This window comes from Manis pentadactyla, chromosome Y (genome assembly GCF_030020395.1).
Source record: "Manis pentadactyla isolate mManPen7 chromosome Y, mManPen7.hap1, whole genome shotgun sequence".
Lineage (NCBI taxonomy): Eukaryota > Metazoa > Chordata > Mammalia > Pholidota > Manidae > Manis > Manis pentadactyla.
In genome coordinates this window covers 25,254,598-25,542,955 of record NC_080039.1, presented here as the reverse complement: position 1 = coordinate 25,542,955, position 288,358 = coordinate 25,254,598, and the positions used below count along the sequence as shown (strand labels likewise).

The following is a 288,358-nucleotide window of genomic DNA, read 5'->3' as shown; positions in this document are numbered from 1 at the left end:
AAAAAAGATTTTTTAGTATAGAGGAGAGGTAAACTGGAGCATTGTCAGTCAGCTTAAGAGAAAATGCTTAAAACATTTTGTCAGCAATACTTGAAAAGAAAAGGACAAAATGGTCTTCCTTTTTTATATATCAATTATATTACATATTACAATTGTAATTGTATATTACATTGTAAATTGTATGTTGTAATTGTATATTACAATCGCAATCACATATATTATATATGTATAAATGTCCTTGCCTGCCGTTTATGCATGGGTACTGTGGCCAACTTGGCCTCCTGGTTCCTTCTTCTACATTGTGAGGACTATTTTATTTTTATTTTATTATTTTTAGTTTGGTACCTGTAATCTATGATTACATGAAGAACATTGTTTACTAGGCTCCCACCTTCACCAAGTTCCCCCCACATACCCCTTCACAGTCACTGTCCATCTGCATAGTAAGATGCTGTAAAATCACTATTTGTCTTCTCTGTGTTGCAAAGCCCTCCCCATTCCCCCCACACACGATACATGCTAATCGTAGTGCACTGTTTCTTTTTCCCCATGCTTATCCCTCCCTTCCCACCCATCCTCCCCAGCCCCTTTCCCTTTGGTAACTTTAGGTCCATTCTTCGGTTCTGTGATTCTGCTGCTGTTTTGTTCCTCCACTTTTCCTTTGTTCTTATACTCCACATATGAGTGAAATCATTTGGTACTTCTCTTTCTCCACCTGGCTTATTTCACTGAGAATAATACCCTCTAGCTCCACCCATGTTGTTTCGAATGGTTGGATCTTTTTTTTTATGGCTGAGTAATAATCCATTGTGTATATGTACCACATCTTCTTTATCCTTTCATCTACTGATTGACTTTTAGATTGCTTCCATACCTTGGCTATTGTAAATAGTGTTGTGATAAACATAGGGGTGTATCTGTCTGTCTCAAACTGGACTGCTGCACTCTTAGGGTAAATTCCTAGAACTGGAATTCCTGGGTCAAATGGTATTTCTATTTTGAGCATTATGAGGAAGCTCCACACAGCTTTCCACAATGATTGAACAAATTTACATTCCCACCAGCACTGTAGGAGGGCTCGCCTTTCTCCACAACCTCGCCAACATTTGTTTACTTTGTCTTCTCGATGATGGCGATACTTACTAGTGTGAGGTGATATCTCATTGTGTTTTTTATTTGCATTTCTCTGATGATTACCGATGTGGAACATCTTTTCATGTGCCTGTTGGCCATCTGCATTTATTCTTTTTTTTTTGTAGATAATTATTTTTTATTGAAGGGTAGTTGACACACAGTATTACATTACATTAGTTTCAGCTGTACAACACAGTGATTCCACATTTATATACATGATAATTCTAGGTACCGGCTATCACCATACCAAGCTGTTACCATATTTTGACTATAGTCCTTATGCTATACATTACATCCCGGTTACTTATTTATTTTACAATGGAAGCATGTACTTCTTTTTTTGTGTGTGAGAGAATCTCATATTTATTGATCAAATGGTAGTTAACAACAAAAAAATTCTGTATAGGGGAGTCAATGCTCAATGCACAATCATTAATACACCCCAAGCCTAATTTACATCGGTCTCCAATCTTCTGAAGCATAACGAACAGGTTCTTACATGGAGAACAAATTCTTACATAATGAATAAGTTACATGGTGAGCAGTAAAAGGGCAGTCATCACAGAAACTTTTGGTTTTGCTTATGCATTATGAACTATAAACAGTTCAAATATGAATACTCATTTGATTTTTATACTTGATTTATATGTGGATACCACATTTATCTCTTTATTATTATTATTTTTATAAAATACTGAAGTGGTAGGAAGATACAAGATAAAGGTAGAAAACATAGTTTAGTGTTGTAAGAGAGCACATGTAGATGATCAGGTGTGTGCCTGTAGACTATGTGTTAATCCAAGCTAGACCAGGGCAATAAAACATCCACGTATGCAGAAGATTTCTCTCAGAACGGGGGGGTGAGGTTCTAAGCCTCACCTCTGTTGATCCCCAATTTCTCACCTGATGGCCCCCCTGCGACTGTGCCTGTCTTAGGTTGTTCCTCCCTTGAGGAATCTTACCCGTCTCTGGCTAACCAGTCATCTTCCGGGGCCATATAGGGAAATGTAAAGTTGGTAAGTGAGAGAGAAGCCTTATTGTTTGAAAAGGTTAGCTTTTTACTTCTTTGCATATTTATGCCCTGTGGCTTCTATGCCCAGCATTTGTCTTGAGGTATCTTTACCACTTGGAAGAATTATGATACTCGGTAAATTTGATATGAGGCACGAATTCTATTTAAGGGCTGTAATTAGGAAGGAAGAAGAAAAGCTATAGAAGTAGCAGGCGGAAGAAAACATGGGAAGATTGATTATTTCGTTGACATATCTTCCTGTAGAGTAACTTCAGCATGTATAGGTTTTAAGCTACTACTTAAAGTGTGCACACACATTAACATAATAGGAGTATAGTTACATAACCAAAGCATACCTGTAGTTACCAGCCATTTCCAGTGAAACCAAGAAAACCATTTGGGCACTTTAGGCATTTGTGAAAACTTATCTATGATATGGTGGACATTGTCCAAATGAACTTGAGAAATCTGAGAGAAATCAGACAAATTAAAACAACCCATTCCTGGGGACTGTTCACATGCCATATGTTCTTTTAACAGTAAATAGTCTGTAGTTGTAACATTTTGGAGCACTACAATTTGCACTTCTCAGAATTCTTAGTTGAGTTCCAGCAGTATAGAGCCAGTCAAATTTGCTGTTTTACTGTATGCAGAGGCCAGCTTAGATATCTCCTTCTTCATTTCCAAGGCAAGTCCAAGATCCAGTAGGATGAGTGCATCTACAGCTGTAGCAGTGCGTGGTTCTTTGTTGGGGTTGTTTGATGATCATCTTCTGGCATGAGTATTCCAGAGGGTGCTGATGTTGGAAGTTCTCTTTCATATAGTATCTTAGTTCATTTTCAGGGTAGCCCAATTAGGCTTTCATCCTCTGTATAAACACAAACGGACCCTTTGCCTACACTTTTATATGACCTTTATACCCTTGTGTAGAACTAATTGGACATCTCCACACAGGAACTGACTTTTTTTTTTTGGTATGATTAATCTACACTTACATGATGAATATTATGTTTACTAGGCTCTCCCCTATACCAGGACCCTATGAACCCCTTTACAGCCACAGTCCATCAGCATAGCAAATGTTGTAGAATCACTACTTGCCTTCTCTGTGTTGTACAACCTTCCCCTTTCTCCCCCCCATGCATGCTAATCTTAATACACCCCTTCTTCTCCCCACCCTTATCCCTCCCTACCCACCAATCCTCCCCAGTCCCTTTCCCTTTGGTTCCTGTTAGTCCATTCTTGAGTTCTGTGATTCTGCTGCTGTTTTGTTCCTTCTGTTTTTCCTTTGTTCTTATATTCCAAAGATGAGTGAAATCATTTGGTATTTCTCTTTCTCTGCTTGGCTTGTTTCACTGAGCATAATACCCTCCAGCTCCATCCATGTTGCTGCAAATGGTAGGATTTTCCCTTTTCTTGTGGCTGAGTAGTATTCCTTTGTGTATATGTACCACTCTTCTTTATCCATTCATCTATCGATGGACATTTAGGTTGCTTCCAATTCTTGGCTATTGTAAATAGTGCTGCAATATACATAAGGGTGCATTGGCCTTACTCAAACTTGATTGCTGCATTCTTAGGGTAAATTCCTAGGAGTGCAATACCTGTGTGAAATGTTAAGTCTGTTTTGAGCTTTTTGAGGAACCTCCACACTGCTTTCCACAATGGTTGAACTAATTTACATTCCCACCAGCAGTGTAGGAGGGTTCACCTTTCTCCACGGCCTCGTCAACATTTGTTGTTGTTTGTCTTTTGGATGGAAGCCATCCTTACTGGTGTTAGGTGATACCTCATTGTAGTTTTAATTTGCATTTCTCTGATAATTAGCGTCGTGGAGCATCTTTTCATGTGTCTGTTGGCCATCTGTACTTCTGTTTTGGAGAACTGTCTGTTCAGTTCCTCTGCCCATTTTTTAATTGGGTTATTTGTTTTTTGTTTTTTGATGTGTGTGAACTCTTTATATATTCTGGACGTCAAGCCTTTATCGGATCTGTCATTTTCAAATATATTCTCCCATACTGTAGGGTTCCTTTTTGTTCTATTGATGGTGTCTTTTTCTATACAGAAGATTTTCAGCTTAATATAGTCCCACTTGTTCATTTTTGCTGTTGTTTTCCTTGCCCGGGGAGATATGTTCAAGAAGAGGTCACTCGTGTTTATGTCTAAGAGGTTTTTGCCTATGTTTTCTTCCAAGAATTTAATGCTTTCATGACTTACATTCAGGTCTTTGATCCATTTTGAGTTTACTTTTGTATATGGGGTTAGACAATGGTCCAGTTTCATTCTCCTACATGTAGCTGTCCAGTTTTGCCAGCACCATCTGTTGCAGAGACTGTCATTTCGCCATTGTATGTCCATGGCTGCTTTACTAAATATTAGTTGACCATATATGTCTGGGTTAATGTCTGGATTCTCTCATCTGTTCCTTTGGTCTGTGGCTCTCTTCTTGTTTCAGTACCAAATTTTCTTGATTACTATGGCTTTATAGTAGAGCTTGAAGTTGGGGAGTGAGATCCCCCCTACTTTATTCTTCTTTCTCAGGATTGCTTTGGCTATTCGGGGTTTTTTGTGTTTCCATATGAATTTTTGAAATATTTGTTCTAGTTCATTGAAGAATGTTGCTGGTAGTTTCATAGGGATTGCATCAAATGTATATATTGCTTTGGGCAGGATGGCCATTTTGATGATATTAATTCTTCCTAGCCACGAGCATGGGATGAGTTTCCATCTGTTAGTGTCCCCTTTAATTTCTCTTAAGAGTGACTTGTAGTTTTCAGAGTATAAGTCTTTCACTTCTTTGGTTAGGTTTATTCTTAGATATTTTATTTTATTTTTTGATGCAATTTTGAATGGAGTTGTTTTCCTGATTTCTCTTTCTGTTGGTTCATTGCTAGTGTATAAGAAAGCCACAGATTTCTGTGTGTTGATTTTGTATCCTGCAACTTTGCTGTATTCCGATATCAGTTCTAGTAGTTTTGGTGTGTAGTCTTTAGGGTTTTTTATGTACAGTATCATGTCATCTGCAAATAGTGACAGTTTAACTTCTTTACCAATCTGGATTCCTTGTATTTGTTTGTTTTGTCTGAATTCCGTCGCCAGGACTTCCAGTAATATGTTAAATAACAGTGGTGAGAGTGGGCATCCCTGTTTAGTTCCCGATCTCACAGGAAATGCTTTCTGCTTCTCGCTGTTCAATATAACGTTGGCTGTGTGTTTATCATAGATGGCGTTTATTATGTTGAGATACTTGCCCTCTATTCCCATTTTGCTGAGAGTTTTTATCATGAATGGATGTTGAACTTTGTCAAATGCTTTTTCAGCACGTATGGAGATGATCATGTGGTTTTTGTCTTTCTTTTTGTTGATGTGGTGGATGATGTTGATGGACTTTTGAATGTTGTACCATCCTTACATCCCTCTGATGAATACCACTTGGTCATGGTGTATGATCTTTTCTGTTGTATTTTCGAATTCGGTTTGCTAATATTTTGTTTTGTATTTTTGCATCTATGTTCATCAGGGATATTAGTCTGTAGTTTTCTTTTTTGGTGGGGTTCTTGCCTGATTTTGGTATTAGGGTGATGTTAGCTTCATAGATTGAGTTTGTGAATATCCCCTCCTCCTCTGTTTTTTGGAAAACTCTAAAGAGAATGGGTATTATGTCTTCCCTGTATGTCTGATAAAATTGCGAAGTAAATCCATCTGGCCCGGGGGTTTTGTTCTTTGGTAGTTTTTGATTACCGCTTCAATTTCATTGCTGGTAATTGGTCTGTTTAGATTTTCTGTAGCTTTCTGCATCAGTCTTGGAAGGTTGTATTTTTCTAGGAAGTTGTCCATTTCTCCTAGATTTCCCAGCTTATTAGCATATAGGTTTTCATAGTATTCTCTAATAATTCTTTGTATTTCTGTGGGATATGTCGTGATTTTTCCTTTCTCATTTATGATACAGTTGATTTGTGTTGACTCTCTTTTCCTCTTAATAAGTCTGGCTAGAGGCTTATCTATTTTGTTTATTTTCTCGAAGAACCAGCTCTTGGTTTCATTGATTTTTGCTATTGTTTTATTCTTCCCAATTTTATTTATCTATTCTCTGATGTTTGTTATGTTCCCCGTTCTGCTGCCCTTAGGCCTCATTTGATCTTTTTCCAATTTCGATAAGTGTGACATTAGAACATTCATTTGGGATTGTTCTTCCTTTTTAAAATATGCTTGGTTTGCTATATACTTTCCTCTTAAGACTGCTTTTGCTGTGTCCCACAAAAGTTGGGACTAAGTGTTGTTGTCATTTGTTTCCATATATTGCTGTATCTCCATGTTGATTTGGTCATTGATCCATTGATTATTTAGGAGCGTGTTGTTAAGCCTCCATGTGTTTGTGAGCCTTTTTGCTTTCTTTGTACAGTTTATTTCTAGTTTTATGCCTTTGTGGTCTGAAAAGTTGGTTGGTATTATTTCAATCTTTTGGAATTTACTGAGGATCTTTTTGTGGCCTAGTATGTGGTCTATTCTGGAAACTGTTTCATGTGCACTTGAGAAGAATGTATATTCTGTTGCTTTTGGATGTAGAGTTCTATAGATATCTATTAGGTCCATCTGCTCTTCTGTGTTGTTCAGTGCTTCCGTGTCCTAACTTATTTGCTGCCCAGTAGATCTATCCTTTGGGGACAGGGGTGTGTTGAAGTCTCCTAGAATGAATGCATTGCAGTCTAATTCCCTCTTTGGTTCTGTTAGCATTTGTTTCACATATGCTGGTGCTCCTGTGTTGGGTGCATACGTATTTAGAATGGTTATATCCTCTTGTTGGACTGAGCCCTTTATCATTATGTAGTGTCCATCTTTATCTCCTGTTACTTTATTTGTTTTGAAGTTTATTTTGTCTCATATTAGTAGTGCAACCCTTGGTTTCTTCTCGCGGTTGTTTGCCTGAAATATGTTTTTCCATCCCTTGACTTTTAGTCTATACATGTCTTTGGGTTTGAGTTTCTTGTAAGCAGCACATAGATGGGACTTGCTTTTTTATCCATTCTATAACTCTGTGTCTTTTGATTGGTGCATACAGTCCATTAACACTTAGGGTGACTATTGAAAGATATGTACTTATTGCCATTGTAGGCTTTAAGTTGGTGGTTACCAAAGGTTCAAGGTTAGCCTCTTTAGTATCTTACTGCCTAACTTAGCTCGCTTATTGAGCTGTACGTACACTGTCTGGAGATTCTTTTCTTCTCTCCCTTCTTATTCCTCCTACTCCATTCTTCATATGTTGGGTGTTTTATTCTGTGCTCTTTCTAGGAGTGCTCCCATCTAGAGCAGTCCCTGTAAGATGTCCTGTAGAGGTGGTTTGTGGGAAGCAAATTCCCTCAGCTTTTGTTTTTCTGGGAATTGTTTAATACCACCATCATATTTAAATGTTAGTCGTGCTGGATACAGTATCCTTGGTTCAAGGCCCTTCTGTTTCATTGCATTTAATATATCATGCCATTCTCTTCTGGCCTGTAGGGTTTCTGTTGAGAAATCTGATGTTAGACTGATGGGTTTTCCTTTATAGGTGACCTATTTCTCTCTAGCTGCCTTTAAAACTCTTTCCTTATCCTTGATCTTTGCCATTTTAATTATTATGTGTCTTGGTGTTGTCCTCCTTGGATCCTTTCTGTTGGGGGTTCTGTGTATTTCCGTGGTCTGTTCGATTATTTCCTGCCCCTGATTGGGGAAGTTTTCAGCATCTATTTCTTCCAAGATACTTTCCATCTCTTTTCCTCTCTCTTCTTCTTCTGGTACCCCTGTAATATGGATATTGTTTTTTTTGATTGGTCATATAGTTCTCTTAACATTGTTTCATTCCTGTAGATCCTTTTATCTCTCTCTATGTCAGCTTCTATGCGTTTCTGTTTTCTGGTTTCAATTCCATCAATGCCCTCTTGCATCCTATCCATTCTGCTTATAAACCCTTCCAGAGTTTGTTTCATTTCTGTAATCTCCTTTCTGGCATCTGTGATCTCCCTCCGGACTTCATCCCGTATCTCTTGCGTATTTCTCTGCATCTCTATCAGCATGTTTATGATTCTTATTTTGAATTCTTTTTCAGGAAGACTGGTTAGGTCTGTCCCCTTCTCTGTTGTTGTCTCTGTGATCTTTGCCTGTAGTTTTGCCTTTTTCATGGTGATAGGAAAAGTTTGCAGAGCTGGGACGAGTGTTGGCTTTAAGAACTTCCCTTCTTGTTGGTTTGTGGCCCTCCTCTCCAGGGAAAACAGCAACCTATAGTGACTTGTGCTGTGCAGCTGTGCACAGACAGGGTTTCTGCTTCCTGCCTGGCTGCTATGGAGTTTATCTCCGCTGTTGCTGTGGGCGTGGCCTGCCTCGGGCAGCTACTCCAAAATGGTGGAGTCCGGTTTCTGGGGGAGCGGCCAGGAGGCCTTCTATCTCCGTAAGGGGCCTCTGATCTAACTGCAGCCCAGGGGATTAGGGTGCCCAGAGATCTCAGGATTCTCTACCTCCTAATTAAGTGTCACACCCTGCCCCTTTAAGACTTCCAAAAAGAACCCACCAAAGCAAAACTACAAAAAAAAAAAAATTTGTAAAATTAAAAAATAAAATATAAAATGGCCGCTCGTTTTTCTTTATTCTCTGGCGCCAGCCTCAGGCCTCTGCTCACCGGTCTTTCTGCCCTGTTTCCCTAGTATTGGGGTCCCTATCCCTTTAAGACTTCCAAAACGCGCTCGCCAAAACAAAACAGCAAAAAATAAAATAAAATGGCCGCTCGCTTTTCTTATGTCCTCAGGCACCAGGCCTCCGGTACCCGCTCACTGTTCTTGCTGCCCTGCTTCCCTAGTATCCAGGGCTCCCCGCGCATGCACTCTGTCTGCGCACTGGCCCGGATGGCTGGGTCTGGGTGTTCAGCAATCCTGGGCTCCGTCTCCCTCCCGCTCTGCCTACTCTTCTCCCACTGGGACCTGGGGGGAGGGGCGCTCAGGTCCCACGGGTCCGGGGATTTTATCTTACCCCCTTTAAGAGGCACTGGGTGCTCGCAATTGTGGATGTGGTCTTGATGTTGTCCTGTGTCTTCTGGTCTTTATTCTAGGGAGAGTTGTCTTCATTATATTTTCACAGATATATGTGGTTTTGGGAGGAGATTTCCGCTGCTCTACTCATGCCGTCATCTATCTGCCTTTATTCTTTAGAGAACTGTCTATTCAGCTCCTTTCCCCATTTTTTAATAGGATTATTTGCTTTTTGTTTGTTGAGGTCTGTGAGCTCTTTATAGGTTTTGGATGTCAATCCTTTATCGGATCTGTCATTTATGAATATATTCTCCCATACTGTAGGATTCCTTTTTGTTCTATTGATGGTGTCCCTTGCTGTACAGAAGCTTTTCATCTGGATATCATCCCACTTGATCATTTTTGCCTGTGTTTCCCTTGCCTGGGGACATATGTTCATGAAGAAGTCACTAATATTTATGTCCATGAGATTTTTGCCTATGTTTTTTTCTAAGAGTTTCATGGTTTCATGACTTACATTCAAGTCTTTGATCCACTTTGAATTTACTTTTGTGTATGGAGTTAGACAGTGATCCAGTTTCATTCTCTAACATGTAACTGTCCAGTTTTGCCAGTATCACATGTTGAAGAGACTGTCATTTCCCCATTGTATGTCCATGGCTCCTTTATCATATATTAATCGGCCATATACGTTTGGGTTAATGTCTGGAGTCTCTATACTCTTCCACTGGTCTGTGGCTCTGTTCTTGTGCCAGTACCAAATTGTGTTGATTACTGTGGCTTTGTAGTAGAGCTTGAAGTTGGGGTGTGAGATCCACCCCACTTAATTCTTCCTTCTCAGGATTGCTTTGGCTATTCGGGGTCTTTTGTGATTCCATATGAATTTTTGAACTATTTGTTCCAGTTCATTGAAGAATGCTGTTGGTAATTTGATAGGGATTGCATCGAATCTGTATATTGCTTTGGGGAGGATGGCAATTTTGACTATATTAATTCTTCCTAGCCGGAGAGTGGCATGAGTTTCCATTTGTTAGTGACCTCTTTAGATTCTCATGAGTGTCTTGTTGTTTTCAGGGTATAGGTCTTTCACCTCCTTGGTTAGGTTTATTTCTAGGTATTTTATTCTTTTTGATGCTATTGTGAATGGAATTGCTTTCCTGATTTCTCTTTCTATTAGTTCATTGTTGGTGTATAGGAAAGCTACAGATTTCTTTGTGTTAATTTTGTATCCTGCAACTTTGCTGAATTCCGCTATTGGTCCTAGTAGTTTTGCAGTGGAGTAATTAGGGTTTTTTGAACAATATCATGTCATCTGGAAATAGTGACAGTTTGACTTCTTCTTTGCCAATCTGGATTCCTTATATTTCTTTGTTTTGTCTGAATGCTATGGCTAGGACCTCCAGTACTATGTTGAATAACAGTGGGGAGAGTGGGCATCCCTGTCTTGCTCCAGATCTCGGAGGAAAAGTTTTCAGCCTCTCGCTTTTAAGAAAGATGTTAGCTGTGGGTTTATCATATATGTGGGTTTATCATATATGGCCTTTATTATGTTGAGGTACTTGCCCTCTATGCCCATTTTGGTGAGAATTTTTATCATGAGTGGATGTTGAACTTTGTCGAATGCTTTTTCAGCATCTATGGAGATGATCATGTGCTTTTCATCCTTCTTTTTGTTGATGTGGTGGATGATGTTGATGGATTTTCGAATGTTGCACCATCCTTGCATCCCTGGAACGAATCCCACTTGGTCATGCTGTATGATCCTCTTGATGTAGTTTTGAATTCGGTTTGCTAATATTTTGTTGAGTATTTTTGCATCTACGTTCATCAGGGATATTAGTCTGTAGTTTTCTTCTTTGGTGGGGTCTTTGCCTCATTTTGGTGTTAGGGTGATGTTGGCTTCATAGAATGAGTTTGGGAGTATTCCCTTCTCTTCTATTTTTTTTGACCACCTTAAGGAGAATCGATATTATGTCTTCTCTATATGTCTGATAAAATTCCGAGGTAAATCCATCTGCCCTGAGTGTTTTTTTCTTGGGTCGTATTTTGATTACTGATTCAATTTCATTGCTTGTAATTCATCTGTTTAGATTTTCTGTTTCTTTTTGGGTCAGTCTTTGTAGGTTCTATTTTTCTAGGAAGTTGCCTATTTCTCCTAGGTTTTCCAGCTTGTCATCATATAGGTTTTCATAGTTTTCTCTAATAATTCTTTGTATTTGTATGGGGTCTGTCGTGATTTTTCCTTCTCGTTTCTGATTCTGTTGATGTGTGTTGACTCTCTTTTTCTCTTAATAAGTCTGGCTACGGGCTTATCTATTTTGTTTATTTTCTCAAAGAACCAGCTCCTGTTTTCATTTATGTTTTCTATTGTTTTATTCTTCTCAATTTTACTTATATCTTCTGTGATCTTTATTATATCCCTGCTTCTGTTGACCTTAGGCCTTATTTGTCCTTCTTTTTCTATTTTTATAATTGTGACATTAGAGTGTTAATTTTTTATTGTTCTCCCTTCTCTAAATATACCTGCATTACTATATACTTCCTCTTAAGCCTGCTTTTGCTGAGTCCCACAGAAGGTGGGGCTTTGTGTTGTTGTCATTTGTTTCCATATACTGCTGGATCTCCATTTTAATTTGTTCGTTAATCCATTGATTATTTCGGAGCATGTTGTTAAGTCTCCACGTGTTTGTGAGACTTTTAGCTTTCTTATTACAATTTATTTTTAGTTTTATATTTTTGTGGTCTGAGAAGTTGGTTGGTAGGATTTCAATCTTTTGGTATTTATTGAGCCACTTTTTGCACCCTATTATGTGGTCTATTCTGGAGAGTGTTCCATGTGCACTTGAGAAGAATGTGTATTGTGTTGCTTTGGATGTAGAGTTCTGTAGATGTCTGTTAGGTCCATCTGTTCTAGTGTATTGTTCAGTTCCCCTGTATCCTTACTTATTTTCTGTCTGATGGATCTTTTCTTTGGAGTATGTGGTATGTTAAAGTCTCCCAAAATGAATTCATTGCATTCTATTTCCTCCTTTAATTATGTTAGTATTTGTTTCACATATATTGTTGCTCCTGTATTTTGTGCATATATGTTTGTGATGGTTATGTCCTCTTGTTGGACCGAGCCCTTTATCATTATGTAATGTCCTTTATCTCTTGTTACTTTCTTTACTTTGAAGTCTATTTTGTCTGATACTACTATTGCAACACCTGCTTTTTTCTCTCTGTTGTTTCAATGAAATATCTTTCTCCATCCCTTGACTTTTAATCTGTGCATGTCTGGGTTTGAGGTGTGTCTCTTGTCAGCAGCATATGAATGGGTCTTGCTTTTTTATCCATTCTACTACTCTGCGTCTTTTGATTGGTGCATCCACTCCATTTACATTTAGTGTGATTATTGAAAGATATGTACTTATTGCCATTGCAGGCTTTAGATTCGTGGTTAACAAAGATACAAGGTTAGCTTGTTTACTCCCTTACCGTCTCACTTAACTTGCTTATTGAGGTATTATAAACACAGTCTGTTGATTATTTCTCTCTTTTCTTATTCCTCCTCCTCCTTTCTTCATATATTGGGTGTTTTTTTCTTTGCTCTTTTTAGGAGTGGTCACATCTAGAGCAGTCCTCTAAGATACCCTGTAGAGGAGGTTTGTGGGAGTTAAATTCCCTCAGCTTTTGCTTTTTGGGGAATTGTTTAATTCCTCTTTTATATTTAAATGATAATCATGCTATATACAGTAACCTTGGTTCAAGGCCCTTCTGTTTCATTGATTAAATATATCATGCCATTCTCTTCTGGCCTGTACAGTTGATGTTGAGAAGTCTAATGATAGCCTGATGGGTTTTCCTTTTCACGTGACCTTTTTTCTCTCTCTCTCTGGATGTCTTTAGTACTCTGTCCTTGTCCTTGATCTTTGGCATTTAATTATTATGTGTCTTGGTGTTGTCCTCTTCGGTTCCTGTCTCTCGGGAGTTCTGTGTGCTTCTGCAGTCTGAGCAACTATTTCCTCCCCCTGTTTGGGGAAGTTCTCAGCAATTATTTCTACAAAGACACTTTCTATCCCTTTTCTCTCCCTTCTTCTTCTGGTACCCGCTGTAATGCCGATATTGTTCCTTTATGATTGGTCACACAGTTCTCTTAATCTTGTTTCCTTTCTGGAGATCCTTTTATCTCTCTCTGTGTCAGTTTCTATGCATTCCTGATCTCTGGTTTCTATTCCATCAATGGCCTTTTGCATCTTATCCATTCTGCTTATAAATCCTTCCAGAGTTTGTTTCACTTCTGTAATCTACCTCTGGTCATCTGTAATCTCCCACCAGACTTCATCCCTTAGCTCTTGCATACTTCTGTGCAGCTCTGCCAGCATGTTTATGATATTTATTTTGAATTCTTTTTCAGGAAGGCTGGCTAGGTCTGTCTCTGCAGATCCTCTCTCAGGTATTGTCTGAACTATCTTGGACTGGACTAAATTGTTTTGACTTTTCATGGTGATAGCAGTGGCTACAGGCAGGTTGTGGGTGTGCAGCTGGGAGAAGAAAGTCCTGATTGCTGGATGCCTTGCCCTGATCCGCTGCCTGTGTTGGTTACCTGCACTCCTGGAGCAGCCAAAAGGTTAATCCCCTAAGCTGCTGTCGGTGGAGTCTCTGTCAGAGCAGCACAGAGCCCTGCAGGGAGTAGCAGGCATGCCAGGTGCGCTCCTCCATGATAGGAGCACACCTGCTCAGTAGCTGTGTGCGGGCAGCAGCCTTTGTGTCTGGCCCAGGTAGCTGTGCATTGGGCTGCAATTCCGGTCAGCTGCTGGTAGCATGCCTGCTCCCTCTGGCTCTTCTGCAGGGGTGCAGAAGGCTCTCCTACACAGACTTCTCCTGTACTCCTCTGGCTCCATGGCCACCAGTGTGCGTGAGCAGCACCAGGGCTGTTCGGTCACCACAAATGTGGGCTCACACAAGCCTCTCCTGGTCTACTCTGCTGCCACTGGCACATGCAATCCGCTCCCTGTCCCTTCCAGTACCGCCATTCCTGGCATGCGCTGCCCCTCTCCCACTACTCGGCCAGTGTGTCGGGCTCCATGCCAGTTGGAGGAACACCTGACAGGCTCCTTATTGTCGTGAGGGGCTTCAGAGCTGTGCTGCCTCCCGGGGTTTAGGGTGCCTAAGGTTCTCCAGGGTTCCCAGCTGCTGGCTAAGTGTGCCGGAATGACTTCAAATAGCTATGGGGTCCCTGTCTCTCTAAGACTTGAAGAAAGCACTCGCTTTTCTTTTGTCTCAGGGGCGCCGATTGCGGGGACCTGCCCACAGGTTTTACTTTTCCGTTTCTCTAATATCCAGCACCCCATGCACCTTGTGTCTGCGCTCTGGGTGCTGATTTCTAGACCTGGTTGTTTAGCAGTCCTGGGCTTTCACTCCCTCCCCGTTCTGAGTCCTTTCTTACCGCTGGGTTCTGGGGTTGGGGAGTGTTTGGGTCCTGCTTGGCCACAGCTTGTATCTTACCACCTTCATGTGATGTTGATTTCTCACAGATGTAGATGTATCCTGGCTGTTGTACTGCATCCACTTGTGTCTTTTAGGAATAGTTGTATGTATTGTATTTTCATAAATATGTATGTTCTGGGGAGGAGATATTCTCTGAACTACTCACACCGCCATCTTCCCATGGTCTCCCATCTTCCTTAGTTTACTTAATCCTGCTTAACCAATACCTGTTCTGCTGAAATCTAGTTCTTTACTAGTTTAGGAGTAATTAAACAGTAACTTTAAATTACAAAAAACTTACAAATGACAATGGTTAAAGACTTTTTGAGAGGTTACATAGGACAGTTGATATAAGAAAATGTGTATATTTCTGTAACAAAGCATTCAGTAACAAAGTTTAGCATCATTCCTTTTGACAGTGCTTTCTAGGTAAATATGTATCAGATAAATAAGCCAAATTAGCCAAATTTTTTTCCCGATGAGGAGGAAAATTTCTTCTGACATGTTCCAGGGGCCCTCTGGAAAATATCAGTTAACTACAGGTAAAAGCACCTTTTTGAATTTGATTTTGGAAAGTTGCCAAAAGAAAGTTTCTTTGGCATTTACTTAAATAAGATTATAGGTTGCAATGGAGAAATACTTATCTATTTAACTAGAATGACAACAAAATACTTCAAAGGCACATACAGTAGTTTACACAGTTTTTAGCAAAGTTTAACTTTTAGTCCTTTAATATTAAGATCCCATTTTCTTAAATACTCAGACAGTTCATTGAGACTTTAAGCACGAGCAACTGTTTTGATTAAAGAATTAGAAAACTTTTTGCGATCTTTCAACATTAAGAACAGACCAACAGTTAAGAAAACTTTGTCTTATTAACTGAAAACAAAACTCTAATTTTGCTGTGTACTTTGTATCAAGACTCACTTGCTATAATTTTACATAGCATGACTATATCAGTTTTTTCACAAGCTTTCTACAACTTTCTTTCTACATTCAGTGTTCTCACTCTTCAAGTAAATAGCTGTACTTTAGAACAATTACTTTCTTTTACCCTCAACAAAACCAATTCCAATTCTTTATACTTTCTCTTATTAAAACACACATCTTTAGCATACAGCAATATTTTCCTTATTATAATAAGTAGTCTTCATTAGAATTTAAAAGTATTTGACACTTTAACTTTCAGTGAACACTGAAAAATAGGCCACTGTAAACTGTTACACTAGCATTCTTCAGATTGATACATCTATGATTGTATATTATCATTTTTGGAACTGTGCTTTACAGCACAATTTCTTATTAGGCACAAAATATATCTATATAACTTAGCAGACTTTAAGAATTTTGGTCACTACGAAAATTCTCAGGCTGTTTGCATATATATACACTGTTATACATTAATACAGTAATACAGTATTATTATGAAGATGTTTATTTCCTACACTTGTTTACTTGTTTTTAGCAACCATGCTAGACTACTTGCAAAACTTTTACCAAACATTACACAAAATCAAGCTTTACTTTAAGCATCTTCTTGAAATGTTTAACAGGTAACATCAACTTAAATGACTTTAAGTAAACTTTGGCAGGTGATAACTATAAGGACATGTCCATTTCAGTTAAACTTCAAAGAACATTAATGCTTAATATTTTTTATTAGAATTTCTGCAAGTTTTAGAATGCCCAATTTTCACAAGCACTTGTTTTTCAATAAATTTTTATTAATATGATCCGGAGGTAGAAAATATTTTTCATTTACACACTTAAACACACAAACATACAGATTGAGACATAATGACTACAGTTAGCAACATTTTCGTGTAAAAACATGTACACAGACAAACTGATATAAAGATTTGAGTTACTAATATTTAATTGCCTTCTTTCCATTTAGCTTACTTGATTAAAAGTACTTCAGTTTTCAAGAATACACTCTAAGGGCAAGCAGTTTACATGGATGGGTTAAGGTTTAGATGGCTGCGACTAACAAGGCCGATGAAGGCTCTGAACTAATAGGGACTGCGTGTGTCCAGGGAGCTGGAAATGAAATGCAAGTACAATTCTAGCTCCAGTCATTTAAATCCAGGCTGTATGGCAGAAGATAAATTTCTTTTATCTCAGAGAGTCTAGTTTAAGACTTCTCAATTTTCAAAGATAATGATGAACCCAATAAGGAAAATAGATTTTCACTAAAAAACTTTAGAAAACTAGCTCCATATTGCAGTAGTTCATGGAACTTTTGACTATTTTCTTCCCTTATGGCAAAATACATTTAGCTGCATAACTTTATATTGCATATTTGTTTCAGGGGCCAAGCATCTCTAATCAGAGAGTTTGTACTGGGGCCAGGTTTGTGTGCAGAAGGTAAGATACTTCTTTTTTTAGAGTTTAGGGATTGAATTGCTCCCAGTTAGTTTTCCTAGTTTTATCTTCCCTGAGCTTTAATCATTCCTCGAGAGGCCCCTGCCTGTCTCATAAGTGCAGGGACTGTGTGGCTTTTCGCTAGTAGAGCCTTGATCTGAGTCACAAGCTTGTTTTGCTTCTCTGGGGCTGTGGACAAGGAAATGCTTAGCTCCAGGATGACTGCCTCTAAGGAAAGCAGTTAATAGAATGGAGCTATTTACATGTTGATCTGAGGGTTCAGCTTGATTACTTTACAGGCTGTATTTACATTACACAGGAGAAAGTAACGCAGGCCTAAGAGGACTGCTTTGAATGGGGAGTGAGGTAATAAAGCAATCTTGAAGGTCAATGATAGCCATATTCCAGTCTTTTGGTATCATAGCCAGAAAAGGGAGGCCTTGTTGTAATGGTCTCACAGGTTTAAGAACCATATTAATTTGCCTTAAGTCATGTAAGAGTCTCTAATTATCTGACTTATGTTTTATAACAAATAACAGTGGAATTCCACAGGCTGTTGGAAAATTCTAATCTATCTACCTGAAGCTTCCCTTTAACTTGTGTAAGGATGTCACTCTTTCCTTATTAAGGGGCTACTGATCCACCCAAACAGGCACAGGGATAATGTTTCCCTGTCTGTGAGCCTCTTTGAAATCTCTTAATGCATTACTCTCATCAGTTTGTTTGAGGGTTCCCTGTGGAAACAACTGATAACAATACTTTTTAATATATTGATGAGGTTGAGCAAAGTTCTTTTTAGACGTATTCACTCCTGGTTTCAGGAGAGCATGGAGTAATTTTAAGTAATCCTCCATTTTATCTGCTTTAGTTTCATGTTGGCCCATTATAGTGTCCCTGACGTCGCTATCCTGTTGCCTATGTACGCTTTACCAGGAATCTTACCATATCAATGATCTTCAGAGATTTCTCCCATCCTTGAATTGCAAGTGCTGTCAAGTGAAGGTTCTCTGCCCTGAGTTTAGACCGTCTTTCAGGTCCCTGTTCACGTGCCACTTGTCAGCCTCCTCCCCATCACTGATTTGCAGATAAAGGAGGTAATGGAAAGAGATATCAAAGACCTGAGTAGGCCAGTCAGGGGACTCAAGGCATACCAGCTCAAGTGTGGTGTTGGAAAGGCATCTCTCATATTTATTGATCAGCCATCACATTCTTGAGGGCATTAACAAGTTTCTAGACACAATGATTAACATGCTTTACCACAGGATTGGAATTGCCTCCAGGTCGCTGGGGAAAGATGCCCATGGCGCCAAGCAATGAGGGGGTAAAGATAACAAGGAACAGATCTCGGTTTAGATTTAGTGAGTTGTGGCATGCACCAAAGTTAACAAGGAAGGCAAACAATCCCATAGAAACAGAATGATCTATGGGTGGCAACCCACACATTACCCCTCCCACATGGCCCCAACACAGCAGGGGAGCAGCCTGAGAGTGGCTGTACAAACAGAAGCCACCCAGAGCCTCCTCTGCAGCTGCCCAGGCCAGATTCAGAGGCCCTGTAGCACATGGCAGCACAGCACAGGCAGAGGAATCAGGGACAGGGCATGAAGGATCACCGTTCTTGCAGAAGTGCACACCTGGCAGGCCTGCCTCTCCCTGCAGGTCTCTGGGATCCATTATGGCTGCCCTGAACACAGTGGATCAGGAAATAAAACCAGAACGTGCTACCCATGTGTGGGTAACTGGCACTGGCATCAGAGAAGGGACAGGTACAGGAAGGGATGTTGTTGTCCAAGATGACCCACCTTCCAACTGCCTGTGACTACCTACACTGCCATGAAAAGGCAGAAGAATTTTATCCAGTCCAGAATTACCCAGAGAACACTGGAGAGGGGGCATGGGGAGATATATTTAACCAGTATTTGAGAAAAAGTGTTCAAAATAGAGGTCATAACTGTGCTGATGGACCTGCAGGGAAATATGCAAGACCTAAACGAACAAATTAGGAGGGAGAATACAGAAATAAACCAATCTCTGGAAGGACTTAAGAGCAGACTGGATGAGTTGAAAGAAGGCCATTGATGGAATGGAAATCACAGAGCAGGAACACAGAGAAGCTGAGAAAGAGACAGATAGAAGGATCTCCAGGAATGAAAGAATATTAAGAAAACTGTGTGAGTAAGCCAAATGGAACAATATTCACATTATATGGGTAGCAGAAGAAGAAGAGAGAGAAAATGGGATAGAAAGTGTCTCTGAAGAAATAATTGCTGAGATCCTCCCCAATCTTTGGAAGGAAAAGTCTCAGAACATGGAAGCCCACAGATCTCCAAACACAAGGGAATCTAGGCGGACAACACCAAGACACATAATAATTAAAATGGCAAAGATCAAGCACAAGCACAGAGTACTAAAGGCAGCCAAAGAGAAAAAAGGTCACCTACAAAGAAAAACCCATCAGACTATCATCAGACTTCTAAACAGAAATCTTACAGGCTAGAATAGAATGCCATGATCCATTTAATGCAATGGAACAGAAGGGCCTTGAACTAAGAGTACTCTGTCCAGCATGATTGTTGTTTAATATGAAGGAGGGATTAAACAATTCCCAGACAAGCAAAAGGTAAGGGAACTTGCTCCCACAAGCCAACTCTACAGGATATTTTAAAGGGACTACTTTAGATGGAAGACTCCGAAGGCTAAATAGATGTTAAAAGAGAAAATAGAATCACACCAAAGAAAGCAGACCAGCAAAATCCTTATTAAAGGCAAAAAATAAAATAAAATACTCAGAGGAAACACAAAAGAATACAGAATAAAATGACTAACATAAAAAACGGGGTAGGAATAAGAAAGGAGAGAAATAAAGAATAATCTGACTGTGTTCATAATAGCTTAATAATCGAGTTAAGTTAGACAGTTATATAAAGAGGCTATCATTAAACCTTTGGTAACCACGAATCTAAAGCCTGCAATGGCAATAAGTACATATCTTTCAATAATCAGGCTAAATGTAAGTGGCCTAAATGCACCAATCAAAATACAAAGAGAAATAGAATAGATTAAAAAGCAAGACCCATCTATATGCTGCTTACAAGAGACCCACCGCAAACCCAAAGATATAGACAGACTAAAAGTCAAGGGATGGAAAATGACAATTAATACAAACAATAGGGACAAAAAAGCAGGTGTTGCATTAGTAGTATCAGTCAAAATAGACTTCAAAACAAAGAAAGTAACAAGAGATAAAGAAGGACATTACATAATGATAAAGGGGTCAGCCCAACAACAGGATATAACCATTATGACATACATGCACCCAATACAGGAGTACCAATATATGTGAAACAAATATTAACAGAATTAACATAGGAAATAGAATACAATGCATTCATTCTAGGAGACGTCAACACATCAATCACTCCAAAGAACAGATCTACCAGACAGAAAATAAGTGAAGACACAGAGACACTGAATAACACACTACAACAGACAGAGCTAATAGACATCTACAGAACTCTACACCCAAAAGCAAAAGGATACACATTATTCTCAAGGGCACATGGAACATTTTCAATAATAGACTACATAGTAGTCCACAAAAAGAGCCTCAGTACATTCAAAAAGATTGAAATTTTACAAAACAACTTCTCAGACAACAAAGGTATAAAACTAGAAATAGACTGTACAAAGAAAATGAGAGGACCACAAACACATGGAGGCATAACAACATGCTCCTAAATAATCAATGGATCAATGACTAAAATATAATACAGGTCAAGCAATCTATGGAGGCAAATGACAACTGCAGAATACAGCCCCAACTTATGTGGGACTTAGCGAAAGCAGTTCTAAGAGGACAGTATATAGCAATCCAGACCCATTTAGAGAAGGAAGATAAATCCAAAATGAATATCTAAAGTGACAATTATTGAAATTGGAAAAAGAATAACAAATCAGGTTTAAAGTCAGCAGAAGGAAGGCCATAATAACAATCAGAGAAGAAATAAATAAAATAGAGGAGAATAAAACAATACAAAAAAATCAATGAAACCAAGAGCTGTTTCCATGAGAAAATAAACAAAATAGGTAGCCCCTGGCCATAATCTTTAGGTGAAAAAGAGTATCTACATACATCAGCAGATTCAGAAAGAAAAAGGAAAAACCATGACAGACCCAACAGAAATAAAATGAATTGCTAGAGAAGACTATGAGAATCTATATGCTAATAAGCTGGAAAAACTACAAGAAATGGAAAACTTCCTGGAAAAATACAACCTTCCAAGACTGACCAAGGAAGAAACAGTAAATCTAAACAGACAAAATACCAGCGATGAAATTGACTTGGTAAACAAAATCAACCCAACAACAAAACCCATGGACCAGAAGGATTTACCACTGAACTTTATCAGACATACAGAGAAGACCTAACACCCATTCTCCATAAAGTTTTCCAAAAAACAGAAGAGGAGGGAATACTTCCATACTCATACTAGATAGCCAGCATCACTCTAATACCAAAACCTGGCAAACAGAACACCAAAAAAGAAAACTACAGACCACTATCTGTGATGACCATACATGCAAAAATACTCCACAAAACATTAGCAAACCAAAATAAAAAATAAATAGGGAGGACCATACACCATGATCAAGTGGGGTTCATCTCAGGGATGCAGGAACGGTACAACATTCGAAAATCCATCAACAACATCCACCACGTCAACAAAAAAAGTGCAAAAACCACATGATCATCTCCACAGATGCTGAGAAAGCATTTGACCATGCTCAACACCATTCATGATATAAAACACTCAACAAAATGAGTATACAGGGCAAGTAGCTCAGCATAATACAGTCCACATATGATAAACTGACAGCCAACATCATACTTAACTGCAAGAAGCTCAAAGCGTTTCACCTAAGATTGGAGAGAAGACAGGGCTACACACTCTCCCCACTGCTAATCAGTACAGTTGTGGAGGTCCTAGCCACGGCAATCAGACCAAACAAAGAAATAAAGGGCATACAGATTGGTAAAGACGAAATCAAACTGTCACTGTTTGCAGATGACATATTGCACATAAAAATCATAAAGTCACCTTTCCAAAACTACCAGAACTATTATATGAATTCAGCAAAATTGCAGGTCACAAAATTAACCCAGAAATATCTGTTGCTTTCCTATACACTAATGATGAACTAGAAGAAATAAAAATCAGGAAGACAATTCCAGTCAAAATTGCATCAAAAAGAATAAAATACCTAGGAATAAACATAACCAACAAGTGAAAGACCTATACACTGAAAAGTACAAGACACTTTGTGGAGAAAGTGAACCCTTCTACACTGCTGGTGGGGATGCAAATTAGTTCAACCATTGTGGAAAGCAGTGTGGAAGCTCCTCAAGAAGTTCAGAATAGAAATACCATTTGACCCAGGAATTCCATTCTAGGAATTTATCATAAGAATGCAGCAGTCCAGTTTGAAAAAGAGAGATACACCGCTATGTTTATCATAGCACTATTTACAATAGCCAAGAAATGGAAGCAACCTAAGTGTCCATCAATACATGAATGTATACAGAAGATGTAGTACATATACACAATGGAATATTATACAGCCATAAAAAAACAAGTCCTACCATCTGCAACAACATGGATGGAGCAGAGGGTATTATGCTCAGTGAAATAAGCCAGGCAGAGCAAGACAAGTACCAAATGATTACACTCACATATGGAGTATAAGGAAAAAAACAGCAGCGGAATCACAGAACCCAAGAATGGACGAACGGTTACCAAAGGGAAAGGGACTGGGAAGGAGAAATAGGAAGGGAGGAGGGATACGGGCAGTAAAAAAGAAAGGAGGTCTAAGGATTAGCATGTATAATGTCGGGGTCATATGGAGGTTTGTGCAACACAGAGAAGACAAGTAGAGATTCTACAGCATCTTAATACACTGATGGACAGAAACTGTAAAGGGGTATGTGGTGGGGGACTTGGTGAAGGTAGGAGTCTAGTAACCATAATGTTCTTTATGTAATTGCAAATAATAAAATGAATTTTTTAAAAAGTATGAGACACTCTTTAGAGAAATTAAATGGGGCAATAATAAATAGAAACCCATCCCATGCTCTTGGCAAGGAAGAATTAATATTGTCAAAATGGACATATTGACTAAAGCAATCTACAGATTCAAAGCAATCCCTATCAAAACACCAACAGTCTTCTTCAACAAACTGGAACAAATAGTTCTAAAATTCATATGCAAGTTCTAAAAGTCATATGCCACCAAAGACCCCGAAAAGGCAAGGCAATCCTGAGAAGGAAGAGTAAAGTGGGAGTGATCTCGTTTCCCAACTTCAAGCTCTACTACAAAGCCACAGTAATCAAGACAGTTTGGTACTGGCACAAGAACAGACCCACAGAGCAGTGGGGCACGATACAGAGTACAGGTGTTAACCCAAACATATATGGTCAACTAATGTCCAATGAAGGAGCCATGGACATTCAATGGGAAAAGGACAGCTTCTTCAATAGCTGGTGTCGGCAAAACTGGACAGCTACATGTAAGAGAACGAAAATGTATCGTTGTCTAACCCCATAAACAAAAGTAAATTTGAAATGGATCAAAGACCTGAATGTAAGTCATTAAACCCTAAAACTCTTAGAAAAAATATAGCCATAAACATGAGCGATCTCTTCATGAACATATCTCCAAAGGCAAGGGAAACCAAAGCAAAAATGGCCAAAATAAAGAAATGGGAGTATATCAAGATGAGCAGCTTCTGTACCACAAAGAACACCACCAATAAAACAAAAAGTTATCCTACAATATAGGAGAACATATTGATAAATGACAGATCCAATAAAGGGTTGACATCTAAAATATATAAATAAGGATCTCACATGCCTCAACACCCTAAAAGCAAATAATCCAATTAGAAAATGGGCACAGGAACTGAACAGACACTTCTCCAAAGAAGAAATTCAGGTGGCCAACAGGCACATGAAAAGATGCGTCACATTGCTAGTCATCAGAGAAATGCAAACTAAAGCTACAGTGAGATATCACCTCACAGCAGTAAGGATCACCACCATCCAAGGGGAAAACATCAACAAATGTTGGTGAGGATGTGGAGAAAGGGGAACCCACCTACACTGCTGGTGGGAATGAAAACTAATTCAACCATTGTGAAAAGCAGTATTGACGTTCCTCCAAAAACTCAAAATAGAAATGCCATTTGACTGAGGAATTCCACTTCTAGGAATTTAACCTGAGAATACAACAGCCCAGTTCAGAAAAGAGAGATTCTCCCCTTTGTTCATCACAGCACTATTTACAATAGCCAAGAAATGGAAGCAACCTAAGTGTCCATCATTAGATGACTGGATAAACAGGAGGTCGTACATATACACAATGGAATATTATTCAGCCATACGAAGAAAACAAATCCTACCATTTGCAACAACGTGGATGCAGCTAGAGTGTATGCTGCTCAGGGAAATAAGCCAGGTGGAGAAAGACAAGTACCAAATGATTTCACTCATATGTGGAGTATAGGAACAAAGAAAAAAACTGAAGAAGCAAAACAGCAACAAACTCATAGAACCCAAGAATGGAATAACAGTTACCAGAGGTAAATGTACTGAGGAGGATTGCTGTGAAAGGATGGATAAGGGTGGGGAGGAAAGTGGGCCTTATGATTAACATTTAAAATGTGGGGGCGCATGGCGAGGGCTGTGCAACACAGAGAAGACAAGTAGTGATACTACAGCATCTTACTGCACTCATGGACAGTGACTGTAATGCTGTTTTCAGGTAGGACTTGGTGATGGGGGGTCTAGTAAACATTGTGTTCCTCATGTAATTTTAGATTAATGACACCAAAAAGAAAAAAAAGACACATATAAGGTGTCACATATAAAATGAGATTTTGCCTATAGTCAATTTTTATTTTGGGTGAGGACACATTGAAAATAACTGTGGAAATTAAAGGAAATGGAACAGCAACAAGTTAGATATGAACCTGTAATTTTCAAACTTTAAAATAAATTAACTGGCTGCTACAATTTTAAATAGTATGATATGATGGACTAGAACATCATGCATTTTAATAATAAAATAGGAGTGGCCCTCCAAGCAAGACAAAAAGGCAGAGAATATGGATTGAAGTTTGATGTTTCATTACAGAAATATAAGTAGAAGAGAAACATGCACAAATACTGATCACTCTGTGTGTGTATGCATGTGTGTATGGTTAAACTGCAGAATAGGAGCTATTGTGTAGCAAACTGGAAGGGATGCCTGTTTCTGAGATCCCTGTGAGTGAGAGACAAGCTACAGGTAGGACCCCAGCTGCAGCTGGCCTGAAACCTGGGCTGCAGACCAGGTCACCACTGAGGATAGGGAGGCAGCAACATGGAGGCATGTCCAACAGCTGCTGGGCCTCAGGGGAGCAGATCCAGACCCTGGGAGAGGAACCAGTGAAGCTGGCAAACATCCAGTTGCATGGGAGCCATGCCTGGTCACCTAAGCCTGCATCTGTGTATCATTCCTGTGGCAGCAGAGGTATGTGAAAATTAAAATAAGTATATAAAACTACATATAAAAGTGAGCTGATTAGTAAATGTCATTTTACAAGTGCAGGTCTATAAATTAAGAGTGTTTATTTTTATTTATTTATTTGTTTATTATAGAAATATTCATTTATTTTTATTTGATTTTAGTATACATGAGCCACATGATGGTTACAAGATTCCCCCTATTACCATGTACCCTCCGCAAACCCCGTTACACTCACTGTCCATCAGCATAGAAGATGGTAGAGAACCGCTACTCTTCTTCTCTGTGTTATAGTGCCTTCCCCGTGTCCCCCCTACATTTTGTGTGATCATCATGCCCTTTTTTCACCCTTCCCACCCACCCTCCACAGGCCTTTCCCTTAGGTAACTGTTAGTCCATTCTTGGGCTCTGTGATATGTTGCAGTTTTGTTCCTTCAGTTTTTTTCTTTGTTCTTATACTCCACAGATGAGTGAAATCATTTGATAATGGTCTTTTCTCCACCTGGCTTATTTACTGAGCACAATACCCTCTAGCTCCATCCATGCTGTTGTAAGTGGTAGGATTTGATTTGTTCTCATGGCTGAGTAATATTGCATTGTGTATATGTACATATACCACCTCTTGTTTATCCATTCATCTGCCGATGGACACTTAGGTTGCTTCCTTTCCTTGGCTACATAGTGGTGCCATAAACATAGGGATGCTTATGTCTTTTTCAAACTGGGCCTGCATTCCTAGGGTAAATTCTTAGGAGTGGAATTCAAGGATCAAATGGTATTTCTAACTTGATTTTCTAAGGGGACATCCATACTGCTTTCTACAATGGTTGAACTAGTTTACATTCCCACCTGCAGAGTAGAAGGGCTCCCATTTCTCCACATCCTTTCCAACATTTCTTGTTCGTCTTTTGGATGTTGGCCATCATAACTGGTGTGAGGTGATACTTATTGTTGTTGTAATTTACATTTCTTTGATGACTTGCGATGTGGAGCACCTTATCATGTGAGTGAGAGTGTTTATTAAGTCTGATAATGGTCAAAGAAATGAAAATAACAGAATCTCATAATTTTTTTCCATCTCTGAAACAAAACAGCACCAGGTCTCCGTTAAAGCAGGGAGAAAGCTACAGGTTTGGTGGTAGATGAGAATCTCTTTGCAGATGGAAGGGGGCATCAGGCTGGAATCTATCAATATTACTGCTTCAAGCCTACATAAGTACTTAATGACTTCATTAAAATTTATGTGAAATACAAAAATGTGTAGAACATATTTTACCTTATCAATCTACTTTTCCTGGATTTTCTTATTCCTGAAAAGTAATTCTGCATTTATATGTTCAGTTTCTTTGCTCCTGGCCAACCTTGAGCTGGCAGCACACGCAGGCGGCCATCATCGCTTGCTGCCTCATGTACACCCTGGCGCCTGCTCCCTGTCTCTCATCTGTTGCCCCGCAGCCTGACAAGCCGAAAACTCTAGAGACCCAGGCATCTCTGAAATAAAAGAGCTTATTGAGCCTTTGCACATGCAGCCAGATAAGGACAGTCCGGGCTGAAAACCCCGCCTCCCCAACAGCGAGGCCCGGAGCAGAGCCGCTCAGACTGCACTGGGAGCTGCTCCGTTTCCCCAGTGAGTGAGGAGGCCACACTGGGAGGAACACGGTCTGCTCACTATTAGAGGAGGGAATGAGGCAGATCTGACTGTTCTCATAAAAATTACTCAACATCGTGAGTGTTCTTTCAATCAAGCTAAATTTATTTCCTATGAATCCATATGATAAAGAAAATTCTCAGATGTAAAGACAGAGGGAAAATTCCAGGGCAAAATACCATTGAAACTTGATTCAGTCAAAGGGAGAAATGAAGTGGGAGGTACTCTTATTTCTTACAAGCAGTTCGTTTCTGCTCCCACGTGCCTCTCATGATAGAGCTGCCGAAGAAGAGGCGCCCACCCAACCTCTTCAGCCAGATAAGCCCTCTCTTCCCTTGCAATGACCTATTCATATGGAGATGGACTACATCTCTCCACCCCTTGGAAACACCTATTGTATGGAGGTGCACTAAAGCCAGGCAAGAGATTCTGGAAACATTGCAATTTTATCCTCAGCCCACCCCTCCATAAATCTCACCTTACAATCTACTCATTACCCACCTTCTGCAATTGCTCCTGGGTGAGAAAACTATACCCACTGTAGCCAGACTAATAACATGCAACAGCAAACGGCAATAAAACCATGATAGTTCTCAAGCCAGAGGATTCATCTAAGTTCAAAGTCTTAAGGCCATAGCTCAGCTCACCCATTCCACAGACAGTCAGCCACTGAACAGCTAGGGAGTTCAGAGCAAAGCCCATGTGGCAGCTGCAGTCAAGGGGTGCATCTGGGACTCATAGACTGTAGAAGAAAATAACTCTAAGGGCAATAGTATACCTGTTTTAATGACACCAGCATAGGCAAATCTTGTCCATCACATAGGATGCATGCAAGAAAGTGGTCCTGTGATTGGACAGTGTCAGGAATGGATCTCATCCTGGTCTGGTATACTAGACCTTCACTCCCCTTCCTGTGGGAGTTACTGATGGCTCAATATATAAGTTTGCAGGAGGTACATGCACCAACCATAAAGAGAAAATAAAACTTCTCTGTAAGATGCTCTTAACCCCTGACATTTTGGTTAGACTAGTGTGATCTTTGAGGGCCATTCTATTGTCATTCTAGGAATACACATGGGGCTTGCTTCCAGGCCTTTTCCCCAAGGTGCCAGAAGGGCCATCCACTGCTGATCCATGTGGCAAACTGTCCATGGACACTTCAACGTAACAGTGTCTCCAGGGCTTAATGCAGTTGGGGATGGCAACAGGATGTTGCTCTGCTGGCCATACCCTGGCTTCAATAACTCCTCTTTAGTTTGCACATACAGCTGTACAGGAGAGGCAGCAATGTGTGCTAATATATCCACAGGGCCCAAGGCTCCTTTTTGGGGCTTCTCATTTAAATGCCATAGCACAGCCCATAAATGATCAGCCCCGAAGAACTCTAGTGTCTGACTTCAGGCCAGATTTCAACAAACCATTGTATCCCTTTTTCATGCCTGCGCTTGTGTGGTTATATGGCACATGAAACTTCAATTTTATTCCTAATTGCTGCACCTATGTATGTATGTATTTATTTATTTATTTATTTATTTATTTATTTATTTATTTATTAATTTATTAAGATATCATTGTTATTCACTATTATGAAAGTTTCACAAGAAAAACAATGTGGTTATTACATTCACCCTTGTTATTGAGTCTCCCCATGCCCCATTGCAGTCATTATCCATCAGTGTAGTAACATGCCACAGAGTCCCTATTTGTCTTCTCTGATCTACACTGTTTCCCCATGGCAACATTGCTGCACCCATTTATGTAATGCATGTCTAGTAAAGTGGGTGCCTTGATTGCTCTCAATAACCTGCATCCAGCCATAGGCTGCAAAGAGATGTTCTTGGCCCCTTTTAGTGGTTTCTCATCTTCGTGACATGCAGGAAAAGCATCCAACAGGACAGTAACTCTGTCCACATAAATCATGGCATCCCGATATCCTTCTGATATGGACAAGAGTGCAATATAGTCTATCTGCTTCCTCACAAAGGGTATTATCTCCATTACTATTGTCCCATGTTGCTGTGGGACTTGGTGTAAGTCCATATTAGAGCACACAAGGTACTCCTAGGCTTGGCTGACTTCTTCAAAGGTCATGGCAAGACCCACCACTGGGCTACAGCTCACATTATCTTTTGTGCTGCATGCAACAAATGGTGATGTAACTATTGGATCACATCAGAGGCAGGCTTTCCTTCTAGCCAGTGCACCTGGCCCAATGTGTTTGCTTCATCATTCTCTGGGGAAGCCAAGGGAAAATGGACAGTTACCCGTTATATGGTAACCATCTTAATCTGACCAGTGTCCCATAGGCCTTGCCAAAACTCTTGGCCCCAAAGGGGCTGAGGAAGAACCATCCAGTTGGCATGGGACCATGAGAGTAGCCAAGGGTCAAGCCCCAAGAGATTGCCCTGCTGTCAGTGCAGACAACTAGAGGTGAGGGTTCCTAGGTGACCACTAGCCATACTTCCCCATATATCAACCCACTGGGTGCTCTTCCCCTCTCCATTCTCCATCCAGGGTTTCAGTCACAGGATGGAAAGCCACAGCCTTCCACTTCAGCAGCTGCCCACACCTGGAGCTGTCTGTATACCAAGTACATTCTGGTATAGGGGTTTCCCTCCTGATAAGAACTTTGGCTACCAATGAGTCAAAACTGAATTCTTCCCAAAATGAGTATAGAGGGCAAGTACCTCAAAACAATAAAGGCCATATATGACAAACCCACAGCCAACATCATACTTAACAGTGAGAATCTGAAAGCCTTTCCTCTATAATAGGGGAGAAGACAGGGATTCCCAGTCTCCCCACTGATATTTAACAAAGTACTGGAGGACCTAGGCATGGCAATCAGACCAAAAAAGAAATACAAGGCATCCAGTTTGGTAAAGTCAAACTGTCACTATTTGCAGATGACATGATATTGTACATAAAAAACCCTCAAGACTCCATTCCAAAACTTCTACAACTAACATCTGAATTCAGCAAAGTTACAGGATACAAAATTATTACACAGAAATCTGTTGCGCTCCTATACACTAACGATCAACTAGCAGAAAGAGAAATCAGGAAAGCAATTCTATTCACAATTGCATCTAAAAGAATAAAATACCTAGGAATAAATCTAACCAAACAAGTGAAAGACCTATACCCTAAAAAGTACAAGACACTCTTAGGAGAATTAAAGAGGACACTAACAAATGCAAACTCATCCCATGCTCTGGGCTAGGAAGAATTAATGTTATCAAAATGAACACCCTGCCTAAAGCAATACACAGATGAAATCCCTATCAAAATACCAACAGCCTTCTTCAACGAACTGGAACAAATAGTTCTAAAATTCCTGTGGAACCAACAAAGACCCTGAGTTGCCAAAGCAATCCTGAGGAGGAAGAATAAAGTGGGGGGGGGCGGGGGCGAATCTAGCTTTCCAACTTCAAGCTCTACTAGCATGCCACAGTAATCAAGACAATTTGTTACTGGGACCAAACAGACCCAGAGGCCTTTGAAACAGGATACAGAGTCCAGATGTTAACCCACATATATACGGTCAATTAATATGTAATAAAGGAGCCACAGACATACAGTGGGAAATGACAGCCTCTTCAACAGCTGGTGTTGGCAAAACTGGACAGCTACATGTGAGAGAATGAAACTGGATCATTGTCTATCCCCATACAAAAAAGTAAAGTTGAAATGGATCAAAGACATGAGTGTAAGTCACTAAATCATAAACTCTTAGAAAAATACCTTGGCAAAAATCTATTGGACATAAACTTGACTGACCTCTTCTTGAACATATCTCCCTGTGCAAGGGAAACAAAAGCAAAAATAAACAGGTTGTACTATTTCAAGCTGAAAAGCTACTATACACCGAGGACATGACCAATAGAACAAAAAGGCATCCTACAATATGGAAAATATATTCATAACTGAAAGATCAAATTAAACATTACATCCAAAATATATAAAGGGCTCACACACCTCAACAAGCAAAAATCAAAAAATCCAAATAAAAAATGGGCAAATTAGCTGAACAGTACTTCTCCAAAGAAGAATTTCAGATGGCCAACAGGCACATGAAAAGTTGCACCATATCTCTAGTCATCAGAGAAATGCAAATTAAAACCATGGGATATCACCTCACACCAGTAAGGATCACCACCATCCAAAAGACAAACAAGAAATGTTGGTGAGGTTGCAGAGAAAGGGCTCACCTCCTACACTGCTGGTGGGCTTGTAACGTAGTCCAACCATTGTGGAAAACAGTATGGACATTCCTCAAAAACTCAAAATTGTAATTCCATTTGACCGAGGAACTCCACTCCTGGGAATTTATGCTAAGGATGCAGGAGCCCAGTTTGAAAAAGACATAATCACCCCTATGTTTTTTTGCAGCACTGTTTACAATAGCCAAGAAATAGAAGCAACCTAAGTGTCTATCGGTAAATGGATGAATAAAGAAGATGTGGTACACATACACAATGAAATATTGTTCAGCAATAAGAAGAAAACAAATCCTGCCATTTGCAACAACATGGATGGAGCTAGAGGCTATTATGCTCAGTGAAATAGACCAGATGGAAAAAGACAAGTCTCAACTGATTTCACTCACCTGTGGAGTACAAGAACAAAGAAAAAAATGGAAGGAAGAAAACAGCAGTAGACTCACAGAACCCATGAACAGTTAACGAAGGGAAAGGGACTGGTGAGGATGGGTAGGAAGGGAGTGATAAGGGGAAAATGGGGCATTACTATTATCAGTCATAATGTCGGGGGGCATGGGGAGGCCTGTACAACACAGAGAAGACAAGTAGTGATTCTACAGCATCTTACTACACTGATGGACAGTGACTGTAATGGGGTATGCGTGGGGGACTTGGTGATGTGGGGAGTCTAGTAAATAGAATGTTCCTCATGTAATTGTAGATTAATGAAACAAAAACGTGAATTCTTCCTATTTTCCAGTACGGTACATCATTGGCCCCAATAAACATTGGAGTTCTCCACTTAAGGAGCCAGTGGAGAGTGTGCTACACTGCTGAATACATGAACCCCATTTGTCCATTGTAGGCATCTGTACCACACCACTCCATGGCCTTCGGGTCTAGCCTCACACCCACCCCATGAGGGGATAGGAGGTTATTACCTTGGTTGGAGCTGTTCCAGTGGTTAGCTCCACAGCCAGCAGTGTGTGGTTCAGAGCATCCAGTTGCTTCTCAATCAAGGTATATCAGACCCCTGCTCCTTTTCATGATTGTGACCAGAATCCAAAAGTTTGGCATGTCCATTCAAGCTGCTGCCAGAAGCCCCATTCATAACCATCTTCCATTATGTGAACATCTAGTTCACAGGGCCTTAATGAGTCCTTTACACTGAAGGTCTGCAGAGTCTTGGCTGCCCACTTAGGGAGCAGTAAAAGCAGCTGCACATGTTTCATCGCAGTCCTACCTGATGCTTTTTCATGCCAATCGGTATGAGGGCTTCAGAATTTGTGTCAGTGTAGGATAAACACTCTCCAGGAGCCCAAAAGAAACTCTTCTAATACAGCCACATGGGTAGGGCTGGGAAAGGCCTGGACCTTGTCTATGACTGCTTTACTTCTACCTGACCAGACAATTCCCAGTTACTTCACAGACAAACCAGGTCTCTCTACCTTGGTGCTATTCACAGCTCTTCCTTTCTCCTATAGATGTTGCAGCAGTCTAGGAATTTTCACTTCTAAATCTGTAGGAGAATCATATGTGAGCATAATATAATTACTGTAGTGACACAGCTTGTCCATTTGCCATTTCTTCCATGTGGCCAAGGCCTGGGTTACAAGTCCGTGACAGATGGTGGGACTGCAGAGATATCCCTGTGGAAGTGCATGTCCACTGCCAGCCTTCCCATGTTAAGGCAAACTCTTCCTGACTTTCCTGTGCTATGTTAATAGAGATGAAATCACTAGTAAAGTCTACTGCATAACATGTTCCCAGCTCATGCCTGAGGGTGTCCAGAATGTCTGCTATAGAGGGGACAGAAGCATGCAAAGGGGACGTGACATTATTCGGTTCCCTGTAGTCCATGGTCATATGCCAGGAGCTGTCTGGCTTTTTCACTGGCCACACTGCAGAATTACAAAGAATACGATGCCCACCTTCTCCAACTACTGTAGAGTTTCTCCAATTTCATTGTGCCCCCAAGCAACTTATAACATTTAGTATTTGTCATCTGCCCAGGTACAGGCAGAGCTGCATTTTGGTGGTTAGCATGTCCCCTCAGAACTGCCTTTACCACATGTACCCTCAGTCTGAACTCAACTGCAATGGTCGGTAACCACAGGCCCTGCAGGATGTCTGACCTCAAAATATATTCAGGGGGATGGCAGAAATGTAGATAGTATACTCCTCTGGGGGTTAATGCCCTATCCCCAATGGGATTTTGGCTTTCTTCACTCTAACTGCCTTACCCCTATAGCCATCTAATCACAGCAGTGGTCCTGGGAAAATGCTCAGGGTTGCCATAAATCAGAAAACATTCAGCTCCTGTATCCATCAGCATGAGGACATGTTGTACATTCACAGGGGACCAATGAACTGCTAATTCTGTATGTGCTCCCCACCGCATCCCCCAAGGTGAGGAATTGACTCCCCCTCAGTCAAACCATGAGGGCAAATCATCATCCAGTAGGGGTGAGGGCCCAGGCAGAGCCTGAGTACTGTACCCCCAGGAACTCTGGCAGGGACACAGCCCAGACATGGACTTTGCCTCTGGCTTCTGTGTCCTGGACCTCAGCAGTTCGATTGCTGCCCTGGCTCTAATTGGTGCCACAGTTCTAACATGGTCCTATTGGGCTGCCCGTTTTCAGCACCTCTCCTTTCAGTTGCAGCCCACGCTTCCTTCCATGTTATTGTTTCAACCTCCCCCAGATCGTCTAAGGTACAAGTAGCCTTATTTATGGGTTACCCCATGTGGGGGGAAATAATAGTGAGTAGGGACCCAAAGGAAGATGAGGAAGCTGTTTGCAGCAGATTTCTCATTCCTTCCATGAACAGCTCCTCCGTGGGGTCTTGGGGGGTCCATATTATAAGATTATATATTTCATGCCCGATTCTCTTAATACCAGCTGTAGCTCTGCATACATTTCCCAGCTAGTGGGTAAGCATGGTAGGCAAAGTCACCCTGATTAGGCCACACTGCCCCCTGATGGCTGCTGTCTGCCAGTCCAGAAGTGCCTGATTCCCTGAGGCATCATGGGTGCTTTGCACCACTGCTTGAGGGAAGGGACATTCATCAGGGAAGCGAGTCTAATAATTTCAGAATGTGACATAACAATGTTTTCCACTCCCATATCCCAGAGATGCGAAAGCCATGTAGGCAGAGGTTCCAGTGGCTTCTCTGTCTATACCAGATGCTCATAGCCCCCAGCTCATCCTGGGTTGGGAGCTGAGCATGAAGGGCTCCAGAACCTGGGAGGGAGAGAATACCCCTCCTGAGTAACCCTTGTATTCTTCATTTTTATTTTCTTAATTACAAGTGGGTGGGCCCTTAATAAAGGAAAGGCTGGTGCCTTGGGCGGTGGCCTTGACAGCAGAGTAGCCCTCAGTCCCACCCCCTCATCCTCTCGCAGCATCTCCTCTACCATCTCAGGATCTCAGGTGCTGAAAACACTGCTCTTTCCTCCTCTTCCCCAAGGACCTCGTGTAGCATTGCTTCTCCTGCGGCTTTCTCCCTCACTTCTGCTAATGCTTCTTCCAGGAGCATGACTCATATTCTCAATAACTGTTTTTCTTCCTAAAGATCATCCCACAGGTCACTGTCAAGCTCTTCCAAGCAATGCTGAAGTGTGTCTGTCTCCTACTGAAGTTTCTCTCCTCCTAGATAAAACCCTCTCTCTCTCCTGGATAACCCTTTTCACTGTCTTGAGGAAAAGAGATCCCACAATCCCAGCTGCTACACAGCGACCCAGGGCCTCTAATGAGTCTTCTATCTCTTATAGGTTTAATTCCACGGCTTATAGTATTTCCACACTTCCCCAGTTCTGGGGGAAGCCTCACCCCTCTGGGAGGTGCTTTACCCTAGACCAGTTCCCCACTAGGGCCTCCCCAGTTGGAAGTCCCACAGTTAGGGGGCTTCAGGTGAAGGTGCATTCTCCACCACTGCAGCCACTGGAGCCTCCCTGCCATCCACAGGGGGTTTCTGGGCATCTCTAGAGGCAGCCTGCCGAAGGGTCACACCCATGAAGACAGATTTTGGGTTCAGAAGTCCTGCTGACTACTTCCAGATGTAACTCCAGAAGGAAGATCTGAGGCAAAATACCTTTGAAACTGAAATCAGTCAAAGGGGGAAATAAAGTAGGAAAAACTCATTTACTTGTTACAAGCAGTCCATTTCTGCTCCCTGTGTCTCTCACGACTCAGCTGTGGAGGACCTCACCAAACCTCTCTGGTTCAGATAAGCACTGATTGCCCTTGTAATTGTCTATTGACATGGAGTTGGTCTCCACCCCATCCCTTGGAAACACCTACGGTACAGAGCTGCAGCAAAGCCAGGGAAGAAATTCTGAAAATATTGCAATTTTACCCACTCCAGCCATTGACCAGGAATGCAAGAAGGGGCAAAGCCATCACTACCAAGTAGCTTTGAGTGTTAGTTGACCAGCAGAGTGCCTGAATCAGTGGGTTCTGGTCCACTGAGGGCTCACATGTGCTCCTCCTCTGCTCACTAGTGTCTTAGTCAGAGACAAGGCCTGAGCCTCATTTAAACAGGACCCTGCCAGGACTTGGCTATAACTTAGAGCCAAGGCCCACCAGGAAGAAAAGGCACTCCTGTCTCAGGTTCTGATGGCTCTGGGAGGGCTTTGCCACAGTTCCTCCAGAATATTTTTGTGCAGTGTGAGGACAGAAACTTTCCTTTTCTAGAATGTTTCAAAGTGCTTCATTTTGTATTTTCACATATGATATTTTATGAAGCATTAATTTGTGAAGTTACTAATTCACTGAGAGGTTTTAAGGGTTGAATTCACATCATCCTGTATCATATATTTTGCAATTATTTTAGGGAAAAATTCCTAATTCAGTTTCAGATAGAGGGACACATTTATACAGCCATGAAATTAATATAAAAACATTGAGGCCATCTGGTGTTCCCTAGAGGCTGAGCCCTAGGAAAACAGGGTGCATCCCAGCATATTCTTTCACTCTTTTAATTTGTTTGCTACAATAAAGTAAAAAAAAATACTAAAATGTAATTAAAGGTGTTAAAATTCTGGTAATTTTCAGTTCTAATAGTCTATGGATGTCAAAACCTGCATTTGCTAACTTTAATGTTATTCAGAATAATAGATATGAGTGGGGTGGAGAGAGAATAAGGCCAATAAAGCCCACTGAAAGATACTAAAGGGGTTAACCACATAAAACTAGAGAGCCAGAAGGAACTCAGAGTTAATGAGTATCAGTTGAACCTCCAAAGGCCAGGAGTGACTTGGAATGTTCAAATATTCCCGAAAGAAAAGTATCTGAGCACAGCCCGTGTCTTCATTGTGTCAGTTAGATCATGCCATTGTGAGATTTACTTTAGTCAGCTAAAAGGCCGAGCTTATTGTTTAATTTAACCTATATGCTGTTATTTCCCCCTCCAGCCCCCAATCAGATACTTTGATACCAAGGCAGGAGACAAGCATCATTGTTAATTTCCAAACAAGCCTGCACATGAGCAGAATATTCAGAAGAGGAAATATTCCATCTTAAATGTGAAATTGCATTTTAGAAGCCAAGAATTTAGGAGTAGAGAATCCTGATATATCTTGTACTATTTATTTATTTATTATTTATCTTGGAATCATTAATCTACATGAGGAACATGTTTACTAGATTCTCCCCATCAACAAGGTCCCCCCACATACCCCATTGCAGTCACTGTCCATCAGCATAGTAAGATGCTGTAGAATCACTGTCTTCTCTGTGTTGTACAGCCCTCCCTGTGCCCGTCCACATTATGTGTATGCTAAACATAATATCCCCTTTATTTCTCCCCCCACCCGCTTATCTCTCCCTTCCCACCCATCCTCCCTGGTCTCTTTCCCTTTGGTAACTGTTAGTCCATTCTTGGGTTCTGTGAGTCTGCTGCTGTTTTGTTCCTTCAGTTTTTGCTTTGTTCTTATACTACACAGATGAGTGAAATCATTTGGTACTTGTTTTACTCTGCCTGGCTTATTTCACCGAGCAGCATACCCTCTAGCTCCGTCCATGTTGTTGCAAATGGTAGGGTTTTTATTCTTCTCATGGCTGAATAATATTGCATTGTGTATATGTAACACCTCTTGTTTATCCATTCATCTCCTGATGGACACTTAGGTTGTTCCCATTTCTTGGCTATTGTAAATTGTGCTGCATTAAACACAGGGGTGCATATGTATTTTTCAAACTGAACTAATGCATTCTTTGGGTAAATTCCTAGAAGTGGAATTCCTGAGTCAAATGTTATTTCTATTTGGAATTTTTATGAGGAATCTCCATACTGCTTTCCAGAATGGTTGAAGTAATTTACACTCCCACCATCAGTGTAGGAGGGTTCCCCTTTCTCCACATCCTCACCAACATTTGTTGTTGTTGGTCTTTTGAATGGTGGTGATCCTTACCGGTGTGATGTGATATCGCATTGAGGTTTTAATTTGCATTTCTCTGATGACGAGTTATGTGGAGTATCTTTTCAGGTGTCTGTTGTCCATCTGAATTTCTTTCTTGGAAAACTGTTCAGTTGCACTGACCGTTTTTTATTCGATTATTTGCTTTTTGTTTGTTGAGGTACATGAGCTCCTTATAAGTTTTGCATGCCAACACATTATTTGATCTGTCATTTATGAATATAGTCTCCCATACTGTAGGCTGACTGTTCACTTTATTGTTGGTGTCCTTTGCTGTATGGAAGATTTTCACTTGGATGTAGTCCTAATATATTCGTTGGCAAACAGACAATAACTCGGCTCACCTTGGGGACCGGGTAGGCGGTCTTGACTGATATGTTTCCAGAGGGAAGCCACTATCCTAGGGAGGAACTAGATCAGTAAATTTCTTGTGTTAATTTTGAAGAATTACCTGGAGGACTGAGCATAGAACAGAAGAAACTTAATGTCTCTCATCAAAGAAAAACATCTTGAGACCACTTAACAAGTCTACAAGCCCTTCCCTTTGAAAAATCAATAAAAAGTGCCCCCTAAACTATCAGGGCTCCTCCTCTCTGAGGGTACCCACACCTTCTCTCTTTAAGTGTGTAACTTTGAGACAGAGAAGTGATAGGGGGCAGCCCCTATCCAGTTCGAGTAGGTTATAGGCCCATAGAAAAAGACAAAACCTTGTTGAGGCTTCAGGAATTTAAAAGAACACAGGATGCTTGCAGTTGAAACAATGTATAGATAAATTCCACCCAAAACCCAGTATATTGGAAGAGTTTGTTGACCATAGTCACATAGACATGTGAGTTTAAAATACAAGTGACCTTTAATGTGATTCGTGAAAACAGAGCCAGCAATCTGGAGTAAACCTAGAGACAAATAACTTATCTCCCTCATCACAGCAACAGGCATAAAGCCCCTCAACCTGAGCCCCTAAGCAGCATCCTTGCCTCTCCTGGGGTGCACAGGGAGTTCAGTACTTTTCTTTCTCTGAATTAAAATATTTTCTCCCGTTTGCATACCTTGAGCATTTGTGAGGTTCAGTTTTGACTCTGTGAACAAAACACCAATATCAACTTAAAACTAAAGTTTCCTCTCCTTCAGTACTGTGTCTCTGCCCTTAAGTTATTTGTTGTGGCAGGACAAGAATGGAGGAAAAGAAACTCTACTGCAACCTAACAGTCACATGCCTGGATTTTAGGAAACTAACTTACTAATATTTTAATGTCTCCTGCAGCTCACCTCATTTTCAGATGGCATTATCACTATTTTTACCTTTTTTCATGAGCTACTGATGAACACAATTTTTAATTGCTTTTTATTTTACTAACATGTTCTTTGCTGGACTTCAGTGTGAATCAGTTTTCTTTGTTAATGAATCAAGGAACAGCCTCTTTTTGAGACAGGGATGGTGGGTTTAGACACAGTAGGGTGAGGGCCTCCAGAAAAGGCAAGGCATGATAATTACAGTCAGAGCAGTGTAACAACATTCAAGGAAAACCCCTCCCAAAACTCCAGGTTAAACATTAAGCTCTAGAGTCATTCTTCAGTGAGATCAGTTAATATTCCTCAGATAAAGGAAAGTAGACCATGTTTTTTGTTAACCTAATCATTTGTAATTTTGCATAAGGTTCACTTTAGCATGCTAAAAGGCCCAGGCCTATGTGCTGTTTTTCCTCCTTCAGACCTGATCAGGAGATTTGCAACTTGGGAAATTAATAATGGCAAGCAAGCTCAGCCATAAACAGCATAGTAAAAGCAAGAGATTCCATCTTAGATTGTCTTTTTAACTCTTTAGCACACAGACCAACTTGAGGACAGGACAGGCAGTCTTGATTGATGATTGATATGCTCCCAGACCAAAATGTTTTTTTATTCTGGGAAAGAAATGGGCAGTAAATTTCTTATGTTAATTTTGCAGAATTATCTGGAAAACTGATAGAAAAAGAGACTTAATGTCTCCTCAAGTATGAACATTCTAGGACCCTTAGCCCCTTATCGTGTTATAAAATCCTTAGACACTACACAGCCACAGACACTCTTGCCAGGAGCTCTGTTCTCTCACTTTATCTCTAAATAAAAGCCTGTCCCTTACCCTCCCACTTTCAGTGTTTCCAAAGTTTTTTCAACTCTGTGAACAAGAACACCAGCATCGATTTGTCATATGATTAAACTATGCAAAATTCATGAATCAGGTTTCAAAAATCAAAAACATGATGCTGACATTTTTACCTCTATTGCAAACTATTGCTGCTTACAACCATCTAAGATGAAATACCTGTAAGGTATTATGTGTTAGGTCCATATGTTCTAGTGTGTGGTTCAGTGCCTCTGTGTCCTTACTTATTTTCACGCTGGTGCATGTGTCCTTCGGAATGAGTGGTGTGTTGAAGTCTCCTAGAATGAATGCATTGTGCTTGGTTTCCTCATTTAATTCTGTCTGTATTTGTTTCACATGTCAGTGCTCCTGTGTTGGGTGCATGCATGTTTACAAAGGCTACATCCTCTTGTTGGGCTGCCCTGTTTGCCATTATGTAATATCCTTGTCTCTTGTTACTTTCTTTAAGGTCCCTTTTGTCTGATACAAGTACCGCAGCACCTGCTTTTTCCTCCCTATTGTTTGCATGAAACATCTGATTTCATCCCTTCACTTTCAGTCTGTACATCTTTTGGTTTGAGGTGAGTCTCTTGTAAGCAGCATGTAGATGGGTCCTGCATTTCTTATCCATTCTTTTACTGTGTCTTCTGATTGGTGCATTCAGTCCATTTATATTATGTTCCCTGTCAAAAGATAGGCACTTACTGCCATTGCAGGCTCTGGATTCATGGTTAGCAAAGGGTCAAGGGTAGCTTCTTTACTATCTGTCTAACTTTACTCTCTTATTAAGCTATTATTTCCACCACCCTACTCACACCGCCATCTTGAGCCTCTCTCTCCCAACATGATGGTTTGATTTACATACATGGTGGAAATGATTACCACTTTACGTGTAGTTAATACCAATCATCTCATAGAGAAACGGTGAAAAGAAAAACGTCTTTCTCCATAAGATATTCTCCATAAGGACATACTATTAACAACTTGTGTCTCGTTCAGTGGTGTTATTAACTATAGTCATCGTGCTGTACATTTCATCCCTGGTACTGATTTAACATAACTGGAAGTGTGTATCTTTTGACCACCTGCCTCCCGTTTCTCCTTCCCTCAGCCCTCACCCTGCCCCTGCCCTCTGGTAACCACGATTCCGATCTCTTCGTCCGTGAGATCTGCTCTCTTGATTACTTTCCACTCTATTGGGTGTGAAGTGATATCTCATTTTACTTTTGATTTGCATTCCTCTGAAGGATAATTATGTTGAGCATTTCTCTATGTGCTTAATGGCTATTTGTACATATTATTTGAAAAATGTCTATTCAGAATCTTTGCCATTGTTTAATTGGGCTGTTTGTCCTTGTATTATTGAGTTGTAGGTGTTCCTTTTGTACTCTGGGTCTCAGCCGTATAAAAATCGGTGATTTCTAAATATTTTCTCCCATTCTATGGTCTGTCTTTTCTATTTCCTCATGGTGTCCTCTGAAGCACTGACATTTTTCATTTTAATTATCTGCAATTTTAATTTTTCTTTTTTTTTTTACAGTTTTGGTGCATTAGATAAGAAACCATTGCCTGGTCCAAAGTCCCAAGATTTTTACCTATGTGTACTCCTAAGATTTTTACAGTTTGGGCCCTTACATGTATGTAACCTTTGGTCCACTTTGAGTTAATTTCCTTTTAACTGTATCAATATGTTATTATGTGCCCAAGGCAAGGGTCCAGATTCTTCAGTTTGCATGTGGACATCCAGTTATCCCTGCATCATTTGTTGGAAAGACTATCTTCTGCCCCCTAAATGGTCCTGACACTCTTGTCAAAAAACAATGGACCACAAATGTGTGGGTTTATTTCAAGGCTGTCAGTTCTATTCCATTGACCTGTAAGTCCATCCTTATGCCAGTATCACACTGCCTTAACTACCATAGATTTGGAATAAGTTTTGAAATCAGCATGTGTGAGACTTCAACTTTGGTTTTTTTAATTTCATCATTGTTTTAGCTGCTCTGGGTTTCCTGGTCTTGGTGTAAATTTTGGATATGCCAGCAATTTCTGCAAAGAAGCCATCTATATCTGGAAGTTTGGTAGAGATTATATTGAACTTGTAGATAAATTTGGGAAATATTGCCATCTTAGCAATGCTAAATAGCACTTAACATCAAAATGAACATGGAACACATATTACTTTAAAAATTTTGTTTATTTTTCTTAAAGCACATTATTGAATGTCAGTGACTTTGCCCAAGGCATCAGCCTGTCCAGGACTTTGCCAGGTGAATGGACCTGGAGCTACTAGGCCCAGACATAGGGACCCAAGTCATATTGAGCAAACTACTCCCTGGTCGGGGCCACGTGTGAGAAGCCAGTCTGAAAAGGATGCTGAGCAGTGGGTTGCTGTGGAGCACCGTTTCCACGACCGGGGGTGTGATGCGCTTACTGTCTGGGAATTTCCTGCAGCTCCTAGATGACTGCACCTAGGAAGACTGGTGTGGAAGGTCTCACGCACTGGCCATAGTGGCCATCCCGCAGGATGCGTTCCACATGGCTCACGGAGAACTCTGCTTGGTCAGTGCGAGAGCGTGTCATCCTATGGCCACGAGACGCTCAAGGTCTCTTGCGGGGCGGCATGTTGGATATTGTGTGCAATTTTTCTGACCACCCTAGCACTGCATTGCAGAGGAGTGTGGCCTGACGAGGTGCGGTCTGGTGTGGTGGGATGCATTGCAACGAGATGTGGTGCAATGCTGTACAGTACTCCAGTTGGCCCCAAACTCTCAAGACAGTAGGTACTCAGCTCAGGACCAGACTCCATATCCTAGTGACCATGGACCGGCCCCTCATTCCCCCACTGATCAAGGAGCACGCTTTGTGATGTACATCCGGGAGGTCATTGCTCTCGCATTGGCACCGGGGGGTCCTAGGCCTGCAAGGCTAAGGTGCAGGTGCGAGACTGTCACCCTGCTCCCTGACACCTCCCTCGGAGGGCAACACCACGTCCTTGCCTATACTAGTGTCTTCTTTGATTCCCAGTTTTACTGAGAAATCCCTGACGTATGTCACTGTATAAGTTTACAATATACAACGCTGTTTTTTTTTATATTTAAGGGACGAATTTGTTAGCAAGCAAGCGCAAAATCATTCATATAAAGTTTTTGTAAGACTGGTAGTTTTACCACTCTGTCCCCCTGGCTGTCACAATATCATCCTCATAAAAGGTTCACCTATAATGGATGCATGAAGCGACTCAGTTCCAGTTGACAGAGGCCTATTAAGTTACTTTTTTCTTTTTATTATATTTTGGTATCATTAATCTACAATTACATGAGGAACATTATGTTTACTAGACTCCCCCCATCAGCCAGTCCCCTGCTCCCCCAGGCTCGCCCCCCACATACACCATCACAGTCACTGTCCATCAGTGTACTAAGATGCTATAGAATCACTACTTCTCTTCTCTATGTAGCATAGTCCGACCCATGCCACATCCTTATGTTTTGTCTGCTAATAGTAATGGCCCTTTTTTTGCCATTATACCTCCCTACTCACCCATCCTCTACGGTTCCTTTCCCTAGGGTAACTGTTAATCTTTTCTTGGTTTCTGTGACTATGCTGCTGCTTCGTTCCTTCAGTTTTCTTTGTTCTAATACCCCACAGATGAGTGAAATCATTTGGTACTTGTCTTCCTCCACCTGGCTTATTTTAGTGAGAATACTCTCCAGCTCCATTCACACTGTTGCAAATGGTAAGATTTGTTTTCTTCTTATGTCTGAATAATATCCCATTGTATATATGCACCACATCTTCTTTATCCAGTCATCTGCTGATGGACACTATGGTTACTTCCATTTCATGGCTTTTGTAAAGTGCTGCAATAAACATAGGGGTGTGTATGTCTTTTTAAAACTAGGCTCCTGCATTCTTAGGGTAAATTCCTAGGAGTGGAATTCCTGGGTCAAGTGATATTTCTACTTTCAGTTTTTTGAGGAACCTCCATACTGCTTTCCACAGCAGTTGTACTAATTTACACTCCCACCAGAAGAGTAGGAGCATTCCTTTCTCCGCATCCTTGCCAGACTTTGTTGTTGTTTGCCTTTTGTATGGTGGCCATTCTTACTGGTGTGAGGTGATATCTCACTGTGGCTTTACTATGAATTTGTCTGATTATTAGCGACGTGGAGCATCTTTTCATGTGCCTGTTGGCCATTTGAATCTCTACTTTGGAGAAGGGTCTTTTCAGATCCTCTGCCCATTTTTTAAATTGGATTATTTGCTTTTTGGGTGTTGAGGCACGTGAGCTCTTTATATATTTTGGATGTCAGTCCTTTATTGGATCTGTCATTTATGAATATATTCTCCCATACTGTAGGTTACCTTTTTGTTCTATTGATGGTGCCCTTTGCTGTACAGAAGGCTTTTGGCTTGATATACTCCCACTTGTTCAAGTTTGATTTTGTTTCCCTTGCCCGGTGACACATGTCCATGAAAAATTCACTCATGTCCATGTCCAAGAGATTTTTGTCTGATTTTTTTCCCATAAATTTTATGTTTTCATGACTTACATTCAGGTCTTTGATCCATTTCAGCTTTAGTATTGTGTATGGGGTTAGACAATGATCCAGTTTCATTCTCTTGCATGTAGCTGTGCAGTTTTGCCAACACCAGCTGTTGTAGAGGCTGTCATTTTCGCATCGTATGCCCATGACTCCTTTATTGTATATTAATTGACCTTGTATGTTTGGGTTAATATCTGGACTCTCTAGTCTGTTCCACTGGTCTGTGACTGTGTTCTCTGGCCAGTACTAAATTGTCTTGATCACTGTGACTTTGTAGTCGAGCTTGAAGTTGGGAAGCAAGATCCCCTCCCATTTTATTCTTTCTTCTCAGGTTTGCTTCGCCTCTTTGTGGTCTTTTGTGATTCAATATGAATTTTAAAAATATTTGTTCCACTTGGTTGAAGAATGTTGGACAATTACTCTTAAACAATTATTAGGTCCCTATGTGTGTCTGTCTCATCCATGTTTTCAGGAAAATTTGGTTGGTGGAGAAATCATAGACGAGAAACAGTACATTTTTTATCAAGATAAGCAAACAAATACTTCAGCTTCCACAGGGCAAAACCCTTGCTAACACTTCACCAGTGCAATATATTAAGCAGTTGCATTAACGTATTCTACAAAGCAGAATACTTATAATATTGCCATTTAGAATTCTGAAATACTTTTTAACTGAGTCTTCTGATGTCTCAATAAACCCTTAAAGTACCATATACATTGCTTAAGAAATCAGTTGATGGAGAAACAGTATTTATATGATGTGTAGTCCTGAAATCACAATGTGTGTGCCATGCTATATAAAAAGGTTTCAAATTCCCTATCCTGCTTCTAGAATAAACATACCTCCTAAGTATTCAATTTCTACATTAATGAGTATCTAATAGTTACATTCACAAAGGGTTCTGCATACCATACAAGTTTTTCACTTGAATTTTTCACTGAGATCACAGTCCTCAAACTGAGGGAAGAAGTTAATCTTCACATGGGCATAATAAGGAGGCTCATTATTTCAAAGAACCCAGCTGAATCCTTTCTGTAAGAAAACTGGCAAGTCTTTAAAAGCTAACAATGCCACTAAACTTTTCATTAAGCACAACAAATATGAAAATCACACCCCTATGGTTGTGTTTAAACTATATAGCTCATTCTTCTGGAATACTGTAAGTAAGTGCCAATTTGAATCTCCTACAATACAGAACATTTTCTCAGCTTTATCAATGTAAACGTAATGAAGTTAAAAAACAGAGTCTCAGTGTCTAGTAGTGGCTGAATGGATAAAGAAGATGTGGTACACATACACAATGGAACACTACTCAGCTAAGAGAAAATAAATCATCCTCTCAATAGATTCTGAAAAAGCATTTGATGAAATTTAATATCCACTCATGATAAAAACTCCCATCAAAATGCATATAGAGGGCACGAACCTTAACTTAATAAAATGACATATATGACAAGCCCACAGACAGCACAACGAGCTGAAAGCTTTTCCTTTAAGAAGAGGAACAAGACAAAGATGCCCACTCCCCCCACTTCTATTCAACGTAATACTGGAGGTCCTAGCCACTGCAGTCAGACAACAAAAAGGGAGAAAAGGCATCCAGATTGGCAAGGAAGAAGTGCAATGGTCCCTTATCAGATGACATGATATTGCTCATAAAAATACTCTAAATACCTATACTCTGAAAACTACAAGACACTCTTAACAGAAGTTAAAAGAGGACACCAACAAATGGAAACATCCCATGCTCTTGTCTAGGAAGAACTAATATCGTCAAAACGGCCATCCTGCCTAAAGCAATCTACAGATTCAATGCAATGCCTATTAAAATAGCAACAGCATTCTTCAATGAACTGGAACAAATAGTTTTAAAATTTATATGAAACCACAATACATCACAAATAGACAAAGCAATCCTGAGAGGGAAGAATAAAAGCAGGAGGCATCTCACTTCCCAACTTCAAGCTCTACTTCAAAGCCACAGTAATCAAGATAATTTGGCACTGGCACAAGAACAGAACCACAGACCAGTGGAACAGATTGGAGAGTCCAGATATTAACCCAAACATATACAGTCAATTAATATATGATAAAGGAGCCATGGCCATACAAAGCAGAAATGACAGCAATTTTAACCACTGGTGTTGGCAAAACTGGACAACTACATGTAAGACAATGAAACTGGATCACTGTCTAACCCCATACACAAAAGTAAATTCGAAATGGATCCAAGACCTGAATTTAAGTCATGAAACCGTAAAACTCTTAGAAAAGAACATAGTCGAAAGACTCTTGGACATAAACACGAGCAACCTCTTCATGAACCTATCTCCCCGGGGAAGGGAAACAAAAGCAAACATGAACAAGTGGGACTATATCAAGCTGAAATGCTTCTGTACAGCAAAGTGCACCATCAATACAACAAACACTCATCCTACAGTATGGGAGAATATATTCATAACTGACAGATCCAATAAAGGATTGACATCCAAAATATAAAAAGCTCACATGCCTCAACAATCAAAGTGCAATCCAATCAAAAAATGGGCAGAGCAGCTGAACAGACAGTTCTCCAAAGAAGAAATTTAGATGGACATGAAAAGATGCTCCACATCACTAGTCATCAGAGAAATACAAATTCAAACCACAATGATATCACCTCACACTAGCAAGGATCACCACCACCCAAAAGACAAACAACAACAAATGTTGGCGAGGTTGTGGAGAAAGGGGAACCCTCCTACACTGCTGGTGGGAATGTAAACTTATTCAACCATTGTGGAATGAAGTGTGTACCTCCAAAAGCTCAAAACAGAAATATCATTAGATCCAGGAATTCCACTCGTAAAAATTTACCCTAAGAATGCAGCAGCCCAGTTTGAGAAAGACATATGCACCCCTATGTTTATTGCAGCACTATTTACAACAGCGAAGAGATGGAAGAAACCTAAGTGTCCCATCAGTAGATGAATGGATAAAGATGTTCTACACATACACAACGGAATATTATTCAGCCATAAGAAGAAAACAAATCCTACCATTTGCAACATGGATGGAGGTAGAGGGTATTATGCTCAGTGAAATAAGCCAGGCAGAGAAAGTCAAGTACCAAATGAATTTCACTCATATGTGGAGCATAAGAACAAAGCAAAATCTGAAGGAACATAACAGCAGCAGGATCACAGAACCCAAGAATGGTCTAACAGTTACCAAAGGGAGAGGGACTGGGGAGGACGGGTGGGAAGGGAGGGATAAGGGGGAGTGGAGGTGGGGGAAGAAAAGGGGCATTACGACTGGCATGTATAATGTGTGGAGTGGGGCACGGGGAGGGCTGTTGCAATACAGAGAAGACAAGCAGATTCTACAGCATCTTGCTACACTGGACACTGACTGCAATGGGGTTTGTGGGGGGACTTGGTGATGGGGAGCCTAGTGAACATGTTTGTTCCTCACGTAACTATAGATTAATACCAAAAATAAAAAAAAAACTGTGGTAGGATACTAGGGGCGGTGATGGATATAATCTATGTCCTTGATGGTGATGTTTTCACAGGTGTATACTTAATCCAAAAGTCACTGACTTGAACAGTTAAGTAAATACAGCTTTTGACATATTATATCCCAATAAAATACATTTTTAATCACATGCATTAAATAAAAGTACATTTCTGTAGTAAAAAAAGAAACCCTAAATAAGAGATTGGTTATGTAGAGTAGTGATTATATACAGTGGAAAGAATACCTTCCATTTACATTTGTATTTCTACTTTTCAGTTCACATGCTGTTTGTCAAAAAAACCCCAGACTTTCTTGTCCGTTAAAATAACATCAAATTCACACAAATACAGTCAACATTTGTAGATTCTGTATTTACTAATATGTCTGGTTAGTAAAATTCACTTGTAATCTCACAATCGATACTGTGTGGCCATTCACTGATGTGCACATAACAGCAAAAATTTTTACTTGCCTGGTATGAATGTTCTCAGAGAAAGCTAAGCAAGGTGAAAATGACCTACAAATATACGTATTTTTCCTAGTGAGTGCCACTTCTACTCCTTTTTTTCCTACTTCTTGTTGCATCTTTGCTATTAATGGCCCCCAAGCAAAATACTAAGTGCTGTCTAGTATTCTGAAGCATAGGAAGTCTCTGACATGCCTAATGGAGAAATTACATTTTAGATAAGCATTGACTAAGGATGAGTCAAAAGGCTGGTAGCCTTGAGTTCAATGTGGATTAATAATGGATATGAAGTAAGGTGTCTTTATACAGATACGGATATAAGACCAGTTAGTATAATAATAGGTTGATGAAAATATGATCAGAGGTTTATAGGCCCTAACCCTGCATTTCCCCTAGGAGCACTGGTTCAATTATTTGCTAACTCAGTGTGCACAATGACTTTATAGAATATAACTAATGTAAATAACAAGAACTGCCTAAAAGAATGTGCCAAAAGTATGCGTCTGTTTAATGTGGGAAATTTTTGAAGGGTCAATGCTTAGTTTTCTTTCCTCTAAATCCTTATACACATGGGAAAGGGTGAATCAGTTCTTAGTACAACAGCACAATGTATTTGAAATAATGAACTCATCATTATGCCATGGCATATTTTCAAAATAATTAATTTTAACGTGTAGTCCTTAAGAACAAAAGAATAACCAGAACCAAAAACACACCACAGGACAAAACCATTCTTAAACCAAATTCTAGTTGTGAATTAAGCAAAACAATTTCTATAAAACAAAACAGCAAAATATTAAATAGTATAGAACAGGATCTGTATTTTTCGCAGGGATCTTTTTTGCAGGGACATTTGTGTTATAAACTGGTTCCAAAATATTACACACATTCACAAGTTATCAATTCTTTTTAAATATAGTATTAACTCAAGTTTCTTGGATTTCCGAAGCAAATGTTTATTCTAAAACAGCACTTCAGAATTACACTTATGAGAAGTTTATGTTTTAAACTTCACAACAATTGAGTTTTGGAATGGAAAAGGATCTGGGACAATTCTTGCCCTCAAGCAAATTGTGACTGACTAGAAAATCAGCCAGACATCTTGGTGCAATGTTACTTCCAAACACTGGAATTCTGATGACATCCCCTTCACTGGTCTCCTGTAGAGACAAAATTTTAGAACCTTCACCTAATAAACTCTATCAGAAAGAAAACACATCAAATGTAGTCTCTTATTAAGTTCCATACATTCTGGCATAGCAAAGTTTTGCATAGTTATTTTAATATCTTAAAATTTCTATTTTTAAAACTTTCACATTTTCAAATACCATAAAAAGAATGAACTGACAAACATTGAAAATAAAGAATATCTGTAACTAAAAACTGCTTGTTTGTTACATATCTCCCCTGATTATATTTTTTTCTTCTGTAAGACATAAAAACGCTTGGCAAACAGCTCTTTTGGGGGTTAACTGCTGTCATTCAGGTAATTTTGTCCTCAGTGGCTACACAAACTTACAGCGCGACATGCTAATGTTGCCATTAGCATAACTACACATTTTAGAATGACTGAAGTAGTGACAGAATAATAGGGCAATGAAAAATACCCAGGAACAATGTTATATACCCGTTTTTCCAGCATTATCCATATTAATTCAAAGGCTACTTATTAGCCTTAACAAAGCTGCTATAACTAAAAATCAACAAGATACTACTGGTATGATTGATAATGGATGGGCTCTTTTGATCCAATTGCTATGAAGATATACTGCTTGCAGAATGCAGCAGACCTAAGAAAAATTCTTGTTTGTAGCTGACTCCTAATCCAAAATTTTTTCTTGCTTAAGAGTTCACACACATTAATATACTATATACCCTTTACCATTTACATATTAGTACCAGCCATTTATTACAAAAGACTGCACACTTTTCCTACAGGTGGCTTATATATTGACAGCAAATTTCTGAAAATAAAACAGTGAATATACTTTCTATGGTAAATGATTTTTCTAGTTTTAAATACAAGCCAGACACAGAAAAAGTCTGGACTGTAAGGCCTGAGTGTGTGGTTAAAGGAACCAGTTAAATACGGGTGTTTCACTGATCCTTTATTTGAGACAGGGATACTTCTTCATTGCCTCCTTCATAATTTTCTTGTGCTTGTTGACCAGTTTGCTGGTAGCTGTTCAAGGGATGTGCTGCAGGCCCTGTATATGGCTGACCATGCACATGATTACTCTGAGGGTGAAAGAGACCTGTAGGTTAAACTTTTCACATATCACAATCAAATAAAAAGACGTGAGCTGAAATTTGTATAAAAGCAGATATGTCTATTTCTAGGAATTTATCTTTAAAAAATACTGCTCATGCAGTAGTTAAGTAACTTAGAAGTCTATTCCTGAATTGCTACAAGTACCACTATGACAAACAATGTTTTGAGAAAAAGCTACACATGAATCTGTGAGGTTATGACAGAATATTATTTTTCCTCTCACCAAGAAAGTGTTTTGACACTGTTTTTTCACCAATGCCTCTGATAACAGAATTGGTTCCTCTAAGTGTGGTCCTTGATTAGCCCTACCAAAATCAGTGGGAAACTTGTTAGAAATGAAAAGTGTTGCACCACACTCACGCCAACTGAATAAAAAATTCTGAAGGTGGGACATAGCAACGTCTATTTCTAACAAAGCCTTTAGGTGATTCTCAGGAATACCTACTGTCTTAAAAGATCTGAATTGGTCATGTTTGTGGTTTAAACTCAGGACCATCCTCCTAAAACTTATCCCCAAAATTTTATTTGGGAATGAACATTTGATCATCTGTGTTTCTCAGCGAACCATCTATTAAAAAATCAAAAACTTAATAAAAAATACATTCTTAGTGAAAATCAGTCCTGCAGCAAAACCAATCAAGACTTCCTTAACATTTCTTTGATAGTTATGAATTTTATGTTAATGTAAAACATCACCCATTTTTATTAATTAAGGCCTGTGTAGTTGGCAGAGGAAATACCACATGGGCAGACAGAAACATGCTCTTTCAACCCAGTAACTCCTCATCATCTTGGCAAGCTATTCTAGATAACTTGTTACTACATAACATTACAACTAGTAAGTTACAAAACATTTAAGACAAATAAATGCTTTTAAGTAAAGCACAAAGAATTGGTTTAGGGGATAAAAATTAAAAACAAAAATACTCCGATTCCTATTTACCTGCTGATAGTGAGATCCAGATGAATTAGTATATAATGGGGCATCTTCTGCTGCAGAGGACTGATGCTCATCTGGGGTATCTTGGTCTTCTGGATGCTAGTTTTAAATATTTAAAAGAGATTACAAGTTTGATTATAAAAGCAACTTAAATTTATTTTTATTCTACCAGTGAGACAGTTAAAAAAAATCTAAAAAGCTGCCATGTTTAATGTTTTTTCATTTACTGTGATAAAATAACTTGCAGTTAGAGAAAAACATTTAGATTATCCTAAATATGTTCTTAGACAGTTTCACAGCAATTTCTCCAAAATATAGAGAACAGAGGAGGTTAAGCTCTGTTGATGACTTAAAAAAAATCAATCACCACTAAACACTAAAACAAACAAACTGCAACACATATTCTTTACACAGTAACATGGCCTATAAAAAATTACTTTTCTTTCTTCCATTTCTATTTGCTGTCCATTGATGGCTTTTATTTATTTTTTACCTCCTCTGGACAGAATTCACAAGCTTTTTCGAGTGTCATCCTAGCACTATGTGACCTCCGTAATAAATAAGAACGTGATGATGTTTTACTGCTTTGCACTGGAGAAGACCAATTGTTATCACTGCATTGAGGGTTGCCAGTGTACGGTATTTTTTCAAGTTCACATGCAAGCCATTCCACTGCACAGATCCACTTTCTTATAAGATCTCCATTACCCTTCAAAAGAAAATAAAACTATTCAAGCAAAAGAATTTGGAATAATTTCTGTGTTAATTTAAAATGCAAATTCCAAATTTCCATGATTCCAGTTACTACAAAACTTAAGAAAAGACTCTCACCTTTAATATTTGGTAAGCAACAGGACAACTGCTAAACAGAGCTACAACACATTTTATACACTGATACGCTCTTTTTTGATAGTGATTTTTAGAGCAATGGATTATTATAAACAATCCATCTCGATCATCTGGGATTCCTTTAAGAGCATTACAAATTCTAAAAAAGAAGAAAGAAGATATAAAAATTTGTGACAGGTAGTAAACATTTGAAGCCTACTGTGCACCGTTCAGCACACGTTTTTTTTTTGAAGTGTCGATCTAATCTAGTTAACTCTCTTAAGCTTCGGTAAACTCATTTACTTCTTGAGAAAACAAGTACAGAAATAAAAAAGCAGCCACATATCCCAGACTTATACTCAAGTTGGGAAGTTGGCTACCAGTCCGACCTGAGAATTTGAAGTCTTAACAAACTGTCATCAATCCAAAATGCTTTTGCTATAAGAATACCAATGCTGCATTGTTTTTATTGCAGTTATCTACAAGTATGTCTTATCTTCATGACTAGAGAATTGTTTTGCTTTGAATCAGATCATTTTTAAAAATTGTATCTTGGAGTGCAAAGTGAGGTTCTAGCGACTACAAAGTGATATCACTTGACAATACAAAATTAACTAGAATTCTCTTCCTTAGAATACACATATGGTGGGTAAAGCAATTTTCACTGGCAAGAGTAAAATCTGATTCATTTGCTATTGACAAATGATTGAACCTTAGTTCCAGCCACATCTCAACATAACATTTACCTTGGCAATTTAAAAATCAGTTATGGGAAAAACACAACTTTTCGCTTTGCAACAGTACCTGGAGAAAGTTATCTAAAAAAAAAAAAATCCTTTAATTTTACTGAATAGAGTATAATTGTATTCCCAATCAAAACCAAACATGTGTGTATATGCATGTGTAGGCTTGTTTGCCACAAACATGTTTATAATGTCAGTGGTTTTTCAACCTAATCATTTCAGACAAAAAAATGTAACATGTATAGGCACTGTTTATTTTGAAACACGTGTAGTATATAGATTTTTCATTCATGTTTTAAATGATAATGAAGTTGACAACTCACTATTTCTGACATAGTATCATCAGTGCAACTGCTTTCATATACCTTGTAATCAAATACTGCCTTTCCCTTCTTGTTCTGTTGCCTGTAACAGTGTCTGGCACATAGTAGATACTTTGTAAATATCTCTTAAATAATGTCTACTGAATAAAATACATGTTCATCATACAAAACATTTATTTCAAGCTTGTGCTCATAATTCCCTGTCAATTTGTACCCAAAAGCCCACCATTTCCCACATTAACCCAGTATTTATACTTTTACGATCACTTCCTTGGTAGAAAAAAGAAAACCAGGTGTGACTGATGAGTTTTAAGACATACATAAATTACACAGTAAACAACGTAAGTTTAGAAGCTCTTTAAAAAAAATAAAAGAGCTCATTAAAATATATCCCTTAAGACTTATCAAACTGTCTCATAACACTGAAATAGGTACTGAGTAATATATAGTGGTAGCTTAGAAATTTTAAATTTTAGTTTCATGGCAACTAGTTTTGGTTAATGCTATTTTGACAAAACTGATTTGTTTGAAATCTATGATGGTGAATTAGGTGACAATTTGAAAACTAATTAATTCAAGAATCTTGTATTTTCAGTCCCCCTGAAATTTAGTGATCTATCTTTTAAGCACTGTGTTCTTATACAAACTTTAGTTTTTCCTAATAACTAATGTGACAGTATGTATACATATTTGTTTCCTATATGAAACTATTTACTTCCTATATTAAACTAGTTTCATCAGTGAAACTTGCAGGCTGAATTTTAGCACAATGAACACACATAGGAGGAATTCTGGAAGGAAGTCTGAGGCCTTTTAGGAAGCTAACAGTTCTAAAAACTCATATTAACTCCCCATATACTAATAAGAGAACTAATATGCTGGGGATTATTTTTAGAAAACAGTATTACCTAGTATAACCAATTAAGAAAATGAGTGCAATGTAATCCTACAATATTAATAGAACTTAAATACTTACAAAAAAAACCAATTCATTTTCTTTAAATAAATTAAAGAAAAAAACTAGTATTAAGTATGAAACGACTAAGAGAAAAGAATAAAAAATGGACCTATATTGAGATGGGTGCAACTGCTCCTTCATTTTTATGACATCATCGTATGTTTTTAAAGGTAAAACATTTAATAGAGCTTCAAGGAGTAAGAATGTATTTTTCTACTGGCAATTCCATTCATTTCTAGAATCATAAAAAATGTACTTATTCTGGAAGCAGACAGAGTATGTACCTGAGAGTCTGCCAGGAATCCTCAATCAGTAAAATCTGCAAAAGCATATCCAAATATGGCTGAAGTTCATAGGTGTCTGAGGAGGCAACCTAAACATAGGTAAAGTATAGTTGAATTACTTATTTAAAGGAATAGTGAATCAAATTGTAGACATCTGAATGTTTATTTTCCTTTAACCTGCCAGAGAAGTTCACAGAGGACAGTAGATGAGAACTGAGGATTCTCCCAGCAGCAAAAATGAAGCAAGCTGATGGTTTCCTCTGAGTCACTACAATCTTCAATAATTTTCTTCACGTAACTTGTTCTCACAAATAAAATGTCCGCCACATTCTGCTGAATTGGCATTATAGGCTGTGATAAATTAGGGTCACCAAAAGGATTTGGAAGAGGAGGATTACCTAGAACAGATTTGTCATCAATGAAAAGCCAACTGACTTCTTTGCAAACTTACAATACTGAATTTTATTTCTAAACTGGCAAGTTAAATTAAATTTCTAAGCACAATAAAATGATCAGACAGAGTTAAGATGATAAAGACGCATAACTAAATGCTGACATTGAAGGAAAAAAACCTAGTTACGATTCTTAATGCAACCATTTCACAAATAAGGAATTTTTATCGTAGTAAATTATAAAAGGTTCTCTTTTAAACATGTGAGAAAATTAATGGTTAAGATATAATATACCCAAAGCATGGATCTTCACTGTTTTTTGTTTTTATAAATGTTCAGAATTTTAACTAAGTGCTATATAGGAAAGTAGCATTATTTTTGAACTACTGAAGAATGGATGGAACATTCCACTTTACCATTGATTGAAGACTGCATCCTTGATGAGACATTGCAACAGCGGATCAGCTGAGCTACTACTGAGTATAACTCGCCTAATTCAGCATATTGATACTTGATTGGAGGACCTGGCCCTTCATCTAAAGACACAAGCATAAAGGTAGCAGGTACATCCAATTTCAAGAGCTGTGTCTTTTCTGTCATACCTATAAAAAAAAAGGAGAAAAGTAATGTGTAGGAAAAACAGAGAAACCAAAACAATTAAAACGACAAGTGCTGCATTATTGAAAAAGTAATTAATATAGCCACATACTATTTTTATGATTAAAGCTCATCCCATTTATTTAGACTGCAGAAATACAGATGGAATGCAGAAAAAACAGAAAATACATTGACTTAGTCTAACTATGGAGTAGTGATCATGACTCTGGCATTCCAATTACAGAGCCCTAAGGGAAAAGTAGCTTTTTTAGGACTGAGAGTAGGGGGCTAAGATAGCAAATCTCAACAAAGAAAGGTAAGATGATAAAAATAAACTAAATAAAATGAGAAAAATATTTTGTAAACCTGCCTCCTCCCCCACCTTCCTTCATATCAAAAAAACTTCTTGAGGAAAAAAAGCATCTAGATTGGCTGTTCCTACTTTCCTTATTTTCCCCTTCCTCATGCCCATTTAATTTGTCCCAAACTTGTTGGTTTGAAATGCAGGAACAGCTCTCACACTTAACTACCTTACTCTTCTTGAAACGCTTTAGCTTTGTATTCCCTTGCCCTCATTTTATTTCTACCTCTCTTTTGAAAACTTCTTACTTCCAATCTACAGTAATGCGTATCTTTATGCGGGTTTCAAATTTTGGATATCACACTGTTTTGTGGTCTTCTTAGATGTCCAACACTGTCAAAATTTAACCTGCTAATCTTCAAGTCACATCTTGGACTTGATAAACCTCATTAGTACAGTAGCCCTTTCATCCTTGGTGGTTACATTGTAAGACACTCAGTGGGTGCTTGAAACTGTGGATATACTGAAGAAAAAACCAAAGTGTGGCATCTGTGTGTGTGTGTGTGCGCGCGCGTATGTGTCTGTGCACACGCGCGCGCCTGTGTATAAAGTATACAGGCATATCTATGAGGAAGTTTAATTTGTAAATTAGACATAGTAAAATAACAGTAATAGGACATAACAATCGTACTGTAATAAAAGCTGTATAATATGGTCTCTCAAAGTATTTTACTGTACTCTTCATTCTCCTTTTGATATGAGATAATGAAATGCGTGTGTGATATGAAATGAAGGTGAATGATGTAGGCCCATGACATAGTGTTATGCTTCCCATTGACCTTCTGATGCTACGTCAGGAGGAGGATCAAATCACATGCTTCCCTGGCTGAGGTTGGCTTCTGGTAACTGAAATTGCAGAAAGTTTTCAAAACCACAGATAATGGGCAACCAGTGTATGCTATAGTGGTTCTCGATGCCCTCATGGTAAAGCACAGACTGTCTAACAAGACTTGCCGAGAGAGCATGATTATAGCATTTTGCGAGTCCCTTCTGCTATTTTAAGTCACAAAGTGGCCTTCAATATCCAATGACCCAGGTCTTTCCATCTACCATTTACTCTGTTTACCAACCAATTCCTATACCACCTTCTCTAACAAGCCTTTTCTTACTCTCTAAGCATAGTTCAGATATTCCTGGCTTGTATTTCACAGCACTTTGCATTTTCTGTTGCATCATGTAATACTTGTAATCCATTAATATTCTTCATACATTGCTGTATTCCCAGGACCACAAAAAGAGTTCACAAATTCTTATTTGACACTCAAAAAGTTCTATGAAGTTTTTTGTAAGGTTGGTGTTATGGCATTTCTGGCAAAAACCTACCTTGATTAGACATGTGTTATCTTTTCCTTTATCCATTACCCACTGATTGCCCAGGAATTAAAATTCATTATATATCACAGAAATATTTATATGATTGACTGTAGGGTGCTGACACATACTTCCTTGGGGGATGTCACAAGTATGGCAAATGCACTGTTTCACCTTTTTTAAAATCTAAAAAATTCTGAAACCTCAGAGAGAACCAAGATGGCGGCGTGAGTAGAGCAGCAGCAATCTCCTCCCAAAACCATATATATTTTTGAAAATACAACAAATACAACTAATCCTAAAAGAGAGACCAGAAGACACAGGACAACGGCCAGACTACATCCACACCTGCGAGAACCCAGCGCCTCGTGAAGGGGGCAAGATACAAGTTGTGGCCCGGCGGGACCCGAGCATCCCACACCTCAGCTCCCGGCGGGAGGGGGAGAGTCGGAGCGGGGAGCGAGAGGGAGCCCAGGACTGCTAAACACCCAGCCCTAGCCATCCGCACTGGAGCGCAGACACACAGTGCATGCTTCGGGTGCTGGAAACTAGGGAAACAGGACAGTTAAGGCCTGTGAGCGGGTCCCCACAGGCGGCGCACCCGGGACAAAGAAAAGCGAGTGCTTTTTGAAAGTCTTATAGGGACAGGGACCCCACAGCTGGACGGAAGCGCCCTGGGACAGCTAGTCAAGCAGCTGCGAATCCCAGGGAACTTTGGGCACCTGACCCCCTGCAGCGCAGCTCGGAGGCCCCTCACCGTGGTAAACAGCCTCCCGCCTGTTCCACCTCTGACGCGGCTCCTCCTCATTGGAGCAGCAGCCCGAGGCAGGCCATGCCCACAGCAACTGCAGGGCTAAATAAACTCCATAGATGCTGGGCTAGATCAGAAGCCCCGTCTGCACACAGCTGCCCAGCACAAGCCGCTAGAGGCCACTGTTCTCCCAGGAGAGGAAGGCCTTAAACTGGCAAGAAGGGACTTTCTCTTACCCAACACACACGCCAGCTCCCCACAAATACATCTATCACCATGAAAAGGCAGAAGAAATTGATACAGACCAAGATCACAGAGGCAAACCCTGAGAAGGAGATAGACCTAACCAGTCTTCCTGAAAAAGAATTAAAAATAAAGCTCATAACCATGCTGATGGAGCTGCAGAGAAGTATGCAAGAGGTAAGGGATGAAGTCCGGAGGGAGATTACAGAAATGAAACAATCTCTGGAAGGATTTATAAGCAGAATGGAAAAGATGCAAGAGGCCATTGATGGAATAGAAACCAGAGAACAGGAATGCATAGAAGCTGACGCAGAGAGAGATAAAAGGATCTCCAGGAATGAAACAATATTAAGAGAACTGGGTGACCGATCCAAAAGGAACAATATCCGCATTATAGGGGTACCAGAAGAAGAAGAGAGAGAAAGAGATAGAAAGACTATTTGAAGAAATAATTGCTGAAAACTTCCCCAAACTGGGGAGGAAATAATCCACAAGACCATGGAAGTGTACAGAACTCCCAACAGAAAGGACCCAAGGAGGACACAACACCAAGACACATAATAATTAAAATGGCAAAGATCAAAGACAAGGACAGAGTTTTAAAGGCAGTGAGAGAGAGGGAAAAGGTCACCTACAAAGGGAAACCCATCAGGCTATCATCAGACTTCTCAACAGAAACCTTACAGGCCAGAAGAGAATGGCATCATATATTTAATGCAATGAAAGAGAAGGGCCTTGAATCCAGCATGACTATCATTTAAATATGAAGGAGGGATTAAACAATTTCTGGACAAGCAAAAGTTGAGGGAATTTGCCTCCCACAAACCACCTCTACAGGGTATTTTAGAGGGACTGCTCTAGATGGGGGCACTTCAAAGACTAAACAGATGCCACCAGAGAAAATAAAATAACAGCAAAGAAAGCAGACCAACCAAATACTAACTAAAGGCAAAAAATAAAATCAACTACCCACAAAAGCAGTTAAAGGAAGCACAAAAGAGCACAGAATTAAATAACCAACATATAAAGAACGGAGAAGGAGGAATAAGAAGGGAGGAAAAACAAAGAATGACCAGACAGTGTTTAAAATACCTCAATAAGTGAGTTAAATTAGACAGTAAGATATTAAAGAAGCAAACCTTGAACCTTTGGCAGCCACGAATCTAAAGCCTATAATGGCAATAAGTACGTATCTTTCAATAATCAATTTAAATGTAAATGGTCTGAATGCACCAATCAAAAGACACAGAATAATAGAATGGATAAAAAAGCAAGACCCATCTCTATGCTGCTTACAAGAGACTCACCTCAAACCCAAAGACTATAGGAACAAAGAACGACTGAAGGAACCAAACAGCAGCAGAATCATAGAACCTAAGAATGGACTAACAGCTACCAAAGGGAAAGGGACTGGGGAGAAAGGGCAGGAAGGGAGGGATGAGGGTGGGGAAAAAGAAAGGGGACATGACGATTAGCATATATAATGTGGGGGGGCACGAGGAGGGCTGTGCAACGCAGAGAAGATAAGTAGTCATTTTACAACATCTTACTGCGCTGATGGACGGTACTGTGGTGGGGTTTGTGAGGGGGATTTGGTGGTGGGGGGGGACCCTGGTAAGCATAGTGCTCTTCATGTAATTGTAGATTAATGACAACAAAATTAATTAATTAAAAAAAAATTCTGAAACCTAAACCCGTATCTAGCCATAAGAATTTAAGATTAAGATGGACAATCTACACTCATTTATGGCAGTGAAAATTGGCATTAGATTATACCATGGGTCAGCTGTGAGCAGCTTAGGAAGCAGTATCTAAAATGGAAACGGAGTAAAATAGGATTTCTGTAGTCCTTAAATTTGTAGTTTTGCATAAAAAAGGATTAAAACAAGGATGTTATTTATATTTGGTTTGTGTTTCAATTATATGCTAATTCTTCGAAATTTCAAACAATACGCTAATTATTTGAATCAATTTCTCATAAAAACCTAAAAATATGTATTGCAAAACTCATATCTAGACTACACCAGAAAAATTAGGAACTCTGAATTGCTGGTACACCAACACCTAAATCACTGACATTTAAATTTATAACTCAACTATAACAAATTCATTCTTTCCCTTCTTAATAAATTAAGAATAACTTAAAACAACACTGAAAATACTACAGAATTTCTTATGTACACTTGTGGCTATCCATCCATTCATTCAACTGTGACTGAGTACCACTATGCCGACTCCTGAACACAGAAATTTGCAGTCTAGTTGGAGAGGAAGACAGTAATACCTAAAACTACCAAAATACAATGGTACACAGCATAACACAGTAACACAGTGTAACTTTTTAGGTAAGCATGTGAAACCATAGAGAAGAAATGCACCGATGCTGTGAGAAAAAGCAGGATCCTGTAATATGCTATTTTTGAAAATTAAAATTATTAACTGATAGTGTTCCCAACAGGAGAATTGAAGTGAATAATGTGTGTAATATTATCCATGATTTTATCTTAATTTTAGCAAAACACATGTACAGGCCAACTTCTTAAATGACAAGTACCAACAAGTAGGATCCTTTAATATCCTCAGATGGAGCCGAGATGGCATGAAACTCACACCATGCTCCTGGCTAGGGAGAATTAATATTGTCAAAATGGCCATCCTGCCCAAAGCAATATACAGATTCGATGCAATCCCTATCAAATTTCCAAGAGCATTCTTCAATGAACTGGAACAAATAGTTCTAAAATTCATATGGAACAACCAAAGACCCAGAAGACCCAAAGCGATCCTGAGAAGGAAGAGTAAAGGGGGGGGGATCTCGCTGCCCAACCTCAAGCCCTACTACAAGAGCACAGTAATCAAGACCATTTGGTACGGGCACAAGAACAGAGCCACAGACCAGTGGAACAGAATAGAGACTCCAAACATTAACCTAAACATATATGGTCAATTAATATTTGATAAAGGAGGCATGAACATACAATGGGGAAATGACACTCTCTTCAACAGATGGTGCTGGCAAAACTGGACAGCAATGTGTAAGAGAATGAAACTGGATCACTGTCTAACCCCATACACAAAAGTAAATTTGAAATGGACCAAAGCCTGAATGTAAGTCACGAAACCTTAAAACTCTTAGAAGAAAAGATAGGCAAAAATCTCTCAGACATAAACATGAGTGACTTCTTCATGAACGTATCTCCCCAGGCAAGGGAAACAAAAGTAAAAATGAACAAGTGGGAGCATAAGAAGCTGAAAAGCTTCTGTACAGCAAAGGACACCATCAATAGAACAAAAAGGTATCCTACAGTATGGGAGAATATATTCATAAATGACAGATCCAATAAAGGGCTGACATCCGAAATATACAAAGAGCTCACACACCTCAACAAACAAAAAGCAAATAATCCAATTAAAAAATGGGCACAGGATCTGAACAGACAGTTCTCCAAAGCAGAAGTTCAGATGGCCAACAGACACGTGAAAAGATTCTCCACATCGCTAATCATCAGAGAAATGCAAATTAAAACTGCAATGGGATATCACCTCACACAAGAAAGGATCACCACCATCCAAAAGACAAAGAACAACAAATGTTGGCAAGGTTGTGGAAATCGGGGAACCCTCCTACACTGCGGGTGGGAATGTAAATGTGTTCAACCATTGCAGAAAGCAGTATGGAGATTCCTCAAAATGCTCAAAATAGAAATACCATTTGAGCCAGGAATTCCACTTCCAGGAATTTACCCTAAGAATGCAGTACCCGATTTGAAAAAAACAGATGCACCCCTATGTTTATTGCAGCACTATTTACAATAGCCAAGTAATGGAAGCAACCTAAGTGTTCATCAGTAGGTGAATGGATGAAGAAGATGTGGTACATATATACACAATGGAACATTATTCAGCCATAAGAAAAGAAATCCTATCATTTGCAACAACATGGATGGAGCTAAAGGGTATTATGCTCGGTGAAATAAGCCCGGTGGAGAGACACTAGTACCAAACCATTTCACCCATGTGTAGAGTGTAAGAACAACAAAGAAAAACTGAAGGAACAAAACAGCAGCAGAATCACAGAACCCAAGAATGGACTAACAGTCACCAAAGGGAAAGGGACTGAGGAGGATGGGTGGGAAGGGAGGGATAAGGGTGCGGAAAAAGAAAGCGGGCACTACGATTAGCATGTTTAACTTGTGGGGGACACGGGGAGGCCTGTACAACACAGAGAAGACGAGTAGGGCTTCTGCAGCATCTTACTGTGCTGATGACAGTGACTATAATGGGCTTTGTGGCGGGGACTTGGTGAAGGGGGAAGCCTAGTAAACATAATGTTCTTCATGTAGTTGTGGATTACTGATACCAAAATAAAAATAAAAATAGCAGAATAAAAAATACACATATCTTTCCCGAGCCCTAGGAATTTTGATTCATAGGTGTGGGATGTGGCCTGGGAATCAGTAGTTTTTAAAACAGCATTAAGAGATAAAAATATGAGTAAGACAGTTTCTGAACTAAGGTTAGATCAATTATCAACAGAACAAGTACACAAAAATACTTTACTGTACAAGATGAGAAGTGCCATTAAAGAGTTATACAGAAAGTCTGAAGTGGGTTTTAAAATTTTAAGTACGGAATACTACTTCTGTCTAGAAGATATTAGATCTCATTACTTCAATTAAAATGCTTTCATCAAATATGAAATAATACAGCAAACAGAATTATGAGAAGTGCTTACCTAAACTGGCATACATTACAAACAGACTGAAATACTGCTGTAAATGATGGCCATGCTCTGAAACTTCCCTTCTCAGGAGATTTAAGACTGCCCTTAGTAAGTGGTCACTCAAGCTTAAGTTTTCACAGGCCTGTAAAAGACAAAATATTTTATTGGCAACAAGCTCATATATGTAAAGCTGCATCACTTAGACATGTCAAGAGAAAAATTATTAAATATAGTTGTCTCAGAGAGGGAATGAAGAACTGAGGATTTCACTATAGAAGCTGAATGATGTTGTTACTGCAAAAAAAAAAACCCATGTAGATAAAAAGGTAACTTGAAGATTTAAAATTAGCCATCGTAAAAATAAACCTTAACTGAACATACAATCGGAAGCCTACTATATAACTGCAAGTAACTGAATAAACAGAAGAAAGTTTCCTTATGTTTTAAGTTGCCCAATAATCATTATTCATTAATATGAAATACTTTCAATCAACTCAGTAATGCAGGCATGTATTAATTATGTTACACAAATGAATATGTTTACTTCTTTGATCTTGATAAAAAGAAACTTTATTCTTTTTGCATTATTAGTGAAAAGCTTTCAATTACCTGACTGGAAGGCCCCAGAGATGTAAAAGATGAAGGGCAAGGCCCATCTTGCAATGAAAAATGTGCAATAAATACTATAAGTTTTGCAAACGCATCCCTCACTTCGGTACTAGGGCACTCCAGAAGATATTCAGAGAAGCGATTTGGAACATTAAAAAGAACATTTTGAGCAAACCAAAAACGTACATTCTTGCAGTGATGGAGTAGAATGCACAGTGCATCATACCTAAGAGAAAAATATACGAGTATCAATTTTATTGACGTGCTTCTATTTCGATGGCTCCAGTGAACCAACAGGTTTCTATGAACCAAAAAAGATGTTCTTTACAATTAATTAGGCCTGAGACTTGGTCTAGTTCCTCAATTACAAAAATGAATAAATGAGAACTTGTGTAGGTAGATGCAAATCTATAATCAGACTCTTCCTGATTCAGTGATATTTCCTTAACAAGTATTCTGAATGACGCTGAAAATAGTTGTGAAATCAAGGTATTCTAATGTCCCCATCATTTTTACAATCAGAACCTTAACCTGAATAGTGTAACTATTTTTTTTAAATCTCTATTAAATACGGAATTCCATCTACAAAGATTAAAGCATAATGCTTTCATGATAAAATACACAAAAAATGAAATGGAAACAGGAGTCAATTTCTGAATATTAAAAGCACATCAAGCAATTGTATTTTGATTTTTCTCTCAACATTCCTACTAAGATTTTTATTCTATATTGGAAATTTGAAAAAGGATTCCAACAATAGGGAAAAGTAAAGCACCACAGTAATGAACCACACCAACTCTTAAGTTTAATATGAATAAAATGAATAGCTATATACCAATCACTGGCAGGGCCACGGACTATTTTCTTTGTGTGAAATCCAGTGGTGAAGAGGAATTTAGCTGCAAGTTGAATACTAGTCATACTTATTTCTTCTGCTTCAGGCAACAAGTGATCTTGTCCTTAAACACAGCACACATATACAAACAAATTTTTGTTTAAAAATGCTCCATGTTTAAAACAACTTAGCTAAAATTTTGTACTTATCTTAGCACTTCACCAGATCATATTTCAAAGCAATGCTTCTGTAACAAAAATAACTATTACAAATAAAAGCTCTTTTACATTTGTAGATACTGACAGACACAATTCAAAGGTATGGCAGCTTAAATATTTGACTCTGAAGTAATGAACTGAACATGCTCACATATTCAAGATGAAAATGAGACTAATGATTTTATGGGAAAAAAGGTACAAGGAAAGAGAAAAATATTAAACACATATTGAAACCCGGCAAGAAATCCTAAAAGTGAAATAAAAAGTATCCTTTACTAGTAAGAAGCTAAATGCCAGACTTACCTGGAGCAGGGCTTAAGTAAATACCATTACATGTAAGTAGTTTTTTCATAAACTGAAAATACTCTACAGTGTACTGCATTTGGTTATGCATGAATTGCACATTTTCTTTCCATACACTTCTCCCAATGGCTGGTGACATAATCTGATGGGATCTTGTGAGCTCTGATATATATCTTATCATTTCATCATCTTGGTCTATTGTGTCCATTCGTTCATAAAAAAGTATATAAGCATTCCACCACCTTTGCTGCTGCAGGTATGACACGCACTTCGTCATACGATCAAATACTTGTCTCACATATTCTCCACCAAAGCACTCATTTTTCATTTCTTCATCATCATCCATTTTACACTCTGTTACATCTCCATCATCAAATTTATACCAGCGATTTCTCTCATCTTTATCATTCCTTTGAATGATGTAAGAATAATAATGTCCAACACTTGCTTGACCACTGTGCACAAGCACACCCACTAGTCTGTATTTTGCGCTTACTGCTGTCTCACTTTCAGACTGCACGTCCTGTTTTATCAATTGACTGTCTGGGTTTACATTATCTCTTTCCAGCTTTGCAACACCTGGTACTGTGTAAGGTTCCATATCCAGTTCTCGTGGAAATTCAAAATAATCATTGAATTTAACTGGACAGTCTCTTTCCCAGTCATAGCCAAATCGTTTCAATTGGATAGCAAGAACAGGAGGTAATTTTTTAATTAGCAAGCGCTTTACTGTATCAACCTACAAAGAAACAAGGAATATACATGCATGTTTTCATAATTCAAATAATAACTAAACAACAGAATTTAAAACTTCACCATCTATCTACATTTACAAATAGATGACTAAATGATGATGAACACAAAGCCACCTGTCACAGTGACTTATTCAAAACATTTATACTAAAACTAAAAATACCTAGTCTCTCATTTGCTGAGAACTACAAAAATTATGTGACACAGAAACCAATTAGCACCTGGTTCCTTAATGTTACTATCTGTCCGATGCATACTGCTGTTGGATCATGTTACATTTTTGATGTTTTACCTTTACGACAATGAATAGGATCTGCTATGAGCAACTGAAGAAATACCGGGAAAGACATTTATTATTTATCATACCTGTATATTCAAAGACATGTTATGGACTGATCCTACAAACTGGTTAAGTTGCTCTATAAAATTAGTTGGCTGGGTCTAAAAATCAGACCTGGGTTTAAAGCTTAAGTGGGTGTGAAAATGTTATGTAACCAAATAAAATCATGTCAGTTCTTTTAAAGTTCAAGAGTAACCTGAAGAACGAAAGGGGAAACTACTAATACCAACTCTTCAGGTTTGAGTTCACTGGTAATTTTGACTTCTAAAATTAATCGTTCAATTGAAATGGTTTTTCTTGACAACTGGCAGCATTTATAGTATTGTTTCTCTGATAAATCTTTAAATCATTTATCGCTTTGAGTACCTCCCTGCTACCACCATTAACAAAGCATAGATAGAGCAGAAGTAAAATTTGAGGTTAATACAACTTGACATTTTTTAGTTCTTTCAAATACAATCATATTTATTTAAAAAAACTATACAATACCCACTTTTTTATCACATTTTTCACATCGATATGCATTTGCACCTTCTAATAAATCTCCTTTGATATACTGTTCCAAAGAATCAAGCAGGTTTTGGTGATTTCTAATGTCTACATTCAGAGTTGTAAAAGATTCTTCACATTCATATCTAAAGATACGTAAAACAATCAAATGGATTTATTCCTTAAGTTTCTAAACATTATCTTTAGTTGCAAACATTGCTAAAAATGTTTGCAGTATTTACTACGTCTCAAATTGGATATTTACTATGTCGTAAGTTTACAGTTATCTTTTACTGAACACTTTGTTCTGGACAATGTATTCGATTCTTTGCACACACTATCGTTCAGTCATCTTCATTAAAACCTGTTAAGAGATACATATCTATCCCTATCAAAAAGACAGGCAAACTGGGCGGGAGTGGGAAGAAGGTGCCAAAGACTAATTTAGTATAGTTTACAAGGCAGAGTAGTGATTTGAAGACAGCCTTGTCTGGTCTCATTATGTAAGTTCTTTATATTCTCTCATACTGTTATCTGTGTGGGTAGTAATTTGTGACAAAGTTAAGGATTTATCAAATTTAAAAAAGAAGAGACTATTCATGAAGTGAGTTTTTAATTGTTCCTGCATTTCTCTAATAGATAATGCAATAGCAGCTAGTATTCATGGCATTTATATGCCAGATTCTAACCTACTGTACACATTCAAAAATCCGACCAACATTTGCTTCTAGTGTTGTGTTCTGGAGTCACAACCATTGGAAGAGAAAAGTAATGTGAAATAGACAGTCAACATCCCATATTGAGGTGATTTTTTATAATGGGGATTTTGAAAAACTTCTGATGGCACATGCTAATAAACTCAGAAAATGGGAGGTAGAGAATACAATACAGTCTCACTCATTAAATTCATGTATCAAAAAAATATACCAAGTGCCTACTGTGTATAAAACGTAAGGGATATTACATGTTTGACATAGCACTTCCCATTTATAAAGATTTATAGTATGTAACCTAGATTACAAACATTGTAATTCAGAAAGAGAAAAAGAAAAAAGTATACTAATAGAACTATTTTTGAATGGCATATTATACATACTGTTACTATGACAGAAACCAGCCCAGAGGAGGAAAAGGAAGTCTTAAAAGATAAATGGGATTGACGGTTTCTTCTATAAAACTTAAAGGGTGCTCTAGAAAAACACATCAATGCTCTGTTACATTAAAAAACATGGGAATCTTGTATAATCCTAAAGTAAGAAAAGTTTAGCTGGAAGTGTATGTAATTTATAGTTTGAGTATTTTCACTTAGCAGAGTAAAGCAATAAAATTTAGAAGTAATTTGACAATTGAATAAAAAACTGACTACTAATAGGATAAGGGGACAAAGAGTTGGATAGTTTTTATTGTCCACCTAATGCAAAATATCTTTCGTAAGGACCAAAAGTTGGTCAAATTAGGTGAGTGAGTCTCCCATCTTCCAAATGAATGCTAACTAACATGATAAAGAATTTTCATTTATGTAGTATTATTTTTCCCAAAATCATTTCTACATCTTCAAAAGAACTCGCTCTTCCACTCACACCCAACTAATGTCTATAAAGTAAAAAGGATGACTCAACATTACTTCTACTGGGTTGTAGAAGACACCATACTTTTGTGGTTATTTTCATGAGAAGGATTTCAAAACATTGTATGAACATAACAAGTGCCAAAGTAAAACTTCTACACAATACAAGTGTCTGTCCACCAATGAACTCTGTGAACGGGACTCTTATAACTGAGTTACATGTATTTATTTATTTATTTTTATTTTTATTTATTTTATTTATTTATTTATTTTCATTAGGAATGATTAGTGAACCGATTTCTCTATTACTTTGTTTAACAATAAAACTTCTACACAATAAAAGTGTCTGTCCACCAATGAACTCTGTGAAAGGGACTCTTATTACTGAGTTACATTTATTTATTTATTTAATTAATTTATTTTTTATTAGCAATGATTAGTGAACCGAATTCTCTATTTACTCCAAAACACAGAATGTCTTCTCAACTCTTGCTAAATTTTTTGATGCAAACATATCCAACCATCTCAAGAATGACAAGAATACATAGAAATTTTTTGTAATTTAAAAAGTTGACTTTTAAATTGCTACCAGAAATTATGCTCCAGACATGCCAGTTATTTTCTACACATACTGTATTTAAGATATTTCAATTATAGTTTTAATATAACACAACAGGGAAATATAGTTATAAGTAATAACTGCAGATTTATGGAAAATGCTATGTTATACACTAGGATATGACAAGGCAAAGAAGAACATATGATAAAGTAGTTAAAAAGTCAATAAACCTCCTTAGAAAACAGAAGCAAATGTTACTGAAAAGGAAGAAACAAAGAACAGAGTGCTAAAAATTAAAACACAGAGATGTAATTCATTCACAGTCCTAGGCAGTTAGTGATAATTGCCACAGCCTGCTTTCATACAGTTAAGAACTAGTAAAAATTTTATTAAAGACTACACTAAAAAGCACATACTAAAAATGTTAATTAGCACTTACCTATGTGGACAGCCTTGGCAAATCTTCTGATCAGCAAAGGAACCTCCTAGGACTTGACTTAACATAGCTGGATGTCCTAAAGCTTTTAAAGCTTCATCTAAACTATCCACCAAACAATGAAGAAACTCTACGGCATCATATTGTTCACGTAGATTAATAAGTTTACCCCAAAGCCTAAGAAGAAGACGGAATAAAACAGCATTTTACATCCCCAGAATATTCACATTTTACTTTTCATTAACAATGAAAATGACAATGATATAAACAGAGTGATTTTTTTCAAATTGAGAGAGACAGGTACATCTGATTCTAGAGTGAGTGGATTTGAAACTTAGGCCAACCAATACTGAAAAACAATACCACGTGTGTGTACACAAAATGAAAATGAGTGCTGCTAAAAAAAACCCGGTCATACTGGATGGTATTAGTAACATTTTATATTTTATGTTCATGTTTAATATTTACAGAATACAAGAATAGAACTAGAACTATATTTTTAGCAAAAGACATAGCAAAATGTTGAGTTTACTAAGGTTTATTGACTGTGTGTGCATAATGTGCCTTCATAATCCTAAAACCTGCTTATTAAAAAAATTAACTTACAATTTACATACAGTAACATTCAATCTTTTTGGAGCACAGTATGTGATCTAGTATGTCACTTTCACCAAATGAAGACAGTTGTATAATGGTCACTACAAGGAAGACGCCAAACCATATATCTCAGTTCATCCTGCCAAATTTACTATACCATGTCAGTAGTCAGAGCATTCCGTATTCTTTAATTTCTTAAAACCAACTGTTTTTTAAACCTTTACAGTAGCCAGTCAAAATAGTGCTTTCAAAGATATTTAACTTAGTTCTTCCAGTTTTTCTTGTACGAGTGATTGCATCTCTTTTCCCACCACACTTATCTGAAAATTAACTTTACTTAGAGAGAGCTATAGTACCACATAATAACTAAATTTTCTTCCAGGTTTGGAGGATTTGAAATATTTGTAGTAAGGAAATCGCTCTCCTTTTGAAGCCTGCGTAAACTTCTTGGGGGTGCTAGTCATAAACGTGAAGATGATGAGAGCTACTGGATCCGAAGGCTAACGTGAAAAGTAGCAACCTGATTTCCCCCATCCCTACCCCAGCAGAACTAGCCCTTCATGGTCTAAGTCATCGATGACTCCTGAAAACAACAGTGGCTTCTTGTTTAAAATGGAACTGTACCTGCTAGAATAATGTGGCAAGAAAAAATTGCTTTGTTTTTCTTATTAGCCATCCACACTGTAGTAATGGGGCTTCCTGAAGTGATTACTGGAAGACTTTTTCTTAGGAGACCGAATTCTCACTTTAACAAAAGGCTCAGAAGGCTGGAGTGACGGTTATCTTCCTTCTTTTGTACTTCAAGTGCTCATTTTATGCGGTTTTTAACAGGTTTGTTTCCACTGCAATCCCTTAGTGCCTTTCTAGCAACTGTACTTGTTTCTGCTTCCTATCTGTGAATGACCAAGGGCTTAATTGCGGTTCCACCATTTCAAACAGTTCTCAGAAGATTCTTCACTTGCAAGAGTTGGGATGAGGCCAGATGAAAAATTATTTGCCAAATATTCCATCACTGCTAAATCACTCTGTTCTTTCAATTTACCAGTCTAATTATGATGTCTGTTTCCAGTTTTTCTATTGCCATTTGATGCCTGTCTGCTGATAAAGCTGGAACACTTTCAAAAGGAATGACTTTGGTAGAATAAGGTGCTTTGTTGTGATTAGAATGTGTCGTAAGTGATTCAGTCAAGGTTGTCTCCATGAGCTCAGGAAGTAACTACAGCCAAATACCCTAGTGACTGAAAATATGAATAGCTGATAACAGCTGTTACCTATATCAAGGTGTAGCCAGATACTACGGGCAAACAAAGTTGCAGGCCTCCAAAAGCACAAATCCCAGAGCAGCCAATTCTAGCAATAAGGACTTAACAAGGACATGGGATCAAGTAAAAAAAAAAAGTTTTCTCTTCTGTAAAATGGAAGGAGATATCAACACTATGATTTTATGTTACTTTGGAAATGAAAAGTGACATGAAAAACACAGCCTGATTAAGAGAAAGGATGCAGAGCTTAGGTCTGCATTCAAAAAGTTGTGAAATCTTGGGAAAGTCACCTCAGCTCTCTGAGCCCCAAATTCCAAATCAATGAGCTGACACTGTGGCTCAGCTTTATAAATTCCTTTTCAGCTCAGAAAGCCTAGGATATCCAGTCTAGGGAAAGAACCAGGCTTGTCAAGGTATTAAAATAGGCAAAACAGTACAGCATAGCAGATGGAATTAAGGGAGTTCTCCTGTTTATCTGAAACTTTGCTCCATTTGACATTTCTCAACCTCTTAATTGAGAATGTACTTAAGTTCTCAGTACCTAACCTACAGAATGGACATATTAATTTCCTAACCTACAGAATGGACATATTAACAACATCTACTTCACTGCGCTGTAACAATTTAGTGAATTAATACACAGAAGTGTTTGGAGCAAAGTTTGGCATATAGTTAAGTATTCCATAAATGTTATCAATCGGTAGTACTTGTTGCAAAATAGCTGTTTGAATCACCTGATTATATATCGATGTTTTTTGAAAAATAAGCTCAGTGAGCAGATTTTTTTGTCCTTTCCAGCCGCTTATGAATAGGTGGCTAGAACATCTACAGTGCTGCCTGTAGTAACACTGTGGGCCAATACCTGCTGGCACAGAGAAGACAAAAATATAACCAGTGAAGAGGAAGAAATCTTATTAAGACTGACAAGAGATGGGATATTAAAAACTGAAAGTTTATGTTTCAAGCACTCCAAACCCTCTTTCTCATACTAAATATTTTGACCCATCACACATACGACAAGATGACAAGAGATCCCCATGCTGCAAAAAGGGCCTACAGAACTTCTGCCCATATTTGTCATTTGCTTTTTGTATTTTTTTTTGAAGTTCAGTTGGCACAAATCTTATATTGGTTTTAAGTATACAACACAGTGGCTGAAGAGTTACCCATATTATTAATTTGCACCCTGACTAGTGCAGTTACTATGTCTTGCAGTTGATTTGTTTAAATTTGTTCACTGAACCATGATTACTCTGAAGTATGCTGTTTAGCCCCCATGTGTTTGTGGGCTTGTCTTTGTTGTGTAATTTATTTCTAGTTTCATACCATTGTGGGCTATGAAGCTGCTTGATAAAATTTAAAACTTTCTGAATGTATAAAGGTTCTTTTTGTGGCCTACTATGTGGTATTTTCTCAAGAGCATTCCTTGTACACTTGACAAAAATGTGTATCTTGCTCCTTTGGGTGGAATATTATGTAAGTATCTGCTAAGTCCATCTGATCAAGTGTGTTGTTCAGTGCCTCTATGTCCTTATTCATTCTGTTTAGTTTATCTATTGATGTGAGTGATATGTTAAAGTCTCCTAAGATGAAGTGTTATGATCTATATCCCCCTTATATCTGTTAGTATTTTAAAAAATATTTAGGCGCTCCTGTATTTGGTGCATATTTATTATTTACTTATTTAAATTTTTTATTAAGGTTTTATTGATATACTCTCTTACAAAGGTTTCACATGAAAAACAATGTGGTTACTACATTTACCCTTATTAGCAAGTCCCCCCTTACCCCAATGCAGTCACTGTCCATGAGTGTAGTAAGATACCACAGAATCACTATTTGCCTGCTCTGTGCTACGCTGTTTTCCCCGTGATCCCCCACACCACGTGTACTAAACATAATACCCCTGAATCTCCTTCTCCCTCCCTCCCCACCAGCCCTCCCACACCCCTCCCCCCTTTGGTAACCTATTTTTTGTTCCTTCAGTTTTGCTTCGTTGCTATACTCCGTAAATGAGGAAAATCATCTGGCACTTCTTTTCCCACCTGGCTTATTTCACTGAGCATAATGTCCTCCAGCTCCATCCATGTTGTTGCAAACGGCAGGATTTCTTTCTTTCTTATGGCTGAATAGTGCATACATATTTATAATGGTTATATGCTGTTGGACTGAGCCCTTTATCATTATGCAATGTTCTTCTTTGTCTGCTACTTTTTTGGTCTTGAAATCTACTTAGTCTGATACAAGTACTGCCACTCCTGCTTTTTTCTCTGTGATGTATCTTTTTCCATCCCTTCACTTTCAGTCTGCCTTTGGGTCTGAGATGGGTCTCCGGTAGGCAGCATATAAACAGCTCTTGTTTCTTTCTCTCTTACGCACTCTTTGAATTTTTACTGCCATTTTAGTAACTGTTCTCTAGTTGTTTTCATACCTCCTCTCTGTTCCTTTTTTCTCTCTTATACTGTTCTCTTGTTATTTGATGGTTTTCCTTGGTGTGGTGACTGTATTTCTCTTTTGTAATCTTTTCTGTATCTATTATAGGCTTTAGGTTTGTGATTACCAGAGGTTCAAGGGTAGCTTCCTAACTGTGTAATGGTCTACATTAAGTTCATGAGTGCTCTGTATGAAACATATTCTAAAAGTACTTTTTTCTTCCTCCTCCCTTTACATTTTATATATTAGATGTTGTCATCTGCATTTTTTGTGTATCCCTTGACTGATATTACATATTCTAGATTTTACTACTTTTGGGTTTTCCTTTTTTCTTTTTCATTTCAGACTTGCTTGGATAGTAATGGGTCTACTACCTTTATTACGAGTTTAGATAAAAATACTTAGCCTTCAGAACACTTGTATCTATAAAAAGTCCCTTTGACATACTCTGTTAAGGCCAGTTTAGTGGTGATGAATTCTTTCAACTTCATTTATCTAGGAAATATTTAATCCGTGCTTTAATTCTGAACGATAGCATTGCAGGAGAGAGGACTCTTGGTTGAAGGTTCTCTGTTTTAATAACTGGATGTTTCATGCTACTGCCTTCTGGCCTGTAAAATTTCTGCTGAGCCATCTGGTAGCTTCTGTATAGCAAATGACTCCAACAGCAGAACAAAAAAGGCAGCTTACAATATGGGGGAGCAGATTCAGAAACAATCCAAACAATAAGGGGTTAACATCCAAAATATATAAAGAACTCATAAGGTTCAACACCAAAAAAATCAAATAGAGAGGAGGAGCCAAGATGGCGGTGTGAGTATGACAGTGGGAATCTCCTCCCAAAAACATATATATTTTTGAAAATACAACAAATACAACTATCCCTAAAAGAGAGACCAGAAGACACAGGACAACAGCCAGACTACAACCACACCTGCGAGAACCCAGCGCCTGGGGAAAGGGGTAAGATACAAGACGCAGCCCGGCGGGACCTCAGGCCCCTCACCCCAGCTCCCGGCGGGAGGAGAGGAGTTGGAGCGGGGAGCGAGAGGGAGTCCAGGACTGCTACGCACCCAGCCCCAGCCATCCGCACCAGAGTGCAGACATACAGTGCATGCGTGGGGTGCTGTAAACTAGGGAAGCAGGACAGTAAGACCTGTGAGCGGGTCCTGCAGCCGGCACCCCTGGGACAAAGAAAAGCGAAGGAACTCCGGGCGCACTAAGCCCCTGGGCAACAGCTCTGAGACCCTTCACGAAGGTAAACAGCCAAACAGCCCCCCGTCCACTACCCCTCCGAGGCCCCGCCATAGCAGAGCAGCGGCCTGAGGCTGGCCACGCCCACAGCAAGGGAGCTTTCTCCATACGGGCCGGGCAAGATACAGAGACCCAGTCTACACGCAATTGCCCAACACAAGCCACTAGGGGTCGCAGTTGTCCCAGTAAAGAAAGGCCAGGAGCGAGTGGAAAGATTCTTGGCTCTCCCAGCTGACAGTCGAGTCAATAGCATAACCACTGTGCCTATCAACATGAAAAGGCAAAAAAACTCGATCCAGACAAGACTAACCCAGACATCTTAGACTTCTTCCCCTGAGAGGGAACCTGGGGAGATAGATTTAACCTATCTAACTGAAAAAGAATTCAAAACAAAAGTCATAACCATGCTGATGGACTTGCAGAGAAATATGCAAGAACTACGGAGGGAGAATACAGAAATAAAACAGTCTCTGGAAGGACTTCAAAGCAGAATGGACGAGATGCAAGAGACCATCAATGAACTAGAAAACAGAGAACAGGAACACAGAGAAGCTGATGCAGAGAGAGATAAAAGGATCTCCAGGAATGAAAGAATACTAAGAGAACTGTGTGACCAATTGAAACAGAACAATACCTGCATTATAGGGGTACCAGAAGAAGACAAAAAATCAAATAACCCAATAAAAAAAATGCAGACACGAATAGACATTTCCCCAACAAAAAATAAAGATGGCTAACAGGTATATGAAAAGATGCTCTATATTTTTAGTTAATCATCTGTGAAATGCGCTCAAAACCACAATGAGAACTACGTCACACCACTCAGAATGGCCACTAACCAAAAGACAAGAAATGACAAGTGTTGGTGAGATGCAGAGAAAAGGGAATTCTTCTATACTGTTGGTGAAATGTCAGTTAGTGCTGGAAAGCAGTGTGGAGTTTCCTGAGAAAACTAAAACAGAAATACCATTTAACCCAGGAATTCCAAATATAGGAATTTACCCAAGGAAAACAAAAACCCTGATTTGGAAAGACATACGAGCCCCTATGTTTACTGCCACATTACTTACAACAGCCAAGATGTGTATGTAAGCTACCAAAGTGTCCATGAACACATTCAGCCATTCAAAAAGAAAGAAATCCTGCAATAATTTGGGTCATTTGCGAGAATATGGCTGGACCTAGAGGATGTTATGCTCAGTGAAATAAGCTAGGCAAAGTAAGATAACTATCATATGATTTCACTTACTTGCTCAATCTAAAACCAAAACAAAATTACGAGAACAGCAGTAGACTCACAGTAAGAAGTGACTGGTGTTTACCATGGGGGAGGGGTTGGGGTAGGTGAGTGAGGAAGGTGAAGGAGATAAAGGGACACAACAATTCTCAATCATAACACAAGCTGGTCACAGGGATGGTAGAAGAGCATGGTGAATACAGCTAATGATTCTGCGACGTCTTTCTAGGTAGACAGATAGTAGCCACACTGGTGGGGTAAACAATTTAATCATGTGGGTAACTGGTGAACCACTGTGTCGTATACTTGAATCTAATACAAGATTGTATACCCACTAGACGTCAGTAAAAAAAAAAAAAAAGGACTATTACAGAGTATATGACTTTTGTAGTTAGTTCTTTTTACTCAGCATAAGCATATTGCTGAAATCCACTGAACCTTTTCAATGTAACACCATTACACCAGTTTGACTAACCTGAGTTGTAGAAGAACATAATTGTTTCCAGCCTGTTCATCTATTCAGAACTGTATGAACATTCATGTAGAAATTTTGGCGTGAGCCTAAGTATTGTTTTCTCTGGCATAAATCTTAATAACTGCAATTGCTGTATTGTATACTTAGTGAATATTCAATTTTGTAAAAAACTGCTTTCCAGAGTGGCTATGGTATTTTCTACTCACACCCACAACAGGTGTCCGAGATTTTCTACATCCTACCCAACATTTGGTATTGTCATTTTTTAAATATTATCAATCTGATGTGTGTGTTGTGATATGCATTGTGTGCTTTAATCCCTTTAACGTTTAATCTATAGCATTCTATTTAAACGGGGTCTCATGGAGAGAGCACAGAAATTATTTTTAATCTAATCTGGACAATCGATGTCTTTCAACTGGACTAATTTACATTTTACATAGTACTGATTTAACTGAATTTAAGCACATGTCATTCTTTTGCTGTTTGTAGATGAGGAATTTTTCTTTCTGCCCTTTTATGTATTAATTATATTTTAACATTCAGTTTCAATGCATCTGTTGGCTTTTTGCCTATGTATCTTTCTGTTTGATTTTTAAATATGGCAGCCTTAAGAATTATTTTTAGAACATATACAGACGGTATCTTTTTTTTATGGCTAAAATGCTAAATTTTATGTTGTGTATTTTATAATACAATAAAAGCTGCTTTAAAAACCTACAAAAGCCAAATAAGTAAATCACAAGAAGTACATATTATATGATCCTTTCTATGAAATTCTAAAACATGTAGAATGAACCTATGGTGATAGAGCTCAGAATAATCAGAATACTGATCAACCTGGCTGAGGGATTTTGTTTTTTGTTACTATTGCTATCACTAACCTACAATTACATGAGGAACATTATGTTTACTGGGCTCCCCCTTCACCAAGTACCCCACCACCTACCCCATTACAGTGACTGTCCATTAGCGTAGTAAGATGCTGGAGAATCACTACTTGTCTTCTGTGTTGTACAGCCCTCCCCATTCACCCTCACATTATGCATGCTAATCATAGTGCCCCCTTCTGTTCTTTTTCCCCCCGTATACCTCTCTTCCCAACCATCCTCCCCAGTCCCTTTCCCTTTGGTAACTGTTAGTACACTTTTGGGTTCTGTGAGTCTGCTGCTGTTTTGCTCTCCAGTTGTTTTTCTTTGTTCTTATACTCCACAGATGAGTGAAATCATTTGGTACCTGTCTTTCTCCGCCTGGCTTATTGCAGTGAGCACAATACCCTCTAGCTCCATCCACGTTTTTGCAAATGGTAGGATTTGTTTTCTTCTTACAGCTGAATGATATTCCATTGTGTGTATGTACCCCATTTCTTTATCCATTCATCTCCTGATGGGACACTTAGGTTGCTTCCATTTCTTGGCTATTGTAAATAGTGCTGCAATAAACATAGGGGTGCATCTGTCTTTTTCAAACTGGGTTGCAGCATTCCTATTAGTGGGATTCCTGGGTCAAATGGTATTTCTATTTTGAGCTTTTCGAGTCATCTCCATACTGCTTTCCACATGGTTGAACTAACTTACATTCCCATCAGCAGTGTAGGAGGGTTCCCCTTTCTTCATAACCTCACCAACATTTGATGTTCTTTGTCTTTTGGATGATGGTGACCCTTACTAGTGTGAGGTGATATCGCATCGTGGTTTTAATTTGCATTTCTCTGATGACTAGCGATGTGGAGCATCTTTTCATGTGTCAGTTGGCCATCTGAATTTCTGCTTTGGAGAACTGTCTGCTTAGATCCTGTGCCCATTTCTTAATTGGATTGTTTGCTTTTTGTTGAAGCGCGTGAGCTCTCTATATATTTTGGATGTCAACCCTTTATCAGATCTGTCATTCATGAATATGTTTTCCCATTCTGTAGGATACCTTTTTGTTCTACTGGTGGTGTCCTTTGCTGTTCAGAAGCTTTTCAGCTTGATATAGTCCCACTTGTTCATTTTTGCTTGTTTCCCTTGCCTGGGGAGATATGTACATGAAGAAGTTGCTCCTGTTTTTGTCCAAGAGATTTTTGCTTTTGTTTTTTTCTGTTTCATGACTTACATTCAAGTCTTTAAACCATTTCGAATTTGCTTTTGTGTATGCGCTTCGACAGTGATCCAGTTTCATTCTCTTACATGTAGCTGTCCAGTTTTGCCAACACCAGCTATTGAAGAGGCTGTCATTTCCCCCATTGTATGTCCATGGCTCCTTTATCATACACTAGTTGACCACATGCGTTTGGGTTAACGTCTGGACTCTGTATCCTGTTCCACTGGTCTGTGGGTCTGTTCTTGTGCCAGTGCCAAATTGTCTTGATTACTGTGGCTTTGTAGTAGAGCTTGAAGTTGGGAAGTGAGATCCCTCTCACTTCACTCTTCCTTCTACGGATTGCCTCAGCTATTCGGGGTCTTTGGTGGCTGCCTATGAATTTTAACACTACTGCTTCCAGTTTGTTGAAGGAGGCTGGCTATTGGTATTTGGATAGGGATTGCACTGAATCTGTATATTGCTTTGGGCAGGATGTCCATTTTGACAATATTAATTCTTCCTAGCCAAGAGCATCTTGCAGTTTTCAGGATATAAGTCTTTCACTTCCTTGGTTAGGTTTATTCCTAGGCATTTTCTTCTTTTTCATTCAATTGTGAATGGAATTGTTTTCCTGATTTTCTGCTCGCTCATCATTACTGTCTAGGAAAGCAATAGATTTCTGTGTGTTAATTTTGTATTCTGCAACTTTGCTGAATTCAGATATTTGTTCTAGTAGTTTTGGAGTGTAGTCGTTATGGCTTTTTTATATACAATATCATGTCATCTGCAAAGAGTGACAGTTTGACTTCTTCTTTACCTATTTGGATGCATTAAATTTCTTTGCTTTGTCTGATTGCCATGGCTAGGACCTACAGTACTATGTTGAATAACAGTGGGAGAGTGGGCATCCCTGTCTTGTTCCTCATCTTAGAGGAAACACTTTCAGCTTCTCGCTGTTAACTATGATAGTGGCTGTGGGCTTGTCCTATATGGCCTTTATTATGTTGAGGTACTTGCCCTCTATACCCATTTTGTGGAGAGTTTTTATCATGAATAGATGTGAAATGCTTTTTCGGCATCTATGGAGATGATTATGTGGTTTTTGTCCTTCTTTTTATCATGTGGTGGAGAACGTTCGTGGATTTCTGAATGTTGTACCATCCTTGCATCCCTGCAATGAATCCCTCTTGATCATGGTGTATGACCATCTTGATGTATTTTTGAATTTGGTTTGCTCTTATTTTCTTGAGTATTTTTGCATCTATGTTCATTAAGGATATTGGTCTGTAATTTTCTGTTTTGGTGGTGTCTTTGCCTGGTTTTGGTACTAGAGTGATGCTGGATTCAAAGAATGAGTTTGGAAGTAGTCCCTCCTTTTGTTTTTTGGAAAACCTTAATTTGAATGGGTATCATGTCTTCTCTATATGCATATGTCTGATAAAATCCCGCAGTGAATCTATCTGGCCCAGGTGTTTTGTTCTTGTGTATTTTTTTGATTACCGATTCAATTTCTTTGCTGTTAATTGGTCTGTTTAGATTTTCTGTTTCTTCCTTGGTCAGCGTTGGAAGGCTTTAGTTTTCTAGGAAGTTGTCCATTTCTTCTAGGTTTTCCACAGAGGTTATCTTCTGATATTCAAGTAACACACAGAGCCTCAAAGCCATAAAACTGCCTTAATTTTTCCTTTATATTACAAATGTCTAAGGTTTTTCAATATATACTCAGTGATTTCTTTACCTGGTGTTATTTTTGGTTGCAATATTTATACAACTTAAATCTGAGAACAAAGTAGACTTCTATAAAAACCCAGTAATTGACCTATCTGTGGCTCTTCCTATATTCTTGAAATTCCAAGTTTCTCTTGGCAATATTTTCCCTGTCACCAGACCTTTGAGAATTCTAGAGCAGGAGTTGTGGAGAAATTCCACACAAATTCCTATTTACTTTAGAATGTACTTATTTCCCTTTCACTGTCGAAGAACATTTTCAGGGGATATGTATGTTTGATTCTTCAACTATTTCTTTCTGTCGTTTCCTGTGCCTTTAGTGTCATACCAAGAAATCAGTCAAATTCAGGTTCTCTTCTAAAAGTTTTATAATTTTGTCTCTCATGTTTAGGTATTTAATCCAGTTTGAGTCAGTGTTAATAGACATGTTGTGAGGTAAAGATCTAATGGTAAAACACTGAAAGATTTTCTCTAAGAGCAGGAATAAGGCAAGGATGACCTGCTTTCTTTCTTCCCTTGTATCTGCACAGCACTGGACTTTTACCTAGACTATTTTGTCAAGAGAAGAATAAAGGCATTCAAACTGGAAATCCTGAAGATCGAAAAAACCTGTTCATTCAGCAACAAATTCAGCTAAGTTTTAGGAAACAAAAATCAACACATAAAAGTCACAGTGAAGGGAGCGACTATTATTAATGCACACTGAGTTTCAATTTTGGATGATAATAAATGTTGTGAAGGAAGATGGGTGATGGAGAACAAAATGTGAATGTGCTTAATGTCACTGAACGGTACACCTAAAAACACTTTCTGAAAACAGCAAGGTTTATGTTACATACAGTTGATTATCAAAAATATTACTGAGTTAGATTATAAAACCAAGAGAAAAACTGATAAGAAAGACTTCATCAATATTTAAAATCTTTGTGCATTAAAGTACATTAAGACAGTGAAAAGACCATCTACAGAATGTGAGAAAGTATTTGTAAATCACTTATCTATTAGGGCCTATTATGATAAGTGCCCCAAAATCTCTCACAATGTAACAAAAAGACGATGGGAAAGTATGTGAATAGGTATTTCCCTTAAAAACAACAACAAAACTAAGTAGCCAATAAACACAAGATGTTCAACTATGTTAATCATTAGGAAACTGTAAACCAAAACCACAGTGAGACCTCTTCACATCTATAAAGAAGGATAATATGAAAGGCAAGAGCAGGGAATGAAAAAAGGGAAAAAATATGAATAGTATTAATATTGGCTGAAAAAAATGCAACCCTCATACTTTGATGGTGGGAAAGTAAAATGATACAGAGGACATGGAAGAGTTTGGTGGTTCCTCAAAAAGTTAAGAATTACTATATGGCCCTGCAACTTGACTCCTGAGACAAATGTAAACTTAAGTCCACACAAAAACCTACACATCCTGAATGCTGACATATGTACTATTCACAATCACTAAAAACCATCCAAGTGTCCATCAACTGATGAAGGAATCACCAAAATGTGAGGTACCCATACAATGGCCATGAAATGATGGTCTGATATATGTCAGAAAGTTGAGGCACCCTATAAACATGCTTAGTCAAAGAGGTCAGGCCCCAAAATGCCCACATATTATGTGGCTCTATATGAAATATTCAGATAGACACTTTGTTTCTCTCAACATGATGCCTCAGTCTCCAGGGCCTTTCAATATTCTCTCTTTCACTCATATATAGAGAAAACTAAGCTTTCTTTTATCAAAGTTGGAAAAAGGGGAGAATTGGAGAGTAACTTTTTAACAGGCTTGTGGGACTTCTCTTGGGTGATGAAAGTACTCTAAAACTGGACAGTAATGATGACACAAACATTTTGAATGTAGCCTGCACCACTATTGTATACTTTTAAAGAGTTACAAGAAAAAAACCCTGAAGAGGCTATTATGTGAGTGGATTGCAGGTAATATAAAAGTGCTAGACAAATTGTGAGTGCCATCATTTATATGGAGAGAATATCTGTGAGACAAAAAAACTACATATATTTAAGTACAAACATGAAGATTCGGCAGGAGCATAATTATACTTATCTATATATCCAGTTATAAGTAGACATATGAAGATACAAATACAAACATGCATTTATGGTTCTACTATCTAATTACTATCTAATTACTATCTAAATACATGCACATAATCGAGTGAAAGAGTTTAAGATAAAATCTCATAGTATACCAATTTGGAAGAACAACAACAGAAATGTTGACTGGAATATGCTGAAGAAAGTCCTGAGTCAGAGACAAGACAAACAGGATAAAGACAGAAAGGTCTATACCAGGTGACAGAACTGGAAGCAGAAAGGCCTGTATCTGGAAGGAAGCATTGTATATATGTAAATTATCCTTAAAATGTACACTGATAGTTCATCTTGTGGAATATAGAAACGAATGATGAGAATAGGGGTCATTGTACTTCTAAATCTGTGATGTTCAAAAGAACTTTAAGTGACAATGCTCACATCTATGTATATATATTAGGGGTATTGCTCTGAATCCAACAGAAAGCGTGACCCCAGATGTCAGCTGATCCCTTCGTTTATCCACTTGCAATCGTAATTCTGCAGAAAGCATTCTGAATTCCTGTGAATGACTGTAGCCCTTTTTTATATAGTAAGAAGAGATAGCTCTCCTAGTTACAGTAACGCTCTTAGTCTTAGGTAGTTGGTAGTTACAGTTGGACATGACACATGATAGGAGTTGACAAAATTTGCAAGAGAAAGGAAACCAGGTCAAGATTTTTAGGCTTAAAAACCTAAAAACAGAGCAAATTTTATTGGTCATTTTAGGAGGATGCTAGGACAGTGTTTGATTACTTAACAAACTTACAAAATAAGATTTAAAAAGTATCCTGGTTCTTATACATTTACATAGTAAGGGTAAATGATGACAGCAAGCTTCTCTTATAGATTCAATCTAATACACGGATGATAATCAATGTCAATTTCTGACCATAATGAAAAAAATAATGGGGACCTAACTGTAACTAAATGACTCAAAACCACAAAAAGACATTTTGTATCTCTCCAAGAGAGTAAAATCACCACCTATTAAGTACTCTTGCCCATTCCAAATGGGAAATAAAATGATACTTTAAGTGGTCAAGCATCTTGATATTGGCTGGCTATGAAAACTACAGCTTTTGAACCAAATAAAGCCCACAATCACCCAAGACCTAAGAATAGTATTATATATAGGTTCAAATGGTTGAAAATAAGCCAAACTGGTACTATTTCATGACAAATGAAAATCGTATGAATTCAAATTCCAAAGTCCATGAACAAAGTTTTATTGAAACACAGCCATACCTCACTTACTTACATATTATCTATAGCTGCTTTCTTGTTACTGCGGCAGAGTTAAATTTGTGACAGAATGTTTTATCTGCAAAGCTAATAAATACAGGAACAGAGCAAAGAGAAAATAATACAGAACACCAGAGCACTACAATTAGGAAAATCCAGACTGTGAGAAAGTTTCCAGGGCAAACTACCTGATTTCCTTATTGATAATTGCAAAACAGCTCGAAAGCAACAGAATGAACCAAAAACAAACAAACAAACAAACAAAAGTCCACACTCAAATCCCAACTAACCAAGCTGCAGCACCAACACAAGAAAGGAGAAAGAAATCTGTATATTAAAAAAAAAACTTCTGGATTCGAGAGGAAGATGACAGCGTGAGTAGGGCAGCAGAACTCTTCCCAAAACCATATATATATTTGAAAATACAACAGGGGGAGAGATACAAGCCGTGGCCGGATGGAACCCAAGCACTCCCCCGACCCCAGCCCACCAGCGGGAGGAAAGGGGTCAGAGTTTGGACGGAGTGGAAGCACAGGATTGCTAAATAACCAGCCTTGGTAATCCACACCACGAGCACAGACACACATTGCATGCTGTGCCAGATATTAGGAGAACAGAAAAGTAAAATCTGCGAGTGGTTCCCCGCAGCCAGAACTCCTGGGACAAAAGAAAAGAGTGCTTTTTGAAAGGGACAGGAGCTTCACAGCTGGATGGAATCGTCTCCGCACACTCAGCCCAGCATCTGGGAACCCCAGGGAACTTCAGGTACCCTCACCCCTGGGTGGCAATGCAGCTCCAAAGTCCCTCATGGCGATAAGCAGCCTGCCATGCACTCCCCCTCATGTGAGGGCCTGGCAGAGCAGGCTGGGAGGTGACCACGCCTACAGCAGCCACCCAGAACATCCTCCCAGCACACAGCCATGCAGGCCAGACCAGGGTCCGCAGCTGGCGAGCAGATGCCCGGTGCAAGCAGAGGCGCAAAGGGGCGCCGTACTCGCATGAGAGCACACCCAGCTCGCCTGCCTCTCCCCAACAGGGCTCTGGGATGCCCTGCCCGCCGCGGCTCAGGGGAGTAACCTGTAGCCTGTTCCCAGTGTGTGGATAACTGTCACAGGCAGCAGAGGAGGGAAGGGCAACCAGCAAGCAGTAAGGGACCTGGTTTTCTCCCAGCTGACACATGTGTCACCTGCCTGTGACCACTTTTATCACCATGAAAAGGCAGAAGAACCTTGTCCAGTCAAAAGTCAGTCAGACAACCTGAGAGGGCCTGCTGAGATAGATATAACAAATCATCCTGAAAAAGAATTCAAAATAAAAGCCATAACCATGCTGATGGACCTGCAGAGAAACATGCAAGAGCTAAGGGATGAAGTCCGGAGGGAGATAACAGAAATGAAACAATCGATAGAGGCCTTAAGAGGAGACTAGGTGAGGTGCAAGAGGCCATTAATGGAACAGAAAGCAGAGAACATGAATACAGAGTAGCAGAGACAGAGAGAGATAAAAGGATCTCCAGGAATGAAAGAATATTAAGAGAACTGTGTGACCAATCCAAGCGGAAAAATACTCGCATTACAAGGGGGGTACCAGAAGAGGAAGAAGAGAGAAAAAGGGAAAGAAAGTGTCTTTGAAGAAGTAATTGCTGAAAACTTCCCCAAACTGGGGGACGAAATAGGCTCTCCAACCCTGGAAGCCCACAGAACTCCAAAAGCAAGTGACCCAACGGAGACAACACCAAGACACATAATAATTAAAATGGCAAAGATCATGGACAAGGACAGAGTATTAAAGGCAGCCAGAGAGACAGAAAAGGTCACCTACAAAGGAAAGCCATCAGGCTATCATCAGACATCTCAACAGAAACCTTACAGGCCAGGAGAGAATGGCATGATATATTTAATGCAGTGAAACAGAAGGTCCTTGAACGAAGAATACTGCATCCAGCTCGATTATCATTTAAATATGAAGGAGGGATTAAACAATTGCCAGTCAAGCAAAAGCTGAGAGAATTTGCCTCCCACAAACCACATCTGCAGGGTATTTTAAAGGGACGGCTCTAGATGGAAGCACTCCTAAGGCTAAACAGATGTCACCAGAGAAAATAAAATCACACCAAGGAAAGCAGACCAACCAAATACTAACTAAAGGCAAAAAATAAAATCAACTATGCACAAATGCAGTCAAAGGAAACATAAAACAGTACACATCAAAACACCTAACATGTAAAGAATGGAGAAGTAGGAATGAGAAGGGAGAGAAATAAAGAATTATCAGACTGTGTTTATAAGAGCTTAATAAGTGAGTTAAGTTAGACGATAAGATAGTGAAGAAGCTACCCCTGAACTTTGGTAACCACGAATCTAATGCCAGCAATGGCAGTAAGTACATACCTTTTGACAAGCACCAAAATATAAACAGACTGAATGCACCAGTCAAGACACAGAGTAATAGAATGGATAAAAATACATGACCCATCTATATGCTGCTTACAAGAGACTCACCTCAAACCGAAAGACATACTCAGACTAAAAGTCAAGGGATGGAAAAAGATATTTCATGCAAACAACAGGGAGAAAAAAGCAGGTGTTGCAGTACTTGTATCAGACAAAATAGACATCAAAACAAAGAAAGTACCAAGAGATAAAGAAGGACATTACGTAACGGTAAACGGGTCAGTCCAACAAGAGGATATATATCCATTATAAATATATATGCACTCAATACAGGAGCACCAACATGTGTGAAAGAAATACTAACAGAGTTAATGGAGGAAATAGAATGCAATGCGTTCTTTCTAGGAGACGTCAACACACCACTCCCTTCAAAGGACAGTTCCACCACACAAAAATTAAGTAAGGACATAGTGGCACTGAACAACACACTAGAACAGACGGACCTAATAGACATTACAGAACTCTACACCCAAAAGCAGCAGGATACATGTTTTTCTCAAGTGCACATGGAACATTTTACAGAACAGACCACATACTAGGCCACAAAAAGAGCCTCAGTAAACTCAAAAAGACTGAAATTCTACCAAACAACTTCATAAGACCACAAAGGTATAAAACTAGACATAAATTGAACAAAGAAAACAAAAAGGCCACCAACACATGGAGGCCAAACAACATGCTCCTAAATAATCAATGGATCAATGACCAAACTAAAATAGAGATCAAGCAATATATGGAGACAAATGACAACAACACAAGGACCCAAATTCTGTGAGATGCAGCGACGGCAGTTCTAAGAGGAAAGTACGTAACAATCCAGGCCTGTTTAAAGAAGGAAGAACAATCCAAAGTGAATAGTCTAAAGTCACTATTATTGAAATTGGAAAAAGAACAAATGAGGCCCAAAATCAGCAGGAGGGACATAATAAAGTACAGAGAGGAAATAAAACTGAGAAGAATAAAAGGATAGAAAAATCAATGAAAACAAGAGCTGGTTCTTAGAGAAAATAAACAAAATATCAACTGCTAACCTGACTTTTTAAGAGAAAAAGAGAATCTCCACATATAAACAGAATCAGAAATGAGGAAGGAAATATAACAATGGACCCCAACCCCACAGAAATACAAAGAATTATTAAAGAATACTATGAAGATCTATACAATAACAAGGTAGAAAACCTCGAAGAAATGGACAACTTCCTAGAAAAATACAACCTTCCAAGACTGACCACGGAAGAAATGGAAAATCTAAACAAACTAATCACCAGCAATGAAATTTAATCAGTAATCAAAATTACCCAAGAGCAAAACCCCCGGGGCAGATGGATGCACCGCAGAATTTTATCAGACATACAGGGAAGGCATAATACCCATTCTCCTTAAAGTTTTCCAAAAAAGACAAGAGGACGGAATACTTCCAAACTCTTTCTATGAAGCCAGGATCACTCTCATACCAAAACCAAGCAAAGACCCCACTAAAACAGAAAATTACAGACCAATATCCCTGATGAACATAGATGCAAAAATACTCAACAAAATATTAGCAAACCGAATTCAAAAATACACCAAGCTGATCATACACCATGACCAAGTGGGATTCATCACAGCAATGCAAGGATGGTACAACATTTGAAAATCCATCAACATCATGCACCACATCAACAAACAGGACAAAAACCACATAATCATCTCCATACATGCTGAGAAAGCATATGACGAAGTTCAACATCCATTCACGATAAAACTCTCAATAAAATGGGTAGAGAGGGCAAGTAGATCAACATAATACAGTCCACATATGACAAACCCACAGCCAACATCATACGTAACAGTGAGAAGCTGAAAGGCTTCCCTTGGAGATCGGGAACAGGACAGGGATGCCCACTCTACCCCGCTATTCAACATAGTTCCGGACGTCCTCGCTGAGGGCAATCAGACAAAACAAAAAAAATACATGGTGTTTAGAATGGTAAAGAGGTCAAAACTGTGACTCTTTGCAGATGACATGATATTGTACGTGAAAAACCCTGAAGACTCCACTCCAAAACTATTAGAACTAATATATGAATTCAGCAAGGCTCCGGGATACAAAATTACTACACACAAATCTGTTGCTTTCCTATACACCAATGACAAACTAGCAGAAAGAGAAATCAGGAAAACAATTCCATTCACAATTGCATCAAAAAGAACAAAATACCCACGAATAAACCTATCCAAGGACGTGAAAGACCTATACCCTGAAAACTACAAGACACTCCTAAGAGAAATTAAAGAGGACACTAACAAATGGAAACTCATCCCATGCTCTTGGCTAGGAAGAATATGGTCAAAATAGACATTCTGCCTAAAGCAATCTACAGATTCAATGCAATGCCTATCAAAATACCAAAAGAATTCTAAAACGAACTGGAAGAAATAGTTCTAAAACTCATATGGAACCACAAAAGTCCCTGAATAGCCAAAGCAATCCTGAGAAGGAAGAATAAAGGAGGGGGGATCTCGCTCCCCAACTGCAAGCTCTACTACGAAGCCACAGTAATCAAGACAATTTGGCACTGGCACAGGAACAGACCTACAGACCAGTGGAACAGAACAGAGGGTCCAGATAATAACCCAAAAGGATATGTGGTCAATTAATATACGATAAAGGAGCCATGGACATACAATGGGGAGATGACAGCCTCTTCAACAGCTGGTGTTGGCAAAACTGGACAGCTACATGTGAGAGAATGAAACTGGATTCTTGTCTAACCCCATACACAAAAGTAAACTGGAAATGGATTAAAGACCTGAATGTAAGTCATAAAACCATAAAACTCTTAGGAAAAAAACATAGGCAAAAATCTCGTCGACATAAACATGAACAACTTCTTCATGAACACATCTCCTCGGGCTAGGTTAACAAAAGCAAAAATGAACAAGCGGGACTGTATCAAGCTGTAAAGCTTCTGTACAGCAAAGGACACCACCAATAGAACAAAAAGGCATCCTACAGTATGGGAGAATAACATCATAAATGACAGATCCGATAAAGGGTTGACATCCAAAACATACACAGAGCTCACACACGTCAACAAACAAAAAGCAAATAATCCAATCAAAAAACAATCTCAGAGGAGCCAAACAGACAGTTCTCCAAAGAAGAAATTCAGATGGCCAACAGACATGAAAAGATGCTCCACATCACTAGTCATAGGAAAAAAGCAAATTAAAACCACAATGAGGTATCACCTCACACCAGTAAGGATCACCACCATCCAAAAGACAAACAACAACAAATGTGGATGACTTTGTGGAGTAAAGGGAACCCTCCTACACAGCTGGTGGGAATATAAATTAGTTCAACAATTGTGGAGAGCAGTGTTGAGTTTCCTCACAAAACTCAACATAGAAATACCATTTGAGCTAGGAATTCCACTCCTTGGAATTTACCCGAAGAATGCAGCATCCCAGTTTGAAAAAGACATATGCATCCCTATGTTTATTGCAGCACTATTTACAGTAGCTAAGAAACGGAAGCAACCTAAGTGTCCATCACTAGGGAATGGATAAAGAAGACGTGGTACATATATACACAATGGAATATTATTCAGCCATAAGAAGAAAACAAATCCTGCCATTTGCAACAACATGGATGGAGCTAGAGGGTATTATGCTCTGTGAAATAAGCCAGGCGGAGAATGACAAGTATCAAATGACTTCACTCATCTGTGGAGTATAAGAACAAAGAAAAACCTGAAGGAACAAAATACAGAAACAGACTCACAGAACCCAGAAACGGCCTAACAGTTACCAAAGGGAAAGGGACTGGGGAGGATGGGTGGGAAGGGAGGGATAAGGGGGGATTATGATTAGCATTTATAATATGTGAGGTGGGGCATGGGGAGGGCTGTACAACACAGAGAAGAAAAGTAGTGACTCTATAGCATGTCAGTACGCTGATGGACAGAGAGTTTAATGGGGTGTGGGGGGGGACGTGGTGAAGGGGGCTGTGTAGTAAACAGAATGTTCCTCACGTAATTGTAGATTAAAGATACCAAAAGAAAAAACAAAAATACTTTGGCCAACTGCCTGCCATAAATGGACCGTGGGCCTGCTTGTAAATACAGTGTTAAGAAAAAAAAAATTAAACAATCCTGTAAATTTATTTCAGTGACGTGGGTGCAGTGATATTAAGGAATTTTTATTGAGGTGTGATAACAATATTATGGTATGCTTATTAAAAAAACCTTATACTCAGAACAAAGTAAAAACTGAAGGAACAGAGCAGCAACACTCACCTAACCCAAGAATGGACTAACAGTTATCAAACGGAAAGGGACTGGGATGGATGGGTGGGATGGGAGGGATAAGGTGGAAAAAGGGTCACTAAGATTAGCATGTGTAACGTAGTGGGGGGGGACACAGGGAAGGCAGTATAACACAGGGAAGACAAGTAGTGATTCTATAGCATCTTACTATGCTGATGGACGGTGACTGTAAAGGGTTATTTGGTGAGCAGTTGATAATAGGGGAAGTCTAGTAAACTACAATGTTGTTCAGGAAAATGTACATTAATGATACCAAAAAAAAAAGAAAAAAAAAAGCACCTTACACTCATCAATGAAGAATAAAAAACAATGTCTAACATCTGCTTTAGAACTGTTGAATCCAGATGACTATATTCTAGTATTTTGTTTTTGTGCAATGCACAGGTTTTCCATATTAAAAAGTTAAGTATATCTTAAAGTAAAGAACACTGCTTCTCTTTACTGTGAAAATTTTCTCCTCCTCCTTTTGGAGTAATTGTATAGAAAAAACTCCAAATATACATCCAAATATTTTTTTCTATGCTGTAGGAAAGAGGACAGTCTAAGAGGGTTTGAACATGTATTTTAAAGTTAGTATATTCAAACAAAAAAGAGAGTTTAAAATACTGAGATTTTGAGAAACTACAATTAACATCTATCCATTAATTACCTGAACTCTTTCCAAAATCCTCTGGGCACAAAGTATGGTAAACGAGAAGCAGCTAAATGACCAAAGATGACCTGAAGGTATCTTAAGACACCAATATTGTACTCTTTCTGATCTTCTGTCTTACTTAATGCTGGTTTGTCTTCATATTGTTGAGGACATCTAAAAACATCATCTCGCGGATCAACATTACTCTACAAACCAAAGAACATAATTTGATTAGCTAACCTCAATTTACAAGTAGAGCGAAGCTGAGACAGATACAAACAGTGGAAGATCTGCATTATTTTGTACTCATATATCTAAACCACAGAACTTTCAACTTACTAATATTGGTGCTTATCCTGGCAATTTCACAGATGAGTTATTAAAAAATAGAGTTATTAAAATATACTAGTATAATGTAACAATCAAAGATTTAGTTGACCAGAATGGACTGGAGACAAATGAATGCTTTCTCATCAGACAAAAGAGACAAAAATAGAACTTTCGGTAACAAAAATATTTAACCTTCCCATAGTTTTTCTCCAACATTTCTCATGTAGAGACAATGCATTCTTCATAGATTATATGAGTTAAATTATGTGACATGATTAGAATTGTTAACACTGGATAAGTACAGCCATTCAGAGTACTGCTGGTATAAACAGCATAAATCGAAGCTCTAAAGCTCTTAAGCCCTCTCTATAAAGCAGAATTTGACTACTTTACAGAGCGCTGAACATCTCTGCTCTGCTATGAGGCCTTCTTTACAGAAGTAAATCTCACATTTGCCTTTGAGAAGCTCACAGTTCATAAAAAAGAGTAAATAGGCAGACAACTAGAAGAATCAAAAAGCACAGGGTGTCGAGTAGCAAAGGTGGAATATCTAGTTTCGAATTTCATCTTTTGTCTGAATTAGTCTCCTTTTGCCAAGAGGATGAGCGATCTCTATTTATCCTTAACCTTGTACCGTCGCACTAAACTGGGCTACTGAAATAGGATCTAAATTCAAATCTTTTTGTCAAATAGTGGTCCTCAACCAGGTACTGGTATAGTCACCATATATGGAGATTCTTAAAAAGGTAAACCCAATGACTGGATAGTGTTATTTATAAAATCTGAAAAGAGTGAAAGTAGATGTGTGTTTCAGAATCTAAGTGATGAGCTATATAATTTGAGAAACAAACTAGTTTTGGCTACAGAAATGTAATAACAACAGAAGAACCACTTACTACAATTAAAGTAGAGAAACACAGGAATAAGGGAAGAACCATTTCTACAATTAGAATATTCTCTACACCTTTATGAATTCTGAAAAACTTGTATAAAGGAAATAAAAGATAAAAATAGTTTCAACATAAATACAACTGAAACTTCAGAAGTTTTCCATTTGTAAGAGACACATGAGTTATATGTACTCTGATCTTCTAAAAACTGAAAATCTAACTTTTGTGTTTCTTTTTTCTACTCTGGAATATGCTTGGTAGGTAGTCTGATTATTATTATTATCTAATACTGTTAACAGACTGTGTAGCATTATATAAAGTAACGAATGCATTTGCTTCCTTATGAGAAAATTGTAATCTGAAAAAAACATTAAGAATATCCTAAGAATAAGCACAGACTATGGAACTGATAATACACAAGGTTAATAAATTAAATGGAATAATGTACCTTAAAAAGTTGAATGAAAATAAACTTCAATTATTTGTAAGTGATTGTTTTTCATTTTACAAATACCAAATATACCTACCAGATTGCAGACATGATTACATTGAAATGCTGCTGCTTTAAAAAAGAAACAGAAGTTGTGATAAAGATTATCAACTGCATTTTATAAGATGGTAAGTATAGTAAATCAGAGATAGTAGCTAAGAGTACTGTCCTAATATCAAATGTAATTCAAAAAACTCTATAAGAAACACAATACTCTGAGAAAAACTGTATCTGGTATCAAGGTCTTGAAATATAGGGAAAGAAAAAAGAATTCATAATTAAAATTACCTCGTTGTCCTGCTTCTCTTCACTGAACATGTCATCATCTATATCACTACCAGTGCCTTCAACTGCAAGAATACTGTTCCTGATAGGAGGAATCATGTATAACTGCTGGATCACAGAATTCATGTAACAAGTGGTACCAGCATTTTTGAGGCCCACAAATCCTTCTGGAGGGCGAGGTCTAACAGGTGGTAGGTACTCCCACTTAGTAAGTGCTTCACAAGCTTAACGAAGAAGGAGAAAAGGATTCTCATGAAAGCAGTAATTTAGTCCACTTGCAGCTATGCTATGATGATGATGATATTAGGATATTCAATCATTACCTCAGCCACTTTGAGACAGTACTCTAAATTTTTATTTCAACACTTAACCATTACATAGGTACGTCCTTACCAGAGCCTATGGTTTTACTGTTATTAATTCTGTGACACTCTTCTCAGAAAGTCATTTAAGATGGTATAGTAGTAAATTTGTGTTTTCTTTTTCATTTAAGTACCTTTAATTCGTTGGGATCAGAACTTTAAAATAAATCAAAATGGCATATAGCTTTCTAAGTCTTAGTTATGATTCCAAATCACAGTGTCAAAACCTCCAAGTGAATCTGTTTGCCGGCTGATAAAACAGTAAAAGAAAAATTGCTTTGCTTATACCCACTGTCTTATTCTCAGGATGTAACTGTATAGTGCATTGGAAAGGTTTTGTGAAAACTGTAGATCATTTCATATCCCTTTCTGCCTACCATAAAACCAAAACAACCATCAATCACTATCTTGAAGATGGATTGCATGATTTACAGCACAGTGAGCTGCAAATTATGTAGCCAATAAACAGATCTATTACTAATACATCTAATGCGCTGATAGATATATTACTAAGTGCAAAACTAGTGAAGAACACTCTATACAGTGCATTACTGTTCCTGTGTTAAAAAGACAAACACTGAACAAAGAGACATACATATGTACAATTTGCACTGAGACAACTCTGAACCAGGAATGTTGAATGTGTTGGAAGTTGATAGATTTTAATAATCTAACCACAAAATTCATTAAGCTGAATAATTTTTTTAAATTAAGGTTATCGTTAATACATAATCTTCTAAAGGTTTCCCATGAGCAATATTATGATTTCAACATTCACTCATATTATCAAGTACCTACCACACCCCATTGCAATCACTGTCCATTAGAGTAGTAAGATGCCACAGAGTCATTACTTGCATTCTACATGCTATACTGCCTTGCCCATGACCCACCTATACTGCGAGTGCTAATTACAATGCACCTTAATGCCCTTCTCCCTCTCTCCCCACCCTTTTTTCCCAAACCCCTCCCTTTGGTAATTGCTCGTCCCTTTTTGGGAGTCTGTGAGTCTGCTGCTGTTTTGTTCCTTCAGTTTTGCATAAACTGAATTAAACTAAAAAAAAATTTTCTTTTGAAGATTTACTCTCTCTATATAGATTCCACAGCATAGTAAGTTTAGCTAGAAACTCTAAAGTGTGACTAAAGCGCTCAAGACAAAAAAGATAATTTGAGATGTTCTTAAAGGTTACTATTAATACTGTTACTCTTTTTTCATTAAGCTACTATTGATATACACCCTTATGAATGTTCCACATGAAAAACAATGTGGTGACTACATTCACCCATACTATCAACTACCCACCCATACCCCATTGCAGTCACTGTTCATCAGTGTAGTAAGATGCCAGAGAGTCACTACTTGCCTTCGCTGAGCCACACTGCCTTCTCTGTGACCGCGCACACACCATGTGTGCCCATCATGATACCACACAATCCCCTTCTCCAACCCTCCCTGCCCGCACTTCCCTCACCCCTGCCCTTCGGTAACTACTAGTCTCTTCTTGGAGTCTGTGAGTCCACTGCTGTTCTGTTCCTTCAGTTTTGCTTCGTTGTTACACTCCACAAATGCGCACTGCAAGTACTCTTAAAGATTTATACTAAATACTACTGTGTATTACATTCTCAAGCCTTGGTTTTTCTCTTAAAATTAAACAGACTTTAGGTTCTTACTTTCTGTTTTTTTAATGTACTCCCTCCCTTTTGAGTTTCAGTTCTCTTAAAATCTAACATGGACATTAACCGAGAACGTAATGAAAGCACTTAAATATTATCTTTGGCACACTGATATTCAGAAATTTAACTTTCTCAGGATGCAGATTAAAGTAACATTAAGCAATCTGTAAATGAAGGCTTCATAATCTTTTCAATGCAGACATTTTTAAGTTTTAAGTATTAAATTCTACACCATAAAATGTGGCTTATTATTCTGGAGACTGGATTTTACTTCATCTGAGATGAAATAAAACATTTTACCTAGTTACCTGAACTATCTACAGTAAGGCATTTAAATATACATGTGAAAATTTTCTGTATGAAGTTTCTCTACATATAATGGTCTTAATTATGTATCTGATTACTAGAATTACTGAACTAATTACTTGTTGGTAAAAACAAATGAACAAACAAACATACAGACCTAAGTTAGACACTTCTTTGTTGGTGGTGGTGGTGGTGGTACAAGAAAAACAATTTTAGTCAGAAAGCCAACCAGCTGAGAAGACGGTGAATTAATGTCCTAAAGCACCATCTTACTAAGTTAAAACACTTTCTAAAAGATAAAAACCCAGACTTTTAAACATGGAAATATTACCTACCAGGAAAAACAGCTTTACAGGTTACAATACTTACTAGTTATTGCTGTGCCTATGTAATACATTTCAGTCAAACAGTCTCCTATCTGTTTGAGATTTCTTACACAGCCAACAGCTAATGCTACGAGTAGTTCAAAACCAGCACTGATGGTAGCCGGTGAACTACATACTGGGAGAGCCTGTTTAGCTGGAAGTTCCCCATTTCTCATACATTGCAGGTAAACTTTGGAGGCAGTAAAGATGAAATCATCAATTAATTCCTGAAGAGTTTGAAAAAAACAGACACATACAGTTAGTAATAATAGATTTTTTAAAGATAAAACATTCCTTGGGAAGAACTATTTCTACAATCATCTGACAGAATTACATATCTCGTTACAGAGCAAAAATGATTCATATTTTCAAATAATAAAATTCTACTTCAAAATACTATTTGCCCTAAATAGTAAACATACTTTTCCAGATACTTGGAGGTATTTTAAAAGAGCTGATTGTAACTTAATATATATTCTAAAGAAATGTACTCCTTAAGTCAAATATGAAATACTTATTTTGAATAAAAATAAAACTCATTTTTATTTTATTACGAGGCATACCTAAAAAAGATCTATCTCATCAAGGAAATATGTAAAAAATGAAACATCTTGAATTTTAAAACCTGCTTAACTAAAAAGCCTAGACTTTAACTAAATAGTAAAATCAAATGCTGCTTAGTAACTTTCTAAAGACTGTATCTGAATTTTGATTAGTTTAAAAATCTCTTGAAGAAAGGGAGGCATACATTTTTTAATTACTATAACTTTTATAGAGATGAAGATTTTTGTAAGGTATAAAGAAAGGGTCAAGACGATGTCTCAAAGACAAAGTAATTCTAAGCTCAATGAGGCAGGTTTGCTAACAAACATTTAAAAGGTCATAACAACAAGTTCTGCACCAGAATGTGGAACTTACTTTAATGAGATTAGCACCTCCTTTTTCACAACCAATACGATACTTCTTCTCAGTTGTTTGAAAGGCCAGTAACTCTTTTGTTACCCCAAGATGGCCTTCCAAGATCGGCTCTTCAACACCAGTTTCATCTGTATTTTTAACATTATCCTGCAAAGGGAAAAACAGTATAGGCCAAACCAGAAAAGAAAGAACAAAAGAGCTAAAGGGCAGTGACTTCTCAGAAGTAATTTGCCCAAACCACTCCACTCAGGTAGTTTATTTCTTCTGCAGAAATGTCTCAAACCGAGAACGTAATGAAAGCACTTAAATGTTATCTTTGGCACATTCTACCGCACATAAAATCAGCAATTCTACCGCAAGAGGACCCTGGCAATGTCTTGAGATGCTTTTGATTCACTAAGGAACCACCTACTGCTTGATGAGGCAAAGTTGCTCTTCAGTATCTTATTATGAATAGCATAATTCTGCAAAGCAAGGAATAACCTGGGCTAAAATGTCAATGACATGAAGGTTGACAAGTACTATTCTAGAGGTTTATAAATCAGTAGAAGTATGCTAATCTGAGAGCCAAGAAGCTACACATTTCAAAACCATATGCAGAAATATATTCTGTATAAATAAAAAGTATAATGTGGTTAAATGCTAATGCAAATTCTACTCTATCAGACTCTTCAAACTTAAATAAGAAACTTACATATATCCTAGATGGAGGTTCAAACAATGGCAAGGTACTTGTATAAAACTAGTGGTACTTTTTAAATTCATTAGTGGAAAGCATGGATTTTGTTCAGTTTTAATAAAACACACATTATCATTATACATATTAACATATGTACAAAAACACAGATTTAAAAAATACACTTCATTATAACACGCTTTTAGTAAGGCAGTTGATTTAACAGTGACATAATAATAAACTGAGTATTATACAACTTACCCTAATTCTTTTGAGCCAATCAATTTCATCGTTGAGAAGAACATCAGCATTGGGTACATTAATATTGCTGTTATAAGCATAATTAAGAAGGTGTTGTAGAAGAGTGAAATAGTCATCTGAGTGTCTACCCGCCTCTCCTGCTGTGCTCTGAAAGGCAATAAATTGAAACAATATGAACTCGTAAGAACTCATAAGACTAAGTTCAGAATTCACATCGACTTTTTTAAAAATATGTATGTATGTATGTATCATTTTATTTTGGTATCTATGTATGTATGTATCTATTTATTTATGTATTATTTTATTTTGGGATCATTAATCTACAATTACATAAGGAACATTATGTTTACTAGAACCCCGCCACCACCAAGTCTCCCCGACATGCCCTCACATTGACTTTTTAAACTCAGAGATTTGGTAAATTAAGTGGCAATACTTCACATCAGTAATATAAAATAACATTTCTTAATTTATATTTTCCCCAAGTCATTTTTATCCTTAAGTATTTATAAAAAGCAGGAAAAGATGACATTATTTATTAAGCACAGCTGACTTACTTTTAATAAAAATGAAAACTGTAATTTCCTGAGTGTTTCTCATTTTAAGAATGAATTATATTCGTGAATCCATTAAAAAATGTCTCACCTCCAGAACGGTAAAGAGCAGAGTAATGAAGAAAAGCAGAGGCCTGTGTCCAATGCAACATCTGGTGCACATTAAAAAAAAATGTTCCTGTGCCAACTGACGAACAGTTCTGAAATAAAAACATTTTCTGTTTAATGTATTACTTTCATACAGAAAAACAACAATAAATCATTCCAACAGTGGGGGATAATTTAACAATAAAATATAAATTAACTCCTCCTTAGAGCTTAACATCTCTATTGCACAGTAAACCTTAACTATTTTTCACGGTATGAAACCTCAAATGGTAACCAAGTTAGGTAACAAATCACTAGGTTCGGGTCGCTTAATATTTAACCTCTCAGACTCTTTAATATGTACTGTGAATCAGGTGGGGCTGTGAGAAGGACAAGCAAACATGAATGAAACGTGGTCTTTATTTGCAAGATATCTTTGAAAACACCTCGTGGAACAATCTGGAAATACACGTAGGGATACATAAAAGGTGACGTTTATAGTAAGCACTCTATATCTCGTTTTTTGGCCTCCCACATAACTCTTTTTAATGAACTGTGCTGTGAAGCAAACGACTTGTAGAAATTCCATATAGGTAAAGCTAGTCCTGATATTCTACACATTCTATACTCAATTCAGAAACTCACAGGGAGAGACCCAGTTGTCTACATTTTATATTAAGCAATCCCAATGACTCTGATGTACAGCAAAGTTTGAGGATCATCTGAATATTTTATTGTAGAACATCACCTCTTTGGAAAGGTTTGGGAAAATCTGTTTTATTCTTAGTATCAGGAACTTCAACTAATTTGTATTTATCTGTATGTTTTTAAAAGACTGTATAACATATTATCTCTCTGTAATATCATATTGAGTTTACCCCCATGGTACCAGAACCTACAGATATGAGGTTGACAAAGTTACCAAAGTGGTAAACATTACCTGTTTCCAGGCTAGAGGTCTGTGTCTCCCATTAGAAAATGATAAATTAAAACTTCTGAAAATTTAGGAACATACTGAGTCCTCTCATCATGATAAAAACAAAGGCAACACTATCAGTTTCAAATCTATTTAATGGGTAAAGGACAAGTGGAAAAGCATTTGCAAACAATACATATAGTGATAACCCTTTCTTTCAATAGGCAGCTACTTGGAAAACACTGAGTACACCTGGTCCAGCAACAGCCAGTCTCACTTGCCTCTCCTTAAAATGTCAGCCCACTGACAACTGTGCAAATCTGCCATGCCCCATCTCCGCAAACTACCTGCTTTGCTCAGAGACTGTGCCTAAGTGGCAAAGCTCTCCCTTACTATTTGAAGTGACAAATTCATTTTGTCTTTTTATATCAGTTATTAAGTAGTAATCTCACTAATCTTTCAAAAGCAAGCTATTCCAGACTTAATGTTGAGTCTGCAGCACCAAGAACAGAGTCCAAGACTGAGTGAGCGTCACAAATATGTTTCTGTCTTCTTGCTAGCTGCTGAAATTCTGAACAAATGCGTGGTCCAAAAGAAAGGATTTTAAATTCTATGTATTAAACTCCCTGTTGGTTTCACCTAATTAGTGAAGTATTTCCTGAGTGTCCTCATAAACCCAAACTGTAGACAATTACAAGGAATTGACAACATCCTTAAAAACAAAACTAAAAACCCCAGAATAATACCACCCACCACCAACAAAACCCCTAACACCTAGGAAGCCAACTTAGAAGGCTAATGTTCTAGAAGTATTTTAATCAGAAATTTTTTTCCCAATGGGCTAAAACATCATCTTCTTAAATGAAAAATTCTGAAAAACACTAATCAGTGCTCAAAAAATGAGAGAAGCCAAACGGCAGAGCAGAAGGCTCCAAGCTCCTTCCCTCCACAGAAACATAAAGCACTAAAAATTGTTAGCATTCTGGAAAACAAGCCTGAGACGTTCAGTTTATACCTCAAGTCGATTCCCAAAAACATACACAACATACAATAACGTAACAAGAAAAACAACAAAACCACAGCTAAAACAGATACTCTATGAAGTATCTGGAATCAAAATGTCATACATTTCAGATGTCTAGTTTTCTACAAAGAGCCAGGAAACTATGGTCCCATTCAATGGATAAAAAACAAGTCAACATATGTCTATAAGAACAACCAGATGGCAGACTTTTAGACAGAGCAATTAAATGGCTGTCTGAAGGATGCTCAAAGAATTTGAGAACAAGAAAAGAGAGATGAACAAAATAAAAGTATCAGTAAAGTGACAGAGAACAAAAAGAAGCCAAGGGGAAAACTTTGTGCCACAGAAATTTTTTAATGTAATCTGACCACGACCTTAAATGAGAAATACACTGCAGGGACTGAAAAACAGGCTTGAGCACTTGATACTTAAAAAAAAAGTTGGGAACATGAAAACACAACAGTTGTAACGATGTCAGGAGCAGGAGAAAAAAATTAATGAGTAAAAAGTGAACAGACCCTAAAGGCCACTGTGGGACACCACCAAGTGAAACAACATATGCACTGGTGGGATTCAAGCACAGAGGAAAGAGGAAAGCAGGAAGGAGGTTATTAGAGGAAATTGGGGCTGAAAATTCCCCAAATTTAAATAATAAAATGGACACACATTTGAAGACCTTAGTGAACTCAAAAACACTTATATGAAGCACACTACATTCAAACAATCAAAAGCCAAACAAAAAGAGAATCTTGAAAAGAGGAAGAGAAGGATCTAGTTAGGTACATGGCATTCTCAGTAAGTTTTCAGTGGATTTTCAGAAGGCTGTTGACAAATGAAAAGTGCTGAAAATTCTACACCTGACAAAACTGTATTTCATATGTGAAGGAAGAAGGTGAGACATTCCAGACAAATAAAAGCTGAGAGTTTACAACTGAATCCGGAGCTAAGAACATTTCTGTACCTGACACCAACAGGATTCCTATGTAATAACGGAAATCACTTTAAAGAACTAAACTTCCCAAACCTTAAAGAGCTCTGCAGAGAAATCTAAGACAACTATGAGACAAACACACCAAGAGGAATCTCAGCCTCTGATACCAACATCTCCAGGAGACAATAAACACAGCCAAACTCAACACATAAATGTAAAATATTACATTAAAGGGTCCATTTACCCCAAATGATGTATGTCCAGCTTAAAAAGAAAAGACACTGAAAGAAAAAAAAAATGGACAAAACAGGTGGAAGGAAAACAGCAAACATAAAACAATACAGGCACAGCAGAAATGTTAAAATTACCACAACAGCAATTTAAAGCACATAGAGTAATACTAAGGACGCAAATGAATAAAACAGACCTGTGAAAACACAGCAGTGTAAACAGAGCAATGGAAAGTATAGAACATAACCAAGCAAATGTTAGAGATCAAAACCAGTGTAACAGAAGAATGGCTGTATTGGGCTGATCGAAAGATTGAATAACTGAAAAAACTATCAGTGAAACTGATGAAATGTCAGCAGAAGCTCTGAAAACTGAAATGCAAAGATAAAACAAACATGAAACAGTTAATGTGAGACGAGTACAAAATAAGAAATACATATCTCATGGAGGTAAAGAAACAAAAAAGTCAAACAGTAACAGTGGAAAGGTGTCCAAAATTAAAAACAGAACAAAAAAACTGACAGAAACCAAGAACGGTAATATGAAAATATCTACATGTAGCTACTTCACATTAAGTATAGAAAATCAAAGGAAAAAGAAAATCTTGAAAGCGTTAAGAGTAAAAAAACCTTACCTATAGAGGAGCAATAAGAGTTACTTACCTTGGGCATCCCTTCTGCAGCCATAAAAACAAGAAGAGAATAGAGCAAAATATTTAAAGTTTGGAAAGAAGAAGCCCCACCAACATAAATTCTTTATGTAGCAAAAATTTTCCTTAAATGTGAGAACGAAAAAAGGTTTTCAAACAAAAACTGATGGTATTAGTTGTGGATAGACTTGTCTTGCAGAGAATGTTGAGAAACACTTTAAAGGAAGGAAAACGATGTAGCTCAGGAACTTGGATCTACATAAAGGAAGAGCATTATAGACAATTAAAACATTAAGAAAAAAATAGTTCTTATTCATACATAACAGGTAATACTGTCAAAATATTAATGGAACAGTGAATTGGACTTCCGGCTCAAGATGGCAGCATGAGTAGGACAGCAGAAATCTCCTCCCAAAACCATATATATTTTTGAAAATACAACAAAAACAATTATTTCAAAAAGATAGACCACAGAATACAGTACAACAGCCAGGCTACATCTACATCTCCGAAAACTAAGCATCTCACAAAGGCAATAAGATACAAAGCCGTGACCCGGCAGGACCCAAGCACTCCACCCACTCCAGCTTGCCTGCGGGAGGGAAAGAAGTTAGAGTTGGGAGGGAGTGGAAGCACAATTCTATTAAATAACCAGCGCTAGTATTCTGCACCGGGAGCACAGACACACATTGCATGGTGTGCTGGACATTAGAGAAATGGAAGGGTAAGGTCTGAGACGGAGACTGTGAGCCGGTCCCCACAGCCAGCTGCTCTGGAACGAGAGAGAAGTGGGTGCTTTTAAAACTCTTAAAGGCACAAGGGCTCAACAGCAGAAAAAACTCGTCCAAGCATCCTCAGCCTAGCAGCCTGGGAATCTTGAGGAACTTCGGGCCCCCTAAACCCCTGGGCGTGAAGCAGCCCTGAAGACCCTCACAGTGGTAAGCAGCCTGGCATTCGTTCCTCCCAGCCGGCACAACAAACAAACCGGCTGACCCGTCACAGCTGAGGAGCAGCCGGAGAGCGGCCCTGCTCACAGCAAGCACAAAGTCTCCTCCCAACGCCCAGATAACTGGGACAGGCAGAAGCCGGAGCAAGGTCCGGATGGCGCAAAGGGGCACTGTTCTCACAGAAGACACCCGGCGCAGCTGAACTCCCTGCAGTGCTCTAGGCTAGCCCAAGGGCTGGCTCAGCCCACGGCAGCTCAGGAGATTGTCCCAGAGTCTGGTGCTGGTGCGCAGGAAACCAGCACAGGCAGCGGAAGCCAGAGCAAGGTCTGGAAGGCACGAAGGGGAGCCGTTCTCGCAGGAGAACACACCCGCCGTGGCTGCGACCCCCTGCAGTGGCTCTAGGCTAGCCTGAGGGCGGCACTGCCCACGGCAGCTCAGGAGATTGTCCCAGAGTCTGGTCCTGGGGTGCGAGGAACTGGCACAGGCAGCGGAGGAAGGCAAGGTGACCAAAAAGTAGGAAGGGACTTGGTTCTCCCAGCTGACAGATGTGCCACCTGCCTGCGACCACTTCTATCACCATGAAAAGGCAGAAGAACCTTGTCCAGTCAAACATCAGTCAGACATCCTGAGAGAGAGGGCCTGCTGAGATAGATATAACCAATCTTCCTGAAAAAAGAATTCAAAATAAAAGTCATAACCATGCTGATGGAACTGCAGAGAAACATGCAAGAGCTAAGGGATGAAGTCAGGAGGGAGGTAACACAAATGAAACAATCCACAGAAGGCCTTAAGAGGAGACTGGAAGAGGTGCAAGAGGCCGTTAATGGAACAGAAATTAGAGAACACAAATAGAGAGAAGCAGAGGCAGAGAGAGAGATAAAAGGATCTTCAAGAATGAAAAAATATTAAGAGAACTGTGTGACCAATCCAAGCAGAACAATATTTGCATTATAACGGGTACCAGAAGAAGAGAGAAAAAAGGACAGAAAGTGTCTTTGAAGACATAATTGCTGAAAACTTCCCCAAGCTAGGGAAGGAGAGTCTCTCAACCATGGAAGCCCACAGATCTCCCAACATAGGGACTCAAGGAGGACAACACCAAGACATAGAATTAAAATGGCAAAAATCAAAGACAAGGACAGAGTATTAAAGGCAGCCAGAGAGAGAAAAAAGGTCACCTAACAAAAGGAAAACCCATCAGGCTATCATCAGACTTCTCAACAGAAACATTACAGGCCAGAAGAGAACAGCATGATATATTTAATGCAATGAAACAGAAGGGCCTTGAACCAAGGATACTGCATCCAGCACGATTATCATTTAAATATGAAGGACGGATTAAGCAATTCCCAAACAAGCAAAAGCTAAGGGAACTTGCCGCCCACAAAGCACCTCTACAGGGTATTTTTAAGGGAATGCTCTAGATGGAAGCACCCCTAAGGATAAATAGATGTCACCAGAGAAAATAAAATCACAGTAAAGAAAGCAGACCAACGAAATGCTAACTAAAGGCAAAAAATAAAAACAACTATCCACAAAAACAGTAAAAGGAAACACAAAAGAGTACTGAATAAACACCTAACATATCAAGAATGGAGGAGGAAGAATAAGAACAGAGACAAATAAAGAATCATCAGAGTGGGTTTACAACAGCTTAAGAAAGGAGTTAACTTACATGGTTAGACAGTAAAGAAGCTACCCTTGATCCTCTGGTGACCATAAATCCAAAGCCTGCAATGGCAACAAGTACATATTTATCGATAATCACCCTAAATATAAATGGACTAAATGAACCAATCAAAAGACACAGAGTAATAGAATGGATAAAAAAGCAAGAACCATCTATATGCTGCTTACAAGAGACTCACCTCAAACCCCAAGATATACACAGACTAAAAGTGAAAGGATGGTAGAACATATTTCATGCAAACAATGGGGAGGAAAAAGTAGGTGTTGCAGTACTTAGACAAAATAGACATGAAAGCAAAGAACGTAATAAGAGATAAAGGACGACATTACATGATAAGGGGGGGCAGGCCAACAAGACAATATAACCATTCTAAATATATACACACCCAATACAGGAGCACCGAAATGTGAGAAACAAATACTAACAGAATTAAAGGAGGATACAGAATACAATGCATTCATTTGAGGAGACTTCAACACACCACTCACTCAAAAGGACAGATCCACCAGACAGACAGTAAGTAAGGACACAGTGGCACTGAACAACACACTAGAACAGAAGAACCTAACAGACATCTACAGAACTCTACACGCAAAAGCGGCAGGATACACATTCTTCTCGAGTGCACATAGAACATTCTCCAGAATACACCACATATTAGGCCACGAAAAGAACCTCAGTAAATTAAAAAAGACTGAAATTCTACCAACCAACTTCTCAGATAATAAAGGTATAAAACTAGAAATGAATTGTACAAAGAAAACAAAAAGGCTCACAAACACATGGAGGCTCAACAACATGCTCCTAAATAATCAATGGATCAATAACCAAATTAAAACAGAGATCAAGTAATAGATAGAGACAAATGACAACAAACAGCACAGAGCCCCAACTTTTGTGGGATGCAGCGAAGGCAGTTCTAAGAGGAAAGTACATAGCAATCCAGGCCTATTTAAACAAGTAAGAACAATCCAAAATGAATAGTGTAAAGTCACAATGATTGAAACTAGAAATAGAAGAGCAAATGAGGCCCAGAGTCAGCAAGAGGGACATAATAAAGATTAGAGAATAAAAAAACAAAATTGAGAAGAATAAAAGAATAGAAAAAAAAATCAATGAAACCAAGAGCTGGTGCTTTGAGAAAATAAACAAAATAGATCAACTGCTAACCTGACTTATTAAGAGAAAAAGAATCTCCACACATACATGGAATCAGAAGTGAGGAAGGAAATATTACAATGGACCCCATACAAATACAAGGAATTATTACAGAATACTATGAAATTCTGTACGCTAACAAGCTAGAAAACCCAGAAGAAATGGCTAACTTCTTAGAAAAATAAAACCTTCCAAGAGTGACTAAACAAGAAATAGAAAATCTAAAGAGACCAATTACCAGCAACGAAATTGAACTATTAATCAGAAAACAACCCAAGAACAAAACTGCCGGTCCAAATGGATTCACCGATGAATTTTACCAGACATATAGAGAAGACATAATTCCCATTCTCATTGAAGTTTTCCAAAAAATTGAATACGAGGGAATACTCCCAAACACTTTCTATGAAGCCACCATCACTCAAATACCAAAACCAGGCGCACACCCCAACACAAATGAAAATTACAGACCAATATCCCTGATGAACATAGATGCAAACATACTCAACAAAATATTAGCAAACAGAATTCAAAAATACATCAAGAGGATAGTACACCATGATCAAGGGGGATTCATCCCAGGGATGCAAGGATGGTACACCATTAGAAAAATCCATCCACATCATCCACCACATCAACAAAAAGAAGGACAAAAACCACATGATCGTCTCCATAGCTGCTGAAAAGGCATTTGACAAAATTCAACGACCATTCATGTTAAAAACTCTGAACAAAATGGGTATAGAGGGCAAGTAGCTCAACGTTATAAAAGTCATATATGACAAACCCGCAGCAAACATCATACTTAACAGTGAGAAGCTGAAAGCTTTTCACCTAAGAACGGGAACAAGTCATGGACGCACACTCTCGCCACACTGCTTTTCAACATAGTACTGGAGGTCCTAGCCTCGGAAATCAGACAACACAAAGAAATAAAAGGCATCCAGATTGATAAGAAGAGCTCAAAAGGTCACTATTTACAGATGACATGATACTGTACATAAACAAACCCTAAAAGACTCCACTCCAAATCTACTACAATACCTGAATTCAGCAAAGTGGCAGGATACAAAATTAACACACAGAAATCTGTTGCATTCCCATACACTAACGATGAGCAAGCAGGAAGTAAAATCAGAAAAACAACTCCATTCACAATTGCTTCAAAAAGAATAAAGTACCTAGGAATAAACCTATCCAAGCAAGTGAAAGACCTATACCCTGAAAAGTACAAGACACTCTTAAGAGAAATTAAAGAGGACACAGAGAAATGGAAATTCACCCCATGCTCTTCGCATGGAGGAATTAATACTGTCAAAATGGCTATCCTGACTAAAGCAATCTACAGATTCAAAGCAATCCCCATCAAAATACCAAGAGCATAGTTCAACAACTGGAACAAATAGTGCTAAAATTGATATGGAACCACAAAAGACCCCAAATAGCCAAAGCAATCCTGACAAGGAAGAATAAAGCGGGAGGGATCTCTCTTCTGAAGTTCAAGCTCTACTACAAAGCCACAGTTATCAAGACAATTTGGTACTCGTACAACAACAGACCCACAGACCAGTGGAACAGGATAGAGTGTCCAGATATTAACCCAAACATATATGGCCATTTAATATACGATAAAGGAGCCATGGACGTACAATGGGGAAATGACAGCCTCTTCAACAGCCGGTTCTGGCAAAACAGGAGAGCTCCATGCAAGGGAATGAAACTGAATTACTGTCTAACCCCATACACAAAAGTAAATTCGAAGTGGGTCAACGACCTGAATGTAAGCCATGAAACCATAAAAGTCTTATAAAAAATCATAGGCAAAATCTCTTGGACATAAACATAGGCAACTTCTTCATGAACATATCTCCCCGGGCAAGCGAAACAAAAGCAAAGATGAACAAGTGGGACTATATCAAGCTCAAAGGCTTCTGTACAGCAAAGGTCATCATCAATAGAACAAAAAGGTATCCTACAGTATGGGAGAGCATATTTTATAAATGACGTCTATGACAAAGGATTGACACCCAAAATATATAAAGAGCTCACACACCTCAACAAACCAAAAGTAAATAATCATGTTAAAAAATGGGCAGAGGATTTGAACAGACACTTCTCCACAGAAGAACTTCAGATGGCCAACAGACACATGAAAAGATGACCTACATCGCTAATCATCAGAGAAATGCAAATTAAAACCACAATGAGATATCACCTCACACCAATAAGGATCGCCTACACGCAAAAGACAAACAATAACAACTGTTGGCGAGGATGTGGAGAAAGGGGAACCCTCGTACACTGCTGGTGGGAATGTAAACTAGTTCTACCATTGTGGAAAGCTGTATGGAGGTTCCTCCAAAAGCTCAAAATAGAAAAACCATTGGACTAATGAATTTCACTCTTAGGAATTTACCCTAAGGAGCCCAGTTTGGAAAAGACATATGCACCCGTACGCTTATCACAGCACTATATACAATGCCAAGAAACGGAAGCAACCTAAGTGTGCAGCAGAAGATGAATGGATAAAGAAGATGTGGTACATATACACAATGGAATATTATTCAGCCATAAGAAGAAAACAAATCCTACCATTTGCAACAATATGGATGGAGCTAGAGGGTATTATGCTTAGTGAAAAAAGCCAGGTGGAGAAATATAAGCATCAGATGATTTCACTCATCTGTGGAGTATAAGAACAAAGAAAAAAAACTGAAGGAGCAAAATAGCAGCAGACTCACAGAACCCAAGAATGGACTAACAGTTACCAAAGGAAAGGGCCTGGGGAAGATGGGTAGGAAGGGAAGGACAAGGGATGAAAAGGGGCATTACAATTAGCAGACAAAATGTAAGGTTGGGGGGGGCACAGGGAAGGCTGTGGAAGACCGAGAAGACAAGTATTGATTCTACAACATCTTACTATGCTGACAGACAGTGACTGAAATAGGGCATATGGTGGGAACCTGATGATGGGGGGAGTCTAGTAACCATAAAGTTGCTCATGTAATTGCAGATGAATGTTACAAAAAAAATAGAACAGTAAAATGGATAGCACGAGTTATGTGTAAATTGCAACAATGTTACAAAGACAAGGAGGAATTGGGAGCAGTATGTTACAAGAAATCTGCAGTACTTCTGGAAGAGGACTAGTAATAGCTTCAAATACATATTGCAAAACAAGGTAAACACACTGTAAAAGTAACTAGAGTAGTGTTGACTGATATATTAAGGGGAGAGAAAAAAATGAAAGGAGATAAATGCTCAACTAACCCCCAGAGCAGTGGAGCCATGTCTACCTGATTTTGGCTAAGAAGTCTCCATGCTTATTCTTCCAATGAAAACAAGTGAGCAGACAACTACCTATCAATGAAAATAGCTCTGAGAGTGTGCTGGAGTGAAATGAGGTTGTGCCGTAATAAGAATGGCTACACAGAATATCATAGAAGCCAATTTCTAACATTTTCCTGTCCACAAATGAAACACAGCTCAACATCAGGAGACCACTCAGTTACATTTCCCCTCACTTAGGGACAAAGAAAACAGGAGGAAGTCAGCAGTCCCTGTCACTGCTTTGTACAACTGAAACTTGAAACTTCTGGCACTAATGACTAATGAAGTCATCACCAATGCTAAGCCACCTGAAGATGTTGCCTGGACCCACAGTACACTTGCCCGGAGAGGGAAGTCACAGCAGCTGTGGAAACCAGAGAGGGAACCCACTATAGCTCCACTGGTAAAGAAGATGCTGTCACCTGCTGATCCCACCCAACATTTACAGCTTTGGCTTTAAGAAACTGTCTTTCCCAATGCTGACTTTAACCCACTAGAGTTCACAGTGCTCACACTCTTGGAGAGGGGAGCTACCACACCCCATCACCCCAGCACTCTTGTACCCATTCGATGTGTAGGTGAAAGTCTTTCCACTCCGTAGAGTCTGGAAGAAGTGACTGCTCCTTCAGATGCAGACACATCAACACACAGAGCTACTAGAGACATGAAAAATCAAGAAAGTATGACACCATCACTTAACAAAATAATATTTCAATTAGCTAACCCCACAGAAATGGAGAGCCGTAAGTTGTATGGCAGAGAATGCAAAATAATTACTTTCGTAAGACAGCTGCAAAAGTATATAAGCAACACAATGAATTAAAAAACAAGAACAAAACGAGTAAATCACAATAAAATTATTAAAAAGAACCAGATTCTATAGCTGAAGAACACAACAGATTCAATGAACAATGCACTAGAGAGCTTCAAAAGCAGGCTATCCCACATGGAACAATGTGTGAACTTGAAGAGAGGTCATCTATGAGACACTATAACAAGAACAAAAAATCCCAACAACACACACATGTTGGGAGTCTCAGCGGCTTATCTGAAGAATTATTGGAGAAAAAAAAAACTACTGGAGAAAAAGATGGTGAAGCAAGAAGGAGAAGGCAGAGACGTCCTCACCAAATCACACAGAACACCAAAATAGAGCAAATAAAACTAAACGTGAAAACGACTTAGAGATTGCACAACTGACTACACCTGGGGAAGAAGAGGAAAAAAACCTCACAGAAAAGGGTAAAATTGGCAAAGCCAAGAGCTGGCAGGACCCAAGCATGCCCTCCACCCCAACCTACAGGTGGAAGAGGAATAGAGCGGGGAGGAAGTAGGAGCCCAGGACTGCTTAAGAGCTGGCCCTGCAGATCTGCTCTGGGAACACAAACCCACATTACATAGTGCTGTGGTGATTACTAAGGCTGGACAAAAACGATAGGTGGAACACTCCAGGGGGCTGAAGATTACAGCTGCTTTGGAGAACAGGCATTCTATACCGGCCCCCCAAGACAACAGCAAAGTAGGAGCTTGAAAGACTTCCCAGCAGTGGGAGGACCGCCAGAGGGGCAAGATTTACATAGAACTCTCTGTTAAGAAAAGGCAGGTCAACAGGTTTGGAATTCGGGAGGCCACAGGCGCTCCAACCCCCTCGCTGCCCTCAGCTCAACAGGTTAGGAATTCTGGGAAGCCACAGGCGCTCCAACCCCCTCGCTGACAAGGCATTCTTGAGGCTCCTTGGAGGCGAGTGGCCTGTGGCCAGCCAGCAGTATGGTCAGACATGCTCCCATATAGGCAGAGGGAGACCCTCCTTACTTTGTCAGCCCTGTTTCAGGCCAGCTGGGAAACTATGTGCAGGAGCCAGCCCCTGGAGTTCTTTCCTCCCAGGAGGATCTGTTCCCTCCAGCTTGTGCCCCACCATTTTTGCAGGGCAGGTGGAGGGCAGCTCTGGCCTTGACTGCTCCAGCACTGAAGCATCGAGGCTCCACCCTGCACATGCCACCTGCAGTAGGCCTACTTTTCCTAGCAACGGAGACAGATGTTGCAGTAAGAAACACAGAGGGACACCTGCCAAGATTTTGAAGCCTTTTATTGGTTCAGCTGGGGAAATACTGCGGGAGTCAGCCCAGGGAGCTCCTTCCTCCTGGCCGGACCTGCAGCCCCCCACCATTGCTGTACGCCAGGTGAAAGGAAGCTCCGCTCACGGCAACTCCAGCAGTGCAGACGCATTTTCTTTTTGCACCTGCGAACAGCCGATGCCCACACAAGCTCAGCTGGTATCCGTGTACCACAAGACAGGCAGAAAGTCACCCCACACATTGCCCAACAACAGCTAGAACTCCTGCACAGTAAGGTGAAGTGTATTGAGTTTCTGGGCACAAGAAGGTGTTTCTCCATGAATCTATGACTCCATTGATAACACTAAAAAAATGAATCAGCAGAAAAATTTTGCCCAAACAAAACTGCAGGTCAAAATGCAAAAGGGTTGAGAGAACCTGAAACAGTCTTCTTGATAAGTATTTCGAAATACAAGTCATAAACATGCTCATGGAGCTACAGAGAAATACTCAAGATGTCGGGAAGGACTTCAAGAAAGAGAAAGACACTGTGAAAGATACAGTATCTGAAATGAAACATACAATGGAGAGATTTCAAAGTGGATGACATGAAGTAGAGGAGATCGTAAATGAAATAGAAATCAGAAAACAGGAAAACAATGAAGCCAGAAAACAGGAAAAAGTGACCTCTAGGAATGAAAGCATAAGAGACCTGTGCAAACAATCCAAATGAAACAATAATCTCAATGTAGGGGTACCACAAGAACAATAGAGAGACAAAGGGATAGGAAGACTCTTTGGGGAAATAACTGCTGAAAATTCTCCCAATTGGGGGAAGAGAATAGTCTCTCAGGTCATGGAAATACAAAGATCCCCCAACACAAGGAACCCTAGGATGACACCACCAAGACATATAATAATTAATATGGCAAAGATCAGGGAGAGAATACTGAAAGCGGCCATAGAGGGGAAAAAAGACACCCTGATGTTGTCAGCAGATTTCTCAGTAGAAACCTTACAGGCAGGAATCGAGTGGCATGGCATGATATACTTAGTACAATGAAGCAGAAGGGCCTTAAACCAGGAACACTCTACTTGGCAAGATTACAATTTGCATTTGAAGCGGAGATTCAACGATTTCAATAAAAGCGAAAGTTTAGGGATTCATCACTCACAAACCGTCTTTACAGTGAATTTTCAAGAGACTGCTCCAGATGGAATACTCCTATGGCTAAACAGCCATCACAAGAGAAAATAATAAAACCACAGTAAAGGATGTAGACCAATTAATTACTAACCAATGCAAAATTAACTGGACTGCCCACCAAGTCAGTCAAGGACTACACACAAGACGAAGTCAGTCAAGGACTACACACAAGAGTACAGAATATGACACCTTAATATATGTAAGAGTGGAGGAGGGAAGGAAAAGGAGGAAGAAAAAAAAAAACCTTTAGATTGTGTTTAAAATAGTATAAGTGAGGTAAGACAGACTTTTAGAGAGTAAGGAAAGCTGCCTTTGAAAGTTTGGTAACTACAAGTTTAAAGCCCACAACAGCAGTAAATACATATCTATCAGTAATTACCCCAATTGTAAATGGACTGAACACACCAATGAAAAGACAAAGAGTCGCAGAGTGGACAAAAAATGTAGACCCATGTACAAGCTGCCTAGAAGAGACTCACTTCAAACCCAAACACATATACAGACTTAAAGTAAAGGGGTGGAAAAAGATACTCATGCAAACAATAGGGGGAAAAAAAGCAGAAGCTGCAGTCATTACATCATAAAAATACATTTCAAAATTAAGTAACAAGACACAAAGAAGGACATTTCATGATGATAAAGTGGTCAGGAGTCCAACAAGAGTATATAACCATTATAAATATCTATGTACCCAACATAGGAGCACCCAAATATGTGAAACAAATATTAACATAATAAAAGAAACAGAATGCAATGCAGTTATCTCAGGAGACTTCAACACACCTCACACTCCAGATCAACCCGACAGAGGCACTGAACAATGCATTAGGAACAGCTGAACCCAGCAGACATCTACAGAACAGTCCACCAAAGGCAGAAGGGATAACACATTCTTCTCAAGTGCACATGGAACATTTTCCAGAATAGGCCACAAAAAGAGATCAGTAAGTAAATTTTAAAAACCCACAAACACATGGAGGCTTAACAACATCGATCAGTGACCAAATTAAAATAGACAGCAAACAGTATATGGAGACAAATGACAACAACTCAACATCCCAAAACTTGTGGGACACAGCAAACGCAGTTTGAAGGGGATAGCACACAGCTATACAGGTTTACGCCAATGAACAAGAACAATCCCTAATGAACAGTCTAAACTCTCAAGTAATGAAACTACAAAAAGAAGAACAAATGAGGCCCAAAGTCACTAGCAGGAGAGACTTGATAAAGATCAGAGAATAAAAAAGTAAAGCTGAGAAGAATAAAACAATAGAATCAATGAAATGAGCTTGTTCTTCAAGAAAATAAAACAGATAAACCCCTAGACAGACTCATCAAGAAAAAAATAAACTATACACATGTAAATGCCATCAGAAATGAAAAAGGAAAAATCACGACAGGCACCTTGGAAATACAAAAATTGTAAGAGAATATATGAAAAATTATACACCAACAAACTGGATAACCTAAGAAATGGACGACTTTCTCAAAAAATACAACTTTTAAGACCAGCCCAGGAAAAACCAGAAAATCTGAACAGACCAAATACTAGCAATGAAATTGAATTGGTAATCAAAATATTACCTAAGAATAAAACCCCTGGACCAGATGGTCTCATACTGAATTTTTTTTATAAAGGTATCACTAAAATACAATCTTGTGAAGGTTTCACATGAGGAACATTGTGGTTACTACATTCCTCCCTATTATCAAGTTCCCTTCACGTAACCCACTACAGTCACTGTCCATGAGCACAGTAAGATGCAGGAGTTAGCAGTTGTCTTCTCTGTGCTATATTGCCTTCCCTGTGACCATCCATATTGTGCTTCACAGCTGAATTTTTAGCAAACACTTACAAAAGACCCAATATCCATCCTTCTTAAAGTCTTCTAAAAAGTACAAAAGGAGAGAATACTTCCAAACTCATTCTATGAGGCCAGCATTACAGTGCAAAAAAGGAAAATTACAGACCAATATCCCTGATGAATGTAATCAAAAAACCCTCAACAAAATATTAGCAAACAGGATTAAAAACTACATCAAAAAGGTCATGCATCATCACCGTATGGGATTTATTCCAGGGATTCAAGGATAGTACAATATCTGAAAATCAACCAACATCACACACATTGACAAAGAGGACAAAAATCAACACGATCATCTCAATTGATGCTGAAAAAGCATTCAACAATACTCAACACTCATCCATGACAGAAATTCTCAATTAAAAGTGCATAGAGGATATGCAACTCAGCATAGCAAAGGCAATGCATGAAAAACCCACGCCCTACACTCCCCACTCTGCCGAGCACTCCCCAGGTTCACTCCCCCGTGCCTGCTGACTTGCTGTGCAGGTAGGAATGTTCACTCAAAAGCTGAAATATATTTCACTAAGATCAGAAACAAAACAAGAATGCTCAATCTCCCCACTTTTATTCAACAAAGTACTGGAGGTCCTAGTCACGGCAATCAGACAACAAACACAAAGATATAAAAGGCTTCCTAAGTGTTAAGGAAGAAGTTAAACTTGTCAGGGTTTTCAGATGATATGCTATTATACATAGAAAACCTAAAGACTCCACCAAAAAACTGAATGCAGCAAAGGTCCAGGATACAAAATTAACACAGAATCTGCTGCTTTCCTATATTGTAAGCATAAACTAGCAGACAGAAAATCAGAAAAACAACTCCATTAACAATTGCAGCAAAAATACCTAACCAAGCAGCTGAAAGACCTAAACACTGAAAATTACAAAACACTCATAGAGCAATTAAATAACAATAAATGGAAACCTATCCTCTGTTCATGGATAGGAAGAATAAATGTTGTCAAAATGACCATCATGCCTAACACAATCTACAGTTTCCATGCAATCCCTATCAAATACCAACGGCATTCTTCAACAAACTAGAACAAACAGTTCTAAAATTCATGTGGAACCACAGAAGACCCTGAAGAGCCAAAGCAATCCAGAGAAGGAAGAACAAAGCTGGGGGATTATGCTCCCTACAGAAACCAAGACAGTATGGTACAGGCACAAGAACAGACCCATAGATCATTAGAACAGAATAGAGCCCTGATGTAAACCCACACATATATGGCCAATTCATATATGATAAAGGAGCCATTGGTATAAAATGGGGAAAAGACAGCCTCTTCGACAATTCATACTGGCAAAAATGGACAGCTTACATGTAAGAGAATGAAACTGGATTACTGCCTAACTCCATTTAGAAAACTAAACTCAAAATGGATCAAAGACCTTTGTAAGTCACAAAAAGTAAAACTCTTTGAAGAAAACATAGGCAAAAATCTCTTGAATATAAATGTGAGCAACCTTTTACTGAACACATGTCCTTGGGCAAGGGAAACAAAAGCAAAAATGAACAAATGGGACTACATCAAACTAAAAAGCTTCTGTTCAGCAAAGGACACCATCAGCAGATCAAAAAGGCATCCTACAAATGTATTCCTTAATGACTTATCCCATAAGGGGTTAATTTAACACCCAAAATATGTACAGAAGTCAACAGGGAAAAACTTACAAAGACAGCAATCTAGTCCAGGTGGCTCCCTTCTGTTGCTCTTCTTAGCAAAGACAACAGAAACTCCCTTAATTTCCCGCTCCCCTACACGCCCCACTCTGCCGAGCACTCCCTAGGTTCATTCCCCAAACTCTTCACTCCTCGATTGCTCGCTTGCTGTGCATGTAGGAATGTTACAGATACAGAAGCAGAAAGATATATATTGCTCCCTTTGCCCCTGTTCAGGGCTCAGACTTTTGGGAGATTACTTCCCTCTGAGCCCGCCGGTGTGAAGTAAAGCCTCAACACTCCAAGACGACCGAGTGCCGCCTGGTTCTTCCGTCAATGATAGGAGTATGGTACGGGTTTTTTCATTATTTTCCGTAACAAAGTCAAACAACTCAATACCCAAAACCAAGCAACCAGATGAAGAAATGGGCAGAGGATGTGAATAAGAGTCTTTTCCAAAGAAGAAATTCGGACAACTGACAGGAAGGTGAAAAGATGCTCCACATCGCTAATCATATGAGGGTGAAAGTAGTAACCACACTGTTTTTCTTGTGAAACCTTCGTAAGAGTTCACTTCATATCAATAAAAAATGCCGTAAGATATCACTTCAATCAGTTAAGATGGAGAGGGAACAACTGTTCTCTCCTCTCCGCAGTTCCTGATGCATAACTGGTTGGGTATTTTGGGGTGACTGCCAGTTACCACAGAGGCTAGCCCACAGACGTGCTCCTGGTGCAAGGGGCGGGGAAGGGAGAACAGTCAAGAGCAGAGAAGGGAAGCTTGGAGAGCCAGTAGGGAACAAAGTCTGTCAGAGGGAAGCGATGGAGCCCTGGCGCTAGGAGAGTATTAAGCCCATGCTGGGAAGCAGGGGGAAGCAGCGCCAGAGCCAGGAGAGACTGAGACCTACTGCCTTGAGAGTACAAACTCGTTTTTAAGCCCTACAACTTGCTCTTCTCTTTACTCGGTCTCAGCAGAGCAGGAATGCGTGCGCACGTGTGCGTGCACGCGTGTGTGTCTAAAACATTACCTTGTGTACCTTATGTACATATACCTTTTAGTTTATCAAGGACACTTCAGTAAGGCAGAGGAAACCAAACAAAAATTCCTGTATCTGCTTTCTCAAAATTTTGTAATAAAAATAGAACGTATCAAAGAAGCTTATTACTCTGTAGTGGTAACTTTAGCACTTGTAACCATTTTGCCAAATTTGGAAAAAATTCCAAGTATAGTTAAACCTCTGTTAAAGAAACCTAATAATAACGTGATTGCACTTAAAGGAAAAGGAAAAAGAAGCAGAGAAAGCAAAAAAAGTTACAGGGAAGAATCTATATGGAGAATTAAAAAAAAAAAAGCAACGAATACAGTTGGTATTTATTCAAAATTAATCACTTTTAAATTCCAAGGTCAAAATACAACCAAATAAAAGATACGACAGTCATAGGGCATAAATACCCAACTAAACACTGGCATTTATTAAATGCCTTAAGAAATGAATTTTAAAGATGCAGTGAAAATTAAACTGCTTGAGAAGAAAGTTGGAGTGGCTATAATTCAGAGCAAAATAGAGAGCAAGGAAAATTATCAGGGAAAAAAAAGGGTCATTGTGGAGTAAGTGGTAGTTTCCAGAATTTACCGCCTGGCATATGAATGGATGTTTACTGCTGCAGCCTCAGGTGGTTCTGGGCAAGTAGTGGAGATAAAATGGCCATTCCCTCCTCCCCTCAGTTCCTGGAACCTAACTGGTCTGCTGCCTGCCATCACCAAGGAGCGGCTCATAGAGTTCTTCCAAGAAGGGGAGGGTGGGAAACCAGAGTGTGCTGTGGCTGCACGAAAACGGCGCACAGAAAAGCACTTTGCTAGCATGGAGTGCGGAGAAAGTGTTAGGCAGGAAAATAGATCTGGGCAGGGTGGAAAGAGAAAAAAAGGCCAGGGAAGTCCATTAAAAAGACCCAGAGTTAATGAATTAAAGCTTGAAAAGCCAAGAGCTACTTGGCCTGGAATGTTTGAATATTGCCCAGATAAAGGAAGGTACTTCGGCATAGCCCATCTTTATTATGTTAATCATCTGGGCCCAGTTTATTTTTTACCTTTACCTACATGCTGTTTTTCTCTCCTTTCACCACTGATCAAGTAGTTTGTTTCCTAGGCAATTCATTTACTATGCTGGTCCTGCCATAAACAACATAGTAAAAAGCAAGAAGGATTCTATCTTAAAGACTGTATTTTAATACCCAAGAAGTTAAGTAAGATTCTTAACTAACTCTTTAGCAAACAGACAATAACTCATCCCACCTTGGGGCACAGGGCAGGCAGTCTTAATTGATATGCTCCCAAACCAGTAAGCTGCTATCCTGGGAGGGGGCCAGAGCAGTAAACTTCTTATGTCAATTTTGAGAATTACCCAGAGGACTGGTAAGAGACTCTGTGTCTCAAAAAGATAAACATCTTGAGGAGAAGACCACTTAAGTTCACCCTTCTAGCTCTCTGTCACATTCCTGAAAAATCCTTAAAAGGAGGAATCCCCAGCCTTTCAGGGTGCCTCCCCTCCCTGAGGTTGCCTGTATTTTTTCTCTCTGTAAGTAACTTTAAAACTTTCACTGTTTCACTACTGTGTCTCTGCCCTTCAATTCTTTGTTCCAGGAGGGACAAGAACCAAGGAAAATACACAATGCCCCCCTAACAAAGGTAGTGCGGGAAAGCACTGGTGTTGAGATAGGTAGACAAATTTGTGTTGCGTTGGTGTAGACTTTCCGTTCTGCATGACAAGAAAAAGTACTAGAGCTCTTCTACTTACAGGGCACAACCATGTAAATATATCTAACACTATTTACCTGAGACTTAAAATGGCAAATCAAATTATTTTATACTTTTTAGCATAGTAAGAAAGGAAGGATTCCATCCTAAAGCTAAGATTCCATTTTTAAAAGCCAGGAAGTTAGGAAGTAAGAATCTCCACATATTTCAGCAAACAGACAAGAACTCAGTCCACCTTGGTGGCAGGGCAGGCAGCCCAGACTAAGGTTCCCAGAGGGGAGCTGTTCCCCTTGTGAGGAACTTATACTCGTGTTAAGTTAATTTTGCAGAATTACCTAGAGGACTGATAACAGAAGTGACTTAGTGTATCACACTAGAGATAAGCATTTTTGAGACCACTTTACAAGTTCATACCCACTGGCCCTTTGAAAAATCCTTAAAAGAAGGAACCCCTAGGGGATTCAAGATGGCGGCACGAGAGGTGAGACAGTCCAAAAACCACAGATAGTATGAAGATATAGCGAACACAACTAACTCTAGAACAGCAACAGGAAAGAAGGCTGCACCCGACTGCATAGAGACCCTCAAGGAAGAGGGTAACGTACCAAAGCCTTGATCCAGCAGGACCTAAGCCCTTCCACCACCCTAGTTCACCAGCAGGAGGAAGAGAAATGGAGCAGGGAGGGGGTGGAAGCCCAGAACTGCTGAACACCCATCCCCGGAGGCCTACTTTGGAAAACAAATCTACATTGTATGGTGCCCTGGAGGTTGGTGGGGTTGGGGAGCAGGGACAGGTGGAGTGCTTGAGAGACTGAGATTCCGGCCCTTTGTGCAGGGTAAGAATCCCCACCTGGCCGCTCTGGGACAAAGGAAAGGCGTGTGGTCTAAGAGGCTTCCTTGCAGCAAGATGGCTGCTGAAGGTGCAGGGTTTGCACGGAGCTTGCTGCGCGGGAGAAGGGAGAGGCAGACAAGATTGTCCGCGGGCGCTCTGCCCAGCAGATTGGGAACTTTGAGGAGCTTCGGGAGGTCCAATCCCCCTAGCTGGCTACTCAGCTTGGAGGCCCCCCACACTGACACTCAGACTGCTGCACCTTCTCCTGGCCTGCCGGCACCTGCTCACAGACCAGCAGTCACTGCTGGCATCAGGCCAGCCGGAGGGAGGCCCCTAGAGACGCCAAGCACGGAGGGTTACAACTGTGTGCTTGGCCCACTGGCTCTGACACTGGAGACGCACTGCAGCCCGAAAGCAGTGTCAATTTAGCTCTTTCCTCCTCCCAGGCTCCAGCACCACTCCCCTATGACCCCCATCCTCACGTAGTGGCTGAGCAGCTCCAGAGACTAGAGCTTCTGGACACTAGAGGGCACCACACAAAACTGGCCAAATGAAACTGAACTCACCAGTATTCCTGAAAGAGAGTTCGAAGTAAGAACTATAAACATGCTTACGGAGGGGCAGAAAAATATTCAAGAACTCAGGGATGAATTTAAGATGGAGATTCAATCATCAAGACACTCCGTACCTGAAATGAAACATGTGAGGGATTTAAAAGAAGATTGGATGTAGTAGAAGAGACGGTAAATGGAATAGTAATTAGAGAAGAGGAATACAAAGAAGATGAGGCACAGAGAGAAAAAATAATCTCTAAGAATGAAAGATCATTGAGACGACCGTGTGACAGTTCCAAACGGAACATTACTCTCCTAATAGGGGCACCAGAAGAAGAAGTGAAAGAAAAAGGGACAGAAAGTGTCACTGAGGAGGCAATTGCTGAACACTTCCCCAATCTGAGAAAGAAGACAGTCTCTCAAGCCATCGAAGTGTTAGGCAGACCTCCCAACACAAGGGATCCAAGGAAGACAACACCAAGACATAAAAAATAAAGTGGCAAAGATCAAGGATAAGGACAGACTTTTAAAAGCAGCTAGAGAGAGAGAAAAGATCACATACAAAGGAAAACCCATCAGGCTATCATCAGAATTCTCAACAAAAACCTTACAGGCCAGAAGGGAGTGGCATGATGTATTTAATGCAGTGATGCAGGAGGTCCTAGGACCAAGAATACTCTACCTGCCAAGGTGATCATTTAAATTTGAAGGAGAGATTAAACAATGTTCCGATAAGCAAAAGCTGAGAGGATTTACCTCCTACAAACCACCTCGACAGTGCATTTTGGAGGAACTACTACACATGGAAGTATTCCTAAGGCTAAATACATTTCACCAGGCAAAATAAAACCACAGCAAAGTAGAACAATTAATTACTGAACAGATGCAAAATCAAATCAACTACCCCCAAAGTCAATCAAGGGATAGACAAAGAGCTCAGAATATCACACCCAACATATAAAGAAAGGGAGGGGGAAGAAAAAGGAGAAAAAAACAAAAAACAACTTTTAGGTTCTGTTTTTATTAGCACAGAAAGTGAGTTAAATTAGACTGTCAGATAGTAAGGGAATTACCCTTGAACCTTTCATAACCACAAATCTAAAGTCTGCAATGGCAGTAAGTACATACCTATCAATAATCACCCTAAATGTAAAGGCTCTGAAGGCACCAATCAAAACACAGAGTCACCGAATGAATTAAAAAACCAGACCATCTGTATGCTACCTGCAAAAGACTCACTTCAAACCCAAAGACATACACAGACTGAAAGTAAAGTTATTGAAAATGGTATTTCATGCAACTAATAAGGAGAAAAAAGCAGGAGTTGCAGTACTTGTATCAGACAAAATAGACTTCAAAACAAAGAAACTCACCAGAGACAAAGGAGGACATTACATAATGATAAAGGGGGCAGTCCAACAAGAGGAGAGAACTATTATAAATATCGACGCACCCGAAATGGGATCATCTACATACGTGAAACAAATACTAACAGAACTAAAGAGGGAAATGGAATGCAATGCACTCATTCTAGGAGACTTCAACACACCACTCACTCCAAAGGATAGATCAACCAGACAGAAAATGAGTAAAGAGACGGAGGCACTGAACAACATATTACAACAGACGGACCTAACAGACATACACAGAACAGTACATCCAAACGCAACAGAATGCACATTCTTCTCAAGTGCACATGGAATGTTTCCCAGAATAGACCATACACGAGGCCACAGAAAAAAACCTCAGCAAATTCAAAAAGACTGAAATTGAACAAACCAGCTACTCAGATCCCAAAGGTATAAAATTAGAAATAAATTAACACAAAGAAAATGAAAAAGCACACAAACACATGGAGGCTTAATAACATGCTTCTAAATAATCAATGGATAGATTATCAAATAAGAAGAGATCAAGCAATATACGGAGACAACTGAAAAAAACAACTCAATACCACAAAAATCTGTGGGACAAAGTGAAGGCCGTGTGAGCTGCAAATATTACAATACAGGCTGACAACAGGAAAAAAGAACAGCCAGAAATGAACAGTCTAAACTCACTAGACCGTTTTTGAAACTAGAAAAAGAAGAACAAAGTGAGGCACAAAGTCAGTAGAAGGAAGGACATAATAAAGATTGAAGCAGAAACAAATCAAATAGAGGAGAATAAAACAACAGAATCAGTGAAACCAGGAGCTGATCCATCAAGAATATAAACAAAATAGATAAACCCATAGGCAGATTTACCAAGAAAAAATGAGAGTCTACACACATAAACAGAATCAGAAATGAGAAAGGAAAAATAACTATGGGGACCACAGAAATACAAAGAATTATGAGAAAATATCATGAAAAATTACATAGTAACAAACCAGATAACGTAATAGAAATGGAACCAGGAAGAAACGAAAATCTTAACAGACCAATTGGCAGCAATGTAATGGAACTGGTTATCAAAAATACCTAACAACTAAAGCCCTGAACCAGATGACTTCCCCCCTCTGAATTTTATCAAACATTCAGTGAAGACCTAAAACCAATCCTCTTTAAAGTTCTCCAAAAAGGAGAAGAGGAGGGAATACTTCCATACTCATTCTGTGAGGCCAACATCACTATAATACCAAAAACAGGCAAAGACCCCACCAAAAAAGAAAACTACAGACCAATATCGCTGATGAACACAGATGCAGAAATACTCAATAAAATATTAGCAAACCGAATTCAAAAATACACTGAAAGGATCATCTACCATGACCAAGTGGGATTCATCCCAAGGATGCAAGGATGGTACAACATTCGAAAATCCTTTAACATCACCCACCACGTCAATACAAAGAAGCACAAAAACCACATGATCATCTCCATAGAGGCTGAAAAAGCATTATACAAAATTCAATGTCCATTCGTGATAAAAACTCTTAACAAAATGGGTAGAGAGGGCATATACCTCAAAATAATAAAGTCCGTATATGACAAACCCACAGGCAACATTATACTTAATGGCGAGAAGCTGGAAGATTTTCACCGAAGGTCGTGAACAAGACAGGGATGCCCACTGTCCCAACTTTTATTCAACATAGTACTGGAGGTCCTAGCAATGGCAAACAGACAACACAAAGAAATCAAAGGCATCCAGGCTGGTAAGGAACAAGTCAAACTGCCCATTTGCAGATGACATGACATTGCACAGAAAATAACCCTAAAGAAAACACTCCAAAACTACTACAACTAATGTCTGAACTCAGCAACGTTGTAGGTTACAAAATTAATACACAGAAATCTGTTGCATTCCTATACACTAATGATGAGCGAGCAGAAAGAGAAATCAGGAAAACAATGCTTTTCACAATTGCATCAAAAAGAATAAAACACCTCGGAATAAACCTAACCAAGGAAGTGAAAGACCTATACCCTGAAACTACAAGACTCTCCTAAGAGAAATTAAAGAGGACACGAACCAATGGAAAATCACCCCATGCTCTTCACTAGGAAGAATTAATATCGTCAAAATGGCCACCCTGCCTAATGCAATCTACAGGTTCAAAGCAACCGCTAACTAAATACGAACAGCAGTCTTCAACGAACTGGAACAAATGGTTCTAAAATTCATATGGAAACACCAAAAAACCCCGATTAGCCAAAGCAGTCCTGGGAAGGAAGAAGAAATCAGAGGGATCTCTCTTCTGAAATTGAAGCTCTAACACAGAGCCACAGTAATCAAGACAATCTGGTACTGGCACAAGAACAGACCCATAGTCCAATGCAACAGACCAGAGGGCCAAGATATAAACCAAACATATATGGTCAGTAAATATACGATAAAGGAGCCATGGATATACAATGGGGAAATTACAGCCTCTTCAACAGCTGGTGATGGCAAAACTGGACAGCTACATGTAAGACAAGGAAACAGGATTATTGTCTAACCTACACAGAAAAGTAAACTCAACATGGATCAAAGACCTGAATGATGAGTCATGAAACCATAAAACTCTTAGAAAAAAACTACAGACAAAAATCTCTTGGACATAAACACGAGCAACTTCTTCATGAACGTATCTCCCCAAGCAAGGGAAACAAAAGCAAAAATGAACAAGTGGGACTATATCAAACTAAAAAGCTTCTGTACAGCAAAGGACACCATCAGTAGAACAAAAAGACATCCTACAGTATGGGAGAATGTATTCATAAATGACATATCCGATAAGTGGTTGTCATCCAAATTATATAAAGAGCTCACACACCTCAACAATCAAAAAGCACATAATCCAATTAAAAAATGGGCAGAGGAGCTGAACAGACACTTCTCTAAAGAAGAAATTCAGATGGCAAACAGACAAATGAAAAGACACTCCACATCGCTTGTCATCAGAGAAATGCAAATTAAAACCACAATGAGTTATCACCTCACATCAACTAGGGTGGCCAGCATCTGAAAGACAAACAACAGATGTTGGCGAGGATGTGGAGAAAGGGGAACCCTCGTACACTGCTGGTTGGAAAGAAAACTAATTCTACCATTGTGGAAAGCTGTATGGAGGTTCCTCAAAAAGCTCAAAATAGAAATACCACTTGACCCAGGAATTCCACTCCTAGGAATTTACCCTAAGAATGCAGCAGTCCCATTTGAGAAAGACATATGCACCCGTATGCTTATCACAGAACTATATACAATGAAAAGAACACAGAAGCAACCTAAGTGTGCAACAGTACATGAATGCACAAAGATGTGGTACACATTCAGCCATAAGAGGAAAAGAAATCCTACCATTTGCAACAACATGGATGGAGCTAGAGGGTATTGTGCCCAGTGAAAATAGCCATGCAGAGAAAGACAAGTATCAGATTATTTCACTCATCTGTGGACCATAAGAACAAAGACAAAAAAACTGCAGGAACAAAACAGCTGCAGACTCACAGAACCCAAGAATGAACTAACAGGTACCAAAGGGAAAGGGGCTGGGGAGATGGGTGGGGAGGGAGGGACAAGGTGGGTAAACGGGCATTATGATTAGCACACATAATGTAGCGGATGGGGGGACACGGGAAAAGCACTATATACAGAGAAGACAAGTAATGATTCTATAGCATCTTACTATGCTGACGGACAGTGAATGTAATGGGGTATGTGGGGGACTTGATAATAGGGGAGTGCAGTTACCATAATGTTGTTCAAGTAACTGTACACTAATGGTATCAAAAAAAAGAAAGAATCCTTAAATAACTGAATTCAGCAAAGCTGTTAAAGTACAAAATGAATAAAAATCATAAAAAGTGAATCCCGCCTACATGAGGAGCAAAAAGGATAAAATACTCAGGAAAAGATAAACCTAATTAGTAAGATACACAGCAGTGTTTGAAGCAAATAAGTCCTAAATAAACAAGACAATGTATACTCATGTACTGAAAGATTTAGTATTATTTAGATGTCAATACTACCCCTCTACCCAAACAGTCTACATATGTAATGTTATCCCTTCCAAAATTACAATGGTATTGACTGCCAAAATGTAAAAACCCATCCTAAAGTTCATATAAATAACAGAATTTAAAAATGAATAGAATTTTCTCTGCAGACGCACAAGAAGCACAAGAAAGGATTCTTGGAATCACTCATCACTAGGGAAGTGAAAATCAAAACTGCCATGAGATACCACATCACTGGGATGGCTTTTACATTTTAAAAAAGAGAGAAGAAGAAGTAGGGGAGAGAAAGTAGAGCTTTGGTACTTGACTGGTTTGAGTATACCATGGTGAAACTAATGTATAAATTGGCAGGTCCTTAAAAAGTTAAGCATAGATTTACCATGTAATCTAGCATATTCAATCCAAGTATATACTCAAAGGAACTGAAAATGCATTCAAACAGTTATTTGTGTTCATAGCAATGCTCAAAGCAGTGTTTTTCATAATAGCCAGAAACAGAAACAATCTAAGGATCCACCAACAAATGAATGCATTAACGAAAACGTGATATAGTTGTACATCTGAATATATTCAGCCTTAAAAAGGAAGAGAATTCTGAAACATGCGGCAACATGTATAAACCTTGAGTACATTATGTCACGTGAAACAATCCAAACACAAAAAGACTAATATTGTGATTCCATTTATATGCGGGATTGACTGTAGACAAATTCATCTAGATAGAATGTGGATTAGAGCTAACTAGGGCTGGAAGGTTTTGTGAAACGGCTTTTTCAAACCAAGAAAAGCTTATTTTCCTAAAGAAAAACAAATTAATTCTTTAGAAAAATTTGGGGTGACAAAAAGTTTAAGAAATAGTGATGATGATAAAAACTCTCAGCAAAGTGAGTGTAAAGGGTAGATACCTCAACATAATAAAGGCCTTATAAGATAAACCCACAGATTACATAGCAATGGTGAAAAACCTGCCAACTTATACAATTTTCCTCACTGATTAGGATGAAGACAAGGATCCTGACTCTTAGCACTTTTATTCAACAGAGTATTGGAGGTTCTAGCCACAGCAATCAGACGAGATGAAGAAATAAAAAGGCATTCATATGGCTAGGGAAGAAGTAAAACTGTCACTATTTCCAGATGATATATTATATAGAGAAGACCCTAAAGAGTCCACCAATACCTATTAGGAAAATAAGTGAATTCACTATAGTTTCAGGATACAAAATTAAGCAGAGAAATCTGTTGCACTTGTATACACTAACAGTGAACTATCAGAAGAATAAAATAAGGAAAAAGAAATAGTGATGATGACTGTACAACACTGAAAATGTTCTTAAGGCCACTGAATTGCCCCCTTAGAAGTTGTTAAAATGTCCAAATATCTTGTTATGATTATATATGCCACAACAATAAAAGCCCGGTAAAAGGAAAAAAATATCAGCACTGCCGTTTAGATAAGAAGAAAGTAGCACAGATTAAGTGAGACATGTTGAAGGTTTCATAAACACCAATGTGCCATGTAGACGAGAATAAGTCTCATTTGACTTCAAAGATGTTTTTATCAAAATTAATCTGTTTTTGCTCAAAATAATGAGGCGTGCCTTCCTTCCTAAAACACAAAACAAAACAAAACCCTAAAGAAAAAAATAATCACTTACTTGCTGGGACAGTGCAATAGTAAGTCAATGATAAATGTTTGCCAGGCTCTTTCTTTACTAAGTGCATCCAAAGCTGTTGGAAGTAGAGCAAAACATAACGTCATCACTTCGAATCCCTCACAGCAAACCTGTTCATCTTCTGTATCTGGCTCATTACTTGCATTGGTGATCTGTAAAATTACAATCAGGAGTCAAATTACCCAGTGATACATTTTTTATTTTCATTTTTTTTACTAAGGTATCATCCATATATTCTTCTGAAGGTTTCACATTAAAAATAACGTGGTTACTACTTTCACCCACATTATCGAGTTCCCCCCATACCCCATTGCATTCACCGTCCATCAGTGTAGTAAGATGCCACAGATTCTCTACTTGTCTTCTCTGTGCTACACTGTCTCTCCCATGATCCTCCCCACACCAGGTGTGCCGATCGTAACACCCCCTAATCCCCTTCTCCCTCCCTTCCCACCTCTCCCCTTTGTTAGCAGCTAGTCCCTTCTTAGAGTCTGTGAGTCTGCTGCTTTACTCCTTCAGTTTTGCTTCATTGTTACCCAGTGATGCAGGTTCAGGAAAAAATTCTTAACCTGTATCTAACCTGTATTTAAATGTAGCTAACATTTAAAACTTACCTAATCTCTAAAGTGGCCTGTCTTCAGTCCCTTCATCTGCACTTCTGAGACCCTCAGAAAAATACCCCCAAAGGGGATTAAAGGTGTCTGATCACAAACACTAAGTGTCACTTGGGTGAGTGGTAAAGTTCTGCATCAGTCAGTATTCCTTCCTAAACAATCCCTCTGGCCCTGCAGTTTGTATTTTTGATTAGTGTGTAGTTTTTATCACACAGCTTACTAAGATGCAATCTTATTTAAAAAATTACTTAGCCCTATACCAATGTTCAAGAAGGCATTTCCAAACAAAAATATAATCAAGTAGGCAGCTAATCATTTGTAATCTGCCTTTACTCATCGAAAAATAGGTACAGTTTATGTCTGGCAAACAACATTTAAATATTCCAAAAAGGGAAGCTGTACAAGGCTATTACCTACCCACTTTGCTCTCTTAAATATTACAGAAGTGACTATCCAAGACAAGTAAATATGACTGGGGATTCAAAGAGCTAAACAAAATCTCATTTCTGCAAGTAACTGCTTAATTCAACAAAGCTTAGGGATAATACCAAAATGGTACACTTTTCCTGCTTTTGAGTGCTCTAAATGAGCCAAGAAAATACTTGTTAAATGTCAATTCCACAGCAGACAGTTACCAAAATTCATTCAGGACAAAAAAACTGAGAAAGAATTAAAGGGAACTAGGAAAAGAAAATCCATTATATTTTCAACCCAAGAAGTTAAAAAAAAAAGTTTCAGAAAAAAGCTGCATTATAGAGAAACGCTGAAGTCTTTTATTTTCAAAAATAACTCATATATATTCTCATCTGAACTGCATCTAGAAGTTCATTTTAAACTACTAGATACGAATGACTTTTTCCTTAAAAGACAGCAGACACGAAACTTTGGTCATATGTACAACTAACAAACAAGGAATATATTTTTGTACTAATTCTTACCGTCATCTCGTACATTTTAGTAATTTCTTCATTTGGGCTAAAGACTAGCTCTAATGCCCCACATCCTGATGCCCAGACGATTTTTTGTATAGCTCTAATTACACAAGTATCAGGCATATATCTTGAAGCCTGAAAAAAAAACCAGTAATTAAAAGTGCTGATAGAATATCAAAGTGAAATAATCAGAAAACAAAACTTTCTCCTTGTTAAAGAGGTAGTATAAGTGGTTGTAAATTAAGTGAATGCTTCACATTACCCTTAAGGTCCAAAGTAGTAATGGGTGCATTTTTAAATACCTTTACATCAAGTCATAAAATATAGTAGATGAAGAACAAACATTATTGTCAGCTACAGTCACAAAGTATGCTTTAGGCTAAGATCTAATCTGGGCTCTATAATACTTTTCATAAGAATTTTTAGAACATGGGAAAATCCAGCCTTTCATTCCTATGTATGTCTTCACCCAGAAAGAAGATGCACCCACAGAAGCCCTTATTTAATGAATTTTCAAAGTAGTTCTATTCCCAAAAGTCAGAAACTAGTATAATTCAAATGTCTACTAATGCAACAGGAGGAAAGCCCATAAAAAGTAGTATTACTCAAAATGGAATAAAGGACAGATGCAAAATATAACACTGATAATTTCAAAATTATGCTGATGGAAATAATGCAGACACAAAAGAGCATACAATATGATTCCAGTGATGTAAATTTAACGAAACTTAAGAAATTTACATGTAACAAAAAGCAGAATGGTGGTTGCGTGGAGCCAGGAGGAGAAAACTATTGGGGCTGATGGAAATTCACCTTGAGTGTGTCATTAAACATCTGTCAAAACTCACCAGATGGTTTATTTTGATCTAGTTTATGCAACAGAAAGTATAACTCAAAAAAATCTGTTTAAAAACTTTTAAAAAGCACTTTCTTAATACTAGTATTTAGATAATATTAACATGAAACTTCATCTGAAATAATAAGATTCACACTAGAGTGACACAGTCTCAATAACATCAAGTTCAGCATCTTTATATATTTGAACAAAAAGAGACCGTCAACAGTAATACAAAATAAAACCACCCAAAATGCCAGAGTCTTCAAATTTTGATACTAACCTCACCAGATATTTGCTGAGCAAGACGTACAGAAACATTTCTAAGCATGTATTCAGATGACGGATTAGGCATGCTCTGAAGGACATTTTGTAGTATCACCATGTGATCGTGAGTAACTTGGTTCATCTGAAAAAACACAACTTTTTACTTGGAATAAACTTGCACAAAACTAAATTTCAAAAATCTGCAGTAACCAACCCAACAATATGCTACTTAATCACTGCCTCTGTCTCAGGATGTCATCTTTCTCCGTCTACATCAGTGTTCCTTATTTACAATAGAATTAATGGTGATCTGCATAAAAAGTATCCCAGATGCCCAACACTATAGACACCCTCTCTCACTTGCCTGTTAAAATATAATATTGCTCTGTAAACTCCAATTTCAGACTAATTCAATACTCTTCCTACAACAGGGTTCACTCTCACTTGAAGCAGGTGACAGCCCTCTGAACACATCTTTTACACGTCTCTGGGCAAAGCCTTTTCCTCTTTCCCAAAAGATTACTATGCTTGCTGTGAAATGACTGAGCAAAATGAGGGTACCAGATAAACAGACTTTCAATTTCTCATCCTCTCATCTTTAATTTATACCTCTCACTTTCTGTCACTCCAGTCTTTAAGCTGTTCCTTACTTTAGTTCAAAGGTTCTTTTGCTACCTGTGTTCTAATGTTTATCCCTCAAACTTGCTAAAAAGTCTGCACAGATTCACCACCCACCCTCTCTACCTTTCTTTCACAATCAAGTTTTGTTAAAGAAGTTCTTAAAAATACATGTTTTAAGGAATTTAAGACTTTGGGATGGTGGTTCCTGCTGTCACTAGTTTGGCAAATCATGTAGAAGTCTGATTTGGTGTAATGCTTCCTTCCAGTTACTCTCTTTAATGTCAATTAAGGGAAGCTGAAATTTTCATTTAATTTACTGTTCTACACATGTGATTTTCATCTTTCACAGTCAATACTTGAGGGTCTACTGGCCAGCTACTACTAAGTAAGATTTCAAATTAAAAAGATAGTATAGAGGACTCTGGGAAAAAAGATGGTGGAGTAGTAAGATTAAGGCAGAAACCTCCTGCAAAAAACACAGAGAACATGAAATTATAGCAAATATAACCAACCCTGAAAATAACATGAAGACTGCAGAACTACATACGCACATCAGGGAGGAAGGGAAGAAGAGGGGAAAGTGGCAAAGCTGATTATATGGTGGGACCTAAGCCCTCCTCCACAGGCAGGAGGAAGAGGAACAGAGCCGGGCGTGTGTAGGAACCCATGATTGCTGAACACCTGGCCCTAGAGATCTGGGAGCAGAAACCCACACTACATGGTGCTCTAGTAATTAGAGGGCCTGGACAAAACAGACAGGCTGAATGAACACTTGGAAGGCAGTGATTCCAGCTGTTTGTGGAGGATAGGCATGTTCTACTGGTCTCCCTGAGACAAAAGCAAAGAGGGAGTTGGAAAGGCTTCCTAGCAATGAGAGGAGCGCTAGATGGGTAAGGGTTACACAGAGCTCTCTGCTGAGGTTGGAAAAGGCAGGTGGAAAATACCTCCCCAGCCCACCCTCAGCCTAACAGCTTCGGAACTCTTGGGAGACAGGGAGGCTTTGTTCCCCTCCCCCGTAACTCAGCCCTGAGGCTCCTCCTTGCAGCACGTGGCCTGTGGATGGCCCACTTGGCTTGGAGGTGGTGTCATACTTTGCTGCCAGATAGGCAGGGGGAGACCCTCCCAGGTTTCATGGTCCTATACTGGGCCAACTGAGGATCTGCCCACAGAAGCCATACCCTGGAGGCTACTTCCTCCCGGCAAGCACTGGTTCCACCTGCCTGTGACCTGTGCTTTTGCTGCAGGCCAGGTGGAGAGCAGCTCTACTCACAGCAGCTCTATTGGTGCAGTCCTGAGGCTCTTCCCTCCACATGTGGTCTGTGAACAGCCCATTTACCCTGACACTGGTGTCACACCTCACTGCTGGGGAGTCACAGGGAGATGCTCTCAGCTTTCTCAGTCCTGTTTTGGCCAGCCAGCCCCAGGGGCTCCTTCCTCCCAGGAGGCGCCTGCCCTACTTGCCGGCAGATCATGCTATTGCTGCAGGTTGGGGAAAGGGTCGCTCCATTCAAAACAACTACAGCAGAGCAGCCCCATGGCTTCTCACTGTGTGTCAATGAGCTGACGGCTCACACAACCCATCTAAAATCAGGTCATTACAAGCTAGACCGAAAGGAACCCAGCCTACTGCACACCAACAGTTGGGGCTCCTGCACCGGAAAGCAAAATTGTTTAGAGATTCTGGGCACTAGAGGCATCCTGCATAAATCTACTACTCCATAAGAAACACTGAAAATATGAGATGACAGAGAAATTTGATCCAAACAAAACTGTAAGACCTAACATCAGGAAGAGGGCTGAGTGGAACTGAAATCACCAATCTTCTGGATAAAGACTTCAAAGTAGAAGTTGTAAACATGCTCATGGCTCTACAGAAAAATATTCAGGAAGTAAGGGAGCACACCTCAACAAAAAGACAACCTGCAAAAAAGTCACTCAGAGGTGAATAAAACAGTATCTGAAAAAAAAATGCAACAAGGGGATTTAATAGCAGGCTTTCACAGGATGAAGAAATGAAAAATAATCAGGAAATTAGGGAGCAAGTAAACAGTGAAGCCAAAAAACAGGAAAAAGGATCACTAGGAAAGAAAGAATAGTTTATTAAGAGAGCTTTGTGACAAAACCAAACGGAACAATATTAGCATAACAGGGGTACCAGAAGGAGAAAAGACAAACGGATAAGAAGTCTTTCTGAAGGGATAAAAACTCTCTTTGAAGAAGTAAGTGTTGGAACCTTCACCAATCTGGGGAAGGAAATTACACTCAGGTCACAGAAGAGAAGAAAAGCCCTAACAAAAGGATCCTTAGGAAGGCAACAACATGACATATAATAATTAAAATGGCAAGGATCAAGGACAGAGCACTGCAAACAGCCAGAGAGAAAAAAGGTAACTTATAAATGAAATCCAGTAAGGCTTTCAGCACACTGCTCAGCAGCAACCTTACAGGCCAGAAGGTAGTGGCATGATATGTTTAATGTAATGAAACTGAAGGACTTCCATCCAAGAACATTCTACCTGGCAAGAAAATCATTTAAATTTGAAGCAGGAAATCAACAATACTCAGATAAACAAAAGTTGGAGGAATACACCACCACTACTCCAGCCCTAGAGGATATGTTCAAGGGACTGTTCTAGATGAAAATGTTCCTAAGTCGAAATAGCTGTCACCAGTGAAAATAAACTCACAGTAAAGGTAGTAGACCAGTTCATTACCAGCAAATATGAAATTAAATCAACTACTCACAAAACCAGTCAAGGAATACACAAAAAGTGAGGAATATGACACCTAGTATGTAAGTGTGAAAGAGGAAGAAGGGAGGAAAAAAAAAGTACCTCTGGACTGTGTCTGAAATAGAGTACTCAGCAATTTAAGGCAGACAGTTAGATAGAAAAGAAGCTGCCCTTGAGCCTTTGGTAACCACAGATTTAAAACCTACAATGATAATGAGTACACATCAATCAATAATCACCTTTAATGTAAATGGACTAAGTGCACCAAGCAAAAGATATAGAGTGGTACAATGGATAAAGAAACCAGAACTGAGAGATGGCTCAGCATGGTGGTGAGAGTAGGGATGCGGAAATCTCCAAAAACCATACATATTTTTGAAACTACGACAGATACAACTATTCCTAAAAGAGAGACCAGAAGATACAGCACAATAGCCAGGCTACACCTACATCTGCGAGAATGCAGCATCTCACGAAAAGGGTAAGATACAAGTCGCGGCCTGGCAGGAAACGAGTGTTCCCCCGACCCCGGCTCACCGGTGGGAGAAAAGAAGTTGGAGTGGGGAGGGAGTGGAAGGGCAGGCCTGCTAAATAACCAGCCCTAGTAATCTGCACAGGGAGCAGAGACACACATTGCATGGTGTGCTGGACATTAGAGAAACAGAGGGTAGCTTCCGAGACAGACACTGCGAGCAGGTCCCCACAGCAAGCTGCCCTGGGAAAAGAGAGAAGCGGGCCCTTTTTAAATCTCTTAAAGGGACAAGGGCTTAACGGCGGAACAAAGTTGTCCCAGTACACTCTGCCCAGCAGGCTGGGAATCTTGAGAAACTTCCGGCCCCCTAACTCCCTGGGGAGTAAAGCAGCCCCGAAGCCCCTCACGGCGGTAAGCACCATGCCATTCATTCCCCCTGGGCAGCACTGCAGGGAGACCGACTGACCCGGCAGAGCTGTGGAGCAGCCGGAGAGTGGCCCCGCCAACGTCAACCACGCAGAGTCTCCTGCAAGCATGCAGCTAACTGGGACAGGCAGCGGAAGCTGGAGCAAGATCTGGAAGGCAGGAAGAGGCGCTGTTCTCAGGAGAACACACCAGCACGGGTGTGAAGCCCTGCCCCTGCAGTCCTCTAGGCTAGCCTGAGGGCGGCCCTGACTACCGCAGCTCAGATCATCCCAGAGACTGCTTCCCGATTATTAAACTCATATGTGGAGTATAAGAAACAAAGAAAAAGACTGAAGGAGCAAAACATCAGCAGACTCACAGAAACCAAGAATGGACTAACAGGAAAGGGACTGGGGAGGATGGCTGGGAAGGGAGAGACAAAGGGGGAAAAGGGGCATTATGATTAGCAGACATAATGTAGGGGGGAGGAATGGGGACAGCTCTACAACACAGAGAAGACAAGTAGAGATTGTATAGCATCTTACTATGCTGATAGACAGTGACTGTAATGGGGTATGGGGTGGGGACTTGAGGACGGGGGGGAGTCTAGTAACCATAGAATCTCAACATAATAAAGGCAATATATGACAAACCCACAGGCAACATTATATTCAACACGGAGAAGCTCAAAGCTTTTCACCCAAGATCAGGAAAAAGACAGGAACGCCCACTCTCTCCACTGTTATTCAACATAGTACTGGAGGTCCTACCCATGGCAATCAGACAAAACAAAGAAATAAAAGGACTCCAGATTGGTAAAGAAGAAGTCAAACTGTCACTATTTGCAGCTGAAATGATACTGTACAGAAAAAACCTAAAAGACTCTATTCCAAAACTACTAGAACTAATATATGAATTCAGCAAGGTTCCAGGATACAAAATTACTACACACAAATCTGTTGATTTCCTATACACCAAGGACGACCTAGCAGAAAAAGAAATCAGGAAAACAATTCCATTCATGATTGCATCAAAAAGAATAAAATACCTAGAAATAAACCTAACCAAGCAAGCAAAAGACCTATACCCTGAGAAGTACAAGACACTCTTAAGAGAAATTAAAGAGGACACTAACGAGTGGTAACTCATCCCATGCTCTTGGCTAGGTGGAATAATTTTGTCAAAACGAACATCCTGCCTAAGGCAATATACAGATTCAATGCAATCCCTATCAAAATACCAACAGCTTCCTTCAACGAACTGGAACAAGTAGTGTTAAAATTCGGGGCCAAAGACCCCGAAGAGCCGAGGCAATCCAGAGAAGGAGGAGTAAAGTTGGCGGACCTCACTTCCCAACTTCAAGCCCTACTAAAGCCACAGTAATCAAGACAATTTGGCACTGGCACAAGAACAGACTCACAGACCAGTGGAACAGGATACAGAGTCCAGACATTAATCCACACGCACGTGGTCAACTAACGTACAATAAAGGAGCCAAGGACATACAATGGGGAAATGACGGCCTCTTCAACAGTTGGTGTTGGCAAAACTGCCCAGCTACATGCAAGAGAATGAAACTGGATTATTGTCTAACCCCATACACAATAGTAAACTCGAAATGGATTAAAGACCTGGACGTAAGTCGTGAGAACTGTCCATAAAACTCTTAGGAAAAGACAGCCAAAAATCTCTTGGACACGGACATGAGTGACCTCTTCATGAACATGTCTCCCCGGGCAACAGAAACTAAAGCAAACATGAACAAGTGGGACTACTTCAAGCCGAAAAGCTTCTGTACAGCAAAGGACACCATTAGTAGAACAAAAAGGTAACCTACAGTATGGGAGAATGACATATCCAATAAAGGGTTGACATCCAAATTATATAAAGAGCTCACACACCTCAACAGGCAAAATGCAGATAAGCCAATCATAAAATGGGCAGAGGAGCTGAGCAGACACTTCTCCAAACAAATTCAGACCTCCACTAGGCACATGAAAAGGTGCTCCAAATCGCTAATCATCAGACAAATGAAAATTAAAACCACAGTACGATTATCAGCTCACACCAGTCAGGACGCCCACCATCCAAAAGAGAAACTATGAAAATGTAGGCGAGAATGTGGAGAAAGGGGAACCCTCCTACACTGCTGGTGGGAATGTAAGTTACTTCAATCACTGTGGAAAGCAGTATGTTTCCCACAGGAAAGGAGGTTACTCAAAGAACTCAAAATAGAAATACCATTAGACCCAGGAATTCCACTCCTAGGAATTTACCTTAAGAATGCAGCAGCCCTGCTTGAAAAAGACATAGGCACCCCTATGCTTACCACAGCGCTACCTACAATGCCTAGAATCAGAAGCAACCTAAGTGTCCAACAGTACATGAATGGATAAAGAGGATGTGGTAAATATACACAATGTAATATTATTCAGCCATAAGAAGAAAAGAAATCCTACCACTTGCAACAGCACGGATGGAGCTAGAGGGTATTTTGCTCAGTGAAAAAAGCCAGGTGGAAAAAGACAACTATCAAATGATTACACTCATGTGTGGTGAATAAAAAGAAAGGAAAAACTGAAGGAACAAAAGAGCAGCAGAATCACAGAACCCAAAACTGGACTAAGTTACCAAAGAGAAAGGGACTGAGGAGGATGGGTGGGAACGGAGGGATAAGGGGATAAAAAGGGCATTATCATTAGCAGATACAATATAGTGGGGGACTCATGGGGAAGACTGTACAACACAGAGAGGACAAGTAGTGATTCTATTGCATCACTACCCTGATGGAGAGTGACTGTAATGGGGTTTGTGGTCGGCACTCGATAATGGGGAGGAGTCTAGTAACCATGTTGCTCAGGTAACTGTACATTAATGATACAAAAATAAAGGAAGAAACAAGAACCATCTATGTGCTATCTACAAGAAACTCATCTCAGATTCAAGGACCTACATGGAATGTAAGTGAAGGAAGGGACAAAGATAGTTCACACGAATTATAGGCAGAAAAAAGCAGGAGTAGCAATACCAGTACGTGACTAAATAGATTTCAAAAGAAAACAAGTAACAAGATACAAAAAGGGCCTTACATAATGAGAAAGGGGTCAGTCCAACAAGAGGATGTAACCATTATAATCAGGCCCTCAAAAGAGGAGCACCTAAATATGTAAAACACAGAACCACAGAATTAAACAGGTGGACAGAATGCAACAAATTTGTATCAGGAGACTTTTAACACAGCACTCACACCAACAGATCAACTAGACAGAAAATAAAGAGACAGAGACTCTGAACACCACATTAGAACAGATAGACCTAACAGACATCTACAGAACAGTCTGCCCAAAAGCAGCCGTACACACATTCAAGTCCACGTGGGATATTTCCCAGCACAGATCACAGAGGCGGCCACAAAAAGACCCTCAATAAATTACAACAGACTGAAATTTTATCAAGCAGCCTCTCAGACCACAATGGTATGAAACTAGACATAAATTACACAGAGAATACAAAATAGTCTACAAACACATGGAGGCTAAGCAACATTCTTATAAATAATCAGTGGATCGATGATAAAATTAAGAGATCAAACAATATATGGAGACAAATGAAAACAAACAGCCCAAAACCTACGGGATGTGGCAAAGGCAGTTCTAAGAGGAAACTACACAGCAATATGTAGGCTCACCTCAAGAAAGAAGAACAATCCCAAATAAGAAGTCTAAACTCACAAAGCAACCAGAAAAGAAGAAGAAGTAAGGCCCAAACTCAGTGAGAGGGACATAATAAAGATCAGAGCACAAATAAAAATCTAGAAGAGCAAACCACAGAGCCTATCTGGAGCTGGTTCTTTGGGGAAATAAAAAAGATAAACCCCTAGCCAGATATACCAAGAAAAAAAGAAAATGTACACACATAAATATAATCAGAAATGAGAAAGGACACCATGGGTACACAAGGAATTATTAGAAAATACTATGAAAAATTCTATGTCAATAAATTGAATGACCTACTAGAAACGGACATTCTAGAAAAATGCAACCTTCCAAGACTGACCTAAGAAGAAACAGAAAATCTGAACAGACCAATACTAAGATTGAAGTTGAATTGGTAATCAAGGAAATACCTAGAACAAAAATTCCCAGCCAGATGGGCTTCATGGCTGAATTTTATCAAACATTTAAAGACCTAATACCCATCCTTCTTAAAGCATTTCAAAAAGTACAAGAGGAAGGAATACTCCCAAACTCATTCTACAAAACGAGCATCACTGCGATACCAAAACCAGACAAGGACACCACAAAAAAAGAAAATTAGAGACAAATATTCATTATGAACAGATGCACAAATCCTCAAGAAATTATTAGCAAACCAAATTCAAACACATATCAAAAAGATCAACCATCATGACCAAGTGAGATTTCTTCCAGGGAGGCAAGGATCATACAATATTTGAAAGTAAATCAGTATCACACATCACATCAACAAGGAGGATGACAAAAATCACACCATCGTCTCAATTGATGCTGTAAAAGCATTTGACACAGCTCAACATCTATTCATGAGAAAAACTCTCAATTAAATGGGCATAGAGGGTACATACCTCAACATAATTAAGGCCATACACAACAAACCCACGGTCAAAATAATCCTTTTAAGAGCAAAACGCTGAAAGGTTTTCCTCTAACATCAGGAACAAGACAAGGATGCCCACTCTGACCACTTGTGTTCAACATAAAAGTGGCTGGAGATCCTAGCCACAGCAAAAAAAATCACCAAGAGACAAAGGCATCAAAATTGATAGGGAAGAAGTTAAACTGTCACTATTTGTAGATGACATGGTGTTATATGTAGAGAACCCTAATGAGTCCACCAAAAATAGTTACAACTAATAACTGAATTCAGCAAAGTTACAGGATATAAAATTAATACACAGAAATATGGTACATTCCTTTATAGTAGCAACATATTAGCAGAAAGAAAAAACAGGAAAACAACCCCATTTACAACTGCATCAAAAAGAATAAAATACCTGGGAATAAACTTAACCAAGGAGGTGAAATACCTTTACTCTGAAAACAAGGTACTCGTGAGAGAAATTAAGACACCAATAAATAGAAATCTATCCTGTGCTCATGGACAGGAAGAATTAATATCGTCAAAATGGCCATCTTGCCCAAAGTAATTTACAGATCCAATGCAATACCTATGAAAATACCAATGGCATTTTTCAAGATCTAGACAGAATAATCATAAAATTAAGTGTGAAACCACAAAAGACCTTGAACAGCCAAAACAATCCTGAGAAGGAAGAACAAAGCTGGGAGGGATTACACTCTCTAATTTCAAGCTCTACTACAAAGCCACAGTAATCAAAACAGTTTGGTAATGGCACAAGAACAGACCCATAGATGAATGGAAAGGAATAGAGAGCTCAGAAGTAAATCCACACACATATGGTCAATTATAAGTTATGTTAAAGGAGCCATGAATATACAATGGGGAAAAGTCAGCCTCTTGTGTTGGCAAAACAGGACAGCCATATGTAAAAGAATGAACTGGATGATTGTCTAACATTATACACAAAAGTAAAACTCAAAATGGATCAAAGACCTGAATGTAAGTCATGATGCTATAAAACTCTCAGAAAGAAACATAGGTGAGAATCTCTTGAACATAAACATGAGCAACCTTTACCTGAACACATCTCCTTGGTGAGGGAACAAAATAAAAAATGAACAACTGGGACTACGACAAACTGAAAAGCTTCTGTACAGCAAACAACACCATCAGCAGAACAATATGGCATCCTGCAGTATGGAAGAATGTATTTCTAAATGATTCATCTGATAAGGAGTTAATATCCAAACTACGTAAAGACTTCACATGCCTTAACACTCCGTAACATACAACCCGATGGAAAAATTGGGTGAAGCATCTGAACAGATACTTCTCCAAAGAAATACAGATGGCCAATAGGCACATGTAAGGATGCTCCACATTGCTAATCATCAGGGAAATGAAAAATAAAACCACAATGAGTTACCACATCACACCACTTAGGAAAGCCACTATCCAACAGACAATGCTATCCAAGAAACAACAAATGCTGGCAAGGACGTGGAGAAAGGGGAGCCTTCTGACACTGTTCATGGGAATGGAAATTGGTTCAACCACTGTGGAAAGTAATATGCAGATTTCTCAAAAAACTAAAACAGAGATACCATTTTACTCAGTAATTCCACTTCTAGGAATTTACCTGAAGTAATCAAGACCACTGATTCAAAAAGACGTATGCACCCCTATGCTTATTGCTGCACTGTATACAATAGCCCATATATGGAAGCAACCTAAGTGTCCTTCAGTACATGAATGGATAAAGAAGATGTGGTACAAATCCACAATGGATTACTATTCAGCCATAAGAAGAAAACAAATCCTACCATTTGCAACAACACGGATGGAGCTAGAGGGTATTATGCTCAGTGAAATAAGCCAGATGGAGAAAGACAAGTACCAAATTATTTCACTCATTTGTGGAGCATAAGCAGGAAGCAAAAGAGAAGGAACAGAACAGCACTAGACCATAGACACCATGAAGGGAGTTGTGGTTACCAAAAGGGAGGGCTGGGATGGGTGCGGGGGGTGAGAGAAGGGGACTAAGGGGCACAATAATGCAATCACGATCCATGTTGGTCATGGGACGGTAGTACTTATGGAGAACACAGGTAATGATGTAATGACTCTGTAATATCTGAGTTCAATGACGAACAGTGACCACACTGGAGGTGGTGAGGACTGATAGTATAGGTGAATGTTGAAGCAATGTATTGTGAATTTGAAACCATCACAAGATTGTGTATCATTGATGCTTTAATTAAAAACAAAAAGATCATATTATGTAGATTTAAGAACAAAAAATATTACAAAAAATAAAAAGGAACACCAAGTTGAAATAATTTGTCACAAAGACATAACAATCATAAATGTAGATGTACCAAACAATACTTGAAAAATACATGAAAGGAAATTTGACAAATCTAAAGAGAAAAATAGACAAACCCACAATTACAGATGGAAAAATTTTTCTAATCTGTTCTTCCATCCTTTAACTATTTATTCATGAATATATGTATGTAAGAAGTACAGATTTATTATGAGTGTTCGTAAACTGAACACACCTATATAACCACCACCCAAATAAAGAAACAGGCTAGTTCTCCAGAAAACTCCCTTATGCCTCCTTTTAATCACCATCTCTGCCCCATTTTTTCCTATCTTACTGCACACTATAGGTCTTTAGCACCATGTGGATGATCTTGTTGGTAACAGATAGGCTAAGCCATTCTAGTCCTCTCACAACTGTTCAGGACTGGTGTTCTTCCATTTTACAGTTGGAAATGTTTAACATGACTCTTAATTATTGCTAGAATAAGTAGACCGAAAAAAAAGTTAGAAGAGCAGAAAGAATAGGTGCAGTCTGTTTACTCACTGAGCTATTCTGAGGTCATTTTTCTTATTTGGACCAAATTATTTTACCTCTTCAGATTTACACTTTTTAAAATTTTTTTAGATTTTAATTTTGACTTACAAAATAGGAAGTCAACAGTAGGCTATTAGTCAAGTTTTTGGTGGATCAAAAGTTACACACAGATTTTTGACTGTGTTGGGCTGGCAGGGGTATCAGTGCTCCTAAACCCCTGTATTCTTCAAAGGTTAACTGTGCGAATAACCATTAAGTACACATTACTTTGTTTCAATAATTATCAGTAAAAGGCCAACTTGTTTCACTGTATCAATACACATTAACTGTGCCTACCTCCCCAGAATTATTTTAGAAAATCCCAGGCAGTTTATTTTATTTGAAATGCCTTAGCATGATTCTTTCTTTGAAACAAAATCTACAACACTATAATCCTACGTAAAATAATGAAAATTCTAAATATCATAGGTGTAGCCATTATTCAAATTTCCCTAAGAATCAAGCTCATTTCTAAAATTATTCACCCCAAACCATTTTACCTTCAGCCGGTAATTTAATAAAACTTTCACTTGTAATGTAAATAAAAGAACTCAAAAGTTAGTGCGAACTGGACGCTACATTCTATCCACGCATTAAATCTCAGCATATCTTAAGAAAATTCAATGACATGCATCAAGGATGATACCTTGATGCATGTCCAAGAGTCTTTGTTAGTTGTGGTGGTTATGTTAGTCACGGCAGAGGAGAGATGGGCAACATGCTGATTAAATATTTCTGTTACCATTACTGTTTTTTAAATATCTTTCAGGTATGAATTAAAATATTCAGCTACAGTTTTTATGAGACAAACAACTGAAGCTCAAAAAGGATGTAAAGGGATGAGGCGTCCTCTGAGATTAATATAATCCTTAAAGAATACCTATACATTTCAGTACAAATACGACAACATATTGACTTAAATTTGCATTCTCTAAAGAGCCACTGAGAAGTTAAATTTTAAAAAATTAAGTATTAAACACAACTCGTTTTAAAGATTTTAAAAATTTACCGTTTTTATGGTATCTGCACCATCTGCAGCTGGCTGACATGCTTCTGCTATAGCTCGAACATGGCCACTGCCAATGGCAGTTAACAACAGTTTAGCTATTTTAAGACTATTGAAGTAAGCACCTCTCCGAGTTTCCGTATCTGTATTTGGCAGGAAGTTATTACTTGTTAGCATACTCAGTACAAGGGATAAGCCACCACTTTTCAAGAAGTGAAACTGAAAGTCAGGGGAATCATCTGCCAAAGATGCACCAGCAGGCATTAACAGGACATAAACTACCTAGAAAGAAAAGGGGGCGTGGGATGAAAACTGCATTAAAGGGTAATAAAAAATGAATCTATAACTTCCATTTCCTTTATTGAAACTAAGAAATTCTTCACTGTTTCACATAATAATTTGAAACAATTAACTAATTCAAATTATTTCAAAATCTTACATATGTTCTTCATATCACTGTATGATGTAGAAATTATAGTTTTGAATAGGAAAAACACCAACCTCTGTTAGGTATAGCACTCTGGAGGCAGAAGGACCACAGAAAAGTGAATCAAGAGACGGTTCAAGGATATTTTCTCCAAGTTTTGCATGGTCCAAACAAACAGTTCTTAATTTTCCTATTGTTATGCTATCTGTCAAAAAAACCAGACACAGCCCAGAGTAAAATACAATATATAATGTTCTTTTAAAAACAATTTAATTAACTCTTCATTAAGGTGTCATTATTATGCACTCTTATGAAGGTTCCACAAGAAAAACAATGTGGTTTTTACATTTACCTTTATTACTGAGTCCCCCGCCATACCCCATTGCAGTCACTGTCCATCAGTGTAGTAAGGCAATACATATGTTCTTAACATCTCACATTTGATACATTCAAGAGTTTATTTTGAATATGGAACATCAATAAATATCATTTCTGAGATCAAATGTTACAAGACAACCAGTACTGGACTCCCGAATGATCAACTAGGGCTCTTTAATCACCAACCAAAATACAAAGGCAACAGTTTCCTATCTAGAGACCTCAAATCAACACGTGCTTCATCTACTGGAAAAAGAAAAAGAAAACAAAAACCCCACACTGAAGAGGAATTCGTTTTTGAAACTCAAATAACACAAGCTCCTCCCACCAAGGTCTCAATGATTTGCCTCTTATTATGCTTGAACTGTTGATCCTTTAATGAAATAAAATTAAATAACTTTCAAGAGAAGATGTAACTTAAAAACAAAACAGCGTAAGAGACTGTTTCCTAAAGTATACCTAGAAGTTAGGAAAAGCTTGTATTTCCTTTCATATTACAGAGACAATTGGGCATAGAAAAACCCACAAACGCATAATCAGAAGACACAATAAAAAGATAATCCCCTCTTGGAAAAACAAATGATTCTGTATTAGAGATTACTGCTTACATACAATGCCCAAAGTGCAAGTAACAAGAGGAAAAATAAGTAAGAGGGACTATGTCAAAACTAAGTCTTTTGTGCATCAGAGGATACTACTTGGAGAGTGAAAACAGAACGCCCAGAATGGGAGGAAGTATTCGTAAATCAAAGAGGACTTGTATCTGAATGTATCAAGAACATTTACAATGGAGTAAGACAGATAATCTAATTAAAAATACAAGCAAAGGCTGTGACTAGATACTGCTCCAAGACACACATATGGCTCATAAGCACATGAAAAAATACTCAGCATCATTAGCCAACAGGGACAGATCAAAGCCATAACGAGAGGCCACTTAAAAACACAACTATGATGAGAAGATGATGATATTAAAAACAGTGACAGGTATTGGTGAAAACTGGTGATACGAATTAGGACCCCTGTATCTTACTTGAGAGAACAGAAAAATGGGGCACCCACTTTTAAGTACAATTTGGCACTTCCCTGATGTCACACACAAGATTACTGTTATTGACCAGCAATTTCTCTCCCAAGTCTACATCCAAGAAAAGTGCAAGTATATGCCCAGACCAAAACTTGTGCAAAATTGTCCATACCAGCATTATTAATAATAGCCTAAACAGGGGAACATTAGGCATATGCTGACAGATGAATTGATCAACAAAAATTTGTTGCTGAGGTAGGGTAGGGACATGGGACAAGCATTATGATTAATTGTTTTTGCCTATACCTAAAAATGTATATATTTTGCAAGTCTTACTACACTGATGGACAGTGACTGCAATGGGGTATGGTGGGGGACTCAATAATAAAGGTAAATACTGATATATAAAAAGTACAGTAAGAACAAGAGAGAGTACATCTGAGGCTGATTCATTCTATTTTAAACACCAGTCAGTAAAAGGGGTTAGATTACTAACATACTTTATGGCAATCAGACAGTAACAGACTATTTTAAGGCAAGGCAAGCACTCCTAAATGACATGTCCCCACTGCTTGAGAATAACCACTATTGTAGAGAAGAACAGGATCAATAAATTCCTTGTGTTTTAAGTTTATCTGACAGAATATCTAGAGGACATTCTACAGACAACATAATGTCTCCCACAATAGACAGACATTCATGAGACCACTTGTCAAGCCTGCACCTCCACCACCCATAGTCTATTGCCCCACTCCTGAAACCCTTAAAAATCCGAATTCTAAGCCTTAAAGTGCATCTCCTCTTTGGGGTTGCCTGCACTCCCCTTTCTTCAAGTGTGTACTTTTGCCTGAAATAAAGACTTCTTACTGCTCAACCTAACTGTGTTTTGTCTCTTCACTTTTCCAGTAGAAGTGTTCTTGCCACTTCGCCATTTCACATCCTATTTTCTGGACTTCAGTACAAGTCTTCATGCTCCTTTTTTTTTACTTCAAACAAGTAGAGAGGGACTACTGAGATCTCTGATTTTGACTTGCAGGTACTTGCCACCTGAGTGACCGGGACAGGGCTGCAGCTGTATGATCATGCTCTTTAGCAGCCTGCCTGAAAATCTCCTGATTGCCTTTTGTAAGTTATCAGAACATAATCTCACTACATCCAGTGCTCTGTGCCTCCCCAAAATCCTGGGGTGGTAGGGACTTAGTTCTCGTGCCATATGGATTCAGGATCACACCAGATACCAGGTGACCCTGGCTTTAGGAGTTAGCAAAAGATTTTCCATGAACGGAAGAGGAGTTCAGTGAACTTCCCTGTCCTCCCTCTGCTCTTCCTTCTCTCTGCTGCCTGTGTGGCTGCTGCTCTCGTTTTAATGAATTCCTTCCTTACCTACACTTGTCTGACCTGCTCAAGAGTTCTTTCCCGTTCAAAGTCAAGAGCCCTCCCCTGAACGGTTTGAAGTTTCCCCTAGTGCACAGGGAGCTAGCCCGAAATTACAAGCCTACAGTGGAATAGACTCAGCCTTAAAAAGAAAGGAAATCAAATCGGCCATACTTTACACATGGATGAATTTTAAGGACATCAGGCGAAATGAACAAGCCACTAGTCACATAAAAAGAGAGACTGTATGAGACCACTTATATAAGGTATGCAGAGAAGTTAAAACCTCATTAATTAAGTGGAATACTGGTTGCTAGGAGCTAGGAGAAGAGGATAAATGGAGAATTTTTGTTTAATGGGTATAGAGTTCCAGTTTTTTAAGCGGGAAAAGTTTTGGAGGTTTCCTGCACAATAGAAATACACTTAATAAAAAATAACACATTAAGACAGTAAAGTTTTTGTTAAAGTGAATTGTACCAAAATATTTTTTAAATGACATGATAACGAGAAAGCATACAAAGCCCAATTCGACAGAATGTACAAAAAACAACTGGTTAGTTTTCAAAAGTATCAAAGATGTTAGACATTCTGATCTACATAAAGTCTTCTATGGATACATAAAAGAATATCCTTGTTCTCTGGAAACACAAAATGAGGTGTATTATGTTATGTAGCTTTAAATTTAGTACAATATAAAAAGTTGGCTTTGTAATAATGAAAAATTATTTCAGTGGAAACAAGTGGCCATGTAGGGAAGAGAACGAAACAGGAAACCTATCAATAATAGCAGAAAACAAGTAATACAGCCTGTCGTACACAAACACACTTCTGAACACTAATTAGGTCATATTCAATTGGCAAACAGGGGAATAATGACAGTATAATACAGAAGTTTAGCTTGTTCAGATAAGAGTTCCCTGAAGAAGGGGAGCCAGAACAGTGACACGTAAGTAACATTCAAATAAGAAGAAAAAAAAGGCATTAGCTTGACAGCTACACTTGTTCAAGCTCTTTCAGCTCTACCATAAGAAAATTATTCCCATCTTTGTATTGCTCTTGACCCACACTTCCTTCTATGTCCCCCTTTTTTCAGATTTCCACTTTCATTCAGTGGCCTTACCTCTATGGTATTTATTCCTCTTTTACCATTTCGAAATGTTTAATACATATCAAAAGAGTACATATACAGTACACTGAGATTACTGAGTGGGCAGTCCAGGTTATCTCTAAAAGACACGAATTATTGTTTTTAGTAGTGCTTTGCTTAAATTTTATGTGGAAGGAATCCAAAAGCAACAGGATACACTTTCTTCTCAAGTGCACATGGAACATTTTCAAGAACAGATCATACACTAGGCCACAAGAAGAACCTCAATAAATTCCAAAACACTGAAATTGTACCAACCAGCTTCTCAGATCACAAAGGTATGAAACTAGAAATAAATTACAGAAAGAAAACGAAAAAGCCCACAAACACATGGAGGCTTAATAACATGCTCCTAATCAATCAATGGATCAGTGACCAAATAAAAACAAGAGATCAAGCAATATACAGAGACAAATGACACCAATAATTCAATAACACAAAATCTGTGGGACGCAGCAAAGGCAACGCTAAGAGGGAAATATATTGCAATACAGGCCAACCTCAGGAAAGAAGGACAATCCCAAATGAACACTCTAAACTAACAATTAATCAAACTAGAAAAGGAAGAACAAATGAGGCCCAAAGTCAGTAGAAGAAGGGACATAATAAAGATTAAAGCAGAAATGAATAAATTTGAGAAGAATAAAACAATTGAAAGAATCAATGAAAGGGGGGGCTGATTCTTCAAGAAAATAAACAAAAAAGATAAACCCTAGCCAGACTTATCAAGAAAAAAAGAGAGTCTCCACACATAAACAGAATCAGAAATAAGAAAGGAAAAATCACTACGGATAACACAGAAATACAAAGAATTATGAGAGAATACTATGAAAAATTATATGGTACAAACTGGATAACATAGAAGAAATGGACAACTTTCTGGAAAAATAAAACCTTCCAAGGCTGACCAAGGAAGAAACAGAAAATCTGAATAGACCAAATACCAACAAAGAAACTGAACTGGTAACCAAAAAACTAGCTAAGAACAAAACTCCTGGACCAGATGACTTCACCACTGAATTTTATCAAACATTTAGTGAAGACCTAACACCCATCCTCCTTAAAGTTCTCCAAAAAGTAGAAGAGGAGGGAATACTCCCAAACTCATTTTAGGAAGCCAACATCACTCCAATACCAAAACCAGACAAAGACCCCACAAAAAAAGAAAATTACAGACCAATATCCCTGATGAACACACATGCAAAAATACTCAACAAAATATTAGCAAACAGAATTCAAAAATACATCAAAAGGATCATCTACCATGATCAAGTGGGATTCATCCCAGGGATGCAAGGATGGTACAGCATCCAAAAATCCATCATCAGCCACTACCATCGACAAAAAGAAGGACAAAAACCACATGAACCACATGATCATCTCCATAGACGCTGGAAAAGCATTCGACAAAATTCAACATTCATTCATGATAAAATCTCTCAACAAAATGGGTACAGAGGGCAAGCGCCTCAACACAATGAAGGCCATATATGACAGACACACAGCTTTTCCTTTAAGATCGGGAACAAGACAAGGACGCCCACTCTCCCCACTTTTATTCAACATAGTTTTGGAGGTCCCAGCCATGGCAATCAGACAATACAAAGAAATACAAGGCATCCAGATTGGAAAGGAAGAAGTTAAACTGTCCCTGTCTGCAGACTACATGATACTGTACATAGGAAACCCTGAAGAATCCACTCCAAAACAACCAGATCTAAAATCTGAATTCAGCAAAGTTGCAGGATACAAAATTAATACACAGAAATCTGTTGCTTTCCTGTACACTAATGATGAAATAGCAGAAAGAGAAATCGGGACAACAATTCCATTCACAATTGCATCAAAAAGAATAAAATACCCAAGAACAAACCTAACCAAGCAAGTGAAAGACCTATACCTGCAAACTACGGGGCACTCTTAAGAAAAATTAAAGAGGACAGTAATAAATGGAAATTCATTCCATGCTCTTGGCTAGGAAGAATTAATATTGTCAAAATGGCCATCCTGCATAAAGCAATAAACAGATTCACTGCAATCCCTATCAAAGTACCTACAGCATTCTTCAATGAACTAGAGCAAATGGTCCTAAAATTCAATTGGAATGACAAAAGACCCTGAATAGCCAAAGCAATCCTGAGACGGAAGAATAAAGCAGGGGGAGTTGCGCTTCCTGACTTCGAGCTCTACTACAAAGCCACTGTAATCAAAACAATTTGGTACTGGCGCAAGAACAGACCCATAGACCAGTGAAACAGGATACAGAGTCCAGATATAAACCCAAGCATATATGGTCAATTAAAATACGATAAAGGAACCATGGGTATACCATGGGGAAAGGACAGCCTCTTCAACAGCTGGTGTTGGCAAAACTGGACAGGTACATTTAAGAGAATGAAACTGGAATACTGTCTAACCCCATACACAAAAGTAAACTCAAAATGCATCAAAGACCTGAATGTAAGTCGTGCAACCAAAAAACTCTAATCTATTAGACATAAACATGAGCAACTGCTTCATGAACATTTCTCCCTGGGCAAGGGAAACAAAAGCAAAAATGAAAAAGTGGGACTATACCAAACTAAAAAGCTTCTGTAGAGCAAAGGACACCATCAGTAGAACACAAAGACATCCTACAGTATGGGAGAATATATTCATAAATGACATATCTGATAAAGGGTTGACATCCAAATTACATAAAGAGCTCACACAGCTCAACAAACAAAAAGCAAACAAACCAATTAAAAAATGGGCAGACGACCTGAACAGACACTTCTCCAAAGAAGAAATTCAGTTGGACAACAGGCACGTGAAAAGATGCTCCACATCGCTAATCATCAGAGAAATGCAAATTAAAACCACAATGAGATATCACCTCACACCAGTTACGATGGCCAACATCCAAAAGTCAAACAACAAATGTTGGCGAGAATGTGGAGAAAGGCGAACCCTCCTACACTGCTGGTGGGAATGTAAACTAGTTCAACCATTGTGGAAAGCAATACAGAGGCTCCTTTAAAAACTCAAAGTAAAAATACCATTTGACCCAGGAATTCCACTCCTAGGAATTTACCCTAGGATTGCAACAGCTCCGCTTGAGAAAGACATATGCACTACTACGTTTATCACAGCACTATTTACAACAGCCAAGAAATGGAAGCAATGTCAGTGTCCATCAGTAGATGAATGGATAAAGAAGATGTGGTACATATACACAATGGAGTACCTCAGCCATGAGAAGAAAACAAAGTGTACCATCTGCAACGACATGGATGGAGTGAGAGGGTATTACACTCAGTGAAATAAGTCAGATGGAGAAAGACAAGTACCAAATGATTTCACTCATCTGTGGAGTATAAGAACAAAGTGAAAACGGAAGGAACAAAACAGCGGCAGACTCACAGAACTCAAGAATGGACTAACAATTATCAAAAGGAAAGGGACTGGGAAGGATGGGAGGGAATTGAGGGATAAGAGGGAAAGAAAACGGGGCATCATGATTAGCACACATAATGTAGCAGGGGGTAGGACACGGGAAATGTAGTATATACAGAGAAAACAAGTAATGATTCTTTAACATCTTAGTACGCTGACGGACTGTGACTGTAATGGGGCATATGGGGGGATATGATAATAGGGGGAGTCTAGTAATCATAATACTGTTCATGTAATTGTACATTAATGATATCAAAATAAATTAAAAACAATTGTTTTATGTGGAAGGACAACCTTAAGAAGTGATGCAGGTCAGGCTCTGTGAGAGAATATGGAGAAGAATGCTAATAGAGAGGTAAGATTAATTACAGGATTAATCAAGTAAGAATACCTATGAAAGGATAAGATGGAATGAGGTTTGTCACTGCCAGAAGTTAAGTTTCAAATATAAAAAGAGAGAAAACAAAAGTAGACTCAAGTATTGGACTGTACTTAGGAGCATTGGTGTGATCGCATCATTTTTGTGTAGACAGATACATAGACTTTCATACAGCAGGGGAGAAAATGAGCATATGTATATATACATATATGTAATTCCTACTTCTGTTTACTGTGAGGAGATGCGAGCAGCAACATATATGTTAACGCAATGAACACTTAGCACCCACGACTTAGCTTCTACAGATCATTTAACACTAGTAGTAACTGGGTTTCAAAAAAATGGCTGATTCCAGAGCTGGAGTAGGGAAATCTGTTCATTTGGTAGATAAAAAATAAAAGCCACTTAACTTTAATAAGGACATTAAGTATGGCCGATTGCAGCAGTTGAAGAAATATGTACACAGAAAATAAACTTCTTTAAAAGTATTAGTCTTTTGGCAAGAAAAAATTACAGAGTTGAGAGCATTGGAGATGTTGTAAGTTAAAAAAAAAAGGCACTAGAAACAGTGGTGATCATAATATAACTGTCGAATATTGTGCATATAATCAATGCTACTCAATTATCCATTCATAAGTAACTGAATGGCAGATTCTGTCATACATATTTTTACCACAGTAAGAAAATAAAAACAAAAATGACTCATTTTTCCTGGTCCATGATGAGCTGATAGATTAATGCTGCTGCTCAGTAGTTGCTTAGGCTGAGTCAACGTCAACTCTTTAGTGACTAAAATACAACCTGCATATAACAACTACGTAAGTAAATATTTTCAAGGAAGTTGAGAAAACACTACTTCAGTACAACATGAGTGGAATCTGCTAAAATGTTAACTTTGCATGGAAACAGTACATGTGAAACAGAAAAAGACTGAGGAAGAAAGATTTACAAAGCTTGTGCAATAAGGTATGTGTATACCATATAGTCATTCACTGACTGTACTATTAATTAGCAAATACTCTGTGGAAAGAATCTGACCCTATCACGTGTATTCAATCAGTAGAGTCCACAGTGAATTTCACTTACTTGTACGGGTGTAACCATCTTTAATTTCATGAATTTTTGTTGGAAATAAAATCTGTCTGAGTCTCTTGACTCGCCTTAATACAGAACAATTCAGTACTTTACAGCAATAAAATTTTACTGGTCTTTGTAACACAGGCTCTGGAGTGCATTTTTTTTTTTAACAATATGAGGTTTAATGGATCACAAATGTCCTATCACAGCAGGAACACTGGAAATGTCCAAAAAAAAAAAAAAAAGTAACGGAACCATATGTGAAGTAACAGGGGAGAAAAACCACAAAAACATTACAACAAATAGGTAAAAAATGTTGTTATATCAACTTAATTTAAAAAAAAAAAAACGTAGAATAGGGAAGGCAAAATTTCATGCAAAATGGACTTAATCCCAATAGCACTTTCTCAAGTATAAAAAATTTCAAAAGCATAAATGAAGCATAAGTACATACGAGCAAAACACCAAAAAAGCAAACATTCACATGTGAAGCAGTTAGTCTTTTGACTGACAATGTTGAGTAGCCTCTCCCAGAAGAGAAAAAACACATACAAAAATCCATCATAAGATTTCAGAATTCAAGCACTTTAAAAAAGACTTCCACACTGATGGACAGTGACTGTAAAGGGGTATATGGGGGGAATGTGGTGATGGGGGGGATCTAGTAAACACAATGTTCCTCTTGTAATTGTAGATGAATGATACCAAAAAAAAAAAAAAAGGCTCCCAAACAGAAAGGAAATTATGGCTTCAGACTTCCCACTTCCCAAGGAACTGTAATGGAACAAATTTTCAATCTTCAACTCTATGCACAACACAAAGAAACCATACTACTACAAGTGAGGGTTTAACTGTATTCAGAAAAACTGTTAAAAAAAATCTGCTTCCCATGTACCCATTTTTTGGAGGGTGTGCCTTCACCAAGATGAGGACTGACTCAAGAAATACCTAAGACAAAAGAGCACCAGAGAATTCACCACAGGGAAGTTACATAAATTAGTCTCAGAGCAGTTAACTGTATCAAAGAGAACAACCAGACAGGAACAACAGGAGGAAATACCATGAAAACATGATATAACACATGCTAGCTATGCTATTTTAAGAAACTATTAGAAGGGATGTGAGAAATTTAGTAAAAAATTCACAGAAAAACAAGCTAATCAAAGTGGAGGGAATTTTAAAATCTAGTATAAATAGGTCTAACATAGGATACTAAAACATACAGTCTTTCTTTTTTCAATGTTGAGAACATACTTTAAGCCCAATATTTTCATACTATTTGCACAATGTTGACAGTGTGAATTAATACATATTTAAGCAAACTTTCTGAGATGACCAGAAGGATGTGAGAGGATGTAACAAATAATCTCCATCTACATTAAACTAAATCAGCATTTAGTAATATCTAAATGGCATAAAAAATAATGGTATGAACAAACACTACTTAGAGAAAATGTGGTATAGGCAGTAAGTAGAGGCTACACGTTGAAAATGGTTCTCTCTTTAAAAAGAAATGGAGGGTGAGGATGGGTGAGGTAGAATATTATTTTCTTCAATTATAGCCTCTGAAGAATCCTAGATTTTTAATACATGCATTAGTTAATTAAAATTCTTTTCTTAAATTACATGCTCCTATGTATTATTTATCTATCTGTGGAAAATTTCGCATTATCAATGTTTATGGCTCACATGGTGATCCTTGTAACAGACTAGTATGAAAAATACCTCATGGGAAGTAATCTATTTTTAATCTACTTCTCAGCATTTAGGGGGTGGGAGTGGGAATCTAGGCAATTTTCTTACCTGGAGGCATAAGTTTCATAAGTACTCTTGCTCCATCTCTAAGAGGTAGCACATTCAGATTGCTACCTAAGTCTGCAACTTGCCAAAGGAAAGAGATATATCTGGGATGCAGTGACATTATCTGGAATATAGAATACAAAAAAATTTACCTATAAACTATGTCATAAAGTTCTTATTCAAAATTAATCTCTTCACTGTCCCTAAATGAATTTCCTATTTCTTCAGCACTTCTTTTGCATTTGCCATTTTTAATTCCTGAAATTATCTGCATTCCCCACCTTTTTACTTTTATAAATCCACTGATCTTTAAGTTGCAAATTTAGCAATTTATTAATCTTTCTAAGCTAATTAGGTTAATTTCTTTGTGACAAGTGTTCTGATTTTGTAAACAAACTATGGACCTTCCAAGCCCTCAGAGGCTATCTATGCAGAAGGCACTTCACCCCTTCAGGGGTAACTACTGCTGACTAGATTGCTAAAACAGTTACTGACAAGACGCAAATCACCCTGACATGAAGTGGCTGGTGTTGCTGTACCTGTAACAATTCATAAGGGAGAAAGGGGAACAGAGTATGAGAAAAGCATAAGTTGTTTTTTAGATTTGAGAAAGACAGCAGATCACCTTTACAAACATTTCCAGAGAAATGACTGATGGTACAGTAGTATTTTCTACATGTGCATGTTTAATAGTACTTTTTGTTCCACTGTAATAAATTATTTCTATGCAAACGGTATAATAACTATAAGGTAATTGCATTTTGAATTTCAAAAATTAACAAATTCATCAAAAGTTAATAGTTAAGAGTAATTTTATTTGATATTTGCCCATCTATAAAGTTACAAAGTCCTCAGAAAAAGTATTCTTTACATATAGTTGTGTTCCCAAAGAAGAGCAATGCCTTATATATATAGCAGCTACTTACTACCCCAGGCAAACAACTTTCCACTTCTGGACTGGGGCCATCACTGTAGTGATTATAATGGTTTCTAGGAGATCCAGTAGAAGAATCAGAAGAACTATCAGGGCTTGAAGGCATGTTGGAACTCACTTGTGTAAGTTTGGCTGTAATTACCTAGAAATTATAGTATAAAATAGTAGCAAAAACAAGAGAAAGTATCTTCAACAAAGTATGGCAATGATACGTAGATTCAAAAAGACTTTAAAAATTCATGCTTTAATTTTAGAAATATATTTTTTAAAAATCCTACCCAAGATAAGCAATGAGAAGTTTATTTTCTATAATACACTACTGTCACAATAACCTACGTTATACAGGATAATAACCCAAACACCTAACAAAGAAGACTGCACACAATAGATGCTGAAGAAACATCCAGTAAATACATGAGAAGTTTCAACTGTTTAACTTTTGGGGAAATATTTGAAAATTATATGTACTTACTGATTTATCTTTTAAGTGTAACTGTCCCATTAGCTTTCTGTCATCTTCAGAATCTATAAGCTCACCACCCACAAAGAGTTCAATATTTGTGTGGGCCACATTTGCTTTAATATGATTGAGAATGCATCGCCGTACTGAACCAACTGTATCGTTTGTATGGGACCGTATGTCCAAGTCATCAACCTGTCCGCCATGGTTTGGAAATTGAACTATAAGAAAAAGGTCTTTACCATGGAATGCTCTGGAAAAAAAATTTAAATAAGGGGACAAAAAACAATCATATTCAGCAGAGTGCCCAGAACATAAAGCTGGGAATTCAGTATTTTCACATTAAGTAAGAGGAAGATAAATACCAAACAAACAATTTTTCTTCTAAGGTACAAAAGTTTAATTCACTAACAACTTTTTAAATGTGGAAAGAGCTTCAGCTTGAGAGTTTGGACAGAACTGTGAAAATGCATGATTTTACTAAATATTTAATGTAAAAAATCTGGTAACAAAATTCATCCTGAAGTATTTTTCTTCTTCTCTCAAAGGTGGAAAATAAAAATCACATTCAAGAAGCAATTTTACATTTATAAATAATCACAATTTTAAAAATGTGATGGTTACCTTTTCTATAAACTTCTCCCAAACTAGAGATGCCATTTAAATTGTTACTACTGAGTTTATTTACTTACGTCTTTGTTATATATGTAATTCAGAATTTGTATATAATTTTAGGGTTATGTATATATGTACGGTTAAAAATACTTGTTTTATCTACAGAATAAGCAGCTTTTAGGAATTAAGTGTTAAAAGTGTAAATGGGTAAGGAACGTTAAAAACACATCAACTACAAAATACCAGCACCGCATGTAATGGTGGTAACAGAATGGAACTACAAAAGATAGAAGTAGAAAGCTGTTCTTAGTGAGAATGAATGCCTCACAAAAATAAAGTTCAAAACTTTCTACTTTCAAAAAAAAAAAGGTTTAGGGTATTATGCTCAGTGAAATAAGTCAGGTGGAGAAGACAAGTATCAAATGATTTCACTCATATGTGGAGTATAACAACAAAGAAAAAAACTGAACCAAACAGCAGCAGATTCACAGAATCCAAGAATGGACTAACAGTTACCAAAGGGAAAGGGACTGGGGAGGATGGGTGCGAAGGGAGGGACAAGGGGGCAGTGGGGGAGGGAAAAAAGGGGACACTATAATTAGCTTGCTCAATGTGGTGGGTGGCAGGGGGTTCGCACAGGAAGGACTGCACAACACAGAGAAGACCAGTAGTGATTCTACAGCATCTTACTATGCTGATGGACAGTGACTGCAAAGGGGTATAGGGGGGTGATTTGGTGACAGGGGGACTCTCGTAAACACAATGTTCCTCACGTAGCTGTAGATTAATGATACCAAAATTTAAAAAAAAGTAAGGGGAGTCTAGTAACCATAATGTTGTTCAAGTAATTGTACATTAACAATATCTGAAATGTCTGAAAAAAAAAAAAAGGTCGTGTAACAATTTCAAATAAGGAGAAAAAAACCACAATCATATTCAGCACATTGCTGAGAACAATGTTTTCAAGTAAATTTTTAAAAGGCATGACAACAAAATCCAGAAATGAAAAATTTCTTTAATATCCTTTTAACCCATGTATCATACATGGGGTTAAACTGGCAAAGTAAATAACAGCTGTTAAGTTTACTCTACTAGATAAATTTCTTACAAACCTTGACATAGGTAGAATTGTTCTTTTCTCATGATAATCACCGTCACATTCATTTATGTATTCCCTTAACACAGTTAATACTCGAACCATTCGAATGGCTTCCTGCGTTGCAAAATTAATTGTGTCTTCATTGCCACCCAAAGCACACAATGTGTCATACGAAGCTTTCAAACGATTAAAGCAAGACTGAATGAAGTCTTCATGGATAACTACCTATAAATTATAAATGATTGTCCAAATAGCTCAGACTGCTTTGAAATTTAAACATAAAAAATTATATTAGTCCAATTAAAGACAATAAATCTCAACTTTTTGGTAACACTCAATCATATCATATTTGACAATAAAACACAAAAAAGAAGCTCGTAATAAGAAAATAAGCAAGCATATACCAATTGAAGTAAAAACTTCAGGACTAAATGTCAAATTCAGTCAATTTTTGATTGTCTCAACATACAACGTTATATTCAAAATAATCCTTACATCCTAATGAATGATTACCAAAGAACAATCAACTGAGTTACCATTTTGTAGGGGGCAGGTGTGGATTAAATACCTAAATACCTATTTTGAACAAGATTAATTTCTAGTTTAAAAATTAACCCTAAGTTTAAAAAGATTCTACTAAACACAAAATTAATTTCAATTTAGTTGTATAAAAGTTTTTATGCATTTCAAATCTTACCTGATTGACCTGTAATCTGGGCCCAAGTTTTGTATACATCTCTTTAAGGAGATCTATAGCTCTGCTGGCAACGTCGTCATTACTCTGAATCACAACCTAGAACCCAGAATTATAGTAATATTAGCATTCAAGTTGTTTCTTGTTTTGGCACATAAGCTCTCATTCACTCACTATTTTTAATACAGTATTAGGCAATTTAACTTCGATAAAGTAAAACCATAACATAAATTTACGTAAACTTGAAAATTAAGGATTAATATATAACCAAATTTCAAGTTTTTGCCACAGAGCAGTTTGCTTAAAAATGAACAAAATGCACTTTAACCAATGTTATTTAACTCTGCAATTTGGTGGGTCAACTGAGATTTTCAAGGAGAAATTCAAACAAGGTAAAGCATTTACACAGAAAAACCATTTAACAAAAGGGCGATGCTGTCAAACACAGTTTCTGCACATTTATCAATTTGTCCAATTAAATCATTGGGTTTTAAACTATGTTTGGAATCCTAAGTCTTTAAGAATATTTCAGGGCTGATGACCCTTTAAAAGATTTAAGGAGGGAAAAGAAAGCAGCTAGTGGGGACTGAGCAGAGAAAAAGCAGGCTTTTATTTCTTTATCAGCTAGCATTATATCATTTTTTTTATTCACGGTGGTTAACTGTTTAAAAATGTCTGAACACCACTGATTCTGGTGAAACACCGTATCAAACATTTAGTCCATCTACAATTTGCAAACAAAAAATCCACAATGAAAATAAATATACGATGAAATACAACAATGTAATACGTTTGATTTTTAAAGGATGGCAACAGGATTTACTTATCAAAATAGAAATGTTAGCCTTAAACAGAATATAGAATTTCACTCTCCAGTTCTTAAAATGTATCATAAATTAAACAGTGTCAGTAAAACTATTAATAACTCCTTACAAATAATAGCCCTCTCTTCTGTCCATCAGTCATTTTGGCATCAAATGTACCATGGCCTCATAAAAAGTGGAAAAAATGACTTACGAGGGGAGGATGAAAGATGCAAGTTACAACTATCAGTGCACTTGTATATATCTCAAAAGATTCTAAATAAGTACAAAAGAAACATCAAGGCAGGTGGTAAAAGAAGAGAGAGAAAAAAAAACACAAGAGCCACTAGCAAAAATAGGTGACACAGGATGCTGAAGGTGAACAAATACTCCCCCTAGGTTCCTAGGGCAAGTACAAGAGCAGAATAAATAAATATAACCTAATCGTTAAATTATGACCCTTTAGCTATTTTTTTTTTTAAAAAACAACTCAGGCACAATGTTTGCAAACAAGAGTTCCTCCTTCTCACTTACCTTCCAAAGGTAGTCTAATCCTATCAATTCCAAATCATCCATCATGTAGGCTCTTCTTTTTGCTACTAGTTTCCCCTCTTGACAATTAACAGCTTTAAAGATTCGTTCAAAACATTTTATTCCATTTTCAGTTAACAGCGAAGGATTAAGCTGAAGCACACTACTTTCAAAGAAGTCCTTATTACTATCAGGATCTAAGTCTGGTTTATCCCCCATTAACTTGGAATACCACTTAAAACAAGCTTCACGGTCACAAAGGTAAACTGCATTCTCTGCTAAGCATTTCCATATTTGTTTTGCTTGAGGAGCACAGAGGCACAGTTGGCCATCTTTCAATAAAAATCTTGGAAAAATTTCAGAAATCAGTAATTAGTTTTATAAAATTTTATCCTCAAACACAATTTCTATATGCCTGAAATAATACATTTGTCACAACTACATTTTAATTACAGCTAAAAAGGTATTCTTTAAAAAGAACTTATTTCTTGGACACTTATGGTAGTAAAATAAGCACCAATATTCATTCATTTACCAACAAGCATGTATTATGGGAAAACTGCACCGTGCTAGCAATTCTGTTACTTACCCTAAGTATTTCTCTTTTCCCTTGCTCTCAAGAAGTTTAGCTTTTGAAACCAGATACTCGTTTTAAAGCTCCCTTCTTACATGGTGGCTTCACTGGAAAATGAGGTATTACCTTAAGTGACCGTCAGGGATAACTGAATGTTGTTAAAAAACCACGCTGCTTACAAAATTTAAACTTCTGAAGATATAACCTCAGTACCTGGCCACAATAAACAAAATAACCTACATAAAATTTTAGCTTTTTTCTATGTCAGAAGTCATTAGCATGTTTATCAATAATCAAACTGTTCTAGTCTGGGGATTTCTGGTTGTGTGATTATCAGTTCTGTCCACTAAAAAAAAAAGTGTACTGAAATTGAAGACTCCTCTTCAATTAATCCCTTCCCTCAGTTAGATTCTAGGTTCCCGGAGCACTTCTCCACCTACTCTGTTTCTATGAAAGACAGTAAGAGGAAACAGAAGCTAATTTAATTGGACTAATGATTTTTCATTGAATTTAATTCTTAGTTATCAGAATGTTAATACTTCTTATCCAACAGTGTGTTGATTATTTAATGCTAATGGGTTACTTCTTCTGGGTCACGGTTGTATGTCTCTAAAACCTCTGTATTTCTAGGTCTGAGTATGAAAAAGCCTTTTAGCTTTTAATCCTACCCAATCCCTCCTATGTTCAATTATGAATTAGGAAGATGAGACCCAGAATAATAAAATGCAGTAGTTTCAAATTAAGCTCTAAAATAAGTTTGAAAAAGCGCTGTGTCACAGAAAAGAACAGATTTTAAAGTAAGACACACAGTATGGGTAGTCTAGTTCAATTACATGCTGGTTGTGTGACTTCAAAGAAGTTAACTTTCCCAAACTGAATCATCAGTTTTCTTATTTCAAACTGGAATGTCACCTGCCTCACAGGGTTGCTATGAGGATAAGGTGATTTGTAAAAAATCAATTATACAGTAGGCATAAGTTCTTAGTTCTGTTTCCCTTTGATGAATTGCAGTTCTAGGTATTTATAAGGCAGGAACTATAAAAGGTCTTCTGATTCTAAACTTTAATAAAGTAATCCCTCAACAAGGTTTCTATTGCAATAAAAACCTAAGAGATACAGCACACACTCATCAAAAATAATGATCGACTACAGGAGAGTCTCAATATGTGGAGGCAAGTCCTTTTTTCCAGATGGTTTTAAAAAAGGGCAGTTTAAATAAACATCATAGAACTTGGTAAGATAATTTTTCTCAAGTGGAATTGATGTAAAACACCTGTATCTGAAAAGATCAGATCAAACCTTTGAGCAGATTATAAGATTCTTTAAAGCAACTATGGACTTAAAAAGATTTCATGTATAAATCTAAATATTTCCCATCAATGATTACACGGTTCATTGATAGCATATACAATGTACATAATTTAAAGAGAAAATTCCCAAGAATTAACCTAAATAATAAATAACTAGATTTCATGAAAAATTTTGTGTCCTGGAAATTTTGCTTATAATACTTATGATTCATCTATTCTTTTCTGCTATGATAGGTAGCTGCATTTCTAAGAAACTTCTATATATCCATATCCACATCCATGTCGTTAAAGCTAGACATTACTGGACAAATTCAGCCCAAGACTACATTTAGCTTTGGCTTAAAAGATAGGCAAAATTTCTGTATTCCCCTCAGGTAATTAAAACTATTTAGTAATGATCACACAGGAAATGTCACATCACTTTTTGGCAATGGTTCTTATGTGTAAAACATTCATCTGCAGGGTGTAATGTCCATCAAACAAAAGACTAAATTCTAGAGAATATTAACACAGTACGCCTTTTATGTCCCTTAAAGATAACATTAATTGTTTAGAACCAACCTAAGGAAGTTAAGCCGTTCTTGGACTTCTTGAACATGACTGTATTGACTTCCAAATCTCACAGTCTGTGGATCACAGTTCTCATGTTCTTCAAAATAACAAAAACAATGGATTATACACATGTATATACACATCACTGCTGACTTTATCCAAAGTAAGTAAAGGCAATGAGCATTTATCATTAATAGGCAGCCTGTAACAGTGGTATTTATATATACCCAATTTACCAACAACCAACACTTTTCACATAATCTGAAGGAAAATATGATCTGCTCAATGTGCGATCACAAATAACTTCAGCATAATCCCCCTTCTATTCTTCACATTCACTGAAGCAATTTCTAAGTATAGTTTATAGTTTTTTTTCATTTTTCTTTCTTCTACTAAACCCTGTTATTGCAAGGAAAAAATTTTCTGGTATAGAAAATAACATTAAGTACTTTCACAGATAATTTAGGGTGACAGGAGTTCAAATGCATTTGATAAAGTTGTTGTACAATTACCAGATGAGTATCTGTTAACAGTCTCAAATATTCAAAAAACCTACACACCCATAATGATTATAAATTATTGGTAACTAGGCTTACCCAAGGCTGGAAATCCTTTATTTTTATAATATAAAATGAGCAAGTCCTTTGAACTTACTCTGTTAAAATTATATGCTGAGTGAAAAAATTCTCAGTTGTGTGTTATTGGAAAAGGAAAAGTCAAAAGAACGTAGCTCTAAAAGTACTATGTGTAGTATTTTTGTCTGGATGACATCTCACTTTACAACACAGGAGTCTGTCTTAAAAAAATTCTCATTTGGTTGTTTATGTCAATATTAAGGAAAATAAAAGTCACAGAAGAATTAGATAAAGCTGGGTATCTGGAAAACACCAAATTGTTTATGGTGGCAGAGGAGACACAAGGCCTCCAACAAGGGCTGTGAACCACTGAAGAACCAAAAACATTTATTTCAAAAATTTGAAGTTTTGGAGAATTTGGAAATTATCTTCAACAAAAGGTACTGATATTTCTGAGATACATATCTTTTAACATTATGTATGTCAGTACTGATATCAAGGAATTCTACTTCTGTGAGCTTCTTTTAGAATTGGTAAAGGCAACCCAAGTCTTCAAAAATGACATTTTTCGTCTCAGAAAAACTTCAACTAGACATAAAATCTTGATTTCTTGAAAGACGGACTACACAGAACATTTGGTTATGTGTTCGGATTGGTAAACAAAGGTACATGCATTATGACCGTTTACTATTTCCACATGTATGAACACCTATTGGCAGCCCTAAAATCATATTGCTTATTTCCTTAAAGTTGTCAATTACACCAAACCACACGCTCCCAAAATTGCAGGAAGTGACTTTCTACTACTTAAAAAAGTTTTGTCTTTTCTTCCAGAACACTGATTTTGAAGCACCTACTAAACTTTGGACTACCACTTTACCTGCTATTTTACCCCTTTAAAACCTTTTATCTAAAAACTTTCTCTGTCTGCTTACTTAAGCAGGATTGGGGGTGGTGAGAAAGGAAGAGCATGACGTAACATTCTTTTTTGATATAATTTCAGAGTTATACACAAGGCACAAACATAACACAAGGAACTATTCTTTAGCCAGGTATACCAATTATTTACATTTTGCCAATTTGTTTTATCAGTACATTTATATTCGTTTACATCAATTTTGTCAATGTAACTATGTTGACAATAAACTGAAAACATGACACTCTACTCCTCACAACTAGGTTTATTTCCTAATAACAAGGACATAACCATAGTATGTTCGATTTTAAACATGTCTGATCCACTGCTTATATTCAGGTTTCATTAACTATCCCAATAATGTTCTTAGGCTTTCCCTTCTCTCAGTCTATAATCAATCAATCTAAGTTCACACACACTGAATGTAACTGTCCTCTTAAACCTAGAATTTTAATTTATCTGTTTGTTTCTTACCTTGATTATTTTAAAAAGTAAAGCTCTTTGTCAAAGGCCACTCAGTTTGGGTTTCCTTCATATTATCTCTAGTTCTATTCAGGTTATGGACCTTTCATAAAATAATACCATTAACTCCCTTACACTGTTATATGCTACCGGTCTGTCCCCATACTTAAAATGTTAATTTAGATCACTCAAGATGTTCCCAACAAGTTTCTCCACTAAAGAGTTCTTACTCTTCCCTTTGTAATTAATAATTTGTCGGAAGATGCGCTGGTACTATGTCCATACTCTGGTACTCATCAAACTTTCACTGAATAGTTTTATAATCCATTATTTTTCCTACATTATTAGTCGACACTTTCCTCAGCTTATCTACTCATGTAACGATTGACTTGAGAACCTATAAACTGGAAAGGTTATAATCCAGAGCATCACTATTTTGATGATAAATTGTCATAGATTTGGCTGGTGTGATATGACACCTATTATCCTTTGGACATGCTTATATATTGTCTAAATAAATTTTGCTTTCTTACCTAAAATGTCCAAGTCTCATCGTAAAACCTGCCTGAGATAAGCCTGAATATAATTCACTTTCCCAAAGAGCTATTAACTTAATAAAATGAATACTAGTTATAAATATATTTTAAATTATAAGAACCCACAATATTTAAAAATACTTTACAGTTGCCAAGTAGAAATGAAATAGGTCTACCAAGTGAATTAGCATAAGTCAATGTCAGGATATTTATGTATTCTGATACTGCACTGTTGTTGAATCACACATATAAAGAATTCTTTTTATGTTAGTGAACGGTCCTGAAAATAATCAAATGTCATAATGAAAAGAACAGGAAGAGTAATGGGAACGGGCAGTCCTTACAAAACACAAGTTAAAATAATTAGTATGCCCTATAAAGCTTTTTCAGGAATCTGGCAACTAACACTTTGAGAAGAAAATGGCAACTAACACTTTGAGAAGAAAGAAACAAAATTGTATTATAGTTTACTGGTGCACCATTTAAGAAAGTTTTAAAAATGATTCAGGATGAAAAATTGTGGTTAGTGAACGAATTCACTAAGGGGTCAACAGAACTTGGTTTTGCCACATGTAAAACTCAAGAGGCATTTTATTCAGCTGCTCTAAGATAACATGAAAACAGAGTTGTTTTGCTGCCAGTGGGCAAATAATTTTTCCAAAATCAAAGATGACAGTAGAAATGGAATATAATCATGGCAAATGCATAATACTGATTAAATAAAACTGAGGAAAACATCAGTGAACTGGAAGAATCTTACTTTATCTTGAAGAGATTTATGCAACATGCTTCTTACAGAGATGCAATCACCATAATTTGTGTCATTGTTACTTCTATGTCACAGAATACATTTAATGTTACAAGTTTTAGTTGGGAGAATTAACATTATCCCTACATTGAAAAACCAACTAATTAAGCAACATTAGTCAGACTTGGAAAATATTCTACTGAGGAGGAAAAGTTTATGGGTAAAAGAAACAAGTAATACGAAATAAATGAATTCAGATGAACTCAATAAAATAAACATTCAAGTCCTTGCTATGTTGGCAAATACTAATCACAGCAAACTTAAATAACGTGCAAGTTATACAGCTATTAAGGGTTGGAGCTAGGCTTTAAATCTAGGCAGTTTAACTATACAGCATGCATTTGTATTTCTAAGCTTGCAAAAAAGCAATATAAAGGTAGAAATGAAGAACGCTGACCTTCCTGTGATCATGAGTGAGATAAAGCAGGAACACAAATACAACTTGTGCTCCCAACTGACTGCCTTGGCCATTTGGTCTTTATGAACTATGACATTGAAAGTAACATTAAACCATGCAAAAATGAGGTAAATAAAAATGATCACAGACTTAAGTATCTGACTCGACTTTTGGAAAAGGTCTTAACTGTAGGTAGGGGGGCTCTGTACCACCAGGAAAGCTTGATAGCATAGAAAAGTTGAGAGAAGTACGTACAAACTTCAGGCTTATTTATTTTGGCTGCTCAAGCTAGAGAAAATTAATCAAGTTTTATGCCTATCCTGCCTTCCCTATCTAACTGTCTGGCTAAGAAGGAATCTTGGATTCCAATTGGTAGTACTGAAATGGGAATAATTATAGCACCTGATACTTAGCTGTAAGACCAGAGTATACAGAATGGGTAAAAATAAGAGTAACAGGATATAATTAGATCACTAGGAGTATCTGAAGAGTTGCTAATATTATCACTACATTTCTTTAACGTTTATATGGGTACGTGTGTGTTAGTAAAGAAGTGAGGATTTTTGTAAGTAACTTATTACTCAACTATACCGTACCACAACCACTAAAGGTACAAGCTCATACACAGAATCCACTGTTCTAGCCAAATACTGAGGATTACAAATATTTATAATATGTTTAAACAATTTCAGATTCTGAGAACTGGTGAGAATATTTGGTGACTACTAATGTAGTGATTTTTACTACGTTTCTGTGAACAACGGAAAACATTAATTCAGGGTTATTAGAAGTGATTACAACATTATGAAAGATCAGACTTTGGCAGAATTAACAACAGGAGAATTAGCATCCAGTTTTCTTGAAAGGCAGTTAAAAGTTGTGGCAGTAAGAAAGCAAAGGTTCAAAGAGAGTTGTGCATGACCAAAAGAGTAGCAACAAATACAGGTAAAAGCAGACAGACTTTCCAGATATGGGAAAATAAAAAAAAAAATCAATCCAATGAAATAAACAGAGACACAGCCTTATACAGTGCCTTGAAAAGCTGGCCTAAACTTTATATTGTGTGAGATCTGGAAGGCCACGGTGGACACATAAATGAATACAAGTCATAAAACTAATTCAATTCCATTTCTTGGTCCTCTTAAAAATAAACATACTGTCATTCTGATGTAATTAAAACATGGAAGGACGACCGTGTTCATTCGTAATAATTCATTTTAGGTTATAATACATACCTTTAACATACAGCCGCATGCTATTCATGTATGCTGCAAGGTTTTCTGCCACCAGAGCAACTAAGGTATGACTGTGCTGAAGTTGACTGATTAAATCATGACGATAAAACGCACGAGGACTTTGCTGAGTCTTACTAAAATGAGAACAGCCGAACAGTTTAATTAGGCCAGTGAACACTGTTATGACTAAGAGTTTACAGACTATATTCTACCTAGTACTTTACAAATTTAAAAGGTTTTACATTCATAATACAAGCTGAATAATCCTCCTTTTAATAAAATACCAAGCAACTTAAAAGAATGTCTCAAAACAAATATTTATTCCAATATTATCCATTATACTCATACTGTACTAGTATCAAAGCACATACGCAAGTTTACTTCATCAAGGATATTAATCATTAAAGGTTCACTCTGGAACACTGAGGCCAATTTTGCCGTGGAGGGCACTTGAAAGATATCTAGGCTCCCTTCCCGTTTGCCATTTTCAGTAATGTAACAAATCAAAACTCATGTCATTATTAGTTTACTGGTTATCAAATCACCAGCCTTGGAAGACCATATACAGTATTTCCTGTACAAGTGCAAGCGGAAAGTTGATGAGTTTGAGATATGACAAAACATATGTAGTGGGTCAAGCATAATGAAAATACATCCTTCACAAAAAGGTATTAACAGATTATTACAGGAGTTTTCCCAGTATTTATCTCCATGCAATTTCCCAATTTCATGAACTCTTTCCAGCACTAGAAAAAAAGAAGCATAATTCAACATGACAAAACCATTAACGGTGACACTGTGTAATTTTGTTAAACAGGAATTCTGTTTACATGTATGACCATATCAATCTAGAGCTGTAAAGAATCTTGGCAACAGTTTAATTGTCTTAGACACAAGAAAAATGTTTCTACAAGGTTAGAGAGTCTTTCTAAGATTACACCCAGTCAGACAAAACTGGGGTTCATTAACTCATAATTACATTTTGGATACTCTTATACTAACACCAAGTTTTTTCTTTGAATGTCAAGAGTTCCAAAGATATCACAAGATTATAAAAGCATAAATTATTACAATAACCACCATTTAGCATAAAGACCAAATAAATCACATTAAGGTGTTCAAGAAAAAAACAGCTAAACAAAAAGTAAAATATGTCATTAAAGTTTTACCGTCTTTCATTATTTCTGTTATAGTCTTATCTTAAAAAATTAACTTTTAAATTGAAATAAAGGTTATCACCCCTCTTCCCTAGTATGAAATTAAAGTTAATAAAAAATGTTGAGAAATACAAGAAGAGTAGACCAATTAAAGAATAATAAGGGACTGTGTGAAATACTTTCATGTGGGCTAAGAATGCGTACTGGGCCAAGGAAAGAAAACTGGGAGAAATGTTAATATGAAATGAGGAGTCGAGATGAATACAACCCATACAAAAACAATGTATGGCATTAACTGCTGGAAGTTCAAGACAATTTGAATGAAGAGTCCACGGCGAAATCTTGACTCTGATACTGAATTGTTATGTAACCTGAGTATGTCACTTTTGTGGCATAAAATACAAAAATGAACACAATCAAGAACTGTTGTTTTGTTTCAAACCTTCATTAAGTTTCTTGTTTTCCTACACTTGCTTCCTTAAAATTTGTTTTCACTAATATCTGTTTCAACAGAACATAAAAATTCAGAAAATTTTCTGTATGAAAAGTCTTACCTCAAATTTTTAGGGGCTTCACCAAATAAACTACAAATTTCTCGTATTTGTTTCAGTGCGGGTATCACCCACTTGTCATTTGTGCAAAGTTCTTCTATGAAGCGATCTATCCACTGCAACTTCTGTGTGTCTCGATCCTTATACAACAAACAAAAAGTTATGATTATATGGACCAGTATTTAACATAACTCTAATTTCAAATTACTCTGAGAGTTACAAAGTAGAAAAACCTCTCGGCTAAGCATCACAAAAATTATGATGTTGGTTCCAACAGAACGCTTTAAGTATGTTCTTATTTTGAAACTTTCACTCAACTTCCACAATGTAAAACACTACTATACAAATTCAGTGATCCATGAATTCAGAAATCTATCTACCAAAACATAAATCCCAAGAATTTAGGCACATTAACAAGAAATTTGATTTTGAAAACAAATCGTAAAATGTGGATATATCATTTTTACTCATAAAACTGAGCAAAAACATGTATATTGGCGTTAGCCTGTTTTCCTAAAAAGAACAAAGATCAATGAAATGTGTATTTCATCAATAAAGTCACAGTATAATTTTGCAAGGAAAAAAATCATTAAAATAAAAACAAACCAATATACAAACAATGTTAGAGAAAATAAGTGTAAGTAATCACCTAAAGAAAAACTAAGAATATTAAAAGACTAAGTTCATTTCTAATATTCTGCCATGGTTTATTTACCTCCTTCCAGATTTTTACCTAAGATCACTAGTAATCAGAAATTCAGATTTCAGTACCTAACAAAATTTTAACTGTAATGATTCTGTTTTTGTGCATACATGCGTGGGGGAAAAGACAGTTCTGTATGTTCATTTAACACCTTCCCTGGAAGAATATTTTACAAACACTTGTACGTCTGTTTTTAGAAACAAAATAAGGTCCATACTATAAGTGTTTTCATTAAATACTATGGACATCAATAGTCATTTTAACGGCCACAATATATACTACAGAGTACAATTCATGATTTTAGGTGGTTTCCATTTTTCACTGTATGAACAGTAAAGAATGTCTACGTCCACAAATATTGTGGTGTCTTCACACCATTTCCCAGAGAAAAACATCTGGATGTGAAAATACTGAGTGGAGTTGAATTCTGCACATCTTTATGAATTTAAAAATATTTATACATGAATATTAAATTTGTCATGGCTCTTAAAAGCATCTTGGGCTTGATAGCAAAGAGAACGATGTATTTATTGGTTTTCCGTAACAAAGACGAATGAAGGCTGAAGATGAAAAAAGCAAAACACTTTTATTAAATTCCATGAAACCCAGTACTTAATAATGGGGCAATGTGGAAGGCACCGTGTTAAGGCAATGATACGAATAAGAAATGTAAGGAGGAAGTAACAGTTCAGGGTTTATACCAAGTATTTTGCTTTGATTCACATTCATAAACAGTGTAAATCAAGTACAGTGTTAACACTATCATCTGATAAAACGATTGAATTTTTTTCCTTCGAAAAATTTGAAACTCTACATGAATTATTGCAAATAATACAATGTATTGCTGACAACTATGAAGCTCCCTGTTTTTAATCTATCTGTAAAGGACAAGTTGGTAAATTTTAGTTTGTATCTTCAGAACTGAAATAAATTTGTTTATATCAACAGGACTTACTGGCCCACAAACTGTAAGTGACATCTTAAGGGATTTTAATATGCCAGGTAAAGCTATTCTTTGAGTTTATTCACCTATCTATGTCTATATGTGCGTGTGTACGTATGACATATTTCTGATTAAGTCATTCAGTTCAGGAAATACTTCTGAACCCTCACAACTATCCGGTTTTCAAAACCCGAGAACTGTATCTTGACCATGATTAAATTCAAGTCCAACTGAAAGCAGAGAACTCTGCCCAGTCGTTTTTTTTTTTAAGGGAACATATCATCTTTACTAAATTATTTAAACCACCTGTTAGTAGGATGGAAAACCACAGATAGAAATCCAGGAGAAAGTCAAAGAATGTAAGTAAAATTAGTATAAAAACACATAAAATCAGCAAAAAAAAAAAAAAAAGGCATAAAGCTGTTGTGATTTGCCCATAGGGAAAAAGCTCTATTTGGAGTTCCGTTAATTTTATGGACTTCTTTTCAGCCATAATCTACCTTACCTCCAAAGTCACTACTGACTACCACTTCATGATTCTAGTTCACCATCGTACATTTAAAACAACTTATACAGTTGTTTTATCTACACAGATCCATTTAGCAAAGTGATACACACTTAGTGAATGATAAAAAACTTACTGAAAAAGTGAGAGGAAGCCAGACGTTTATGATAAATGTTAATTCTTCAAAATTATTTTAGGAACAAAATTAATGGCACTATCCTCTCAAGAAGTCATCCTAACTGGGAGGGAAGAAAGTCAGAAAAAAAATGAGCAAAGAAAACACTCCCATACCTGGGAAGAACTATCATCTAGTATTTTTATGTGGGCACTAAGAGCAAGGTCCATGATGTCTAGAGGCACATCATCACTGTGGGCCAGATTCCAAAGAAGGTTCAACACCTTCTGTGCCAACATGTCATCTTCACCGTGCTCTGCAAGACGACTTATCAGCTCAAGTAGCTTTTCACGTTGCTTTTTACTTGCATTTATCCAACTTGCCTAGAAGAAAATACTTGAATTACATAAATATCAAATTCATGCATATATTTATATCAACACTGCTTTAATTACATGGCTTTCAATAAAGTATACTGAATTCATAACATCCAAAAACAAATTAAGTGTATAACTGAACACTACCCAAGTCTCTTCAGGACAGTACTCATGGGACAGAAGGATCGAACTTCCAGGAAAAAAAAGAAGATCTCTATTTACAACTTAAACTCTTATAACTACTAACTTCAAAACTGCACATTGAAAGGATGAAAAAGAATACCTGATACAAAATGTTTAGGAGTCTTAAAATTCAGCAACAAAAAACATAAACCGATTGATAAACACAACCAGGCAGAGGACTTAACAGACATTTCTCCAAAGATACACAAAAGGCTCATAAGCAGATGAAAAGACGCTTAAAATCACTGATCATTAGGGAAATGCAAATCAAACTTACAATGAGATATTACCTTACACCCATCAGCCGGGCTACTATTAAAGAAAACAAACAGAAAACAAGTGTTTTCAACGATGTGGAGGAAATAGAACTCTTGGCCACTGTTGGTGGGAATGTAAAATGGCAGTGGTATAGAAGACAGTATAGTTCCTCAAAAAATTAGAAACTATTATGTTATGACCCAGCAATTCCAAATCTGTGTAAACAACCAAAAGTATGGAAAGCAGGGTCTCAAGGAAACATCTTTACACCAGTGTTGAACAGCAGGATTTTTTATGCACAGCGACTAAAACATGGTATCCATCAAGAGAATATTGGATATGCAGAATGTGGCATATCCATAAATTGAATATTAATCACTTTGAATGGGAGGAAATTCTCGTATGTGCTACAAACATGGGTCAAACTTGTGGACATCATGCTCAGTGAAATAAGCCATCCACAAAAATAAATACTGTGTAATTCTACTTACATGAGGTACTTATTACAGAAGTCAAAATCATATAGTCAAACCAGAGGGCTGTCAAAGCATAGTGAGAGTGAAATTGGTGCATTAACATTAATTTAATGAATAAAATAATCAGTTTAACTGGATGAAAAGAGCCACAGAGATGGATGGTGGTAATGGTTGCGTAACACTATGAACGTATTTACAGCATTATGAACATATTTACAAATGAACTGTACATTAAATGTTTAAGATGGTGAAGTTTATGGCATATGTATTTTACAATAAAAATAAACTGGGAAAAGTTTGTGTTGAGAAACAGGGTGGACCCATAAAGCAATAGGCCTTTTAAACTTTTATTTATTTTGGAATCATTAATGCACAGTTACATGAGCAACAGTGTGGTTGCTAGACTCCCCCTATTATTAAGTCCCCAGCACATACCCCATGACAGTCACTGTCCATCAGTGCAGTAAGACGCTACAGAATCATTACTTGTCTTTGCGTTATACTGCCTTCCCCGTGTCCCTTCCGAATTAAATTATGCATGCTAATCGTAATGCCCTCTTTTTCCCCCTTATCCTTTCCTTCCCACCCATCCTCCTGTCTCTTTCCCTTTGGCAACTGTTAGTTCATTATTGGGTTCTGTGAGCCTGCTGCTGTTTTGTTACTTCAATTTTTTCTTTGTTCTTATACTCCACAGATGAGTGAAACCATTTGGTACTTGTCTTTCTCCGCCTGGCTTTTTTCACTGAGCATAATACCCTCTAGCTCCATCCACCTTGTTGAAATGGTAGGATTTGTTTTCTTCTTATGGCTGAATAATATTCTATTGTGTGTATATGTACCACATCTTCTTTATCCATTTATCTACTGATGGACACGTAGGGGTTGCCTCCATTTCTTGGCTATTGTAAATAGTGCTGCGATAAACATAGGGGTGCATCTCTCTTTTTCAAACTGCACTGCGGCATTCTTAGGGTAAGTGCCTAGGAGTGGAATTCATGGTCAAATGGTTATTTCTATTTTGAGTTTTTGGAGGAACCACCATATATACTGCTTTCCACAATGGCTGAACTAATTTACATTACCACCAGCAGTGTAGCAGGGTAACCCTTTGTTTGCATTCTTGCCAGCATTTGTTGTTCCTAGTCTTTTCTGTGTTGGCCATCCTAACTGGTGTGAAGTGGTATCTCATTGTGGTTTTAATTTGCATTTCTCTGATTATTAGCCATGTGGAGCATCTTTTCATGTGCCTGTTGGCCACCTGAATTTCTTCTTTGGAGAAGTTTCTGTTCAGATCCTCTGCCTACATTTTTTTTGGTATCATTAATGTACAATTACTTGAACAACATTATGGTTACTAGACTCCCTCTATTATCAAGGCCCCCCCACATTCCCCATTACGGTCACTGTCCATGAGCATAGTAAGATGCTATAGCGTCATTACTTGTCTTCTCTGTATGTACTGTCTGCCTTTTATGTGTCCCCTCCTGCTACACTATGTATGCTAATTGTAATGCTCCCCCTGATCCATCCCTTCCCATCCATCCTCCCCATTCCCTCTCCCTTTGGTAACTGTTAGTCCATTCTTGCTTCTGCCCATTTTTAAATTGGATTATTTGTTTTTTGTTTGCTGAGTTGTGTGAGCTGTTTACATCATTTGGATGTCAACTCCTTATTGGATACATCATTTATGAATATATTCTTCCATACTCTAGGATGTCTTCTTGTTCTACTGATGGTATCCTTTGCTGTACAGAAGCTTTTCAGCTTGATATAGTCCCACTTGTTCATTTTTGCTTTTGTTTCCCTTGCCTGGAGAGACATGTTCATGAACTTTTTAAACTTTTTTAACAAAAGCGAACATGAAGAAAAGAAGTTTGAAAAATTCTAAATTGTTGACCAAGAATAATCTTTAAAATGACCCCCCCCAGAAAAAAAATACTTTTGTGTTGGAGAAAACAAAATATTCTCCCACTAAACACAACTTAAAAATCTGGGAATTATACATAAACAAATATAATCTGTAAACCAGAGAAAAGCAAGCAGAATAGTTAGGACTTCAAAATCTGAGGAACAAGGTCGTTGACTTCCCTGGATTTTCTTTTGTTTCAAATACCATGGTCTTGAAGTTGGAAGAAGCCAGCAATATGGAAACACTGATGCATGCAGATGATGTAAGAGCCCCCCACCGCCACTGGCACCTCCCCGCCACAAGACACCTGTATAGTCAAAGAACCAAGAAAGGGGCAACACGGTATGATAGAAAACAAATATCCTATCCTGACAAATGATACAGAAAAAATTATGACCATTACCCACCTACACCACAAAAAGTTGAGTGGGGAACCTACACTTCATAAGACTTTAAACAAAGTATCCCAACACCTGAGTGATAAAAGAGAAGCCCAAGTAGGGAGAATTTCTTCTGCCAGCCAAAAGTAACAAGAAGCCCTTACTTTTGAGTGATGTCAAAGAAGGCCTGGTGGACAGTCAGGACATTTACTGTGGCTCAGCAGTAATAAGAACACCCCCACCATGGAACACACAGGGAGTCTGAACTTCCTTCTGGCCCAGGAGCAAGGAATGGTCGACCTAAGAAACAGGGAGGATGAGAGAGGAACTCAGAGCTCTATCTGACAGACAGTAACAAAAGGGAATTTCTCCTCTTCCCCTGCCTTGGTGGTATCAGAAAAAAAAAACAGTTAAAACAGAAGGTTTAAATGTCCTCGTAGTCTCATTAGAGGAAAAAAAAACTTTCACTTTCGGTTCTAAGTTACTCAACATAACAAGAATCAGGAAGATGTTAAACTGAATGAAAAAAAGGTGAATGACACATGTTAAAGTGAAGTGACAAGATGTTACAATTATTAAAGATGTTAAAGCAGCCATACAAATTCTGCAAGGCCATCGAGAAAAAAAACAAAACATAACGGAAATTTTAAAAATGGATACTTAACTCAGGATGGGTGGACTATAAAGATGAAATGAATAACAGAGGACACAGAAGACCAAAAATAAGCTTAAGCCCTCACAATTCATCCATCACTAGGAAGTACACATGGTCTACGGCAAAGATTAACAGAGGTTCTTTATTTTGTAAAATGAAAAGATTCTGAGGCAAGCTCAAAGTAAAAGATTGGAAAAAGATACTTAAATATTAAAGGAGAGCAGGAGTGGCTATATCAGTATCAAACATATTTTAGAGTAAAAAAATTATCAGAGAATGCATGGGACACATATCTATTGGAAATGGGTCAGTGCACCAATAAGACACGGCAAACCTAAATGTGTAATTACCAAATACGTGTATGATGCAAAATATGTGAAGCAAAACCTGACATAATTCAAAGGAAATGACAGGCAAATTCATAATGAGAGGCAGAAAATCAACTTCCCTTTCTAAGTGACTGACACAACTACTAGACAGAATATCAGCAAAAACACTTAAGAACTAAAAAACCCATCCACCAACAGGATTTACTTGACATATACAGAAACACTGCACTCATCCATAGTAGAATACAACTTCTTTTCAAAGTACCCACAGAAAACATACCAAGACAGATGATATCCTGGGTGATAAAACAAACACTAACAAACTTAACAGAATGGAAGTAAAACTGTGTCTCCATCCACACTGGAATCAAACTATAACTCAATAAACGAAAAGATGACAGAAAAATATTCTAATACTTGAAACTAACATAGTTCTGTGTTGTTCAAGAGATGCCTTAATAGAGTTTAAAAACATAATAAACTATAAGTGAAAATCAAATGCAGCAAAATTTACATAAAATATATGCAATTATGAAAGCAGTGGCAAGGGGGAAACATATAGAATTAAATCCATATATGAGAACACAGGAAATGCTTAAATGAATAATCAAAGCCACTTTAAGAACACTGGAAAAGAACAAAATAAAACCTGAAACAAGAAGTAGGAAGGAAATGTAAAAGAGGAGAACAAAAACGAATAGAGTTGAAAATAAAAATTGAGAAAACTAATGAAATAAAGACTTGGTTCTCTGAAAGGATCAATAATCTGACAAACTTCTAGCATGGTGAACAAAGGTAAAAAACAAAGTAAAAAACAGAGATAACACAAGTAACAAAATCAAGAATGAAACAAGAGATATGCCCCTATAGACTGTGGCAGATATGGTAAGATAATAGGGAGTGAGTGCTGGAAAGAACCCAACAACTGTAACTGTCAATTTACATGAAATCAATCACATCACTGGAAAACACAGTTACGACATATCAACCAATACAAGACAACTGTAGAACTAGCACTACTAAGGAAATTAAATGCATGATTTTAAAACTCCCGGAAACAAAATCACCAGTAACAGGTAGCTCTACTGAAAAATTCTACTTGACACTTAAAGAAGTAACACTGTTGCTCATAATTTCTCCCAGAAATGTAAGAGGAAAAAAACACTTCTTCACTTAAACACAAAAAAAGAAAACTACAGACTGTGCCTCTCATGAATACACATGTAAAAGTCCATAACAATGTGTTATGTTATGTAACATATGTATGTAACAAAAAAATGTTAGTAAACAGAACTCAACAACATATAAAAATAATGCAGCATGACCAAGAGTGGCTTATTCCAGGGATGCAATACTGATTCCGTAATTGAAAAACAATTAGTACAATCCACTGCATTAGCAGCGAAAATAAAAAAATGATACAATCACTTCTATCAATGTAGAAAAAAGAAATCTGACAAAACCGCTCATGACAAAAACTCTCATAAAATACAAATGGATGGGAACTTCCTCAATCTGATGAAAGGCATCCATAAAAAAAATACAGCTAACATTATTTTCAATAGTGAAACACCAATGCTTTCAATCTCCCTAAGACAAAAAAGACGTCTGCTTTACCTACTTCCCTTTAACACTGTACAGGACCCACGTGGTATGGAGACAGACGAATGAAACAAAACAAAGAACCCAGAAATAGTTCCATACAAACACGCTCAGTTAACATTTGACAAAGGTGCACAGGTAAATAAACACAGGTGCAATGAAAGCTTTTCACTAAATGGTACTATAACAACTACAGATACATAGGGGACTAACAAAATGAACTGCAACCTAAGTCTTACATATAAACAAAACCAGTTCATAATCAATCATATTAAACTGTAAAACGGCAATACTTTCAGGAAAAACAACATAGGGGAAATTCTTTGGTATTTACAGGAAGGCTGTAAATTCTTAGTTGTGACACCAGAAGTGTGATCCTCTAACATAACGTAAGGGGATATAAATTAAACTTCCTTAAAATTAAGAACTTTTGCTGGAAAAAGATCTTGAGGATGAAAACACAACCTAAGGACTGCGAAAAAATATTTGCATACCAGGTATCTAATGAACAACTAGGCCTTGGAATAGAATAAGACCTCTGTAAATTCAACAGTGAGTAAACAAGCAACCCAATTAGAAAACAGGAAAATGACATGCAGAAGTATTTCACTAAAGATTCAGCACACAGTAAGGAAGTATTTAACATACTGGCCGTTAAGGAAATATAATTTAACTATGATATTTCTAACTCATCTATGAGAATAAAGAAAAAAAGGGCGACAACCTCAAATTCTCAGAAAGATGTGGAGAAAATGGATCATTCATAATATGGGTGCGATATTATAGCTACTCTGCTGAACAGTTTGACAGTTTCTTAAAAATCTAAATATGCCCTCAATAAATTACTCACAAATTAAATCCACCAACACAGAAGAGGATTATGCATCACAACAAGTAAGATTTATTCCAGAAGTGTAACACTTTGAATATACAAAGATCAATGTAAACACAGGACAAAGACAAAAAGTCCATACATCACAGTAGATACAGAAAGGCAACTGACTAAATGCAACACTTTTTCATGATTAAAATAATAAATTAGGTACAGAAGGGAATTTCCTAAATCTGATAAATGACATCTACAAAGCCCTCACAACTAACATTATAACTAACGGCAAAAGACTGTCAGCTTTCTGACTAACATCAAGAATGCCCACTTTGCTACTTCTTTCAACAATGTGCTATTATGTCCTAGTCAGGATAATCAGGCAAGGGAAAACAAAAGGGTGTCCAGACTGGAAAGGAGGGAGTAAAACTTTCTATTCGCTAATGATTTGATCTTGCACATTGAAAATCTAGGGAATCCATTCAAAAAAAATCTATCAGAAGTAGTAAATATAATGGTTGCAGGACACAAAATGAATTTTTAAAAAATCAACAATATTTCTTTGTAAGGGGTGTGTTTTCTATATACAGAGTAAGAACAGTTTAAGACTGAAGAAACTACTTCCACTTACAGGTAACATCAAAAACAGTAAATTACTTCACTAGAAATTTAACAAAAATGGGGTGAATTCTAAAAAGGCATTGCTGAAAGAAATTGAAGTCCTAAGTAAATGGAAAAACACCTCTAAATAAATGCAAAAATTGTGCATATTCATGAGCTGGCAGACTACTATTACTACAATGGCAATACAATGCAAGCTAATTGCCAAAAATCTTATTCTAAATATCCCACCTAACCTCTGTGCAGAAGTTGACAAGCTAATTTAAAAAAATACAAAGTCAAAAGACCTACACTAGGCAAAATGGACTTAAAAAGGAAAAGTTTGAGTGTCATCTCTGAAAAAGTTTCTATCCAAAATCATTTACTCGTTTCTTTTAATGTTTTATTCATGAGAATAAACTTGAATAAAGAGAAGAAACACTTCCTACCTTGAAAACGTTCTACAGTTATGTAACTGAATCAGTGTGGTGCTAAAATCATAACACAGAGATTAGTGTTAAAATAGAATAAGAAAAAACAGAAAAAACATAACAAAAAAACCCAGAAATAAAACCCTTGTAACTATGATTAACTGACTTTAGATGGGAAGTTCTTGTAAGAATAGTCTGTTTAAACAAATGTTGCTGGGATACCTGAATATATTCACATGCAAAAGGATATTCACATGACATATCCAAGAAATTAATTAAAAATGGAATATAGACCTAAATGTAAAAGCTAAAACCACTTATTAGAAAACACCTTTTAAAGTCTGTGAAGCTATAGGCAATGGCATCTTAAATATGAAACTAAAGCACAAGTGACCAAAAAAAATACAGATTGAAAAGAAATTTAATTCGTTTTCATGAAAATGAAAACGTTCTATTTTCAGTGATGGAAAGCAGATTGCTTTTTTTCCATGAGCAGGAAAAGGGTGGAAAGATAAATGGCTGGGGTGATGAAAACATTTTAGAACTTGACAAAAGAAGAGTGCTCACACAACACTGAATGTACTAAATTATACTGAATTGTACATTTTAAAATGGTTAAGTTTATGTTACGTGAAATTCACCTGAAAAAGAAGTTTTAACTTATGTAATGAAAAGAACATAAAGAAAGTGGAAAGACACTTTGTAACCTAACCTGTAAAGGATAATATCGCAAATCATGATATAAGGGATTTGTATACAGAATGTATAAAGGATTGTTTTGAATAAAAAATAAAAAGAAATAACTAAATGATTTGGACTGGAATTTGTCAGAGATGACTTTCAAATAACTAATAAACACATAATATATTTAACATCACCAGCCTTTAACGAAAAGCAAATCTAAACTACAATGAGGTAGCTGTTCTACTTCATGAGGATGGTAAAAATAAAAACGACAATAACAAGCATTGTCAATGATGAGAAAAAACTGAAACCGTCATACACTGTTGGGAATGTAAAATGAGACCAACAGCTTGGAAAAGAGCTTAGCAATTCCTCAAAAATATTCTGTTTAGTTACTACATGATCTAGCAATTCTACTATTATATCTCCAAGAGAACTGAGGACCTATGTCCACACAAAAATGTGTACAGTAACATTCACACCATTATTTATAATTACCAAAAAATGGAAAATACCCAAATATTGATCAGCTGATGAATGGGTAAGATGTGTCGTATCTACACAATAAAACATTTATTTGGTAGTATGAATCACCAGATTTATCAACACTTAAAAATAAAATGCTTACACATAATGTAGCAGGGGGGACAAGGGAAAGGCAGTATATACAGAGAAGACAAGTAGTGATTCTCTAGCATCCTACTACGCTGATGGACAGTGACTGTAATGGGGTATGTGGGGGGGACTTGATAATAGGGGGAGTCTAGCAACCATAATGTTCAAGTAATTGTACATTAACGATATCAAAAAAATATGATGCTTACTTAATAATACGTGTTCAACAATTGGTAAGACAAAAGGGCATGAACAGATAATGGAATTTTTATTAAGGTTATACTTATACCATCTTGAGAATTTCTGACATACAAAGAGGAGGACTTGCCACCACTCACTCCTTCTGTCCTTATGGCCATTACTGATACACCATTTCAGAAGTTATCTCAGAAATTAACATTTAGAGTTACACAATAACTTCCCAATACTGATTTCCTTGCCTACCTATCATAAACCCCAGTGGATTAAAATATATGTACAGATTTCATCACATGTACTAAGATTCTTTCATTTGCTGAGTTGCTATTCAGTATTAATTTTCATGGTTGGTAGCATTCCATTATTACATTACACTATATCATTACTTACAGACATCTGAGTTCCTTTCATTTTGGGGTTCATACAAAAAACTCACCGATAGAAACTACTGAACATGTACCGTGGTACATATAATGTAAGTTCATCAAGGTATATATTCAGAAATCTAACAGTTTTGTAATAGGACACAAGAACATACATGCTAAGAGATAATGCCAAACTTTTCTCATGTGACTGCACAAACTTAAATTGCCAACAGCAATGTAATTGTTATTTCAACAAAAATCATAGTGATTCTAATGCCTACGGTTACAGAGATTCATGAGCAATGACATATAATTTTATGTTCTTGATCCACAAATTGTCCAAATCTTAACAATCAGAGAGAGTTAAAAAAGAGTTAAAATTTAAAAAAAGAAAAGGCTATTGGCCCCTTATATCAATGCAAATGTGACCTCAGAGACTCTTGGACTTTTTTCTGACTCTGGCCTCTATATGCCTGAGTACATTACCCCAAAGACCATTCTGCCTCACTCTGTATTTGTATCAGATGTCCCTTTCCACTAAAAGAAACATTTCCATGTTTTTCTACAGTTTATTTTAATCAAAAGTAAAAATGAATCATTGCCGTAAGAATTTAAAGTAACCTGAATGAAAAATGTTTATGATTCTGTCTTTGTGCTGGTAATACACAACAACCAAGTCTTCACGAGAGATGATTGGTTTAACTAAACACACGATATGTCTGCTTAATGAATTCTACTTAAAATTATATGGTAGTTCTTCATTATTTAAAACTACAACCTTAAAGCAATCAAAAAGATGATCAAGTTGTTCTGGAGAAAAATTCCCAGCCAACTTTGCCAGTAGGTCATGTACATTCTTCACAATGGCTTCATGTTTCCCTGCCTATTGAAAAAACAAAACCACGATAAGTAAAGGCAAACAAATCGTGTAACACTTGAATTCCAATAAAACCAATAGGAGCTTTACTGTGTTAATGTCTACTAATTAATGAAGTATTCGTAACTCTTTCATGTGAGATTTTAACAGAATTTCTAGTATTTTTAATGCTTCAGAGCTGTCTCTTCTACTCCTTATATACTCAATTTCTTCATATGAAGAGCAATGTACTTTAAGAATTCAGGTAAGAGTTTATTATAGACTCCTTTTTTAAAAATTAAGAGACAATAAGGCAAAATAATGCACTGACATAAGCTGAACACTTAAAACTGTTAAATAAGGGCAAGAATATTTAATTGGTTTTACTTAAAAAATTAAAAAGCTTTTTAACCTACAGCTTCATCATAGTTCATCAGCAATGCACCAAAACACCTGCCATTAAGATAAATAAATATGCATTAGCAGTTCTGAAAACAAAGGTTATCTGTTCATGTGAAAAGTTAAAATCTGTAAGTATTTATAATACAGCAGTATTCTCACTCCAGGACTGTAATAGAAAAATAACCACTTTGTAATTGCTATAATCTATATATACTACATACATTCCTTAAGCCTTTAACGATGAGTGTCAGGATGGAGGAAATTCATTTCACTTAAAAATACTCTTTGTAGTGATTTCTGGGAAGATAGTGTCACAGAGAGACCTTGAATCTACTTCTTCTACCTTCACACTGAATCTTCACCTACATACAGAGCGGTTCAATTTCAGGAAGTATGGAGGACTGGCTAAGTGAGCAGCTTCACCACAACAGGGGCAGAAAAATCAAATACAAACAGCGGGAGAGAGGAACACATGGTAACGCAGGGAACCTCACCCCCATGGCAATGACCCGCAGAGGACTGGGCACAAACCCTGTCCTGAGGCACAGAAAGATGTCACATTTCAAGTTCATCTAGAGGATAAGCAAAAAAAACCCCAATCCAGTGAACGAAAAGCACCTGCTGTTTGGTGGAAGAATGCGTGAAATTCTCTCTGGATCAGATCTGGTGAGTGTCACTGTTAGCACTGCTTCCCCACATCAAAAGTGGTGTGGGGGAGTAGGGCTGGGGCATGCACAATTTCAAGATTCAGTCTAGGTGGTTTCCCAGACCCTACCCACACCCAGACGCAGTGGAGAGTGCATCTTGCCAGGGCTGCACTGTGGGCGCTGCCACGTAACTGTAGAAGCGAGGCTTCCCTAGAGCCACTTACCACCTCTGTGTGCTCAATGCTGATGAATGAAAACTCTAAAGCCAGTAGCCACAGAAGTGAGGCTTCCCTGGAGGCCATACCTGGACTTGAGATTGCACTAGCAGAGTGGGCCAGTCACCACAAACCCATGGAGAACATGGCCATGCCACTGCTCCACCCAATGCAAGGAAATAGTAGCTAGAGGCAGGGCTTTCTGGGAGACTGTACCTGGGCCTGAAAGAGTGAACTCCATCAGGAGCTACTAAGGAAGCCCTCTGATTGGACCCCTCCAACCATGTTCTCCTCCAACAAGCACTGAGAGTCCTGACATCAGGACACCCCCATCTCATGCTCAGTAGGCCTACAGCCAGCCAGTTAAAACCACTAGGCACCCACAGTTTGCTCAGGGGACCTTCCCTGCACGAGGACTATCCTGCAACTGGAGATGCTTTCTATTAACTCAGAACCAAACACAGACAGTGAAAACTGAATGAGGAGATAAAGAATAGGCTTGAAACAAAACAACAAGATAAAAAAGAACCAAATGAGGGTCGAAGCCAAGAAGGCAGCGTGAATAGGGCAGCAGAAATCTCCTCCCAAAAACCGTACACGTTTTTGAAAATACAACAAATATAACTAATCCTAAAAGAGAGACGAGAAGATACAGTACCACAGTCAGGCTACATCTACATCTGCGAGAACTCAGCACCTCATGAAAGGGGTAAGACACAAGTCGCGGCCCGGCGGGACACGAGCGCTCTCCCCACACCAGCCCACCGGTGGAAGGAGAGGAGTCGGAGCGGGAAGGGGGTGGAAGACAAGGCCTGCTAAACACCCAGCCCTAGTCAGCCACATTGGGAGGGCAGACACACACTGAATGGTGTTCTGGGTATTAGCAAAACGAAAGAGGAAAAGCTGCGAGCAGGTCCCCACAGCTGGCACCACTGGGACAAAAGAAAAGCGAGTGCTTTTTGAAAGTCTTAAACAGACAGGGGCCTCACAGCTGGACAGAAGCATCCCAGCACTCAGACCACCAGCTGGGAATCCCAGGGAACTCCAGGCGCCCTAAACCCCTGGGTGGCAGTGAAGCTCTGTAGCCCCTCATGCTGATAAAGACCCTCCTGACCATTACCCCCCTGCACGGCTGCACCACAGCAGGAGCGCGGCTTGGGAGCAGCCGCGCCCACAGAAAATGCCCAGACCCTCCCCTGCAGCTGCCCGAACCAGACTCAGAGGCCACACCTGTGCTTGGCAGCCCAGCACAGACAGAGGAAGCTGGGACAGGATGCGAAGGGTCGCCATTCTTGCAGGAGAGCACACCCAGCAGGCCTGCCTCTCCCCGCGGGGATCACGGCTGCACTGAAAGCTGCCCCACCCGCAGCGGCTCAGGAAATAAAACTGGAAGCTGCTTCCCGTGTGCGGGTAACTGGCACAGGCAGCGGAGGACGGCAAGACGCAGAAAGGGACGTTGTTCTCCCAGCTCACAAACAGGCCAACTGCCTATGACTACCTCAACAGCCATGAAAAGGCAGAATAATTTGATCCAGTCCAGAATTACCAAGACGACCCCTGAGAGGGAGCCTGGGGACATAGATTTAACAAATCTTCCTGAAGAAGAATTCAAAATAAAGGTCATAACCATGCTGATGGAGCTGTAGAGAAATATGCAGGAGCTAAAGGATCACGTTAGGAGGTAGAATACGGAAATAAAAGAATCTCTGGGAGGACTTCAGAGTAGAGTGGATGAGGTGCAAGAGGCCATTAATGGAATAGAAATCAGAGGACAGGAAGACAGAGAAGGTGAGGCTGAGAGAGATAAAAGGATCTCCAGGAATGAAAGAACATTAAGAGTACTGTGTGATCAAGCCAAACGGAACAATGTTTGCATTAAAGGGGTACCCAAAGACGCAGAGAGAGAAAAGGGAAATAAAGTGTCTTTGAAGAAATAATTGCTGAGAACTTCCCCAAACTGGGAGACAAAATAGTCTCTGAGAGCATGGAAGCACAGAGAACTCCCAAAACAAGGGACCCAAGAGAGACAAAACCAAGACACATAATAATTAAAATGGCAAAGATCAAGGACAAGGACAGAGTATTAAAGGCAGCCAGAGAGAGAAAAAAGGTCACCTACAAAGGAAAACCCATCAGGCCATCATCAGACTTTTCAACAGAAACCTTACCGGCCAGAAGAGAATGGCATGATACATGTAGTGTAATGAAACAGAATGGCCTAGAGTCAAGAATACTGTATCCAGCACGATTATCATTTAAATATGAAGGACGGATTAAACAATTCCCAGACAAGAAAAAGCTGAGGGAATCTGCCTGCTGAAACCACGTCTACAGGATATTTTAAAGGGACTGCTCTCGATGGAAGCACTCCTAAGGCTAACAAGATGTCACCAGAGAAAATAAAATCACAGCAAAGAAAGTACACCAAACAAATACTAAGTAAAGGCAAAAGATAAAATCATCGACTCACAAATGCAGGCAAAGGAAATACAATAGAGTACAGAATAAAACACCTAACACATAAAGAATGGAGGATGAGGAGTAAGAAGGGAGGAATCAAGAACCATCAGACTATGTCTATAACAGCTTAATAAGCAAGTTAAGGCAGACAGGTAGATAGCAAAGAAGCTACCCTAGAACCTTTGGTAACCACAGATCTAAAGCCTACAATGGCTATAAGTACATGTCTTTCAGTAATGACCCTAAATATTAATTGACTGAGTGCACCAATCAAAAGACAAAGAGTAAGAGAATGGATAAAACAGCCAGACCCATCTACATACTGCTTATGAGACTCCCCTGAAAACCCAAAGACATACACAGACTAAAAGTAAAGGGATGGAAGAAGATATTTCATACAAACAACAGAGAGAACAAAACAGGTATTGCAGTACAGTATCACACAAAATAGACCTCAAAACAAAGAAAGTAACAAGAGATAAAGAAGGACATTGCGTAATGATAAAGGGGGCACTCCATCAAGAGGATATAACCATTATAAACATACATGCACCCAATAGAGGACCACAAACATATGTGAAACAAATACTAACAGAATTAAGGGAGGAAATAGAATGCAATGCATTCATTTGAGGAGACTTCAACACACCACTCACTCCAAAGGACAGTTCCACCAGACAGAAAATAAGTAGGACACAGAGGTGCTGAACAACACACTAGAACAGCTGATAGACCTAACGGACGTCTACAGAACTCTACACTCAAAAGCAGCAGGACACACATTCTTCTCATGGAACATTTACCAGAATAGACCACATACTAGGCCACAAAAAGAGCCAAAGTACATTAAAAAAGACTGAAATTCTAACAACCAACTTGTCAGACAACAAAGGTATACAACTAAAAATAAACTGCACAAAGAAAACAAAAAGGCTCACAAACACATGAAGGCTTAACAACATGCTCCTAAGTAATCATTGGATCAATGACCAAATTAAAATAGAGATCAAGTAATGTATGGAGACAAATGACAAAAAACAGCACAAAGCCTCAATTTCTGTGGGACAAACAGAAGGCAGTTCTAAGAGGAAATAATATAGCAATCCTGGCCACTTTAAAGAAGGAAAAACAATCCCAAATGAATAGTTGAAAGTAACAATTATTAAAATTGGAAAAAGAAGAACAAATGAGGCCCAAAGTCAGCAGAAGGAGTGACATAATAAAGATCAGAGAAGAAATAAATAAAATTGAGAAGAATAAAAACAATAGGAAAAAAATCAATGAAACCAAGGCTGGTTCTTTGAGAAAATAAACAAAATAGGTAAGCCCCTAGCCAGCCTTATTAAGAGAAAAAGAGAATCTACACATATAAACAGAATCAGAAACAAGAAAGGAAAAATCATGACGGATCCCACAGAAATACAAAGAATCATTAGAGGATACTATGAGAATCTATCTATATGTTAACAAGCTGGAAAAGCTAGAAAAATGGACAACTTCCTAGAAAAATACAACCTTCCAAGACTGACCAAGGAAGAAAGAGAAAGTCTAAACAGACCACTTACCAGCAAAGAAATTGAAACAGCCATCAAAAAAACGACCCAAGAACAAAACCCCTGGGCCAGATAGATTTACCTCGCAAGTTTATCAGACATGCAGAGAAGTCATAATACCCATTCCCCTTAAAGTTTTCCCAAAAATAGAAGAGGACAGAATACTTCCAAACTCAGTCTGTGAAGACCGAATCACTCTAATCACACAACCAAGCAAACACCGCAAAGAAGAAGAAAATTATACACCATATCCCCAATGAACATACCTGCAAAAATACTCAACAAAATATTACCAAATAGAATTCAAAAATACATCGAGAGGATCATACAGCACGACCAAGTGGGAATCATCTCAGGGATGCAAGGATGGTACAACGTTCGAAAGTCTATCAACATCACCCACCACAGAAACAAAAAGAAGGATAAAAAGCATGATCATTTTGATAGAAGCTGAAAGAGCATTTGACAAAACTCAACATCCATTCACGACAAAAACTCTCAAGAAAATCGGTATAACAGGGCAAGTTCCTCAACACAATAAAAGCCATATATGATAAGCCCACAGCCAACATCATACTTAACAGTGAAAAGCTGAAAGTTTTTCCTCTAAGATGGGCAACAACACAGGGATGCCCACTTTACCCACTGACATTCAACACAGTACTGGAGGTCCTGGCCATAACAATCAGACAAAACAAAGAAATACAAAGAATCCAGATTGGGAAAGAAGGAGTCAAACTGTCACTATTTGCAGATGACATGATATTGTAAATAAAAACCCCTAAAAACTCCACTCCAGAACTACTACAACTAATATCTGAATTCAGCAAAGTTGCAGGACACAAAATAATCTGTTGCTTTCCTATACACTAATAATGAAATAGCAGAAACAGAAATCAGGAAAACAATTCCATTCACAATTGCATCAAAAAGAAAAAATTTACCTAGTATAAACTTAACCAAGGAAGTGAAAGACCTATAGCATGAAAACTACAGGACACTCTTCAGAGAAATTAACAATGGAACCTCATCCCATGCACTTGTCTAGGAAAGATTAATATTGTCAAAATGGCCATCCTGCCTAAAGCAACATACAGATTCAATGCAATCCCTATCAAAAAACCAACAGCCTTCTTCAACGAACTGGAACAAATAGTTCTAAAATTCATATGGAAGCACAAAAGTCCCCAGATAGCCAAAGCAATCCTGAGAAGAAAAATAAGTGTGTGTGGGGGGGGATCTTGCTTCCCAAATGGAACGGGATACAGACTCCAGAGATTAACCCAAACATACATTGTCAATTAATATAAGATAAAGGAGCCATGGACATACAATGGGGAGATGACAGCCTCTTCAACAGCTGGTGTTGGCAAAGCTGAACAGCTACATGTAAGGGAATGAAACTGGATCACTGTCTAACCCCATACATAAAAGTAAATTCGGAATGGATTAAAGACCTGAATGTAAGCCATAAAACCATAGAACTCTAAGAAAAAAACACAGGCAGAAATCTCTTGGGCATAAAAGTGAGCAACTTTTTCATGAACATATCTCCCCGGAAAGGGAAACAAAAGCAAAAATGAACAAGTGGGACTATATCAAGCTGAGAAGTATGGGAAAATATATTCATAAATGACAGATCTGATAAAGGGTTGACATCCAAAAGATATAATGAGCTCACGCACCACAACGAAAAGCAAATAATCCAATAAAAAATGGGCAGAGGATCTGAACAGGTCTCCAAAGCAGAAACTCAGAGGGCCAACAGACACGTGAAAAGATGCTCCACATCGCTAGTCACCAGAGAAATGCAAATTAAAACCACAATGAAATATCATCACCTCACACCAGTTACGATGACTACCATCCAAAAAACCAACAACAATGAATGTTGGCGAGGTTGTGGAGAAAGGGGAACCGTCCTGCACTGCTGCTGGCAATGTAATTTAGTTCAACCATTGTGGAAGGCAGTATGGAGATAACTCAAAAAGATTCAAAATAGAAATACCCTTTGACCCAGAAATTCCACTCTTAGGAATTTATCCTAAGAATGTAGCAGCCCAGTCTGAAAAAGACATATGCACCCCTATTTTTATCAGAGCTCTATTTACAACAGTGAAGAAATGGAAGCAACCTAAGTGTCCACCAGTAGATGAACGGATAAAGATGTGGTACATATACACAATGCAATATTATACAGCCATAACAAGAAAACAAATCCTGCCATTTGCAACAACATGGATGGAGCTGGAGGGTATTATGCTCAGTGAAATAAGCCAGGCAGAGAAAGACAAGTATCAAAACATTTCACTCATCTGTGGAGTTTAAGACCAAAGAAAAAAAGTAAGGACCAAAACAACAGCAGAAACACAGAACCCAAGAATTGACTAACAGTTACCAAAGGGAAAGGGACTGGGGAGTGTGGGTAGGAAGAGAGGAATGACTGGGAGGGGAAAGACAGGGGGCATTACGAATAGCATGTATAATGTGACGGTCAGGGCACGGGGAGGGCTGTGCAACAAGTAGTGGTTCTACAGCATCTTACTACGCTGATGGACAGTGACTGTAATGGGGTTTGTGCGGGGGAACTTGGTGAAGAAGGGAGCCTAGTAAACAGAATGTTCCTCATGTAATTGTAGATTAATGATAGCAAAAAAAAAATACATTAAGAAGGTCATCTACCACCATCATGTACAGGTTATCCAAGGCATGCTGGAGGGTTCGATATCCACATATTGAGGACAAGGATGCCCACTCTCACCACTTTTATTCAACATAGTACTGGAACTGTAGCCATGTCAATTAGACAAGAAGATATTAAAGGCATCCAAATAGATAAGGAAAAAGTAAAACTGTCAATATTTGCAGATGACATTACTCTGTATACTGAAGCTTGTAAATACCCCAACCCTACCATAAAACTACTAGCTTATTAATAAATAATTTCAGTAATGTCACAGGATACACAATTAACATATAGAAATCTGTTGAGTTTCTATATACAAATGACAAAATAGCAGAAAGAGAAATTAAAATCCCAAATATCAATGCATCCAAAAGAATTAAATACCTAGTAATAAGTCTACCCATGAAGCTAAAAGTTATGAAGTTATAAAACACTGATGTAAGAAAATGAAGACAACACAAATAAATGGAAAGCTAGTCCATGTGCACAGAAAGAATACTGTAAAAGTCCTGCCCAAAGCAGTAATTCCAACACAATCCTTATCAAAATACCAATGGTATTTTTCATGAAACTAGAGGAAATAATCCTAAATTTGCATGGAACTACAAAAATCCCTGAATAGCCAATGAAACCTTGGAGAAGAAGAACAAAGTCGGAGGTGTCACGCTTCCTGATTTCAAACTCTTCCACAAAACTAGAGTAATGAATACACTTTTCTACTGGGACAAGAATACGTTTACAGGCAAACGGAGAGTCCAGATATAAATCAACAGTAATGTGGTCAATTAATATATGACAAGTGTATTCAGAAAGGAAAAGACCATCAGTCTCTTGAATAAATGGTGTTGGGTGAAAGAGGTGAAGGGGATAGAGAGACACAAAATCTCCATCATCTCAATTACAATGTATTTGAGTGATGAGGATGAACACTCAGCACACAGAATATAGTCAATAATACTGCAGTATCTATGTTGACAGATATCAACTCACTTATTGGGAACGACCATTTAATAATGTATTTAACTATCAAATTACTATACAGTACACCAGAAACTGACTCAAAACTTTATTATGAATGAACTTCAATCAAAAAAAGAGGTGCAACCTTCCAGTTATAAAATTAATCATGATGAAGGTATTAGCGTTAAGTACTACATAGCCGATAATATTACAGTATCTTTGTGGGGTAAAAGCTACACTTAACACTGTGAGCATGGAGTAATGCAGATAACTGATGAATCTCTAAGGTGTTCATCTCAAACTAATATAATTGTTACATAAACTGTACTGGGAGGCGGTCCGAACCGCCAGTCTGATGACACAGTCCAAGAAGTCGGATGGAAGGGACTGCACAGTGGCCTTCCCAGAGGAGCAACCCAATATCCCTCCTGCTGAAAATGTCCCTCTCCTAATAAATTTGTTTATTATGGTTTTAATTCAAACTGCCCCTTCAGGGAAGAGGCCATATCTAATTCTCCCTGAAAATTTTAGGTACTGGCCCTAAAGGAAATAGGAAAAAACCACTACTGTCCCTGTGACTACCCCCGATGATGGGAAAGTGAGACCCCACGAGAACTGAACCCAAGTTTATGGGAAAAAGATATGGGAAATTTACCTGGGTTGAGGTTCCTTCCCCCACCCCTATGTGGCCTCCAAATAACATATTCAAAGATTAATGGCAACAGCTGGGTACAGAGAACAAATGATATTCTGTGGTGAGCCAGCCAGAGAACAACCTGGCAAGCTACAAAACAAATGAGAACAGCGCATCACCTAACTCCACATCAGAAAAATCTCCACTGTAGGTCTTACTGAAAATGGGTCTGAGACACACAGTCCATAAACTTTGTCCCTGCCTGCCAAAAAAAGTCGTGTTCTTTTAGAAAGAGCCTCCTTCTTTCCTACCAGAGATGAAGAATGGGAGTATATGTACAGAAGAATGAAGGCCCTACATAAAAATAAGAGAATAGTGACCTTTAGGTAGTCATCTGTGAAGAAACCAAGAGTCTGGCACCTACCTGATCTTTGTTAAGATTTTCTGGCCACAATAACTAAGAACAAAGCTTACGCAGAAACAAGTTAACTGCTAAGACCTGCCACATGATGTAATCTCAGTCTCCAAACGCATGTCACCGTGCTGTGTGTCAATTAAATGATTAATATCTGTACTTTATGTAATCAAAGAGTATATGATCAAAGTGCTACTTGTCAGTAAAGGCCAGGCTCAGCTTTTGCTAGTGCCTGTGTCATTTATTTCCGTTAGTCACCGATGCCGTCCATCCTTCAGGGACTCCTGGACTCACTGGAGCTGGACTCCAGCAAAACTGTATTTCAATTATTGGCAGGATTTCTGTATAGATCAAGAGTTTAAACTAAAGTAATACAAATTAACAGACTACTGCGTAATGACTACTATAGGGAGTAAACTTTTAGTATTTTCCTTACAACAATAAAATAGCTATCCTCTTAAATTCCTTACCTGTGTGGCCCAGATATTATCAAGATCCTGCAAGGTAAGAGCCTTTTCTTTTGTCACAAAACGCAGAATCTTCTCTAGCTTTTCTACATACTGAGGCTGATGAAGACTATCTCGCAAAACTATGGATAAAATATTGTTCTGTTGTATCCATTCCTAAATATAATATAAAAATTTGTTTCATAACAGAAACTGAAAAGCTTTTATAAAACGCAAACTATGAGGATGGGGGAATTGAATAAATGTGTTAAAAGGTACGAACTTCCTGTTATAAGATAAATAAGTAGTGAGAATGTAAAGTACAGATTGCTCACTGTAGTTAACACTGCTGTATGAAATATTTGAAAATCTTTAATACAACAGATTCTTACACTTCTCTCATCACAAGGAAAAAACATTTTTCTCTTTTTGTATCTATGAGATAATGAATGTTATTAACTAAACTTGTGGTAATCATATGAAAATGTATGAAAATCAAACCGTCGCTGCACACCTTATGTTGAGTAACTAATATAGTGCTATTACGTCAAATACATCTCAATGAATAGAAAACTGAGTAATTCAGACTTCTAAGAAACATCAATGGAAATTCAAAAGCTCAAATTACATTTATGTTCATACATTATAACTAAAATATAGTTAACCCATGAACAACACGGATTTGAACTAACTGCATCCACTGATATGCAGATTTTTTTCAATTAACATGCTGAAAATATTCTAGAGACCTGTGATAATTTGAAAAAACACTTAAAGTATGTGTTAATCATAACCTAACATATGTGTTTGTTATTGAGAAGGGCTATTCAAAATTAAGTTCTGCAATCAAAAGCGAAATCCAGCATTATTCTAGGGACAACTATGTGTTTAAATGTTGTTTTAGAGAAAAGCATTCAATTTACAGTAATTACACAGAATTCTAATTTGCACATTAATGCTCCTATGATGTGCTATATTTTATAAATTATAAACCAATTTGATGTGCTTATTTTTTAATGCAAAAATAAATAAACATTACAATAAACTGTTACACAAAAGTTAATTTTTCAGATACAAACATGTCCCCATATTACTGCAGTAACATCTCAAACTATCTGTAGAGAACCATGTTGTATGTGAATCTGTCCTACGAGATTCTTTTGTAAAAATGCCACAACAATACAAATTGGTTAAAAATTGTCTGAACACTATTTTCTGTCAAGGACTAGCAGGCATTTTTGAGTAGTTCTTTGCCTGACATTCCACAAAGTGGGCAAACTGCATACATGTAACCCTGACCACCAACACTGAGTCAGAGCCTAGGTGTAGGTTATTGACTATTTTCTCAGTATCAACCGAGTTTCCTCAAAATGCTTTTTATGTTTGGTCATTTCCACCATTAAACTGAAGACTCCATTAAGGCAGAAATTATTCTTCATAGAGGCACCCACAAGGCTGGCATACAAGACACACGAGAAAGAAATTACTGAGTAACCTACTACCGTATGTTATACATTTTTCAACACCAACATGTATAATGATCTATATGGTAAATAATTTCCTTTCAATATCAAAATGTAAATGGTTTGAGAAATTCTTAGTATTATATAAAACATTACTTCTTTAGTATAACCTCCAATTTAAAACTTCTAAATTGGCATATTACCATCATGCCAATTCATTCACCAGATTCCAGATTTAATCCCTATAAATATTACCTCTTATTTATTTAATATCTAACAAAACACTAAACTAGAAGAACAATGACCATCTGTACTTAGGATGATATAGTTACTGAAGACGCAGGGCATTACTGTATCACTTCAAACAAATCATTTTTTACTACTATTACAAGGTAAGTTTTAGGATATAATGGTCATGAATCAATCTTCCAATTTTAAAGTTTTTGTTATTGTTGCTCCTAGAATTAACTGGTACTAATTTTCCTTCAATAGATTCTTACTTATAAAAAAAGCAAAGGAGCTTACTGCCATTCTCTCAGCAGTCAGCCACTCTTCCTCCTCAGGATTACAATGTCGGCCACTGTAATATATCACACTAGATATGACCTTGTTAATTTCATCCAGGGCATTCATCTTTCCATTAAAAGAACATATCTCCAACTGTCTGCAAGAGAAATTTGGAAGAAGTATTACTATGAGAAATCAAGCAAATGATTATTTAAAGGGAGAGCATCTTACCTGAGTATCATTCTCAACCTAAAAATATCTAAATTTTTTACAGTTTCCTCTTCTCCTGGAATCCTTGAAGCTAAATTCCTCAGAGACTTAATAATCACTGAAAGGGCATCATTTTTGGTTTTATTCTTTGCTTCTTTTTTCAGTTCTTCATCAGTTAAATTTTCTAAAAACTGTGGAACTCTTTCTATAACTGGAATGAAGTACTTTTTCACTGTACGCTGACTGAGAAACTCACAGCACTGTCCAAACGGTCTAAATAAGGAAAAACACACAACTTTTGCAATATCCACAAGTTCAATGCTTAAATAAACATTAACTTACCAGTTAAAAATAAGAAGGAACTAGAAAACTGAGTCAGTTTTTAAAGCAGTAAAATCTTTATACTACAATGATTACTACTTTTAAAATAACTTACTTAATAAGAGCTGCAATTATTTGAACATTTAATGTTGCTCCACTAATAAAACGATCATGCAAAATCTGGAATCCATTTAATGTGCCAAATTTATTGATGAGGTCCACTAGCCAACCCTGTAATGCAGGTAATGATAAGTTAGTTCTTTCCATCAGAAAAAAATTTCAAACGTGCTATTGAAATGTGTTTGAAGTCAGTCAAAAAAAGGAAGTTCAGTAAACTGTTTGAAAGAATGTTTAAATAGAGTACAAAACAAACATATATTTTCAAAGATTTATTGTTTTCCTAATGTATTTTCTTTCTTTCCCTTAAGCCAGAAGCAACACAGGTTGCAAATACATAGTAGTTCATAGGGACACGGATACTATTTGTTATTTACCCTGTATATCTGCTGAAAAGAAATTAGGAAAGGGTGTTCAGTTGAACATGTTTCCATGTGTAAGAATGTAAGTGAATTTTAAAGGTATATAAAAATAAAAATCGAATACATAGGTGCCCCTAAAAGATGTTTTAAGTCTTATCTTCTAAAAAGCCAGGTTTTAGGAGGAAATAAAAAGAAAAAAAGGGAACATAAGCATTTTATTACCAATCTTAAGCAGAAATAATTTCCACCCTTAAAAACAAAAAGAATTGAAGGGAAGGAAGCCTTTATCTGAGAAAGGGGAAAAGGTGGTGAGAGAAGTTAGGCAAAAACCTCCCTGTAAAACCACATGTAACACAGAAATACAGCAAATAACAACTAATTCTGAAAAGAGAGATCAGAACAAAGACTGCAACTGATGGCCCTCCAACTGGGGAAAAAAAGGGGACCTTAAGGAAAGGTAAAGTAGCAAAGTTGTGATATGGCAGGATCCAAGCCCATCCCCCACCCCAGCTCACAGGTGGGAGGAAAAAAAAAATGGGGCGGGGAGTAGAAGCCCAGGACTGCTAAATATCCACCCCTGGAGATCTCTCCTGGGAGCGTGAACACCCATCACAAGGAGCTCTGGAGATTTAGTGGGGTTGGAAAGCAAACAGAGGTGGAATACTTAGAGACACTGAGATTCTAGCCACTTGTGGAGAACAGGTACCCAAACAGACCACTCTGAAGCAAAAGAAAGGCAGGCACTTAGAAAGATGTCCCAACAGCGGGAGGGCTGCTAAAGGGGCAATGATTGCACAGAGCTTACTGTACAGGAGAAAGGAGAAGTGAACAAAATAGTCCCAGCACACTCAGCCCAGCAGGTTGGGGACTTTTAGGAGCTTCACCAGCTCCATCCGCCTGGCTGGCAATGCAGTGCTGAGGCCCCCACTCTGATACACAGCCTGATGCTCCTTCCTCTGGGCTTTGGTTTGCGAACCTGTAGCCCCTGCCGTCATGCCAGGCCAGCCGGAGGCCTTAACAGCTACAGGGGTATAACGCAAAGATGCTCCCAGAGTGCTCTTCCCACTGGCCCTGGCAGTGCAGGCAGGCACTGCAGCTGGGAAGCAGAAAAGAGCTCTTACCTCCCGGCAGGCACTGGCTTGATCACCTCAAGCCCGGCCAACACTCCAGATCCTGGGCAGCTCCACAGACTAGAGCTTCGGGACACTAGAGGACAGGGCATATACATAGTTTTTCTTCCCTATTATTTGTCAGAAATATGAAGTGGCAAAAGATCCTTGTACAAACCAAAATCCCGCAAACACCAGAAAGAGGGATAAATGAAACTGAAATCACGAATATTCTTGGTAAAGTTTTCAAAATAAAAATCATCAACATGCACACAGAGCTACAGAAAAATACTCAAGACCTCAGGCAACACGTCAAGGAAGACACAGAAACTTTGAAAAAATACAGTATCTGAAATCAAACATACAATGGGGTTGAAAAGAAGATCAGATGAGGCAGAGAAAATGGTAAATGAAATAGAAATCAGAGAACAGGAAAACAATGAATCCAAAAACAGAAAGAAGGGACCTCTCGGAATGAAAGAATACGAAGAGATCTGTGCGACCAATCAAGTAATATTCGCATTTCAGGGGTACCAAAAGAATAACTTTGAGGAAATAACTGCTTAAAAACTCTCCAGTCTGGGGAAGAACAGTCTCTCAGGCCATGGGAGTGCACAGATGTCCCAACCAAGGCACCCAAGGAAGACAACACCAAAGCATATAATTAAAATGGCAACGATCAAGAATAAGGACAGAGTATTAAACGCAGCCAGAGAGAGACAAAAGATCACATACAAAGGAAAATCCATCAGGCCATCATCAGGCTTCTCAATAGAAACTTTTCAGGCCAGAAGGGAATGGCATCGCATATTTAAGGCAATAAAACAGCCAAGCCTCTAACCAAGAATACTCTACCTGGCAAGATTATCATTTAAATTTGAAGCAGGGATCCAGCAATCTTTAGATTAGCAGAAGTTGAGGGAATGTACCTCCTACAAACCATCTCTACAGTGTATTTTGGAGGCACTGCTCTAGATGGAAGTACCGCTAAGGCTAAATAGCTGTTACCAGGGAAAATAAAACCACAGTAATGGCAGTAGATCATTAATTACTAAGCCAATGCAAAATTAAATCAACTGCCCACAAAGCTGGTCAAAGGTTACACACAGAGTGTACAGAATCCTAATACATAAAGTGTAGAGGAGGAAGAAAGAGAAGGGAGAAAAAGAAAAAGAACTTTTAGACTGTGTTTGTTATGGCATAATAAGCAAGTTAAGTTGTTAGACTGTTACATATTAAAGAGGCTACCCCTGAACCTTTGATAACCATGAATTTAAAGCCTGCAATGGCAAAGAGTACATACCTACTAATAATCACCGTAACTGTAAATGTTCTGAATGCACCAATCAATAGACACTAAGTCACTGAATAGAGAAAAAAAAAAAGACCTGTCTATATGCTGCCTACAAGAGACTCACTTCAAACTCAAAGCCATACAGACTGAAAGTGAAGGGATGGCAAAAGGTATTTCATGCAACGAATAGGGAGGAAAAAGCAGTAGTTGCAGTACTTGTATCAGACAAAATTGACTTCAAAACCAAGACCGTAGCAAGAGACAAAGAAGGTCATTACATAATGATAAAGGGGGCAGTCCAACAACAGGATGTAACCATGATAAACATCTATGCACCCATCGCAGGAGTATCTACGTATGTCAGACAAATACTAACAGAATTAAAGGTCCTGTGAAATAGAATGCAATGCATTCATTCTAGGAGACTTCAACACACCACTCACTCCAAGGGACAGATCAAGAAGTTTAACTGTCACTGTCTGCAGATGACATGACAGCGTACATAAAAAACCCTAAAAACTCTATTCCAAAACTTCTAGAATTAACTGAATTCAGCAAAGTTGCAGGATACAAAATTAATACACAGAAATCTGCTGCACTCCTGTGTACTACTAACAATGAACTAGCAGAAAAAGAAATCAGGAAATCAACTCCATTTACAGCAGCATCAATAAAATACCTAGGAATAAACCTAACCAAGGAGGTTAAAGACCTACACCCTGATAACTATAAGACACTCTTGAGAGAAATTAAACTTCTTTAAATAGCAGTAAATGGAAATGCATCCCATGCTCATGGATAAGAAGAATTAATATTGTCAAGATGGCCATCCTGCCTAAAGCAATCTCAGATTCAATGTAATCACCATCAAAATACCAACAGAATTCTTCAACAAATATAACAAACTAGTTCTAAAATTCACAGGGAACCACAAAAGACCCCAAATAGCCAAAAGAATCCTGAGGAGAAAGAATAAATTTGGGGGGAGGGATTACACTCCCCAATTTCAAGCTCTACTACAAAGCCACAGTAATTAAGACAATTTGGTACTGGCACAAGAACAGACCCATAGATCAATGGGACAGAATAGAGAGTCCACATATAAATCCACACATACATGCCCAATAAATAAATGATAAAGGAGCCTTTGATAGATAATAGGGAAATGGCAGCCTCTTCAACAACTGGTGTTGGCAAAACTGGAGAACTACATGTAGGAGGATGAAACCTGATTACTGTCTAACTCATACACAAAACTAATCTCAAAATGGATCAGAGACCTGGATATAAGTCATGAAACTATAACACTCATACAAGAAATCATAGGTAAAAATCTCTTGAATATACACATGACCAACTTTTTTCTGAGCACACCTCCTCAGGCAAGGGAAACAAAAGAAAAAATGAATAAATGGGACAACATATCAAACTAAAAAGTTTCTATACAGCAAAGGACACCATTAGTAGAAAAGGCAACCTACAGTACGGAGAGACTATATTCATAAATGTTTCATCCAATAAGGGACTAACACATTATTCACATGCTTCAACAACCAAAAAACAAATACCCTGATCAAAAAACTGGTTGAAGAACCGAGCTGGTACTTCACCAACAGGCACAAGAAAAAGATGCTCCACATCACTAAACATATGGGAAACGCTAATAAAAACCACAATGAGATATCACCTTACACCAATTAGAACGGGCACTCTCCAAAAGACAAGAAGTAACAAGTGTTGGCGATTATGTGGAAAAATGGGAACCTCCTTCACTCTTGGTGGAAATGTCAACAGGTGGTACAACTGTTGTGGGAAGCAATATGGGGATTCCTCAAGAAACAAACACTAGAAATAGTAATTCCGTGTGTAGGAAAGTACCCAAAGAAAACAAAATCTCTAATTTGAAGATATGTCACCTCTATGTTGATCGTGGCATTGTTTACAATAGTCAAGAAATGGAAGTAACCAAACTGTCCACCAACACATAAATGGGTAAGGAAGATGTGGCACATAAATATACACAATGGAATATTATTCAGCCATTAAGAAAAGTTCTGCCATTTGCAACAACACGGATAGACCTAGAGGGTATTATGTTAAGTGGAAAAGGCCAGGTGGAGAAAGACAAATTCCATACGATTTCATCATAATAATAAAGTAGAAGAGAATTAACAAAACCGCAGTAGACTCACAGAAACTCAAAAGTGACTAGTGGTTACCATGGGGAAGGGGTTTGAATGGGTGGTTACAATGGGTGTGGGGGATAAAGTGCAAACAGAAAATTTCAATCATAATATAAGCTGGTCACAGGGACAATATAGTCAATGATTCGGTAACATCTTTCTATGTTGACCAATAGTAACTGCACCAGAGAGTGGGAGAGGCTTAATAATGTAGGGATTGCTGAATCACTGTGCTGTATATATCTGAAAGTGTATATTAACGTATATTAACGTATATTAAGTGTATATTAACGATACTTCAATAAAGAAAAAAAGAAAGCACTATGTTTTTTTTGGGGGGGAGGAACATAGTTTTATATAATAATAAAGAACAACTGAATCTTGCTTAGATACACAGAACACTTTGCCCAACAATGGGAGAACACACACTTTTATAAGGGCACACAGAACACTGTGTGGGAACAAGTCTTTTCAAAGGATTTAAATCATAGCCTATTTTCCCATCACAATACAATGGAGCTGGACATCAATTAATAGAAGAAAACCTGGAAAACCCAAAATAAATAGAGAACAACTCATCCAACTAGTGAAAAGAAGAATCAGTTGTAAGAGAAAAATTTATAGTTTAAAACATTTTTTATTTTTAAAGAAAGCTTTCAGTTTGACAACCTAACTTCTCCTAGGAAGCAAGAAAAAAATTATCCTATCCAACTAATCTCAAAACTAGTATTTTGGCAAGAAGACACTAGAACAAGGATAAACAAAACAGAGAAAGAAAAACAACAGAGAGAGAAAAAAATCAGTAAAATCAAGAACTGTTTCATAAAATTTACCTGTGAGATGAGAAGCCCTTAGGTCAGCTACAGGAAAGAGAAGAGAGCAAGACTCAAGTAACTAAAACTGTAAATGAAAGAGAAGACCCATCATAGATTTATAAGAAATATTAGTAATAATTATAAAAAATTTATGTCAACATATGGATAACCTAGATGAAATTGACACATTTCAAGAACAACCCACCTATGCTACAACTGTATCAGGAACAGAAAATCTGAAAAGACCTATAATTAATAAGGCGATTGAATCAGCAAACAAAACCAGCAAAAGAAAATCAAGTACCAGATGGTTTCATTGTAGAGTTCTAAAAAATATTAAAGAACATATACACCAATCCTCAATCTTTCCAAAAGCAGAAGAGGAAGGAACATGTCCAAACTCACTTTAAGAGGCCGGCATTTCTCTAGTACCAAAGACAAATGGAAACTAAAGACTGTATCTATGCTGAATATTTGATGTAAAAATCCCTCAACAATATACTGGCAACCAAACTCATCAGCAAAGTAAGTATACACACAAGTACGTGGGATATATGTCCACTGGGATGCCAGGTTTCAATTTAAAAAAATCAAATTAATATACCACATTAACAGAATAAAGGAAAGAAAATTTGATATGATCATCTCAACTGATGCAGAAAAAGGACTGGGCAAAATTCAACAACCTAACATAATAAAAAACAAGAATAAAAAGAATCTACCTTGACACAATTAAGGGCACCTCACAAACCCACAGCCAACATCAAAGTCAATGATTAAAAAATTGAAAACTTTCCCTTGAAGATCAGAATTAAGACAAAGATGCTTGCATTAACCCAATCTATTCACACTACTGAAGTGTTAAGCAGAGAATATTAGGAAGGAAAAAGAAAGGAGAGGTTTCTAAACACAGAGAACAGTGTTTTTGGTATTCATTAGCATGCACACACACTAAAGTTATGTTCTGCTTTCTGTTTCTACTGTTGGTTTACATTTTTCCATGTGTTTAAAATATTTAACCAAAATGAGTATAAAAATAAAATAGACTTTACTATTAAAACTTCAGTAGCATGATAAATTAAGCCAGCAAAACAGTAGAAGGAATGTACATAGAACCAGGAGCCTTTTCCATAGCCTGGTCTGCTACTCAGTGCTTCTGGCTCGTTTTTTAGTTTGGTCTGTACCCTTGGTTCCCGTTTTCTTAAGCCTTGCTTCCATGCAATTAATTATCCTTTGGGTTAATAACAGACTGAGATTATTTACTTGACCCAAGACTAAGATCTTGATCAGCACTAAGGGTTTCTAATAAAAAAATCAAAATAACAATAGTATGTAATGAAAGCAAAGAATAAAATTTAAAAATCTGTTTACAGTCTGTAAATAAATCCGCTTCCTGCTGTTAAATATATATGTACAAACAACTGATGCTCCTTATTTGCAGTAATTATATTCTCTAAAGTCACTCTAAACACAGAAGGAACAAATACTGAATCACTGCGTCTAGGTGAAATACAAAGTTAGATCCCAACAAACATATTCAACAACCAATCAACACATACTAATCTTTGTTCAGGTAGGAGTTACAGTGGTAGTGGCCAGGAGTTCATCGTTAATGAATGAACAATACTTACATAATGTGTCTGTAAACAGAAACCTACATACAACAGCGTTATGTGCTTATCGTGTTAAAAGATGGTTCATGTCACTAAAGTTTTTAGACAAAGTCATTTTACTATTTAATTCTGAGAACAAACCAACATACTTTTGGTGATCGTGGATCTGAGGAATGAGCAAACAGTTCGTCTTCAGGCAACTGAGCACCTGGGGAAACTGATTCACTTAGACGTGTACCGTTGTAGACATGGAATTTGCAATGAGGATTTAAGGCCATGGAGAGAAGTTCCAGAAGTGGAAACGAGTCTTGGGACAACTTGGTCACACAAAGTTCCACTAGGCGATGAGCATTGTTAATAATACACCTCTGTTACGTTAAGGGGAGGAAGGTGAGTTAGAAAGAAAAAACAATCCAATTTCCTAAACAAAAACATTTCAATTCTTGTTAGTAATGATCTGTCTCCACGTTTCTATCCTGGTAGCCTGAATTCTGCTTCATTTATTTCACAGATATTGTGATCAAACTGATGTATCTTTGAAAGTAAGTATTTACTTATTTCACAGTTGTATTACACCTAATTTCAAAAGCTATCTAAGAATGGCTGCAATGAAGCAGACTTTACTGGATGTCTATTTCAGTCTTATGTCTACAGGACACATGCAAATCACCATTCTCTTCTCTTGAAATTTGTACCATGGAGACAGTTCATTCTAAAATTTAAACATTGAAAGTAGTCAATTATCCCAAATTGGGAGATACGTCATCCAAACCTCAAAAGTCACAGATCATGTCCAAAGCCGTCTATCACTTACCAAATCGGAAATGTTGGGTTTTATATGCCATTGTCATTTGTAGGAAAGGTCCCATTTACATTTTCTAATGCTGCAGTCCACAAACAAGTGGAAGTTTGCTTCGTAACTTTTGACTAATTCCACTTTATAAATTAGGACCAGAGGTTTGGAGTAATTACAGAAATTCAATGATTCTCACAGTACTTTTGTTTGTTTGTTTTCAAAATCTTTGCAATATGAAGGTATCACAGGATCAATGCATTACTTTTGTCCCAGACCAAAGAAATTTCCTTGAGAGTACTTGTATTTTCTACAGCCCGTCACTTGAAAATACTACCAATCTGAGAACATTTTAAGTTCTGTTTTGATTTTTTTTTATCATTAAAACTGTAGTCTGAATTCAGATCAGAAACTTTGGGGAGTACTAGTTTTCCAAGGAAAACTTTCCTTTTCTACAAACTGACAAGGACAAGGTTGCCAAGATTCTCTGTCATTCATGCTGTGTTTATTTACATACTGCATTGCAATGAAATCATTTCCTTTGGTACCTCAGCTATACTGAAGTCTTCTATTATATTCCCCATCTTGGGAATGTTTCTTACCACTACATAAAACTGCATACTTCCACAATCAATAACCTGATACATTAGAAGATATACTCTGTTTTGCATAAGGTCACAGGAACTTGGGATTCAGGTGACAGCATTAAAATGAGGTTTCATAACTTCAAATCTCATGCTCACTCTAAAATACAGCTCTCAAAGGCCTTCAATTTTGTCAAACGTTATCAAAGGACTTAAGAGTAATGCTTTCCAGACACAAATCCACATGGATCACCATGTAACTCTTTGTCTCCAACATAATTAAAAAGACTCACATGAACTTCAAACTTCCAGTCACTCACTGTCTCATCCATAAGGATTTTAGTGAAAGATACTGTCAGTCCATCTCGGAAAAAACGTTGACATGCTTCGCTTTTAACATCAAGACCTAAGACAAGATGGAAAAATTACAATACACTTAATGTGAAGACAACATTTTTCTGACCAATTGTATAATTAAAGATAATACATTGTTAAAAATTGTTTCAGGTTTCCAACACACATACAGCACAGTAGATTTTGAAACAAGAAGACGCATTATCATAAAGGGCTAAAGGGTAATTTATTTACACTGAAAATGTGGAATTCAGAAAAATGTAATACTATATCCAGTGAATTTTAGAAACACTGAGTTGTATGAATCTATGTCAAATCCGGTAATATAATAATTAACCGATATGCTTCGAAACATGATACTGGACTTTAAACACAACAATTACTACACAGAATCAAACATATCACAGCATTTTACTCACTGAAATAAAAGCTTTGTATAAGTGACTTTAAAAAATTCATCTTGTTGTAAATTATCTGATTATTAAAGTATTTTAAAGAATCTGGTCTTGCTTTCCTAAATAAGTCCTTTCACTTGGCACCTAAGGATCTTTACTTCTTTTTAATTTCATCTTATTTAAGGAAAGTAGTACACTCATATGTCTTCATCTAAAAAAAAAACCTTCTTATCTCCTCAAAAATACCCAGGAAATATCAAATTTGCATAAAAAAGTATATTTTGGTTTTGTTTATATAGTTATTGATATGTCATTTAAACCCAGGACTTCTGCCTCACAGTAACCATGATTACAAAAAAATAAATAAATAAGGGAATAATCCTCTGCATATTCTGAATGCAATTCTAGCAAAGTAGCATTTTAATGTTTGTTCATCTTGTACTGTTAGGACCTAGAACACGCTAAATACCTAAACCCTTCAATTAAGGAATAAATGCTCAAACTAACAAAAGAAATTTGAGTGTTGAGAAACGTATAATCAGAAAAAATATTTTAATAGGTAAATAAAAGGTAAACACTCTTTAGATGATGGTAGGATAATTACTGTTAAATAAAACTATTACCTTGGCCAAAGAGTAAGACAGACTTCACAGGAAACCAAAGATAGATGTTAAAAACTGACTAAGGACACTGACAATACATGTACCTGTGGCTACTCCACTTCCATTCATTTTTAAATGGCCCAGAAAATGCTTCAGCCCTTTCTTTAAGCCTTCAAATCTTTAACCAAATACTATTATCAAAATTAGTGATTTGCAAGAATTCAGCTGAACCTAACATTAGAACAAGTCATTTAAAGATGATCTATTCCAATATAAAAGTTCATTCTTGGTAGCAGTAATACTAGATTTTCTTTATTGGTTGCTAAACAAGAACAAAACCCCAAAACAAAACTAAAAAATTCATTTTCAAAACTTTTCTCTCTTCCAGAAAAAAAGTTTTTAACATCAAAATTGTTAGTCTATTATAAAAATGATACTAATGAAACACCAATTTCCATTTAAATATAACAGATGGGGTTTCTATTAGCATGCACTTTGATTCATGACTTTCCAGTCAATCATTCAAATGTCAAGTTTAAATGCTTTGTCTGAAATTTTTGCTAATTAGTTTTTCTCAATTACAAATGACTTAAGTACAAAAAAACAGTTAATAATGTCAAGTCATATGGTCATATAGTATTTTTTAATTTGTAAAATATATACTTGAATGTATACTACTTACACTATTTCATGCAACAGATTTTCAAAGTCTTTTATATTTAAAAAATGTTTTTAACTTTTAAGTAACTACCCCTTTGAAAATACAATGACACAATAGATCCTATCCGTAGGATTATGAATACACATACAAAATTCTGCATAACATTTTAAAGGACTCAGGTGTCATTAAGGGCTGTCCAAAGGTTTCTATGAGTCTTTGCTCTACATATTATAAAGTCCTTCCAGGAAGTTTAGTGAGAAAGTGCAGTCTAAGAAGACACAAGAATTGGGTAACAGAGAAAAACAAAGCTATCAAGAACAATGTGGAAGTATACACACTTGAATACATTATGGATCACACAGTAAAATATAAACTCACCTTTCTTACTAAGATCAATAGCAGCTTCTAAAAGCACTTCTAATTCCCCTTTGGGCCAAACTGGAACCATCCAACTAGGCATAAGAATTTTTATGAAATGAAAAGATGCCATATTCATTGTGCACAAAATGAAATACTATAAACAACTTACATACTACAATTACTTTTGCTAGGAAAGTATGTAAAAATCTCTGATAATATATATTCACTATAAAAGTAAAAAACCTTCTTAAATCTGCTTTGTGAACCTAAGGTATTTATTGAACCCACATATAATTTTAATACAACAATAAGGGAAGACTTCATTTAAGAACTTTCACAGACAACTAAAACTAATCAAAAACCAATTAGATGTAAACCCATTGTTAGTAAGAAAGAAAGTGTTCCTCTGAGGTTGTTTTACTGGTAAGGCACAACACAATGACCCTTTTTTCTTGTGATTATCTTCAGAAACACAAAAGAGAGAGACAAATGGCTGATTTCTCCCTCAAAAATCACCTTTATAGAACAGTTAACAATTTTTCTTACAGATTACATGATTTCTAGAGTCCCAAGCACTTATGGCCTTGTAAGTACACCCCTAGATCAAAAAGCAACGCAGAAGCCAGTATTTTCCCTAGCTTCATGAAAATGTCAGGCATCTAGGAATGTACCCGAAATTAACCCACTATCCCAGAAAGAACTTCCTTCCATCTGTCCCTTAATTATTTACTAAAGGACAGCAGAAATCCCAAATACTGTATTTGTGTTACTGGCTGAGATGATGTTTTCCCCAGGAACATATCTTGGAGGAGACAAAGAATGGAGCCAGCAGGGAAAAGAGTATGGAGCAGCAACGAGCAAAGCTCTTTCAATGAGTAAACAGAACATTCCTGCTACTCAGAACAGTCTTCAAGGGAGGATGATGTTAGTGCTGTAGTGGCTGTGGTTTTATACTGCCTCCTGAGAGGAGAACTTCCCCCCTCCCTGGACCAAACAAAACATTGAAATAATGACATTACAACTCATTCTTGATTGGCTGAAAGTACGATGCTTTATTAGTACAGGGCAAATCAATTAGAGTTGAGGTCCATGTATCTAAGTGTACTTCTGAATGGCTGGCTGAGTTGGACTGGAGCTTTCTGCAACTTACAAGGGCCCTGAAGCTTCTTGAAACTTAAAAAGGCCTTGAACTGACTGGGGTCCTGAATTCTTATCTGCCTGCATCCCTTTATCACCCGCATCATTTTGATAAAAAAATACTTATTACAAGCCATCTGCTAGATATAAATTGGTACATTTTTTTGTTCTTTTCAGTTACACTAAAAAGCATCTTTATTTTCCTGGCATTAGGAATTTTTGTAACTCAGTTCTAATCAGAAGTAAACTCTTATGAACAAATCAGCAACCACCAGACAAAATAAAAGAAACATAAACTGTTGAAATATCTCTGCTGTTTAAAATGGACAATATAAGGAAAGTCATCTAGCAACTCAAGCAATCTATGTGTATCAAGAAGAAACACATTTCATAAATGCTTAAAAGGAAATTCCTGTCTGTACTTCTAAGCCAGAAACATACCAACTAAAATATTAAAGAACATTTTCAAGCTTTATTCATTATTACCCAGTTGTTAAAAACCCATACAAATGCATGCACTAAGACCAATAAATTATGAGGTACTTGGTAATGACTAAAATGTTAAGGCTATTTAATGGACAGTAAGACTATTTTGACACTGCAGTCCACCTTTTTTCTCTTCCAGTACCAGTTAAAATGCTGGTCGTAGTTTGTTCTTCCCGTCAAATTTACCTGTTGATCATGTCATCCAACTCTGCCAGGTCAGTATGTGGAAATGCAGGTTCTTTATCTTCATGCTGTGGTGGAGCATCACCTTGACCCTGTTCATCTGGAGGAGTTGCTGAGGAATTCTCATTGGAGGAATCAGATGATAATATCTTAAAAATTAAATATTCCGGACTTAAGTCTATAACATATGTACGTTTCTCGATTCAGATACCAACACAGTTAAGTGAAAATATTACAAATCTATAACTGTCTGTATGTAGCTGTAAATATTTAATAAGGTGGGATCAGAATACTTAAGATTTTGGCCAATCTGTGATTATTTTTTCACATTTTTATACTTGTGATTTAAGAATCTTCTAAAAAATAATGGCCTAATCATACTGCATGAATTTAAGTAAGTTGAAATTAGAGAACATTAGTTTTTACAATGTTTAGTACAAATAAAAGCTGTAATGAACCTTTTTAAAACTGAATCATTGTTGACAGGCAATGAAACTTCTTAACCACAAATATTTACACAAAACTTTGGAAATGATGCATGAATTTCTGAGGCTAAACCGTAAGAATAACCATGCCTTCTTTCTCCTTAGAGAAATCTTTCTGGAAGAAATGGAGTTCCATGCCTGAGAGATTCTAAAGAAACCCTACTCACGGGCCCATGTGGTGAGGAAGTGACATTCCTGCTATGTGAGTGAGCAATTGTGGAAATGTATTCCCCAACGCCAGAGTCAAGCCATCGGAGTACTGTAACCGTGGCTGACATGCTAAACACAACATAAGAGACACTCTGCCTGAACCACTCAAAAGTCACTCCTACATTCTTATTGAACAGTAACTGTGAAGTAATTGTTATATCACACAGTAACAACCTAAGTTACTTTATTGTTAAGTGACAAAACTTGCTTAATAGGTTACATAAAACATGTTATCATTCCTAAAGTAATAACTACAAGCATTAACAAATATATACCTAAAGAGTACAAAGGTAAAGAAACAACTATTTCATAATCCAAGAGTTCAAAAAAAAATGAAATCAAGAGGACAGATAAACCCCACACATCAGTATTCAAAAGAAAACAGGGAACGGATGAGCCAACATGGAGGCTTGAGAAGGGCAATGGAAATCTCCTCCCAAAACCATGTATATATTTGAAAATAGAACAAATACAACTATGCCTAAAAGAGAGACCAGAAGACATAGTACAACAGGCAGACAACATCTACATGTGTAAGAACTCAGCATCTCACGAAAAGGTAAGCTACAAAGCCACAACCCGGCAGGACCTGAGCACTCCCCGAGTCCAGCTCACTGGCAGGAGGAAAGGAGTCACAGTGGGGAGGAAGTGGAAGCACAGGACTGCTAAATAACCAGCCCTAGTAATACGCACTGGGAGAAAAGACACACATGGCATGGTGTGCTGGATATTAGGGAAATGGAAAAATAAAACCTGTGAGCATGTCCCCACAGCCAGCTCCTCTAGGACAAAAGAAAAGCAAGTACTTTTTGAAAGTCTTAAAGGGAGAAGGGCTTAACCTCTGGACGGAAGCATACTGGCACACTAAGCCCAGCAGGCTGGGAATCCTAAGGACCTTCATATGCCCTAACCCCCTTGGTGGCAATGCAGCTCTGAAGCCCCTCATGGCAATAAGCAGCCTGCCATTTGTTCTCCCCAGCTGGCGGTGCCCAAACACAGCAGCTGAGCAGGCTGAGAGCAGTCCCACCCACAGCAAGAGCCCAGATTCTCCTCCCAGCACGCAGTTAACCGAGCCACAGAAAGAGGCTGCCGCCAGTGTGCACCTACCCAGCACACACAGAGCAAACGAGAACAAGGTTCAGAAAGCACGAAGGGGTGCCGATTGTGCAGGAGAGCACAACCAGTACACCTGCGACTCCCACAGGGCTCTGGGCTATCCCGAGGGCTGCCCCACAAGGAGTCGTGAAGGACATTAACCGAGAGGCTGCTCCCAGTGTGCGGGTAACCTACACAGTCAATGCAGAAGGGCAAGGCGAACAGCAAGCAGGAACGGACTCTGTTCCCCCACCTGACATATGCGCTACCAGCCTACGACTAACCCTAGCACCATGAAAAGGAGGAAGAATCTGGTACAGTCAAGAATCACCCAGACAACCACTGAGAGAGGGCCTGGGGAGATATGTATCACCAATATTCCTGAAAAAGAATTCAAAATAAAGGTGATAACCGTACTGATGGACCTGCAGAGAAATATGCAACAGCTAAGGGATGAAGTCCGGAGGGAGATTACAGAAATGAAACAATCCCTGGAATGACTGAAGAGCAGACTGGATGAGGTGCAGAGACTGCTAAAGGAATAGAAATCAGGGAACAGGAATACAGAGAAGCTGAGGCAGAATGAGATAAAAGGATCTCCAGAAATGAAAAACTATTAAGAAAAATGTGTGACCAATCCAAATGGAACAATATTCCCATTGTAGGGGTACCAGAAGAAGAAGAGAGAGAAAAGGGGATAGAAACTGTCTTTGAAGAAATAACTGCTGAAAACTTCACCAAACTGGGGGAGGAAATAGTCTCTCAGACCATGGAAGCCCACAGAACTCCCAACACAAGGGACAAAAGGAGGACAACAACAAGACATATCATAATTAAAATGACAAAGATCAAAGACAAGGACAGAGTATTAAAGGCAGCCAGAGAGAGAAAAGGCCATCAGGCTATCATCACACTTCTCAACAGAAACCTTACAGGTCAGAAGGGAATGGCATGGTATATGCAACACAATGAAACAGAAGGGCCATGAACCAAGAATACTGTATCCAGCATGACTGTCATTTAAGTATGAAGGAGAGATTAAATAATACCCAGACAAGCAAACGTTGAGGGAATTTGCTTCAAACAAACCACCTTTACAGGACATTTTAAAGGCAATGCTCTAGATGGAAGCACTCATAAAGCTAAACAGATGTCACCAGAGAAAATAAAATCACACGAAAAATTAGACCAACCAAATACTAACTACAGGAAAAAAATAAAATCAACTCCTCACAAAAGCAGTTAAAGGAAACACAGAAGAGTACAGATTAAAACACCTAACATATAAAGAATGGAGAAGGAACAATAAGAAGGGAGAGATCGATTAAGGAATCATTACACTGTGTTTACAATAGCTTAATAAGTGAGTTAAGTTAGACGGTTAGATAGTAAAGATACACTTGAACACTGGCTAACCACACATAGAAGGCCTGCAATGGCAGTAAGAACATATTTTTGGATAATGACCCTAAAGGTAAATGGACTGGACGGACCAATCAAAAGACACAGAGCAATAACAGAATGCATAAAATAGCAACACCCATCTATATGCCGCTCAAAGAGACTCACCTCAAAACCAAACACATACATGGACAGAAAGTGAAGGGATGGAAAAAGATACTTCATGCAAACAACACGGAGAGAAAAGCTGGTGATGCAGTACTTGTAAAAGACAAAATAGATTTCAAAACAAAGAAAGTAACAAGAGACAAAGAAGCACATTTCATAATGAAAAAAGGGGTCAGTCTAACAACAGGATACAACCATTACAAATATATATGCACCCAATACCAGAGAGCCGACATAGAGGAAACAAACAGTAACAGAACTTAAGGAGGAAACAGAATGCAATGCACTCAATCTAGGAGACTTCAACACACCACTCTCTTCAAAGGGCAGATCTACAAGACAGAAAATGCGTTAACGACACACAGGCACTGAACAACACACTAGAACAGACAGACCTAACAGACATCTGCAGAACAGTACACCCAAAAGCAGCAGGATACACATTCTTCTCAAGTGCACATGGAACATTTTCCAGAATAGACTACATACTAGGCCACAAAAAGAGCCTCAGTAAATTCCTAAAGATTGAAATTCTACCAGCCAACTTCTCAGATGACAAAGCTATAGCTAAGACCAGAAATAAACCTTAAAAAGAAAACAAACACACATGGACGCATGACAACATGCTTCTAAATAATTAATGGATTAACGACCAAATTAAAACAGATCAAGCAATACATGGAGACAAATGGCAAACACAGCACAAAGCCCCAACTTCTGAGAGACAAAGTGAAGGCAGTATTAAGAGGAAAGTATATAGTAAACCAGGCCTATTTAAAGCAGGAAGAACAATCCCAAATGAATAGTCTAAAGGAACAATTACTGAAATTGGAAAAAGAAGAACGAATGAGGCCGAAAGTCAGCAGAAGGAGGTACACAGAAAAGATCAGAGAAGAAATAAATAAAATAGAGGGAATAAAACAATAGAAAAAATAAATGAAAGCAAGAGCTGGTTCCTTTAGAAAATAAACAAAATAGAAAAACCCCTAGCCAGACTTATTAAGATAAAAAGAGAATCTATACACATCAACAGAATCATAAACGAGAATGGAAAAGTCATGACGGACCCCCCAGAAATACAAAAAATTATTAGACAATACAATGAAAATCTATATGATAACAAGCTGGAGAAACTGGAAGAAATGGACAACATCCTGGAAAAGTACAACCTTCCAAGACTGACCAAGGAAGAAACAGATCATCTAAACAGACCAATTAACAGCAAAGAAATTGAATTGGTAATCAAAAAACGACTCAACAACAAAACACCCGGGCCAGATGGATTTACCCGTGAATTTTATCAGACACATGGAGAAGACATAATACCCATTCTCCACAAAGTTTTCCAAAAAATAGAAGAGGGACGCACTACTTCCAAACTCATTCTATGAAGTCAGCCAGCATCACTCAAACACCAAAACCAGGCAAAGACCCGACCATAAAAGAAAATTACAGACCAATAGCCATGATGAATATAGATTCAAAAATACTCCCCAAAATATTAGCAATCCAAATTCAAAAATACATCAAGAGGATCGTACACCATGATCTAGTGGGATTCATCTCAGGGATGCAAGGATGGTACAACATTGCAAATCTATCAACATCATTCACCACATTAACAAAAAGGACAAATCCACATAAACATCTCCAGACACTGATTCACTCATAATAAATATTCACAACAAAATGGATATAGAGGCCAAGTACCTCAACATAACAGACGCCATATATGACAAGCCCACAGCCAACACTGTACTTAACAGCGAGAAGCTGAATGATTTCCTCTAAGATCGGGAACAAGACAGGGAAGCCCACTCTCCCCACTGCTATTCAACGTCGTACTGGGAGGTCCTAGCCACAGCAATCAGATAAAACAAAGAAATAAAACGCATCCAGATGGGTAAAGAAGAAGTCAAACTGTCACTATTTGCAGACGACATATTATACATAAAAAACCCTTAAGGCTCCACTCCAAAACTACAACTAATATCTGAATTCAGCAAAGTTGCAGGATACAAAACTAATACACAGAAACCTGCTGCTTTCCTATGCTCTAATGACAAACCACCAGAAGAAATCAGGAAAACAATTCTATTCACAATTACATCAAAATATTAAAATACCTAGGAATAAACCTAACCAAAGCAATCCTGCAAAGGAAGAATGAGTGTGGGAGATCTTGCTTTCCAACTTCACGCTCTACTACAAAGCCACAGTACACAAGACAAAGTGGTACTGGCATAAGAGCAGACCAGTGGAACAGAACAGAGAGTCCAGCTATTAACTCAAACATGTATGGTCAACTACTATACGATAAAGGAGCCATGGACATACAATGGGGAAATGACGGCCTCTTCAACAGCTGGTGTTGGCACAGCTGGTGTTGGCAAAAATGGACAGCTAAATGTAAGACAACTAATTGGATCATTGTCTAACCCCATACACAGAAGTAAATTCAGAATGGATCAAACACCTGAATGTAAGCCATGAAACCATAAACCTCTTAGAAACAAACATAGGCAAAAATCTATATAAACATGAGCAACTTCTTCATGAACGTATCTCCCCGGGCACGGGAAACAAAAGCAAAAATGAATAAGTGACACTAAATCAAGCTGAAAAGCTTCTATACAGGAAAGGACACCACCAACAGAACAAAAAGGCATCCTACAGCATCGGAGAATATATTCATAAATGACCTATCTGACAAGGTAAGGTTACCATCCAAAATATGTAAAGAACTCACACACGTCAACACCCAAAAAGCAAATAGACCAATTAAAAGATGGGTGGAGGATATGAACAGACAATTCTCCAAAGAGGAGATTCAGATGGCCAACAGGCACATGAAGAGATGGTCCACATTGCTAATCATCAGAGATACGCAAATTCAAAACACAATGAGCGATCACCTTACACCAGTTAGGATGGCCAACATCCAAAAGACAGACAACCACAAATCCTGGTGAGGATGTGGGGAAAGGTGAACCCTCCCACACTGCTGGTGGGAATGTAAATTAGTTGAAACATGGTGGTAAGTAGTATGGACGTTCCTCAAAAAACTAAAAATAGAAATACCAGTTGACCTAGGAAGTCCACTGCTAGGAATTTACCCAAAGAAAACAACTTTGCAGATTCAAAAAGACATGTGCACCCCTATATTTATTGCAGCACTATTGACAAAAGCCAAGATAAAGATGCAACCTAAGTGTCCATCAGTAGAGGGAATGGATACATATACACGATGGAATATTTTTCAGCCGTTAAGAAGAAAACAAATCCTACCATTTGCAGCATCATGGATGGAGCTACAGGGTATTATGCTCAGCTCAGTGAAATAAACTAGGTGGAGAAAGACCAGTACAAAATCATTTCACTTATCTGTGGAGCATAAGAACAAAGCAAAAACTGAAGAAACAAAACAGCGGCAGACTCACAGAACCAAAGAATGGACTAATATTTATCAAAGGGAAAGGGGCTCGGGAGGGCGGGTGGGGAGGGATGCATATGGGGATTAAGGGGCATTATGATTAGCACACATAAATAGGGGTGGCACGGAGAAGGTAGTATAGCACAGAGAAAACACATAGTGCCTCTACTTACAGCATCTTACTACCCTGATGGAACAGTGACTCTAGTGGGGTATGTGCTGGGGACTTGATAATACGGGGAATGTAGTAACCACAATGTTCCTCATGTGAAACCTGAGCACAAGGTTGTGTAGCAATGATACTTAATTTTTTTTAAATGCCCAAGAACTCTAGGCCAACTATAAAACATATGGTCAGGATGCAAAGAGAAGAAGAGACAATACTGGAAGTAGATAGAACTGAGAATTCCTCCCAAATTAATGGCAGACACCAAAGCACAGTTCCAGGAAGCTTACAGAACACCAAGCAAGGTAGATGTCAAAAAACGACATTTAGGCATCATATTCAAACTGCAGGGAAGTGGGATAAAAGCACAGGACCTATCAAGAAGCAAGGGTAGCAATTATAGCAGACTTTTCCTCAGAAACCACACAAACAAGAAAATGCAACAGGGCTGAGAGAAAATCACAACCAATTCAGAATTCCCTATCCTGAAAACTTATACTTCAAAGTGAAGTGTATTATATACTATACACAAGCAAAAATTGAGGTAATTTTTTTGTCAGTAGATCTGCCTTGCAAAAAAAAGTTCTTCAGATATAAGAAAAATTATGTAGGTCAGGACTTGAACTTTTATCCAGAAAGGAAAAGCATTAGATGTATGATTTTACTTATTTGTGAATTCTTAAGACAAAAAAAGAACAGTAGATTTATAGACACTAAGAAGTGATTTGAGATTACCATGGGGTAGGGGTTGGGGCAGGTGAGTGGGAAAATGAGGGGGATAATACTCAATCATAATATAAGTTGGTCACGGGTGGAAGTGCAGCATGGAGAATGTAGTCAGTGATTCTGTAACAACTTTCTGTGTTGACACATAGTAACCACACTTAGTGCAGTTAGGATTTAATATGTGGGTACCTGAACTACTGTGTTGTATACCTGAAACAAATATGAGGTTATGTATCAACTTTATTTCAGTAAAATATATGATATATGTTTTATATATATATAAAATACATACTAAATAAATATATAGAGAGAGAAATATATATATGGTTCCAAAGGCATCTATGTATGTATACATACACACTACACAGCTTCATGGGTAGCATATAACAACAAATTATTCCAAACTTCCTTCCTTTGCTCCTTTCTATCATTCCTGTCACTTCTTTCATTTACCTGTAAACTATAACCAGCTTTTATGTATATGCGATACTATAACCACTGCTTTTGTTATTTTGTACAAATTGTTCACTTAGGAGTAGGAAAAATCACTGTATGCATCTTACAAGCTCAAACTATATCTAGCATATATTTCTAGCTGAAATTGACAGAGCAAAAAAAAGGTAAAATGGCATAATCCCAGGTAGAAATTAACAGACTTCTCAACTCGTAGGAAAACCAGCTGACCAACAAAACAACAAAGAAAAGGCTATACAGAACATCGAAAGAGCATAATGAGCAAACTGGAAGTAATGGACGTGTGTAATGAACACTAAAGCATAGAGTATAGCATTAACAGTACTTGTGAAGTACTCATAGAATTGAAATGGACCACATGCCAGGGAACACACAAAGCCTCAATAAACCCCCCAAGCAGTGACATCATTGAGAACATACTCTCTACACACAGAGGAATCAAGCTACAAAAAATAACGAGAAGTTAATGAGAAAACCTCTAAATACTTGAAAATGAAGCAGCATGTTTCTAAAACTATTCTCACATCAAACCACCACAAAAAATCTTAAAACATGCTTAGTGAATTACAGTAGGTGTCAATACATCTAAAATCATGGGAATGAGTTTCAGAAAATTTATAGTCTAAGAACGGCATGTTTCAGAAAACAGAAGAACTGAAAGACAAGTTGACAGTAACTATATAAATTTCCATATTAAGAAATCAGAAAAGGACCAGTAAAGTAAACCCAAAGAAAACAAGATGAACAAATGAAAATAACAATATATACAAATGGGGCAAAAAACAAAACCCAATGCTTTGCAAAATTTTACTTTACAGTTTAATGAAAGGCAGTAAAACTAGGCAAGAGAAAGGAAATACAATTACCAACATCAGAAATAAAAAATGAAAAAATGTTTAGACTTTTACAAATACTTTTCCACTTATGACAAATTATTTCCAGACAAAAGACAATTCTTTGAATGTAGACCAGCACAAACCTTTGATATTAAAGTATGTCAAGCTTTCAATAAACATTACTTCATTTACTCTCATTTCAAAGAAGGAAAATGAAGGATTGGAAACATTACTTAACTGCACTATAAGGTTAACGTGGTTCAAAGATGGGGTTTGAACAACAACTGCTTAGAGCCTACACTTATCACTAAAGGGTAAAATGACTGACTTAGTTAATGCCTTTGCCCTTAGATATACACAGGGCCTTACATACAAAAAAATATATAAGTATATTCTAAAGCATATATAATAGCATTCCTATTACTAAATATCAGCAACTTTTCTTAAAGTTTAATTTAAAATAATAGCTTTTACGATTTCTTTACAAATTATTCAGTACAGATGGCACTGCTTAGCTTTCCATAGTGCCCAGAACAATGTAGCCTAAACATCCTACCTGATTCTGTTGAAAGGGGGGCTGAGACTGCCCATCAGGAGCCTGGCCATGGCTGTCACTCCCTCCTCCAGGATGTCCATGAGGGGTGGCGGTCATACTTGTCGGAGGACAGATCTTTGCTATTTTGTCTCTTTACGTAGTTGTTGTAAGAGAAGAATTTGTAGTCCACTTATAGGAGATAAGTCCCAGCTGTATGTCAGCTTTAAAAAACTCCAATTCAATGACAGACCGCTCACACAGACGATCTCATGACCTAAAAGTAGAAGGAAAGAAGGTATACTTGTTTTAACCATCAAGAAGGTAAATAATGAATCATTCTAATTTTAATGTGTAGTTAATAGCAGTCTTTACAGTCAGTAACAGATGACTATAAAAATGAAATCTAAATTGAAAAGGCAAAATTTTAGTACTATTACTCAACTTAATAGTCACATCATTGTACCAGCACTTACAACATAATAAACAAGAAAACATAAAAACTACACAGAGGGGAGGAGCCAAGATGGCGGCATGAGGAGAGCAGCGGAAATCCCCTCCCAAAACCATATATATTTTTGAAAATACAACAAACACAACTATCCATAAAAGAGAGACCAGAAGATACAGGACAACAGCCAGGCTACATCCACACCTGCGAAAACCCAGCGCCTCACGGAGGGTGTTAAGATACAAGCCCCGGCCCAGTGGACCTGAGCACCCCTAACCCCAGCTCCCGGCAGGAGAGAGGAGTCGGAGCGGGGAGGGAGAGGGAGCCCGGGACTGCTAAATAGCCAACCCTAGCCAACTGCATAGGGAGTGCAGACACACACCGCATGCTGGATGCCAAGGAAACAGGACAGTAAAACCTGTGAGCGGGTCCCTGCAGCCGGCGCCCCTGGGACAGAGAAAAGCGAGTGCTTTTATAAAGTCTTAAAGGGACAGGGAACCCACAGCTGGACGGAAGCATCCCGGGACACTTAGCCCAGCAGCTGGGAATCCCAGGGAACTCCAGGAGCCCTAACGCCCTGGGTGGCAGCGCGGCTCGGAGGCCCCTCCCGGCGATAAACAGCCTCCCGCCCATTTGCCATCTGACACGGCTCTGCCATAGTGGAGCAGCAGCCTGAGACAGGCCATGACCACAGCAGCAGGGCAGAGCTACTTTCACAGCGGCCCGGCAAGAATTTGAAGTCCCATCTGCGCACAGCTGCCCAGCACAAGCCGCTAGGGGTTGCGGTTCTCCCAGGAGAGGAAGGCCACAAACCAGTAAGAAGGGTCGTTCTCCCAGCCGACACACGTGCCAGCTCCCCACAACTACCTCTATCGCCATGAAAAGGCAGAAGAATTTGATACAGACCAGACTAACCCAGACATCCTCCCCTGAGAAGGAATCTTGGGAGAGAGACCTAACCAATCTCCCTGAAAAAGAATTCAAAATAACGGTCATAACCATGCTGATGCAGCCGCAGAGAAAAATACAAGAGCTAACCAACAAAGTAGGGAGGGAAACTACAGAAATAAAACAATCTATGGAAGGATTTATAAGCAGAATGGATAAGATGCAAGAGGCCATTGACTGAATAGAAACCAGAGAACAGGAACACATAGAAGCTGACGCAGAGAGAGATAAAAGGATCTCGAGGAATCAAACAATATTAAGAGAACTGGGTGACCAATCCTAAAGGAACAATATCCGCATTTTAGGGGTACCAGAAGAAGAAGAGAGAGAAAAAGGGATAAAGTGTCTTTGAAAAAATAATTCCTGAAAACTTCTCCAAACTGGGGGAGGAAATAATCGTTCAGACCACAGAAGTGCACAGAACTCCCAACAGAAGGGACCCAAGGAGGACAACACCAAGACATATAATAATTAAAATGGCAAAGATCAAGGACAAGGACAGAGTTTTAAAGGCAGCTAGAGAGAGGTAAAAGGTCACCTACAAAGGAAAACCCATCAGGCTATCATCAGACTTCTCAACAGAAACCTTACCGGCCAGAAGAGAATGGCATGATATATTTAATGCAATGAAACAGAAGGGCCTTGAACCAGGAATACTGTATCCAGCACGATTATCATTTAAATATGAAGGAGGGATTAAACAATTCCCAGATAAGAAAAGTTGAGGGAATTTGCCTCCCACAAACCACCTCTATGGGGTATTTTAGAGGGACTGCTCAAGATGGGAGCATGCCTAAGGCTAAAGGGATGTCACCAGACAAAATAAAATCACAGCAAAGAAAGCAGACCAACCAAATACTAAATAAAGGAAAAAATAAAATCAACTACCCACAAAAGCAGTTAAAGGAAACACAAAACAGCACAAAATGAAACACCCAACATATAAAGAATGGAGAAGGAGGAATAAGAAGGGAGAGAAATAAAGAATCACCAGACAGTACCTATAAAAGCTCAATAAGCGAGTTAATTGAGGCAGTAAGATAGTAAAGAAGCGACCCTTGAACCTTTCCTAACCACGAACCTAAAGCCTGCAATGGACAGAAGTATATATCTTTCAATAATCACCCTAAATGTAAATGAATGAATACACCAATCAAAAGACACAGAGTAACAGAATGGAAAAAAAGCAAGACCCATCCATATGCTGCTTACAAGAGATCCACCTCAAACCCAAAGACATGCACAGACTAAAAGTCAAGGGATGGAAAAAGATATTTCATGTAAACAATACAGAGAAAAAAGCAGGTGTTGCACTACTAGTATCAGACAAAATAGACTTCAAAACAAAGAAAGTAACAAGCGATAAAGAAGGACATTACAGAATGATAAAGGGCTCAGTCCAACAAGAGGATATAACCATTACAAATATATATGCACCCAACACAGGAGCACAAGCATATGTGAAACAAATACTAAGAGAACTTAAGGAGGAAACAGAATGCAATGCATTCATTTTAGGAGACTTCAACACACCACTCATTCCAAAGGATAGATCCACTAAACTGAAAATAAGGACACAGAGGCACTGAACAACACACAAGAACAGATGGACCTAATAGACATCTATAGACCTCTACATCCAAAAGCAACCAGATACACATTCTTCTCAAGTGCACATGGAACATTCTCCAGAACAGACCACAAACTCGGACACAAAAAGAGCCTCAGTTAATTCAAAAAGACTGAAATTCTACCAACCAACTTTTGAGACCACAAAGGAATAACACTAGAAATAAATTGTACAAAGAAAACAAAAGGACCACGAACACATGAAGGCTTAACAATATGCTCTTAAATAATGAATGGATCAATGACCAAATTAAAATAGAGATCAAGCAATATATGGAAACAAAGGACAACAACAACACAAAGCTCCAACTTCTGTGGCACACAGCAAAAAGCAGTCTTAAGAGGAAACTATATAGTAATCCAGGCATATTTAAAGAAGGGAGAACAATCCCAAATGAATAGTATAATGTCACAATCATCGAAATTGGAAAAAGAAGAACAAATGAGGCCTAAAATCAGGAGAAGGAGGGACATAATAAAAATCAGAGAAGAAATAAATAAATAAATAAAATTGAGAAGAAAAAATAGAAAAAAAAAATCAATGAAACCAAGAGCTGGTTCTTTGAGAGTATAAACAAAATATATAAGCCTCTAGACAGACTTATTAAGAGAAAAAGAGAATCAACACACGTCAACAGAAACAGAAACGAGAAGAAAAAATCACGACAGACCCCACAGATATAGAAAGAATTATTAGAGAATACCATGAAAACCTATATTCTAACACGCTGGAAAACCTAGAGGAAATGGACAACTTCCTACAAAAATGCAACCTCCCAAAATGACCATGGAAGAAACACAAAATCTAAACAAACCAATTACCAGCATAGAAATTGAAGCAGTAATCAAAAAACTACCAAGGAACAAAACCCCCGGGGCAGATGGACTTACATCGGAATTTGATCAGACGTACAGAGAAGACATAATACCCATTCTCCTTAAAGATTTACAACAAATAGAAGACGGCGGAATACTCCCAAACTCATTCTATGAAGCCAACTTCACCGAATACCAAAACCAGGCAAAGACCCCACCAAAAAAGAAAATTACAGACCAATATTCCTGATGAACGTAGATGCAAAAATACTCAACAAAATAAAAGCAAACTGAATTCAAAAATACATCAAAGGATCATATACCATGACCAAGTGGGATTCATCCCAAGGATGCAAGGTTGGCACAACATTCGAAAATTCATCAACATCATCCACCACAGAAACAAAAAGAAAGACAAAAACCACATGAACATCTCCAGATGCTGAAAAAGCATTCGACAAAATTCAACACCCATTCATGACAAAAACTCTCAGCAAAAATGGGTATACATGACAAGTACCTCAACATAATAAAGGCCATATATGATAAGCCCACAGCCAACATGATACCAAACAGCGAGAAGCTGAAAGGTTTTCCTCTAAGGTCAGGAACAAGACAGGGATGCCCACTCTCCCCACTGTTATTCAACATAGTACTGGAGGTCCTAGCCATGGCAATTAGACAAAACAAAGAAATACAAGTAATCCAGATTGGTAAAGAAGAAGTGAAACTGTCACTATTTGCAGATGACATGATATTGTACATAAAAAACCCTAAAGACTCCACCCCAAAACTACTAGAACTGATACCGGAATACAGTAAAGTTGCAGGATACAAAATTAACACACCGAAACCTTTGGCTTTCCTATACACTAACAATGAGCCAATAGAAAGAGAAATCAGGAAAACAATTTCATTCACAATTGCATCAAAAGGAGTAAAATACCTAGGAGTGAACCTAACCAAAGAAGTGAAAGACCTGTACCCTGAAAACTATAAGACACTGTTAAGAGAAATTATAGGGGACACTAACAAATGGAAACTCATCCCATGCTCTTGGCTAGGAAGAAGTAATATTGTCAAAACGGCCATCCTGCCAAGCAATATACAGATTTGATACAGTCCCTATCAAATTACAAACAACATTCTTCAAAGAACTGGAACGAATAGTTCCAAAATTCATATGGAAACACCAAAGACCCCGAACAGCCAAAGCAATCCTGAGAGGGAAGAATAAAGTGGGGGGATCTCGCTCCAAAACTTCAAGCTCTACTACAAAGTCACAGTAATCAAGATAATTTGGTACTGCCACAAGAACAGAGCCACAGACAAGTGGAACAGAATAGAGACTCCAGACATTAGCTCAAACATGTATGGTCAATCAATATACAATAAAGGAGCCATGGACATACAATGGCGAAACGACAGTCTCTTTAACAGCTGGTGCTGGCAAAACTGGATAGCTACATGTAAGAGAGTGAAACTGGATCACTGTCTAACCCCATACACAAAAGCAAACTCGAAATGGACCAAAGACCTGAATGTAAGTCATGAAACCATAAAACTCCTAGAAAAAAACTTAGGCAAAAATCTCCTGGACATAAACATGAGCAACTTCTTCATGAACATATCACCCTGGGCAAGGGAAACAAAAGCAAAAATGAACAAGTGGGACTATATCAAGTTGACGAGCTTCTGTACAGCAAAGGACACCATCAATAGAACAAAAAGGTACCCTACAGCACTGGAGAATATATCTATAAATGACCAATCCGATAAAGGGATGACATCCAAAATACATAAACAGGTCATGCACCTCAAGAAACAAACAGCAAATAATCCAATTAAAAAATGGGCAGAGGAGCTGAACATACAATTCTCCAAAGAAGAAGTGCAGATGGCCAACAGACACATGAAAAGATGCTCCACATCGCTAGTCACCAGAGAAATGCAAATTAAAACCACAATAAGGTATCACCTCACACCAGTAAGGAATGCCAACATCATCCAAAAGACAAACAACAACAAATGTGGGCGAGGTTGTGGAGAAACGGGAACCATCCTACACTGCTGGTAGGAATGTAATAGTTTGATCACTGTGGAAAGCAGTATGGAGGTTCCCCAAAAAGCTCAAAGCAGACATACCATTTGACCAAGGAATTCCACTTCTAGGAATTTACCCTAAGAATGCAGCAGCCCAGTTTGAAAAAGACAGTGGAATCTGTATGTTTATCGCAGCACTATTTACAATAGCCAAGATATGGAAGCAACCTAAGTGTCCATCACTAGATGAATGGATAAAGAAGAGGCGGTACATATACAAAATGGAATATTATTCAGCGATAAGAAGAAAACAAATGCTACAATTTGCAACAACATGGATGGAGCTAGAGGGTATTATGCTCAGTGAAAAAAGCCAGGCAGGGAAAGACAAGAATCAAATGATTTCACTCATACGTGGAGTGTAAGAACAAAGAAAAAACTGAAGAAACAAAACAGCAGCAGACTCATAGAACCCAGGAATGGACTAAAAGTTACCAAAGGGAAAAAAGGGAAAGGGACTGGGGTGGTTAGGTGGGAATGGAGGAATAAGGGGGGGTGGGAAGAAAGCCCGCATTGTGATTAGCATGTATAATGTGGCACAGGTGGCACAGGATGGGCTGTGCAACAGAGAAAACAAGTCGGGATTCTACAGCATCTCACTACGCTGATGGACACTATCTGTAATGGGGTTTGGGTGGGGGGACATGGTGAAGAGGGTAGTCTAGTAGACATAATGTTCCTCACGTAACTGTAGATTAATGTTACCAAAATAAATACAATTAAAAAATTAAAAAGACTAACTTTAAAAATGGGTTATCTAAACAGACATTTCTTCAAAGATGCGCAACAGCCAATAAGCACAGCAAAGTGTGCTCTCCATCAATAGTATGTGCAAAATAAAACCACTGAACAACACTGTTCACCTTAGAATGGTATAACCCAAAAGTCAGAAAGAGTAACAGGAAAACCAACAGTTTTATGGATCCACATTACAGTATGAATGAACCTCAAGAAAATTATTTAAGTGAAAGAAGCCAAATAGAAAGACTCCGTGATCATTTTATTTCTGTGAAACTGTCAGGATAGACGACCTAAAGAGGCAGAAAACAGATTACAATTGCCTGGGCCTAGAGCGAAAGTCCTTGAAATCACAACAAAGCAGCAGAAGTAACTCGAGTGATGTAAATATTAAGAACTGCATTGGGATACTGTTTTCACAATGCTAAATTTACTAAAAATTGTTTAACTGTGTATATAAAGTGAGTAAATTTTGCTACATGTAAAAATTACACCTCAAAGCTGTGAAATATTACCAACTGTTAACCAGAACACTTAACTGTATTTCCAGTTTAAAATAAAATCCTTTTAATGCACACACATCAGAAAGTCTGTGTTTGAAGTAATTTTCTTAAATTTGGCTTGAGGAAAGGGTGGTTTCCATATTAAAATGCTAAAACAAATGTAAAAAGATTAAAAAGCTCAAAGAAGGGTGTGCACTGAAATTTCATCACAAACATCCAGTTTTAAAATCAGTGGTGCATTATAAATACCTCGCCAAAGGATATTTCTTAAGAGAGATTCTGATACACTGAAAATGCATTTCCAGTCCCTAGGAGAAAAACCACCAATGCAAAATCTTAAGGGAAAATCTCTTGAAATAATTTCTTCAGTAATTTAGGATTCTTAAAGTTTTTCTGCTTAGTTGCTATAGAAATTATTTCCAAGTTTTAAAGACATATCAGATATGATTAGAGCCAACCAACAAAAGGAGCTAATCATAGTTTAAACAAAACTTGTATAGGAAAAGGGAAGAACTCTAAACACCCTATCTTTAAATCAGTGAAGTTAAAATATAGTCGATGTTGCCCCTTGAAACACTAGTTGCAAATACCTTAAGCTAGATTTTCACAAACGAGGGGACATCTAAGTTTCAAACACTAGTTTTCAAATTGAAAAAACAAATTCTGGCCCCTTGGTAAACAAGTCTTTAAACTGTCTTCATCTGCGGATGATAAAATGGCAGTTGTTAGTAGAGGCAAAAAAAATTGTAGTGATTTATTGTTTTAATTTTAAAATATGGCTTAAGATATCCACCTTATCATTAAGTAGTTCTTAGGAATAATCCTAGTATTAACTCCCAAGAAAACACTTCCAAGTTTCTTAACCAAACACCCCAAAAGCCAAAATAGTGAATTATGTGCATTAAAAAAATTTTTGACCGTAAGAAAATTGTCCAAAGCATCCCCTTTAAAAACTATAGCACAAATATTTAGCCTACACCTACAATTTGTGAAACTGAGTTCGAAAAGTATCTTAAGAAATTATTCAAACACGAGTTGGGGAAAATGCACAAGTGGAATATTCAAGTCCATTATAACGGAAGTCCACAGAACAAAAATTATTTTATTATTAAAATCCCTATGTAAATTCTAGTTTCCACAGAATTCCAAGTAATTAAAATATCTGCTCATCTCTAAATTAACACATTATAATGAAAAATACTTACCAAACGCAGTGCCTCACCTCACAAGAATGAGATTTTACCAACACAGACGCTAGTACTTCTACAGAATCACAGAAAAACAGGTAAAAGCTAGTATGGAATCGACATTAAAATCACCTTTAACTGCTCCCTAGCCCTCAGCATTTTGCTGAGATATGGAAGGGAAAAACAATTGTGCAGTCTCTCAGTCTATCGCAGGAGGGTGGTCAAAAGTCAAACCCGATAACCAGGAATACCTAGGGCCTAGCTCTGTTCGAAATTACACCTCAGTGATGCCATTTGTTGTCAAAAGCAAGGAGACGCGCCTAGGGCCCCAGGAAGGCTGTGAGGCAAGGCTCGTAAACTGGAGCGGTTAACCCTCACGCACAGGCAGTGGCTCGCGGGAGATGGCAGGGTGACAGAACCGTCAGGCATTTTCGCTGTAATTCAAAGCACGGACGTGCTCCTGAGATCGATAGCTGACACCTATTTGTGCGCTGAGGAGTGGAGAGGGCGATGTGAGGGGCGACCAGTTCTTGGCCTGGCGGTAGAATGGAACATAAGCCCCTCGACATGCTAACGTCTCTCAGGTGTTGCTACTCGTTTCATAGCAATCATGCCTTTACACCAAAAGCTGAATACGCAAAGCAGGGACACAAAGGCCACTCTCCGTTTCAAGTCCGGCAAGATACCGGTCGTCACAGGCCAGGCTGGCGGCTGCGGGCGAAGGGAAAAAGGAAGCGCGCCCACTCCGTCCTCCTTACCTCTTTTGTTCCGTCGGTTTTGGGACTCTCGGTGAGCTTATATGGACTCCAAGGGCCGCGTCAACCCTCGTGGTCCTCCTGGACCTGTGGCTTTATCTTCTCCTGCTTGGCGTTCCGGGCCAGGTGTCTTTGCCGAGTCACCCCTAGCTCCCGACGCCGACACCAACACCAGGCGCTGAGGAGGTCACCTCCCTTCAGGAAGAGGCAGAACCTTGGATAATCTCCAGAAAGGTCTAGAAGACAGTTGAGGGTGGAAAGGCCTGGCCTTAAGAGGGCCCCGAAAGTGCTCGGCGCCGGGAGGCTGGTGTTCTAGCAGTCCCCTAGGGTGTCCTCCCCAACATGGCGAATCAGGCAAACGCGGAAAAAAAAAAAAAAAAAAAAAACACCGAGCGCAGGGGCAACTGCAGCGGCGCGGACTCCCAGCAGCCCCGACTCCCAGCAGCCCCAGCGCCACCCACACCCTAGAGCACTTCCGCCTCCTTCAAATCCCGCCCCTAGGCCCTCCCCCTTACTCTAGCCCAGCCCCTTTCCCCCTCAGCCTCTTCTTCCTTTATCCCTCTACCCTCCCCCACCTCTTCACTATCCCGTAAAGGAGAAGGAATTTGCGCCCGAAGCCGGAAGCTGAGCCCTGACTGAGTCTCCTTGATCCAGAAGGACTTGGACAGAGGCGGGGAAGATCATGCGGTAAAGGTAGCCCAAGGTATGCTTGGCTGTGGGGCACCTACCGGTAGCAGGGCTGAGGAAGATCTTGTCTCTCTAATCCTCTTTCGGTTCTGGAGCAATTTAGGGATTGAGCTAGATCGAGGACTGGGGACAATAAGGAAAAAGAGAAGTATTGAGACTGAGAATCTGCCGGAACAAGTAAAGCGGCAACTCAGATGAGTATGTATTTCGTGAAAAAGATTAATCGCGACGATTGAAACAGCGACATTTTTGACAGCTCAACTTACATCGCTGGTTTTGATGCTTTGGGAATCTGCCTGGCTGACGAACCGGTATGATAATGTCACCCGGCCTTAAATGTTTCCTGAATGGGGGGAGGAGAGAGAAAAGGTGGCCCTGGAGAGCAGATGCTGAGTGCGTCCTCATTTAACTGCCCTGCCGCATCCTAATGGACGCAACTCTACACACCGCCCTTTCCTGCCTTTTTGAGGCCCTTCCTTGGAGTTCCAAGGTGGGAGGAAGTGGTCAACTGTTCAGGATCGAGAAGGTCAGGTCATCTTCCTAGCGAATAAGAGGAAAGCCTGTTATCCATTGGCGAAACATCTGGAGCCGACCGTGTGTGGGTTTTATACTATCTGATAACATGGTATATTTCGTTGGTTGATTTTCATATGTTAAAACATATGCATTCCTGCAACAAATAACACTTTATCATGATGTAGAATGTTTTTTATATATTGCAGGATTCAGTTTGTTACTATATGTGTTCGTCTTTTGTGTAAACATACGGGCATCCATCCAAGCACAATGGCACGTTTGCTAATGAAACGGACGTTAATGAGATGTCCTTATATATATTGCCATTCTTGATTTTTCTGCCGTGTTTTAAAAAGGGTAATTTAAGTGCCAAAGATGACAAGAATGCTAAGTGAAAAACGGAAGTCTTCTTATTTTTCTAATTTCAGTTTTAAGGACAGCATAGCAACTCAGTATAAACAACTTTATAGTTTTTTTTGCTATTATAACACCTAATGGTTTTCTGAATATTTTTCCTGTTTACATTAAACAGTATAACCGCTGAATAAATTAGTGCAATGATTTTTGATGTCTTCTAAGTGTTTTTTTATTTTGCTTTCATTAATCTACACTTACATGTGAAACATTATGTTTACTAGACTGCCCCCCATCATCAAGTCCCCACCACATAGCCCAGTACACTGACTGTCCATCAGCGTAGTAAGATGCTATAGAATCACTAGTCTTCTCTGTGCTGTACGGCCCTCCACATGTGCCACCCTCCGTTATGTCTGCTAATAGTAATGGCCCTCTTTTTGCCCTTATCCGTCCCTTCCGACCCTTCCTCCCCAGTCCCTTTCCCTTGGCAACTGTCAGTCCATTCTTGAGTTCTGTGAGTCAGCTGCTGTTTTGTTCCTTCAGTTTTTTTCTTTGTTCTTATCAAAGTGAAATCATTTGATACTTCTCTTTTTCCGCCTGGCTTATTACACTGAGCAGAATACCCTCTAGCTACATTCATGCTGTTGCAAACGGTAGAATATATTTTCTTCTTACGGCTGAATAATATTTAATTGTGTACATGTACCATGTACCACATCTTCTTCATGCATTCATCTGCTGATGGACACTTCCGTTGCTTCCCTTTCTTGGCTATTGTAAGTAGTGCTGCGATAAACATAGGGGGTCGTATGTCTTTACAAACTGGGATGCTGCATTCTTAGGGTAAATTCATAGGAGTGGAATTCCTGGGTCCAGTGTTATTTCTACTTTTCGTTTTTTGAGGAACCTCCATACTGCTTTCCACAGCTGTTGAACTAATTTACATTACGAATAACAGTGTAGGAGGGTTCCCCTTTCTCCGCACCCTCGCCGGCATTTGTTGTTGTTTGCCTCTTGGATGGTGGCCATCCTTACTGGGGTGAGGTGATATCTCACTGGAGCTTTAGTTTGCATTTCTCTGATGATTAGCGATGTGGAGCATCTTTTCATGTGCCTGTTGGCCCTCTGAATTTCTTCTTTGGAGAAGGGTCTGTTCAGATCCTGTGCCCATTTTTTAATTGGATTGTTTGCTTTTTGGGTGTTGAGGCACGTGAGCTCTTTATGTATTTTGGATGTCAACCTTTATCGGGTCTGTCATTCATGAACATATTCTCCCATACTGTAGGTTGCCTTTTTGTTCTATTGATCTTGTCCTTGCTGAACAGAAGCTTTTCGGCTTGGTATAGTCCCACTTGTTCATGTTTACTTTTGTTAACGTTGCCCAGAGAGACATGTTCACAAAGAAGTTGCTCATGTACACGTCCAAGAGATTTTTGCCTGTGTTTTCTTAAAGGTTTTATGGTTTCACCTACTTACATACAGGTCTTTGATCCATTTCAAGTTTACTATTGTGTATGGGGTTACACAATGATCCAGTTTCATTCTCTTGCATGTAACTGGGCAGTTTTGCCAACACTGTCTGTTGAAGAGGCTATTTCCCCATTGTATCTCCATGGCTCCTTTATCATACATTAGTTGACCATATGCGTTTGGGTTAACGTCTGGACTCTGTATCCCTTTCCACTGGTCTGTGGGTCTGTTCTTGTACCAGTGCCATATTGTCTTGATTACTGTGGATTGGTAGTGGGACTTGAAGTTGGGAAGCGAGATCCCTCGCACTTTACTCTTCCTTTTCTGGATTGCCTCTACTGTTCGGGGTCTTTGGTGTCTGCCTATGAATTTTAACCCTACTTGTTCCAGTTCGTTGAAGGAGGCTGTTGGTATTTTGATAGGGATTGCATTGAATCTGTATATTGCTTTAGGCAGGATGTCCATTTAGATGATATTCACTCTTCCTAGCCAGGAGCATGGGATGAGTTTCCACTCGTTTGTGTCCTCTTTAATTTCTCTTAAGAGTATCTTGTACTTTTCAGTGTATAGGTCTTTTGCTTGCTTGGTTATGTTTATTCCTAGGTATTTTATCCCTTTGGCTGCATTTGTGAATGGAATTGTTTTCCTGATTCTCTTTTGGCTAGTTCATCATTAGTGTAGAGGAAAACAACAGATTTCTGTGGATTAATTTTGTAACCTGCAACTGTGCTGAAATCAGATATTAGTTCTACTAGTTTTGGAATGGAGTCTTCTGGGTTTTTATGTGCAATATCATGTCATCTGCAAACAGTGAAAGTTTCTCTTTTGTCTTTACCAATCAGGATACCTTTAATTTCTTTGTTTTGTCTCATTGCCACTGCTGGGAACTCCAGCACTGTATTGAATAGCAGTGGGGAGAGTGAGCATCCCTGTCTTGTTCCCGGTCTTAGGTGGAATGCTTTCAGCCTCTCACTAAGTATGATGTTTTCTATGGGTTTGTCATATATGTACTGTATTATGTTGAGCTACTCGCCCTCTCTAACCATTTCGTTGAGAGTTTTTATCATGAATGGATGTTAAACTTGGTCAAATGCTTTCTCAGCATCTGTGCAGATGATCAGGTGGGTTTTGTCCTTTTTGTTGACGGGGTGGATGTTGTCGATAGATTTTCGAATGTTGTACTGTCCGTGCGTCCGTGAGATGTACCCCTGTTGATCATGGTGTATGGAACTCCTGATGTATTTTTTAATTCGGTTTGCTAATATTTTGTTGAGAATTTTTGCATGTATGTTCATCACGGTTATTGGTCAGTAGTTTTCTTTTTCGGTGGGGCTTTTGCTCCCCTCTGAGCATGCCAGTGTGAAATAAAGCCTCAACACTCAAAGACCTCCAAGTGCCGCTTGGTTTTTCTGTCGGTGATCCAGTCCAGGCCTTTTTATCAGTATTTTCTGTAACAATGCTACAGGCTGACTGGTCACTCCAGGTTTTCCAGTAAAATATCAGTTTTTAAAAGTACTCTGAGTCAACGTATAATATATTCAGAATCCAGGTTGGCCTAAGATCACCTCCTTGAGACTCAAGTGGCACCAGTGGTGGTTCCCAGGCTCCTGAGTGACATGCGAAATTTTCAGTAGGCTTGGGGTGGACACATGTATGTATGTCCCTTGAAGAAACCTCCATAATAATCTACAGTAAATCATATACTCTATCTGCACAGAGCAAATCTACACAATGTTGTGAGGCAATAGCCACAGAAACAACTCATAGTAATAAACGTAATATCAAAAGTAATGATTAGTAACAATAATACTGATGGCCATCAGATATTACTACTACTACTAATGATAAACATAAGGGGATAGAGCATAAGAATATAGATGATAGAACGAGAACAGACTTCCCTCTGTGACTGACAAGGTAGATAGTGGATCTCATGGAGTTGCATTCAGAGTCCAGGATCGCATAATGAAATATGATCTAGAAGACAAATATGAGCAGCAGCATGGAAGCCAATAAACGTAGGGGACAGCATGGGAGAATGGGGAACTGGTTGACCAACACCCAGAAGGGAATCCTACAGGGTGAAGGTAGAGGGGCCTTCCAGTCAGAAGCTTTCCCATTGCTTAATACTCACCTGCTTTCCACAGTTAAAGAGCTGGCTGTTGTGACTGTGATCCATGCAAGGATGAAAGGATGCAGAGCCACACACACACAGCAGAAGCCCCACGTAGGATGTGCATTAAACTCCCAGCACCATCTCAGCCCTCTTTGCCTGGTTTCCATTTTTGACACTGATCACCCAGGAACCCTGAAGATCCAGCACCAGTATGCATACCTCAGCCTGAGGACTTTGGAGGGCCTGATTCTCCATGCTCAAGACCCACAATGGGGAGATGGCTGGGACAGCAGTTCACCAGTACCCTGTCAAACTCAGAATATAATGAGATTGTTTTGAGAAGCGTGAGATTAGTGTACAGACTCCTAAATCAATAACAAGATACTGTGATCAGGCCTCATAGGGAAGTTGTACAAAGTGTCCTAGGTTTTCATCATGAAATGTGTTCTCTGCAGACAAAGATGGGTAGCAAGAAAAAATAAAATAAACCTGGAGGAAGGTATGGTTGAACTTGGGGATAAACCTGTGCCCAGCTTGGGAGGAGAGGCCAAAGGGCAGAGACTGCGATGTTTTATCCTAGTCCCACTTGCTTCAAAACAGCCCCCATATTTCAGGAATTCTGCCAGGTGGCTGTGGGGAAGAGCCCTTTGCAAGGAAGTCATGGCCCCTTGTCCAGAAACCCCTGCTGGGTGCACTAACTTCCCACCTGGATGGGCATGGGGACCCCATTTTCTCACCTATCAGCATGTGGTTACCCTTCTGATACTTATTCTACACAGGTTCCTCAAAGCCCAGTTATCTCTTTACCCATATTCAGGTCCTGGCATGTTGAATGGTGTCCTTATTCTCTGGCCAGCAAAGAGCAACTGGAAAAATGAATTTTCCAGTCTTCCTGGATGATTGAGAATGTTCCACACTGGCTCAGGCTGGGGCTGTCCCTCTCCATGACTACCAGGATGACACCAGCCTTTCTTAGGCACCCAAGGGGACATAGAACAAACCCAGCATCTCAAGCAGACCTAGAAGTAGTCTGTGTCCACTTCCAGCAAGGGTCCTAGATGCCCACATCCATAAGGTGCCCTAGAACATTCACCTTAGGTTTGGGAGGCTGCCTGTTCCTTCATCAGCTTTTTCAGACAGGCAACAGTGGCGTGTGGGCCTGAGATCACTTAGATCACTCCGTGGTGGCTGTGGCAGTACAATGACATACTACATCTACCAGGCCACACAAGCAGTTCCTGGCCCCATGGAGACGTTCAGGTTTCCATAATCAGGCAGGTCAGGAGCACCCTACTGAGGCTCTTCTGCCAGGACTGGCACATCCATGCTTATGGTGGGTATTTCAAGATGCTGTTTGGTAAAGTAGCAACAGCACAGTGGGAGTCTGGGAATGGCTCTGTATATCTGTAGGAGAACCATCCATAATCACATGCAATAAGTTGGACCCCCTTTTGGACTGGAGAAACTATTCAGTGTTATGAAACAACACTAAAAATTATCTAAAATGTCAACAACAGTAATACAAATGATACTCAGTAATAATGTTCCTAATGACATAAATAGTAATAATCATAATGAAGATAATGAACCTAAGGGGATGGGGAAATAGGGTCCTTATCCCCCTCAGAGAAGGCAGGTGTCCTTGGCACTTGGAAGTCAGAGCTCAAAGTTTGCATCATGTATTCCAAGCAGTCAGAGATAATCATATGGAAGAGCATAGCATGGTAGGGCTCCGGATTGATTAGGGGTCTCACATGCACACCTGGAGAGTGGACACCTCCATTTTCAGGCCACAGGAACCCAGGGCTCTGGGAACCAACAGCAGCTCCACACCCACCAGGATTCAGAGCTCCAGCTGGCCAAGGTATGGGGCTCCTTGCAAGGAAGATAGGCCTGCAGACCAATGCCCTCCCCTTAGGCATGCAGAAGCCATTTTTGTGACAGACATTAAGCATCTGGCACCATCTCAGCCTCCTCAGCCGGGCTGACCTTCTCTTACATGCTGATTTGGGACCTTCAAGGACCTGGAAAAATCTGGGTTCTCACATCTTGGATCCCAGAACGTTGGAGGGTGTCATTTTCCATGTTTTCTGCCACACAGGAGGTAAGACAGGTAAATGACGACAGGTTTCAGGGCTCCCTGGAGGACTCAGAACATGCTGTGCATGCTGGGACTGACAGGCCATCCTCTCAGTGTCTTCCAGGACAGCATTAGCCTGTCTAGGGTGCCAGAGAAGACTTAGAACAGTCCCCAGCCTCACGTGGGCCTGGGAAGCAATCCGGACCCTAGTCCTGGGTGCAATCACTGACTGACATGGCAGCCTTCAGGGATGTGGCCGCGGAGTTGGCAGGTGGGATCCCGAGTGTGGAAGGCTGGGCTCCATGTCCACACCTGTGCCCTGCCTATGTTGAACTTTAAGTCTCTGCACTGACTCACCCCTCCCTGCTGGATACCCTTCTAAGCCCAGAGCTGGTAGATGGCACATGAGCCTTTCCTTGTCAGCAGACTTTGGTATCCCCTCTGGTTGAGTTCACAGGCCCCCACTCCATCAGCCACATATGTGCGCTCCCCTTTCAACTGGGTCAGTTTTCCCTGGTGAATCTCCTCTTCCTGTCTGAAATCAGCTTTCTCCCATGTAGCTGAGATCTGTTGGACTAAGCACCAAACTTTTTATTAAGCTACCATAAGCTAAGAATATAACATAAACTTAAATCTTAGAAGTAATCGGTTCTGGGATTAAAGATGGTGGCATGACAGGAGAGACAGAGGCTTCCTCCTAAAACTGGATACAATTAAAAATTTAATTGGTGCAACTAATCCTGAGAGAGCAATAGGAAAGAGGACGGCATCACACTGCACACACCTCGAGAAAGGAGCAGACCTCAGCGAACAGGGTAACGTACCAGAGCTGTGGCTCCACGGGACCCGAGCCCCTCCCCAACACCAGCTCTCTGGTGGGAGGAAGACAAACGGAGCAGGGAGGGAGTGGAAGGCTTGGGACTGCTGAATACCTAGCTCCGGAGATCTGCTCTGGGAGCACAAACTTACATTTCATGGTGCTTTCATGAGACTCGCATGACTACTGGGTAGGAAAGTTAATACAGACAGAGTTCCTGGGGAGACTGGGATTCCGGCTGCTTGTGGAAAGCAGGGATCCATATTTGGCTGCCCTGGGACAAAAACTTATACCTGTGTGACCTGCCCACTGGCTCAGGCAGTGGAGACAGGCACAGGAGCCAGGAGGTGGGGAACAGCTCTTTCCTACCCCCAGGCACCAGTACGTCTCCCCTGCGACACCCGACATTGCTTCAGGAGCTCAGCGGCTCCAGAATAGAGCTTCTGGACACCATATACAAACATGACATGCCAAAGGAACCTTGTCCAGAGTAAATTGTTAATACAACTCCCGAGAAAGATTTAAATGATATGGTCCACATGACTCTTCTTGCATGGGAGTTCAAAATAAAAATAATCAACATCCTAATGGAGGGACGGAAAGACATCCAAGAACTCAGGAATGAATTCAGGTCAGAGATCCAATCCATCCAAATGATGGAGGGTAGTAAAAGCAGGTTGCATATGGTGGAGGAGACAATAAATGAAATAGAAACTAGTGAAGAGGAATACAACGAAGTTGAGACACAGAGAGAAAAAAGGATCTCTAAAAATGAAAGAACATGGAGAGACCTGTGTGACCAATCCAAGCGGAACAATATTCACATTAAAGGGATAACAGAAGAAGAAAAGAGAGAGAGAAAGGGACAGAAAGTGTCTTTGAGAAGGCAGTTGCTGAAAACTTCCCCAATTTGGGGAAGGACATAATCCGTCAGGCCATGGAGATCCACAGATCCCCCAACACAGGGGACCCAAGGAAGACAACAGCAAGACACATAGTAATTAAAATGGGAAAGATCAAGGATAAGGGCAGACTGTTAAAAGCAGCCAGAGGCAGAAATAAGATCACATACAAAGGAAAGCCCATCAGACTAACATCAGACTTCTCAGCAGAAATCTTACAGGCCAGAAGAGAGTGGCATGATGTATTAAATGCCATGAAGCAGAAGGGCCTGGAACCAACCTTACTTTATCCGGCAAGATTATCATTTAAATTTGAAGGAGGGATTAAACAATTTCCAGATAAGTAAAAGCTGAGAGAGTTTACCTCCCACAAACCATCTCTGCAGCCTATTTTGGAGGGAATACTATAGATGGAAGTGTTCCTAGGGGTGGACAGCTGTCACCAGAGGTAGTAAAATCATGGTGTGGAAGGTGGAGCAGCTGATTGCGAGGCAAATGCAAAATTAAATTGACTAACCCCAACGCCAATCAAGGGATAGACAAAAAGTGCAGAATTTGATACCTAGTATAAAAAGAATGTAGGAGGAAGTAAAAGGAGGAGAAATAGAAAAGAACAGTTAGATTGTTTGTAACAGCATACTAAGTGAGTTAAGTGAGGCTATTAGATAGTAAGGAAAGTACCTGGAACCTTAGGTAACCACGAATCTAAAGCCTAAAATGGCAATAAGTACATACCTATTGATAATCACCCTAAATGTAAATGGACTGAATGCACCAATTGAAAGACATAGAGTCACTGAATGGATAAATAACAAGACCCATCTATATGCAGCTTACAAGAGATTCATCTCAAACCCAAAGATATGCACGGACTAAAAGTCAAGGGCTGGAAAAAGATATTTCATGCAAATGACAGGTAGAAAAATGATGGTGCAGTACCAGTATCAGGCAAAATAGACTTCAAAACAAAGAAAGCAACAAGAGATAAAAAGGACATTACATAATGATAAAGGGCTCAATCCAAGAAAAAAAGGATATAACCATTATAAATATATAAGAACCCAACACAGGAGCACCAGCATATGTGACAAAAATACTAACAGAACTAAAGGAGGAAATAGACTGAAATGCACTCATTTTAGGAGACTTCAACACACCATTCACTCCAAAGGACAGATCCACCAGACAGAAAATAAGTAAGGACACAGAGGCACTGAACCATCCACACTAGAACAGATGGACCTAATAGACATCTATAGAACTCTACATCCAAGACCAACAGGATACACATTCTTCTCAAGTGCACATGGAACATTTTCCAGAATAGACCACATCCTAGGCCACAAAAAGAGACTTAGTAAAATTCAAAAAGATTGAAATCCTACCAACCAACTTTTAAGACCACAAAGGTAAAATCTAGAAATAAATTGTACAAAGAAAGCAAAAAGGCTCACAAACACATGGAGGCTTAACAACACGCTTCTAAATAGTCAATGGATCAATGAGCAAATTAAAATGGAGATCCAGCAATATATGGAAACAAATGACAACAACAACACAAAGTCCCAACTTCTGTGGGACACAGTGAAAGCAGTCTTAAGAGGAAAGTATATAGCAATCAGACATATTTAAAGAAGGAAGAGGAAACCCAAATGAATAGTCTAATGTCACAATATCAAAATTGGAAAAAGAAGAACAAATGAGGCCTAAAGTCAGTAGAAGGAAGGGCCATAATAAAGATCAGAGAAGAAATAAATGAAATTGAGAAGAATAAAATAGAAAAAAAATCAATGAAAACAAGAGCTGGTTCTTTGAGAAAATAAACAAAATAGATAAGCCTCTAGCCAGACATATAAAGAGAAAAAGAGAATCAGCGCACATCAACAGAATCAGAAATGAGAAAAGAAACACAAGGACGGACCCAACAGAAATACAAATAATTATTAGAGACTACTATGCAAACCTATATGCTAAGAAGCTGGAACACCTAGAAGAAATGGACAACTTCCTAGAAAAATACAACCTTCCAAAACAGACCAAGGAAGAAACACAAAATTTAAACAAACCAATTAACAGCAAAGAAATTGAAACGGTAATCAAAAAACTACCAAAGAAAAAGTCACACGGACCAGATGGATTTACTTCGGAATTTTATCACACATACAGAGAACATGTAAAACCCATTCTCCTAAACGTTTTCCAAAAAATAGAAGAGGAGGAAAATACTCCCAAACACATTCTATGAAGCTAACATCACCCTAATACCAAAACGAGGCAAAGACCCCACCAAGAAAGAAAATTACAGACCAATATTCCCAATGAACGTAGATGCAAAAATACTCAATAAAATATTAGCAAACCAAATTCAAAAATATATGAAAAGGATCTTATACCACGACCAAGTGGGATTCATCCCAGGGATAAAAGGATGGTACAACATTCGAAAATCCATCAACATCATCTACCACATCAACAAAAAGAAAGACAAAAATCACATGATCATCTGCATAGATGCTGAAAAAGCATTCGACAAAATTCAACATCCATTCATGATAAAAACTCTCAGCAAAGTGGGAATAGAGGGCAAGTACCTCAACATAATAAAGGCCATCTATGATAAACCCACAGCCAACATCATACTGAATAGTGAGAAGTTGAAAGTTTTTCCTCTAAGGTCAGGAACAAGACAGGGATGCCCACTCTCCCCACTGTTATTTAACATAGTACTGGAGGCCCTAGACACAGCAATTAGACAAAACAAAGAAATACAAGTAATCCAGATTGGTAAAGAATAAGTGAAACTGTCACTATCTGCAGATGACATGATATTGTACATAAAAAACCCTAAAGACTCCACCCCCAAATTACTAGAAAACTGATACCGGAATACAGTAAAGTTGCAGCATACAAAATTAACACAACGAAACCTTTGGCTTTCCTATACACTAACAATGAGACAATAGAAAGAGAAATCAGGAAAACAATTTCATTCACAATTGCATCAAAAGGAGTAAAATACCTAGGAGTGAACTTAACCAAAGAAGTGAAAGACCTATACCCTGAAAACTATAAGACACTGTTAAGAGAAATTAAAGGGGACACTAACAAATGGAAACTCATCCCATGCTCTTGGCTAGGAAGAATTAATATTGTCAAAATGGCCATCCTGCCCAAGCAATATACAGATTTGATACAGTCCCTATCCAATTACAAACAACATTCTTCAAAGAACTGGAACAAATAGTTCCAAAATTCATATGGAAACACCAAAGACCCCGAACAGCCAAAGCAATCCTGAGAAAGAAGAAGAAAGTGGCGGGGATCTCACCTCCCAACTACAAGCTCTACTACAAAGCCATAATAATCAAGACAATTTGGTACTGGCACAAGAAGAGAGACACAGACCAGTGGAACAGATTAGAGACTCCAGACATTAACCCAAACATATATGGTCCATTAATATTTGATAAAGGAGCCATGGACATACAATGGGGAAATGACAGTCTCTTCAACAGATGGTGCTGGCAAAACTGGACAGCTACATGTAAGAGAATGAAACTGGATCACTGTCTAACCCCATACACAAAAGTAAATCCAAGGTGGATCAAAGACCTGCATGTAAGTCATGAAACAATAAAACTCTTAGAAAAAAACTTAGGCAAAAATCTCCTGGACATAAACGTGAGTCACCAGTTCATGAACATATCTCCCCAGGCAAGGAAAAGGAAAGCAAAAACGAACAAGTGTGACTATATCAAGCTGAAAAGCTTCTATACAGCCAAGGACACCATCAGTAGAACAAAAAGGTATCCTACAATATGGGAGAATATATTCGTAAATTTCACATCCGGTGAAGGCTTGACATCCAAAATATATAAAGAGCTCATGCACCTCAGCAAACAAAAAGCAAACAATCCAATTTAAAAATGGGCAGTGGAGCTGGACAGACAGTTCTCCAAAGAAGAAATTCAGATGGCCAACAGACACATGAAAAGATGCTCCACATCGCTAGTTATCAGAAAAATGTGAATTAAAACCAAAATGAGATAACACCTCACACCAGTAAGGAAGGCTACCATCCAAAAGACAAACAACAAATGTTGGTAGGGTTTTGGAGAACGGGGTACCCTCCTACACTGCTGGTGGAAATGTAAATAAGTTCAACGATTGTGGAAAGCAATATGGAGGTTCCTCAAAATGCTCAAAACAGACTTACAATTTTACCCAGGAATTCCACTTCTAGAATTTACCCTAATAATGCAGCACTCCAGTTTGAAAAAGACAGATGCACCCCTATGTTTATCGCAGAAGAATTTACAATAGCCAAGAAATGGAAGCAACTAAGTGTCCATCAGTAGATGAATGGATAAAGAAGAGGTGGTACATATACACAATGGAATATTATTCAGCCAGAAGAAGAAAACAAATCCTACCATTTGTTACAACATGGATGGAACTAGAGGTTATTATGCTCAGTGAAATAAGCCAAGCAGAGAAAGACAAATACCAAATGATTTCACTCATCTGTGGAGTATAAGAAGAAAAGAAAAACTGAAGGAACAAAACAGCAGCAGAATCACAGAAACCAAGAATGGACTAAGAGTTACCAATGTTATAGAGACTGGGGAGAATGGCAGGGTAGGGAGGGATAAGGGTGAGGAAAAAGGAAAGGGGTATTATGATTAGCGTGTATAATGTGGGGGCAGGTGGAAAGGGGAGGGCTTTGGAACACAGGTAAGACAAATAGTAATTCTACAGCATATTACTATGCTGATGGACAGTGACTGTAATGGGGATTGCGGGGGGGACTTGTGGTACAAGAGAGCCTAGTAAACATAATGTTCTTCATGTAATTGTAGATTAATGATAACAAAACAAAAAAAATTACAAGTAATGGTCAAACCCAGTTAATCCACGGAAATAATTCACTAATTCCACAAAACTCTTCTGCCTTTGTACAGTTAGAATATATCAGTGTGAAGATTAGACAGTGTCCTGCTTCTTAGAACTTACATCATGCATGAGCAAACCTTTTCCATGAATTATCAGATAACAAGTATTTTGTACTTTCAGGCCTTATGTTTCTCTGACAACTACTGGAATTTCCTTTAACAGTTCAATCAGTAACTGACAGTACACAAGCACATTAGTGTGGTTGTAGTTCACTAGATAGGGATGTTGGAATTACAGTTACTACACATCATGAGATGTTTTTATGGTTCTGCAATGTTTGAAAAACCTAAAAGCATGCTATTCATTAGTACACAGTTTGAAAACAAGGTTCTGCATCCTGTCTGTACTCTGAGGACCCATGACTTGCATAACTTTTCCCGTAGTCAACTCTGTGGTCATCTGCCAAATCATTACAGATATTCACAGCACCAAGATTCCCCCACCTACCTTCTCAACAGATGTCCTGGCACCCAGTTCATATAAAAACAAACACAAAAAATACTTTTGAAACCACCAAATCTTTAAAATACTCCCTTGTGTTCCAATTTTCCTTTACTCTTGTAGCCTATTACTGTAAGGAATGTATTCATCATGGAATTCTTTTTTGGCCCCTTCAATTCCGGAAAGTTGTCTTTACTTCACAATTCATAGTTCCCACTCTGTGTCTTACTTTTGTTCATTATTTCATCCAAGGACGAGTCCACCTCACACTTGAATGCTCACTGTCTTCCCCATCTGATTCCTGACAGATATGTTGCTTTTAAGGGAGCTCATGATTTGATTAGATTCACCCACGTCACATCATTCTTAGGTCAACTGATTGGTAACTCTAGTTACACCTGTAACACCCCTTTTGCCAGGAAGCATATCATAGCCAAGGGAGTGGCAAAAGGGATTGGATATCATGGGGGCCAACTCGTAAACTGTCAATAATGCAGACTTCTGGCTTCTACCGTAAATTGGGGATGAGAGACCAGTAGGTCATTGTCATGCCAAAGGGTTTCAGCCCCGGGTAAGTTCACTATGGATTTAGTGAGACTGAATAAGGACAATGGAACACTTTTGGGGTGAAAGAGCTTATACCCAACTTTGTTCCCAAGGTGGCAAGTCAAATCTTAGAATCCCATCCTCTCAGACCAAGTCTGCATGCAGCAACCTGGTCTCTGCTTCTGGGCCTCTCTGCCCCTGCAGCCATCTCAGTCTCTGTCCTTCGTGCTGCCACCACTCCAGCCTCTGCCCTTCTCACCTGCAGCCTGCATCCCAGATCACTGGGCAGAGCTGTTTCTATGGACTCAATAACAACATATTGCCCTCACATGCGCAGTGACATGGCTGACCAGGGTCAGGTGAGAATCCTGGCCATAGGAACCTTCACTTTCTCAACAGTCATCTTTCTCATTTCAACATTCTCCAGCAGATCCCTGCCCTGAGAAGTCTGGAGATGACAGGATCCAACAGGGTCTCAGGCTGCTGTTGACCTCTTGCTTTTGCCCTCATTGTGGTGTTGTGGCTGCTTTATTTTTTATTGTGCTCAACATATTGCATTATGAAATTCTCAACGCATTATCTGTAGAAGATAAGGTGACATTGGCTTTGTATTGCTGCTTCTATCTTAAGTTTATTATCACTTATTGGGTTAAAACTTCTACAGGACATGAACAGATATTTTTACAAAGAAATACACATGACCATCAGGCATATGAAAAAACGTATCACATCACTAATCATCAAGGAAATGCAAATCAAAACCACAGTGAGATAGCACCCCACACCACTCAGAATGGCCACTATCTAAAAGACATGAAATTACAAATGTGGGTGAGGACGTGGAGAAAAGGGAACCCTCCTACACTGTTGGTGGGAATGTAAATTGGTGAAGCCACTGTGAAAAGCATTGTGGACGTTACTCAAAAACCAAAAAATAGAAATAACATAAAAACCAGTAATTCCACTTGTAGGACTTCACCTTAAGAAAACAAAGTCCTTGATGCAAAAAGATAGATGCACCCTATGTTCATTGCAGCATTATTTACCATATTCAAGTTATGGAAGGAACCTGTGTTCATCAGTAGATGAATAGATAAACACATGCTAGGCATACACAATGGAATATTATTCAGCCATAAGAAAGAAATCCACCCATTTGCAAAAACATACATGGACCTAGAGGGTATTATACTAAGTGAAACATACCAAGTGTAGAAATACAAATACTGCATGATTTCACTTATTTGTGAAATCTTCCAAGAAAAACCAAGCAAATGTGAGCAACAGTATACTCACAGACACTGAAAAATAACTGGTGGTTACCATGGAGGAGCCATTCGGGTGAATGGGTGGGGAGGGTGAGGTGGATAAAGGGGAACGAAAATATCAATAATAATATATTAGTCATGAGGATGAAAGTGAAATATGAGGAATATATCCAATTATTCTGTGACATCTTCAGACAGCAACTGCTCTAGTGTGGGTGAAGTTTTAATAATGTGGAGAAATTGTTGAACCACTGTGTTTTGTACTAGAAAACAGTATAAGGTTGTGTATCAATGATACTTCAATAAAAATTTAAATTAAATTTAAGAAAGGGATTATGACATATTCAAGTGGAGGGACCTATATTACAGACAACAGGTGCAAAGAAATGGCTGAGGTTGCCATAGAACAGCTCACTGATGTGCCCAGAGCACCTTGGAATCTTGCCCTTTGGTCCACTTACCAGTTGCAGACCGTCAGTATTGGTCCAGGTGTGAATAATAACAGCAAACGCTCATGGTGTTCCCCATGTGTGCACTCTGTTCTCACTGGCCCATTTCTGTTCCTCAGCAGTCTTGTGAATACAGGAGGGGCCTCTCTCCATTTTCTATCACTGAGCCCATGGGGAGCCTGGTGGGAGCCCAGGAAGGAGGAGGCAGACTTTCAATCTTTGACCCTGAGCCTTTCAACCCCAGGAGGAGCCTGTTCAGTAGTCCCCTGGCTTTGGGGGCCCCAGTCATCCATGGGGACTATGATGAGGCTGATGGTCACAATGACTGATGATGACAGTGGACCAGGTTCTGTCAATGATATTAAGAAAAACTACTCACAATGACCCCTTGTCATGAGACAGGCCATATTCCAAATTACGTCATTTAGTCTGTCATGATCTTTTTTCAGAAACTACCCCTCTATCTTCTGGGAGCATGCCCACAGGAGTAGCAGTGTGGTGCCACAGCCTAACCTTGATCCTGGAGTGCAGTCACAGCTCCACAGCTGAGACTGTCCCACCCTCACAGAGCCCATGCTACACGTTTGGAGTTGATGTACTTCTGTGGCCATTCATCCAAAAGAGGACTATCACCCCTCCCTTGGGTGTTGTCATGGTCACTGTTCGTTGAAGAATTAAAAGTTCTCCCTTAACTTTGGGTGAGTCCTGCATGTGCCTGTTCCTTGGCCAGATTTATTCTAAGGCTCTGGCACTCAAGCTGTGCTGCTGGAGGGTGGCCCTCCCCTGGTGTGCCATGCTGCAGGCCTGCCTCCATGGTCTGTTTCTTCTCTAACACACTCTCGCCACACACACACCCTGTAACAAATTAACAAATGTTGGTTCTGTGTGTCCTCCCCCCATTCAGTCTCCTCTCCCAGATAATCAGGACTGTGGTGCCCCCACCCAAGGCAGCCAGTGCAGAGAGAGCCTGAAGATGATGCTGGGGTTCTTGTTTGCAGAACTGAACAATGAACTTAGGAAACACTCAAAGTAGGAGAGCCAGGGACAGCCTTCTATTTAGAGATAAAGTGAGAAGAAAAGAGATCCTGGCTCATGCCAGGAGGGATCAAGGGAGCCAGTACTTGTGCATTTTCTAGGGGATTTACAGGTAGTTGACGATTTTAGGAATATGATAAGGGGCTAGGGGTGTGGATTTGTTAAGTGGTCCTAGAATGTTCACCCTTGATGAGACACTAAGTCTCTTTTCTCATCAGTCTTCCAGGTAATTCTGAAAATTTACATTATGAAATTTACTGCAGATTCTTTCTCAGAATAGCAGCTTCTTGGTCTGGGAGCATAGCAATCAAGACTACCTGCCCTGCCCTCAAGGTAGGTTGAGTTATTGTCTGTTTGCTAAAGAGTTTAAGAACAGTACTTAACTTCTTGGGTTTTAAAAGGCAATCATCTTTAAGATGGAATCTTTCTAGCTTTTACTATATTGTTTGTGGCTGGGCTTTCCTGCTGTATACGTTGCCCAGGATGCAAATTACTTCATTAGGTCTGAAGGAGGAAAAACAGCATTCAGATCTGGGTCTTTAAGCATGCTAAAGTGAATGTCACAAAGGCATGATTAACACACTAATAAAACATGGGGTATGCTGTAATGCTTTCCTTTATATGGGGTATATGAAGTGATCACTCTAAAGAATGGTGGTAGAGCTTAATGTTTAACACAGAGTTTTGGTAGGGGGTGTCTTTGCACATTGTTACATTGCTCTGACCATCTGTATTGGCCCAGGTGTGAATAATAACAGCAAAGGCTGAAAAATGAACTTAGCAAACACTCAACCTTGTGTTGCTTTTTTAGGAGGCCCTCACTCTACTCTGTCTAAACGCCTGGTCCCTTTCTCAAAGGGGGTGCAGAGGCTTGACCTGGGCCTCTCTCTCACCACAGCCATGCCTGGGAATAAGGCTTACCTGTGGTAACTCACCACCCCATTTGTGCCCTGAGCTCCTCAGCAGGTCTGGGTCCCATCCAGAGTGAGGTTATGGGCCAATAACAAGTAGTGGAGTCCTGATAAGGGGCTGCCCTATGCAGTGTGGGAAAGGGGCACAGGGAATTGTCCTAATGCTCTTTGTGCAGAGCAAGCACATAGCTCTTCCTCACCCTTGGCAGTAATGGGGACATGGGGCATAAGGATGTGACTGGATCTAAGCTGCCCCTGGAGTTTCACTATTGAGCAGTCAGAAAAAGGGCCTGTGGCCAGTGCACTGGATAAAGGTTCACTTCAGCTCAGAGAATTCTGGAATGGACTGGAAAGAAGGTTGAGACATGTAAGGCATCTAATCAGTCTAATATACCCCAGTGAGACAGACTATGGGTTTAGACAGAGTAGGGTGAGGGTCTCCAGAAGAAGACCCCTACCAAAACCCCATTTTAAACAATTAAGCAAAGCCAGAGATGCATTAATTCTCTAAAGTAAAAATATCAAACTAGGAATAAAAGCATTCTTCAGTGAGATTACTTAAAACTAAAAAGCCAGGCGCAACTAGGCCTAGAAGTTTGGATACTCCTCAGATAAAAGAAAGCATCTCAGCATAGCCTATGTTTTCACTGCGTCACTTAGAACATGTGCAAAGATTTACTTTAGCCTGCTCAATGGCCCAGCTTATTTAGGAAAAATTCTCTCTTAGAGATTGCATTTTAATCAAACAAACAAAAACTCATTGCATCTTGGAAGCAAACCACGCAGTCCTTTTTCTTGGCATCATTAATATACAATCACATGAGCAACACTGTGATTACTGGATTTCCCCCATTAGCAAATCCCCACTATATACCCCATTATTGTAGTAAGATGCTACAGAGTCACTATGGCAGGCAGTCTTAATTGATATGCACCCAGATCAAAAAGCTGCTGTTCTGTGAAAGAATTAGAGCAGGACATTTCTTGTGTTAAGCTAACTTTGCAAAATAATCCCCTGATAAGAACCAGTATCTCCTAAAAAATAAACATTATGGGACCATCTGGTAGGTCCTTTTTCTCTCAACTGCCTATAAATGTCTCAACTGCCTATAAATTCCCTAGACAATGCATCACCCTGGACTCACTTGTTCCCGCCTGGTGAAAGCCAGGAGCTCTCTCCTCTTCTTTATCTCTAAACAAAGCCTGTAACTTGCTTTCCTACTTTGAGTATTTGAAAAGTTCATTCTTTGACTCCATGAACAAAAACTCCACCATCATCAGAAAGCCCTGGGGAGACTACGGTCTGCAGTAGGAAGCTAGATCTTAATATGGCATGATTTAAATGACACAAGGAAGACATGGGCCTGTCTTTAATATAGAATCCTTCCTGCCTTTTACAATGTTGTTCACAGCTGGGCCTGCTTGCTAAATTAGCTGCCCAGGTTGCAAATTACCTGATAAGGGCTCAAGTAGGAAAAACAGCATACAGGTAAAGTTAAAAATGTGAGCTGGGCCAGCAATGATTAACACAATAAAGACATGGGCTATGCTGAGTTACCCTCCTTTATCTGGGAATATTCAAACATTCCCAGGCAAGTTGTTACCAACCTTTCGAGCTTTAACTGATTAATTTATTAACTCTGGGTCTTTTTTGGTTGACTACGAGTCCCTTGTAGTGGGCTTTACTGGCCTTATTCTCTTCCACTCCACTCATATCTAATTTCCTGCCTAAAAGGAAGATTTACTTTAGCCTGATAAGAAGCCCAGCTTATTCTGTAACTTAACCTGCATTCTGTTTTTCTCCTCCTCTGTCAGCTAATCAAGAAATTTCCGACCTGGGCAGGTGATGAGCATCATGATTAATTTAGCAACAAGCCCAGCTCTAAACAGCATAGTACACACAGGAAAGATTCCATCTTAAAGGTAAGATTGCATTTTGAAACTCAGGAAGTTAATGAGTAACATTCTTCACATATTCTTTAGCAAACAGACAATAACTCAGGCCATCGTGGGGGCAGGGCAGGTGGTGGTCTTGATTGATATACCCCCAGAAGGAAGCTGCTATCCTGAGGAGAAACTGGATCAGTAAATTTCTTTTGTTACCTTAATTTTGCCAAATTGCATAGAAGACTGATAATAGAAGAGAAGAGATTTAATGTCTCTCATCAGAGATAAACACCTTGAGACCACTTGGCAGGTCCACACCCCTAGCCCTTTGTCACATTCCTGAAAAATCCTTAAAAGGGAACAACACCTAACCTCTCAGCACACCTCTCTCTGAGGTTGCCTGCACTTTCTAAGTGCATAACCTTCAATAAAACTTTCTCTCAACCTTTCATGGTGCACCTCTCTCTGAGGTCTCCCATACTTTTTCTCATCTGAACTGCGTAATTTAAATAAAACTTTTACTCTGCTTCCCTACTGTGTCTCTGCCCTTCAATTATTTGTTTTGTTGGGGACATGAACCAAGGAAAATAAACAACACCCCCCTAACTACACTGTGTCCACAGCCTGAACGGATGTTGGCAAACAAATATCTTAGGAAAATGAGAGTAGAATTGTCAGTCAGGAACACAGATATGAGTGGGGTAGAAAGACAATAAGGCCAGTAAAGCATACTGGCTAAAGAATCCACCACAAAACTACTATGTACAGGAACTGAGTTTGGCAATGTTGCAGGATATAAAATTAATACACAGAAACCTGTTGCATTCCTATATGATGAACTAGAAACCTGTTGCATTCCTATAGGATGAACTAGCAGAAAGAGAAATCAGGAAAACAATTCAATCAAAAAGAATACAATGCCTAGGAATAAACCTAAGTAAGGAGGTGAAATACCTATACCCTGACAACTACAAGATAGGCATGAGAAAAATTAAAGAAGACATCAAGAAATGAAATAGAGCCCATGCTCATAGATAGGAAGAATCAATATTGTCAAAACGGACATCCTGCCTAAAGCAATATACAGATTCAAGGTAATCCCTATCAAAAATACCAGCCGCATTTTTCAATAAACTAGACCAAATAGTTCTACAATTCATATGGAACCACAAAATACCCAAAATAGCCACAACAATCCTGAGAAGGACAAATAAAGCTGGGTGTTTTTACACACCTCAACTTCAAACTCTACTTCAAAGCCACAGTAATCAAGACAAGTTGGTACTGGCACCAGAACGGAGCCATAGATCAATGGAATGGAATGGTGAGCCCATATATAAACCCAGGCTTCTATGGACAATTGATATACAATAAAGGAGCCATGGACATACAATAGAGAAATGACAGCCTCTTCAGCAACTGGTGTTGGCAAAAGTGGACAGCTAGATGAACGAGAATGAAACTGGTTTATTGTCTAACCCCATATACAAAATAAATTCAAAATGGATCAAAGACCTGAAAGTAACTCATGAAACCATAAAACTCTCCGAAGAAAACATAGGCAAAAATCTCTTGAATATAGACATGAGTAATTTTTCCTGAATGCATCTCCTCAGGCAAGGGAAACAAAATAAAAAATGAACATGTAACTGCATCAAGCTAAAAATCTTCTGTACAGTAAAGGACACCATAAGCAGAAGAAAAATGAATCCTACAGTGTGGGGGAATGTATTGAAAAATGACATATCTGACAAGAGGCTAACATAAAAAATATATAATGAACTCACATGTCTCAACACCCAAAAAGCATATATCATGATAAAAAATGGGTGGAGTATATGAATAGACACTTCTCTAAAGAAGAATCTCAGATGGCCAACAGGCACATGAAAAGATGCACCACATCGCTCATCATCAGGGAAATGTAAATTAAAATCACAATGAGATATCTCCTCACACCAGTAAGTATCACCACCATCCAAAAGACAAGGAACAACAAACCCTGGTAAGGATGCAGACAAAGGAATACCCTCCTACACTGCTGGTGGGAAAGTAAATTAATTCAACCATTGTGAAAAGCAATATGGATTTTCCTCAGAAAACTAAAAATAGAAATATTATTCCACCCAGGAATTCCACTCCTAAGAACTTACCCAAAGGAAGCAAGAGCCCAGATTCGAAAAGACATTTGCACCCCTATGTTTATCACAGCACTATTTACAATAGCCAAGATATGGAAGCAACCCGTGTCCATCAGTAGATGAACAGATAAAGAATATGTGGTACATATACACAATGGAATATTGTTTAGCCAAAAGATGAAAACAAATCCTACTATTTGCAACAATGTGGATGGACCTAGAGGTCATTATGATCCATGAAATAGGTCAGGCAGAAAAAGACAAATACCAAGTGATTTCCCTCATTTGTGTAATAAAACAACAAAGCAAAACTGAAGGAACAGAACAGCATCAGAGTCACAGACTCCAAGAAAGGAGTAGCGGTTACCAAAGTGGAGGGGTGGGGGACAGTGGGTGGGGTGGGAGAGAGAAGGAGATTGAGGGATGTTATGATTAGTACACATGGTGTGGTGGGGATCATGGGGAAGGCAGTGTAGCACAGATTAGACAAGTAATGAATCTGTGGCATCTTACTACGCTGATGGACAGTGACTGCAATGGGGTTTGGGGTGGACTTGGTACTATGGGTGAATGTAGTAACCACATGAAACCTTCATGAGAGTGTATAATAGTGATACCCTAATAAAAATAAATATGTAAGACACACCTTAATGGCACTTGTATGAAAGATGCTTCGCAAAATAACAGCAGTTCGTATGAACATATATTGTAACTTTGTGAATGAAGGTATACACTGCACTGCATTTAATACATTTTATAAAAGCAAATGTGAAAAAGTTACTCCTATGAATGGAATAGGTTCGGTGAACAGAGGTGGAAAAGAAGATTCTAGCAATGCTAGTTGTAAGTTCTTATGTAAACTATTATTACATTTGAATAATGTTTACACACTGTGGTGCATGGAATACACTGTGTAAAATGACATATTCAAAGTGTTTAAGAGATAAAATTTCATTCGTTCAAAGCAGTATTTTTTCTGTGAGAGAATGTGTTCACCATGCAATGCTGTATTCAGCACACTGGGAAGCAACATGCATGCAAGATGATTCTAAAAAGGCAGGTTATATATATGAATAAGCACTAGGTATGACAGTGAATGAATGGGTTTAGCAAACTACTACAGATAATCCGTAGGATACAGACACATGTAATAATGATTCTCAGAATATTGGTTGAGCTTATGAGTAAATGTAGTTACTTCACAGAGAGAATGTGTTCACACTGCACTGAGGCATGGGATACACTCTTTGGAGTCATATGCACAAAAGGTGTTTATGTTACTAGAACTTCCTTCCATGTGCCTGGTCTGCCTGGAGGTGTACATCCCCCACACTGTGCCATAATGAATGCCCTCCGTAAAGGTACACGTGACACACAATCTGTGTAAGCATCTCACAGTGCCTCTAAGTACAGTCCTGTCATAAGAGGTGGCACTGCACACACACTGCAGCAGGAAATTCATTCTGAAAACCCAGTGAGTGAGCAGTAAACCTGAGAGTGGTGGAAGCCTGTTGCTGCTGGTTAGTGTTATTTCACAGGCATAAGTGTTCACTGAATGGGCTGCATTTCACACATGCTGTAAAGGTTTGGGAACACACCATGTTTATTGGAGTACTCGATGTCTATGTTAATTGTTAGAGTGCTAATGTCTATGTTTATAAATACAGTGTCACTGCAGTGAGCGGATGTGCCAAGAACACTGTGCTGCAGCTGACACCTTCTGGAAAGGCACATCAGAATGCAAGTTTCTAAGAAAACTGCTTGTATATGTGAAGAAGTATAGTGTTACTGCAGTGAATCAATGTATGTAACACATTGTTTTTTGTTCTCTAGTCTGTAAAAATACACATATAGACAATTTTTTAAGAATTACAGTTTTTTGTATTTATGATAGTTGGTTTCATAACTAAAATGTGAGAGCCTTCCTGTGGTTCCCAGACCACACTATGAAAAGTCACATGTATGAAACTGATGTGTTCAGGTCACATTGTTGCAGTGAAATGATGCATGTGCCACTAGGTGCTGTTCAATATGCTCTGTAATGGCACACACATCACAGACACCTCTGAGGATGGAAGTTTTGCCTGAGAACAGCTAGTTTATCTTCAGTGAATGAGTGTCTTCAAAACACTGTGTTGCTTGTAACATATTCTGTACAAGCACATGTCAAAATGATGTTTCTTAGAATACAGATTACACAGGTGAGTGAGCATCCTGGGATTTTAGTAAATAAGCACATTCCCCTCACACGAATGATTTCACATGCTCTGTAAAGGCACAAGGATAAATGTCTCCTAAGGGTTTTAGGAATGTGTGACTTATGTACAGTATATCATTGAAAGAATGTTCATTACACATTAGCAATGTGTAAAAGTTGCTTCTAATTGTCATAGATTTTTGTGATATCTCATAGTACTTCAGACAAGGGTTTCAGACATGTTACAGCACACTGATGCTTTAATACATTTTGTGATAACTCATAAAACCTATTTCTGAAAAGGAAGCCTACATAGGTAAGGAAGGACAAGATTAACTTAGTAGATGAGTGTCTTGGAAGCAGTGTGTGCAGTTCATGCTCTCTGGAAATGCCCAGGCATGACAGGTGTTTCTGGAACGATATGTGAAACAGTGGGTGTTGGCTTCAGTGCTACTACATTTGGAAGGCACCCTAAATACACATGTATAAAAGGGGTTTCTAATACTTATTTCAGACTATGTGGATGTGTGCATTCACTTTCACTGAACTAGTGGATTAAGCGTAAAAGGTTCTTGAAAAGGAACAAAAACTCACATATGCAAAGATGTTTCTAAGAGTTATAAAATAGTATGTCCATTAGTAATATTACTTCACTGAAATATGTTCAGTAAAATACACTATATTTAGTACATTTTAAAAAATCACATATACAAAGATGCTTCTAAGAACAGTGCTGGCATATGCAAATACACTGTTATTTCAGTGAATGAATATGTTCATCACACTGGGATACATTTAAGAAACTCTGTAACAGCCCGTGTACTAAAGATGCTGCTATGAATGCTCTCTGAAAGTGTGACTGAGCACAGCGATTTTCACTGTAGGCATGTGTACTCCAGCTTGCAGTGGACGAAGTACACTCTGTAGTCTCAGGTATAAAAGATATTTTCAAGGTAGAAAGAATTTTGTGGCATCCACATAATGTTACGTCAGTGAAAGACTGTTTTGATTCATGGAATTAAATACGTAAACATATGCATAAAAGATGGTTCAAAAGGATACATAATTTTGCTTGAAGATATAGAATTATCCATGTTTTAGAATTCTGGATAAGGTTACCTCAGTGAATGAATTTATTTACCACATTGTGCCACATTTAGTATATCTTTTTAAAGGTACTTACATAAATGATGTCTCTAAGATGCAGCTATGTGTGTGACTGGTTCTGGGTCCTCACAGTGGAGGAATGTGTTCCCCTATGAATGCCGAAGTAACAATGCTATCTAAAGGCAACCACATAAGGATGGCTCACAGACTGTATTAAATGGTCTGACTTTGTAACCTGTTATTTAATTGCAAGCATACATTCTCCATGCATTGCTTCATGATATATTCTATGCGTAGCCACATGCGTAAATATGTGTGTAAGAGTAATATAATTTAATGGTTCCTGGGTAATGCAGTTTAGTGGAAGATTTTGTTCACCACAGTGTTGCATTTAACATACTATGTAATAACATGTGCATTGAAGATATTCCTGAAAGCTAGACTTAATGTATGAGTATGTGCCCTGGTATTTCAGTGAGGCCATGTTCACAACACAGTGCTCCATATAACATGCTTTAAAATGTCATATGTACAAAAAAGCCATTCATTTCTATGTATGGTAGCTTTCCTCATAATTATGGTGTTATTCCAGGAATGAATATATTCACATCATGCCACATTTAAGACATTATGGAAAAGTATGTGAATGAAAGACATTTCTAAGAGTACTGCATCTGTGTTTCTAAGAGTATACATGGAGGGTTACTTCAGTGGATAAATATGTTCAACACAATGTGCTACATTTAATATGCTGAGAAGATACAGGTATGAAAGGTATCTCTAAGGATAATAAGTGTACATGTGAATAACTGAAGAGTTCTATAACTGGAAGCATGTGTTCACCGGTGTGTGGCATGTGGAATCCACGGTGCAGTCACGTGTCTGAAGGATGTTTCTAAGGGTAATAGCATTGTCTTCTATCCAGATATTACTTCTGAGGAAGATGTGCTCACCACACTGGACTACATTCAGTACAACATAAAGACACAGTGAGAAGAGAGATTTCTAGCAATGTTACTTATATATGTGTATGTGTCACGATGGGATGAATTTAGTACAAATACAAAGCTACATGTATAAATGTAAAAAGAACAGGGCTGTTCATTATATTACTTAATCTGTGATAACCATGTGCTGCATGCAATACACTCTAGAAATGCTATGTATAGAAGTTGTTTCTAATAACAAAGGTTTTATAGGTAAATAGTGTTATGTCAGGAGAAAGACTGTTTTCCTGACTCATGAAGCTTTTTTATACTCTGAAACTCAGGTACAAAAGCTAATGTGAAGAATGCTGGTTGAGTATGCACATAAACTCCACGCTATTTCACTGCCAGGAGCCCTCACCTCTTTTGTTGGATACACTACATTGCATAATTTGACACATAAAATAAATGCTTCTAGGAGTAAAGAAAGTATATATATTTTTGGTGTCATTAATATACACTTACATGAACACCATTGTGGTTACTAGATTCCCCAAATTATCAAGTCCCCAGCACGTACCTGATTACAGTCACTGTCCATCAGCATAGTAAGATGCTATAGAATCACACTACTTGACTTCTCTGTATATACTACCTCTCCCGTGCCCCATATGTTATGTGGGCTAATCATAATGCCCAATTTTCCTCTTCTTCTTCCCTTCCTACCCATCCTCCCCAGTCCCTTTCCCTTTGGTAACTGTTAGTCCATTCTTGGGTTCTGTGAGTCTGCTGACGTTTTGTTCCTTCAGTGTTTTTCTGTTCTTATATTACACAGATGAGTGAAATTATTTGATACTTGTCTTTCTCTGCCTGGCTTATTTCACTGACCATAATACCCTCTAGCTCTATCCATGTTGTTGCAAAAGGTTTCCTTCTTATGGCTGAATAATATTCCATATGTATATGTACCATATCTTCTTTATTTATTCATCTACTGATGGACATTTAGGTTGCTTCCATTTCTTGGCTATTGTAAATAGTGCTGCAGAAAGCATAAGGGTGCATATGTCTTTGTCAAAATGGGCTCCTGCATTCTTAGGGTAAATTCCCAGGAGTGGAATGCCTGTGTCAAATGGTATTTCTATTTTGAAATTTTTTTTCAATAAGATACATTTTTATTTAAATGAAGGATAGCAGATGGGCAATTATATTATATTATCTTGTGATTAACAACAGATCTATATGAACTATACCACACAGATATCATGAGACCAAGTCACCCACCACCTCTGATGAAGGAAGATGTTTTAAAGGCTTGAATCTGAAAAAGCTTAAGCCTATAACTGATTCATTACTTCATACCCAGGATGAGAAAAAAATCCTGTTTAATGCATAAAGTGAGTAGAACCTGAAGAATTAATAGATAATGGGGGGTGGGTGAGAAATGCCCATAAGCAATGTGGCTTCTTACATTTAGGAGTTAACCTGAGATCTGACTCTTCTAATGTCTCTCTGCAGACCTCTGCCTGGATTTTTTTTTTTTGTAATTATTTTTTATTGAAGGGTAGTTGACGCACAGTATTACATTACATTAGTTTCAGGTGTACAACACAGTGATAAAACATTTATATACATAATTCTAGTTTCCAGCTATCACCCTACCATGCTATTACAATATCTTGACTATATTCCTTATGCTATACATTACATCCCGGTTACTTATTTATTTTACCATTGGAAGTCTGTCCATTTTTTTTTTTTGTGAGGGCATCTCTCATATTTATTGATCAAATGGCTGTTAACGTCAATAAAATTCTGTATAGGGGAGTCAATGCTCAATGCACAATCATTAATCCACCCCAAGCCTAATTTTCATCAGTCTCCAATCTTCTGAGGCATAACAAACAAGATCTTACATGGAGAACAAATTCTTACATAATGAATAAGTTACATAGTGAACAGTACAAGGGCAGTCATCACAGAAACTTTCAGTTTTGCTCATGCATTATGAACTATAAACAGTCAGTTCAAATATGAATACTCATTTGGTTTTTATACATGATTTATATGTGGATACCACATTTCTCTCTTTATTATTATTATTATTTTTAATAAAATGCTGAAGTGGTAGGTAGATACAAGATAAAGGTAGAAAACATAGTTTAGTGTTGTAAGAGAGCAAATGTAGATGATCAGGTGTGTGCCTGTAGACTATGTGTTAATCCAAGCTAGACAAGGGCAATAAAACATCCACGTATGCAGAAGATTTCTCTCAGAACAGGGGGGGTGAGGTTCTAAGCCTCACCTCTGTTGATCCCCAATTTCTCACCTGATGACCCCCCTGCGACTGTGCCTGTCTTAGGTTGTTCCTCCCTTGAGGAATCTTACCCGTCTCTGGCTAACCAGTCATCTTCCGGGGCCATGCAGGGAAGTGTAGACTTGGTAAGTGAGAGAGAAGCCTCATTGTTTGAAATTGTTAGCTTTTTATTTCTTTGCATATTTATGCCCTGTAGCTTCTATGCCCAGCATTTGTCTTGAGGTACCTTTACCACTTGGAAGAATTATGATACTCGGTAAATTTGATATGAGGCACGAATTCTATTTAAGGGTTGTAATTAGGAAGGAAGAAGGAAAGCTATAGAAGAAGCAGGCGGAAGAAAACATGGGAAGATTGATTAATTCTTTGACATATCTTCTTGCAGAGTAACTTCAGTATGTATAGGTTTTAAGCTACTACTTAAATTGTGCACACACATTAACATAATAGGAGTATAGTTACATAACCAAAGCATATCTGTAATTACTAGCCATCTCCAGTGAAACCAAGAAAACCAGTTAGACACCTTAGGCATCTGTGAAAACTTATCTATGATATGGTGGATATTGTTCAACGGAAGTTGAACCGTCTGAGAGAAATCGGACAAATTAAAACAACCCATTTCTAGGGAATGTTTACATCCCTTATGTTCTTTTAACAGTAAATAGTCTGTAGTTGTAAGATTTTGAAGTGCTACAATTTGCACTTCTCCTAATTCTTGATTGAGTATAGATCCAGTCAAATTTGTTGTTTTACTGTATGCACAGGCCAGCTTAGATATCTCCTTCATTCCCATGGCAAGTCCAGGAGCTGGTGGGATGAGTGCAGCTGTAGCAGTGTGTGGATCTTTGTTGGGGTTTTTTGATGATCACCTTCTGGCATGAGTCTTCCCAAGAGTGCTGAAGTTCGAAGTTCTTTTTCATATTGTATCTTAGTTCATTTTCGGGGTAGCCGAATTAGGCTTTGATCCTCTGTATAAACACAAACAGACCTTTTGGCTACACTTTTATATGCCCTTTATACTCTTGTGTAGAACTCATTGGAGGTTACCACACAGGAACTGCCTTTTTGTTTTGTTTTGTTGTTTTTGGTATCACTAATCTACACTTACATGACGAATATTATGTTTACTAGGCTCTCCCCTATACCAGGTCTCCCCTATTAACCCCTTTACTGTCACTGTCCATCAGCATAGCAAAATGTTGTAGAATCACTACTTGCCTTCTCTGTGTTGTACAGCCCTCCCTTTTCTCCTACCCCCAAGCATGCTAATCTTAACACCCCCCTACTTCTCCCCCCCCTTATCCCTCCCTACCCACCCATCCTCCCCAGTCCCTTTCCCTTTGGTACCTGTTAGTCCATTCTTGAGTTCTGTGATTCTGCTATTTTGTTCCTTCAGTTATTCCTTTGTTCTTATATTCCACAGATAAGTGAAATCATTTGGTATTTCTCTTTCTCCACTTGGCTTGTTCACTGAGCATAATACCCTCCAGCTCCATCCATGTTGCTGCAAATGATTGGATTTGCACTTTTCTTGTGGCTGAGTAGTATTCCATTGTGTATATGTACCACATCTTCTTTATCCATTCATCTATCGATGGACATTTAGGTTGCTTCCAATTCTTGTCTATTGTAAATAGTGCTGCAATATACAAAGGGGTTCATTGGTGTTACTCAAACTTGATTGCTGCATTCTTAGGGTAAATTCCTAGGAGTGCAATTCCTGGGTCAAATGATAAGTCAGTTTTGAGCATTCTGATGTACCTCCATACTGCTTTCCACAATGGCTGAACTAACTTACATTCCCACAGCAGTGTAGGAGGGCTGCCCTTTCTCCACAGCCTTGCCAACATTTGTTGTTGTTTGTCTTTTGGATGGCAGCCATCCTTACTGGTGTGAGGTGATACCTCATTGTAGTTTTAATTTGCATTTCTCTGATAATTAGCGATGTGGAGCATCTTTTCATGTGTCTGTTGGCCATCTGTATTTCTTTTCTGTAGAACTGTCTGTTCAGTTCCTCTGCCCATTTTTTAATTGGGTTATTTGTTTTTTGTTTGTAGAGGCGTGTGAGCTCTTTATATATACTGGACGTCAAGCCTTTATCGGATGTGTCATTTTCAAATATATTCTCCCATACTGTTGGGATCCTTTTTGTTCTATTGATTATGTCTTTTGCTGTACAGAAGCTTTTCAGCTTAATATAGTCCCACTTACTCATTTTTGCTGTTGTTTTCCTTGCCCGGGGAGATATGTTCAAGAAGAGGTCACTCATGTTTATGTCTAAGAGGTTTTTGCCTATGTTTTCTTCCAAGAGTTTAATGGTTTCATGACTTACATTCAGGTCTTTGATCTATTTGGAGTTTACTTTTGTATATGGGGTTAGACAATGGACCAGTTTCATTCTCCTACATGTAGCTGTCGAGCTTTGCCAGCACCATCTGTTGAAGAGACTCTCATTTCGCCTTTGTATGTCCATGGCTCCTTTATCAAATATTAATTGACCATAAATGTCTGGGTTAATGTCTGGATTCTCTAGTCTGTTCCATTGGTCTGTGGCTCTGCTCTTGTGCCAGTACCAAATTGTCTTGATTACTATGGCTTTATAGTAGAGCTTGAAGTTGGGGATTGAGATCCCCCCTACTTTATTTTTCTTTCTCAGGATTGCTTTGGCTATTCGGGGTCTTTGGTGTTTCCATATGAATTTTTGAATTATTTCTTCCAGTTCATTGAAGAACATTGCTGGTAGTTTCATAGGGATTGCATCAAATCTGTATATTGCTTTGGGCAGGATGGTCATTTTGACTATATTAATTCTTCCTAGCCACGAGCATGGGATAAGTTTCCATCTGTTAGTATCCTCTTTAATTTCTCTTAAGAGTGACTTGTAGTTTTCAGAGTATAAGTCTTTCACTTCTTTGGTTAGGTTTATTCCTAGATATTTTTTTTTTTATGCAATTGTGAATGGAGTTGTTTTCCTGATTTCTCTTTCTGTTGGTTCATTGTTAGTATATCGGAAAGCCACAGATTTCTGTGTGTTGATTTTGTATCCTGCAACTTTGCTGTATTCCGATATCAGTTCTAGTAGTTTTGGGGTGGAGTCTTTAGGGTTTTTTATGTACAGTATCATGTCATCTGCAAATAGTGACAGTTTAACTTCTTCTTTACCAATCTTGATTCCTTGTATTTCTTTTTTTTGTCAGATTTGCCATGGCTAGGACTTCCAGTACTATGTTAAATAACAGTGGAGAGAGTGGGCATCCCTGTCTAGTTCCCGATCTCAGAGGAAATGCTTTCAGCTTCTCGCTGCTCAATATAATGTTAGCTGTGGGTTTATCATAGATGGCCTTTATTATGTTGAGTACTTGCCCACTGTTCCCATTTTGCTGAGAGTTTTTATCATGAATGGATGTTGAACTTTGTCAAATGCTTTTTCAGCATCTATGGAGATGATCATGTGGTTTTTGTCTTTCTTTTTGTTGATGTGGTGGATGATGTTGATGGACTTTCAAATGTTGTACCATCCTTGCATCCCTGGGATGAATCCCACTTGGTTATGGTGTATGATCTTTTTGATGTATTTTTGAATTCGGTTTGCTAATATTTTGTTGAGTATTTTTGCATCTATGTTCATCAGGGATATTGGTCTGTGGTTTTCTTTTTTAGTGGGGTCTTTGCCTGGTTTTGGTATTAGGGTGATGTTAGCTTAATAGAAGGAGTTTGGGAGTATCCCCTCCTCCTCTATTTTTTGGAAAACTTTAAGGAGAATGGGTATTATGTCTTCCCTGTATGTCTGATAAAATTCCGAGGTAAATCCATCTGGCCCGGGTGTTTTGTTCTTTGGTAGTTTTTTGATTACCGCTTCAATTTCGTTGCTGGTAATTGGTCTGTTTAGATTTTCTGTTTCTTTCTGGGTCAATCTTGGAAGTTTGTATTTTTCTAGGAAGTTGTCCATTTCTCCTAGGTTCTGCTTCCTACCCGGCTGCTATGGAGTTTATCTCCGCTGTTGCTGTGGGCGTGGCCTGGCTCAGGCATCTCCTCCAATGTGGTGGAGTCGCGTTGGATCGGGAGCGGCTGGGAGGCTGTTTATCTCTGTAAGGGGCCTCCCTGCTCCTGCAGCCCAGGGGTTAGGGTGCCCAGAGATCTCCGGATACCCTACCTCTGGATTAAGTGTCCCACCCTGCCCCTTTAAGACTTCCAAAAAGCACCGCCAAAACAAAACAAGACGACCAAAAAAAAAAAATTTTTTTTTAATTAAAAAAAAAAGGTGGCCTCTCGTTTTTCTTTATTCTCCAGTGCCAGCCTCAGGCCTCTGATCACTGGTGCTGCTGCCCTGTTTCCCTAGTATTGGGGTCCCTATCCCTTTAAGACTACCAAAAAGCGCTTGCCAAAACAAAAGAGCAAAAATAAAATTGGTTGCGTGCTTTTCTTATGACCTCTGGCGCCCAGCCTCCGGTGCCCGCTCACTGTTCTTGCTGCCCTGTATTCTTAGTATCCATGGCCCCCTGGGCACGTACTGTGTCTGGGCCCGGATGGCGGGGGCTGGGTGTTCGGCAGCCCTGGGCTCCGTCTCCCTCCCGCTCCGCCTGCTCTTCTCCCGCTGGGAGCTGGGGGGAGGGGCGCTCAGCTCCCCCCTGGCCAGGGCTTGTATCTTACCCCCTTTGCAAGGCGCTGGGTTCTCTCAGGTGCGGATGTGGTCCTGATATTGACCTGTGACCTCTGGTCTTTATTCTAGGAAGGGTTGTCTTTGTTATATTTTCATAGATACATGTGGTTTTGGGAGGAGATTTCCGCTTCTCTACTCACGCCATCTTCCGCCCCTCCCCCATTTTGAAATTTTTAAGGAACCTCCACACTTCTTTCCACAGTGGTGGATCTAATTTACATTCCCATAAGCAGTGTGGGAGGGTTCCCCGTTCTCCACCTCCTTGCCACCAGCATTTGTTGTTGTTTCTTTTTTGGATGCTGGCCATCCTTACTGGTGTGAGGTGATACCTCATTGCGGTTTTAATTTGCATTTCTCTGACGACTAGTGATGTAGAGCATCTTTTCATGTGCCTGTTGGCAACCTGAATTTCTCCTTTGGAGAACTGTCTTTCAGCTCCTCTGACCATTATTTAAGTGGCTTATTTTTTTTCTGTTTGTTGAGCTTCATGAGCTCTTTGTAAATTTTGAATGTCTGCCCCTTATCACGTATGTCATTTATGAATATATTCTCCAATACTGTAGAATGCTTCTGTGTTCTACTGATGGCGTCCTTTGATGTACAGAGGTTTTTAGTTTGATATAATCCAACTTGTTCATTTTTACTTTTGTTTCCCTTGCCCGGGGGGACATGTTCATGAAGAAGTTGCTCATATTTATAGTTGAGAGAATTTTGCCTATGTTTTCTTCTAAGAATTTTATGATTTCATGACTTACACTCAAGTCTTGACTCCATTATGAATTTATTTTGTGTATGGAGTTAGACAATGATTCAGTTTCACTTTCTTACATATCGAGCTGCCCAGTTTTGCCAACATCAGCTGTTGAAGAGGCTGTCGTTTCCCCCATTGAATTCCCATGGCTCCTTTATCACACGTAACAAAATTAACAAAATTACTTTGAACCCAGAGAATTGTATTTTGGTGAACGTATGTTATTCACCTTTGTTACATTCAGAGCACTCTGTGGAGATGTTTATATATAAGAGATATTTCTCAGAATTCTGGCTGTACATGTGATAATGAAAATGTTATTTCATTGAAAGTATATATTCACCACACTGACAATCCTACAAACATTTTATAATGCACATGTGTAAAAGTTGTTTCTAAGAATGACATTTGTCTGTATTACCTAAAACAGTATTACTTCATTTAGGGAATTTATTTTGCACACATACAGTGCATGGTTTACAGTATAAAGTTACATGGATAATGGGCATTTCTAAGAATGGTGAAATTTCGCATCATCTGTTGAGCAATTTTTCAGTGAAAAAATGTGTGTGAAACACATGCTGCATTTCACACATACCAAAAAGGCCCCTGCATGAGAGAAAATGGAATGGATGCTGGCTGCAGGGTCACTCCCCACATAGGATGGAATCAAACTAGAAATTAATAACAGACAGGTAATGGGAAAATCCCAAATTAAACGATGTTAACAACATACTTCTAAGTAACACATGAGCCAAAGCAGAAATCTCAAGAAATTAAAAAACACCACACACTGAATTAAACTGAAAATGTGATTATTAAAATTTGTGGCATCCAGTAAAAGCAGGGATTTGAGCAAAATGTACAGCACTGATTAAATGCACATTAGAGAAAAAGAAAGATCTCAAATCACTAATCAAAGTTCCCACCTTAGGATACTTAGTAACAGAATGGCAAATTAAATCCAAAGTAAATAGTAGTAATATATCAAGTAGAAGTAAATGAAATTGAAAACAGGAAACCATAAAGCCAAAAGTTGATTTTTTTGAACATGTCAGTAAAATCAATATGCCTCTAGCCAGGCTAAAAGTGTGCACACAAATTACCAATAGCAGAAATGAAAGAGAGGACATCCCTCTAGATGTCCCATGGACATTAAAGGCAACAGTGAAATAATATCAGGATTACTCTGCCCACAGACTTCCAAACATTGATGAACAGACTGCTTCCTTAAGACTAACGCCTTCCAACATCAAACAAGATCAAACAAGGAAGAAATAAGCCAGTATTTTACTGTATCTCTCACACATTAGAAACAGAGGGACTTCTCAACTCCTCATATTGGGATGGCATTATCTTAACATCAAAACCAGACAAGGCTACCAGAAGAACACTACGAACATACCTCATGAACAGAGACACCAAATTCTTCAACCAATACTTGTAAATTGAGACCAACATCATATGGAAAAATTATACATCCTGGACAAGGGGGATTTATCCCAGGTATACAATCCTGGCTGACGATCGATAAGTCAATGTGATCCATCACAACAGCCTTTGTAAAGGAAAACTGCATGACCAGAGCTACAGATGCAGAAAAACAGTGCAATCCAACACCATCACGATAAAAACTCTCAGTAATCCAGGAAAAGATGGGGATGTCCTTCCAAAACAGCTAAATAGTATCGACAAGAAACCTACAGATAACATTACCCTTAGAGGTGAGAAACATGGAGCTTTCCTGGAAAGATGAGGAAAAGGGCAAGGATGTCCTGCCACAGCACTCCTCCACATCATACTGGGGGTTCCAGCTGTGCACCGAACCAAGGAAAGGGAATGAAAGGTATGAATACTGGGAAAGGAGAGAAACACCTGTATTTCTTCACAGAGGACACGACTGTCTATGGAAAGAAAACAAAAAAATCAGCAAGAACAGTCACCTGGCCGTGAAGAGCCATCGTGGTGAGTTGAGCAGACACCGAGCTACTGCACACACATCAGTCACATGGCTGCACCTCAGCCAAGAGCAAATGGAGACTGAATTTCCAAACAAAATACCGCTGACATGAATACTCCCAAAGTGAGAAGCTCATTAATATAAACCTAAGGAAATATATACAAGAGTCTCCACCACATTGCTAAATATACACCACTCTAAGGACAGTTTGTAAGCATGCTGACTGCACACAAGTGCGCAGGACCACACGGCAGCAGTGATGAGCTCTACCAAACTGGTAAAGAATAATTAAAGCCAATCATCATTCTCAAAATCTTCTGAAAATTGAAGAGTGCAGAACACTTCCAAATTTATTCTAAGGGTCCAGTATTACCCTGCAATGAATATAGGTAAGACTCTACAGGAAAACAAAACTATAGGACAATATTCCTGATGAAAATAGATTTAAAAATTCTAAAAATCGTAGTAAATGCAATTGAAGGACACTTTAAACGTTACACCCCATGACAAACTGACACTTATCACAAAGAGGTCAGGATGGTTCGACATGCGCAGATCAGTATATGATGCATGACATTAATAGAATTAAAGATAAAAAGCATCACATAATAGATGCAGAAAGAGCATGTGATGAAATAAAATATATACTCATGATATAAACCCTCAACAAACTGGGTACAGACAGAACATAACTGAGCTAATGGCCATACACAACAAACCTACAGTTACTGCAATGGTGAAACATTGAGAGCGTCCCTATGAGATCAGGGAGAAGACAGGTCTGCACATGATGATGCAGGAAATCTCTGGACTCTTAATAACCTGAGGTTATGAAAATGAGGGAAAGTCTCAGAACCAGAACAGACAGAGACATATTTTTCTCAGTGTTGGTACAGTGGGTGATATTTACAGTGGGTCTGTCAATGAGAGTATCAACAATGGTGGTTTCCTGATGTGGGACATGAGGTCTTTTTGAGGTAGAGTTGTGACTGTCATTGGTCCAATAGGCTGAAGGGATGTCTGTGGAGGTGCAAATGTGGTGCAGTGTTACCCACGGGAGAATCTGAATGAAGGAATGTCAGTGAGAGTGCAGGTTTTCTCTAGATTTGTAATTATTTGCAGGCACTCTCCTAAATGACCATGTTAACACTGCACCATTGAAAAGATCTGAGCACAGCCTGTTACAGAGGAAGATCCCTGTGCCAGCTCAGATGAGCCAAGCTGTGCAGCTGGTGTGCCTGGGAGAGGCAGTATGTGTGCTCTGTGTCAATGCCCCTGCACCTCTGCTGCAAAGATCACCTGCGACGCCCGTGTAAACAGTATTTCAAGCCTCATTTTCCACTTGAAACCCCTCCTCTGCTGGGCACTGTGAGCACCAAATGACCCTTGCCAGGAGTCACAGGACCAGGAGGAGGGCATTTCCTCTCACAGCCACTCCTCCCAACAGGCCTAGCAGCCCCTGGAATCACTGTACCCTGTCTTTTTCCATGAGGCAGGCATTGGATGGGAGATCAGGGTTCAGTGGTATTGTTCTGTCTTGGACTGTGCCACTCAGAGTGTGTTCCTGCAGGTGTTATCAGGAACATAAGGAAAAACCTAGAGAGAGAGAAGAAATACACTCTGGCTCTGTTATGGTGGGATTCTGCCAAGAGGAATGAATGCCTAAGGGGCAGGAAGGTGTGACACATGCGAGGCAGGAAAATTTGGGTGCAGGAGGTTTTGGGGGAATATGATGCAGAGATGATGCCCTTATGGTGCACTAAATCAATCCATGTGGGAAACTTCCACACATACTAACAATCCTAACCAAAAAATTAGATATGCAATATCATAGGAGAAAATACACTGCACTGAAATCCACAGAAACTAAAGCAAAATGATCACTAGATATTATGCAAATTAGCACTGTGAAATGACATTTTAAGTTGAAATGCATTTTGCTCTCTCCTGACAATTTTGACTCTTCTAAACTCTCACAATTTAAGTAGTAAGAGTACTAGACAGTTCACTCTTTGTTTTAAACCAATGAGATTATATAATGTTGAAAGTAAGGTTGATGAATGAATGTAAAACTTTAAAGAGATATGGATATAGTTTAAGAATTTGAAAGTAAAAACCATAAAGCAATTGAAAATATGTCTGGCTCTGCTGAAATAAAATATATAAATTTAAATTACACTATAAAATATAATACATCTTCAATTATTTAAGACAATTTCAGTTATATCAATGTTACAGGAAATTAACCATTAGGAGAATGATAAATTCCATGGTGAGTTAGGTCTATTACCAGAATTCAAAAAGAAGGTCCCGTGAATGTACATCGACTTTCCCTGGGTGACTGAACAGAAACAGTTCAGAAGAAGAAAAACCCACGGCATGCCATTTTTTCACCAAAGCCCTCAAGACACCTGATGCCCCTGTAATCAGGGCTCTGTAAAATTGTGTATGAGCATCTAAGATAAAACACATAGGAATAGTTCAGACAACTTTATACTACTTAACAACTAATTAATAAAACTATCACAGGAGTAGCAACATATGGTAACAAAATACATGGTGTTGAACACAGAAGTGTGTCGGCAGAGACTGCCAAATTTAATGCAATTGATCATGATGGAATGATAACATGAATTATGAGCAATGGGTTAAAAAACGATGCAAACTCCAACAATGTATAGATCCTCATGCTTATTAGAAGGCCTACAACACATGAAGAAAGTGAAGTATAAAGCTTATTAGAAGAACATAAAACTAAATGAAGACATACACTTTTTTGGAGCTGAGAATTAAAAAGGAAAGGGATGAACATGCTAAACAGAAGATGAAAGTATCCGTCACTACATGAAGGATTCACGTAACAGAGGAAGTTTAGAAAATACCTTACTGTCATCTTTGAAACTGAGAATACACAAAATTAAACTGAATGCCTTCATATTGTATTCAGAACCTGAAAAATATATTTTCCATAAATGCATTTGATTTAGAAAAAGCAGCCAATGTTTTGGCTCATAAGTCACAGTTCTTAAGCGTTGGCTGATAGCATGGAATATGAAACCATACTAAAATCTGGTTTGATATCAGTAAAATACTAAAACTCAAAGCAATCTTCTGAATTTTAATATACTTAAACTCCCCCTTTTTAGTATATTTCAAATTAGTGTTGGAAAAGTATAACCCAGTAGTGTGAAGGGACACATTGGGGTAATGCTTTTTCTTTGTTTCATGATCCAGGGAAGATGGGTTGCTCTCAGTTTTTAAATTAATTAAGTTAAATAACTGTGTATATGTTTCCCTTTGTCTGATTCTGAACTTGCCATTTATCCCCAGAAACAAAACTGAATCAAAATGTTACTGGATAATTTGAATCTAACCCTTAGAAACCCTCAGTGAGTGAGTAACATTGGAAATTAATTATTGTTACAGGGCCAGATCTTTGAAGGTGACTCACAGAAGAGCACAATGCCCTGAGAGCGCAAGCCTTACTTGATCTGCTTCCATTTTTTAAATTGTTTATTTATTTATTAATTTTTATTTTTATGTAGTTATCACTTATCTACAATTACATGAAGAACATCATGTTTGCTAGGCTCTCCCCTGCACCAATCCCCCCTCACAAACCCCATTATGGTCACTGTCCATCAGCACAGTAAGATGTAGAATCACTACTTTTCTTCTCTGTGTTGCACAGCCCTCCCCTTTCCCACAATCCCCACATTATACATGCTAATCATAATACACCTTTTCTTCTACTCCGCCCTTATCCCTCCCTACCCTCCCATTCTCCCTAGTCCCTTTCCCTTTGGTATCCGTTAGTGCATTCTTGGGTTCTGTGATTCTGCTGCTGTTTGTTCCTTTAGTTGTTCTTTGTTCTTGTACTCCACATATGAGTGAAATCATTTGGTATTTGTCTTTCTATGCTTGGCTTCTTCCACTGAGCATAATACCCTCTAGCTCCATCCATGTAGTTGCAAATTGTAGGATTTGTTTTCTTCTTATGGCTGAATAATATTCCATTGTGTATATGTACCACATCTTCTTTATCCATTCATCTACTGATGGACACTTAGGTTGTTTCCATTTCTTAGCTATAGTAAATAGTACTGTGATAAACATAGGGGTGCATCTGTCTTTTTCAAACTGGGCCGCTGCATTCTTAGGGTAAATTCCTAGAAGTGGAATTCCTGGGTCAAATGGTAAGTCTATTTTCTGCAGTTTGAGGAACCTCCATTTGGCTTTCCACAATGGTTGAACTAATTTACATTCCCACCAGCAGTGTAGGAGGGTTCCCCGTTCTCCACAACCTCGCTGACATTTGTTGTTGTCTTTTGGATGGTGCCATCTTTACTGGTGTGAGGTGATATCTCATTGTGGTTTTAATTTGCATTTCTCTGATAACTAGCGATGTGGAGGGTCTTTTCATGTGTCTGATGGCCATCTGAGTTTCTTCTTTGGAGAGCTGTCTGTTCGGCTCCTCTACCCATTTTTTAATTGGAATATTTGTCTTTTGTTTGTGGATGTGCGTTAGCTCTTTATATATTTTGAATGTCAAGCCTTTATCGGATCTGTCATTTATGAATATATTCTCTCATACTGTAGGGCACCTTTTTGTTCTATTGATGGTATCCTGTGCTGTACAGAAGCTTTTCAGCTTGATGTAGTCCCATTTGTTTATATTTGCTTTTGTTTTCCTTGCCCAGGGAGACATGTTCATGATGAAGTCTCTAATGTTTATGTCCAAGAGATTTTTGCCTATGTATTTTTCTAAGAATTTTATGGTTTCATGACTTACATTCAGGCCTTTGACCCATTTCGAATTTACTTTTGTGTATGGGGTTAGACAGTGATCCAGTTTCAACAGCTGCCCATTTTTGCCAGCACCATCTGTTGAAGAGACTGTTATTTCCCCGTTGTATGTCCGTGGATCCTTTATCATATATTAATTGACCACATATGTTTGGGTTAATGTCTGGAGTCTCTAATCTGTTCCTCTGGTCTGTGACTCTGTTCTTGTGCCAGTACCAAATTGTCTTGATTACTCTGGCTTCATAGTAGTGATATCCTCGCCACTTTATTCTTCGTTCTCAGGATGGCTTTGGCTATTCGGGGTCTTCAGCATTTCCATAAGAATTTTTGAACTATTTTCCAGTTTTTTGAAGAATGTTGTTGGTAATTTGATAGGGATTGAATCATATCTGCATATTGCTTTGTGCAGGATGGCCATTTTGATGATATTAATTCTTCCTAGCCAAGAGCATGGGATGAGTTTCCATTTGTTAGGGTACTCCTTAATTTCTCTTAAGAGTGTCCTATAGTTTTCAGAGTATATATCTGTCACTTCATAGTAAGGTTTATTCCTAGGCATTTTATTCTTTTTGATGGAGTCGTGAATGGAACTGTTTTCCTGATTTATCTATTAGTTCAATTTTAGTGCACACTAAAGTCACAGATTTCTGTGTGTTAATTTTCTATCATGCAAATTTTCTGTATTATGATATCAGTTCTGTTAGTTTCTGAGTGAAGTCTTAAGGGTTTCTTGTGTACAGTACCAAGTCATCTGCAAATAGTGACAGTTTAAGTTCTTCTTTACAAACTCGATTCCTTGTATTTCTTTGTTTGGTCTAATTGCCATGGCTAGGACCTCCAGAACTATGTTAAATAACAGTGGGGAGTGTGGGCATCCCTGTCTTGTTCCCGATCTCAGAGGAAAAGCTTTTTGCTTCTCGCTGTTCAGTATGATGTTAGCTGTGGGTTTATCATATATGGCCTTTATTATGTTGAGATACTTGCCCTCTATTCCCATTTTGCTGAGAGTTTTTATCTTGAATGGATGTTGAATTTTGTTGAATGGTTTTTCAGCATCTATGTAGATGTTTATGTGATTTTGTCCTTCTTTTTGTTGATGTGGTGTATGATGTTGATGGATTTTCGAATGTTGTGCCATCCCTGCATCCCTGGGAAGAGTCTCAATTGGATGTCGTGTATGATTCTTTTGTTATATTTTTGAATTCACTTTGCTAATATTTCATTGAGTATTTCTGCATCTACATTCATCAGGGATATTGGTCTGTAATTTTTTTGTTGTTGTTGGGGTCTTTGCCTGGTTTTGGTACTCGGGTGATGTTGGCTTCATAGAATGAGTTTGCGGGTATTCCCTCCTCTTCTGTTTGGAAAATTTTAAGGAGAATGGGTATTATGTCTTCTGTGTATGTCTGGTAAAATTCTGAGGCCAATCCAATTGGCCCAGTGGTTTTCTTCTTGGGTAGTTTCTTGATTATCAATTCAATTTCTTAGCTCCTAATTTATTTGTTTACCTTTTGTGTTTCTTCCTTGGTTAGCCTTGGAAGGTTGTATTTTTCTAGGAAGTTGTCCATTTATTCTAGGTTTTCCAGCTTGTTGGCATTAAGGTTTTCATAGTTGTCTTTAATAATTCTTTGTATTTCTGTGGAGTCTGTCATGATTTTTCCATTCTCGTTTCTGATTCAACGTGTGTTGATTCTCTTTTACTCTTAAGTCTGGCTAGAGGCTTATCTATTTTGTTTATTTTCTCAGAGAACCAGCTCTTGGTTTCATTGATTTTTCTGTTTTATTCTACTCAATTTTGTTTATTTCTTCTCTGATCTTTATTATGTCCCACCTTCTCTTGACTTTAGGCCTCATTTGTTCTTTTTCCAGTTTTGACAATCGTGATGTTAGACTATTCATTTGGGATTGTTCTTCATTCTTTAAGTATGCCTGGATTGCTTTATACTTTCCTTTTAAGACTGCTTTTGCTGTGTCCCACGGAAGTTGGGCCTTTGTGTTGTTGTCATTTGTTCCCATATATTCCTTGATCTCTATTTTAATGTGTTCATTGATCCATTGAATCTTTAGGAACACGTTGTTAAGACTCCATGTGTTTGTGAGCCTTTTTGTTTTCTTTGTACTATTTATTTATAGTTTTATATCTTTGTGGTCTCAAAAGTTGGCTGATAGAATTTCAATGTTTTTTGTATTTACTGAGGCTCTTTTTGTGGCCTAGTATGTGGTCTATTCTGGAGAGTGTTCCGTGTACACTTGAGAAGAATGTGTATCCTGTTGTTTTTGGATGTAGAGTTCTATTGTTGTCTATTAGGTCCATCGGTTCTAGTGTGTTGTTCAGTGCCGATGGGTCCTCATTTATTTTCTGTCCAGTGGCTCTATCCTTTGTAGAGCGTGGCGTGTTGAAGTCTCCTAAAGTCAGTGCATTGCATTCTATTTCCTCCATAGTTCTGTTAGCGTTTGTTTCACATGTGCTGGTGCTCCTGTGTTGGGTGCATATATATTTATAATGGTTATATCCTCTAGTTGTACTGGGCCCTTTATCATTATGTAATATGCTTCTTTTTTTTTTTTTTTGTAATGTGCTTCTTTACCTCTTGTTACTTTGTTTTGAAGTCTATTTTGTTGGATACTAGTACTGAAACACCTGCTTTTTTCTCCCTGTTGTTAGCATGAAATATCTTTTTCCATCCCTTGAGTTTTAGTCTGTGCATGTCTTTGAATTTCAGGTCAGTTTCTTATAAGCAGCCTATACATGTGTCTTGCTTTCTAATCCATTCTATTACTCTGTGTCTTTGGATTGGTGCATTCAGTCCATTTACATTTAGGGTGAGTATTGAAAGATATGTACTTATTGCCATTGCAGGCTTTAAATTCGTGGTTACCAAAGGTTCAAGGTTAGCCTCTTTAGTATCTTACTGCCTAACTTAGCTCGCTTATTGAGCTATTATATACACTGTCTGGAGATTCTTTTCTTCTCTCCCTTCTTATTCCTCCTCCTCCATTCTTCATATGTTGGGTGTTTAGTTCTGTGTTCTTACTAGGAGTGCTCCCATCTGGGGCAGTCCCTGTAAGATGTCCTGTAGAGGTGGTTTGTGGGAAGCAAATTCCCTCAGCTTTTGCTTGTCTGGGAATTGTTTAATCCAGCCATCATATTAAAATGTTAGTTGTGCTGGATTCAGTATCCTTGGTTCAAGGCCCTTCTGTTTCATTGCATTAAATATATCATGCCATTCTCTTCTGCCTGTAGAGTTTCTGTCGAGAAGTCTGATGTTAGCCTGATGGGTTTTCCTTTATAGGTGACCTTTTTCTCTCTAGCTGCCTTTAAAACTATTTCCTTGTCCTTGATCTTTGCCAATCCAGGGCCCCGTGCTTGCACTGTGTCTGTGCTCTGGTCCAGATGGCTCGGGCTAGGTGTTCAGCAGTCCTGGGCTCCCTCTCCCTCCTGCTCTGCCTTCTATTCTCCCAATGGGAGCTGGGGGTAGGGGCGCTCGGGTCCCGCCAGGTGGGAGCTTGCATCTTACCTCCTTCGTGAGTCGCTGGGTCCTCTCAGGTGTGGATGTGGTCTTTATGTTGTCCTGTGTCCTCTGGTCTTTCTTCTAGGAAGAGTTGTCCTTGTTATATTTTCATAGATATATGTGCTTTTGGGAGGAGATTTCCATTGCTCTACTCATGCTGCCATCTTGGCTCCGCCCCCCTGAATAGCCAGTTTTAAATCAACTAAAGTAATTAGTGTTGGTGAGGTTGTGGCGAAAAGGCAGCTGTCTAGCACTGCTGTTGGTAATGTAAATTGGTGCAGCCACTATGGAAAACAGTGAAGAGGGTCCTCAAATTTTTTAAAATAGTAATACTGTGTGACCCAGAAAATCCTCTTCTGCAAGTTTTCCAGACAAAACAAAGTCACTAATCTGGTAAAATATATGCTCTCCTATGTTTATTGCAGCATTATGTATAGCAGCAAAGCCATGGGGACAATCTAAGTGTCCATTACTAGGTGAATGTATACTCCGGATGTGGCACATACACACTGTGGAATATTACTCACTCATAAATGGAATGAAGTCTTGCCATAGGTGAAAATGTGGACATACATAGAGGGTATTATGCTAACTGAACTAAGCTAGTCATAGAAAAATAGCATATAAAGTCACTTTTATGTGGAATCCAGGAAAGCATAAGTGAACAAACAGAGTCATTAAGAGAACAAACTGCTGATTGCCATGGTGGAGGGTAATGGTGGGATGGGCACAGTCAGTTAGGGAATGAAGGAATAAACACTTGCAATTGTTAAATAAATTAGTCATGGGATGAATAGACAAGCATAGCACAAATAATCAATATTATTGTAACACCTTAAATATTGGCAGGTATAATTACAATCACCATGTTGAGCATTTAGAACTGCAATTTTCAAACCACTGTATTATACATCTGAAACAAATATAATGTTGTATGCCAAATATATTTTACTGAAAAATAAAGTAAAATAATAATCATAAGTAAAACGATTACAAATGAAACATTATTCAAAGTAGCTTTAATTAAAATTAAACAGAAAACTCAAATTGAGGCCAAGTCGGCAAAATACCTGATGTGGTCTCCTCAAACTGAGCAGCTTACACTTAAACAAGAACAGAAACTTAGCCAGGTGTGAGACTAAGGTGACATAAGGACAAAAGGCACTTTGTAATTGATATTAGGTCCAGGAACCTAAAAATGCCAGTAGAGGAAGAACTTGTGAATTCAAATAAATCTGTGGTGTAGTTCATAGGAAAACCCCCACATAACATTTCTTTTCCTGACATTGAATTTTATGTATTCATGCCTTTTGTTATTGATATTCATTTCCAATTTATGGAGAGGGAATCCTAATATTAAATGTGTGATATCTCCCCTCACAGCATGCAGCAGGCCACACAACCTGGAAAGAGTCAGTCCTAGTCCTTGATCTCAAAAGTTGGTCACCTATAAACCTGACAAGAGATCCACTTGCTCACCAAAAGGCTGAGCCCTCCCTCCTCCCACAGTAAATCCCTTCAAGTCCTAACAGAGGAACTGTGCAGACACTCAACACTGCCCAAGTACAGAAGGACTGTGACCCGGGGAGGTGCACCATGTGACCAGGAGGACACATGCTCGGGGCCAACCACTGGCCTCCTGCCTCTGGAACACATACCTCACCTGAACACCATGCAGGCCTGTGTCCCACCCTCCTCTGCCAGCCATATGCCAGGTCAGCCCCACAGAATGGTTTTCATGAGATGGGAATGGAGGAATAATAGTGGGTGGAAATCCACATTCAGAAACTATACTTTAGCTGCTGTACATTTGGTTATTAAACATCATTGTGAGGCTTTGTTTAAAAATTTTATTCCAGTTTAATAAAAGCCTCTGAAATATCACATATTATGCAGGTATTTGGCTTCTAAATATTTCTAATCACTCCATTTTTACATTATTTTATTAACACAAGTTTATTTGCTTAAAAGTAAAGCAGAGTTCGTTAGGAACTGGGAATTATTAGGAACACAGTCCCACAGGCCCACTCCAGCTCACTGCACTGACACAGCATATGGCCAGGAACTCAAAGGGCTCTGAAACTGCTCAGGTGGGCTCCACATAATACAGCAACTTTCAGTGTGGCTCACCATGGGTCCACCTGGTGGACTTTGTAAATACTGCTTCCTGGATCCTTCCTCCGACAAAGCAAGTCACTTTGTCTTATGGGAGGCCAGGGCACTGGGTCTGTTTAGTTGTCTCTAGGTAATTCTAACATGCAGCAGACTTTGAGCACCCCTCGAGGTGGTAGAAAGAGAAAATGCCACCTCCTGAAATCTCAGTTCCCTAACCTGTGGGGAAGAACTCTCACCATCATCAAAAGAAGTTGTATGTCTATGTAGGGGGAATGGTGCCTTAGGAAAATCCACAGACTGCTTCTTCCTCCATGTCAAGTCCTGTCTCAGGGGAGCCTTTTTCTTTTCCCAGGATGTGGTCCCTGCAGTGTTGGCTGATGCCCACTTGAGCTCACATATTCTATAAAATGATAAGGAGACTAAAGAAGGAATTCAGATGGCCAACAGACACATGAAAAGATGGTCCACATGACCAGTCATCAGAGAAATGCAAATTAAAACCACAATGAGATATCACCTAAAACCAGTAAGGATCTCCACCATCCAAAAGACAACAGCAAATGTTGGTGAGGATGTGGAGAAAGGGAAACCGTCCTACAATGCTGGTGGGAATGTAAATTAGTTCAACCATTGTGAAGGCAGTATGAAGATTCCTCAAAAAACTCAAAATAGAAATACCATTTGACCCAGGAATTCCACTCCTAGAAATTTACCCTAAGAATGCAGCATCCCAGTTTGAAAAAGAGAAGTGTACCCCAATGTTTTTCACAGCACTATTCACAATAGCCAAGAAATGGAAGCAACCTAAGTGTCCATCAGAAGGAGAATGTAGATGTGGTACGTATACACATGGAATATTATTCAGCCATAAGAAGAAAACAAGTCCTACCATTTGCAACAACATGGATGGAGCTATTATGCTCTATGAAATAAGCGAGGGTATTATGCTCTGTGAAATAAGCCAGGCAGAGAAAGACAAGTATCAAATGATTTCACTCATCTGTGGAGTCTAAGAACAAAGGAAAAACTGAAGGAGCAAAAGAGCAGAAGACTCACAGAACCCAATAATGGACTAACAGTTACAAAAAGGAAAAAGACTGAGGAGGATGCATGGGAAGGGAGGGATAAGGGTAGAGGTAAGAAAGGGCGCATTAGCATGTATAATGAGGGGAAGACATGGGGAAGACTGTGCAACACAGAGAAGACAAGAAGTGATTCTACAACATCTTACTATGCTGATGTACAATGACAGCAATGGGTTATGTGGGGGTAACTTGGTGGTGGGGCGAGTCTAGTAAAATAATGTTCTTCATGTAATTGTAGCGTAATGATAGCTAAATAAAAAATACTCACAAATTTAAAAAAGGTAATAGGAAAGGAAGTAGTGCAGTGTGGACCTCCTAGAGTCCACCATAGCCTCTGACAGCCGCCGGTATCCATGGATCTTGGCCAGAGATTATTCTTTTTCGCTGCTGTGACCTTTACTTATGTCCTAAATCAAGTTCCTTTACCATTCCATCAGTAAGAAAATGGTAACCTGGATCTTCACATCTGGCAAACCTAAGGGCTTACAGAAGCAGTGGAATTAAATCCATTCCCGAATCCTCGGTGAATTACTGATAAGGTATCAAAAAAAATAAGAGGTTCTAAAATAGAGGGCATCCTGTGATTAATCTTCTTTGATATGAGTAGTGCATTCATAAAGCATTAAGATTTTGCTCAAATGGCACTGATGTTTGGCCCTAACCCGTAAGAACTGACAGGTTAGTTTCTGACAGGGGAGGTGATCTTTGCTCTCCTCCTTGTGGCTGGTGTTCTCCCTGGTCCTTGGTAACCAGGGTACAGGGTTTGTGCTTGACACTCATCTACTACATGCTCACATGACTGTCAGGTGCAGCTTGTGAAAGGCCTGGGTGGGGACAACACATTATGTCAGTTAATCCTCCCATACACTGGGAGCTAGTAGTGTACATCTTAAGCAAGGAAGAAAGAGAAGAAATGGGGGAATGAGAAGGAAGATATGAGAATAGTGTACTGTTGGTGAAAGGATAGATTTGTGCTACAAATTCTGTACAACTTTACTTATGTCCTAAATCAAGTTCCTTTACCATTCCATCAGTAAGGGTTGTGTTCTGTGCCCGTGGCACTGGTCGTGTGGTACAGAAGGCTGCATGGGCCACCACTGCAGATGCCAACCCAGGAAGTACAGAGCTGTGCAGACATCCTCTGTGCGCATAAGCTACATCTGAGTTGTAAACTCTAGGGGCCCTGTGGCAGCCAGTCCCACACTGGAGGCTGGTTCTTGAGGAGCTGAGATCATGCAGCCACAAGTGAGCATACACGATGTGACTGGGGTGACAGGGAATTAGCTTCAACAGGTCATCTGGACAGAAGGCTTGGGCTTCAGGGAGTGTTCCTCCCAGCCCAGCCTCCCACAGACCCCGGTCCCCACCTTGACTGCAGGGGACACTGAGACAGCATTTCATGATGTAGTCTGAGGAGCCATGAGCTTGCGTCTGTATTTGGGTAAGCAGAGCAGACCATCCACAAAAGCACAGATTGAAAATCTGTGAATAAGGGTAAAGAAAAATGTGAAAACATAAGCTGTTCTGAAATTACTTATACAAACTACAGGATGCCATCAATTTTAAAATTTGTTTGGATTTATAAATCATCTCAAGAAATGTTAAACAGGACAAATTAAATGTAAAGATGGTGAAATATAAATATGCGTAAGCAATAAATTTTGCTCTTTTGAAGTAATGCCCAAAATATCCATCATTACCATCCTGGTGCTGGTGAGGTCCTTGGAAGTGAGCACAGGGCTGTGTCTCTGTCCCCCAGGTATGGGCCAAACAAATGGAAACTGTTGTTTTCCTCAAGGTGACAGAGCAATTATCTTTAGAGTTTCCAAAGAGGAAAACAATGAATTGCATGGGGAGCCAGAACTGATCTGGATCCAACCATCACCCAAACCCACCCAAGGAGGCACAGGCGCACCCACTAAAAAGGGCTTACATCTTTTGAGAAGTTAACACCTCAGCATTCAGGAGATATGGCCACATAGCTGTAGGTTTTACCTTGAGGTAGTTAAAACATTTAACTTGACAGTGAGTCAAAGCTGTCTGGCTCCACTGGACAGGCTGCACTTTGTCAAGGATCAAAACGGGTGAGTGATTCAAATTCTCCTGAGAGGACGGAAAGCCAGACCCCAAAATGCCCCAGGAGGTGGAGCAAAGAAAGGCCCTGCCTCCTCCCAGGTCCTGCCCACTCAGCAGAAAGCATGTTTCTGATAGGGTAATCTGTGCCATGGAGTGAGGTGAGATGCAATCTTTGTGGTTCAAAACCACTTGCAGTGACCCCATCCCACCCATTTCTCCAAACCCTGGTAGGGCCCTGTGGACATCGTAAGTCCACACTCACCCATCCTGCCAGCAGTTTCATTAAAAAATATCAGCATTTTTGGTAACAGAGATTAGTGACAGATAACAATGTGATATCAAATAACACATATGTCACAAATGTTATTTTTAAGTAACAACACATAGGTGTATAATTTTTATATGTCATAACATGTTTGGGCAGCTATAATGAAATACTATGGACTGGGAGACAAAATGGGATGAAATTTCTCACAATTCTGGAGGCTGAGGAGGTGTCAGCCAATACAGCTCCTGGGGAGAGCTCTCGTCCTGGCTGGCAGGCAGCTGCTTTTTCTAGATGTCCTGGCACAGCCTGTCCTTGGTGCCTGTGCACAGAGTGACAGGGAGTGATCTCTCTGGTATCTCCCCTAAAGCTATCGGATGAGCACTCCCCTCTATGAATTCATTTAACATTAGTTACCTGATTAGTCACCCTGACCTGATTTATGGTGATGGCAGAGATACTGACATTGGTGCATGAGTTTGGTAGGGAGCTGGTTGCAGCTAAGGTTTGCATATGAAAGATGACCCCATGACCACTTATTATCTTTACAAGTTAGCTGGCCCTGGGAGGGGCAAATTCTGCCCAGATTTGCATGTCCCCCAATACCAGAGCATCAAGGACACAAAAATAAGGAAGCACATTAGTATAATTAGCCCTGTGATGACTGGATGCAAAATAGATCAACACAGAATCAAAGAAGTCCCTCCCATGGGGAGTATTATATTGTTATATTACTGTTTTCACTCTGGCAGTCTGTGTACTTGGTTTCCTAAGTAGCTGATCACCCGGGCCAGGGAAAAGATTCAGACTGTACACAGTCTATTAGAAAGTACATTCAATGTACATAAAACTTTAAATACATTTGGATATACTTTCAGAATTTGAAAAAGAAAAAAAAACACCAAGAAAGAAAAAAAATAGAAATGTATGAATCAACAGATGAAATGATTCAGAACATATGCAGATATGAATGAGCCCTGAATCCCAAGCTCCTCTTCTATCAGCCTCATGGGAACCCACTTTCCAGATAAAAAGGAACATGGAAAGATGTAAGGAAGGGGCTCAGGCACCTGTCCCAGCATTTGAAGGAATATCACCTCACACAACACCATGCCAGATTCCAGGAGCAGTAGTCCTAGCACACCTGGGTTCCTTAGAGCCACAGAGGTCCTGGATGGCAGACAAAAGTGTGGTGTTCAGATTTCAACCAGGGAATCAAACCAGAAATGCTCAGCTCTGATGTATCTTACATCCTGTGCTCAGATCTCTGCTGGTGAGAGAGGGCAAGGATGTGCCCAAGGACACACAGCAGCGTGAAATCAGAGCTCCCAAGTCCAGCCTGTTAGTTTCAAATACAATGGTCAGGAAGGAAGGCAAGTGATATTTCTTTGGTTTTCAGACTACCAGCAACCAGTTATTTAAGAAAGAGAAGCTAAAAAACATGTGACTTACACACATTTATTCATTCTACTTGTTCATATTTAAAGTAAATGGAAAGCCCTTTTCTTCCCACATAATAACATGGGACCTTGGTGACAAAATACACTGGTATCTCCCCAGCAGGAAAATCAATATGGAGACTGATCAGGATTCATGTTTTGTACTTACCCAACATGTGAAGACAAAGTGGAATTGTTCCGGGGCAGAGAGTGGCCTGTGCCTCAGGTTCCTGATGCAGATATTAAGAACTCACTAAACGGATGCCATTCAGTAACACTGGGCACAAGCAAGGGTTTACATCTATTTAACCTTCAAAGTAAAGCAAAACCTTCTGAGTAGTCAGAGAAACAGCCAACAGGAGATACAGATAAAGGAAATTCATTTTAGGATTTGGCCCACATAGTTTGGGAGGCTTAGAAATCACAGTCTTCCATCTGCAAGCTGGAGGACCAGGAAAGCCCGCTGTATAACCAGGTTCAGTTTAAAGTCCTGGAAACCAAGAGATCTGATAGGGAAAGTCCCAGTCTGAGGTCAAGGCCTGAGAACCAGCAGCACTGATGAGCCAAGACAGAGCGGGTGGAGGCCCAGCTCACTAGGAGGTTGAAGAAATCTCCAATTTCCATGCCTTTCTGCTGTGTCGGGGCCTGGACGGATGGAACAATGTCCACCTACACTGATGAGGGCAGAGCTCTTCCTTCAGTACCTCATTCAAATGATCATGTCTCCTAGAAATGCCTGCATAGCATCCCCAGAAACAGTGACTTATGAGGATGTCCATGGATGACACCGTCTATGGACAGAAGGACAGAACACTTGGTGGGTGAGCCCGTCTGGCTGCCTGCATGACTCCCATGCTTTTTCTGAGGGCTCTCTTCCACACCACACACACATGCACACACACACACACACACAAACCCCTCCATTTCTTCAGCCAGGGAAGGGAGATCTTGGGTTCAGTGGGGATAATGTCTGGCCCCTCCCATGAAGAGTCCCCAGCCCCAAGCCCAGCTCCTCACACTCCAATTTAAGCATCTCAGGACCAAGAGGCAGCTCCTCACCAGGGACCCTGGGGCTGTTTTATGTCGTCCTTAGGGAGATACAGATAAAGGAAATTCATTGTAGGTTTTGGCCCACATAGTTTGGGAAGCTGAGACCAGCTTCCTATCCACCATCCCTTCTACCACCACCTCCATGTTCCCCTTTCCACATTGGCAGGACAGCCACCAGTCCTTCTGCTCCACCCCAACTTCTTGGGAATTCACCCTCAGACTCAGACTCTCCTGAGTCTCCCTCCCATTCTTCTTCCACCCACCATGTTTCTGCATGAGACAGCCCATCATGCCCAGGGAACCCCTTCAGCTCACAAACCTCCCCATTACACAGTGCTGACACCCAGCCCCTGCACTGTCCCCACACATGTCTCCTCTCACACGTGGACATGCCCTGGGCACACAGCCACACCCTATTACTTCCCTTTCACTCCTAGACATGGCAAAGTTTGGAGAACAGTTGAGCCAGCATCTTGCCCAGTCACAGTCGCAGCTGTGCAGAAGAGCCCCACCTGCACCTGCCCTCTCTCCAGTCCTTGCTGTTGTCGCACTTACTCTCAGAAGACACTCTTCAATTGGCCATTTACCACTCTGGACCTTCCACCCCTCAGCTGGTCACTGGGACCGTCCCATCTGATGATGACCTCGTCGGTAGGGACCTCAGATTGCCTGCAACCCTGTAGCTTATGTGTGACTTACAGGTGGAAAGAAGAATTCAACCACACCACCCACCCCTCCCACCCCCCTTTGTGACCAGTTTTCTCCTCCCAGGATTCCTGCCCCACACACAGATCTATGTGGCCCTCCAAGCCTGTGTCCCTCCCTGATGTCCCCAGTCCTGCTTCTGCCCTCTCCTGAGCCTGACTCTCATCAGTGTCCCCAGGGAAGGGCTCAGGGCCAGTCTCTGTCCCTCTCTCCTGTCTCCTGCATTCCTGTCTCCTCTCTGCCTACCTGCTCATACACCTTCCCATTCCCTGAGCTCCTGGGCTCCAGCCCCCATGCTCTGCCCCCTTTCTGAGTTTCCCTCTCTCTCCCTCTCTCTCTCTGCCATCCTTCTCCTACTCCCTGCCTGTCCTCCCCTCTTTGGACTCCCTGAAGTGTATTCTAATAATATACGGGGCTTAGTTTTCTCATCAACTGGAGAATATGTGTCTTTCAGTGGATGATTTTAGCAATTTATACTAATTGTTATAACATTCATTTGTTTTTAACTCTTCCACCTTATTTTATATAGTCTCTTTCTTTTTTTTTTTTTTTAGTGGTGTTCTACTCTTTGCTTTCCCTTTATTAAAGGCCCTGGTTTCTCTTTTACACTTCCATATGTGTAGAAGTTTTACATCGTGCTTTAAGTTCTACTAGGGTTGTTCTCTAAGCTTTTCAAAGTACTTAAAATATTCATTTGTCAAATTATCAAGGTGAAAAGTATATCCCCCCAAAACTTGTCTCTTTTCCTTTACTAAGGAATAAAAAAGAAGGCCCCATGGTGTAACTGTTGCATAAAAGATGCGAAATGCAGAATCACATTGTATGTTTCCCTTCATGTGAAAGTCAAAGCTTCGGGTGGTGGCCCTGCGTGTGGCTGGGGGAGCCCCTTGGTCTGTCAGGGAGAAAGGCAACAAACTGCAGGGGGATTTCCCATGTCTTCCAGCACCATCCATGTGGCTGTTTTCAGTGGGCAGAGCATTATGAGCTTTTCTTAGCCCAGCCCCCTTCCAGGGGGAGACACCCACACTGTGCCTCTGCATTCCTGGTGGGGCCAGCAGCTTCTTCATGTCTCCTTGCTAGTATTTTCAAGGGCCACTCAGAGAAGTCACATCAGAACTGGAGGTGTAGACATGACTGCACAGAACTTTCATAAAAATCTCCTGATGCAACTCTATACAAAACACTGCTGTCAAGAGTCAAGAGATGGCAGAGCTCACACTGATTTCCCCTGATTCTACTGGGCAGCATGCAGGGGAGCTGCAGAGATCCCATTACCCAGATGGCCCTAGGGGCAAATGCATCGCAGAGCCGCCTCCAGTGAACTGGTCCTGCACAGGACGCTCTCACTCCTGGGCACACATTGTTGCACAGTTTGTAGTTTTGGCCTTTAAATATACAGAAGAGCAAGTGTTCCTATGAATCAGATGCAGGGGTAAGAGGAGCTAAAGAACAGTGCAAATGTGGTATCAGGACTGTCTCTGGGAATGAGCCCAAGTCTGGTCATGAGGAAGGCTGTGAGTTGGGGCTGGGAGGAGTGGGGTACAGGGGGACAGGGTGGAGAAGAGGGAACCGGATTGAACAAGTAAAAAATCCAAATCTTTTCCATCTAGATCCTCTTTGTATCTGAGGACGAGCACATACCTGCATATTCATCGCTCTCTCCCCTTAGTGTTGGCCAAACTCTCCTCTCTCTAAAACAGACTTTCCCTCTATTCCAAAATGACCTTCACTCCACCAAAATGCTTGGATTCCTTACCTTCTCATTTGGGTTCCTGTTATTTCATAGGGGTTACTTCTCTCTGCCAGTAACTAACCAGGAGGTAACCCCGTGATAGTGCCTCAGCCTAACTGAGGGTTGGGTCTGCCCAGAGCCGGGGATGAAGAGGAAGCCCAAGTCCCAAATGTCAGCACTATGTCAGGGAGGGGGAAAGCCCAGGGTGGTCTCGCAGAACTCCCATCTTCCAAGGCTCAAGAGACTCCAGGAGGAAGCCTTACTTGAAAAGAAGCCCTGAGGGATGACTGCACAGTCACAGAGAGAGCGGCTTCTCACAGAGCCTCAGCACTCATGTGTGCTGCTTAAACACCCCACAGTAACCAAGTGGGGGATAAGGAACACAGTCTTGCTGTCTAACGGGACAGCTATGCTGAGCACACTGAAGGCAGGCTGAACCATCCTAGGATGTGACGAGGTGTGTTTCATTGCCTGTGAAATAATGGGATTCTTACTGCGTGTTCTGGCATGATAAACTCTGCCAGTCAGTCTGTGAGTTACCTAGGGCACCTCGCCTCACACAGGAAGCCTCGCCAACGCCGGTACAAGCACCTGTGCATTCCCCTCAGAGACTCCCGCCCAGCAAGACCTTTACCTCCTGCAGTCTGCTCTCCTCAGGCTGGAGGCACTGCTCGCGTGCTGCCCAAGTCCACACGAGGCAGAGTGGGATGACAGCAGGCAGGTCTGGGTGGGGCCTTCCTCTCAGGGTCTTGCCATCTCCTCCTCCTCCTCATGGGGATCCCCTTGCCGGCAGGGAGACTTGTGCTACTGCCTCCTGTGGCTCCTGGTTTCAGTTTCCTGGGGAGTTCACTTAGCTCAGTATTTCTGAGTGGAGCCCTGAAGTCAAACAGAATTGTAATGAATAAAAGAAAAAGCTTCAGAGGAATGTGTTTCTGAGTCACTCAGTTGCGGCCTTGTCCTCCTGTCAAGGGCAAAGGCTCCTGTGAATCCACACAGGGAGCCAGACATGCCAGTGCCTTCCCAGCACAGGGCTCCTCACTGCTGAGTGATCTACCACTGCCTTCATTTCTTGGGAAGGATCAGCACGACCTGGTTTTTCCAGCAGAGTATAAAGAAATCCCTGAACTGATTCAAAATTCATCATATAAATATGTGCTCCCCCATACCCAGTGAGCAAATAAGCATCCAGAACTTGGTGTGTTAATAACCAGTATGCACAGATGGAAATGTCCCAGTTTTGTTTCACTATCCCAACAGGATGCTTTCTGTAACCTTAAAGACTTCAGTATTAAAACTCAAGTATATTTATTTGTGAAATGTGATCATTGTAAATTCTCATGAAGGAAAAAACAGTATTTGATCAAGTTCATGACTGAAATGAGAAGCCTTCCTTTCTCACCATCAGTCTCAGACTTACTTCCCTGATCAACTATACTTAAAACAAATGCATTGTTTCTCCAAGGAGACTTGGGGTTACATATAAAGTGCACCTCTACTGGGAAAACCACATTTCAGACATTTTGGCTCTGCAGTAGGGGGACTGTCTTTTCACACAGGAGCAGGAGAAAACTTGAGGTGACAAGGAGCATCCTGGCCCAGGGAGAGGGGAATTAGGGCTGGCTGTGGAGGGAAAATCCTGCTGGCAGGGAGGCTGTGAGTGGAGGAGTCCAGACCCCAAGGGTTTGGCAGGCATGCCATGGAGGGGGCAGTCTATCCTGTGGGCAAGAGAGAGGCTCTAAGTTGCCTCAGGCAGGCAGCTCTGGTCTTCACTTTAGAAGTGTGGATGGGAAGAACGACGCTGTGACAGTTCTCTGGGAGAGCTGTGGTAAAGGCTCAGCTGCAGCCATGGTGGAGGGATGCAGGAGCCCTGTGTCAGACTCCGGGGACAGTAATGAGGTAGGAAAGGGAGCCTGGGGACTGCTTGGTGCTGGTCACGAATGCCATCCTGTCACCAGCTTGACAGCAGGCCTGGGGATCCCATTCAAGAATGAACACAGGAGGAGGGTATGTGACATGACATGGCCACAGTGAGGAAGAGGACATCAGGTGTCTCTCCCCAGTAGAGCTTTAATGCAAACTGACCTTTTCTGCTTTTACATATGGCTGCTTAATGATGTGATGCCTGGAGTTGTCACAGCCATTCTGTGATATCAAGTCCAAAGGCTGGGATAGGTTGAGTGAAAGGAGCTGGCTGACTGCTTGCGGAAACAGCTCCACAGTTTCCTTCTCCTGGACTTATGAACTGAGATTGAATACGTCCATCCAGTACAGCTATTTCTGCTGCATATTCTGTTATGTTCAGACAAAACTCTCAATACGTTATAAGAATATAGTAATTTATCCTCCATTTACCCCGTGGTCCCAAGCACATAAGCTGGTGAGAATTATGCCTGGACTTGCCTGGGGCTTGCCACATCTTAACTCTAAACATCCCAACCCTCCCCCAAGGCAATAGGCCAAAGGGATCCACCACAATAAAAGGCACAACTCAAAATCTATTGCATGGGCCCATCTCCTGAGTCATTCTGGGTAAGGTGGGTCATGGTGAGATACCCTTTCATTGGTGTCTTGACTTTGGATGAAGCTCTCCCACTGACTTTGCGCCTCCTTTGGGAACCTGAGCTGCTCTGGGAACCCTCACTGCCTGATCTTCCTCCACAGGCTCACCATCCACTTCCCCGATCGCTCATCTTCTCAGCCAACACCAGCCTTCGATTTGGCAATTCCCACCTTCACGGTGGACTTAAATGTCCCTTTGGAATCTGGGAAGTGACCGTTGAGTGTTTGGCACACCAAAGGGCTCCTCTGGGACAGGGGCACCCCCAACCCTGACTTTCAGAGTCACGGGTGATCCCCATAGTCGACCCTTCTCTGCCTCCCCATGGTGAGAATATTCATCCACTGAGGCTTCGTCTCCCTTTATCTATGTATCTACTCTACTTATAAACTCTGGTACCAGGTACCGAGGCTCCGCAGCATTTTCACCTTGACCACTCAGTTAGAGGTGGTGATGACCTCCTAACTGAGCCTGGTCTTCTCCGTGAACTTCTCAATCACTCAGGGACGCCTCAGCGACTTCTGAATGGTCTCATTCTCACCATGGGATCTGGCCCCTCCATTCACACAGATTCACCACTAGGGCGCTTACTCAATAATCTAAAGCTCCTACCCCTCACTCCAGACCTCAAACCTTTTTGCTGCTGTAATGAGATGTGGCCACAATATGCCTTCGACAGTTAGTCTAAATGGCCCCCAATGGCTCTTTAGAACCAAAAATTCTCCGTGACTTATACAACTTCAGTGGGCGCATGGCAAGTGGGAAGAGATCCTATATATCCAGGGTTTCTCCTACCTCCAAACCAAGTTTTCTCTCTCTCTCTCTCTGTCTGACTGCAATCTGAAACACCTACTACTTGCCTTAAATTCCACAACCCTAAGCTTTTTTCACGTTCCCAAATATCTTCAACTGCCTATCAAACTCCTAGACAATGCACCACAATGGGATCTCTTGCCCCCTCCTGGCTCATGCCAGGAGCTCTGTCTGTCCTCTCACTGTATCATTATATCTCAAACTGTATGTTTGCATCTAGGTGTGTAAATGAAAAATATTTTCTACCTCCAGACGGTATTAAATACAATTGATTTAAAGACAAGCACTTGTGAAAATTGGGCATTCTAAAACTTCCAGAAAATCCTTATAGAAATATATTAAGCATTAATGCTAATTTAAGTTGAACTGAAATAGACATATCCTCATGGTTGTCAGCTATCTAAGTTTACCTAAAGTCATTTTAGTTAAGGTTATCTGTTAAATATTTCAAAGAAAGATTCTTAAACTGAAGTATAGCTTTGTCTAATGTGAGTAAAATATCATAGTTTTTGGGAATGAATAAACTAAGTGTAGCAAGTGAACATCTTAATAATAAATGTGTGTTACAGTGTGCATAACTACAAACAGCCTGAGAATTTTTGTAGTCACCTAAAATCTTAAAGTTTTGCTAAGTAGACATATTTTGTGCTTTGAGATTGTGTTGTAATGCACATAGTTCCAGAAATTATAAAATGTGTTCATAAATTTGTCAATCTGAGAATGCATGCATAACAGTTTATAATAGCCTACTGCTCAGTGTTCACTGAAAATTAAGGTACCTAATGGTTTTAAGTTCTAATTAAAAATACTTAAAGTAATAAGGTAAACATTTCTGTATGCTAAAGAATATGTTTTTTGATAAAAGAAGGTAACTTTTTTCTAATGTAGAGCTGTTTATTTAGAAGGAGAACACTGAATGTAAAAAGAAAGTTGTAGAACGTTTGTGGAAAACGGATATAGTCAAGTGTAAAATTAAAGCAAATAAGTCTTAATATCAAATACACAGCAAAAGTACAATTCTTTGTTAAAAGAACAAAGATTTATTAGTCAAAACGTTAATGTTGAAAGATTACAAAGGTTTTCTAATTGTTTCATTAAAACAGTTTATCATGCTTAACGTCTCAGTGAGTTGTCTGAGTATTTCAGAAAATGAGATCTTAATATTAAAAGGACAAAAACCTAAGCTCTGCTAGTATGGTAACCTTCTGTATTTGCATTTAAAAGCTTTTATTGTCCTTCTGGTTAAATAGATAAATATTGCTTCCTGGTGACTTATGATTCTATTTAGGCTATTTAGGCAAGGGCCTCAAACTTCAACAACTTCCCAAGATCAAATTTAAAACAATACTTTTACCTCTAGTTCACTCTGATATTTTCCAGAGGGCCCTTGTAACATGTCAGAGGAATTTTTTCTCCTCATTGAGGAAAATATTTGGATAATTTGGCTTATTTATCTGATATATAATTACCTGGAAGACACTGTCAAAGGGAATGATGCTAAATTTTGTTATTGAATGTTTTGTTACAGAAATATCCAAATCTTCTTATGGCGTCTCTCTGACAGTAAGGTCTCATCAGATCTTTAACCATTGTCATTTCTAAGTCTTTTGTCACTTACACTCACTGTTTTATTACTCTTCAACTAGTAAAAAACTAAATTCCAGCAGAACAAATATCCTAAACTATTGAAAACTATATTTCAACAGAACAGGTACGGATTACATGAGATTAAGTAAACTAAAGAAAACGACTTTGTGGCTTTTTGTTTTAAATGTTGTTGATAAAATGTTTAAAGCTTTCTCTCTTAAGTTGACTACAGTTTAGTAAATGTCTTTATAAGCAGAATTGAAACTTTTTCTTTCTCTCTACCTGATCCTGCCAGAATTATATACTCTCAGTGACTATATTTATATTTCATGGCAGTATGTTTATTTGCACAAGTTCAATAAGAATCTGCTTTCCTTGTAAGAGGACCAATTAAAAGCACTGATTATATTACCAAGGCTTTGACTGGAATGTCGTACCTGAGAGACACGTGTGTAAAAGCAGATATGAACAGACAACTTTAAGAGACTAAGATTGACTTTATTTTATTTATTTATATATATTTTTAAATAATTATTTTTTATTGAAGTGTAGTTTATGCACAGTATTACATTACATTAGTTTCAAGTGTACAACACAGTAGTAAAACATTTATATACATAATTCTAGGTTCCAGCTATCACCCTACAAAGCTGATACAATATCTTGACTATATTCCTTATGCTATACATTACATCCCGGTTACTTATTTATTTTACCATTGGAAGTCTGTCCATTTTTTTTATTATTTTTTTTTGTGAGGGCATCTCTCATATTTATTGATCAAATGGTTGTTAACGACAATAAAATTCTCTATAGGGGAGTCAATGATCAATGCACAATCATTAATCCACCCCAAGCCTAATTTTCGTCAGTCTCCAATCTTCTGAGGCATAACAAACAAGTTCTTTCATGGAGAACAAATTCTTACATAATGAATAAGTTATATAGTGAACAGTACAAGGTCAGTCATCACAGAAACTTTCGGTTTTGCTCATGCATTATGAACTATAAACAGTCAGTTCAAATATGAATACTCATATGGTTTTTATACTTGATTTATATGTGGATACCACATTTCTCTCTTTACTATTATTATTTTTAATAAAATGCTGAAGTGGTAGGTAGATACAAGATAAAGGTAGAAAACATAGTTTAGTGTTGTAAGAGAGCAAATGTAGATGATCAGGTGTGTGCCTGTAGACTATGTGTTAATCCAAGCTAGACCAGGGCAATAAAACATCCACGTATGCAGAAGATTTCTCTCAGAACAGGGGGGGTGAGGTTTTAAGCCTCACCTCTGTTGATCCCCAATTTCTCACCTGATGGCCCCCCTGCGACTGTGCCTGTCTTAGGTTGTTCCTCCCTTGAGGAATCTTACCCGTCTCTGGCTAACCAGTCATCTTCCGGGGCCATACAGGGAAATGTGAAGTTGGTAAGAGAGAGAGAAGCCTTATTGTTTGAAAAGGTTAGCTTTTTACTTCTTTGCAGATTTATGCCCTGTGGCTTCTATACCCAGCATTTGTCTTGAGGTATCTTTACCACTTGGAAGAATTATGATACTCGGTAAATTTGATATGAGGCACGAATTCTATTTAAGGGTTGTAATTAGGAAGGAAGAAGAAAAGCTATAGAAGTAGCAGGTGGAAGAAAACATGGGAAGATTGATTATTTCTTTGACATATCTTCTTGTAGAGTAACTTTAGCATGTATAGGTTTTAAGCTACTACTTAAATTGCGCACACACATTAACATAATAGGAGTATAGTTACATATCCAAAGCATATCTGTAATTACCAGCGATCTCCAGTGAAACCAAGAAAACCAGTTAGGCACCTTAGGCATTTGTGAAAACTTATCTATGATATGGTGGATATTGTCCAACTGAACTTGAACAGTCTGAGAGAAATTAGACAAATTAAAACAACCCATTCCTTGGGACTGTTCACATTCAATATGTTCTTTAATAGTAAATAGTCTGTAGTTGTAAGACGTTGGAGTGCTACAATTTGCACTTCTCCAAATTCTTGGTTGAGTTCCAACAGTATAGATCAAGTCAACTTTGTGGTTTTACTGTATGCACAGGTCAGCTTAGATATCTCCTTCCTCATTCCCATGGCAAGTCCAGGAAATGGTGGGATGAGTGCATCTACAGCTGTAGCAGTGTGTGGATATTTGTTGGGGTTTTTGATGATCATCTTCTGGCATGAGTCTTCCAGAGAGTGCAGATGTTGGAAGTTGTTTTTCATATCGTATCTTAGTTCATTTTCGGGGTAGCCCAATTTGGCTTTGATCCTCTGTATAAACACAAACAGACCCTTTGCCTACACTTTTATATGCCCTTTATACCCTTGTGTAGAACTCGTTGGAGGTTACCACACAGGAACTGCCCTTTTTTTTTTTTGCTTTGTTTTTGGTATCACTAATCTACACTAACATGACGAATATTATGTTTACTAGGCTCTTACCTATACCATGTCTCCCCTATAAACCTCTTTACAGTCACTGTCCATCAGCAGAGCAAAATGTTGTAGAATCACAACTTGCCTTCTCTGTGTTGTATATCCCTCCCTTTTCTCCTAGCCCCCCATGCATGTTAATCTTAATACCCCCCTACTTCTCCCCTCCTTATCCCTCCCAACCCACCCATCC

At 38.8% G+C, this 288,358-nt stretch overlaps 1 protein-coding gene across 3 annotated transcripts; it reads right to left on the bottom strand.

Moving 5' to 3' along the window:
- Window positions 1–50,491: 50,491 nt before the first annotated feature.
- On the bottom strand, window positions 50,492–216,460 carry LOC130682129 (probable ubiquitin carboxyl-terminal hydrolase FAF-X). 3 transcript variants are annotated; one of them, XM_057496264.1, is made up of 45 exons: window positions 216,365–216,460; window positions 206,818–206,963; window positions 205,027–205,106; window positions 202,930–203,042; window positions 201,409–201,627; window positions 193,882–193,997; window positions 193,467–193,718; window positions 193,254–193,392; window positions 191,290–191,442; window positions 180,770–180,874; window positions 170,280–170,486; window positions 167,841–167,977; window positions 166,130–166,263; window positions 161,210–161,297; window positions 158,768–159,110; window positions 157,434–157,529; window positions 156,750–156,961; window positions 155,035–155,275; window positions 154,555–154,704; window positions 153,632–153,752; window positions 143,086–143,216; window positions 142,608–142,866; window positions 130,502–130,521; window positions 129,843–129,968; window positions 128,731–128,859; window positions 127,161–127,330; window positions 98,266–98,374; window positions 97,621–97,767; window positions 96,684–96,830; window positions 95,770–95,992; window positions 93,062–93,282; window positions 91,079–91,269; window positions 69,281–69,454; window positions 66,720–66,861; window positions 65,134–65,872; window positions 64,613–64,736; window positions 63,778–64,003; window positions 63,181–63,310; window positions 55,599–55,784; window positions 54,968–55,188; window positions 54,791–54,879; window positions 52,486–52,642; window positions 52,148–52,363; window positions 51,658–51,753; window positions 50,492–50,680 (listed from the first exon to the last, which is right to left on the bottom strand). In XM_057496264.1, the coding sequence occupies exons 1-45, from the start codon at window positions 216,458–216,460 to the stop codon at window positions 50,540–50,542; spliced, it is 7,662 nt and encodes a 2,553-aa protein (XP_057352247.1). In that variant the 3' UTR covers window positions 50,492–50,539. The 3 variants fall into 3 exon arrangements, with proteins under 3 accessions (XP_057352247.1, XP_057352246.1, XP_057352245.1); XM_057496263.1 differs by having other exon boundaries at window positions 166,130–166,279; window positions 167,842–167,977; XM_057496262.1 differs by lacking the exon at window positions 130,502–130,521 and having other exon boundaries at window positions 142,588–142,866.
- Between the last annotated feature and the right edge of the window lie 71,898 nt (window positions 216,461–288,358).

Bases quoted from the DNA above. Each gene is read 5' to 3' on its own strand.
- LOC130682129 (XM_057496263.1), bottom strand. From the start codon at position 216,460: ATGACCGCCACCCCTCATGGACATCCTGGAGGAGGGAGTGACAGCCAT. The intron at 153,753-154,554 runs GTAAGTAGCTGC...TCTATATTCCAG, and splicing joins AAAGTTGTTTGCCTGGGGTA to ATAATGTCACTGCATCCCAG. The intron at 52,643-54,790 runs GTACATACTCTG...CTTCTTTTTTAG, and splicing joins GATTCCTGGCAGACTCTCAG to AATTTGTAATGCTCTTAAAG.